The sequence below is a fragment of the Pongo pygmaeus genome, chromosome 9 (assembly GCF_028885625.2).
Source record: "Pongo pygmaeus isolate AG05252 chromosome 9, NHGRI_mPonPyg2-v2.0_pri, whole genome shotgun sequence".
NCBI lineage: Eukaryota > Metazoa > Chordata > Mammalia > Primates > Hominidae > Pongo > Pongo pygmaeus.
Window position 1 is genome coordinate 73,215,506 of NC_072382.2, and position 275,803 is coordinate 73,491,308.

The following is a 275,803-nucleotide window of genomic DNA, read 5'->3' on the forward strand; positions in this document are numbered from 1 at the left end:
GGTGTGAGCTACTGCACCTGTTTGTTTTTGTTGTTGTTGTTGTTGTTGTTGTTTTTAAGAGATAGGGTGTCACTCTGCCACCCAGCCTGGAGTACAGTGGCATGATCATAGCTCACTGTAACCTCATACTCCTAGACTCAAGGAATCTTTCACCTCAGCCTCGAGTAGCTGGGTATACAGGCATGCACTACCATGCCTGGCCTGAAATAACTTTAAACTTAGAGAAAAGTTGCAAAAACAATACAAAGAATTCATGTACATCCTTCCCTCAGATTTCCCAAATGTTAACATCTTTTTTTTGTTTGTTATAGAGACAGTCTCACTCTGTCATCCAGGCTGGAGTGCAGTGGTGTGATGTAGGCTCACTGCAACCTCTGCCTCCAGGTTCAAGGGATTCCTGTGCCTCAGCCTCCCAAATAGCTGGAATTACCGGCATGTGCCACTATGTCCGGCTAATTTTTGTACTTGCAGTAAAGAGGGGTTTCACCATGTTGTCCAGGCTGGTCTCAAACTCCAGACCTAGGTGATCCACCTGCCTGGGCCTCCCAAAGTGTTGGAATTACAGGTGTGAGCCACCATGCCTTGCCAACACCTTACTTTTTGCTTTATCATTCCGTGTGTGTGTGTTTTCTGAAATACTGGCAAACCAAATTAGAGGTTTACCTTTAACCTCTAAATACTTACATTTTCTGAAAACAAGGACGTTCTTTTCTGTAATCATAGTATAATTGTCAAATGAGAAAATTTACACCACTAGCACTCTCTAGAGTTATCTAAATAACATTTAAGTTCTTGATGTAATAAATTAATAAATTTCCTGACACTGAGCCTTGCATTGCTAAAATAAACCTTATGTAATCAGTGTGTGCAATTCAACTTGATTTTATTTGGGATTTTTGCATCTATGGCCATAGGTGAGATTAGGCTATAGCATTCTTTCTGGCACTTTATCAGGTTTGAGTACAATGGCAGCTTAGATAATAGTTAAAATTCATCTATTTTGGGGGTTGAGTGATGGCTATAGGAGTGTGTTTACTTTGTAATCATTCACTGAGCTGCATACTTGCGATTTGTACAATTTCCCATATATTTTTCAATTAAAAAGTTTAATTAAAAACACAATTTTTTATTTTTGGGACAGGGTCTCGCTCTGTCACCCAGGCTGGAGTGCAGTGGCACAGTCTTGGCTCACTGCAACCTCTGCCTCCTGGGCTTAAACAATCTTCCCCATCTCAGCCTCCCAAGTAGCTGTGACTACAGGCAAGCACCATCATGCCTGGCTAATTTTGGTATTTTTAGTAGAGGTGGGGTCTTGCCATGTTGCCCAGGCTGGTCTCAAACTCCCGGGCTCAAGTGCCTTGGCCTTCCAAAGTGCTAGGATTACAGGTGTGGGCCACCACCATGCCTGGCCAACAATCTTTTACAAGGATAAAATTTTTTTTATTTTTCACCATCTTATGGTGCTGAAAAAGGATAAAATTTTAACCACCTTTCCAGTTTCTTCTTGGGTAACCAACTGGCCTATTCAAACTATGTCTAGGATCAGTGTTTGCTGGGAAATTATCCATTTGCTCTGATTTCAAATTTGTTGCCATAGAGTTCTATTATTCTCAGTTCCTCAATATATATGGTTATGTCTAATTTCTCATGCCTAATTTTGTTATTTTTTGGCTCCTTTCCCCTTTTATCAGGCTCAGGAAGTTTTATCTATTTTATTGGTGCATTCAAAGAATTTTTTAATTTATTCTTTTTCTTTTTCCTACCTTGTTAAGTTTAGCTTTTATCTTTATTGGTCCATTTTCTATTTTTTATGGTTTAAGTGTGTTTCTTTCCTAAATTTTTTTTTCTTTTTTCACTATACTGAGGAATTTCCCTAAATTTTAAAATCACTACACACCTTTGAGTTTCTCTTTTTGAACAATAAACATGTTACACTTTCATTTCCAAGTCTGGTCTCATGTATTCTAGGATCCTTAATAAGGAATTTGGGGCCGGGCACAGTGGTTGATGCTTGTAATCTCAGCACTTTGGGAGGCCAAGGTGGGTGGATCACTTGAGACCAGGATTTTGAGACTAGCCTGGCAAACATGGTGAAACCCCGTCTTTACTAAAAATACAAAAAAAATTAGCTGGGTATGGTGGCGTACACCTGTAGTCCCAGCTACTGAGGAGGCTGAGGCATGAGACCTGCTTGAACTGGAGGTGGAGGTTGCAGTGAGCCAAGATCGCACCACTGCACTCCAGCCTGGGCGACAGAGCAAGACTCTGTCTCAAAAAACAAAACAAAACAAAAACAAAAAAAATCTGGGTCTCACCTTGCTGCATTGTCTCAGAGCTCGAATCCTGGCCACAGCAACATGGGACAAATAAAAATATGCTGAGCAAACAAACAATACTTTTCTGTTCCAGGGCCCACTGAGAAGATCTGCACTTGCTGCAGGTCCCATCCACTCACCCAAGTGTAATAATAAAGGAACATCTGTCATATGCCTGCACTGTGCCAGGTTCTATGAATGGCTGAACAGCTGGGTATCTGCCCTCTTAGAACTTACATTCTAGTGATGAAGACACAGAACAAGTAGCACAAGTGAGCTGAGTGTTGCCTGGGATGCTATGGAAGTAAAAGATACGGGTCCAACACCACCTAGGAGTTCTGGCAGAGAATCTCTGGAAGAAGTCATTCTTTTTTTTTTTTTTTTTTTTTTTTTTGAGACGGAGTCTCGCTCTGTCACCAGGCTGGAGTGCAGTGGCGCAATTTCGGCGCACTGCAACCTCCACCTCCCGGGTTCAAGTAATTCTCCTGCCTCAGCCTCCCGAGTAGCTGAGACTACAGGCGCCCGCCACCATGCCTAGCTAATTTTTGTATTTTTAGTAGAGATGGAGTTTCACTATGTTGTTCAGGATGGTCTCAATCTCTTGATCTCGTGATCTGCCCCTACATGGCCTCCCAGAGTGTTGGGATTACAGGCATGAGCCACCATGCCCGGCCAGAAGTGATTCTTAATTAGGTTCCTTAGAATCTAAGGTTCTACCCCGTCTCCTTATCCTATTCTCAGGAAGGTGGCCATTGGATTTTCTTGTATAAAAGTTATCTAATTTTGAGTTATATGCCTAGTATTCCTGGCCACAGTTAACTGAACCAACGGACTGACAGCCGGGCATAAGACCTCTATCTAGTAGGAATACTGCACACAGGATGGTTACTAGCTGACTTAACTAGAGCCTCTATGGGAAGTCTAGACATCAAATAGAAAGGAGCAGAAACAGAAATAGCAGGAGAAAAAGCAGAAAAAGAATAGTAAGATTATAAAAATGGCAGTCACAAACCCTATGGTATTGAATTAAAACCGTATCTAAACTCATGATTTTTATTTATTTTTAAAAATATGAAACGGAGTCTTGCTCTGTCACTCAGGCTGCAGTGCAGTGGTACAATCACAGTTCACTACAGCTTCAACCTTCTGAACTCAAGCGATCCTCCTGCCTCAGCCTCCTACGTAGCCAGGATTACAGGAATGCACCACCATACCTGGCTAATTTTTATTTTTTAAATCTTTGGAGGATGAGGTCTTGCTATGATGCCCAGGCTGGTCTTGAACTCCTGGGCTCAAGTGATCCTCCCACTTTGGCCTCCCAAAGTCCTGGGATACAGGCATGAGCCACCATACCTGGCTCATGGTTTTTAATAACATACAGATGGATAGAATAATAAATTCAGGTGCTTGTATTGCTTTAACATATATACATATATGTTTTCTAGCTCTGTCTGCTGAGCAGGCCTACAAGCAATGCCACTCCGCCAATGATACTCTTGCCAGGAGTATATATTGTGTCCAGATCTTGGTTTCCAGTGGTACCAAAAAACAACTTGGTTTCTAAGTTCCTTTTTTCTGGAATAAAAGGAACTGGGAGCTTCTTAGAGAATGACTGATGTCAGGGCTGATATAGGGAAAATGTGAGGAAGCCTGAAACATCTTGTGGTGCCAGAAAATGCTTAAAAAGTGACAGGGGCAATGTTGAAACAACACAGTGCCAACTTCAATGAGTTCTCACTGGCCAAATCTGAGCCAATTTGAGCAACAAAATAAACTATTAGCATTAGATTGTAGCCTGTAGAATAAAACAGATATCCATTCATTCATACTGATATAAATTATCAAATAAATAAACGGGGAAAAGGGACAGCTCTTCCTTATAGCAGAATACCAATTAATAAATACAGGTAAAATAATGAAACAAAGTCACCATTAGGAAAGCATAACATTAATACCTGTTATAAGCAAGAATCATTGATGATGGAAATGAAAATCAGTAGGCAAAATTTTAAGGATAAATAAGACATTCACACAGCTTCAAAGTGGAAGATTCTTGTTAATTTCAAAGGGAAAATTCCTAATTTTACAGTAGAGAAACCTGGCACACACCACCTTAGCCATGTGATCAAAGTTACCACCACCTAGGCTGGGCGGCGGTGGCTCACGCCGGTAATCCCAGCACTTTGGGAGGCCAAGGTGGGCGGATCACCTGAGGTCAGGAGTTCAACACCAGCCTGGCCAACACGGTGAAAACCTTTCTCTACTAAAAATACAAAAATTAGCTGGGTGTGGTGGCGGGCACCTGTAATCCCAGCTACTCAGGAGGCTGAGGCAGGAGAATCACTTTGAACCCAGGAGGCAGAGGTTGCAGTGAGCCGAGATTGCGCCACTGCACTCCATCCTGGGCAACAGAACGGGACTCTGTCTCAAAAAAACAAAAACAAAAACAAAAAACAAAACAAAACACAAAGTTACCACCACCCTCCGCTAGGAGGCACTAAGAATGGCACAGTATCACTTCTGTGGTTGTCTTGCCAAAAATGCAGATCCTCAATCATATCATGTAAAAACATTAAACAAACTAAAGCTGGGAAATATTCTATAAAATAACTGGCCTGGACTCTTCCAAAGTGTCAAGGTCATGAAAGACTGAGAAACTGTCACAGGCTGACAGAGATGAAGGAAACACGACAACAAAATGCAATGTGGGACCCTGGACCAGAAAAAGGACATCATCGGGAAAACTGGCAAAATTTGAATGTCCGTAGATTAGTTAGTAGTAGTTTATCAATGTTAACTTCCTGGTTTTCTTTTTTGAGACGGAGTCTCACTCTGTTGCCCAGGCTGGAGTGTAGTGGCGTGATTTCAGCTCACTGCAACCTCCGCCTCCTGGGCTCAAGTGATTCTCCTGTCCCAGCCTCCCAAGTAGCTGGGATTACAGGTGAGCACCAGCAGGCCTGGCTAATTTTTGTATTTTTAGTAGAGACAGGGTTGGTCTCGAACTCCTGACCTCATGTTGGCCGGGCTGGTCTCGAACTCCTGACCTCAGGTGATCTGCCTGCCTCAGCCTCCCAAAGTGCTGGAATTACAGGCATGAGCCACCACACCCGGCAATTTCCTGGTTTTGATAAACTACAATATGGCTTTGTAGGATGTTATCATTGGGAGAAGCTAGATGAAAGGTACATGGGAATTTTCTATTTCTGCAACTTTCTCTAAGTCTAAAATTATTTCAAAACGAAAAGTAAAAAACAATGAAAAGCAGGCTGGGTGCGGTGGCTCACGCCTGTAATCCCAGCACTTTGGGAGGCCGAGGCAGGCAGATCACAAGGTCAGGAGATCGAGACCATCCTGGCTAACATGGTGAAACCCTGTCTCTACTAAAAATACAAAAAAGTAGCCGGGCGTAGTGGCAGGCACCTGTAGTCCCAGCTACTCGGGAGGCTGAGGCAGGAGAATGGCGTGAACCTGGGAGGCGGAGCTTGCATTTAGCCAAGATAGCGCCACTGCACTCCAGCCTGGGGGAAAGAGCAGGACTGTCTCAAAAAACAAAACAAAAAAAGAAAAAGAAAAGCAGTCAGTGACGTAGGGCAACAGCAGCAGCAGCCCCTGAGGGGTAGAGAGTGATCCAAGCATCTGCTGGAGCCCACACCCTGGATTCTGACTGCCTCATACCCACCATACTGTTAGGACATGCTTCCATTACCCAAGGGACTTTGATTCCTGGCCCCATTCTCTGCTTCCTGAAAGACTAGCTAACACTACGTGAGGGTTCCATGAAGGGCCTGTGGGGGAAGGTGGGTGGAGTGCTTATCAGCAGTGGCTACTGTAGATGGTGCCCAAGGATGCACCAGGCCTTGCTGTGCCTGGCTAAGGTGGGCTTGAAACATTGGCTGGTCTGTGAAATGCCCTTGGGGGACGGTGTCCAGACCCTCTGCTTTGTGACTAACATGCAGACTGAATAAACTGCATGTTTATGCCAGGCTCGTTTAGCTAGACGAGCAGTACAGACAGGGCTGAGGCCGACTCCATGGCCATGCGGGCAGAGGGCAAACCCATGATCTTTCTCCCTACAGCTTCCTAATGTCTGCGATGTTAGTCTTTTGAAGGAGGCCCCCACAGAGCTGAGCCCGCTTGGTTATCTGGGACTGCTGCTCAGTCTGAGTAGGGCGGGGTAATGAACCAGTCAGGCCTCCTCCTGGAGGTGCCCAACACTGGCCTAGTCCCCAAGGCTGAAGAAACATGGTCTGGCCTGACCCCAGGACATGGGGTGAGGAGGAACAGTGGACATAATATAGTAGCGGAAACAGGCAAGCTTCTATGGGTCCCTTCCCCTTAGAATTTTAGGGTAGGGAATGAGGAGGCTACAGACTAAATTGCAGAACCATCTGCGCCTGGGCGTCTGAGCTCTTCCTCCACTCCCAGTGGAGCCATTCTGGGGACTGAGTTGCATGAGGACTGGCAGAGGGTGGCAGTTCAGTCTGGTCCCTGTCTTCTTCCAGCCAGCTGTGTTCTTAGCTGCCATACTTCTGAGCTTCCTGGGAACATGAGAAAGTCTGGCGACTATGGTGGATGGGGATCATTCTGAAGGAAATAAGGGACTTCTATCCCTCCTTGCCTTGAAGGGGGTGGAAAGGCAGCTCTTCTCCTGAAGGCTTGTTAGCAGGTTATGGGCCCACAACAAAGGGGCCAGAGTAGGGCAAAATTCCTCCTTCAGGTTTTGGGGCTGAGAAGGGGTCTTCACGGGCTGTGAGGAGGTAAGCAGGCCTGAGACTGGGTAGAGACGGGAGAGGCATGAGGGGAAGGTAAGTCAGTCGCCATGCCACAGCCAAGGGGCCTTTATTGGATGGTGAGGGCACATAGGAGCAGGCAGGTGGCTGCTAGATGGTGTTGCACACCTTCTCAGGGTGCAGTGGTGCCCGGATGTCCAGTTTGCGAGTCTTGCTGTCCTTGTCTATGATCTCCAGACGCAGCTTGGGGAGGCGCTTCTCAGCCTGGGGTGAGGGCAGTTCTGGGCTTTTGAGTAGCTGCTTGTCTGAGTCCTCCACCGTGATGCGCAAAGTACAGCCCCCTGGCAGCAGGTCCTGCTCGTAGGCTGCTGCCAGCTGGTTCACCACACGGCGCTCTACCTGTGGGTGGGGAGGTGAAGTGGTCACTCCCTCGGCCTGGACCCAGCCTGGAGGCCGGCCTCCATCACTTACTGGTAGGGCAACTCAGAGACCTCCTTTGAGCCTGAGCCTCAGCTTTCTCATTTGCCAATTGGGGCTAATAACAGCTAGCTCGCAGGACTGCGCTCAGTTTCTGAGGCTCCCAGCCCAGTTCCCTGGTCCTAGTGGGGTTCATACTTGGCTACCCTCCAGCAGGGGTTTTACTTGGTGATCACGTGTTTATGGTTCTGAATGAGCATCCGCTCTGGGTGTGAATAATTCCAGCAACCAAGCTATAGGCAGGCAGGCTGAGAGCTCAGGGACTGGGTCTGGGGGGCCCTGGGGAGGGAGGTGTGGAGGCGCCTCATTTCTCAGGCTCCTGTGCTCACCTCATGTTTGATGGAGCGGGCGCCATAGTGCACATTGTAGCCGTCAACCAGCACGTCTGCCACCTCGCGGTCCCAGAGCAGCGTGATGTTGTGCCTTTGCTTGGCCTGAGATGGGTCAGATAGAAGCATGCCTGCATGTGGCCCACTGCTTTCCATCTCTTGCCACTCTGGCATGAGGCCAGGGCCACTGGCCCCACACCACTGTGCTCCACCTTCTGTGTGTGTGGGGGTGCCCCCAGTCCAGTGTTCCAGATTTCCAGTGGCTGGCTATCCCGCCCCCACCCATGGGCAGTTCCCTCTTACTCTCTTGGCCCAGAAGTTTAGTTCCTTGTTGACGAGTTGGATGAGCTCCGAGTGGCAGAAGGGGAGGAAGTAGACGATCTCATTGATCCGTCCCAGAAACTCATCCCTCCGGAAGTGAGCCTGAAGGGCCAGGTTAGGGGTGGGATGAGCTCAGTGACCCCGAGGGGGATAGGGAAATTACCAGACACCAGGGGAAGATCGGGGAAATTATGGGGCTTCCAGATCTTTAAGATGGCTAAGATCACCCTCCCCCAACCTTAGGCTCCAGCAGGAAGTGCCAAGAAAGACCTCTTACTTTCAGGATAGGGCGAATCACATTCTCCTTGAAGTTCTTTGAGATGGTGATCTTGTCACTTATCTGGACATCCCCTGTGGAGAAGAATCATAAACTGCTTATTCCCCACATTCAGGGAACTTTGGGGGCTGTGCCTGCCCCTTGGCCTGCCCATGGAAAGAGCCCTGGTCCTGTCCGTCTGTGTGGTCCTGGTCAAGGTCTAAGGCTCTCTGGGCTTCAGCCTGGTCTCCTCCTCTGACCAGGCACTTTCTGAGGCCTTTCCAGCTCTCAAGTGTACGAAGTCTGCGGTTCCTCAGGGTGGGAGTTGTGTGAGGGAGGGAGAGGAGAGAGGAGAGGAAACGTCAGGATTAAGACTTGAGTCCTGACCTGGAGGAAGGGGGCTGCAGGGCTCGCTCTTGAGTGGAAAAGGTGACAGACACAGCTTCCTGCCGGATGTGCTCCTTTTTTTCAGCACTCTCCACGGCCCACCTATGCAGGAAGCTGCCCTGGGTGAACAAGGCTGTGTCCACTGCCATAGAGTTTTCGATCTGCTGTCCCCTTCTTGCACCAAAGCATCTGTATCTGTTGCATGTGCGTCTCCTCAGTCCCCTAAGACACTGAGCAGCTTCTGGCCCCCCACCCTGGTGTAGCTCTGTCCATTCCTGCCTGGAGCCCTCTTATCACCCAACAGACTTGAGGCTTTCTTGAAGAAGTGGGGCCTCTGTCTCTTTTGTCTCAACCACCACTACTTGGTATGGTGCCTGATACCTGCTCAGTGTCAGCTAGGGACAGAGCTGCCCACTAGAACCTTCACCTGGGCCCAGGGCCCCAATCCCATCCTTCCCCAGGAGATAGGCTGGTGGCCTGGTCACTGGCCCAGGCTGCTCAGGTCAGCCGCCATACCCAGGTTTTCGGCAATACGGTTACGGCTCATCTCCAAAGCTTCCTGCCTCAGCTGCAGCGCGTGCTGTGCGATCTCGTCGCTGGCCACATTGGAGGTCATGATGAAGATGGCGTCCTTGCAATCAATGGTCTTCCCTTTTCCATCTGTCAGCCGGCCCTGGGAAGGGAAGGAAGGGAGTGTACAGTCAGGGAGCTATGTGCCTGGGCAGGCCTTAGCACTCTCAGTTCTCACCTTCTTCAGGAGGCCTCCCCAGAGCCCTGTGTCTCCCTCCAGCCCCAGCAGCCAGCTGCTTCCTCCTCTGGGTTCTCCGAGCACTAGACTTGCACCTGGCTGCTGTGCTCACCGCCCTGCGCTGCAACTGCTCTCCCTACTGAGTGCCTCCAGAGTTGCTCTCTGGCATCTCTTGGGGCACCCAACTACCCCTGGCATCCAGAAGTCAGTCACAGTTAGCCATCCATTTGTGCAACCAACACATTTTTTGGAGGCCCGCTGTGGGCCAGGCTCTGTGGTGGGGTACTGGGGTTCCACTGAGCCTTCAACATGCTCCCAGTATAGAGAAGCAGTGAGATACAGGAAACAAGCACTGACCATCCAATATGTTAAGTATGATGATAAAGGGAAGCCCAGCATGCTGCAGGAATTCAGAGGAGGGTACTTTACATGGCTACTGTGAGGACTAGATGTGGTTATCCGGTGAAAATTCTTAGTAAACCATGCTGTTCAAATGTTCAGAGCTATTATTACTGTAGTAGGTGATATATAATGAATTGAAACAGGACAATCTCTTATCTTTGGAGCTGCCACCTGGCCTAACAGGGATAAAAAATGAGATTGCTTCTTTAACCACCTTAGGAAGTTTCCTTGGAATCTTCAGCTCTTTCTAGAAGGGACAAAGGAGGCATCTATACTGGAGAAAGATGCACCAAAGAAGGAGAAAAGGAGCAAACAGTAGAGGGCAGAGACAGAAGAATGATAAAAGTACAGCGTTCTGGGACCAATCAGTCGAAGGGTACAGAGCCCCGCTCACTCAGCGAACCTCAAGGGCATGACCGTACAACAGCACTTTATATCATTTATAACAAAAGCAATGATCAGGGACTCCTTGAGAGCAAGCAATAGAGTGACAATGCCGAACATGGACAGGGACTTCTACTTTCATCACAGATGCTCTGCTTAGTGCTTTTTGTGTACAACCCCACTCCTTCTACTAGGAAAGTGGCTCCTTGACAGCAGAGGCTGGGTCTTGTTCATCACTGTGTCCCAGAACAGCGTCTGGTACAGAGTAGGTGTTTGACACCTGCTTGCTGGAGGCTGGAATCTTCACATCCACCCTTGGAGGTAGGTGCAGTTAGGACCCCTACAAAGAAACTGAGGCTCAGAGAGGATCAGTAACTTGTTCGAGGTTTCACAGCTAGGATACAGTAGAGGCGAGACTTGAACTGTCTGGCCTCAGAGCCCATGCCCTTCCTCTGCACCAGGCTACAGAGGTCAGACCAACGGTGCTGGATGAATGAGGCCTCATGCTATTTTCTTTCCTTCAACAGAATTTTCTCAGAATTCTGCCAAATTCAGTTTGATCCTCACTGGAGAGATGCAACTGGGACAGGTGCTAGGGGAGGAGATCTGCCTGAGATTTCTTTCGGGAAGCAGAGAAAGCACAGCTCCCGCCAAGCCAGAAACCGTGGCTCTGGGGATATACATCACTGACCTCAGCCTGTTGGCTCCTGCCTGAGCCAGGGATGCTGGGCCCTGCCCGAGCTTCAGGGTTAGCCCTTGCTTCTAAAGCCAGTGTAATGGTAAACCCAGTCCTGCTCCTTAGGAGCAAAGGAGAAAGGATTGTGCATCAACCGAGCTAGCTTACTGCATGCTGGGTGTAGTTTCCAGCCTTGCTTTCCATTGGACCTTGGCACAGGCCTCTGAGAAACTGTTAATTCCTAAAGGGTCTATACACAAGGGGCCTGGTAATCCACATCCTGGAGCTGGTCACTCTGCTGTCCCTGCCTTGGGGCAGGAAAAGGGAAGCAAGGATGCAAGCGGATGTCCTTGAGCTTTTACCAGCAGCTTTTCACTCTTACCCCACTGCTTATGGGTTCTAATCTAACAGATCCACTGAGGGCAGTTCTAGTTTTGGGGACCAGGTGTGTGTGTGTGTGACATGTCCAAGCATGTGCATATGACACTGTGTGTGTTCCATACTCACTTTGCAGAGTTCATTCCCAAGGACTGGGTTCACACACTGCTATACTGGCCAGAGCAATAACCTAGCAGCAATTTCATTCTAAGAGATCAAAGCTCTGCTCATAACTGGGCCTGAGGATGGGTCCCAGGTGGGTGAGGGGAGCAGGTGCAGTGCACAACTGACCCAAAGGGGACTTTCAGTGCTCATGTCTCCTCCTCAGTTTCCTTAGCCATAAAGATGTGTCTCAAACAGGAAGTTGTCCGTGCCTCACCTCCCCTCTAACAACCAGAGCGTGCACATCTTGGGTGGGGCTTGAATGCTCACCCCAGGGTTATGGGGCTGCTTTCCCACTGTCTCACATATGACTCCTTGGTGGGAGGAGTGGGGGCTGGGCTCTCTGGGGACTAGTCTCTTTCTGGGACTTCTGCCCTGGGGTCACCTGTAAGTGGCCAGCATTAGTCCTGCTTGGTTTTGATGACAGCAATAGGGTTCTTACTTTTCTGGGCCCAGGCTTGGGAGAACTGGACTGGGTAGGGATGAGGGTGCTTCCCTCACACTTCCAGCCTGGATTAGGTGCCCCTACAACTCCTGGCACTTGCTGCTTGTCCCTAGTGCAGCACCGACCACAGTGGACTGAACTACTTTTTAGCTGCCTGTCTCTGCACTCACTGGTCACGCCGAGGCCAGGGCTGCATCTGTTTTGTCAGTGTCCCCTCTACCCCACACAGTGCCTCATGAATAAATGAATGAGCCACATTCTTTTGGTTTGCTCTTTTTTGTTTTTGAGACAGGGTCTGGCTCTGTTGTCCAGGTTGGAGTGCAGTGGTGCAATCTCTGCTCACTGCAACCTCCGCCTCTGAGGCTCAAGCCATCCTCCCACCTCAGCCTCCTGAGTAGTGAGGACTACAGGCACACGTCACTATGCCCAGCTGATTTTTGTATTTTTTATAGAGACAAGGTTTCGCCATGTTGCCCAAGCTGGTCTCGAACCCCTGAGTTCAAGTGATCTGCCCACCTCGGCCTTCCAAAGTGCTGGGATTACAGGTATGACCCACCGTGCCTGGCCTGGTTTGCCTCCTACTTCTCTGGCGAGTCTGTCTTGACTTCCCTGATAGGTCCCAAGGCTCTGTGTATACCCCTCTTTTCTCTGCACATTATACATTCCCTGGGTTACAGACCTCATCCATTCCTGTGGCTTCCGTTAACCTCTCTGGGCTGAAGGATTCCTGAACTGCTATTTTCAGTCAGACCTTTCCTAAACTCCTGACCCATAAAACTGATGAACGGCCTCTTGGCCATCTCCATCTGGATGTCCCTCAGGCATCTCACCTTCAACATTTCCACATCTCAGTGCCTCACCTTCCTCTCCAATCTGCTGCTTCCCACTGTGTTTGCCGCCTTAGCTGATGGCCAACTGGCAGCAGCCAACTGGCAACCCTTGGCTCCTCCTTCTCTCCTCAGTCAACCTTCTAGTAGTTTCTCCAGCTCATGGCCTCCCCAGCTCTAGCTTGGGCTCCCCAGCAGTCTCCTTGTTAATGACCCTCTCCCTTCTCATCCATTCTTTACACAGCTGCCCACGGCATCTTTGTAAAGTGAAAATTTGACTGTTTCTTTCTTGCTTAAAGTCTTTCAAAGGCTCCTTACTCTCTACCAGAGAAATGCAAACTTCTGTGCCTGGAATTTTAACTGGGCCCTGTTTACCTTACCTACCTTGTCTCTACCACTCTGTCCTTGTTTTCCCTCTGCAATCGAGCAGTACTGACCAGCTGCAGTTCCCTAAGCATGCCAGGCTGTTTCATGCCCTGTACTTTTGCACATTAGGTTTCTACTGCCAGGCCCTCCACTCTGTTCACCTAGCACTTACTAACCCTTTGAAGGTTTGCTAAACTACTGTTGAATTAAATTAGTCAATACAACATTTCCCCTGACTTTGTGGGCTCTGGGAATGGTTCAAGTGAACATGACAAGGGCCCATCCTCAAAGAGCCTAAATCGAATAAACCTGGATGGCAGCTGTGGTCAATGGAACCAAGAGCATCAGAAACTATAGTAGGCTGGGGCTGGGGGAAGGGGTGACAACAGCTGCAGGAAGGAATTCCTATCAACCCCTAAAAGGCAGTCAGTGGAGTGAAGTGACGGAGGAGGGGGAGACAGGGCTTCCATGTAGGGCTGGTTGTACTTAAGTCAGCAGTTGCCTTCTGTCTTTTTGGGCCAAGAACGCCATCAGAGGTGCCTCTCCAGGGAGGCCAGAGATCAAACAGGCCGCGATGCTCACCTTCCCTGAGCAGCATGGTCCCGTCCCTTGAGTGCTTCACTGAGACGGACCTCGCTCTTTTGGCCCTAGCTGCATGGTGGTCATTCAAGCTGCAGGATCTAGAACTGGGCTGCCTGGGTTTGAATCCTTGATTCTCTCTCCCCAGCTGCATGACCACAGGTGAATGACTTAATATTACTTTGCTTCAGTTTCCACATGTGTTCAATGGAGGCCGTAATAATAGCTAGCTTTGGAGGGTTGTTGAAAGGGTTAAATTGATACACATAAGCCTCTGAAGACAGCGAATGGCACATAAAATGCAAAATGCCAGCTACTACCATGTCTCCTTTCTACCTGTCTACCAGGCAGAGAGCTCCCAGAGGGCACATTCGGGTCTGGCCATAGCTGGGCACTTGAATCCCATCAAGAGGCTGGAATGGAGTAGAGGCCTCAGTGTACACATGTGAGTAACTGAGTATGTGACCTCTGAAGGACTGGTCTCTTCTTCCTCAGCAGGAGGTTCAGGGGCAGGGAGCAGCTGAAGGGCTAGGAAGATAGAACAAAACGGGCAGGGGCAAGGAGGCTGGGCCAGGTGGGGAAGGCAGTGAACAGCTGGTAGGAGATCTGGATCTGGGTTCTTCCTGGCTTGGTACCTGATGTGCTGTTCGGTCTGGAGGAGTCCCCTCCCTGTGGCCTCCTATGACATGGGAAGCAAACCACCTTCCTATTTTCCTGGGGCTGCAGAAGGCTAGGTAGAAAGGTGAGCTGGACTCATGGCCAGGTGCTGGATAATATAGTCCCTGCATGGGAGAAGAGAGGCCTCATCCCCGGTTCAGTCCTTGGCTCCTCATGCTCTCTTGATGGAGCAGAGCCCCTGAAAAGGTGGAAGTCATCTTCTTCCGTGATCGTAAGCAATTCCTCGCCTGGTTCAAGGTAAACAGTGGTATGGGGGGAGAATTGGGGCTCTGGGATCAGACATATTTGCAGCCCAATCTTGGCTCTTTACACAGCAGCTGTGGCCTTAGGCATGTCTTTTATAACCTCTCTGAACCTCAGTTTCTTCATCTGTAAAAAATGAGCTAATTTCTCCCTTGCCTGTTAGGAATTTTTCTACCTACCTTGTGAGGATTAGTGATAATGGCTGTAACGTCTTTAGTACAGGTCTAGTACACAGAAGGTACTGGATAGAAGTAAGCTCTTCTCTCCATTTAGAACTTACCCCTACGAGCAGGGGAACTGGACCGTCTGTGAGAACCCTCAGATTCTCAGAAGAGAAAGGCTCCATGAACCAGAGTATCAGCATCTCACCATTAGCAGCAACAATATTAGCATTTTAAAGAACTGCAGGAGACAATGTTTGGCACACAGGGAGGAACAAGAGCTGTCTGAGGCAGAAGGATTTTTGGGGCTTCTCTGATTCAGCCTCCTCGTTTGTCACATGAGATCTCTGATGCCTAGAGATGGGCAGTGACTTGCCAAGGCCACAAAGCCAGTCAGGAGCAGAGCTGGAACTAAAAATTCATGTCTCGCTCTCATGGCACCTCTGCCATACCATGTCTCTCTAGAAGGTGGCCTGAGCAGCCACACAATTTCAACTCTTAGGCAGGGCTGGTCTTCCCTTGAGTGCCCCACCCGGGCCCTGGTGCAGAGGGGCTAAGCTGCACCTACTGGAAGAATGAACGTACACATGTGGAAGCAGGAAGCCGAGGAATGACCAGCTAGCCTCTGGGCCCTCGCTTTCTGCTGTTCACAGTCCCCTTTATCTTCAGGTGTCCCCCTGCTCCATCCTGGCCCAAGGTGACTCTCACCTCATCAAACAGCTGCAGCATGATGGTGAGCACATCTGGATGGGCCTTGTCTACTTCATCAAAGAGCACCACAGCATTGGGGCACTGCTTCAACTTCTTGGTCAGCTGGCCACCCTCCTCATGGCCAACGTAGCCTGGTGGGGACCCGATAAACTTGGCCACCTGGTAGAAGGAAGGAAACATGCTAGGAAGGCCTTTCTGTGCTTTTAGTTTCCAACATGGGGCATGCATGGGAAGATGACTTTATACACTATTAAGGTTGCCTCTCTCAACAGAGATGATTGGCTGTCCATCTCCTAGTGTGGCAGACATATCTTCTCTATGTTTATTCTTCAGAGCAAATCCTATGTGAAACAAATCAGTGACCCTGCTGCACACCTGTGCTCCCAACGACAAATCCCAAGGCTGCTGGAATTATCTGAGGCCCAAATGACAAGACCCAGGCAGTCATGCTGACAAGCCCTCCAAACCATGCTTCAATCAAGGACTGTCATCACTCACCTCGTGTCGCTCCTGGAACTCGGACATGTCCAGCCTGATGAAGCCCTGTGTGGAAACAAGCAAGCACCAAGTCCGTTTGGAGGCAGGAAAGTGAAGAGAAGGGTTAGGGAGGAGAGCACCTCAACTATCCCCAAGGCTTTCACAGCACACCAACACAAGATCTTCTATCTCATGCTCGAGATGTTTTTTTCTGGCTTCCTGTCTCCTTTTCTGTGCACTCATTTCCTACGAGTCCCTCATTCTCTTCCTTAAAAGACCCAAATCACGTACCTGACCTTCTAAATCTGACTTGGGGTATCTTCTTTCAGGGAGGCCTCTCCTGTTCTGATTACCACATCATCCACACACCCATCCATTCCACGTTTCCTGAGGGCATCCTGTGTGTGCTGGACACCAGAGTTACAACAGGGAACAAGTCTTGGTCTCTGTCCTTAAGGAGCGCCCCATCGAATGGTGCAGACATGGATGAAGTCAGTCACCATCAGTGTGGATTGTGATGCGAGGGAGGAGAGAAACACTCAGATGGCTCCAGAATGCCTCTCGACTCTGCAAGTCTGTGTGATGCCCATGTCCCTTTGATTTACTTTTCTTCAAAATGAATATATTTTAAAATGTATTTACATTTCTTCATTTCATTAAAAAAGATATCCATAACATAGCTTTACAGCCCTTTTCTCTCCACCACAGGGTGTAGGGGTGATTTCCGAGGAAGTGGCCCCATGGGTAAGGGCCATGGTTAGCCCCTGGGGAAGAGAACAGCTTGCAGTGTGTGATCTAAAGAGTTAACACAGGCAGAGTGCCCGCTGGTTTTCAAGAAGCATTACCTGATTAGGGAGCTGTAAAGGCATCCACAGGTGCCCTGTCTAGCCACAGCCAGACCACAGTTCCCCACAGTCCCCCGGGCTCCTCTCCTAGTGGCACATGCCTCCATCTAAGAGACAGCATTCACTGAATCCTGCTTCTCCTGAGAGCCAGTGATGATGGGGGTGCCAAGACCCTCAGGGGGAGGTAGCTATGTCTGAAATCCAGGGCTATATTCTAGCTTGGCCACTGGTCAGAAATTCACGCCGTGATGTACTTTTAGTTCTTTCTCTGTCCTGTCATTCTACAGCTGAGACACAGGGTAGCAAGAAGAACCCTGGGCTGGGAGCCAGGGGGCTCGGGTTCCAGTCCTAGTTCTGCCTGCCTGTGGAGCCTTGGACATGCTGCCTCCCCTTTTTGAGCTGCAGTTTTGTCCTGTGTTACACAAGGCTCTTGGCTCCTCTCCCTGCCTCACCAGGGGTCTGAGGATCTAATCCAAGAGGTGGGACAGGGCTTAGAGAAGTTATTAAGGCCACATGGGGGAAAGCACTGCTATCAGCACATGGGGCATAAGCCAGAAAGCATTTCCAGAGGGTCCCTAGGCTGCTCAGTCAAGAGATCTGCAGGTTTCAGGATTTACTGGGTATTTACTATGTGCCTGGCAATGTTTTAAGCAAGCTATAAAGGGCTTAGAACATGTACAAGTCTCTGAGGTAAGCACTACTATCACCTCCACTTTACAGATGAGAAAACTATGTCACAGATTAAAGTAACTTGCTCAAGGTCACCCGCGCTTGGCAATCCAGCTCCAAGTCTGTGCTCTTAGCCATCATGCTACACTGCCTCATAGCTTCCCCTCTGCCAATCATCTGGGCTCTTGACAGTCTTCACCTGAAGGGTTCTGAGCTTTGTGTCCAGATGCCAATGAATGTCGGACGACACATGGACTATAGACTCTCATGCTTACTTATGTCAAGTGACCTGGGTTCTCACTTAGTTCTTCTAATGATTTGCTATGTAATTTTGAACAAGTTTTTTGGGCTTGATTTTCTTGGCCGGAATCATCATTTTGATTTCACATGATCTTAGTGAGGCAAGAACAATAAGAGTAACATCCAACATGTACTGATTGCTTACCACATGCCAAGAATGGCGTTTAACATTTTACATCACTATCTCATTTAACCTTCCGAACAATCCAGTGAGACTGGCACCATTATGGAGCCCACTTTACAGATGAGAAAGCTGATGTAAACAGAGGTCCTGGCCAACTCCACCTAGCAGAGTACAGTTGGGATTCGAACCCAGGCAACTGGACTCAGATACTTGCTCTTTATCCTTCATCATATTGCTACTATAACTAAGTCTTTTGGGCTCCGCCACCCTACCTTATGATGATATCACAGAACACCATTAAGGTTCCTTCTCAAGGCTTATTAGCTCTAGTAATGAAAGTTAACAGAGCCACTCAATTTGGAAGAAATAGTATACAGGCTAATGAGAGAAAAAAATAAGTTCACAGATCTGATAAAGAAATCATATAAATGTATAAAGAATGCTTCTGAAGCGGCAAGATCTGGAGGTGTCAGTGTCTCTTTACAAATGAAGAAACTAGGGATCAGAGAGCCAGAACTAGAATTCACATCATCAGACTCCAGGCCAGTGCTCATTTCATTTCGTCAGCTGTCTTGGGAGGCAAATTAAAGGGAGCTTCTGTTTGGTAAAAGTCTATTTTACACTGGGCTCTGTGAATGACAGTTTCCATACATCACTCTTTGGGTCCCAGGTACACTGGCTACATAGCTTAAAGTCCAGGGCTCTCTTGGATTTTGAAGGCAGGTCTCAAACATGCCTGTCATGTGGCTATAAAGTGTCTACGCTAAACACAGATTCTGTAATGAGTTGACCCACAGGGCTAGCACAGGTAGGAGTTTCATAGAAGCACCACCTATGATTTAAGAATAAAATACATGGTTGTTTTTATGGAGCTTCTCATGCCTCTCATCTCCCAATGTGAAATGGGGACACACTGGCAAGTTTCCAATCCAGCTTCCTAGAGCAGCTGAGAACGACGGTATCACAGTGAGGAGTTGAGAGACTGGATTGATTCTGGTTTTATTTCTTCCCCTAATAGGTGACCTTAGATAAGCCCAAGAATGCTGTAGGGCCTCAGTTTTCTCATCTGAAAAGTGGGTCTAATTTAGCATCCATGCTATCTTCCCCATAGGATCAAATGGGAAAGTAGATGGGGCGCTGCTGTGGTAAGTAGGAAGTGACGAATAAATACAAGTCAAGGAATAGGCACTTGCTATGTGCTCACCATGATGTGATGACGTAAGTGATGAGCACACAGCATCGTCACTTGATGCTCACCATAGCCTAAGATATGGGTTGGAGGGCTTTCACCTTGAGGCAAGACAGCTGAAACCTCAAGGGGTAACGTTTACCTGCCGAGGGCCAGTAGAAAGTAGAAGCACCAGAACCTGAAGCAAAGAATGGTTGCTCCAGAGCTCTGTCCACCACAGTGCACTGCCTCCAAGGGTGATGGTGTTACTTCCTTCTGAGTGAGGCATGCACTGAAGGATGCCAGCGTCATCCTGCACTGGGGTAAATTTGTCTCCCATTCAGATGTGCCAACTAAAAAATTACTTGCATTATTAGTCTTTTAACAAGCCCCCTCTCCTTTCTACACCAGCAAGTCAGTAGATACTTTCCTTCTCCTTCCACTGTGTATGAAGACATATGAAGACAGCTTGGATAAGGAGATTATAATTTGTAATTAAATATTAACCTTTCTGACAGTATTAAAATTAAACCACTCAGAATTCTTCATCCCTAATCAGGTGGTTCCTGCCCGTAACTACATCTTCCCTAATAGTCCTGCTAGTTTATGGCCCTTTCCAGAGTGCTAATTGTTTCAATCGCTGCCAACCTGATGAATTGACTTAAAAATGCTATTTCGGTCGGAGCGCATTAGCATGCTATGCGCTGCTTCTTGCTTGCCTGCTTGTCAAGTGGGTCTGCTCCAGGTTTGGTGGAGGCAGAGCACAGCTACCAGCAGAGCTGGTGGGGGGCGTTTAAGAGCCTTCAGCCATTTACGAAGCAGAAGGGGGCTCAGGAGGACACAATCTGAGCTACCTTGTTTCTGTGGCTGCCAGTGGGGCAGGCAGGCCACAAAGAGAACAGGAGACCAAGACTCTGTGCTGCTGGGGCCACTTGGCTGGCAGACGTCCAAGAAACTCCTCATTGCCTTGGCCAGGGAGGCTTTCCTTAGAAAGGCAAGAGCATCTGGGGTCTTGGCTGACCTCCTGCCCTGGATGCTGGGAAGGCTGGTAGGAGAATGTTTGTCTTTCAGTGAAATGTTTTTGCACTGTCTCCGAGGATTGCTGTCTCTGCACAAAGCATTTCCTTTCTCCCTAAAAAGTTAAACTGAGCAGGCCTTGGAAAGCCCGCGTGTGAACAAACGGGATGGGGATGGCCCTCTCCTGTGGAGAATCCAGGGCTCTGAGCCATGGAGGAAGAGGGACTATAAGCACCCCAGGCTCAAGACATAAGAAACCATGTTTAAAAGCTCACGCAGGATAGTGAGAAACAACAAGGCATCCTCTTATTCCTACTTGTTTTCTCCTGCAGCCCCCAAGACTCCCATTAGCACAGCCATGACTGCACTGAACAGTAATGGTGTCTTTCTGAAGCTGTTTCCCCCTCCAACCTCAGCTCCTTGGAGCAGGGCGAGTGTCTTAATAAATGCTGTATTAGCAGCATCTAGTACAACACCTGGCATGGCAGAGATGCTTGAAAATGTTGTATGGTAGATCTCACTTTGTTTCCTCAAGAGTCGGGCAGGGCAAGGATTATTATTCCTATTTTACAGATGAAGAAACTGAGGCACAAAGAGGTGGGATAACTTGCCCAAATCTCTGGAGCAACTGGTGGCAAAGTTGGGGCCAGAGCTGAGGTCTGCTTCCTGGGTCAGGGCCCATCTTTTTGATTGCCTATTGCTGAATTCAGAGGGTCAGATTTTTCGGGATAGCAGGAATGGTGAGGTCTCCACAATCTGCAGATCAGACCTAGGTCCCAGTCCTTACCTTTTTAGCATCTTTGTGCATATATTTGGCTGTCTGCTTGGCCAGCTCTGTTTTTCCTAGTAAGAAAGAAGGGGGAGGTGTTGGGTTAGAACCAGGTGACTAACCGCTGGAATGAAAGAATACTAGAAATGCACACACACTAGAAAGAATATATTCTATGGATGAGAATATTGAGGCACAGAAAGGATCAGTGACTCTCCCACAGTCACCTAGGGAGTTAATGGTGAAGCTCGGACCAAAATCAAAGTCTGCACCTGCATCTTAATTTTTCTGGGATGGGGATTGAGGCCTTTTCTCTGTAGCACCATCCTAAGAGTGACAGGCTGACTTTATAATCCAGAACCAACTTGCTTTTTAAAGCCCAGTACAAACCTCACCTCTCCTAGGAGTACCCAGGCCTCCTGGCTCACTGCCCTGCATCCCTCTCAATACCCACAGTCCTGCCATTTAGCCAGGCCCTGGAACCACATGCCAGATAGAGGGTGAGAGGGGCTGAAGAGTACCTCTCATTGTGGCTTCACGATCCTTCTTCGTAACACAGAGAAGGAATGACAATACTGAAGTGGGGGCTCTGAAGGGCCATTTGGTGGATGGTAACCTTTGGAAGTCCCTGACTAGTATAAAAGTCAAGTTCTGTAGCATCATGGTCAGGTGGTGGTATCCTTTTGGGGGCCTACATCTGAGGGAGAGGCCCATGAAGATGCTGGGAGGGGAAGAGGAGGAAACTAAACCATGAAATTTCCCATCAGGTTCCCTTCAGGTTCCAGTGCTTCTGGTGGGAGGTGGTAGTGAAGGAATGGGGTGTTCTGTCAGGGCAGAGAATGAAGGGGTAAGAATGCCTCGGAAAATCCAGCCCAACTGGCTAGAAAAATACTCAACCCATCTTACTGCAACCAATTTTGCTATGCACCTGGCACCGTGGTGGTCATTAGGGGCCTTCTTTAGCATTTACAGCTAGGCTGTACTGAACATGGTTGATGTGCTGGGCAGAGGAGGTGGTTCAACTGTTCCCGAAGGGGAGGCTCTGCGGATGCAGAGTGGCTGGACCAGGGTTAATGGGCCCTGAAGGGCCTGGTCCTCCAGGTGAATCAGTCTTAGCACCACAACTTCCAGAGGGAGGGGCATATTCCAGCTCTTCAGAACATGACAGATGATAACAGAGTCCTCTTTCTTGGCGGCTCTGTAATCTGGAGGCTGTCGTTTTTAGAGGCAGAAGTTGACCTAGAGGTGGACCTGCCGACCCTGGCCCACAGCAGCTGGAGCTGTCAGGCTTGGGCCGGGCACTACCCTAGCTCTCCGTCCCCACTGGCTGATCTGCTCCCAATTACCTATTCCAGATGATCCCAAGAAGAGGAAGACCAGAGGGTGTTCTTCGTCATACCAGCCATTCTCCTTCCTCCGGATCGCTACGGCCAAACACACAAGATGGGGGGACAGGGAGAGAGGCAGATAAATCAATGACACAAAAGGCAGGATAATTATCACTAAGTATACAATATGTTTTACTGCTCTGCGCCCACTCAAAGTCCTCACTACCATTAGTGCTGCCTAATCTGATTAGCTGGCAAGGCCCCTAGAGACACGTAATCAGGTTAGCATGGATTTGGAAAGCTGCCCAGAGCAGATTTCGGATAAAGTTTTCCAGGATGAGCACTCAGCGTTGCTAGGGAAACTGAAAGGCGGGTGGATGGTGAATGGAGGTGAAGGGGGTGGGGGACTGGTGAAGGCGAATTCGAGAGGAACTTCAGTTCTCACTGGTTACTCATCTACTCATCGCTAGTGGGACTATGGGCCGCCTCCTGTGCAAATACAAGAGACAGAAGCCCATGGCAGGCCCTTGGGGATGTGGGGTGTGAGCCCTGGACTCTTTCCTATCTGGGAAAGCTAAGGTCTGGTCCACTGTCTGGGTCAAAGTGGAAACACAGCCAAATGCATTTTCTGGAAGCCAATCAAAGGCAATGTGGAGCTCAGGGCATGGAAGGGGTAAGCCACATGGTTACCAGAGATGCTAACCATAGCCTCCAGTGGTGGAGGGAGTGGGGAGCACGGGGAGTGGGACAGATAGGTACCAGGTTCCTTGGAGGCTCAACTCTGCTAGAGCAAGACCTGACCTCCTCTTCAAGAGGACGTATGTAATTAAGGGCTACGCATTCAATCTGAGAAAACTAAGTGCTTAATTATGGAGTAGGAGAATCAGGTTCAGAAACATTGCTCAAGTATACGAGTGGGGGTGGAGTGAGGCAGAACTGCAAGAAGAATCATGCACTGAACATGCTGTACGCTAAGCACAATGGGAAAATTCACCAACAACGTATCAAGACCCACACAAATAACCGGAGAGGAAAGTAGTATTCTCAACTCCATTATACTAAACACGAAACTGAGGCAACAGAGAGAGACTTGCCCAAGTCACACAACTAGTAGATGGCAGAGTTGCTTCTCTCTCTAAACCTGTCTTCTTTTTTTAAAAAAGTAACATATGGCTGCTCAAAAAAGTATGAATTTTGGTTGCATTAATGGAAACATGGCAGGAGCAGGAAAGAGAGCACTGTGTAATGTCAAGGTCAGTCTGCAAATGGAACAGCATGTCTGATCTGGTCCCCATGGTGTCAGGGGAAAATTAGCTAAGGGATAGATGTCAGAGAACAAGGCCTGGAACACTAGTCAATCGAGAAAGATGTGACAGTGTTTGGGATGTGTCTGCCCATCTTGAGTTGCCAAGATCCTAACTACTATACTGTGTGGTTGGATTTCAAAGAAGCGACTGCAGAGGGCTGGGAAGGTTCTTTGGAAGAGGCAGGACTGGTGATGGATCATGGAGGATGGGCAGGATTTGAAGAGGCAAAGGTGGCCAGCATGTCAGAGGTGGAGAGACAGGAATGATCATGAGGAGTGGTGGGGTGGGACCAGACTGTGAAGGTCTGGAATACTGTTTTAGGAGTTCAGCCTCAAGCCAGTGGTCTTTCTCATCTCGATCTCTAGTGTTCCTACCTAAAATACGACTCTCTCTCTACTTCTGGCCTCAGTAGAAACAGATGGAAGCTGTGCAAATTCACGGACATCAGACTAGCCACTTCTGCCTGCCCAGAAAATGCTCCCTGAGAATCCTGAAAGAGGACTGAGAAAAAGCTCAGTACAACCTCTCTCCTGGGCAAGAATCCAGATTTTCTCTAAACTAACTGGCCCAGGATCTCTGGAAAGGTTGGCTATAAGGGGAACCCACAGACCTCATAGGTACCTGAATGCTGGGGATGAAGAGGGAAAAGTGCAAGCTTGGCTAAGCGGGGAGTCCCTGGTGTCCGACAGAAACAGGGAGCTGAGAGTGTGGGTATCTGAGGAAGTGAAGATATTGAAACGGCAAAGGCTAGACTTGTGAATACTATGTGTGGACATGTGTGTATGTATTAGGGCAGGGGTGACAGCAGTGACCTGAAAGGAGCCGTGTTCTTCTAAAAGTTGGCTAAATTAAGAGTCTAGGTTGGAAACAAGTTGAGCATGAACTGAGTTCAAGCTTCATGGGGTATTTGGGGAGGCAGATGTACCCAGACATCCCCCTATGTGGGTTCCACAGGGTATCATATACCTGGGGTTCTGATCCTGCCTTTTCTTTTAAGGTAGCATCCCAGCCCACAGCACTGCTGGGCTGTGCAGTACAAAAACACCATGGAGAATGAGGAATTGAATTATGCCTGGGGCCACTGTTCCCCGCTTCTTTTCTAAGAATGCACCTGGGAGAGAGCTCTTTATAATGCCAGGCAGACTTCACTGCACAGCTGTCCCTGGTCAATTCTGCCCGACCTAGGGCATGAGTCTGGGGTGGGCTTGATGTGGGTCCCCTGTGAAACAGGTGAAATGCCAACCATTAAGCAATTCCAACTCTGGATATTTCTAATAATATCTGAAGAGAAAAACAGCCAAGCAGATGGAGTCTGACAGAATGAAAAATGGTGGCGGCTAGGAAGGACTGGAGAAGGCGCGCCCTAGTGTGTGTGGTTGGCAGGGTGGCTAAGGACCAAGGCTATGGGCCTTGAGGATCCCGTCAGGCCAGAGTAGAGGCTGGGACAGAGACCTGCATGGGCCCATGTGGGAGGTGGCCATAGGTGTTGTTGCTCTCATTGTGGCCAGCAAATGTATTTACAACCGACTCACTTCAACATTTCATTGTTGTCTATAAAGAACTTCTGTAGACATAATTTCATTTCTGCCTTGTGAGGTAAGCAGAACAGGGGACTTGATTTCCATTTTATAGGTGAGGAAACATGCACGCAGAAGTTAGGTGACCTGCTTAAGGTTACAGGGGGAAGAAACAAAGACCCTGGGCTTTACCCTCAGTTCTGGCTGAGCCTGAGCCTGCGCTGTACTATGGGAGCTTAGAAGAAGGTCAGCTCTCCTCCTCTGGCTCTCCACTGCCACAGCACCTCCTCACACCCTGACTCCTTGGAAAACGTTCTCTGTAGTCTTCCAGTCTGGCCTGCTCAGCCATTCAGCACATGGCCTCAGGAGCCCCTGTTCCCTAACCCTGTCCTGGTCACTGCTCTTGGGCTAGAGATGGTGTCAGGGCCCTCTGCACAGGCAGCCTGGCTCCCTTCCCTGGCCAGTCCCATCGCCACAAGCTCCAGCCAGGCTGCTCTGCCTCCCAGCATGTAGTGCCAGGTACCCACCTGGCTTGTGTTCTGCTTTCTCCTGGCCACGCTTGTCACTACTGGACCATCTGAAAACTCACCTGCAACAGCTCTTTTTGATTCACTCCACCACACCACATCTAGCCATTAACTTGCAGGTCTGTATTCTCTGGCATGCTTCATCTACAGGGTGGTATAGTGGAGAGGGCAGGAGTTACAGGATCTAGCATGGAGTCCTGCCTCTGTCACTTACCAGCTGACTGACTTTAAATAAAACACTTATTCCTTTAGAGCCTCCGTTTCTTCCCTTTATAAAATGGGAACAGTCACATATGCTGTGTCAGCCCCACATGCAGATTAAACAAGTTAATGGTGATGAAAGCAATTTGTAAGTGGCAAGGAGTGGGATAACAATAAGAGTAAAAATAATGGTAGTCATAGCAGCAGCAATGGTAGTTACCATTAGCTTTGGTATTTTACAGTAACTCTTTCATCCTCCTAATAATCCTGATAAGTAGGTGTTATCTCCATTTTACACAGGATACCGAGGCTCAGAGATGGGCAGTGTAAGGTGTTTCATCTACCTGTGCCCTTGTATCTGGGGGGGAAGGTGTGCCCCCAATCTGACTGTATTCCATGGGAGCAGGTGCTGGGTGTCCTGGGTGTCCTATTTTCTGAGGACCCCTGAGACTAGCCCAACACTGGTTTAATACTTGCTGACTAAATGAATTATTGGTCTTTCTCAAATCGCAAGGGGGAAAGAACAGGTACTTCAACTCTCATTTTACAGAGAAGAGGAGAAGAGTGAGGCCTAGACTTGAGTCTCTTAGTGCCCCAGGTAGTTACTACCACTCTTGCATGAAGAAGGCTTCCAATTTCTTCTAAATCCCTCTCCAGGAAGCCTTATGCATTTGTTTAGCAAAAAAGCTCGGTGCTAGGTGCGGGGGCACTCACAAAGAGGCCTCAAAAAAGGTGCGTGCCATAGAGGTAAAGGCTGCTATGAAAACTGTGGGCTCCAAACGGGATGGGTGCACAGAGGGAAGTATGGGAAGAGCCATTTGTGCTGGCCTGACATTTGTGCTTGAAGGGTGAGAGGGAGATTGCCAGCCACTTGCAGGTATGATGGGACATTCCAGGAAGAAGGCCCCAGTGTGTGCAAAACCAAAAAGGCAAGAACGGCCTCCTCCTTCCACCCCAGGCCTTTGTTTCTGTCCAGCTCAAGGTTGTAGGGCAGTCTGGGTGGGCTGACTTACCTTTCTTGATAGGTGCCAGGGATATAGTGTGGGAGGTTTTCTATAACCTAATCTGGAACATGTTTGTCACATGTCTGTGGCATCTCCTAGTGGGAACCAGTCCTTCAGAGGGACTCTCATGGTTGAGAGTCATACAAATGTTTATCAGCAATTTCCTGACGACTGCTTGTAGGTTCAAGGAACATGGTAAGTACTCGACAGGTGCCTACTGAGTGGATACTGATGCCTTGGGTTTGGTGGATCATGAAAGAGCTCTCTTCTTAGTCCTTAGTAAGGATTATTCTTTCTGCAGGCAAACTATTGCTGCCAAGTGGTTAACAACTTAAAAATGCAAAGAGTAGCTTCTTACAAGACCTAACATTGTGCGTGGGCTCAGGCTTCATTCACTGAGTTCAACAACTTTTTATACACCTGTGTGCCCAACCTTACAGAAAAAGAGCTGGTGTGCAGTAGCTCTGGACTTTTGGAGGGAGAAAGACATACAAACATAGTAGATACCACGTGATAAAGGTGTTCCTAGGAATCCCAGGGAACGGGCCCTGAATCCAAGAGGACTGAGGAGGGCAACCTGCAGAAGGCCTAGGTCTTTTCTTTTTTAAATGGGTATTTGTGGGGTACATGAGATATTTTGATATAGGCATACAATCCGTAATAATTGCATCACGGTAAATGAGGCATCCATCACCTCAAGCATTTATTATTTCTTTGTGTTACAAACATTCCAATTATACTCTTTCAGTTGCTTTAAATGTACAGTAAAGGGCCTAGGTCTTGAATGTCTCAGCAGGCAACATGAAAGGGCAGGGCAGTCCAGCAACGAGAAAGCACAGCAAGTGACTTCAGAAGTAACATGATGTGGGGTGGAACTGCAAGCAGTTTTGTAAGTTAATCACTACAACTCCACAACCCAGGGATGACCTGGATGTATTTCTCAGATGAGGATTCAAAGGGAGAGTCCAGAAAGGTGCAAAGCTTGGGAAGATTATGTTTTGGGCTGGTCAAAGAGGGAAGTGAAGCATGAGATCTGGTGGTGTGCCATGGTGGCCATACGCAATCCTTCTGTAATATGGAATATGCGCCATACTCTGGCAGAGCCGAACACATGAGGTGGCAGAGCTTCCCCAGGGGAGCATGTGGCTTCAGAGGGTCAACCAGGACCAGGTGGATGGAAGCTCGGGACAGGTTCCTGGTCAGAAGGAGCTCCGAGAAAGCTGCCGGGTGTGTGCAGGCTGACCTGCTACCCAGGAGAGGCTTCTTAGAGCAGGTCTGGGGAATGGCCTGCCTACCCCAGGGGTCAAAGGTCAAGGAGTATGGCTGTAATGAGCTATTCTATAGTTGTATTCCCAGTATGCTGTGGGCTACTAGACAGCAGGTGTTGCAGCTTCTCTGTTTTACCTCAGGGTACATCCTAGAGCCCATGAGGGCCTGGGCTCTGGGGCTATTCCCTAGAGATGGACAAGGGGCCAGACCAAACTCTTTAATTTGACAAACTGCACTAAGCATCTACTTTGAGCAGGGTGCTGTGCCAGGAATTGGGAGCACAAAAACGATTAAGTCATGTTATCTCCCCTCAAGGAGCCTGCAGTCAATTGCTCCTGAACTGAGTTAGGCTAAGTAAAAACCAGCCAGTGTGTGGGCAATGGGCTGGGGTGGGGTGGGGGGAAGGGCCAGAAGGGAAGGATTGCAAGCAGAGAGGGTGGCAGACAAATGCAGGCAGGAAATCAACAGAGTATGTGCAGGGAGGCAGAGGCAGGCCATTGTGGCTGGTGCATGCAGTACAAAGCAGGGAGCAGCAGGAGCATGCCTGCATGCCAGGTTAGGGCAGCAAGGAACATGCAAAGGTTTTAAATGGGAGTGGCACTGTTAGATACGTGTTTTGCAAAGATCACTCCAGCTGGTGAGAACTGATTCTAGGGGAAGGAAGGGAGGCAGGGACACCAGTGAAGGAGCTGCCTGGTTCAGATGGGAGACGTGGACACCCTGAGTTAGGGCAGTGGTATTAGGAAGAGAGTGGAAAGGCCAGGTGTTTGATCCTTCATCGGCTGTAAGGGGTGAGGGGGAGGGAGGGGCCAAGGAAGCATCTGAGTTTCTGTTTAAGAGACCAGTGAATGGTGGTCTCTACACAGATCAGAACACAGGAGATGAGCAGGCTGGGGAGGGGGGGGAGTCTGGTTCTGAATGTGCTGAATAGATAGCTGGTTGCCTTTCTGAGGATCATAGTGGGGCTTAGAGGTGCTGAGCTCCCAGGAGGTCTGCCCAACAGGGCAGGCAGCCTCCCTTCCTCAGGATCGAGAGCAGCTCTGGATTCTGGAAGGAGAGCCTCACTTTGAATGCCAAGGCTCTGGCTTGCAGGTTGTCCTGGTTTGGCTCCAGTGGCCCTAGACCAGAGAGGCCATGGGGGCCTGAGCTGTGGGGCTGACGCTTTATCTCCTCCGTTTGTAAGGTGGTAACCGTGCGCCAGCCTTGCTAGAGGCCCTGCAGCTGGGGATCACACTGATAAATTCACTGTATTACTTTGCACAAATCAATATCCCAGCACTTACCAGGGGTTGATGTGACCAAAATTGGTTTCAGCCAATTCGTGAGGGTAATAAATGGCCATTTATCAAATCAATTCATTCTGCGGCACTTCTCTGGCTGCCCATCCTCATGGTACCCATGGGGTGCCAGGCTCCATCCAGCCAGTCCCTACCACACATGTGACACTAGCTTGGAGAACTCAGGGAGGCCTGGCCTAGCCTCTAGATCTGCCTCACTCTCCTGGACCTGCTTCAGTCTGAGGTCCCGAGGTGTTGGGTGCTGCTTGCCTACCATAAGTTCTGACCCAGAGAGTGCTTCATGCTTCAGCTGGGCTGGCAGTTGCAACCACCAGGCTGCCTTATTCCCTCATGCTTGGGTTTAGAAGCCTCTGGGAGCTGGTCACAAGGACTGGGCATGGCTCTGAACATTATCATTGTGATCCCCAGCTGCAGGGCTTCTCAGCAAGGTGGATGCAGTAACTTCCTTACAAATGGAGGTTAAAAAGCACCAACCCCTCAATCCAGGCATACCACACGACCAGGTAGGGCCTTCCTGGGGCAGTGGTATTTTAAACTTCAGCTGAGTGTCAGAATCACCTGAAGGGCCTGTTAACATAGAGATCCCAGAATTTTTGATTCCACAGGTGTGGAATAAGCCTGAGATCTGATTTTTAACGGGTTCCCAGAAGATAGTGATGCCGCTGGTCCAGAGACCATGCTTTGAGAACCACTGTGTTGGGGGATACACCTTTGTCTTCGCCTGGCCTGGGGTTCCTCTTCCCTTGCCTCATCTATCTGAAATCAAGCCCAAGGAGTGGTGCTCCAGAGTCGGAGAACAAAGATGAGGCCACTGTATTCAGCAGAACCTTAGTTTTAATTATCGGCTCGTGGGGTCTGCACAGGCAGGAGGGCCATTACATTAGGGATTACACCAGAGGGCAGTCTGGCTCCCAGGGATCAAAGTATGGAAATAAGAGCTTCAGGGGTGGAGAAGACACTCAGAAGTTGTTCAGGATATTTTCTATAAAATTAGGCCAGCTGCTGACAAACTATCTGGAAGTGATAGAAGAGTCCCAGGTTGACAGATGGGGACATAAGTTCTGGCTCAGCTGCTACATTGCTAGTGACAGACAAGCTCCCATCCCTCTCTGGGTCTCAATTCTCCCACTTGAAAAATGGGGTTGAGGGTAGCGGACCAGATGACGGTCAGTTAAATTCTATGCATAGGAAAGCAGCCTTGAGCAAGTGATTTAGGTATTCTGTGTCTTGGCTTCCTCAGCAGTAAAATGGGATTTAGCAGTACCAACCTCAAAGGATTGCCATAAGGATTAAATGACACATGACATGCAGAGAGCTTATAACAATGTCTGGCATATAGATAGTACTCAACAAATGCTAATTTTTAATATGATTAGCAGCGCCTATCCAATTTGGTGACGACAGGATGTACCCCTCAAAGGGCACCACTCTGCCCTTTCTGGTGTCCCACATACTCACCAGCACCCACTGTGGCGATGGCGCTCTCCTGGCCAATGATGTGCTCCTTCAGTCGCTGCTCCAGGGGGAAGCGGCGCCGCTCCTCGGCCTCACGCTTCCGCTGCTTCTCTTGGTACTGTGGGGAGAGAGGGCAAATGGTTGAGGGCTGCCGGGCCCATAGCACCATAGCTTCACTCTATCCCCCAACTCGGGGAAAACACAGGTCTGGGTCTCCAGGGGTCCTGCTTCATAGCTGTGGTTCATGGTCACTGGAGGCTGGTCCAGCCCTTTCCACTCTCCACTCAGGTGGCTGCCGCTCAGGGGTCTCGGCTCACTCTGCTGGTAGAGTAAGTACTGCTAGCAGATTAACCCTGGCTCTGGAGTCTGACAGAAGACCTGGGTCCAAGCCCAGCTTTATCACTTATGAGATGTGCTTATCACCTGGAGCAAGTTATTTCACCTCAGTTTTCTCATCAGCAAATTGGGGATTAAATATTAATATGATGATGTATGTAACAGGCCTAGCATCATGCTTGGCATGGAATAAGTGCTTAATAAGTACAAATTCCTTTCTCTTTCCTCTTGAAAAACGTTTTGTTCAAAAGAGAGCTATGAACACCCTCCATTTCAATTATGTTGCATTTCAATTAAACATAATTATTCAGCAGTTGCTGCGTGCCCAGCCTTGTGCATGGCCATGATGAAAGGGTGGGGCAGGGGAAGGAGGACTGTGCCCTGTCGCCTGGGAGGTTCTAGTTGATGCTGAGGGTCTGGCATGTCTGGCCCTGGGCGTCATCCACTTCACAAAAGGCAGCAGGAGAAGCCTAAGCTTGGTTGTCCGCACAGAAGAGGAGACCCGGGCTTGCCCTCAGGCAGCTCAAAGTCAGGAGATGAGGCTTGGCCTGCACACAAATACTTTGCAACCATTTTCCTCACGGGTCCAAAGCATGAATGTTTATCTCTAGCACTGTATCTTTCACTAAAAAAACACAAAAACCTACTTGAAAACAAGTTTGGTGAATGTAAGTCTGTCCTCTAAATCAATTATGAGCTCCCCAAGGACAGGCCCTATCTTTGACTCACTGCTATTTCTAGCATGGGTCCTGGCATAGTGGGGCATCTGGTGAGTGTTTGCAAAAATGACAGATACAAAGAGGAGAGAATTAACAGCTAGATTGAGTGGTGTAGGAGTACAGAAAGGAAGGACACATAAGTGTGGAACATCTGTTGGGGGGCTTCCTGGGGAACAGAAGCTGGAGGAGGACTGGGCCAGGAGGGAGCCGTGGGACTGTCTGGAGAACAGGCAGGGAGAGGTGAGGGCAGGGGCCTGATGGTAGAGTATTTGTGGAGGTTGGGAGTTGGAGGGGAAGGAAGCAGATCTTGAAATGGAAAGGAATGACCAGGTCTTCAGGAGGCTCCTTTCCCCCAAGCCTGTAACACTAACATCTTTCTGGAAAGAGAGCTGTCAAAGTCAGGCCCTGTCACAAAAGTTGTGGTTGCAGATTGCTCTTGCGGGCAGAGTGGATAAAAAATACCTACTGCTTGGGTAGTGTTTTCCTGTCACAGTAGTGACCTTGACAGAAGTTAAAAAAAATAAATAGCAAACAATCCAATTTTGGCTGTTGCTATCAGTCTATAACTGAAAGCTCCCATCAGTCCTGGGGTTTCATATGGAGCAATAATTCGGCGCCAATCCCAGTGGAGTGACACTTGCCGGTTGGAATCCAGAGTGTCACTGTGCAGCTCCCTCAGGCGCCACATACATCACTTGGCTCTGCCGACTTCAGCCATAGATCTGCTTTTTCCTCCTCCCTGCCCACCCAGCCCCGCTCAGCACTTAGGTCCACTGGGCTGGAGGCTCTGATGGTGAGATGCATGCATACTGGCTGGGACAGTGCTGACTTGCAGTCGGGCAGGCCATGGAAGGAGCCTGAAGGGACAGAAGCTGGCTTGCAAGGGTTTGTTGGGTCAGTTTCCTCACTTCTCTTCAGTGATGAGTCCCAGAGTATGCCTGCCTCTGGGCCTTTGCTGACACTATCACCCTACTACAAAGGTCTTCTCTCTTCCCACCAACCTCCAATGTGGTACTGTCTAGGGAGTCTGTTGTAAGGCTTTGTGCCTACCCCAGGCCCTGGGACCTCTGGTACACTTAAATAACTTCCTGTTTGTCTCTCCTTCCTGGACCATGAGGTCACTGGTTACAAGACCATGTTTGTTTATCTCTATAGTTCCAGTGCCTAGCAAAGGGCCTGGCTCACAGCAGGCGTCAGTTTGTGTTGCTAACTGAATAAAGGTGACTACCGTTTGTGGAATGGCTGCTGTATGCCAGGCACTGTACTCAGCAACTTATACACAGCATCTGCTTTAATTCTTTCAGCCGTCTCCATCTGAGGTTTGGCTCTTCTTTTGGCTCACAGTGAGGCAAGTTGTGTACAAAAATATGCTTTGCTCCAGATAGACCTGAGTTCACCCCTCAACTTCATCTACTTCCTAGCTAGCTGACCCTGGGGAAGTTAAGCTCCCAGAATCTTAGTTTTCCTCATTAAAACACAGGATAGTATTCATAGTTTTAGCCTGTAGGATCCTTGTGGAATGCCACAAGGTGAGGATTAAATGAGATAATGCATTAATATATAAGTTCTTAGCAGAGTCTCTGGCACATAGCATTAAGAGGTAGTCTGAGTGACCAAAATGGCTACCCTCTACCTAACCCTTATTAAACCTTAGATAAATGTGACTCCTCTTCTCCTTCACTGCATTTTGATAACAGACTGTCTAATCTAGTGCCTTTTTTGTTTTTGGTACTGGAATTCTTTAACTAATTTAATTGTGGGTGGAATTCCACAGATAATAAGAAGAGTTACCCTGGCTCAAGCAGAAGCCAGGAGCCAAGTCCACTTGGTTGCTACCACTGCCCCAGAGGCGGCTCTTGGGGCTCCATCTCTAGGAACCCTAGGTCTGCAGTGTGCAGTCTCAACACTTACCCGGCTCTAGAGGTGCCTCCACTGCCTGAGGCGGCTCATCTTTGCTGTCAGTTTTCCTTATGTGATAGAGAATTCCACCTCTGGGTACATCCATTGGTCTGTGGGGCCTCACAGAACGTATCTTTTCCCTTTGCCACAGGCAAAGTCTAACATAACTTTTCTTTCCACTTTGTTGATTTGGGTATGACCAGTGTGGCCTCCCTAAGTCTTCTCTGGGGAAACACTTCTACTTCCTGTAACTCTTCTTCAGTGTCATGGTTTTAGGTTGTTTGGTATTCCTGTTTATTTCTTGGGCAAAGGAAAGGACTCCTTGACTTCTATGGAGGTGACAGGTGGGGTGGGGATAGTTATACCGTGAACTGGTTAGTTTTCCAGGAGCTTTCTAGATGGTCTTGGGAAAGATTCAAACCATGGCCTAAATCTCAGCACATTCTGATTCTCCCCAGCCTGAAGTCCCAGATATCTATGCCAATTCAGTAACACCTCAGAAAATGGATCAGACTTCTTGATAAAAATGTAAAGGACACTGAGATTAAGCCAGGCAGGCAGAAGATTACTGCTTCATGCTCTTTTCACAATGCTTAGCACAGAGTTTGTGCTAAAAAACATATGAAATGAATGACTGACTTCTTTTATTTTATATATATATATTTTTTGAGACAGAGTCTCACTCTGTCGCCGAGGCTGAGTGCAGTGGCACTGTGTCGGCTCACTGCAACCTCCGTCTCCTGGGTTCAAGCAATTCTCCTGCCTCAGTCTCCCAAGTAGCTGGGATTATAGGCGCCCACCACCACGCCCGGCTAGTTTTTATATTTTTAGTAGAGATGGGGTTTCACCATGTTGGCCAGGCTGGTCTTGAACTCCTGACTTCAGGTGATCCACTCATCTTGGCCTCCCAAAGTGTTGGGATTACAGGTGTGAGCCACTGCGCCCGGCAATGATTGACTTGTGCCCAGCCTTGTGAAAGGCTAGCCAGTGGAGTAAACTAGAGAAGGAAAAATACTTGATATATATATATTCTATTTGGAGGAGAGGAGAAAGAAGGATGGGAGGAGCTTGGTAAGGGCTCTATAAATACTATTGTTCTTGTCTTTGAGGAGATGGGGAGGAAGGCTACAAGACGAGTTCAAGGCTCTGCTCTGATAGGGATCCAGTAGAGAAGAAGAGAAGGCAGGAATTCAGCCTGCAGAAGCAGAGGGCACTGAGCTGAGAGGCACTGTAAAGGAGCTACCCAGGAGAGCAGGAGTCGGGGAGTGAGCATCTTCTTAATAAAAGCCACACACAATTAGCTTCAGAAGCCCTCACCTGGAGCCATCAGCGACCAGCTTCCCATGCTGCATCTTGGCTGGATAATCGCAGTCACTGGTTTCCATCAGTCTTGATTTAATATGGCACCCCTCCTGGCTGTGAGTGCATTTACAGGAAAGGGCTGGGAGGCCGAGGCGAAGCCTAGCTGGGCTCGCTTTGCTTAGAGGTGGGTGGCTGGGCTGAGTGGCTCTGCGGGGGAGGGTTACAGAAGGGATATGGCAGGCATCTCAACTGTTGGGCATCCCTCAGGGCAGAGGTCAGACAGTGAACCTGGCAGTGTGTTCACTGAGGGGGCAGCTGAAGTAGGCAGAACAAGACCCTGGGCAAGAATGGGAAGGTAGGTATGGAGGGGGAAGAGAAGAGAGGCCAAGCTGCAGTTTGCCTCTCAAGGGGAGGTCAGGCCTATAGAGTCCACCTGCTACTCATAGATAAACTCGGGTATGCCCCATACTCCTGAATCCCTGACTCAGATGGTAACTCATATCATAGTCGGGGCTTCTACCATGTCCTGAAATGGTATGACATACAGGCCTGAGAAGGAAGGTCAACAAAGGGAACAAGGGGTAACAGATGAGATGGTGGGGGTGGGGATGACGATGGAGAAAGCCTGGAGGAGGGGAATGATAAAAGAGGAGCCCAGGAGTGCCAACAAAGAAGTCTAGGGGATGCAGAGCAGATGGGAACACAAGACTGGGAGATGAGAGAGGCACCCAAGGAATTTGAAAGTCTCTTAAACTAGTCCACAAAGGACACATCCCTGTAGAGGAAGGCCAAACACAAAGCAGATGTCAGCCCCTTCACACTTGGTAATCACTAGGTCGGCATCCCAGATTCCATTCTCCTCTCTTCCAGTCCATCCTCCTTTTGCTGCTAAAGCCAATATTTTAAACATGTAAATCTGATCATGTCACTCCTCTGCAAATAGCTAGGTGGATCAGAGACAAGACTGATGAGAGAAGGTTGAGGGGCGAAGAGTGGCTAAAGTGAGAAAATGAGTTTGTGCTCGTCTCAGGTGGAACTCCTGACCTCAGGTGATCCACCCGTCTTGGCCTCCCAAAGTGCTGGGATTACAGGCGTGAGCCACTGCGCCCGGCAATGACTGATTAAATTTTAAAGACATGAGCCATGTGCCCAGCCTTGTGAAAGGCTAGCCAGTGGAGTAAACTAGAGAAGGAAAAATACTTGATATGTATATATTCTATTTGGAGGAGAGGAGAAAGAAGGATGGGAGGAGCTTGGTAAGGGCTCTATAAATACAGGCTACTACAGGCATCATATCAGAGGCATGTGATGTTGATTTATCTCATAACTGGTAGTCTTAACTTCGATCACTAGGTTAAGGTGGTGGCTGCCAGTTTTCTTCACTATTATTTTTCCCTTTGTAATTAAAAAGTATCTTGTGGGGAGAGACTTTGACACTGTGTATATATCCTGTTACTCTTCAAACTTCAACTCATTAATTTTAGCACTCACTGATTTGGGACTGGGTGTTTTAATCCTCATAGCCCTATGAAGTTGACAGTATCATCATCCCCATTGTACAGAGATTAAGTACATTCAAGCAAGGTTCTACTGGCAGCGAGTGTAGAGACAGAACAGTAACCCTTGCAGTCTGATTCCAAAGCCTGCACCGTCCACCTGGAGATAAGGAAAGACTCGTCTTCAGGGAGTTCAGTCTGTTTAGGAAGATGAGACTTAAAACAGAAACTTTCTATCTGTTAGAAGTATTAATGCTTCTAGTGAAGGGCAACTTGATACATTTATTGAAAATAAACCCCACAGGGTGTTCTTGCCAGAAATGCATAATCTGAGTTTAATCACAACGAAACAGCAGATAAACCCAAATTGAGGGACATTTTACAAAATAACCAACCTGCACTTGTTAAAATGTCAAGGTCGGCTGGGTGTGGTGGCTCACGCCTGTAATCCCAGCACTTTGGAAGGCCGAGGAGGGCAGATCACGAGGTCAAGAGATCGAGACCATCCTAGCCAACATGGTGAAACCTCGTCTTTACTAAAAATACAAAAATTAGCTGGGCGTGGTGGCAGGTGCCTGTAGTTCCAGCTACTCTGGAGGCTGAGGCTGGAAAATTGCTTGAACCCAGGAGGCGGAGGTTGCAGTGAACTGAGATCGCACCACTGCACTCCAGCCTGGTGACAGAGCGAGACCCCATCTCAAAAAAAAAAAAAAAGTCAAGGTCATAAAAGTCAAGGAAAGACTGAGGAACCATTCCAGATTATTATGTTTTATTTTTCTTTTTGATTTCCACATCATAACGTTTGGACCATTCCAGATTAAAGGTTAAAGAGACATGACAACCGAATGCAACTTGGATTTTGAAACCGTCTTTTCTTGTAAGGAGAATTATTAGGACAACTTGTGAGATAGGAATAACATCCGTAGATTAGTTAACATCAATATTAATGTCCTGATTTTGATGATTATACTGAGGTTCTGTAAGAAAATTCATCTTTTTTTAGGAAATACATACAAATATTTAGGGGTAAAGGGGCATCATGTGTAAACTTATTCTCAAATCATTGAGAAAAAAATTATATATATATCCTTATATGTATTATTTATGTACATAAATAATAAAGCAAGTATGATAAGATGTTAATAGTTGGGAATCTAGGTGAAGGATTTATACGAATTAGTTGTACTATCTCTAAAATTATGCAAAAATAAAAGTTAAAAATATCAGAATAATGCCTACCCTTGGGGGATGAGTCTGGAAGGGAGTCTGAGGCAGGCTTTTGGGGTGCTTCTAACAGTCTATTTCTCGATAAGGTGTGTCTTGTATGTGAAAATACAGTGAGCTGTACATTTCTGATATGTGTATCTTATACAAGTATATTTCAATAAAAAGCTTTTAAAAGTTAAAAAAAAAGGCCAGGCATGGTGGCTCACGCCTATAATCCCAGCACTTTGGGAGGCCGAGGTGGGTGCATCACTTGAGGCCAGGAGTTTGAGACCAGCCTGGCCAACATGGTGAAACCCTGTCTCTGTCTCTACTAAAAATACAAAAATTAGCCAGTTGTGGTGTGGCCCCTGTAATCCCAGCTACTAGGGAGGCTGAGGCAGGAGAATCGCTTGAATCTGGAAGGCAGAGGTTGCAGTGAGCTGAGACTGTGCCACTGCACTCGAGCCTGGGCGACACAGCAAGACTCCATCTCAAAAAAAAGAAAAAAATAAAAATAAAAGTTAAAAAAAGGGAAAGAGAAAGTTGGTCCCTAAAAAGCACTTAGCACTGTGTCTGGGCCATACCATCGTAAGCCACAGGGCCAAGTACAGAGCCAGGCACATGGCAAGCTGGCACCTGTAATGAGAGGCAAAGCAGAGAATGGGTTGAGTGAGGCCGAGGGGAGGAAGAACATAACCCTCCTACCCTCCTGTGTGCTCCCCCTCTCCCCTCCTGCAGGGCTGCACTCAGCTCTGAGAGGAGCACCCAGGCTCTCAGCCTGGAATGCGGGCCCAGGGGAGCATCACATCCCCAGCTACCCCTGAAGCAAATGAAAAAATATAGAGATAGGAAATGTGCTTGTGATCCTGTCACTGGGATATGCAAATAAAATATATAGGATAGGCCTATCTGCCTAATATTCCTGCCGATGCATTCTTTGGGTGTGATTAAAATGAGCAATAAATTCCTTGTGAGTCTCGGTGCAGTGAGGATTGGGAGTGGAGATGCAGGCTGGCACGAGCATGTTCCCCTCAGCTGAATATTCATCATGGGATAGCTCCACATATTTTTGTTTTATCTGCTATCATGTCAACAGAGATATATTTCTACCTCTCCTTCGTCTCTTAGTTAAGACATGAAAATGGTCCTGGCTTTAAGTATTAAACTCTCCATCTATTGAAATCCTTCAAAGTGAGATTACAGGCTACCTCCTCTTTGAAGCCTGCCCTGCTCTCTCTGCCAGGAGGTGATCCACGCTTTCTTGGAGACTCTACCAACTCTGCGAACCCTCCTAAGACAAATCAGTCTGCAGGTATCAGAGCTAAGAGTGCCTGCCTCTCCCCCAGACAGATGGCAAACTCAGGGACAGGGGCTGGGCCTCATTACCTCTGGATATTCTCAGGGGGCCTAAGGAGGCTTCGGCGCAGAGAATGCTGAGAGAACTGAGGAAGCCAACAGTGAGGGACACATCATTCAGACCACTTAAGGTGACAGAGATTCTAGGGTAAATGATGCATTTTAAAGGGCAGAATTAAATAAAAAATTAGGCTTATGGATAATTTTAAATGGAAAAATCACCAATAATATTAAGTGAATAAAAACCAGATTCCAAATATAGAATAGGATCGTAACTCCTTCAGGGCCAAGTAGGAAACAAAAGTGTCTGATAATCAAGGACATAATGTAAGAGGGAATGGGGGGCCCTGTGGCTGGACAGTGCACACTCCCAATCCCCAAGGCATTACCTTCACATTTTTGGAAAACTCTGGGTGGCTATATAAAATGCGGCTGCCAGTTTGAGACTCCTGGTATATATGGTGGACTGTCAACCACATTTTTTACAAAAAAGGCCCTCTATATAACTATACATAGATATGATCCAGAGAAGGCTAATACAGTATCACAAGAGGAAACCTATTGTTCAATTCCTAATAGTCATTTATAACAACTTGGTTTTCTGTAAATCATCTGCTTGCTTTCCTGCAGCTTTAGTTTTCCCATCTGTGAAACAGGGGTAACGAGAACTACTTCACAGATTTGCTACAGGATTAGAAAAATATGTATTTGAGCACCTGGCACATTACCTAGATGCATTTGATAAAAACAGTATCTATCATTGTTATAATTAATTAAAAATATTAATAGTGGTTATGTCTTGGTAGGAGGGCTAGAGTCTTTGAATTAAATTCAGCTGAGTTGTCATCTCTTCCAGGAAGTCTTCCTTGATAAGTCATACCACTGATGACTCAGTGGTGTCATGGTTTACTTGCCTGTCTCCCTATCAGACTGTAGCTCCTTGAGTGTTTTACTCATCAGTCTTCTTCCCATCTAGCCCAGAACCTGGCACATAGATGTCATTCATAAATATGTACTATATTATTTATTTCTCTTCATTTTACTTTTCTGTATCTCTAAAACTTCTATAATGGGACATACGACTTTAATACAAGTTTTCTATGAGCATAATTTGACTACAGAGTGGTAGGTGGAGGTGGAGGAGGCTGAGCAGGGTGGCAGGGGGATGCTGAGCGGAGAGAAGGGGAGCCAGATAAGATCAGAGTGACAGCAACCCATGTCTAGACAAAGAGCCAGGAGATGGGGCCCAGGCTGGAGCTTCAGCAGCCTCCAGGCCTGAGTCATTATGTTATGGATGCAGGGCCTGAACTCAGAGGCAGCTGCTTCTTACTTACTGGCAGAGGGAGAAGAAACCAGGTCTAAAATGGTGTTCTTCCTACAAAAGGCTGCCTCACAATTTTGAAGAGGAAGCTTTTTGCAGTTTGGAGGAAAAATGCAGAACAGAATGAATGGGTGACCAAGTAGATGCTGAACAACTGAGAGAAAGCCAATGCCGCTGGCATCCGGGGAGGGCTGAGGGGTGCTTCACATAGGTAGAATCTGATGGGACAGCAAACCAATTAGGTGGAGATGCTCAGTGGACACAATCAGAATGGAGAAAGTCCAGACTGGATGAAGGGATCAAGTGCACAGAGGTGACAACGGATGAAATGGTCTTTCAGCTGAGAGCTAGGGAATCCCTGGACTGGCTCCAAGTGGTCTTCTTAGCCTCTAAGGCGCCCCTCCATGGTGGGACAGCTGTGTCAGGGGCTCTTCCCTGAAGCTGCTGCCCAATAAGCCTAGCCACTCTGGCTCTGCCATGGAATAAATCTCATTCCCTCTCACTCAGAGCTGTTTCTATGCTCTTCCTTTTCTGGCCAGATGCCCTATTACCATCAGCTTTCTCTCATGGCACAGTTCCTCCTGCCACCCTACTGCCCTTCTCTGCACAGATTCTAACAGAGCAATGTCTACTTCGAACGTGGTGTCTGTAATTGCCCTCCATGCTCCAGAAGGGTCTGACTGGCACAGGGGATTGCAACCGCCTTTTGTTCACTCTGGACGTTAGCCCTGTAATAATGTGGCCAACATCAAGCCACTTCCCTTGGGCAGCTAAATTTTGTGAAGGGTCCGTCAGTGGGCCTAACCCCTCCACCAGCGCTGGCACTAAGGGGACTGTTCTCTTGCTTCAGTGGCCAGACCAGTACCTGCTCTATGTCACACAAGCTCAAAAGTTACAGGTACTCTTGGCCAAGTCCAGGGCTGGTCTCTCGGGGAAAAGCCACTGGGCTTGAAAGGGGAGCTGATGATGAGCGTGCAGTCCCTAAGATTATGCGCAACAGTGCTGAGGGATTTCCTTAAGGCACTTAAGGAAGTTGACCTGACCTCCCGACCTGCTCCTAGGACAGAAAAATCTGAACAAAAGGAGAGAAGCATTTGCCCTCTGAAATTTAGTAGTTCTTTCTGGTCACAAGGGCCCCTGGGGATGGGTTGTGAAAAGCTAGTCACCCTTCCTAATTCCTTCCTTTCTCCAGGAGAAACTACTGCAAAACAGTTACTAAAAATACCAGGGAGGCAAACTCTGTATGGTTCATGTTGATTACCAAATATTTCCAGCTCTCCCATTCTAGGCACATGGTAGGCTTACTCTTCTTGGCCCCCTTATGATTGGTTTGAAACATGGGATTAGTTCTGGCCAATGAATACTGAGTGGAAGAAAAGGATCCTCCTTCTAGGCTGAGCATTTAACTGCAGATGTAAGACCCTTCAGAGCATCCTTTTCCCTCTGGCAAGCAACTAGCAACATTCCAGTGGGTGGCTGCTCTGCCTGCTGGGATCCCTAAGTGCCTAGGATGAACAGAGCCTGCCCCTCACCCACAACCACAAGGAACATGCAACATAAGGCAAAAATAAATCTTATTTTGTTTTGCTTTAAACCACTGAAATTTGGGGTTGTTACAACAGCATAATCTAGCTTATCCTGACTGATCCACAGACAATCATATGTTGCCTAGAACATTAGAAACCATTTAGTACAATGTTTTCATATCACAGAAGACTGAGCTTTAATGAGGGGATGTGGTAGCCCAAGGTCACATGGGCAGTGAGTGGTGAAGCTAGGATCAGAACCCACATCTCTTCAGTCTCAGTCCAGGGAGCTAAGTGCTTGGACTCAAGACAGAGAATATTTGCCACTAGGTGGGACCTGCCACACTGAATCATCTCAAGGTACTTCAGCCAATTTGTGGATAACAGACTCCATGAGGCTGGAAAGGGCACAAAAGTCAAAAACCAGGTCTTCCAGTCCCTGTCCTGCCACCGAACCTACCACATGACCTGTAGTCAAGCCTATTATGTTCAGTTTTGATGCTAACTCACTCTGGGACCAAAGGCAAGCCACATCACAGCCCTGGGCTCCAGTTTCTCCAGGAGTAAAATAAGTCAGCTGATTTAGGTTTCAGAGATTGAAACTTGTGGCAACAGCAGAGTCCCCTCAGAGGCTGCCCCACGAGTGAAGGGCAGGCCACGTGGGCAGTGCTCTAGTCCATCTCTCTCCTTCAACTCGAACAACTCAATTTTCCTTTGATTTATTGGCTTATGTTTTTGTAAGATTTCCCATCACTGGACTTGATTTCTAAGGTCCTTGCCATCTCTCAGATTTGTGATTCTAGTTCTTAGATTCTGTCCAGTAGTTCCTGAGTTACAGCTCTGTGGCTGGGAGAGGTGGAAGACTTAGCCCTGTTTCCAGGGAGTTCAAAAGTTTGGTTGGGAAAACAGAATTAGAATGGAGGATTTTTTGGCTCAGATTCTATACTAGGTTTTCTGGAGTGTGTGTGGAGGGGAGGGGTGAAGGAATAGTTCTAGAAAGAGTGATGATGAGAAAAGATTGTTTGATGAGACTGTAGAATACATGAGGCCTAGGAAAAATATGACTAAAATCTTTGCTTGGGCTAAGGATTTTGTCTGGCTAGAACCCCCTCCTCTGAAAAGGACCTGGGAGATCCATCACTTCATAAACCAAATTTAAAGGTAATGCTCAGAAGCCAGAAGTGGCCAAGGCCGCTCCCTGGTCATGATAGGCGCAGCTTCCTATTCTTGATGAGACTGGGGGCTGGATTTGTATTTAAACAGATAATAATCACCTAAGGAGAAGTAGCCTTTGGTGTAAAGCCTGACATAATTTAATGAGTGAAGGATTAAATGATGCATGGAGTACCCACAGGCCTCCTCCCTTCCCTGAGACTTACCTTGGCTTCAGAAGTCCTCAGAAGCTTCATCACTTCCCCTTCTCGGGCATAATCCAAGGGTGTGTGTCCCATTTCATTCCTCTGCAGGGGGTTGGCTCCTGGCAAGAGAAGAAGGATAAATAGAGGCTCTATGAACGATCAGTGGGACCTCAGCCTTCCCTTGGAGGTGGCTTAAGGCTCTGATTTCTATGTTGGGAATGTCCATGGACACCTACAAATGGTGGAAAAACATGGTACTGGGGCTCCTACATGTGCATGCACACATGTTCAATAACATACTATACACACGTAGCTGTGTTATACATACACAAATACACACAGCTGAACATGCTAAGAAAGTATGCCAAACAAATACACAGGTTAATATACCCCAGCACAAATACATGTAAACACACAATTTCATACATGTATTCATTAAAATGTCCATATTTTCCAACATATCAGAATACAGATAAACATTCATTCATGAAGCCATATAAAGGGTTCCTTTCTAAGGCAGAGAATATCCCAAGTAACAATTAAATGGTTCCCCTTCTTTCTGTTTTCTGCTACTCTCCTTTTATGCTCTCTGACCTCTGGGCATTTCCTGTCTGTCTGAGTCAGCTGAGTCCCCTGGAAGGGCATGGGCACCACCAGCAACCTGTCTATGCCACTCTGGCTGTTGGTGGGTGAGTGTGTGTGGCTGGGTATTTCCTCCAATCATTAGTTCCTGTGACTTAAGGACAAAGACTTTGAGTATGACAAGAAGAAGGGGTTAGCTTGGGGCCATGTGTCTATCTTCTCTCTAAGTTCTGGCAGCTGACAAGCCTGTATCAAGTGTCTACTTTGTGCCAGCCTTGGCAGTTATGGAGGAAAGGTCACTCTGACTCTCTGTGCTGTCACAGCCTTCCCAAAGCCCATGTGTAAGCACCTCACTGTTCTTCAAAAACCATCCATTCCATTCAAGTCGGCAGACCCTGAATGAATGGGGCCTGAGGATGCAGAAGAATCAGATCTGGCCCTGCCCTTTAGGGAAGGGCAGGAAGACAGAAACATAATTAGAAAATTACTTTGTACACAGCAGATGCTTAATAAATGTGTGTGACACAGAACATTAAGGTAATAATTATCTAGTATTTTTTGAGCTTCTCTCTTGCTCAGGAAGCACTGTCTGAAGTAAAGAAGGTTAAGACTCAGTCCCTGCCATAGGATAGAATGGGCTGGCTGGGAAACCAATTAGCACAGGGCATGGCTCAGGGTGGGTGTCCAGCCACTGCTGATGTACAGTAAAAACCAGTGTTTCTCAATCCAGTATGTGAAAACATTTATATCATGATACAGAAGTATTCCTATTGCAAGTCTCTACTTAAAAAATTTTATTTTTAATTAAAAAAATTTTTAATTCAATTTTTAAAATTTAAATTAAATTTTTTAATTAAAAAAATTTTTTTTGGCCAGGTGTGGTGACTCACGCCTGTAATCTCAGCACTTTGGGAGGCCAAGGCAGGCGGATCACGAGGTCAGGAGATTGAGACCATCCTGGCTAACACAGTGAAACGCCATCTCTCCAAAAAAATACAAAACATTAGCCGGGCGTGGTGGTAGGTGCTTGTAGTCCCAGCTACTCGGGAGGCCGAGGCAGGAGAATGGTGTGAACCCGGGAGGTGGAGCTTGCAGTGAGCAGAGATCGCACCACTGCACTCCAGCCTGGGCGACAGAGCGAGACTCCGTCTCAAAAAAAAAAAAAAATTTTAAGAGACAGGGTCTCACTATGTTGCCCAGGCTGGTCTTGAATTCCTGGGCTCAAGCAATCCTCCTGCCTTGACCTCCCAAAGTGCTGGGATTACAGGCGTGGGCCACTGCGCCCAGCCACAAGTCTCTACTTCTTCTTTTCTTTTTTTTTTTTGAGACAGGGTCTCACTCTGTTGTCCAGGCTGGAGTGCAGTGGCATGATCTCTGTTCACTGCAACCTCCACCTCCTGGGATCAAGCGATTCTCCACCTCAGCCTCCTGAGTAGCTAGGATCACAGGCATGTGCCACCATGCCTGACTAATTTTTGTATTTTTAGTAGAGATGGGGTTTCATCATGTTGGCCAGGCTGGTCTCAAACTCCTGACCTCAGGTGATCCTCCAACCTTGGTCTCCCAAAGTGCTGGGATTATAGGCGTGAGCCACCATGCCCAGCCACAGTCTCTACTTCTTAAAAGACCCTATCAACTTATGAACAACAGTAACCATTTATTAAGCATTTACATGCAGCTGTCTGCCTGAGAGGCAGAGGAAGTGGCTAAAGCTCTATAGCGATGTGGGAGGTGGAGGGGGAAGGGGCAGGCCATAGGAAATACAATCCAGGTGAAGGAAACTTTTATTATCAATAAGAAAAAACTAAGTTTTTTTTACACAGTACTATCTTCTAACAGGAATTTAGTGCAGAATATTGATAAATATATTGTTTTTTATTAAGATACAATTCACATACCATAAAATTAAACCTTTCAAAGTATATAATTCAAGGCCGGGCACAGTGGTTCATGCCTGTAGTCCCAGCAATTTGGGAGGCCAAGGTGGGCAGATCACTTGAGGCCAGAAGTTCAAGACCAGCCTGGCCAACATGGTGAAACCCCATCTCTACTAAAAGAAAAAAAAAAATTAGCCAGGCATGGGGGCACATGCTGGTAATCCCAGCTACTCGGAAGGCTGAAGCATGAGAATTGCATGAACCCAGGAGGCAAGAGGTTGCAGTGAGCTGGGATCTGTTGCAGCCTGGGCAACAGAGCAAGGCCTTGTCTAAAAAATGGAAAGGAAAGGAAAAAGGAAAGGAAAAAGGAAAGGAAAGGAGGTATACAATTCAGTGGTTTAAAATATACCATTCCAGAACATTTTCACCCTCCTCCAAAAGAAATTCCGTATCTATTATCAGACACTCCCCCTACCCCCAGCCTCAGCAACCGTTAGTTTACTTTCTATCTATGGATTTGCATATTCTGGATACTTCCTATGAATGGAGTTGTATAATATGTGGCCTTTTGTGTCTGACTTCTTCAGGCTTACCAGAATGTTTTCAAGGTTCATCCATGTAGTAGCATGGCTGAATAATACTCCATTCTGTGGATATACTACATTTTGTTTATCTATCAGGTGATGATCGACATTTAAGCTATTTCCCCTTTCTGGCTATTATATAAACAGTGCCATGAACATTCACACACAAGTCTTTGTGTAGATGTATGTTTTCATGTCTCCTGGGCAGATAATTGGAGTCAATGATGTGATAATAGTAACACTGGTATTTATTGAGCACTTACTCTGTGCCAGGCACTGTGCTCGGTACTTTCTGAGGGATAGGAATTAAAATCCCCAAGCTACAGGCTCAGAAAAGTGAAATAACTAGCCCAAGGCCACAAAGCTAGCTTTATTTGCTTGAACTAGGAGTAAAAACCACCCCCAGGTTTTCCTAACTCCAATTCTCTACTCTCATGAGGGCAGCCACAATATACCCCTGATGAAAAAGCCTTCAGTTGGCCTCTGCTTTCAGGACAAAGTGCAACCTCCCTAGGAAGGAGTGTGTCTGTGGTCTTCCTAACTACTGGGCAAGTCCTTAGAAGCTCAGCCAGAGCCTCATCCTTTCTTTCCATTCTGTTGGCACTTACTGGGCACTTTATATCTGCAAGCCTCTGTGTGCAGGATGATGAAGGATTGGCAGAGCCAATGAATAGTTTCCCTCTTTATATTTCACGACTGTTCTGTAGCAACTGATACCTTGGCCACTCTCTCCTTTGAGTTATATAAAACCGCTTTTCAGGTTTTCTTCCCACTCTTGTGACCATTTCTTCTGTCTCTTTTGCAGACTCCTCTTCCTGTCTTCAAGATTATTAGATGCTACCTAGAGTTCGAGTCCAGCACAATTCCACCTCTCCAGGAGCTCATGGAGACAAGAGGTCACAGGCTGAGTGTCATCTGTGTGCTGAAGGAGGGACAGGCAGCACTGTGGGGCTCAGGAAGGAACAAAGTGCTCAGGGACTTGTTCGCCTAGCCTAGCCTTCCTGGCCCAGCCCCACTGAGTTGCTTTCTCTGGTGCTCAGCACTGAGGGGCTCTGCAAGGGTTGAGGAGCCAGTGGCAGACAGCATCCTCCCCTCCCCCCAGAGCTAAACCACAGCGGAGGCAGAAAGGGAGCTGCAAAGAAGCAGTGGAAAGGTCTCTCCTTTCTTAGCCTCAAGGGGAGCTCTGTCACTAGATATGAGCTGCAGTGGAAGGGAGGGTTAGGGAGAGACCTCTGGAAGGGAAAGAATGGCAAAGAGAAGAGCTTCTGCTTTGGATAGGAAGAAAGAAATGGGAGAGAGAAGAGGAGGGGGAAGAGGAGAGAAGGTGACAGAGGAAGACAGTGGAAGAACGAACAGAGAGTGAGATTAGCCTCTTCAAACAAGTGCCGTCAGTGATCTATATTTGCTTACAGAATGAAAAATGTGTGCCATAAACATTGGCCACTGAGTAATTTCTAGTAGGAGTCGTGTCACTTCTCATAAAGGATGGGATGGGGACAGGTAGGACATCTCTGCACCTGGGCCAGCCAGCACAGGGGCTCCTTTTAAAGCAGTACGGCACCTGTCTCCAGCCCAGGAGGCTCTCAGGTCAGGCTCCACCTGACCACTCATGGGGAAGACTCCCCAAGGTTCTGGAGCCTCAGGGCAGCATGTCTGCCCCCACTTTAGGAAGGCTGAGGTAGAGGTACCATGGATAGTGTCCATCTAATATTAGTACCCCAGCCCTGCACCCTCGCTCTGACTTGACTAATTGCTGTAATAATTGATAGAACCTGACTTCTACCACTGATCGATTTCACCTCCACGACCAACGGCCACAAACCATTACAGTCCAATAAATAACCACGTTGGGCCTCACCCGCCTGCCCTCTCCAGGGGCATCAGGACGGCCCGTGCCCTGGCCTGACCTCCCCTTGCCTCCCACCCAGGGCCCCTTCGGGCCGAGCAGCTGGTCTAGAGGGCCAGGCCTCTGGGAGCAAGTGAAAGGGCTGGATGGAGGTGGGGAGTGCTAATCGCAGGCCATCCGTCACCTCCCACTGGCTGTCTGGGGCTGGGGCAAACACCTGGAGCACCCCAGGCAGTGTGGTACAGGACCCCTCCCCTCCTCTCCCTCTCCAGATTAGTGTGTCCCAGCTTATAATATTTGATAAATAGCAGACTGGCTTCCTGGCAGCACTGCTGCGGCTGCGCCTGCCCGCTACAGCTGTGGAAGGTCACTCATTGGGGAAATATGTTTCTGTCAGTGGTATTGAAAAAAGTTTAGTGGAGTGACAGGCCTCAATTTTTCAAATTTTATTAACTCCATCCTCTTAACCATTTATCTTGAATTCCTTCAGATTCTGGGGGATCTGTCAATAGGGCCTGGGCCAGCAAAGTAGTGTGCGGGGGTGGGTGGTCGTGGGGCTGATGCTGATTGGTGCCACTATGGCTGGCTTGGACCTCATCACCCAGGGCAAGGTAAAGCAGTGGCAATGGTGTTGGTGGGAGTGAAGGCCTGGCTCACTGGTGCTGAGGGAGCCCACTCCTCTTCTCTGGTTCAGTACCTGCTATTGATTTGACGCAATTATTGACTCTCCAAGTGGAAAAATGGTGAGTTCTTCCAATTCCCTAAGAAGATACTCCCTTCTACTACATCTCAAACGGGTGGTCACTCTGGCTCCTCTGAATGTCCCCAGTACCCAGCCCCAAGCTCATGGCTCTCCCAGGGGTGTCCCCCATTTAACTGAGGGCAGATTTTTCACATATGAGCCCCAGATTCTCTCACCAACCCCACTTCCATCTTGGTTCTGAAAACATTTGTTCATCTTTTAAGACTCAGTCCTGGCTTCTCCTCCAGGAAGGCTTCCTTGTTTCCCTTCCACCCCAGGTTGGGTACCATCCTCTCTGCTCCCATAGGTCTTCCGGCTTCCATCTTACTGCATTGGCCACCCTGCATTAAAGTCTGTCTCATCTAAGACTGAGAGTTCTTAGAAGCCAGACACTGTGTTTGATACACTGCTATATATCCTTGCATGGGATGGGAGCTCAATAATATTTGCCAGATGATTGAACCGTCTTCTCTCCAGGTGCCATCTTCTGAGGCCACACAGAACATGGCTGTTCTTTCTGCCCCAGGAGAACCTTTCTGATAGCAAGTACAAAACCATGTACCTTTTTCCTATAGACCAAAGTCCCCAGTTTCTTTGCTGGTCCCAGAAGCCTCTCTGACTGGTTGGCAGAAGAGGTCAGGTCAGGCCCCGGTACACCCTATGCTCTGTAGGTGCGAAGTGGGGAAGAAGTGATTGGTGAGAGAGGCCCACCTGCCTTTCCTAGGGAGAGTGCTGAATCCCACCTAGGGAGGTGGGATTCAGATCTTCTCTGTGCTGGTGGGAAAAGCTCATAAGCTGAGGGGGTGGGAGGAGGCCTGTCACTCCCTCCTCCCTTGACACTAGTCTGTCCTGGCCCTTGCCTACCTCAAATAAGATAATGTGTATAAGAGGGCTTAACAACAACAATAACAACAACAGTAAATGCCCTATACAAATGTGTCGGCCTATTATTATTAACATTGACATTCATGCCCCTCCCCACCCCCAGTTCTGTCAGCACACCGATCTTCTAGTGATACGATTCCACTGCAGTTCCCGTGACTCAGCCCTTCCCTCTGAAAGAGCACTGCGCTGGGGAGCCAGTGAGGGGCCGCATCTCCCAGCTGTGTGATCCAGGGCACTTGCTCTACTTCTCTGGTGGTAATGACTGCTGCCCTACCTACCACCTACCTCTAAGGGCTTTGTGAGGACTAATTAGATTAACAAGTTCAAAAATGATTGGAAAGAAGGATTAGACAGGTGTACAATGTTCTTTGTAATAACTTTTACATTCACTCTTGCTTTCCATATTTACTGCTAGTGGCTTTACCACCTTCATCCTCATTGTCACTATTTCAGCAGTCTGTTGACTATCTCAAATTAGAAGTTTTGGTTGAAACTTCTAATTGTGGGAAATCCTTCCCATGATCAGAGACATGTCAATGTGGACTGATCTATTCTTTTCGGTTATGAGCTCCCCATCAAGGAAACATTCAGAGAGAGAGTGGCAGGATGACCACATATGAGAAGCCATGCACCTTCCCTGTCTGCACGCTCAGCTCCACTCTGTCCCCACCTGTGGTCTCTCCGATTATCCAGATCCTGCCCATTCTTCAAGGCCCAGTTCTCTCCTCCTCCAGTGATCAGTGCTCTCCCTTCTGGGCTCCTAGTGTCCTCCCTACTTACTCCTTTTCCTGGCCCTCAGCCTCAGGGTCCTGGCCTGCCACTTTCATATCTTGGTTTAGTCTTCACATCCAGTATGTACAGGGCTACTCAAGTCAGAGCCAATTCTCCTCTACTTTCCCAGAGGCTGAAGGTGAGAGAGAAGAGACTTGTTGAGAATGCTGCAGGAAGCACAGAAGAACTGGGACTAGAGCTCTGGTGTCCTGATATCTTGAGCTTTTTCTATAAACCACACCACTGAGCCCTGCTCAACATACGTATGTACACAGACATTCACACTTGCAGATATGCCCCCCGCCTCACCCCTGTAATGAAAAATACTTACTGGGCACTTGTTATGTGCCATAGCCTGTGCTGACAATGGCCATGGATTTAACAATTTGGTGAAAACAGCAGGAGACGTTATTATTTTTTCTAGTTTACAGATGATTTAACTGAGTCTAGCAGAAGAGCAAGGGGAAAGGTGACAGGCTAACATTTGTTGGGTATAATGCCTTTATATACAGTGTCTGAATTATTCATCAAACAAAGATTCTGAGAAAGTAGAGGCTCAGAAAACTAAAATAATTTACCCATGGTCATACAGCAGATAAATGGTAAAGCTGGGATTTAACATGGGGATTTATTATACTATTCTCTCTTTTGTACATGTTTGATATTTTACATAATAAAAAATATTTTTTTAGGAAAGGAAGCCAGGTCTGATTTTCCACTACAAAATCCTACCTTCCAAAGGCCTGATGACTCAAAAAGAGAGAAAAATCATCTTTTTTCCTCCATTCCAGTGTGCTCAGATGCTCCAAAGCCAAGATAGGGGCATTTCTAGAGGTAGATTTGGGATAGACAGCTTTGTAAAAAGGGGACAAAATGAGGCTCCCCTTCCTCCCATTCAGGGCTTCCCTGTCTGGGGGCCAGAGGAATGGTGACACACATTAACTGACCTCCCAGAAGGTCATCCACAAGTACCAACCCCCCAGTGGACATGCTCTGATATGATCCCTTGCCTTCAGGGAGGCAGATTTCTAACATTCAGGGAACAGAGAGAGTTTTAATGGAATGGATCCAGACATTCCCCATTCCACTGTATGGAATCAGATTTGTTCTTGCCCTTGGGCAGAACTCAGATTAGTGAAAGACAGAGAGGGATAGAAATAATGTCATTATACTACAGGGGAGTGAGGAGATGAGGATGTCAGGGGAGTGAGATGAAGATGATGATTCTTCCCCCTAACCCCCTGGTACAAGGGAGCTAGGCATTGTGTAGCTGAGGAGGTGGGAAACCACAGCACCAGCTGGAGAAGAGCAGAAGATACCACACTGAGCACTAAAGAAAAAAGGACCAGAGAAGTGGAGAAGCCTGGGGAAGGGAAATTAGAGCTCAAGGTCACAGAGACTATGAGTAGGAGAGTGGGAGCTAGAACCCATGCCTACTAGTCCAGGGCTTTTTCCACCTACACTGTCTCAGCCTCTGCCCACCCCGTAGCTTTCACTTCCTTAGCACCGACTGGAAGGACTGGCCTGCACTGGACTACCACTGTTCTCTTCTGTGGTGCCAAACTCATCTGTGCTCATCACTCAGACTTTATGTTCTGCAGACTCAGGTTCATCTTCCCTGCCCTGAAGCTCTTCCAAGCCACTCAAGCCTACAGATCACTTCTTCCTTTGAACCGCTAGAGTTATTACCTGATCACAGACTTTCACACATAGGTCTTGTCTCCACAATCAGATGTATGACTAAGAATGCTTTGTGAATGGCTAGAAAAGGAATGATGATGATCACTAGGCATCAGGATGGGTTCGCAGAAGCCAAGTCATGCCAGACTAACCTCTCCTTTCTTTATCAGGATGACCTATTTGCTCAATCAGGTACAATTAGGCCAAATGTGGACTTCATGAGACATCCGATGGGATGTCTTAGGATAATCCTGTGGTCACAATGGAGAAATGTGGGCTGGATGCCAGTACCACATGGAATGCTAGTAAATGACTGATGGACTAACCAGACCCAAGGAGGTGGGTCACTGATGGATCAGAGGTCTGGAAGGAGTTTCCACTGGCAGCAAACACTTGGTCCTTGTTCAGCATGTTTATCTATGACATGGATATCACAGGGACATCTTCCTCATCAAATCTGCAGATGTAATTAAGGTGGGAAAGGGTACCAAATACACCAGATGGAAAATTGACATTAAGAGCTAAAGCAAATATGATGCAAGTTAGTGGAAATAAATAGGAAGTCATAGGTTTGGAAGAGAAAGTGAGGATTGTTCTGGGAAATGTGACTGAGACAGGAAAGGGTTTAGAGGCCACGTGAGAAAAATAGTTTAAGGAAGTAGAGGGTTTAGGCTGGAGAAAAGAGCTCAGGAGAACCTGCCTGACATTTTCAGATATTTCAAGGGCCATCATGTTAAATTGGGATTAGATTCATTCTACATGAATCCAAGGGTAATATTAAAACCCTGAGAAGCAGATATTGGCTAAATTTCTAACCATCGGAAAATCCAAAAATAGAATATGAGCAGCCTCAAGAGCAACTGAGTTCTCCAGCACTGAAAGTGTTCAAGCATTAAATGGACAACCGCTTAGGAGGTTTCCTACTTATATACTGGTTTACACATTTTTTTTCAAGATTAATTGTTATCCATTCATTCAAAGATATTTTTTGAGTCTTCTATGTGTTTGGCACCATGGTAGGTGCTAGGGATACAAAAGTGAGTAAGAAGATACTGTTCTTGCTTTTCAGGAGTTCCTGATCCAGTTGAGGGGAGATGGACAAGTTTATTTCAGTAGTATCTTGTGCTTTGATTACAGACCTCAGCACATGGAAGGCTGGCTTTAGTTTAGATTAAGTCAGAGTTCCTGTGGAAATTCAAAAATGCGTTTGGTTACTAAAGGCCAGTAACAGTTTAATCAAGGCCAAATCACTTGCTTAAACTTACTACTGGCTGTGGGAATATAAGTGTACAGTGGAACAGAATTTGTGGATTTTTGTGCATGACATTTTGCTCTTATACCTTGAGTTTTGGTCTTTGGCTGGGACTTGTTTATGAACCTACAGATTGTCTTACAAGTGGCTGTGGTGTCAGGGTGAAATGATTTAGCCAGCAGGGCTACCCAGGTCTCCATCTCTTACCCACCCTATGGGGACTGCTTCAACACAGACATAAACATGCTCCTGCCGTTACCTTATTGCACTCGTCACACGGGGAGGCTAGAAGGCTTGATTCAGGAATATGATTGGATTTTAAATCCCAGTCTCAAAGGATTTTAATTACTGGTTTGGGGCAGCAGAGATAGGCACTAGCTGCCTTTGGATGGAGGAGGTCGATACACCAGTCCACAACATATTGAGCCACAATGCCTGCAGACTCTATTGCTCTATTTAATCATCTTTTGCAAAATTTACAGTGGAACAGGAGGGATCGATACGGAATTTATCACATTCTCTTGTAAATATGAGCCAGGACAGAGTTCCAGGCAGTTTGTTACTGAGTGGGAGGGAACATGTCTGTGTACAGCTGGGCATTAGGAGATGAGACAAAATCCATACTTCTTGGCATAAGCTACAGACAATTCAGCCAGTCCCTCTTAACACCTGAAGGTAAGTTCAATGGGTAGAATGCTGATTCATTCATTCATTCAACCAACCAACCAACCAACATTCTAGATTACCTATTTTATGCCAGACCCTACAGAAGACAGGGTAGACCCTAGAGAGCTCTGGGGACATAGACTGGAATTCTGCTTATGAGATCCTAATCATAGCTATAATAACACAATGGCTCTGCCACTTAGTGGTGAACCTTGGTTATTACTGAACTGCTTGGTGCCCTTGTTTATGCATATGGAAAATGTAGATAATAAGAGTCTCTAACTTGTAGAGTTATTATTATTATTATTTGAGCTGGAGTCTCGCTCTGTCGCCCAAGCTGGAGTGCAGTGGCACGATCTCGGCTCACTGCAAGCTCTGCCTCCTGGGTTCACGCCATTCTCCTGCCTCAGCCTGGCACCACGCCTGGCTAATTTTTTGTATTTTTAGTAGAGACGGGGTTTCACCATGTTAGCCAGGATGGTCTCGATCTCCTGACTTCGTGATCCGCCCGCCTCGGCCTCTCAAAGTGCTGGGATTACAGGCGTGAGCCACCGTGCCTGGCAAGTTATTTTAAGTATTAAAAGAGAGAAAAGGCTTAGTCCAGAGTTTTTATCAAAAAATGGTAACTGTTGTTATTTTTCCTTCAATTACTATTACTAACCATTCCTTCCTACAGTGGATGGGGTGTTGAACAGGGAGCCGGCTACCCTACCTCCTTAACAGACAGAAGGGAGACTGGATGGCCTTCCCAGGTTAGAGATCTGGTCAGGGCCACCAGCAGCAGAATCAGAGGAGCAAGAGGAAGAGGGTGTGTAAGGAGGAGATTCATGTTAAGCTCTGTTTTTTGAAGCTTCACAATTGCAATCTTTAAAACAATAAAATAGTCTCCTAAAATTGCTGTGGGGGAACAGAGTGAGAAGTGATTCACTTCATGTAGGCAAACCATGGAAAGTTACACATTAAAGATATAAATGAGTTGGATCTTGAAGGCTAAGTAGGAGTTTGATAGGTGGAGAAGTGGGGAAAGGACATTCCAGGCAAAGTGAATGAGGACAGGTTTGGAGGCAGGAAAAACTATGCTAGGTAGTGAACAGTTCAGTGGGCCACAGGCAGAGACAGTTCCTGTCTCCCAGGCCTACTTGGCTGCAGGCATCCTCCTGGTAGGCCCACAGGATGATCCCAATCCTGAAGCAAACCATCATCCTCATTCTCTCTTGCAAACTGGTGGCAGAAGATTCATAATGGACTTCAGAATAACTGCGTGCTGGGTTAAACATCTGGGCTTAATTTATAGGCAGTGGGAACTGCTGAAGGTTTTAAAGCAGGAAAGTGACATGGTTTTGTGAGGTGGAGGCTGGTTTGATGGGATCCTAGAGGTAGGAAGAACAACAAGGCTGTTACAATAGTCCAGGTGAGAGTGAGGAAGCCTGAATTAGAGAAGTGGGGATAGAGGAGAGAATGGGCTTAAGATGAAATTCTAAGAAAGACAGGGCTTGGTGGAAAGTGAGGGAGAAGTCATCAGACATAACCCTTCCTAGTTTGAGTGACCAGTAGACAACCATACTATTCATCAAAGAGAACACGGAAGAAAGTGTGAGGAGGGATGGGTTTGGATGCATTGAGGATGAGAGATGTCTATGGAATATTAAGCATCAACAAAGCTATGGAAGACATGAAAATGCCTGGTTTGTTCTACGGAAAATAGGTAGATCAGTGTGGTTAGAAAGAGGTGGTATAAAAACCATGGAAATGAATACTCAAACATACTTCACATACAGAGTTAGACAAGGAAAACAGCAAAAGCAAAAACTCCTGCCAAGGATTTCTGGTCAATGCAAACCTAACGTAGAGGTTTTCTAGACGGTGGATAATGCTCTGAATAGCATGTGACACAGGCATAGGAAGTGAGGATCCTTAGCTCATTTTCATTTTGGACAAGTCCCAAAATGAAAATGTTCACGACTTTCCTGGAAGTCGTGGGCTTTCAAGAGGCCAGGCCTACTCCTCCTTATCCCCACAGTATAACACAGACTCTCCTCAGAGGTGGCAGCAGGTTCTATGGCCAGAGAGCAGCTAGGAGCAACTGTCAGTGGGGAGGGAAAGGCTCTGGATAAAGCAGAGTTCAAAGTGCACTATCAGAGCCAGGGTCCTTAGGCCTCTGCAGCCTTCCCTCCTGCAAATGACAGCTGAGACCAAAGCATCCAAGCCTGGGGTCTGGGCTGAATTTAGCAGTCATAATTACACTGTTGATGTCTGGGGCACAGCCACAGTCTCCGTAGAAGGCGGCAGCTTTTGTTCACGCACTAAAAACACATCATCTTCAAACATGCTAATCCTACGTCTGCTTCCATCTAACAACATTGAAAGGAGGCTGAGGAAAGGGCACACAATGCCCACACATCTGGCTAATTCAGTTATGAGGCCAATCAATCTTGACGGGTTGTCTACGAAACCCCAACCACCCCAAAGGACTGAGCTGACCAGATGTTTAAGCTTCTGTTGACCAATCCTAGCCTAATGTACAGGGCAGAGAAGAGGGGTTATCAAGAGATGACTTTTGCTTCCACTTATACATCTGTTCCCAAAGCTAAGTAGAGCCCTCTGCTTGGATGAAAAGTATCAGCACATTAAAGTAGTGGTTGAGCCAAGCTCACTGGAATGAGGTACACTCAAATATACAGACTTTCACTCTTAACTCAAGGAAGATAGGAAGCCTTATTTATGTTGCCTTTGTGAACACTCACAGCAACAGAAACCAATGAAATATTTTTTGCTAATTGCACTTCCCTATATGGAGAGAATTGGAAATGTGGGGGTGGGGGAGGTAGTATCTTCAACTATAATATCAAATGTTATAGGCTATGGTTCTGGGAACAGGAACTGTTTTATCTGCTGATACCTGCTTTCATTCAAGGCTGAAGGAATTACTCATCTCCCTCATAAAACATTTGCTTTTTTAAAAAACCAGAAGCTTCTGCCAATAAGGACTCTTCCAGTTTATGTACCTTCTTTTATGCCCAACCACAGTCACCAGGCAACCATCACCAAAAATAAAAGTGGAAAGGTGGTGGGAGGCTAGGAGGAAGGAGAGAGGACAGGGATAGACTACAAACACCAGGAGGACCACTTTGACCCAGAGCTCCTTGCTGTTGCTAGTGATTCCATTTTTTTTCAAGATGCTTTTCCCTCATTAATTCTGAGGATTTCACCAAGTTTGTCCCAGAATTGAGGATGCATGACAAAACAGATGAATGGTCTTGGGTAAAAGAAACTTCCAACTTATTAGAAAGTAGTGAGAGAGAAGCAAAGATTAAAAATGAGGTCTTTATTGTGATACCCTGTGCCCAGAACAGTAATTGGCACTCGGTAGGAGTTTAAAAAATACCTGCTGACTGAGTAATTATGGCCCCATTATGACACAGCTGAGCTGTGCTCCTTCCATTTCTGTTTGTCAGGAGAGGCCTCCTATGGTCATGGGCAATACTGCTCGACAAAACCACTGCCCACAGATCAGGAGAGTCTTCCTTCAGCCTGAATAAGCACAGATGAAGTTGTGCTGAGAGGTAGGGCTATGAATGTCATTACCACATCCAGCAACCTCTTTTTCCTCTTCTCCATGGGTGCAGTAATCTATACTGCTGACCAATCTTGCCTCCTTTTAATTCTTTTCTACCTTAAAAAAATATATTTTTTTGAGGCAGGGTCTCACTTTGTCACCCAGGCTGGAGTGCAGTGGTGCAATCTCAGCTTATTGCAACCTCCACCTCCCGGACTCAAGCAATCCTCCCCACTCAGCCTCCTGATTTTTGTACACCCAGCTAATTTTTGTATTTTTTTTTTTTGTAGAGACAGGGTTTTGCCATGTTGTCTAGGCTGGTCTCAAACTCCTGGGCTCAAGCCATTTGTCCACCTCAGCCTCCCAAAGTGCTGAGATTGCAGGGGTAAGAGCCACCACGCCTGGCCTTCTTTTCTACCTTGATTTCCATGATATGCAATATCCATAACTTTCTCTCCTTTGCAGTTCATTCTTCTTTTCCCAGTTATTGAATGTCACCGAAGACCGAGTCCTCAGCCCTTATTCCTTTCTCTCTCTATGCATTCTCCTTTAAAAAACAGCTCCGATTTGTATAGTTTAAACTACCCTAGTGGTTCTCACTCCTGGCTATATATTAGAATCACATGGGAAGTGTTAAAATCGTATCAATCCAAAGTAGTATAAAATATTTCTATATATCACAGATAAAGGGCTAATATTCTTAACATAAACAGAAATTTTAAAAATCAAGAGAAAAACAAGACCGAAAGTCCTATAGAAAAGTGGGCAAAAGACACAAATAGACAGTTCACAAAAGGAGATATAAAATGACCGCCAAATATATGAATTGATGTTCAAGTTCACTTATAATAAGAGAATCAAACTAAAATTACAATGAGATACTATGTCTCGCCTTCATATTGGCAAAAATCCAAAAGCTTGACAATACACTCTGCTGGAGAGGCTAAGAGGAAACAGACCCTCTCATACGATGCTAATGGAAGTGTAACATGGTACAACTCGTACGGAGGAGAAGCTTGGTAATATCTAACCAGAAGACATATGCATTTACCCCCTGACCCAGCAATACCACTTCTAAGACTTTACTGTAAAGGCATACCTCCAACAAGACCAAAATATATATGCATAAGGTTATTCATTGTAGCATTATTTGTAACTGCAAAATATTGGAAATCTCAAGGTCCAAGTATAGAATACACGGAATATACATACAATGAAGTATTATGCAGCTATTAAAAATGAGAACTATCTCTATGAATTTACATGAAGTGATTTTCAATAAATATTAAGTTAAAAAAGCAAACTGCAAAGCGACATATACAGTATGCTACCTTTTGTGTAGGCAGAAAAGTGAAATAAGAGAACATACAAATATTTGCTTATACAAAGAAACACAGGGAGGATAAACCAGAAAACAACAAAGTTAATTATTTACAAGGGGTCAGGACTCACTGAGAGGGACAGAAGAAGGTTGAAAGGGATACAGGAGGGAGGTTTACTTCTCTGAGTATACCTTTTGGTACCTTTGACTTTTAGAAATGAGATAGTGCTCTACATATTCAAACAATAAAATTAAATCAATCAGGATACGTAGGGAAGAAAAATCCTAAAAGTGAAAGCAAATTGAAAAATTAACCCAACTGTATTTCAAATGAAGAGCATAAACACACTGAAGGGGGAGAAAAGAACCCTAGTAACTTAGGAACCCAGTATTTGACTATATACTCTCAGCCTTGGATAGACTAGGGGTGAGAACTGCAAACAAATCCTGACCTGAACTTTTAAGGAGGTTTGTTTTCTTCAGTGGCATGGGTAAAGCAGTTCTGAAGCTTTTTTAGATGTATTATAGGATTGAGCAAATGAGTAAATAAATAAATGTATCAACGCTATTTGCAGCTAGCATTGTCACTATGGAAGAAGGACATACTAATATGAAATGTGTGAAGACAAGAAAGAACCCGTCAGGATTAACTAGAATGTGGGGCGGATGGGGGGGCAGGCAGTATTGGTGTTCTCAGGATTTCTAATATATGTAGGTGCATAAGAATAGCTTGTGCTTACAGTCCCAGCTACACGGGAGGCTGAGGTGAGAGGATCACTTGAGGCCAGGAGTTTGAGAGCAGCCTGGAAAACATAGCTAGATGCTGTTTCTTAAAAGCAAAAATCATCCTTGGTGCATTCACGTTATAAACAAAAAAGTAAACAATATAGAATATCTGTGTGCATATGTATATACATGTATGTGTATATTTTAATGGATATGTATATATATGTGTATATACCTATATAAATAGTTCTTGGCTCTATCAACAGAAGGAGCAATGAGCACACTTGGTACTCAGATTTCACACTCTAGTACAATTATCAACAAAAAAATCCGAGGGCTCCTCAAGAAATAGCTGATTTCAGGGCAACAACAAGGTGGATACGAGATGAGCCTGAGACATTTCATCATGTAGAAAAATAAGAAAATGCTATATATTAAAAAAAAAAAAAAGATGCAGGTATGCCACACTGGCCAAATATGAGGCAATGGTAGCCCCAACATAATTAAGCCTATAATAAATTTTACAACATTAAAATGGTAAGTACCCACCGGGCGTGGTGGCTCATGCCTGTAATCCCAGCACTTTGGGAGGTTGAGATGGGTGGATCACCTGAGGTCAGCAGTTAAGATCAGTCTGGCCAACATGGTGAAACCCCGTCTCTGATAAAAATACAAAAAAATTTAGCCGGGCCTGGTGGTGGGCACCTGTAATCCCAGCTAGTCAGGAGGCTGAAGCGGGAGAATCGCTTGAACCCAGGAGAAGGAGGTTGCGATGAGCTGAGATCACGACATTGCACTCCAGCCTGGGTGACAACATCTCAAAAATTAAAAAAAAAAAAAAAAAAAAGTTAAGTACCCATGAACACATTTTGACAATATTAGAAAACAGAGGGAAAGGGGTTCTTGCTTAGAGCAGAATGTCAAGTGCTAACTAGTCAATGTGGAGTACGTGCTGGAGTTAGAAAACATGGAAAATATTCATTCGGCAAGCATCACATAAAGATTGGTTCAGGCAAGAACCAGCGATGGGTGCTAATTCTAGGGTAAAATTTTGATGAGGAGCAGGATATTTTTGTGGTCTTAAAAGTATCTCCTCACAGCCTGGGCAACATAGCGAGACTCTGTCTCTACAAAATTTTTTTTTTAAACTCAACTGGGCAAGGTGGCTCATGCCTGTAACTCCAGCTACTGGGAGCCTGAGGTGGGAGGATCACTTGAGCCCAGGAATTAGAGATTGGAGTGTGCTATAATTGTGCCACTGCACTCCAGCCTGGGTGGTAGAACAAGACCCTATCTCAAAAACCAAAAGCTATCTCTTCATAGAGTGCTAACTAATGTCAAGGGAAAAGATAGTAACAATACATGGAGAAACTGGACAATTCTTTGATTGGAGATGGGGTGAGAGTAGACTTTTCTCTGAAAATTCTTGTGAATTTTGTACTATGTACAAGTATTAACTATTCAAAACAGGATTAAAAATAAAGCATTTATAAAATATCTCTGAGAGTGTGATACACAGAATAACCCCCCACTCTCACCCAAGATGTCCATGTTTTAACCCTGGAACCTGTGAATATGTTAGGGGAATATGAAGGTTCAGATAGAACTGATGTTGCTAATTAGTTGACTTTGAGAGGGGGAGATTACTCTGGACTATCTGAGTGGGCCCAGTATAATCACAAAGGTTTCTAGAAGTAAAAGAGGAAGGCAGAAGAGCCAGTGCCAGAGTGAGGAAACGTGAGAAAGATTCAACCGGTCATTGTTGGCTTTGAGGATGGATGGCGACCACATGGATACATAGAATGTGGGCAGCCACTAGAAGCTGGGAAAGACAGGAAGGATTCTCTCCTGGAGTCTCCAGAAAGGAAGACAGTTCTGCCAACACCGTTTTCAGCCCAGCGAAACCCATTTCAGACTTCTCTCCAGAACTATAAGATAAATTTGTGTTGTTTTAAGCCACTAAGTTTGTGAGAACTTACAGCAGCAATAGGGATGATACATAAGAAGAGTTAGGTGGTTGCCTCTGAGGAGGACCAGGGATGTGGAAGGGAGACTTCCTTTCCACTGCATGTCTTCTGGTACTACTCCAAATTTTTATCTTGTGCATTTTTAAAGTAAAAATCACAATGGTCACTAAACAAATACATAAACAATAGACAATCACTTCAGGAGCTCTCTATGGACTACAAAACTAAGTACAAGTCCTCTGTCTCTTCCCCAAGATCCTCCACACCCATCTCCCTACCCCTTAATCCAGCAGGTGGCCAGCTTCTACCAGGTCTCTAAATAATACACAGTATTTCTGGCTCCTGGCTCCTGTGGACAGCTCCTGTTGCTGCCTCGCCTGAAAAGCTTCCTTCCTTCTCTCTGTTTGAATTTTACCTGTCCTTCTGGGTCTGGCTCTGGTCCCACCTCCTCCATTAAGCCTTCTATAATGCCACACTGGTCTCTCCCCTCCTCTTTCCCCATGATAGCTGTTAATTCTGGCCCTTGCTTATGTTTAATTGAAAGTCCTGTTATCTACTGTCCTGCACTGTTCTCAGTCTGCTTTGCATATGGGCATTTTCACCAGACTATCACTGTACAGGGTGCAGTCTCAAGGAAGTGCCTGTATCTTTTTCTCTCTTATTTCTTGGCATGCCTAGTACCCATTAATTCAACAAATGTTTGCTAGGCACCTATCATGTGCTAAGGACAGTGCAAGGTGCTGGGAACACAGTACCTCAGATCCACATCCTACCTCCTGTGAACTCACTGTTAAGTGAAGGAGAGATATATTAATCAAATAACTATAGAACTACATGTTATGGTAAAAGTGATAAATCATACAGGATGCTTTAAGAACATGTATCAGAGGAACTGAGAATAGGGATGATGGTGGTTAGTTGTAAGAAAATAATTAATAGTTGCTGAATAAATAAATACTTAAGACAGATCAGTGGGCAAGTATTCAGAATCACAAAATATTACAGTGAAAGGAAGTCTGAGATTTTAGTCCAATTATATTATTTTACGAATAAGGAAACTGAAGCTCAGTATGGGGGAAGGGCTTGCTTGACAGCAAGGCAGAGTTAGTGCCAGAACCACGTGCCAGGTCCCTTGACCCCTAGTCAGCATTTTACCACACAGGCTTCTATTACTTCAAAGGGGTCCCTGAAGGATTTCTCAAGTGGCAAGCTCCTTTTTTCTGCTTCATTTAAAAAATGCTCATTTCCAAAATGCAGTTCAGGAAGGAGTCTGTGGTCCAAACCTATAGAGAACATCCCTGCTGTGTTCTTCCTTGGATACTGCCTGGCTTCTGTATCGAGGAAGACAGCACATGAATGCTAGAAGCAAACTCCTTTTGGGAAGGGACACTTGGTTCTGGTCATCCCCAGTCTCAGCCTTGGAAGGGGCTTTTACTGCTATTTTGCAGGCCCTGACTTTCAGATTGACATTTTCCTTTCTTAAAGCTGCAGTGTGGTCCTTTATCTGTGCATTCTGCCCAACAGCACATGCGCTGGAGGGGGCATGAGTGGGCTGGCAAAGGGCAGCTGGAAAATCTGATTCTGACTCAGCGCTGTTTCCAGGCTCAGTGCAGGTGGAGGAGAGTGTAGGACATGGAACAGACCTGACCCAGCCGATGCTGACCTCTCCCTCACCCAGGGGAGCCTTGGCCTCCAGCTGCCACTACTGGCGGTGATGAGGTCATGCCGGATACTGGCCAGGCTCATCTGAGGACTGCTTGGAGCCGATTAAAGCCTTGATGAAATGCGGGGGCCTGGATGGCAAGTGGCTCTGGAGAGCATGGGCTCTGGTGACCAGGCTCATCTCCAGCTCAACTATGCAGTGGCTCCTCGACGTCCACAGGAGCCAGGATACAGAAATACTTTTCCCTGGGGTGAGCAAGGACAGTTCCTCATTCTACACTGGGTAAAGGGCTGAGGATAGGACTTAGGTCACTGAGGGCCCCTTCTAGGCCTGGTCTTCCACATGGGCTGCAGATACAATACCACAGAACTCCTCCACTCCCCAAAATGCCCTGGACTAGACTGCTGGATCCCTTTGGATGACTAATGGACATCCCTCTCCACAGGATTTTCTCAAACTAAATGACAGGCTAACATCCACATTTTGAGTCTCAATGTAAATGCCATATGCTCAGGGAAGACTTCCTCCATTCCCCTTCAGACTAGATTAGGTCCCATTATGCTCTTATAGTACCCTCTATTCTTCCTTAATAATACTTTTTTTATTAGGTAGCAATTTAGCTAATAATTAGCTGGTAATTTTGTAATTATTTGCCTAACATCTATATTCTACCAGGCTTTAGGCTTTACAAGGATGCAATAAATATTTGTTAAAATAATAACAGGAAATCAATAAAAAGGAAGGGAAGAGAGAGGTTTACAAATTTTTTAATGATATTCTTTAAAAGGAAACTGTTTTATACAACAGAGGGGCTCATCTCCTCTACCACACTAGCTGTGGGGTCAATCTGGTCCTCCTGGCTTTCCAGCCTGCTTTCAGGCAATCAGTCAGACATCCAAGACAAGATTTTCTGGTTTTGAGAGGCATGGAGGATTTTTTTCTTCTTTTCTTTTTTAATAGCTTTACTGAGATGTAATTTACATACCATAAAGTTCACCCATTTAAAGTATACACTTTAGAGGAGGTTTCTCGTATACTTAGAGAGTTGTGCAACCATCACCATAATCTAATTTTAGAATATTTTCATCATCTCCAAAAGAAACCTTGTACCCATTAGCAATCTCTCCCCATCCCTCCCCTAGATAACTGCTAACATGGAGGGCCTTAACATTTGAATCCAAACAAGAAGAAGAAACCTTTAGTATTCAATCATCTGACACAATTTCTTCATTTTATAGAGGAAAAAAGTGATGTTAGAGAAGGGCCATGACTTTATAGAGGAAAAAAGTGATGTTAGAGAAGGGCCATGTTAGAGAAGGGTGAGATGTGGCAGAACTGGGGTGGATCACAGTCCCTCATGTCTACATCATAAAGGCAGTGCTGTGACCTTTTTGCCACACAGTGTGACTATATGTGTCCCAGAATGTCTATACCACTGGACTTTAAGCTAGTTGAGGGCAGAGGCTCTATTTTGCTCATTTGTCTCCCCTTTCTGCCTGGGAGTACCAGCAGACCAGTCATGTTTTAAGTGTGGTCTGTGTACTGGTGCCAGACGGTGAACTTTGCCACCAGTTTTTGATGGGATAAATACAAACAGTAAGTGTCTGGAAACTTTTATAGCAACTAGTCAGAGTAATTTTATGTCTATAGAAATTAGTGACACATTTGGGGCTATACTTTGCATGCCTTTAAAAATATAATTTCTCTTTTTCTTTTTGAATTGGAGTTTTGATCTTCTCGCCCAGGCTGGAGTGCAATGGCATGATCTTGGCTCACTGCAACCTCCACCTCTCAAGTTCAAGTGATTCTCCTGCCTCAGCTTCCCAAGTAGCTGGGATTACAGGCACCTGCCACCATGCCTGGCTAATTTTTGTATTTTTAGTAGAGACAGGGTTTCACCATGTTGGCCAGGCTGGTCTTGAACTCCTGACCTCAGGTAATCCACCCACCTCAGCCTCCCAAAGTGCTGGGATTACAGGCATGAGCCACCGCACCCAGCCTCCCCTCATTTTTTTTAAAAACCTGTTTCAAGTGTAACATATAAAGAAAAGCACAAAAAGTACATAAGGATACAACTCAATTTTCACAAAACGGACACACCCACATAACCAGCATCTACATAAAGAAATAACATTACAGCATCCCAGAGATCCCCTCACGGCCTCTCCCAGTCACTACCCACACTCTCAAGGTTAAGCACTACCCTGACTTCTTATGCCATTGATTAGTTTTCTCTATTTTGGAATTTAAATGCAGGCATACAGTAAGCACCCTTCTGTTTGGCTTGTGACCTGATGTGAGGTTTGTGTTGTAGCACACAGCAAGAGTTGACTCAAGCCCATTGTACATTATTCCATTGTGTGACCATCCCACAATTTATTCATCCATTCAGCTACTGATAAACATTTTAGAAATGCCTAAACCATCTTTCACATTATACATAAAGCCTAACCTAGTCCTCCTCTAAATCTTAATGATTTCCCATTGCAGGATAAGTCCAGTCTCCTCAGCACAGCTTACATTAGTGACCTTCAATATTAGCTCCTGCTTTCCATTCTTGCCCTCTGATGACCTCCAGCTCTTCTGAACTACCTGCAATATTCTGAGTAAAGTATGCTGCTTCATACTCCATGCCTTTGAACACGTTGCTTCCTCCGCCTTCCTACCTCATCTACTTGGTACACTTGCGTTCATCCTTCAAGACTTGGTGTGAACCCCATCTCCTACATCATGCTTTCAACTGCCCTCTTCAAGATTTAAAAGGTCTTTTCTTTGTGATCTCACAGCACCTTCTACAGATCTCCATTAATACACCAGATAGCAATTCTTGGTTAAAATGTCTGGTTTTCTCATCGAACTGTGAGTTACTTAAGTGCAAAAATCATGTCTGGATCATCTCTATTTCCTTGGTACCTAGGGCAGGGCTTGTGGCAGCAGAGATGCTCAGTAAGTGTTTGTGGGCAGGGTTTGTGGCAGCAGAGATGCTCAGTAAGTATCTGGTAAGTGAAAGAATGCTGGAGCTGGAAGGGGTCCTTGGGATCTGCTATCCTAACTTCTTTATTTTACTGAGGAGGAGAGAGGATATGCCTAAAGGTGAAAGGATTTGTTGGTGGCAGAGCCAGAACATCTGATCCTTCACCCAGTGCTCATTCCCCTTCTCTGTATTGCTGGCAGGAATCAGAGTGTGGAGCTTCAACAGAGGACAGACAGCCTGAGGCAGAGCTGATTCCCTCCGCATCAGGCAGTGCCGCCAGATGGACAGACGGTGAAGTGTAACAAGAAGCGAACTCGAAGTTTTGGGTCCTGACAACAAGCCAAGAGGCTGTTAAAGGAGATGGCACCACTGGAAAGGATCTTTGCCTCAGGCAGGGATGGTGGGGAATTTAAGAACTCATTTGATGATGGCTGGTTAACACTGATAACTCAGCGCAGACTTGGAGATGGGGCAAGGAGGATTCACTAAAGTAGGTGGGAAGGAGGCTGAGAGAGGCCCCAGGGAAAGTATTAAGTTTCGTTAAAGTCCAAGTGTTTCTGAAGTGAGAGCACCAGTGACTGAAAAGGAAGTGGCATTATGACTATAAGGAGAAGGAAGGTAGCCAGGCAGAGGTGGCTCATAAGTGAAGCTCTAAAAAGTCAGACACATTAGGAAATTAAGAGTCGGGGCAGGGATCGGCAAAGAGTAGACCAAAAAGTAAAGACACCACATCTCCCAAAAGAAAACCTACAGTGGTTTTGGAGATTTATCAGTGCATCCAATTCAAAAACATACTAAATCATGTGCAGAGCATTGCAGCAAAGGAGATGGAGACAAAAAAAGACACAGGCCTGGCCTTCATCCACCTTGGTCTAGTAAGTGAGACTGGACCCAAATCCAGAGAATAGGAAAGACTTCAGAAGGAAGGTGGCATGAGGCTAGCGACTGACTGGTAAGAAGAACTCCATCAGCATGAGAAATGGTCTTAAAGGGAAAAGAGAGGCCGAACAAACTGCGAGAATAAAGGCACCAAGGTGGGAACACAGTGTAGCTGGAGTATTAGGGCTACAGTAGGGGGAAAAGGAAAAGGTAGGTGAGGGTCAGACTAGAGCAACTCTAAAACCAGTTAAAAGCATTCGTATGGTTAGGATTTTTTTTTTTTTAAACGAGTGAGCACTGAGTGTTTCTGAAGTTAATAATAACAGAGACTATATATAAAGTACCTACTCTGTAGAAGTACATATGTCCTAATCCTTACAAATCCTTAGGAGGTAGGTGGCACCACCCCCATTTCCAGATGAGGAGAAAGAACTTCAGAACAGTCAGTAATTTGCCCTGGATCACATAGCTATTAAATGGCAGGGCTGGTACCAAGATCCTGACTCCAATATTCATGCTCTTCCCTTGCAACCTCTCTTAGCTGGGGGTTCTCCTTTGAAGCACATACAAAAAAAAATTGACTAGTGATTTTCTCAATGCTTCCAAAGCTGTATATATATATATAGCTAGTACCATTTTAGATTCCTGGGAGAGAAGTTAATTCCTGTGTACAATGGATGCCTTGGAGAATGAGGGCTCAATTCTCTGGAGGAACCTTGGTCAAGAAAAACTGCCATGATTAGAGATATGTTTTAGGAAGATGGATCTGTCAGTAGGATCACATCCCTGAAAGGACCTGGTTGCCAAAGCAACTTAACAGTCCTGGAAATATCAAGATGAGTCATCTTCAGGCACTTGAAGTATGAGGCTCTAGCCACCTTCCCTGATCACTCCTCTTTCTAGTCCTACTGGCTCTTCCCCACCTTCCTCCCTCCCTCCCACCACACCTGCATTCAAGTGCTGAAGCAGAGCCTTCCTGCTGATAAGCCATCAACACAGGCAAAAGCAGCATCTTCCAAGGTAAAAAACACGAGGGTCTCTGTACTTTTCTGTGGCGGTTGGGAGTAGAAGACTGGCACTAGTTAATTCAAAACCCTTCTGGAGAACTCTGGCAAACTCCCATCATCCTTCCTGATAAGGCCTAAGCACCCCCTCCTCTGGGAAGCTTTCTGTAACTGATTCTACCTGTCTGATCACCAGGCAGAAGACAGCATTTCCCCCTGTTCGTCCCCAGAGCCCGTTGTCCAGGCGCCTGCCAGAGCACCTACCCCATTATCATGGCCTGTTTCCACATCTGCCTCCTCTGACAGTGTGAGGGCCTCAGGGTCAGTGACAGTTTGCCTGATCTGTCTTAGGATCCCTGAGGCCCATGGTCTCAGAGATGGCAAGTGGCTTGCCCAGGGTCACTTGACAAGGCTGAGATTTAAACCCAGGTCTGACTTCAAAGCTTGTTTCTTTTTCACTATGCTACAGGGTCTCCTGAAAATGAGGCGACATTAAGCAGTCTGTGCTAAGCTGTACAATGCTGTACAAGTTTGGAGGAGGAAGTATCAGAGTAGACCAGACGACTAAGAAAGGCTTCTTAAGAGAGGGAGGCCTTGAAGAGTCTCAGGATTCAGATAAGAAAAGAGGGAACATGATGGCACTTTAGACAGGATGGGAATATTGTAGTTAGAGACAGAATTAAGAGGCCTTAAGGTAGGAGTAAAGGTTCCATATTGGGGAGGAATGGAATTACAGCTGCCAGAATGAGAGTTTGATTTCTTTATACATGTCACAATGATAACTACTTATAACAGGGAACCTACCATATGCCTGCCAGGGGCTTTCATACAAAATACCACCAATCCTCATGCTATCCTTGTGAAACAGGTGTTATTTTAGATGTACGAAAACTGAGGCTTAGAGAATTAAGGAAACATGCCCAAGGCAACACAGCTAATAGGTGGGTAAACTGGGATTCAAACCTAGGTTGGCCTGATTCTGAAGCCTGAGGTTCCCTTTCTATTACTCCATGCCATCTCCTAATGGGCCAGAGAGCTTTCCACATTATCAGCCTGATGCTTCTGTCTGAACCTCCTCCCAGCTCAAATGGGGACTTTTGGTCAGACAGCAAGAGCAGCTGACTCTTCTAGCTCTAACCCTCTAAGGTCTGGGGACCCTAAATCCCTGAGGACTAAGTAATTTCAAGGAAACTGTTCTGTGTGGGCCTGTGAGCACAGGCTGGCCTCTGTATTTAGGCCTGCTTTGGATCTCACAGAATCTCCCTTTAGTTACTGCAGCAAAGCTAGTGGCAAGTACAGCCTAAGAAAACCGGATGGGGCTGGGCGCGGTAGCTCAAGCCTGTAATCCCAGCACTTTGGGAGGCCGAGGCGGGTGGATCACCTGAGGTCGGGAGTTTGAGACTAGCCTGACCAACATGGAGAAACCCTACCTCTACTAAAAAAAATACAAAATTAGCTGGGTGTGGTGGCACATGCCTGTGATCCTAGCTACTTGGGAGGCTGAAGGGAGGAGAATCGCTTGAAGGCGGAGGTTGTGGCAAGCTGAGATCGCGCCATTGCACTCCAGCCTGGGCAATAAGAGCGAAAATCCGTCTCAATTAAAAAAAAAAAAAAAAAAAAAAGCCAGCCAGATGGGCAGGAAGGTAGGCTCCCTTGCCTTTCCTGAAACCCTTTGGAGAGGGTCAGCTGAGGTCAAAAGACTCTGGAAATATGACTGGCAACAGTCCCTAGAATGACAGAGCAGGATCCTGCCTCTCGGTTGGCTGGTCACACACACAGGCAGACCAAGGGAGGTCAAGGGGGAAGGGAGGTCAGAAGTTGGCAGCCTGCAGGCCCTGAGTGACAGCGACTTGTTCAGGGTTGGGAGGGAGAAATAGTGGGTTAATGGTTTTGGCCCTTGAGGCTGGGAGGCTAGGGCAGGGGGTGTAAATGTATGCTGGCTAAAAAGGCAGGTGGGAGAAATGTAAAGGTGGGGGCTAAGGGCATCTGTTCCAAGTCAACAGGCAGGAACCATGCCCCTGGAACGGCTCAAAGGGCCAGCCTTGGCCTGGGGGGTGAGGATGGAGGGAGTTTCATAAAAGGCCCTCGTCTTTTCATTTCAAAGGTGTTCGATCTAGAAGGCTAGGAAGAGGGGCTCCTTATAAAGTGAATTCTCTTGTCTGGGGGTTGGGGGAAGCAGAGAGTGTAAACTACTGGACAATAGCTGGGAGTATTGATTGATTTTAAGGCACGGCAGAGATAATGTCCTTGGTGAACACGCCAATTCTTAGCTACAAATGTCTTGCCACAGAGTTTTCCAATGGACAAAGGAAGAAGCATTCTGCTTGGGGATGTTTTCTAAGTCTCTGCTTCTGAGAGCAGCAAGTTCTCGCTCCAGAAGCATCAGTCATCCCAAGAACTGCTGCCACATCCACAAGTAGTCCTGCCCTTCAGTGGCTGTGCCCTAGAACAAAGCATATTCTGGCTGCTCTGGGGCAGGTCCCTTGTAGGCTTGGGGATACAGGCCAGGCCTGGGTTTTAAGCTAGCATGGCTGTGGCGGACAGAAAGTGGCAAGATTACGTGTTCCTGGGAAGTTCCCAGAGGCCAATCAGAAGATGATCTGGGGATGCTGGGCCTGTGGAGGCAAAGGCTCTGGGACTGAAAGAACTTTCTTTGAAGACTGGTATTTGGAAAAGTGATTAGGTAGCAAAAGACAGTTGGCATAAGTTACAGAGAAGACCACAGCTCATTAAAAAGATGTTTCAACCACGCTGGACGCAGTGGCCCAGCACTTAGGGAGGCTGAGGCGGGTGGATCACCTGAGGTCGAGAGTTCGAGACCAGCCTGACCAACATGAAGAAACCGTGTCTCTACTAAAAATACAATATTAGCCAGATGTGGTGGAACATGCCTGTAATCCCAGCTACTTGGGAGGCTGAGGTAGGAGAACTGCTTGAACCCGGGAGGCGGAGGTTGCGGTGAGCCAAGATTGTGCCATTGCACTCCAGCCTGGGCAACAAAAGCAAAACTCCGTGTCTCAAAAAAAAAAAAAAGATGTTTCAACCAGTCAAGGATAAAGTAAAATGGGATTAACTCCCCGGGGAAGAAGGAGGGTTCCTTCTGTCTCTGAAAAATGTCAGCTAGCCAGCTGTTGGAGAGGGTTCTGCTAGAAGAGAGGCAGGCAATCATCAGAGTGGCCCAGAGACCTTTGAGGACCTTTCTAGTGCTCAGGTTCTATGAAGAATGATCCCAACAAGGAAGACCCTGGAGTCTAGCCCCAAGAGAGGATCCCTGGCCCTCAAAAAGCAGCAGAGGAGGCATAAACAGGCAGTCATGTGCCATGTACTCACTCAGGGGTCTGTGCTCCACACATCCTGGCAAGATGCTTCCCACACTCTCCCAAGGAGAGGCGGGAGTGGGATATGCAGAAGTGGGAAAGAAAGTGACTGGGATGTGTCTGGCAGGTAACACTACCAGACTTGGACAGGACTTGCCCAGCCTGAGTCTGGGGATGGCATGTTTTGTCTCTCCAATTAACTGATGTTCTCCAAAGGGAGGGTATTCATTATTCATTGATTTATTGAGTGCTTACTAAGTGCCAAGTACTATAGTAGATGCTGGGGACACTTGAACCAGTCAGCCATGGTTCTTGCCTTTTAGAAGCTCAGAGACAAGTTAGGGAGAAGGCTACTGAACAAATAAAAACAATTTCAGGTTGTGACAAGTGTAATGATGGAAAAGAATAAGGTGCCATGACCCAGAGTAATGAAGGGGCCTGAGATGCGGGTGGGACCAAAGAGGATGTCTTTGTGAACTGGGTTAGGAGGGATTTAAAGAGCCTGTGTCCTTTGTTTCATTAGCTCTGCTTTGGAGGTCACGGGGGAGAAGAGAGAACACTTTTAGGGATAGCAGCAGTCCAGAAAACTCTCACAGCATACACGGACAGGCAGGATGGCATGGTGTTATCACACCACATATACGCAGAGAACACACATCAGCCACAGGAGGGCAAACCACATGTGTGCACTGCCACTCTCGGCAGGCAAAGCTGCTCTCGAGGCATCTCTAGCTCTAGGAGGATAACAGGGCTCTGGGGAAGTATCTTATTTCCAGAATAGAGAGGCTGCCAAGTACTCTCTCCCCCTGCCAAACCCCATCCCACCCCTCCTCCACCTCCCCCACCCCACCCCTCTTCCACTTCCCCCACCCCACCCCTCCTCCACCTCTGCTCTCACCTCCATCAAGCAGCTCCTTGACAGTGCGGTAGTCATCAGCAAGAACAGCATAGTGCAAGGCCGTGCAGCCCTTGAAACTGGCGCGGTTGTTCAGCCTGTTGTTGAAGTCATCCTCTCGGGTGATCAGGACTGGGGAGACAGCAACACAAACCCTTCCATTAGCAATGACAGCATGAGCCACCAATCTCACCTGTTTTCTCGTGGCATTTTAATTCACTCACTCATCTACCTACTTACTAAGCATAAAATGGCACCTACTATGTTCCTGGCCATCTGTGCTGGGTAAGAAGAGGCAAAACAGAGGCCAGTTAGTTCCACAATGTTTACTGACATCTGTTATGTGTTAGGATTCATCCTGGGGACATGAAATAGATCAGATAAGGCCCCTGACCTAACTGACAAGGGAGGCAGACAATAACCAGATGTTTATAGAACTGTTTGAGATAAATGCTCTGTTACAGGTATAACAGGAGAATATACCAGAACGCCAGAGGAGAGTTTAGCTCAACTTGGGCATGAAGAGAGGATCCCAGAAGATAGGAGTCTTAAAGGATGAAGAGAAGTTATGCAGGTAAAGAAAGCAGGTTGGGGTAGGACAAGGGAAGAGTGGGGCAGGAGACAGAGGCTGTTTTAGCAGAAGATTAATATACCTCTCTGCTCTAAAAATGTTTACATTCTAGTAAGTAAGTGGTTTTAGTTTTTTAAAACTTAAAAAATGTATAAAAGCAATTAAATTTTTAAAATCACAGAAAAGTGCAACAAAGAAAAGGAACCAATATCTCAGCGACTTGAGAAACTATGTGTCAGATTTTGATATATGTTCTTCCAAATTTCATGTGTGTGTATCCCCTATAAAACTGGAATTTACTGTAAATGCAATTTTGTAATCTGCATTTTTACCCTTAATAATTACCTGTAAACATTTTTTGAAAGAAGAACAAGCATTTCATGTGGTCAAAGAACCAAAATCCCCCAGGCTCACTCTAGTGCTACTATTTGTGATTTTCTCACTCTGATTTGATATAAAATAATATAAAACCAGTCCATCACTTTTCCAGGACTCTCTGGGTTGGGTGACTCCACACACCCTGTTTACCCAGGGTGGTCCTGGTTTTCGTCTGCTGTTATAGACAGTTCCAGTTTGGACAATAAATTAGAATGTTACCCCACCTCTGGGGCCCTCCCTTGGGAAATGAGACCCCACAGAGCACTCTCTCCCCTGCTCAGGCAATGGAGCTTCTTTCTAGCCCCCATGTGAAAGTTATCCAGGCAACTGTCTTACATTCCCTCCTGAGCTGAGTTTGTAGGGGTAGAATTTGGGTCCTGACTACCTGTACTCCTCCCTGAGTCCACAGCACAGGATCTGCAGAGGACAGGTTCCTCTTATCTCTCACTGGATAAAGGGGTACACTCAGTCAAGAGGCGACCTTACCTATGTAGTCAAAAGCACCAGACAATTCCTAAACCATTGTTTTTCAAGTGGTCTTGGAATGGAGTCTATGCAATACTAAACGTCCTATATAAAGTTCCAAAAGCCAGAAGACTGCCATCCCTCTTCCTAATACTAATAGATTTTTTTTTTTTTTTGAAATGGAGTTTTGATCTGTCACCCAGGCTGGAGGGCAGTGGCATGATCTGGCTCAATGCAGCCTCTACCTGGGTTCAAGCATTTCTCTGCCTCAGCCTCCCAAGTAGCTGGGATTACAGGCGCCCGCCACCACACCCGGCTAATTTTTGTATTTTTAGTAGAGATGGGGTTTCACCATGTTGGCCAGGCTGGTCTCGAACTCCTGACCTCAGGTGATCCACCCACCTCAGCCTCCCAAAGTGCTGGGATTACACGCATGAGCCACCGTGCCCTGCCATACTAATAGATTTCACTTACTGACCTTCTATACTATGCCTGACATGGTCACTTCACACAATCTTACTTAATTCTCATAATTACCTTACATAGTAGGTAATTATTATTCCCATTTTATAGATGAGGAAACTGAGGCTCAGAGGTCACACAGCTAATAAGTGGTTGTCCCCACTGTTTCTCACATATCATAATGTCACCCTCATTTTCCAAATGAGGAAATCAGACACAAAGAAAGAAGTAGAGCCCAGATGTCCTGGTCCCAGCCTTGGCTCTCACTCCATCCTGTTTTCCTGTTTGGGTGAAGGTGCAAACTCACTCTCTGCAGAATTTGCCCTTAATAGAAAATGGCTTGAGGTTTGTAGCTAGCACTCAGATAAGCTAATGTGGCTGGAAGCATTTCAAATGTTTGGCCAAAATAAAGTTGGTGGAGTGTGCAGCTGGGAACAGACAACAGTTTCTTAGTTTCTTGTGGTTTATAGAATCAATGGTCAATGAGCCTTCTACTCCTGACATGGCCTCTCCAGACTGATGAACCCCCCGGTCCTGCCCCAGGAGTGTTATCTGACCTTTCCTGGAGCAGGAAGAACAGGAAGTTAAAAGGCCTCTAACATACAAGTCCCATGTGCAATGGCATCTACACTTTTCCCATAAGAGAGCCCTTTAGGACCTCAATCAGAGATTACTAGCCCTTAGTTACAGTCTTATCAAATCATGCTAGGTGATCTTATTTCCAGCCCACTGCAGATTAGGAGAAGGAAATAAGAAGGCCAGGGAGGATGCTACAGAACCAAGCAGATTGATTACAATCAAGCACTGGCCAGGCAGGCAGGGAAAAGAACAGGACAATGAAAAGCTGAAAAAGGAATTCAGAGTACAGCACCTCAAAAACCCCTAAGGGCATCACTGAACTGCCACACAGGACATTAACTGCTGGATATAATGATGAACCTGACGAAAAGTGATAGTTGGCTCAAGAAAGCAGGAAAGGTGTAATCCATTTTACAAAGAAAACACATCATTCATTCAACAAACAACATTTAATGAGCACCAGTGCATGGTGGTAGTTCCGGGAGATATAATAATAAATAAGACATAGTTCCTGACTTTCAGAAGCTAACATCCTAATGCAAGAATCAGACCACTGAGCAGACAAATGATAATACAATTTCACACGTGCAATGACAGAGCTATACACAGGGTACTTACCATAAACAGCAGATGAACTCAAGGAACACAGCTGGGGCTATTTTGGCGCAAACGTCAGGAGAGTGCTGGTGTCATAGCCCAACTAATAAGGAATGTCCAGAGGAGTCCCACTGCTCACCTCAGTCTCATCTCTCATCATCACCTTTCTAATGCTCTTTCTTGCCTCTGAGCTTTTGTAAATACTATTCCACTGCCTGGAACATCTTCCCCTCTCCCATGCCTTTAGTTGGCTAACTCCAATACAGCGCTAGGCCTCTGATTAGAAGTCACTTTCTCCAGTGATTCCTCCTACGTTTGAGGTAGTTATTGCTCCTATGAGCTCCTCTAGCACCTTAGGCATCTCCCAATTCTAGTATTTATTACATTCTATTGTAAGCACCTGCTTACTTGACTACAATTCCCCCCAGACAAAAAACTCAATGAATACAGGAAGTGTGACTACCTTCTCCATTGCCCAGCAGTGTATGGCCATAAGTATGTGCTTGACAAATACTTGTTGAATCAACAAATAAATACATCAAACATAAACAAGGCCCTAATATTATTTTTGGTTTTGGAATAATAAAAATAAAAGTAATACCAGTCAACAGTATTTGGTGGGGCCCTGGAGTCAGACCACTTATGTTTGAATCCCAGCTCTGAACTTACTGACTGTGTCATCTTGGGCAATTTACCTAACCTCTCTGTGCCAGGCTCCTTTACCTATATGTGGAGGTAATAACAGTAACGCCTTCATGGGATGTTGTAAGGGTTAAATGAGACACTATGAATAAAGGGGCTGGGTACAGTGCCTAGCATATAGTAGCTCTCAATAAATGTTAGTCGTTATCTCATCATGGGCTTCCAAAAGTGTATTTTCTCTGTGAAAAAAGGCTTCACTTGAGGAATCCTGCATATACTTTCCTCTCAGAAAGGCACAGTGAGGTGGGCAAAGTGAGGTGGGGGCAGTGGCTCACGCCTGTAATCCCAGCACTTTCAGGAGGCCGAGGTGCAGTGTGGGCAACATGGCGAAACACCAGCTCTACAAAAAATACAAAAATTAGCTGGGCGTGGTGGCGCATGCCTGTAGTCCCAGCTACTCGGGAGGCTGAGGTGGGAGGATCACTTGAGCCAGGGAGGCAGAGGTTGCAGTGAGCCGAGATCACGCCACTGCACTCCAGCCCGGGCGACAGAGCCAGACCCTGTCTCAAAAAAAAAAGAGAAAGTAAAAGAAGGAAGGAAGGGAGGGAGGGGAAGGGAAGGGAAGGGAGGGGAGGGGAGGGGAGGGGAGGGGAGGGGAGGGGAGGGGTCGGAGGGAAGGAGGGAGGGCACAGTGAGCATAAGAATAGAGTTCTGAGTTAAGAGCCATCTGTTTCACTGGGTGTCACTCAGCAGTTTCTTGTTTGACAGCTGAACCCTCATTAAAATCCTGCAGTGGTCTCTAGATAACAAAAGCTTTATTTACTGTTCACTTCTGCAGGCGAAGGCAACCCTAGCTTTGAGTCCCTCTCAGCCGCCGGTGCCATCTAATGTCATGGAATGTCTAGCAGTGCCCTTGCCTTTAAAGATGTGAACGTGTTTCCATGAGAGGGAACCTCTATGACTAATAAGACAAATAAAAGAATAACCCCTTATGTTTGTATCATGTTTTAAAGTGTAGGGAGCACTTCAAGGCAATCATTCCCTCATCCTCATGACAATCCATGTAGGGCCGAGAGTTCAAGTACTATCATCTCTATTGAACAGATGAAGAAACACAGGCTTAAAGAGGTTAGGTGGCCTGCTCAACTTGCAATGCTGGTCGGTGGTAGGCTAGGACTAGACCCTAAGCCTGAGTGGCTCCATGGCCTCTGCTCTATCTTCTGTACTGTGCAGCTTCTGCCAATGCCCACAGGCCCAAGCCTCACATAACTCAGGGTCAGTTGATAACGACCTGAAGCTCAGGGACTAAGCTAACTTCTTATCAAGAGTCTCTAGGAAGACGCCTCTGGCCTCTCAGCTTCCTCTCACTGAAGACTCTATACAAATTAAGACCCTGCTGAGGCATCACAGCACCAGTTAGAAGCAGAGCACTTGCCCCTTCTTGCCACTGCTCAGGAATGGCATCTACAATGTGTGTGTATGTGAGGGAGTTGTCTACAACCCACCAGAAAGGTCTCCGACTTTCCAACTTGGATGAGTTACTTCATCTCATCATTTTCATCTTTTCCACCACCATTCAAACTAAACAAAGTGTAGAGGGCTTCAGCATGAAGTGTATTCCAATTACTTTTTTATTTATTTATTTTTTGAGATGGAGTCTCACTCTTGACGCCCAGGCTAGAGTGCAATGGCATGATCTTGGCTCACTGCAACCTCTGCCTCCCAGTTTCAAGTGATTCTCCTGCCTCAGCCTCCCGAGTAGCTGGGATTACAGGCATGCGCCACCATGCCCAGCTAATTTTGTATTTTTAGTAGAGATGGATTTCACTATGTTAGCCAGGCTGGTCTCGAACTCCCGACCTCAGATGATCCACCTGCCTCAACTTCCCAAAGTGCTGGGATTACAGGTGTGAGTCACTGCGCCCAGCCAAAAAACATTTTTTTATTAAAAAAAATATATAGAGAGATAGAGTCTCCCTATGTTGCCTAGGCTGGTCTCAAACTCCTGGGCTCAAGTGGTCCTCCTGCCACAGCCTCCCAAAGTGCTAAGATTACAGGCGTGAACCACTCACTGCACCCAGCCTTCAAACAGATTTTCCTTCCCACCTTTTTCCTTTCCTCCTCCCTTCCTGCCACATAGAGGACCCTGGTGACCCCAGTATGAATCCTCAGCAGGCAGCAACGTGTATTAGAAAGACCAAGGGGGCTGGAGTCAGCAAGTCTGGAAAGCAAAACTGACTGTGTGACTTTATTAACATCTGTGAGATTCAGCTTCTTCATCTCCAAACAGATAATATCACCTATCTCACAAGAGTCAATGGCAAACCTAATTTAAAAAATGGACAAAGGACTGGAATAGACATTTCTCCAAATAAGACATATAAATGGCCAAAGAGCACATGAACAGATGCTCAATATCACTGGCCATCAGGAAAGTGCAAATCAAAACCACAATGAGGCTGGGTGTGGTGGCTCCTACCTGTAATCCCAGTATTCTGTGAGGCTGAAGCAGGAGGATCATCTGAGGTTGGGAGTTCGAGACCAGCCTGGCTAACATAGTGAAACCCCGTCTCTACTAAAAATACAAAATTAACTGGGGGCTGTGGTGGCGCATGCCTGTGGTCCTAGCAACTCAGGAGGCTGAGGTGGAGGATCCCTTAAGCCCAGGAAGTCAATGCTATGGTGAGCTGTGATCACACCATTGCACTCCAGCCTGGAGGACAGAGCAAGAGCCTGTCTCAAAAAATAAAATAAGATTCAATTTATATTTAATGTTCAGATTAGGCAAATCTATGGAGACAGAAAGTAAATTAGTGGTTGCCAGGAGCTGGGAATAGTTGAGGAGAAATGGAGAGTGACTGATAATGAATATGAGGTCTCTTTATGGAGTGATAAAAATGTCCTAAAATTGATTGTCATGATAGTTTGCACAACTCTTGTGAATATACTATATAAACCATTGAGTTATATACTGTAAATGGTGAAGTGCATATAGAACCAAAAAGAGTCCAAACAGTCAAAGCAATCCTAAGCAAAAAGAACAAAGCCAAAGGTATCAGACTACCTGACTTCAAACTATACTACAAGGCTATAGTGACCAAAACAGCATGGCACTGTGCAAAAACAGACACATAGACCAATGGAAGAGAATAGAGAACCCAGAAATGAAGCCACACACCTATACCCAACTGATCTTCAACAAGGTCAACAAATATAAGCAATGGGGAAAGGACTCCCTGTTCAACAAATGGCGCTGAGATAACTGGCTATCCACATGCAGAAGAATGAAGCTGGACCTCTACCTCTCACCATATACAAAAATAAACTCAAGATGGATTAAAGATTTAAGTGTAAAACCTAAAACTATAAAAATCCTAGAAGAAAACCTAGGAAATACCCTTCAGGACATCAGCCTTGGCAAAGAATTTATTACTAGGTCCTCAAAAGCAACTACGACAAGAACAAAAATTGACAAATAGTGCCTAATTAAATGAAAGAGCTTCTGCACAGCAAAACAAACTATCAACAGAGTAAACAGACAACTTATAGAATGGGAGAAAATATTTTTGCAAACTATGCATCTGACACTGGTCTAATATCCAGAATCTATAAGGAACTTATGTGGGTCTTTTGTTTTGTTTTGTTTTGAGATGGAGTCTCATTTTGTCACCCAGGCTGGGTACAATGGCGTGACCTTGGCTCACTGCAACTTCTGCCTCCCAGGCTCAAGCGATTCTTCTGCGTCAGCCTCCCACATAGCTGGGATTACAGGTGTGCACCACCACATCCGGCTAATTTTTGTATTTTTAGAAAACCCTGTTTTCTAAAACAGGGTTTCACCATGTTGGCCAGGCTGGTCTTGAACTTCTGACCATGGGTGATCCACCTGCCTCAGCCTCCCAAAGTGCTGGGATTACAGGTGTGAACCACTGCACCTGGCCAAGAATCTATAAGGAATTTAAACAACTCAACAAGCAAAAAACAAATCCCATTTAAAAAATGGGCAAAACACAAGGACATTTCTCAAAAGAAGATATACAAGCAACCAACAAACATGAAAAAATGTTCAACATCATTAATCATCAGAGAAATGCAAATCAAACCCACAATGAGATACCATCTCGCACCAGTCAGAATGGCTCTTATTGGTGAGGCTGTAGAGAAAAGAGAATGCTTATACACTGTTGGAGGGAATGTAAATTAGTTCAGCCACTGTGGAAAGCTGTTTGGAGATTTCTCAGAGAACTTAGAACTACCATTCAACCCAGAAATCTCATTACTGGGTATATATCCAAAAGAAAACAAATCGTTCTACCAAAAAGAAACATGCACTCATATGTTCATCACAGCACTATTCACGATAGCAAAGACACAGAATCAATCTAGGTGCCCATCAGTGGTGGATGGAATAAGGAAAACATGGTACTATACCATGGGATACTACATGGAATACTACACAGCCATAAAAAAGAATGAAATCATGTCCTTTGCAACAACATGGATGCAGCTAGAAGCCATCATCCTAAGTAAATTAACACAAGAACAGAAAACCAAATACTGCATGTTCTCACTTATTATTTTTTTTTGAGATGGAGTCTCTCTCTCTGTTGCCCAGGCTGGAGTGCAGTGACACAATCTAGGCTCACTGCAACCTCTGCCTCCTGGATTCAAGTGATTCTTGTGCCTCAGCCTCCCGAGTAGCTGGGACTACAGGCGCACGCCACCACACCCGGGTAATTTTTGTATTTTTAGTAGAGTTGGGGTTTCGCCATGTTGGCCAGGCTGGTCTTGAACTCCTGGCCTCAAGTGATTCGCCTGCTTTGGCCTACCAAAGTGCTGGGATTACAGGCATGAGCCACTGTGTCCAGCCTGCATGTTCTCCCAAAGTGCTGGGATTACAGGTGTGAGCCACTGTGCCCAGGCTACATGTTCTCACTTACAAGTGGAAGCTAAACAATGGGTACTCGTGGACATAAGTACCCTGTTGGATGGCAACAATAGACACCAGGAACTCTTAGAGCAGGGAGGGATGAAGGGGGGCAAGGGTTGATAAACTATTGGATACTATGCGTAGTACCTGGGTGATGGGATCAATTATACACCACACCCCAGCATCATGCAATATACCCAGGTAACAAACCTGCACATGTAGCCCCTGAATCTAAAAGAAAAGTTGAAATAAAAATAGATTTGATACAAAATTAAAAAAAAAAAGAAATGAGGTAGGAATTCTAGTGAGGTGTGAGTGGAGAGGAAGAGAAGCTTTTCTATTTTAAGCTCTTGTATCATTTTCTTTCTTTTTTTACTGATATATAATTCACACTCCATAAAAACAAATGGTGAATTGTATAGTATGTAAATTAAATCTTAATAAAGCTGTTAGGTTCAAAAATATATGTAAGAAGATGAGCATATTGCCTGGCATGTAGTAAGGACTCAATAAATGGTAATAAATTTATTATTGTACCCTTTCCTCTTCCTGTCATTCCAATACTGGCTAGAATCACCTCTAACACTAACACTGTAGAATATGTCAAGCTCATTCCAGGCAGCCCATTTCATGCTAGTGGAGAGTCACAGGTGAGTCCTGAAGGCTAACATCCCAAGACTAAGAGTCTTCCTCCAATACTCAGACAACTAAATATACAACAGAACAGTAACAAAATAATGGTTCCATTTATTGAACACTCACTATGTGCCCAGGTACTGTGCCAGGAACTTTACGACTATTCTCATGAGAACCCTACTAGGCTGTTATATTATTATTCCTATTCATTAAATGAAGAAACTGACACTTAGAGAAGTTATGTATCTTATAAAGTCACACTGGCAGTCACTGACTGAGCTGGAAAGTTCAACTCCAAGGCTTGTAACTCTTTTTCTCTAAGTGATTACATGGCTTTATTATGCTTTCTCTTATTTATGCACATTTTACCCACACTTTACAATTCAAGCATCTTGATTTTCACTGATCTCCCTTTCCTCTATGCCTTCTGTTTACATCAAATCAGTAAACATTTCCTTTTACATAGTCTTGTGTGTTCTCAGATTGTTTCATGTATATTCTCTTAAGTATGGCAGGTTGCTTAATAAACACTTCTTTAGTGAATGGATGTTAAGCTTCCTCAGGCAGGAAACAGGTTCTTGATGGACAGACACTGTGTCTTCAACATGTCTTTATCCTTTATATGGAGAAGGCACTCATGGTCACCTAGGCTGGCTGATGGCTGGAGGACCATCCCCTACTTGAAAATGGTTCTCACAGACATCATGCTTTCTGCCCATGGACTGGAAGTTTTCTCCTTAGGAATAGGACCTCACCTCATTATCACCCCATCCTAGTGTAGCATGGGGGCTCAGAATAGAGCTGATGAATTAAAGACTGGGTCAACACTTATTCCACTGGAGACACCTCAAGGGCAGCCTTCCCACAGGGACCCCCAAGCACATTTTCTCTCACATCCATGAAAGGGAAGGGGCAGACCAGGAAGGATGGCAAGGAACTTGAAGAAGACAGGCTATTGTCCCTGCCTGTGGCCATGACAGTCAGTGCGGCATCCTCTCTGGCTCAGGACCCTTCTTTTTAGTGCAGACCCAGGGGGTGCTTTCCAGAGCCCACATCTCACCTTCACATCACCAAATTCATAACGTGGGGCAAACTCTTAAGAATCTGTTAGTCGGTTATCTACAGACCCATAAAAACTCTGTTTTAACCTCCTCTACTTCCCACCTCTCCTAATTCTCAGAGTAGTGACATGCTCACAAGTATCTAGATTCCCTTAGATTTGTCCTATAAGTACCCTGAGGTCACCCTCTTCCCCCTCCTCCCCCACCCCCATCCTATCCAAAGCAGTATTCTTTGAGCTCCAGGGATCCTCTGGGGCAGGGATGGCAACAAGAAGAAGGTGGCAGCTCTTTGCCTCTCGGCAGCTATGCTACTTGGTTGGTCAAACTTGGTCCCTCTGTGTTCCCCATCTCTACACCTGCTTGCCTCTCCTCTGCCTTTTCTTCAAGATGTTAAAAACTCGCAATAAAAAACAAATACAAAATGCTGTAATTAATAGCCAATTCCAAGCCAACCCAGCATCTCTACTAATAAACCTCAACACTTGCAAAAAGAACAATAAATTCTGCCCCTCTCTGGTTCTGAGGTGGTCTCTTTTATATAGTCTGTGTGTGTGTATGTATGTGGGTAAGTGTGTCTACATATATATTTATTTTCCTTTATTTCCCATCCAGGGAGGGGCAGAATAATGAACTGCGTGCGTCAGGGAAGATGAATCTGAGATACTAGGGAGCAGTGCAGTAAAAAGATTAAAGTGTTATTATTGTTGGGTTTTTTTCCCCCATGGTCCATTGTGACAGCTCGACCGTCATCTGTAAAAAATGTCTCAGCGAGAGATAATCATCGGAAACTCAATAAAGCGTCAGGGGGAGCCTCAGCCCCTATCAATCACTAGGTGCCTGGAAAATTTCAGCCCTCTGTCTCCCTTCCTGCTATCCATATAAATGTCTCTAATATATTTTGTGTGGTGTGTGGGACCCGTCCCTGATTTGGAACTTTTGATGAAAAAATATTTATACACAAAATATGTAAATCAGTTAAAAATCATAAGACTAGCTCTTTGCCACCCAATCTTATTTTTTCTTATTTTTATAAATGCATCAAATTTATTCTGTTTAATAAAACATGTCAACTAGTCTATCTCTCTCTTCTAGGACACAGACAGACACAGACACACACACACACACACACAGTTTGGAGGGCTAAAAGGATGGAAGTAATTAACCTAACTGGCTGATTCATTTAATCATGCAGGTGGCCAAAATGTATCCTGGTAACTCTACGGTGGCCAGAACCAGCACTATGGAGAAATGACATGTAGAAACATTGGCCATGGAGTGTGACAAGGCTCTGAGTGAGCCTGGACAAGGATGAGGAAGGGGCTGTGACATTATTAAAAATAATAAATTGCCCACACAGCTTTTGGCCTGGCAGATTCTCCCAAGCCTTTGGACAAGCCAGAGATCTGAGCTGACTAAGCTGGGGGCACATGCAGGCTGATATGGTTGCTGGGTCTTATACAAGAGCAGGAGGCAGTTCTGCTGGCATTTGACATCCTCACTCTGCCTTAGTTTCCTTTAGTATCTGCATCATAGGGTTACTGTGAATACAAAGTAAGTATCAATCAATATTATCTGCAATCCTTGCAGCTATCATCATCATCGTCATCTCATTATCACCTCCCTCTGCTTCTCTACCCTGGAAGGAATCAGTTCCTGCAGTGCCCTCTCCTTTAGGACCTTCAAGGCTCTTCTCTGTCTAAAGGATAAAGTCCAAGAGTCTTGATCTGGTCCTATTCTACTAATGTTGCATCTTTATTGCTCATTACTCTCTAAGATGAATCTTCTGCTGTGTCCCTGCTTCACCCTAACATGTTCACCTATCAGAGTGAAACATAATTTTTCTGTTTCTCATATCTGAGTGGTTTTTTTGTTTTTTGAGACAGGGTCTTGCTCTGTCACCCAGGCTGGAGTGCAGTGGCGTGATCATGGCTTATGGCAGCCTTGACCTCCTGGGCTCAGGCAATCCTCCTGTCTCAGCCTCCTGAGTAGCTGGGACCACAGGCACAACCCACTACACCTGGCTAATTAAAATATATATATATTGGGCAGGGCGTGGTGGCTCATTACTAATCCTGGCACTTTGGGAGGCCAAGGTGGGCAGATTGCCTGAGCTCAGGAGTTCAAGACCAGCCTGGGCAACATGGTGAAACCCTGTCTCTACTAAAATCAAAAAATTTGCCAGGCATGGTGGCACTTGCCTGTAATCCCAACTACTCAGGAGGCTGAGGTATAGGAATTGCTTGAACCCAGGAGGCGGAGGTTGCAGAGAGCTGAGATCATGCCACTCACTGTACTCCAGCCTGGGCAACACAGCAAGACTCTGTCTCAAAAATAAAATAAAATAAAATAAAGTTGTGTAGAGATGGGGTCTCACAATGTTGCCCAGGCTGGTCTTGAACTCCTGGGCTCAAGCAGTCCTCCTGCTTCAGCCTCCCAAAGTCTTGGGATTATAGGCATGAGCCACCACGCTCGACCACTCTATGTTTTGAATACAGCACACCCCTTCTCTACTCACATTCAATTGCACTCACCTGTCAACCCTCCATACAGCTGTCCAAAACCTTCCTATACTCTGAGGCTCAAATGTCATTTTATTTCCTTGACTTCTTCAGCCAAAGATTCTCTTCTCTGAGCTCTGATAGTCCTTGTTATCTGTACCTCTGACTGGACCCTTTGTCAAATATTGTCCTGGTAATGTCTTACATCTTTATTATTACTAATTATTGTTCTTGCGAGCATCTTACATTTGCACAATGCCTTGTATTTTCTCAAGCGCTTTCATAAGTACTCCAATTTGGGCCTTAAAATAAGCCTATGGTGTAGGAAATATTATTCTCTACAGATGCGAAAATCAAGCTCAGAGTGAAAAAGAATTGCCAAGGTCACAAAGTTAGGTAATGGCTAAGCCATTCCTTGGACTCTAAATAATATTTGGCTCTTTGAGGGTAATAGTTTGCTACCAGAGAAAAGCATTTGGAAGGCCGTGTCAAAGACTGACATTCCGTTAAGAATATAATCGGAGGAGGATGTAGAAACACAGGTTTACATTCTAGGGTTTAGGTTAGGGGTAAATGTACTATACTGCCTCCCAATAACCTTTATTTTACAAATAAGGAGACAATGCCTCTGGCAGATATAGAAAATTGCTCCAGGTGTCAGAGCTATTAAGTGTTCTGCACACATATAATACCATGGCTTAAACACATAGCCTCTCTAGGAGTGAAGCTTAAAGTGGCAAAATAAGATCTCTGGTACGGAGGCGAAGGCCCAGATAAGTTTTTTAAGCAGTTCAAGCACAACACCACAACTAATACCTGTAGTCTAGATCATGCTTCCCAAAGGGTAGGAGCCTATTATTAGAAATGCAAAACCTCGGGTCCCACGCCAGACATACTCAATCAGAATCTCTGAGGGTAGGGTCCAGGAACCTGTGTTTTAACAAGCTCTCTAGGGGATTCTTATTTCCTTGGGAGCCTTATTATTCTCATCTGAGTTTTTGCTCTCCAAGAGCATGCATTCTCTCTGCTATGCTTGGGTTAGGCTGGGCACACAGTGGGTGCTGGGTAGTTAACTTATACTGAGTAAAAGAGATAGTCAGATGAGACCATCCTTGGCATGTCCTGGGGAGGGGGAGAAATATTATACAGAGCAGTTCCATTACCGCCAGCGGGGAGTCCTAGCCATCTCCTGAACTCCAGGGCACTTGTCCACTGGTTTGTGATGTGCCGGCTTGCACCATCCTGTCCCCCATCTGAAGACACAGAGATGGGGAGGTCAGCTGGAGCAGGCCAGGTCCTGCAGGCCCTGGAGCTGTGGGAAGGGGCACTCAGGCTGGTGGGGTTATTCCAAGCCCTCTACCCCCAGAAGGGCCCTATGCCAACCCAGCTTCTGCCCCACTCATCTTTATTCAGCTGCCACTTGGAGCTGAGAAGAGAAACTGATTTATAGCCTGCTCTGGCTGCATTTCTGCCGTGTTTTATTGTTTTAATTGTACATATGAGAGGCACTCAAAATGCTTGCTTGCATTTCTGACAGCCCCAGACACCCAATGTTTATAACAGTTACTTATAAGCAGCCAGCGGCATCCCCGGCTGGGCGACTTGTTTACTGTTACCACTAATTTATTATCTCCTCCATCTGAGGATTAGGGCCCCCACCCATCAGCCAGCCACAAGTGGAACACTCCTGGAGTGGGCATGGGTAGGGCTCAAGGCACTGAATGGAATGTGGTCGAGATCAGGGAATAGGTTGGCAAAGGAACAGCCATGATCCTCGTACTTCTCTCTACATTTATTCCATCTCACAGACATTCTAAGCTGTGCCCTCTGCTTTTTTATTTTTCCCCATCCTCTTCATCCTCCAAAGCCCAACTCAAATCCCACTTCTTTCAAGAATATCACATTGGGTGCAGTGGCTTACCCCTGTAATGCCAGCACTTTGGGAGGCCAAGGTGGGTGGATCACCTGAGGTCTGGAGTTAATGACCAGCCTGGCCAACACGGGGAAACTCCATCTCTACTAAAAGTATTAGTAAAATAAAAATAAAAATTAGCCGGGCATGGTGGTGGCGCCAGTAATCCCAGTTACTTGGGAGGCTGAGGCAGGAGAATCGCCTGAACCCAGGAGGCAGAGGTTACAGTGAGCCGAGATCATGTCATTGCACTCCAGCCTGGGTAACAAGAACGAAACTCTGTCTCAAAAAAAAAAAAAAAAAAAAAGAATATTACTTGCTCTGATAGTGAGCCTAGAGCTTATAGAACATTAGAAATCACATGGCTGACAGGGGCATGGGAGGCCAGATAATCCAATGACCCATGGCAAGAATCCCCTTTGCAGAATCCATGATGGGCAGACATCTCAGCTGTTAGTACCCCTTGAGTGGTGAGTTGCTCAGTACCTCCTAGGCAGGCTTCCTGCTTTACACTTTGCCAAAACCCACCTCCATAGAGAAATTCTTCATTAAATGTCACTGTGCTTTAAATATATATGATTATCTCTAATCATCCTAACAACCCTATAAGATGGGTATTGTTGTTACTATGTTACAGATGAGAAAATTGAAATTCAGAGACTTTAAGTCATTTACTCAAGATCACACATCTAGTAATAGAGCTTAGATGAATCATTCAGATATCTGGTATTGAAGCCCAATCTTTCTCTAGGACACCAATGTGCCTCTGAAGATGCCACTCTGAGGGCTGGAGGGAAAGCAAAGAACAATCAGGCCAACAAGATTTCCATACCAAGCATCCTTGGGTTACCTGAACCAGTAAGACTGCCCTCTACCCAGAAACACCAACTTTGACAAAAGTGGACCCAGCTAAGTAGGCTTCTTGCTAAAGAGCAAAAGCTCACATGACACGGGAGAAGAGTGTCACTAGGAATGGCATAACCAAAGACAAAGTCTCAGCAAGGATGGCAAAGAAGTTTCTTTCCTCCCTAGGCTGTGTCTGTTCTTAGCAGGTAAAACAAATACAAAGCATCTTTGATACCCTTTAGTTTTCTTGCCTGGATCCTTTTTCCTGCTCACACCTTAAATGCTGGTATCCTGAGTAAAGGACTTGTCCTCCTACCACCCCCTCACTTTAAATCCTTTCTTTGGGCAATTTCGGTCACATCCATTGTTTTAACTCCCAAGGAAATGGAAAATACTCCTAAATCCCTATCTCCTGCCAAACTACTCCTTTGAGCTCTCCAGACCCACATATCTAACTATTCCCTCAAATTGGAAACTGAGGTGTCACCATGCATACCTCCTTTTCCATCAATTCTCACAATCCACTGAGTACTCAATCTTCTAATATTCTGTTAATATCTATTTACTCTATTCCCAAAGATCACCTTTAGGAATCTCCAGATACTTTAAATGTATTTTTGGAGGACAGGAGCATAGCTTCTTACAGATTCCCAAAGGAGTCCATTATCCCTAAAAAGTCAAGAACCATTGCTAACCTTTCCCCTCCAATTCCTCCTCCACCCTGTCAGAATGGTCCATCTAAAATGCAAGTGTGAATTCGACATTGCCCTGCTTAAAATCCTTTAATGGCCTTAGAATAGAGAATGAGCTCCCTAGAACTGCCTTACAAGGTCCTTCCTATGTGTAGCCTTCTTCACTCTCCGGCCTTATTTCTTGTTATTCTCCTCAATCCTGCAACAGATGGTTCCACCTGCTGTCACTCCCTAACCCCCACCCAACACCTCTGCATAGACTGTTCCCTCTGCCTGGAAGGTCCATCCCTCTTAGCCTTCCTGGCAATCTCCAACTCATCCTTAAGACCCAATTCAAGGTCACTTACCCTGTGACACTTCCCAGACACCAGCCTGCTCACTTCTCAGGTAGAGCTCACCACTATTTACAGCAGTGCTGCCTACATACTTTGTGCAGCTACCATTGCATTTATCACTCTGCGTTGTGATTCCTTGTTTACAGGCTTGTCTCTGTAAATGATTGGGAGCACTGATGAGGGGCTCGACTATGTATAATCATTTATATAATCCCAGCAACTGGCAGAGTGCCTGACACTCGGTAAGAACATGCTGAATTATGCATAAATGAAACTAATAAGCAATTACAACTGTAGAGCACTTTACAATCCACACATCACATATTTTATCTCTTGATATTCACAACAATACTGATACGGAAGAAAAGGAATGTATCACTGGAGGTTAGAGAGGTCCTGCCAAAGCCACAAACTACACCTTCCTTCAGTACTAACTGCAGGCCAAGGGCCACAAAAATATCTATTAGAAATTTAGTGAACTTCATGGACTTGGCACTGACTCCATAGTCTAATATAACAGCAAAGTTCTGCCCAACTTTCCTGAGCTTGTGAACTTCCTGTGAATTTGCCTAGACACACGCGAAGGAAAGGCAATTACACCTCTTGTTTTACTCTACCTTCCTTACCCATCCCTATAAGTCAGGTAATTTTTCATGCAAAAGTCAATCCAATACAAAAATAAGAGAACTACAGGATTCTTTTGTTTCTATTTCATCCATGAGAATGAGTCAGGGCTGGGTATGGTGCCTTGCATACAATTAGCAGTCAATATATATTGGTTGAATGGCTAAAAAAATGAGGTTTCCTTAAATGGAAAAAGGAAAGACATGGTTAAGACGAAGCCAAAAGCTTAGGCTGATGAGAGAGAAGAGCCCTGAGAAGATTCTAAAGAACTATCACTATCCAGGTCCAAGTCAGAATGTTCAGTGCACCAAGTTGGACGGCAGAGCACATCCAAACTGATACACCCAGGAAAATAAAGCCAGCTGCCAGAAAACTGTGGCGGACAAAGGTAGTCTAAAATTATTAAAAAAAAAAAAAAGGTAGAGAGATCTTGCAAGCCACAATGAGTTTATTAATGATTCCTGACAAACTTCTAGGATGTTATTCTTATTATTTAACAGTTGTTTGTTTTTGTTTTTGTTTTGAGACAGGGTCTTGCTCTGTCACCCAGGCTGTAATGCAGTGGCGTGATCTCAGCTCACTGCAACCTCTGCCTCCCGGGTTCAAGTGATTCTCGTGCCTCAGCCTCCTGAGTAGCTGGGACTACAGGCATGCGCCACCACGCCCTGCTAAGTTTTGTATTTTTAGTAGAAATGGGGTTTTGCCATGTTGGCCAGGCTGGTCTCGAACTCCTAGCCTCATGTGATCTGCTTGCCTCGGCCTCCCAATGTGCTGGGACTACAGGCGTGAGCCACGGTGCCCAGCGCTTTGTAACAGTTCTTAAACACTTGGTAATTACTGGGTACCAGTATGGGTTCCCTAAGAACAATAAATCAACATGCTAGAATAACCTGATTTCCTTTTTTGGAAAGGGTTATTAGACAGGAAAATAAGACAAATGCTAGAAACATTTTAATTTTAGCAAGAAATATGGGGAAAAAGCTCTTAAAATTTTGTGAACAAAGCAAAGGAATGGAGGATGGAAAACAATGAAGGCTGGTAGAATTACACCTGAGAATGCTGAATAATGCATCAAAATTATCCGGACCATGTGCTCTAGGACTCTGTATTTAATAAAGTCCTTATAAACATTTTAATCCAAGTAAGAACATGACGTCAGGGGATCTTGTCTGTCTAACTCATCAGTGCTTAAAACACTACCTGGTATACAGGAATGTGATCAATAAATACTTTTGAATAAATAAGTGAATCCACAGGAAGCCTACTACTAAATTTGCAGATCATATGAAATAAGAAGAGATAGTTAATATTTTAATTGTTATTTCATAAGGGGACATGATAGCCTTTTCAAATATTTTTTTGTCTATCTCTCCCTATCTACCTACCTACCCAGAATGTAGGCTGTCTGGCATAAGAGTTAAAAATAATCCAGAGGTTGACCAGGAAAAAGAAAAAAAAAGAAAAAAGAAAAGAAAGGGAAGCGAAGGGGAAGGGAAGGGGAAGAGGAAGGAAGGAAGGAAGGAAAAACAAAGAAAAAGAAATTATGTAACCTTGAACTAGGAATGCAAAAAAAAAATTATGTAGAGCAGGGTTGGCAAACTACAGCGTCTGGGCCAAATCCAGCCTGCTGTGTGTTTTTATAAATAACGTTTTATTGAAACATATCCACATCATTTTGTTTGTGTATTGTTTGTGGCTGCTTCTGTATCACAATGGTCAAGGTAAGTAGTCACAACTGAGATCAACTGGCCCACAAAGCTTAAATGTTTACTATCTGGCTCTTTCTAGAAAGTTTGCTGACTACTGATCTACAGTGTTGAATGTGAGTATCACCCTGGAGGTTACCATTAAAATACAAAGCTACAAAACATGAATGTACATCGTGGAGATCAGTGTGACAGCAGAAGTTGGACTAGATGGCTTCATAGCTCTCAGATTCTATAAAATAAAAAAAGTTTATAAAATAAAAAAAGTTTTATAAAATAAAAAAATCCCTGCTAGAATCCTGACAGCAGATAAGAAGGCACTCAAAAGAATCCCCCCTGTCTACCTGGCCCTGCCCTCTCAACAAATGCTCCACCTTGCTTTTTGGTGAGAGCACCTGTATTAGTTCGTTTTCATGATGCTGATAAAGACATACCTGAAACTGGGAACAAAAAGAGGTTTAATTGGACTTACAGTTCCACATGGCCGGGGAGGCCTCAGAATCATGGCAGGAGGTAAAAGGCACTTCTTACATGGCAGCGGCAAGAGAAAAATGAGGACGAAGCAAAAATGGGAAACCCCTAGTAAACCCATCAGATCTCATGAGACTTACTCACTATCACAAGAATAGCATGGGAAAGACTGGCCCCCATGATTCAATTACCTCTCCCTAGGTCCCTCCCACAACATGTGGGAATTCTGGGAGATACAATTCAAGTTGAGATTTGAATAGGGACACAGCCAAACCATATCAGCACCTAAACTGAAGACAGAGCTGAGCACTGCAATGCTGTGCCTGAATAAGAAGAGGATAGCCCATAAGCTGAGTCCCCACATATCAGGCTGCAAATAGAGGGCAAGGTGGTACTCATGAAATTCTCTGTTTAAAACATAAACACAATTCCTCCGGCTCAGTGGGGAATCCAAGGACACAAAGATCATGGCCTGCACATGAGGAGGAGAGAAAGGACATATGGGTAGATGAGAGTTCAAATAACCATACAAGAGGCCAAGATCTAGAGAACATTCAAAAGAACAGCTGAGGGCAGGTTGCAATTATTGTCAAGGTCAGGGAAGCCTTTGTGGAGGATCTAGCCTTAGCAATGGAGCCTTAAGAGAAGGACCAGGTTTAGAGAGGTGGAAGGAAAGGGAGAGGGTAACTTCACACTTTACCTGGGCAGCAATGCCTTAATGCTCTTGGACACTCCTCTCATGCCACTGATTTGAGAAACCTTCTCCCCGGGGCAGCAACAACACCGCTACTCTGAGTTACCACATACCACGTCAGTCTGGCAGCCTTACAGCTCTGAAGGCTGAGCACATTGCTCCCCTTGGCTGAATTTCCCCCAAGGTCAATATTCTGGCTCTCAGGCAGTCAGAGAGGCTGTCTGTCCTCCTGGCATCACTGCTAACACTAAAGCAGCCACTGCTCAGCCACCCTGCTGCTGGCAATCTCAGAGAGATTGCAGCCTCTGTGAATGATCCAGGACAAGGGGAAAGCAGTGGCGACAGTGTGGATAAACAAAAGCTCAAATGTAAAATACTCATTTCTGACCGCAGCCAAAGCAACCAGCTGTTTTTTTCAATCCCACTTTGGAAGAAGTACTCACCAGACACAACATAAACTGACTTGCTGAGGTACCCTCCAACAGACACATGATCGAGCCCTAGTGCAAACCCAAACACCCACCTTGGACATTCAATCCCCAAGACTCATCCCAGAGGCTCTTCATTCTGAAGTTCAAACCACCACCAACACAACATCCCAGACATCCCAGAGGAGGCACTGATGATGACCTCATTTTATGAGGATAGACATCAAAGCACAGAGAAGGTCCACTGTTTGTCCTGGATCATAGAGTAAGTTGAGGGGACAGTCCCAGAGACAGGATTGCATTTTACATTTAGGAGGGGGGAAAAGCAGTATTCAGAGTAGTAGTATTTAGGGACTTCTGAGACTGAGGAATCCAGTGAGGCTGTTGTCTAGTTCTGGGGCAGGAATGGGGCAAGGTAAGTCTGCAGGAAACAGGAGACGAACAAATCCACATTCCATGCAGTTGCCTTAATTATTTTACTGAAATCTGCTCCTTTGTCCACTCATCTGCGGCTCTCCAGGCTGAAGCACTTCAGGAAAACACCAGTTGAAATGTACTTCCTACCCGCAATTAGGTCATGAAATCAGCCTCTATTTCTTTCCCCAAGACTTCTTTTGAAGTGACATAAAGTTAGAGCCAGGGGACTGTGAAAGGCAGCTGTTCCAAGCCCTTTGGGGTCTCCATGAGTCCACAGAGGTAAAGAACATGCAGGCTGTCACTCTGAGTTGCTGGTAGAGCTGACACCACAGAGCAAGGCTGTATGAAAGCCACAAGAGGAGAGCTCTCAGAGAAGCAGGACAGCCCACACTTACCTTCCAAAGAATGGATTCCCTGTTCCTTGGCAGTCTTGTAAACACTGCTGAAATCATCTCCAAGGTTTGGATCTGCCCCAGCAGCAAGCAGGACCTGTACCACACTAGAAGAAATCACAAAGACAGAAGTGTCAAAAGCAAGAAAGGCCCAGGAGGTACAGACCCAGATCCGGAAGCATGTTTGGGCATTGGAGCTGTCTCTGCTCATGTGAGTGATACGGTGGGAAAAAAACCATGAACTCTGGGAGTGTAAAAGACAGGGATAGGAAAGACTGGGACAGGAGATCTTAGCCGGGTGCAGTGACTAATGACTGTAATCCCAGCACTTTGGGAGAATTACTTGAGTCCGGGAGTTCAAGACCAGTTTGGGCAACATAGTGAAACTTCATTTAAAAAAAAAAAAAAAAAAAGGCAGCAGCCTCTGAAACTTATCAGCTGAGAAGCTTGGGACAAGTTACTTAACACCTTTCTAAGGCCCAGTTTCCACAATTATAAAATACAAACTGTTTATCCAACAATTACTTATCAAATGCCTACCATGTTCTAGTCCCTGTTTTAGGTGCTGAGGTCTGTGACCTCAAGAAGCTAGGGCCAGTCTGCTGAGAAAAACAATAATTAAGTATAAAGCTACAGCTCAAAGTGTAATAAAGGTTACGACAGGAGAAACGTGCAGCATACCAAGAAACAGGATCAAGAAAGCCCTTACGGCATCAGCAAGACATCAGAACAGGACTCTCCAGCACTTGCTCCCCAGCAGAAACATCAATTTGAACAATTATCCACATGCAAAAATACATTCACAAGAGCTAAGTAAACCAAATGAGAGATTATAGCACCTGGGCGTAGCACAGAGGTAAAGAAAAGATTACCTACAGAGGGTAGGAAGACAGTTTCCTCTTACCCATATCACCCCTCCCCCAACTCCAGGCGGTACACATGGAGAGACATATACTCATGGGGGAAGGAGAGGGAAGTGAGGGCTGGACTTTGCCTTGGACCCTGAAACCAGGCCCACTCCAGTAAAACTCAGTGCCTGGAAGGCTCCCAAACTCCGGGCTGATACCCTCAGACTAAGCCTCTAGGCTTGCCCTGGTGCCAGGCCATACCCCATAGCCCCAGGCTCCAGATCTGCCTCCTAGCCAGACTGACCTTAGCAGCCCGACTCTGGCCCTAGTGCCAGGCCAGCCCCAGCAGTCATGGACTCTGGGCCCACCTTAACACGAGCCCAGCCCCTACAGACTCAGGCTTCAGGCCCGCCTTGCAGATTCAATCTCCAGGCCCATCCTAGTACCAGGGCAGCCTTGGTGGCCCAGGGCTCTAGACTCCCCCCAGAACCGGCTGGCGCATGAATCCAGGCTTCAAGTCTGCCCTAGCACTGGGTCGGCCTGACAGCCTTAGTTATCAGGCCTACACCAGCAGACCCAGCCTCCAGGTCCACCCCAGGCTCCAGCCCAGCCCACAGCCAAGTTAGTCCACACAGCTCAGAGCTTTAGGCCTGCCCTAGCACCAGGTCAGTACCCCTGGCCTTAGGCACTGGGCCAGCACCTGTGGACACAGGCTCTAGGCCTGCTTAGTTTCACACCAGTCCCTGTGGCCCCACACTCCAGACCAGCTCTAGCAGCCCCCAGGCCCATCCCAGTAGACCCAGTACTGAGCTGGCTCCCACAAATCCAGACTCCAGGATAGCCCCCATGGACCCAGGTCCCAGGCTGGCCCTCATTGCTCTAGTACCCAGGCTAGCCCTCACAGACCTACCCTCTGGGGCAGCACCTGCACATCCAGGCTCTAGACCATCACCCACAGACCCAGGCTCCGTGCCAGCCCAGGAATAGGCCAGGCCAGGCTCCAGGCCAGTCCCCATGCCGCAGACTTCAGTGAACCCAAAGTCTAGGCCTGCTCCAGCAGACTCAAGGTCCAGACCTACTCCAACAGATGCCAGTAACAGCCTGGCCCCCATGGGCTGAGACTCCAGGACTATCCCTGTATACCCACGTTCCAGGCCAGCCCTTGTGGACCCAGGGCCCAGGCCCAACCCCCATAAACTCAGGCTCCAAGTCTGCCCCAGTACCAGACTAACCCCTGTGGACTTAGGCTCCAGGCCCGTCCACATGGATGCAGGCACCAAGTCAATCCCAATGACTAACCATTCCCTGCAGATTCAGGCTCAAGGCCCATGCCATCCAAGGTCAGTCCCTGTGCACTTAGGCTTCAGGCTGGCCCCCGCAGATACAGGCTCTAAGCCCACCCCTGTGGTCCCAATCAGTAGGTCCACTCCAGTGGGCCCAGGCTCCAAGCTCAACCCTAAGAACCCAGGCACCAGGCCCACTCACCTGCTGACCCAGGCACCAGGCCAGCCTGCCTAAGGACTCCAACACCAAGCTCATTCATGAACCACACAAGATGGCCTGCCCAGAATCTCTGGACAGGCTGAATGGTGAAGGGCTTTCTCAGGCAAAGCCAATCTGCAAAGCCTGGATAAGTTCCTACTTTTTCACATGCTCAGACACCAAAGCATGGCCACAAGAATCAAGAACAATCAGGGAAACTTGATCCCACCCAAAGAACAAAATAAAGGATCAGTAACCAACCCTAAAGAAATGGATATTCATGACCTGCCTCACAAATAATTAAAAATAATTGTTTTAAGAAAGTTTAGCAAACATTAAGAAAATATAGAGAAACAATTGAACAAAATCGGGAAAACAATAAATATCCCAAACAAATTTAAGAGATTGAAATTATTTTTTTTAAAAACATCAAAAGAAATCCTGGAGCTGAAAAATATAATCAATTAAATGAAACTGCAACATAGAGCATCAACAGCAGAACTGATCAAGCAGAAGACAGAATATGTGAACTCAAAAATCAGTTATTTGAAAATAGGAAGGCCAATGGTTTCCAATAAGATTCAGTCCAAAAAAGACTACACCAAGACATATTATAATCAAACTATCAAAAATTAAAGACAGGCTGGGCACGGTGGCTCACGCCTGTAATCCCAGCACTTTGGGAGGCCGAGGCGGGCAGATCATGAGGTCAGGAGATCGAGACCATCCTGGCTAACACAGTGAAACCCCGTCTCTACTAAAAAATACAAAAAAAAAATTAGCCGGGCATGGTGGCGGGCGCCTGTAGTCCCAGCTACTTGGGAGGCTGAGGCAGGAGAATGGCGTGAACTCAGGAGGCGGAGCTTGCAGTGAGCCAAGATCACAGCACTGCACTCCAGCCTGGGCGACAGAGCAAGACCCCGTCTCAAAAAAAAAAAAAAAAATTAAAGATAAAGAAGGATTCTGAAAGCAGTAAGAGAAAAAAAGCAAGTAATATATAAGGGACTTCCAATAAGGCTAACAGTGGATTTCACATTATAAACCTTATAGGCCAGGAGAGAACGGGATGATAGATTCAAAATGCTGAATGAAAAAAAAACCTGCCAACTAAGACTATATCCAGCAAAACTCTTCTTCAGAAATCAAGGAAAGATAAAGACTTTCCCAGAGAAAGTCTTATATTTCTTAGACAGGTCTGATGGTAATAAATTTATAAGAAATGCTAAGGAGAGTGCTTCATGTTGAAAGAAAAGGATGCTAACTAGCAACACAAAAACAAGAAAGTATAAAACTCACTGGAAGCCTGAGAAACATGCTGAAACCCCATCTCTAACAAAAACAGACAGACAAACAAATACAAACATTAGCCAGGCGTCGTGTCACATGCCAGTAGTCTCATATACTCGGGAGGCTGAGGTAGGAAAATCACTTGAGCTTGGGGGGCAGAGATTGTAGTGAGCTGAGATCAACCATTGCACTCCAGCCTGGGTGACAGAATGAGACCCTATCTCAAAACAAACAAACAAAACACCCCAAAAACCTCACTGGTAATGGTAAGTACATAGTTAAATTCAGAATACTATGATACTGTAAATGGTGGTAAGTAAATCACTTTTATCTTTAGTATTAAGGTCAAAATACAAAACTGCTAAAAATAATAATAGCTACAATAATTTGTTAAGGGATATATAATACAAAAATATGTAAATTGTGACACTAAAAATACAGAATATGTTTGTGGCGGGTATGGAATAAAAGCATAAAGTAACCACAAAGTAAAACCTAAAGTAGATTCATAAAAGGCAAAAAGTAAGGAATATAAGTATACTACTAAAGAAAATCACCTAATCACAAAGGAAGACGGCAAGAGAGGAAGAGGAACAATGGATCTACAAAACAACCAGAAAACAACAAAACGTCAGAAGTTAGTCCTCACTGATCAATAATTGCCTTGAATGTAAATGGATTAAAAAGAGTAAGACCCTACTGTATGTTACCTACAAGAGACTCACTTTACCTATAAGGACACACATAGACTAAATATGAAGGAACGGAAAAAGATATGGCATGCAAATGGGAACCAAAAGAGAGCAGAGGTACCGATATTCATATGGAATAAAATAGACTTTAAGTCCAAACTGTAAAAAGAGACAAAGAAGGTCATTATATAATAATAAAGGGGTCAATTAATCAAGAGACTATAACAATTGTAAATATATATGCACCTAACATCACAGCACCTAAATATATAAAGTGACTATTAATCAATGGGAAGGGAAAGACAGACTATACTACAGAAACAGTAGGGACTTCAATATCCTACTTTCAGCAATGGACAGGTCATCCAGAAAGAAAACCAGTAAGGAAATGTCTGACTTAAACTACACTTTAGACTAAATGGATATAACAGACCTATACAGAACATTCCATCCAACAGCAGTACAACACACATTCTTCTCAAGCACATGGGAACATTAAAGGTCTCCCCTTACATGCATCTCCTTAGTCCAAATTCCAAGAGTAACTACTGTTTATAGATTGGCAAGTTTCCTTCCAAACCTTTGCAATTACAAAAATTACTCCAGTGGCTGTGTGAGAAGAGGGAGTAGGACCAGAAGCAGGGACTCCATATGTTAGCTTCCCTTCTTCCTGCTATTTATGTAATATTCCCACTAATACATTTTTTTCCCTTCTAATAAAAAAGGGCTCATGTTCACTATAAAAAAACAGAAAATATAGATAACCAAAAGAAAAGGTCTTAGAATATATAACATCTTTCCAGTTTCTTCAATGGATATATACATACTTTTATTTATAAAAATGGAATCATATATAAACTTTCTCTCTGAATGCACATACATCCTTCCATGCATTATATGTCTATTACATTGTTTTACTGGCCGGGCACAGTGGCTCATGCCTATAATCCCAGCACTTTGGGAGGCCAAGGTAGCTGGATCACCGGAGGTCAGGAGTTCAAGACCAGCCTGGCCAACATGGTGAAATCCTGTCTCTACTAAAAATACAAAAATTATCTGGGCGTGGTGGTATATGTCTGTAATCTCAGCTACTTGGGAGGCTGAGGCAGGAGAATCGCTTGAATCCGGGAGGTGGAGGATGCAGTGAGCCGAGATCGCGCCACTGCATCAAGCCTGGGTGACACAGCAAGACTTCGTCTCAAACAAACAACAACAAAAAAACCCACATTGTTTTAAATGGCTACACAGTATTCCACTATAAGACTATTCCATGCTTGATTTAACCAATCCCTATTATAAAACAATAGATTGTTTTAAATATTTTAGTAACATATTTCTGATTATTTCCTTTGGATAAATTCATATGAGATAAAATTTACATCAAAAAGTATAAGCATTTTAAGAGTTTTATAAATATTACAAAGTTGCTTTGCAAAAAGATTGTGCTAATTTTTATTTTCACTAGCAAAGTATGCTGTATGAGAGTAACTGCTGTGCCTTCCTTTACCAAAATAGAGTAGTTTTTTCTTCTTTTCCAGAATGTGTCAATCTGGAAAACAGAAAATAGAATCACACTACTCTTTCAATTTGCATTTTTTGATTACTAGTGAGGATGAATTTTTTTAAAATATGTTTAATAGTCACTTGTGCTTCTTCTTCACAAATCCCTTATTAAGGTCCTTTGCCCATCTTTCTCTTAGGGTGTCTATCTTTTGCTTACTAACCTTCAAAACTGCTAATGCTTCTGCAAGCAGAAGTGGTAAGCATTTTAAACAAATTACTTATCATAACTATTAAAAAGCCAAACTATAGTTTGTTTTCTCTTCCTTGACAGTTTTTTAGTATTTGTAACCAGTAATGTTGATAGTTTCCCACGTACCATTTGGTTTGAATTTCATTACCTTCAACAGGCACAGTATCTGATTCAATTACTTGCTGAACGAATGAATGAATTTCACTAACTTACATGCACACAAAGATACAGTCCTTATAGGTAAGCCCAAAACCAGACTCCATCTCCTACATAGGAGTGGTTCTTCTATATGTGACCTAAATCAGTTGAGTCTTCTGTGCCTACTCACCTTACCTAAAACAACTTTTAAAATTACCTTCAAAGGTAATTTATCCAGAATATGAATTAAGATTTCAAAGAGAAATGAGAAGGGTCTCTAAGCAGCTAAAATCTATGTCTAAAACTCACATGTTTAATTCATAGAAGTCTTTCGGGTTCTCATTTGGAGACTATTTACTCTCAGTTTATACACAATTTGGATTAAGATTGGCATTAGTCAGTCTTCCTATTTCCCAGAACGTTTAAAGCCAAGAGGGTACAAAAAGGCAGATACAGATAGGCAAACTAACTGAAAGCACTGCAAAACAATGTCTGATAGAGAAGTAGTATGGCACAGAAATTAAGAAAACTGGCTGTAAAATCTGGGATGATCAGAGCATCAGAATGAATAATGACATTATTGTAAATAATTATAACCCACTGAGTAAAATAAGATTCTCCATTGAAGTCCACATTGAAAATTAATAAGTAAACGGGAGGGAAGGGAAAGTTCTGTCTTACTATAGAATGAAAACTAATAATTGTAGAAGGAAGGATGAAATTAGAAAACCACCATTTTGTGGCCTCATAACAATTATTAGGGATAATAAGAGTAGCTCATCTGGTTGTGTTAATACACATAAAGTAGCTTAGAACAGTGTCTGACACATAACAACTGCTCAATGAATGTTAGTTATTATTACTAAAGTCAGGAGACATACCAATTAAGACATCTAAATTGGGAAGACAGCATGGCATTTTATAACAAGCACAGAGAGACCTGTGTTCAAATCAAAGCTCTATCATTTACTGATTGTGTGTTCTTGGACGAGTTACTACACCTCTGGGCCTTCATTTCCTTACCAGAATAATGGAGATAATGATGGCTGCCGTGCAGGTTATAAGTATGTAAAACTCCACAGTGCCTGACATATTAAAAAAAAAAAAAAAAAGCTCCACAAATCTAAGCTCTTTACCCTCTGTTTGTATAATCTTAGCAATAATCACATGAATCTGGGCTGTGATGGGCACCAGATCTATACCTGACCACCCTAGCACTCATGCTGGCATAGTCCTGTGTTAAGAAGGCAGCTCTTCTATATTCTGCACAAGTTGATGTGTGTTAAAATCCAAGTGTCGATCTAAACTCAAAGGGACGTAATTTGGTTAATCCTCAGCTGCTGTGTCCAATCACCATTCAATCACACCCCCTCCCATGGCAGGCTGTCCCTCCAGGCAGCTAGTGTCACTAACTGTGCTACCTGGGCCTCTCCAGGTTCATGAGTATTGATTCCATCTGTCCAATTTGCAGGCTGCAGGACGTGTCCAAGCAACCACGTATGTTGCCCTTGGTCCTGGAGGGCAGACAGTGGTCTAGCAGGGTGGGGAGAAGAGAGTGAATAGGATCGACCCTGGGGCTGCTAACCCAATCAAAGGGAATAGGCAATTCACTTCACAAACTTGGAGGCCAAAGAGGGTAAGCATCCAAGATAGTGACTCATCCCGAAACCTCAGAGATTTCCTTCACTTTTTTTTTTTGAGACGGAATCTCGCTCTGTCGCCCAGGCTGCAGTGCACTGGCGCAATCTCGGCTCACTGCAAGCTCCACCTCCCGGGTTCACACCATTCTCCTGCCTCAGCCTCCTGAGTAGCTGGGACTACAGGCACCCGACACCATGCCCGGCTAATTTCTTGCATTTTTAGTAGAGACGGGGTTTCACCGTGTTAGCCAGGATGGTCTCGATCTCCTGACCTTGTGATCCGCCCGCCTCGGCCTCCCAAAGTGCTAGGATTACAGGCGTGAGCCACCGCGCCCAGCCCTCCCTTCACTTTTAATAATACTCAAAAGGCAGCAGCACCACTGTGGGGTATAGACAGGGCTAAAGAAACCATGGCTGCTCAGTCAGTAATCAACAGTGGCATCAAACACCTTGACATATGGCCAGTAGGTTTTTTGTTCAACAGCCTTCATGTACTTATAAAGTATCTAACCAAGAGCTCCAAATGGGTCAGGCCCTTCTTGGAGAAGCCAGCCCAGATCGGGCTAGAGGGCTATAAGAGTATGATTCACCACTAGCTTTGATCACCAAAAGAACCTCACTGAAACTATAGCATATAGCATATAGCAGGGCAGAAACGGGGTAGGCTAGCCAGGTTAGAGAAATCGAAGGCAGGGATGGTGAAAACAGGCTCAGCAGTAGGCCAACACCAGGGAGTGCCAAGAAGTTCACAATCAAAATAAAATTAAGGGCCACACACCAGGCAGCAAAGGTGTACATGAGGTCAGAGGTCAAGAACTAGAGGGTGAGGTAGAACAGATTATAAACCAAGTGAGTAGCCAGAAACCAAGGATTACACTGGTACCAGAAGTCAAGGCAAGGCAAAAGCAGCAGCATCCAGGAGCAGCAGTAAGGAGACAATGGAAATGGAATGATTTCTGCCTCTTTTATTTTCTGCTGAAGCAGAAAGAAATCCCCAACTCAAAACAGTATTTGGGAGAAGGTGACTTACATGGGGAGATGATGGTGAGTCAGCCCACCTGGCTGATATACAGAACACAGAGTGAGCAATAAGAACCAAATCTGATGGCACAGAGGAAGGTAGGCACTGCTACTGGAGGTGATCCATTAAAGGACAATAGGACAATAGCAACTTCTCCTTTGTTCTGGTGCTGGCATACTGGCTGCCATGTTGTAGGTGTGTGTTTCACTATTACTGTCTTAAATCTGAGTAGCTGGTACCAAATGGGCTGTGGTATAAGGCTAGGCCTTCATGGTCTTAACAGCTGGATTAAAGGAGGCAGAGTACACCAGGCCACTCAATTATGTTTTTCTGTATCAGGAAACATCTCCACTCAAAGGAATTACTCCACAGGCACTCACTGGGCAAAGGTTTAAGAATATCAGCGATTCTCTGGCTGGCATGGTGGCTCACACTTATAATTCCAGCACTCTGGGATACTGAGGAAGGAGGATCATTTGAGCCCAGGAGTTCAAGACCAGCCTGGGCAACACAGTGAGATCCTATGTCTTAAAAAAAATTAAAAAATTAGCCAGGTGTGGTGGCACATGCCTGTAGTTCCAGCTACTCAGGAGGATCGCTTGAGCTCAGGAGGTCGAGGCTGCAGTGAGCTGTGGTTGTGCCACTGCACTCTAGCCTGGGCAAGAAAAAAAGAAAGATTATCAGCCATTCTCTCAACCAGCTCAAAATTTGGCCTCTCATGGTAGTACAACCCTCAAAGGCTAGGGATAATCTCCAGATAACCTATTACCCTTACTAATTTGGGGAAGCAGAGAATGTCTATGGCACAAGTATGTTATATTGCCTTTCACTTCCCAATACTGACTTTCAGGTAGTTAATAGTCTGTAGGAGCACTTTGCCCCAGATCAGGTTTTGATAGAAATGCTAGGATCAGAAGGCCCAACATGCCAGGCGCAGTGGCTCATGCCTATAATCCCAGCACTCGGGGAGGCTGAGGCGAGCAGATCACTTGAGGCCAGGAGTTGGAGACCACTCTGGCCAACATGGTAAAACCTCGTCTCTACTAAAAATACAAAAATTAGCCAGGTGTGATGGCAGGTGCCTGTAATCCCAGCTAATCGGGAGGCTGAGGCAGAAGAATCACTTCAACCCAGGAGGCAGAGGTTGCAGTGAGCCAAGATCACACCACTGCACTCCAGCCTGGGCAACAGAGTGAGACTCTGTCTCAAAAAAAAAAAAAAGGAAATAGAAAAAAAAAAAGAAAAGAAAAAAGAAAAAGAAAGCCCAACAAAAATGAAGCAAAGAGATCAACAGCCAATTCCTAGAGGAGGAAACCAAAAAAGGATTATTACTAGGTATATAAAGAAAATCTTCAAATTCATTTGTTATTACAGAAATGCAAATTAAAATGAGATATCACTGTAAATTCAACATATTGACAAATGTTAGAAAGCTGAAAAATGGCAAGTGTTGGTGAAGACGTGAGGATCTCGGACTCTTCATGCACTGTTAGGGTATAGACTGGTGCAGCCATTCTGGAAGCCAATCTTGTAGGACTTCATTAAAGCACCTTACCCTATGACCAAGCACTTCTGCTCCTGAGTATATAATTCTTAGAAAAATTCTTATGCAGGTCCATAAAGGGCAACACAAGAAATGGTTCATCACAGCATTCTGTGGCAGTGGGGAGTTGCGGGCCATTAAGTGTCCACCACTGGGGGGACGGATAAGGTAAATGTGGTAGTCACACACTATGAAACACAATGCAGTAGTTAGAAGCAACAGGCTGGATATACATGCAACAACATAGATGGATGATTTTTTTCAAAAAGGGTTGAAGTCCTATCTCTTTTATTTACATATTAATTGAACTTGACCATTTGTTCCAAAAGTTAGTCCCTTTCAGGGAGTCTCTCAATTATAGAACTTCTAATTCCTATATGATCTAGTAATCTTGGGGGCTGAAATATTAAAGACCCAGTGAAAACAATGAACTCCCTGCAGTACACCAAGGGCCATCAAAGATGCCACCTGCTGTCCCCTCCTTCAACTGGTTGGTGTTCATTCACCTTCAGGGCTCCTTGGTGACGCCATCACCAACTCAACTGCGCCTTCTCTGATTCCCAGTATGAATCCATGCTCTTTCTCTTTGTCTGCACAGCACCCAGTACTCACTCCCATGGTAGGTGACCCTCATATTGTATTATGATGGCCTGCTTACTTTTATTTGCCTTTCCCACTAGACTATGGAGCAAGGGCCATGTCTCAACCTTATTTCCCAGCTCCCTGCCCAGTGCCTGGATCATAGATGTTTTCTGAATGAGTGCATGAATAAATAAATGAAAGATGAATAAATGAAATCATTAATTTATTTGATGGAAAATGGGAGAGAAAGGTGGACAGCAGCTGTCTCTGCCCTACTCAGCCTTCTCCCACCTGAAGGTCCCAACTAGGCTGCGGGTGGTTTAGCTGTGGAAAATGTATATGTTCCTCTCCTGAACAGTAGCTCCTTCCTGGGCTACAGAAAGTTCCCAGACAAAGCTCAGGAAATGAACAGGAGGGTGGTCCCTAAGTGGCAGCTCCTGAGATTCATGGAACTCCCTTTGGAGCCACAGCCAAATTAATTTGCTGATCAGGCTGTAATTAGATTAAAAGCGGGAGCACACATCGGAAGGGTGGCTCACACTGACCTTGATGAGCTCTTGCTTTCAGGGTGGTGGGGAGTCACAATAAATGGGAGGGCAGTTACTTCGATCAGTGTTTAGGCTTTCTGCTTTCAGTGGCCAGAGGGGGTTGGGGTGCTCACATTGTTTAGGGAAGAGCGAGAAAACCTATGGTGTGAGCTCAGGCTTGTGTTGGGCCAGGCGCGTGTCAAAGACGGCTGGCGAGCAGCTGGAGTTGTTGAAGCAAGAAGGGCAGTGATCCCAGCTCCAGGTCATCCCTACACAATGTTGAGCTTCAGAAGAAGCTCCTCTAACTGCCCCTCCTCCCCACCCCCCACATCTGAAGCATAGGATCACTGTGATGAGTGTCACGGGTCCCAAGGAGAAGACAAAGAGTGACCTCTTCTCAACCCAGTGCACACCTCGATGAGGGGAGGAAGCGAAGAGGTCACAGTTCAGGAGGTCTGCTGGAAAGTCAAATGAGTTGTGGCTCATTCAGTAACCTGGTCTCTGGCTGGTCAGGAAAGCCGGGTGGCCCAACCAAAGGCACTAGCATTTGTTAAATCTACAAGTCCTGTGGCATGGGGACATGAGCTGAGAGCAGAGAGGGCACAGAGAACAGTTTTCTTTTTAAAGCCAGATTCCTAAGGAAATGAATTAAAGATTGGGTAGGAAATAAGGTACCTGTATAGAAAATGTGCCCTAGTTTCCTCAAATGAAGATAATGTTTATTTATTTACCTCAAAAGGTAAAGATCAATAATCATAATAAAGCAGCCGCAGTGTGTTAGACACTTTATATTCACTATTTCAGATCCTTATAACAACTTGCAATGAGGTACCAGTCCTATTTTATAAATAAGTAAACTAAGGCTCGGCAAGATAATATGAGTTACCCAAACGTACACATTAAATAAGCACAGGAACCAAGATTCAAATCCAGGTCTGTCTGAGTCTAAACTTGGTGTACATTCCCCTAAACCATGTTGGCTGTCACCCAACTGACCATCCATTAGTCTGTCTTATTATCCCATAGTTACTAAGCCCTTACTGCATAGTACCAGGAACAGTGATATTTTCAGATGGCAGTTAAAGCAAAGCAGGTCATAGCAGCTAGCTGGGATAAGAAGGAGTCTGTTTGAGATAGACAAGGGTAAAAATCAGTGGTGAACCCAGACAGAGGTGATACAATTAGGGGCAAGGCTCGAGGAAGGCATGGCACGTTAAGCAGATGGCCAGGGAATCAAGATCAACCACAACAGGGTTTCCAAGATAATCCCAATTTCACATCCTCAACGTAGTTCTAAATACACTTCCATGTCTTTCAATTTGTGGTTCATAATATATGGTCACCAAACCTAAGGCCAGTGTGGTCAGGCCCTAGATGTTAGGACTTATTACAGTATGGACCCAGACTAGGCTCTCTCTAGGCAAATGATCCAGAACAGTACGATGGGGCTGGCATATCTCTTAGACTCGGGTGAAAATAACAACAAAAAGAAAAAACAATATTAATAACAGCAGCAGATACCTACTTATATACTACACTAAATAGTTCTATGTGCATTTTAATCTTTGCAACCACCTTATGCTGAGGTAGGTGCCATTATTATTCTCATTTTGCACATGGGGAAACTAAGAACTATAAGAGGCACAGCAAGGTCTTTAACACAGGCAGTTTCACTCCAGAGCCCCTATTCTTCACTACCATAGTATACATAAGTAGACTGGATGCTCCCCAAAGCAGGGACTGTGCCTTGACTATTTCCATCTCCTCACACATAGGGCCTATACAGGGCAGTAAATATTTGCTGAATCAATTCACTTCTGGGGCCTGATGTTGCACAGTGGACAACATATTGGGTTTTTAGTCAGCTTCTAGACTTTACTTTTAGTATTGCTAAGTTTTGCACGTTGGGTTTTACAGTTGGTTTTTAATTGTTGACCCATATACTTATCCCTGTTAGTTTTTATCAACACAGATTTAACCATTGCTCTAGCCCACTGAGGTTTTATTTAATGTCCCCTATTTTTTCACCCAATATATTAGTACCTCCCCAAGCTTCATTAACTCTGTTGGCATTTATCAATGACCTCAATGAAATCAGTGATATAAAATACCGAACAGGACAGAGCCCCATGGCTCACCACTCAAGCCTGCTCTCTAGTCTGATGTCCATTCATACATAAACAATGAACCAGGTCATTTACATTTATTAGTCTGACTATACTATTTTTTACATCATAATTTTACTCATATAGATGTCATTAGAGACATCCAAATATCTTACTAAAAGCCTGAAACACCCATCATATCTACTGCCGACCCCTGGCCCACCAGCCTGGCAGCTCTGTTAAAATAAGCAGCTTATGGTACAGCTGTTTTTAAAGAAGTCTCTTAAAGAAGAGGTATAGAACTAGACCATCTCACAGTTCCTAGAGATGGAACACCCTCCCCCAAGCAGCTGAACTGAATGAACACTGGATGCTTTCCTATCCCCAACTGCCACTCTCCGTAATGAACACTGGATGCTCTCCTATCCCCAACTGCCACTCTCCATGAAGACAGCACTGAACACAGAACCCCAGGACAGAACAGAGCATTGGGCCCAGGAAGTATACCCTGAGACTGTCACGTTAGGCAAATGAGCTGGCACTGATTTCCAGGCAGCAGCGTCTTGAGTTGCCTGAGGTTGAGGCATGTGTCTGCCAAACTACAAGTGCATGCTGGAATTGGAATATCATTACCACAAAACAGGATTATCTTGAGCAACGATTCCAAATGGGATTAGAAATGACTCTTTGTTACTCAGAGATAATCGGCCATAGCAGTAGGGGTGGGAGAAACATCAAGCCCAGCACACTTTTCTGGGGGCACAGTGCTGCGGTGCTGGCATTCTGGGCACTTGGCCAGCACCCTCACCCACCCTTCCTTGCTGGGGAATACTGGGTACTGTCCTGCACTGGGCAGGTGGCCACCTGTAACAAAAGCCAGCCTATATCCACGTACCCTGCTCAGGGGTCCCATGTTCTCGGGTTCCCTGCCGGTTGCTTCTACTAGCACATCTCTACTTTCCACCTTTGTGAGTCTATGCTCACAAAGGTCCTTCTGCAAATGCTCTCCCCCTACTCCCTATGTTACCAATCAAATCCTGCCCATCTTCCAAGGCCCGACTCCTCTGAAAGGGCCTCTTTTCATGATGCTGGCTCTACACAACATCATCTCCTCCACAGCACTCTATGTGTTCTTCTCTGTGGCACTGAACACATTCTGCCTCATTCTCCAAAGCGGGACTTTTATCCCTTTTCTGTCAGCTTTTTGAGAACAAGGAGAGCGGCTTGTCTGTTTTTACAGTTCTCAAAATCCATCTAATACATCATGGGTCATCAAGAAACCCTGATAGAGCCGACTTGACTCCTGGTCCCAGCATCCTTCGGTCCATCCCATGGCCTTGCTCCCTGCCCCTTCCCTCCATAGGCAGTGTAGTCCAGTGGAAAGAGCAAGGGTTTGGGGTTCAGAAAGACCCAGCTTCAAATCCTGGCTCCTTCTTTTACTAACTGGACAACCTTAGACAACTCTGAGCTTCATTTTCCCTATCTGTAAAACAGGAATAATAATCTCTTCCTTTCAAGATTACCCTGAGGATTAGACCCAACATGGGAAGTGCTTGACATGGGCTTGGCACACAGAAAGCACCCAATCAACTATTGCCATCATCATTACTACAGTCAGGAGATCACACAGCACAAAGCCTAGCCTCCTTGGGCAGAAAGTAGCCCTACTCTACAGCACGAAGCCAGACCAAGAATAGGTTAGAAGACGGAAAAGGCTCTGTGCCCCTAAGGCAGGACGGACTTCCATGTGGTTGGTCAGGCTCCCTAAGGACCTACTTTCAAGCACAGGTACACTGGTACTCTACCTGCTCCACGTATAGCTAGCCAGCAAGGAAGGAGAGCCTCCCAGGGAGGCTGCCAGTAGTCTAGCTGCAAGATTAGCATCTGCTCTTCGCTCTAAGAACACCCATGGAGCTGTTGGGGTCCATAAAGGAAGGCCTTTAAAACCTCTTCTGTAGGACAGCAATCTGGCTTAGGCTATTGGTTTTTTAAAGAAAGGGTTTAATGCACCCTCTCCCCTTAGTAAGGCAGAGGGAAAATAAGCAAATGCTAAAAATAAATGACTGCTGTGAGAGGGAATTGAATGGTCTTCAGCCGAGGATGGCAGCACTTTAAAATTAACAAAGCCCAGGTACCACATCCAGGAAGGCCTTGGCAAATGCGTGTTATCCACTCATTAGCTCAGTTCCTTGGGGACCCTGGCCAAGCAGGGAAGGCAGTGCCGGGAACCAGTCCTTCCGACACTGATGAAATGCACTAAGGGAGAAAAGGCAGAAGGAGGGAGGGAGACTCTTGTGGAGAATTTCAAACAGTTCTGATGTGCTTCATGTGCTGCCTTGCAGTTCTCACCTTCTCTGAGGCAAAGGCTTGCAAAAGCCACCACCAAGCCCAAGCAGGATCAAATCAAAATCTCCCCACACCAGCCTCCCTTTTCAGGATCTGTGGTTCCTGAAGCACCACAATGGCCTCACTATATAGGTGGTGTCCCTGCGTGAGAGTCCAGAGATAAGGAACCCAAGAATAGTGTGGGACAGGCAAGCTCCCAGTCTGTAACTTCAACTTTCTCCTTGCTGGAATGAAGAATCATATACTTTATGAATTTATACAAGTCCACTGTACACTACTCATAAAGTGAATTTATCACTATTCATCAGTAATTATACTTCATTACATCACTGATAGTATGAATTGACAAATCTTCATTCCCTACTAAAAATCAGAATGCATATCACTCTAATGTGAGATATCATCAACAATAAGAATTCAAAACATTCCAGGTGACCATTAACAATATGAATTAATTTTGATATTACTAATACAAATTCTCAGTATGCCACTGGTCACAATTAATAATGAAAATTAGAGAGGGATGACAGCTTTTTAAAAAGTTTTTAAAGTCAGTTTACTGAAGTATCATTTACACATACTAAAATTCATCCTTTTTAAGATATATAATTTAATGAATTTTGATAATTATATACACTCATGTAACCAACATGATAATCAAGATACAGAATATTTCTCCATCATCCCAAAAAGTTCCTTTATATTCTCCTCCCATTCCCAAACACTGGCAACCACCAATCTGATTTCTGCCCCAAAAGTTCTGTCTTCGCCAGAATGTCATATACATGGAATTACAGAGTAGGTAGCTTTTTGTGTTGGTTTTAGCTTAGCATGGTGCTTTTGTTGTTGTCGTTGTTTGTTTGGCTGTCTTTACCGTATGGATGTACCACAATTTGTCCATTCACCAGTTGATGGACATTTGCATTATTTCCAGTTTTTGGTGGTCATGAATAAAGCTGCTATAAATATTTACATACAGGTATTTTGCAGATGTACATTTTTATTTCTCTTAGACAAATACCTAGGAGTTGCTATTGCTGTGTGGTATGGTAAATGTATACTTTACCTTTATAAGAAACTGCCAAAGTGTTTTCCAATGTGGCTATACCATTATGCATTCCTATCAGTGATGTATCAATATTGTTCTGTATCCTTGTCAGCCCTTAGTATTGTCAGTTTTCCTAAATTTTAGCTACTGTAGTAGGTATGTAGTGGTATCTCATTGTGACTTGAATTTGCACTGAGTATGTTTTCATGTGCTTATTTGCCACCCATCTCTTTTTTGATGAAGCATCTGCTGAAATCTTTTGCCCATTTAAAAAAATTAGATTTTTTTTTATTATTGATTTGTAAGACTTCTTTATATGTTCTGGGTACTATTGCTTTATAAGATACATGTTTTGACAGCTTCTTTTTTATGAATTAGAAATTATAAGAATCTAAGTCATACAATTTTTCTTCTAAACCACTATCCTCTGCACATATACTCTAATTAAGGGACTAGGAACAACTTAAACTTCCAATTTACAAACATCTTAGTGCTGCTGGAACAGAGCGCCAAGAAGTACTTAAAACATGCTAAAACTTATGAGACAATTTTTATCTCCATTGCAAGCACCTAACAATACCAGAGCTTTAAGGAAAGCTACATCTGGAGAAATGACTTGTCCTATGAACAGCTTTTGGCCCCCCAGGCTCTGCACCTCCCAAAGCCCTGTTCTGGTCCACCAGACTTCTGGAATGGTCAACAGTCGTCACACTCCATTGCTGGCCATTGTTCACTGGGAAAGGTAGGAGGCTCCCAATCCATCCCTCAGTAGAAGAGCAAATAGTGGGGCCTGTGGCTGCTTGGACATCAAAGTTGAGCAAACAGGCCTGGCAGGCCCTGCCTCTCCGCCTACACATCCTGCAAATGCCATCTGAAGGAGCTTCCCCAAGGGGGTCATGACTTTCAGCTTGTCATAGCACACATCAAAGTTTGCACCACACACGAACTGGGTGCATGGGTTCGAATCAAGTCGCCCGAGAGCGGATACTCAGCCATTGTGTCCAGTTTTAATCGTGTGTTTTCCCAAGTAATTAAGCCTTCTTGCTTATGAACTTGTGACTAAGTAAAGCATCACCGAGAGGTTGTAACATCAAAGTGCCTTCCACCGTCTGTCCGTGTTTGGTAAAATTGGATTTCTTTCCCTTCTTAAAGAAAAACTAATTGAATTTAGCTGCAGGCTGTGTATATTTGCACAAGCCGGTGAAGGCTATGCTAAGTCACAGTGATCATTCTGGGACTCTGTGGCTTAGCCTTTAGCTGGACTGGGTCAGAGTGCAATATAGAATGAGACACCCAGACTCAGGCTAAACAAGTGCCTTGTGGCATGAGGCTTATAGAGGGCTCACTGTGGAGAAGGGGCCAGACCCCAATGACTGTTCCTTGAGTCAATACTATACCCAAGCTGTTACTAGGGCTGGCAAAAGGATTGTCCTAGTAGAATGTTGGTAAAGCTTTGGCAGCACAGCTACTGAAGACAATGGGCATCACATTACTCAAGTCCTTGATGTCGGCAGTCCAAGTAACTTCTTAAGGCAAAAGCTGTGACTGCTTATTCTCTGAATCCCTGATAGCCTAGCACATTAGCACCTGACACCACAGAGTTTTTAAATATGTTTGCTGGATATACATAATGATAATATGTATTTTATATATATAAAAATATAAATATATATAAAATATACAAAGATATAACTCTCTGTATCCCTTTTTTGCCCTATCAGGAAACTTCAATCTAAATTAATACTCAATTTCTCTAATTACTTAATTTACAGTAAATACAGCATGGTCCCATTCATGTTAAATTTGTACATAAACATATATATAACAATTTCTAGATAAAGGGAATTCAGGTGACTACTATTTTATGTATGATTTTTACAAAAACAATAAATCTATTTTCAGAAAAGAGAATCTCTGGTTCAATCTTTATACAATTATCTTTCCTTTAACCAATATGATTTCTGATCTTGATCCAGTTTTCCCTCTCCTGTGTATATTTATATTTGTATTTTAAGTCACTTCAAACTCTTTTTGGAAATAAAAGGAGAAAATAAATTATAAATTAAATTATTGTGCATATTTTTAAAGTGTAGTTCTATAGCACTGTTATTTCCTATTCAAAACTAAATAAAATGTACATACAGATCTAGAAATTCATAAGACATTAAGCTCCTTAAGGATAGAGACTATTGTATTCTATATCCCTAAAGACCTAACATATTATTAAGCAGCATCAGGGTGAAATGATTGGGCTACTCTAAGGATCTCTCTCTTGAGCTTGTGGCTGCCTACATCCTAAGGAGGTGAAGGAGGGGAAGGTTCTCTGCTTTCAGCCTTGAATCAAGGGTGCTCCCCCTCTATGTTCCCTTCATCGAAATCTAATTCAAAGGTGGTAGCATTTCAGGCCTGACCAATATGATTCTGGAAGGATTTGGAGACTGATTATATGAAAATCAGTATATTTCTAATAAGGAAAAACTTACTGGCAGATTGTGCTGGTATGGATACGATAATTCTCCAAGACTATTCACAAGGCACCTTAACAATGAGGCCTACTCACCTTGACCAATGTACTCCTGGTACTCCCTTTTGAACAAGTTCTACTTTTCCTTTTTCCCATGGCACTTATCTTCTAATATACTAAATAGTTTATATATCCATTATACTCATTGTTTATTGTCTATCCACACCTTTCTCTACCAAAGGACCACAACTAATACAGAAATAAGCTCTATGTGAACAGGGATCTTTGTTTTTCATCAACGTTATTTCAAGTACATAGAACAGTACCTGGCAAACAGTAGGGGCCAAAAAAAATTCTGTGGTATGAATACATAAATCCAACCCAAGAGTGTGCTATTTTCAGTAAAAATTTGTCCTCCCTGGATAGTGGAAGGAAGAGAAGGTCACAAAATGGATACTTAATTAGTCCTAGGAACCAAAGCAAGTAAATATAAGCCAACACTCTCACTTTGCTCAACAAGCATCACTGATTTGCTAACAGCTCTGGATAAAGACAGAGCAATCAGTTAAGCCAACAACTCATTAGATTCAAAGAGATGTGTCCCCAAAAGCACATCTACTAGCCATCTGATCACTAATTGACAGTATTTTTAAGCATCGTGTTGTTTCCTATTCAGTCCCAACCTTGAAAATACTACACACAGAAGGGAACACACTTCTCCACCTCTCCTTCTTTAGCACCACTGGCTATTTCTTGCAGAGGGAAACAGCTACAAGCTGGGGGAAAAGACTGGTGCATGTGGTGAAGTACCAGAGGTATAGAATAACACGTGTTTGTGTACAGAGATCTAATGGGCGCATCAGGGACTAACAACCCACCATTTATAACCTGTAGCACATACATTACCTTATTTGATTCTCAAAAGAATATGGTGAGGATCTACTATGCTGCCACATTGAGTTCCCTCACACCCTTTGCTTCGAGAGTATCCCATACACACTGCTCTGAAATCACTGATCATACTATACTATGTCTCTTTACCTGCATTTGTTTTCCCCATTAGACTGCAAACTCCCCAAGGTCTCGGATTCTGCAAACACTAGCACAGGGCCTGGCTTAAGGCAGATATTTACCTAATGTTCATAGAAATAATTAATTTCTGATGAAGAAACAGGCTGTCCATGGAGTTCTGAAATTCAATTAAGGCTTGGAACCAGGACTGGACTCTAGGTCTCTCAACCACGAAGCCTATTTATATCAATTTTGCTTTTAAAGAATAGGTGCGCCAGACATGGTGGCTCACGCCTGTAATCCCAGCACTTTGGGAGGCCAAGGTGGGTGGATCACAAGGTCAGGAGATCGCTACCATTCTGGCCAACATGGTGAAACCCCATCTCTACTAAAAATACAAAAAAATTAGCTGGGTGTGGTGGTGTGCGCCTGTAGTCCGAGCTACTCGGGAGGCTGAGGCAGCAGAATTGCTTGAACCTGGGAGGCGGAGGTTGCAGTGATCCGAGATTGCGCCACTGCACTCCAGCCTGGCAACAGAATGAGACTCCGTCTCAAAAAAAAAAAAAAAAAAAAAAAAGAAGAAAAAGGAAACAGAAAAAAGAAAAAAGAATAGGTGCTTGGAGCTAAAGAGAGCAAATCAGGAAACCGAGTGACTGAGAACAAGTCCACAACAAAGAAGCAGAGAAGAGAGACCCATCTCATGTACAGCTAAGTCTCTCAGTCAGTCTGAGGCAGTATCACCTCTATACTATAAAATCCCAGTTACATTTGTTCTTTCACATTTATAATCCTTTCACAGGTGGCCAGTACACCTTAAACACCTACTTGCAGAAAGAATTGAAATTGGTACCTCTAACTATCAATTTCAATGGCTGTTACTAAAGTGCCCACTCTGCTTTCTTTGAAAGTATCCCTTTTTGCTCTTATTTAATCAATTCTTTCGCACAATCATAGCTAGAGCAAATGTGTACTTCATCCCAGCACTTCCAGAATTACACAGACTCCAAGGCAGAAATCAGAACAGACTGAAATGGAAAGGCAGCATCAGCACTAGGCTGGTATCTGGCATCGGGAAGTAGCAGTGAGATAAAGTAAAAAACACAGATCATGACTGGGCACAATGGCTCACGCCTGTAATCCCAACACTTTGGTAGGCTGAGGGTGCAGGAGCACTTGGAGGCCAGGAGTTCAAGACCAACCTGGGTAGCACAGTGAGACCCCTATCTTTAAAAAAAAAAAAAAAAATTAGCCCAGTGTGATGGTGCATACCTGTAGTCCTAGCTACTCAGGAGGGTGAGGTGGGTGGATCGCTTGAACCCAGGAGGCCAGGGCTGCAGCGAGCCATAGATCGTACCACTGCACTCCAGCCTGGGTGACCAAGCAAGACTATATGTCAAAAAAAACCCAAAACCCAAAAACACAGACCTTTCAGGGAGCCAGACCAGGTTCTAAATCCTGTCCATGTGACACAAATAAATCACTTTATCTCTTTGGGTTTCAGTTTTCCGAGCTATAAAATGAGCATAATATATATTTTGTGGAGTGATTGTGAGAATTAGATAACTCACTACACAAAGTAAACTATTTCAATCTTTATACAATAGCTACAACCCTGATAGGATGGGGGAGGGGGCAGGAAAATAGCACAGCCTCCAATGGGAGGGAAAGAAGTCCCCCATCTTTCTTAGTTTCCATCAGAACCTCCAAAGAAAAAGCCCCTGGAGGAGAACTCACTGGGGACAGTAACTGCAGACTTCTCAAGGTCAACAGACGGTAGGTAACAGAACATGACAATAATTTGCACCTATACACACAACCAATTACAACAGCCTTCCAAATATTTGGTTGTTACAACAATGCAAATGACGTGCCTAAGGTCACAAAGCCAATGACTGAGGGAGCTGGGATTCAAGGCTACATCTTTCCAGTCCACGGCTACTATACAGTCCAATGCACCAGGTGAAGTCCAGTACCTCAGTCTGAATCTATCTTCCTGCCTCTGGAAAAGACAGCAGGGAGGCACACCAGGTGGGAGAGTGCTCAGGAGCACAGTCTGCAGAGATCTGCCTAAAGGAGCCCTGTGTGGAAGGAGGTCTCTCACCTGTTGTTTCGGTTGATGGCTGCCACCATGAGTGCTGTCCAGCCAAGTCTGTGCTTTGCATTGACATCTGCACCTTCTGACAACAGCCTAAAACAAGACAGAGGAATATTTTCAGTGTATGGCTTATCATGGATGTAAAAGTAGAAACAACCATAGAAGAAATGACACAGTCAACAAACAGAGGCTGAATGAGTCGGGAAACAGAGGCCTTTGAGGACTACATTCCCAATGTCAGCTCCTCTGGCCATTCTGTCCCATCAAGGCTTCCCCTATCTCTCTCCTTCCCTTAAATCAGTCTGTCCCCCTTGTTATCTTCCAAACCCTTTGAGAAAAGAATGGTCCCTCCCTATCTTAATACTCTGACACTCTCACTCCCTTGGTCCAGAATGCTCTCTCCCTGCCCCTTTGCCTATTTGAATTCTCCTCTCATGCTATTTAATATAATCCTTGTGGCTTGTGGACTCCTGAGAAGGAAGCCTTCCTTAACTCATCCAGTCCACAGCTCTTCCTTCCTTAATTTCCCAATGCTAGGAACAGAATGCCTAATGACATGTCTTATCTAGGTAGTTCCAGTTCACAAAATGATCATATTCCTCAAGTTTATCTGTATTGTGGTTGTTTGGAAATTGAAAATCCTTCAACCCAAGGAAAGATGGAAACAACAGATTAGGTTCCTAGGAGACCCTACCAGAATCTATATGCCAGTGCCTAGCACATTATAGAAGCTCAATAATTGTTAAATAAATTAACAAACACAGAATTTAAAGTATCCCACTAAAAGTATGAATTTTTGCTCCCAGGACAGGAGGACCAACAATGTAGGGGTGGGTAAATAGAATGAACTCTTACTGAGCACCTTCTACAAGCAGGAACTACCCCAGGTACTTTACATTCATGATTCCATGTACTCTTGACACCACCTAAGGAGCTAAGAGTAATCGCCTCTTTTCAGGGATAAGGTAACAGGCTCACTGAGGTGAAATGACTTGCTTAAGGTCACACAGCTAGTTAAGGGGCAGTGCAGTGACTGGTTGGCAGTGACTCTACAGCCAGGCTCCTTCTCACCTCACCACCCTTCCTCCAGACAGAACCTGGCTCTAGATAACATGAAAGACAAACACTACACTGATGTCAGTGAATCAGTATGACATGCACTTGGTCCCCTGCTGGATTCTGGATGAGGGTGAGGAGAAGACATGGCTCGAGACATCATATCAAAGAACACAGTGCCAAGAAAGGGAGGAGGGGTTTGGGAAGCTAGGAGGCTGTTTTTCAGTGGGTTCTAGCCAAAGGGCAGAGAGTCCAAAGGCTTGGGTTTGAGTCCTAGCACCATTCTTGTGCCACGATCTATAGTAAATGTCCCTACAGACCGAGCCAAATAAAATCTCTGTGTTGCTGATGTTAGCAGGTAACTAAGGCTTGAGAGGATGATGAGAAACATCATGTACTAAGGCTTCTCTCAAATACTTTCAAAGGCACTGTCAAAGCCCAAGGGGGAGACAGACCACAGAACTGCACATCTCATGAGTGCTATGAATGGGACTATGGGTTGCAGGTGCACTACAAGGAAACTTAACCCAGTCTCAGCGGCCAAAAAGGCCTCTCTGAGGAGGTGCTGATAAAGGGGAACTGGCCAAACAAAAGCGGGTGAGGGAGAGGAAGGAGTGTTCCAGGTAGAGGCAGTCCTCTTCACCTGGAGCAGGCACGGGGTATATGAGACCCCCTAAGATGTTTGGTATGACTGGGGTACAACATGTGAGGGAAGAGTATTAAGAGAGGTTAGGAAACATTCCTTTCTTACCTCTAGTTTGGAGGACTTACTCTGGTGAAGGTCCCTTACTATATACAATGTTATACTTCTTTTATGCAGAAAAAATTTTCTATGGCCAAGAATGTTAAAGAAGCTAAGAACCCTGTCTAATTTACAAAACCTCTTCTCCTTGTTTAGCAGGCCACGTGATATGGTAGAGAGCACATGGTTCTGATCCTAACTATGATCTTGATGGGATGGCCTCGCTTCTCTGACCCTCAGTCCAAAAGGCTTCTAGCCTTTGATCAGAGGCTTCTGAGGGCACAAACTTGAATTGTGTCTTGAAGAAGGGGAAGAGTTTAGAGAAGTGGGAGGAAATGCACGTCAATCAAGGCAAGAAACAGAATATGACTGCGAAGCAGGAAAGGAACATTCAGAGATCATTAGGCAGCTCCATCTGGGTGACAGTTCACAGCGGAGAAACAGACAGCTGCTGAGGCATGCAGAGCCAACACAAGACCTCAAATGTCAGACTAGGAGGCTAAGGCAGTGGGCATAAACCTTTCTGAGATATGGGCTCTTTTGTGACTACGATTGAATTTCTTCCAGAAAAGTGCATAGGAGCATACACTCTCAAAAACATTTTTTTTACATATAATGATCAGGTGTTCGCAGCCCCCATGAAATCAGTAATGGACCCTAGGATAAAAGCTCAGTCTAAAGGTTTGACAGATTCCTGGCATGCATGCTACTGTCCTGTGCTCCCATGTCTAAGAGGGATATCACACATCTCTCCCAGCAGCTCTTGCTGTGGAGTCTTTGAAAGAGCCTCAGAATCCTCTTCAAGGCCAGGCACAGTGGCTCATACCTGTAATCCAAGCACTTTAGGAGGCCGAGGCAGGTGGATCATGAGGTCAGGAGATCGAGACCATCCTGGCTAACACGGTGAAACCCCGTCTCTACTAAAAATACAAAAAATTAACCGGGCGTGGTGGCAGGCACCTGTAGTTCCAGCTACTCAGGAGGCTGAGGCAGGAGAATGGTGTGAACCTGGGAGGCGGAGCTTGCAGTGAGCTGAGATCACGCCACTGCACTCCAGCCTGGGCGACAGAGTGTGATTCTGTCTCAAAAAAAAAAAAAAAAAAAAAAAAAAGAATCCTCTTCAAAATAGGTTCCAATCAGCCACCATCAATCCATTGAAGTTAGCAACAGAGAGAAAACCTAGTTGCCATTCCTAAGCTTCCCACCAAAGGCAGTGAGGTTGTCATTCAAGGTTTTGGGACAAAAGAAATTATAAAATTAACCTAATCACCAAGCAGGCTGAATTTGAAGGGCGGAGGGTACAAAATGGGGATAAGAAGACCAGTTTGGAAGTTTAATACAGACCTTGGGAGAGGAGCTTGGGCAGGAAAATGAGAAAGGAGGGTGTAGCTAGGATAAACTCAGAGTGACCAAAATCCCTCATGCCTCCAAGGGAACAATTACCCATGTTCCCCTGCCTGGACCCTGAAAATTGTGGAAGCAGCATTGCTCTAGAGGTAGGGCTGAAGAAAGAAGATTGAAATGCCTCCTCCTACTGCCCCTGAAGGGCTGAGTGCAGTCTAATAAAAAGAAATGGATGAATAAAGGGCGTTGGAGTAAGTCAGACCCTGATTTGAATTCTGATCCAGCTAGATAACTCTAAGCAAATCAACGCTAATTTTCAGTCTTCTGACCTCTGGGGTAATAATTTCTAAGTTGCAAGATCCCAGCCTTGGCACATAGCAGGTATTCAATACAGACCCTACTATCCTATCTCACTTCCATCATTTTGATGGAACAAAGTGTTGCACTCTCAAGCTGGTAGTGGCAGGTTGGCCAATACCCAGGGATTCTAAGATGTGATCACACAGGATGACCTGGATAATTCAGCAAGGCTGGCTCTAGGCACTTTGTTCATTCATTCAGCAAACATGTGCACACACCCACTCTGTGCCCAGCCTCTTGCTGGCTACTGGGGAGGAGACAGAGAGAGACGTTCTTGCTTTCCAAGACCTGAGCCAGGCAAGATCTATCTCTTCTTTTCCTTCCCTCCTTCCTTCTTTTATAAATACATATACATGGGTGTGTGTAGGTACGTGTGTGTGTATGTGTATAAAATTCTGCTTACAACTTTTTTCACAGAAAATTCTGTTTTAAGTTTACTCATATTGCTAAGTATGCAATAACTCCATTGTTTTTAATTGTTGCATAACTCCCCATGGTGTGTGTCCACATTTTCTTTCTCTGCTCTCCCAGGCATACCCGCCCGGGGAGCCTCTATCTCCCAGCCACCAAAAATAATGCTCACAGAACATCCTCTCCTATGTCCTCTTTTGGACCTATGTGAGCATTTCCCTGTGGCATGTACTTGGAGTGAGATCACTGGGTCCTAGAGTATGTGCATAGTTGATTTGACTAAATAGTGCCAAGGTCCTCTTCTGAATAGCTGCCCCACTGACCCTTCCACAAGCAGGACAGAGGTGTGCCTGTGTATCCCTCTTCCTGTCAACACTTGGCCATAGCCAGCTTTCTAATCACTGCCAGTCTAATGGGTGGGTGTAAAGGGCTATTATATTATTGTTTTATTTTGCATGTCTCTGATCACTAACAATTTTGAGCTATTTGTTATATGCATGTTTGCATTTTGGGATTTTCTCTTCTGTATACTGCAGGGTTTTCTATTTTAAGAGAAAGAACTCCTGGAAGAGGCACTTCTCTAAACCTGCTATCATTTCAATGAAAGAACATACAGGAGAGTCAGGAGACCTGGGTTCTAGCTCTAGCTCTGCCACCTACTATTCTTTTTTTTTTTTTTTCGAGATGGAGTCTCACTCTGTCGCCCAGGCTGGAGTGCAGTAGCATGATCTCCGCTCACTGCAAGCTCTGCCTCCAGAGTTCATGCCATTCTCCTGCCTCAGCCTCCCAAGTAGCTGGGACTATAGGCGCCCGCCACCACGCCCGGCTAATTTTTTGTATTTTTTAGTAGAGACGGGGTTTCACCGTGTTAGCCAGGATGGTCTTGATCTCCTGACCTCATGATCCACCTGCCTCGGCCTCCCAAAGTGCTGGGATTACAGGCATGAGCCACTGCACTCGGCCTCTGCCACCTACTATTCTAACGTCCTAAAGGAAGGCACATCATCTGGCTAAGCTTTGTCTCTTTATAGGTCCAATGAGGATCACAATCCTCCCAGTGTCACAGGAGTTTTAGGAGGCAGCACTGAAATATGAAGGAAAGGGCTCTACAAACCTGAGGGGCCATTCAGAGGAGGAAATCTTGGTGTTCTTCAGTGAGACTCCAGCTTTCAGCCCTGCCCAGCTTCTTGACTGAGCATCCTTCTTTGCAGTCTCTTGGGGCTGAGGTGTAATGGAAAAAAAGCAACGACCCTGGAGTCCAAAGGCTGGAGTTCAGATTCTAGCTCTGTCACTTACTAGCTATGAAATGCAAGATATTAATCCCTCTTGTGCAAGGTGGTCATAAGGATTAAAACAGAACTTCGTAAGGAGTGGTGGCACCTGGTAGATCAAGAAAGGACCGGGCTGGGTGCGGTGGCTCATGCCTGTAATGCCAGCACTTTGGGAGGCCAAGGTGAGTGGATCATGAGGTCAGGAGATCAAGACCATCCTGGCTAACATGGTGAAACCCTGTCTCTACTAAAAATACAAAAAATTAGCCGGGCGTGGTGGCACACACCTGTAATCCCAGCTACTCGGGAGGCTGAGACAGGAGAATCACTTGAACCCAGGAGGCGGAGGTTGCAGTGAGCCAAGATTGCGCCACTGCACTCCAGCCCGGGTGACAGGGCAAGTCTCTGTCGCAAAAAAAAAAAAAAAAAAAAGAAAAGACCACAAGAGAACCCAACCACAAGTAACTCTGAAAGAGCTGGGTAGGCCCCTCCCCTGCCTCCCCTCGGTGCAGAGCAGCCCAGAAAGTTGGGATTTTACAAACCAGGTCTCCTGCATTTCACTGTGTTGCTTTGCAAGTGAATGCACAGTGGGCAGTCATTTCAAAGTCCTGGGCCAGCTAGGGGGCGGGCTGCCCACTGAGAGAGACTGAAAGGGCCTTTGAGGCCTGAGAAAGCCACCCTTGCTCTCCTCTGTGATTTTCACCAATGGGCAAAATGTGGCAAGTGAATTAATCTCTTTTAAAAAGAGCAATGCTTGTGACAGAGTACGGTGTCTCTGAAAAGGTTAGGATTCCATCATCCCTGAGATGATGAGTAGAATGCTTAATTCAGGCTGCCACTCAGGGCAGAACAGCCTGTGTCCAGGGGCCAGGGAGGCAGCGTGGGCATAGTGGGCCTTTCTGGGCTCACTCCAGACTTGTGGAAGGCCCTTCCCTAATGAACTAGGTCTCCTGCTTGGCAGGGCAGCAGTAGGTGGCCTCTATCTGGGGATTGCCCAGGGTAGTAGACACAGAGTAGACCACATTAGAAGTCCAGAGTTGAAGCCAGGCGTGGTGGCTCACACCTGTAATCCCAGCACTTTGAGAGGCCGAGGCGAACAGATCACCTAAGGTCAGGAGTTCGAGACCAGCCCAGCCAACAAGGCGAAACCCCATCTCTACTAAAAATACAAAAATTAGCCGGGCGTGGTGTCGGGCACCTGTAATCCCAGCTACTCGGGTGGCTGACGTATGAGAATCACTTGAACTTGGGAGGCAGAGGTTGCAGAGAGCTGAGATTATGCTACTGCACTCCAGCCTGGGCAACAGAGAGAGGCTCCATGTCAAAAAAAAAAAAAAAAAAAAAAGTCCAGAGTTGAATCCAAGCTCTTGCACAACTCTCAGGCAGTAGAGTGGGTCAGAAAAATCAGCAGCAAAGATCTCGTTTCAAATCCAGGTTCTGGGGGCCAGGTGCAGTGGCTCACACCTGTAATCCCAGCACTTTGGAAGACGGAGGCGGGCAGATTACCTGGGGTTGGGAGTTCGAGATCAGCCTGGCTAACATGGTGAAACCCCGTCTCTACTAAATATACAAAATTAGCTGGGTGTGGTGGCGCACGCCTGTAATCCCAGCTACTCCAGAGGCTGAGGCAGGAGAATCGCTTGAACCCGGATGGCGGAGGTTGCAGTGAGCCAGGATCATGCCACTGCACTCCAACCTGGGCGGCAGTGAGACTCCGTATCAAAAAAAAAAAAAAATCCAGGTTCTGGCGGGTGGATCACCTGAGGTCAGGAGTTTGAGACCAGCCTGGCCAACATGGTAAAACCCCATCTCTATTAAAAATATAAAAAATTAGCCTGGCATGGTGGCCAGTACCTGTAATCCAAGCTACTCAGGAGGCTGAAGCAGGAGAATCACTTGAGCCCAGGAGGCAGAGGTTGCAGTAAGCCAAGATCGCGCCACTGTACCCCAGCCTGGGCAACAAGAGCAGAACTCCATCTCAAAAAAAACCAAACAAACAAATCCAGGCTCTGTTACTTACTAAGTGAGGAGTGGTAGATGAATGAATGACTTAGCCTCTCTGAATTTCAACTGCTTCCTTCATTTACATGATAGCGCCTGCTCTCTAAGCCTGTTTCTGCATCTGTTAAAAAAAAATGGAGAGCACCTCACCAACCCTACTATATATGTCACATAGGGGTGCTATGAAGAGACAGTGAGATAAAATATGTAAAAATACTTGGGATGCAATATAGCACTGTACAAAATAGCATAAGAAGAGCTTATACTATTTTTATCACTTTCCAATTCGTGTTCACTCGATTTTAAAGAAGTGACAGAGTAACTAGGATGATACAGGAAAAGGCATACACAGAACTTGGAACATAGTAAGTGCTCAAAATTACTGGAGGATAGATAAACGAATGTCTAAAATTCCCAGGCAAGGGCAGCGGCAGGAAAGGGAAGGTTCCCTAGCCCAAGAGCTGAAGATTACCACAGAAGGACAAATCAGTTGGGAAAAACATAGCCTGCTCCCATCCATCAGCGATCCTGGAGAGTCCACCAGGCTAAAGACCAAAGAGGTAACAGCTATTACCACTGATTGGGGAAGGGGCAATGAAGCAGTCAAGCTTTCTCTTTCTGCTCTGAGTGCCTCTGTATTGTTTGAAGTTGTGCTGTTTTTATAACAATGACCATACTATTACTCTTTTTTAAAATAAAACTTTCTTAGGAAAAAAAAAATCCTATACTTTAAGAAGCCTTCCCTAAGATGACCTTGTTGCCACCACAATCCCCTGTGCTAACCTGTATCAATGTAGTTATCATACTGTCCACAGGTCTAACTTCCCCAGTAGGCAAGCATGTCCTTCTAGAAACAAGGACTTGCCTTCATCTCTCTGCTCCAGGTGCTTGCCATGGCAGTTGGCACACCACGAAGCTCAGGGTCTGAATAAATGAATGTCTACAGCACTTACCCACATTAACTTCTCACCAATACTTCTGTCTGGTGCTGGAAGTTACCTGTTTTATAACTGTATGCTTGTCTTTTTCGAAGAACTTAGGCTTCTATGTATATGTAGGAGGGTGTGGGTGCAGCTTCTCAGTCTCAGGGCTGAGGACATTTGCGGATACAGGCCTAGGGGCTACAGGTCACAAATTCCAGTCATGGCTCTATCACTTACTAGCTATGTGAGCACAATAAATGTCTTTGTGGTCCTTACTTTTATCTGCAGTAAAAGAAGGAAATGAATGAAATTATTTCTGAAGTCTCTACCAGCTCTATAACGTTATAATTCCAAATATGTGCAGCATCAAAATGAAAATTGAGTAGATTCCTAGGAGATGCTGCACTCATAAAGACTTCCAACGAAAAGACAACTCCCCAGGCTCTGTTTGTAGGAGGGAGGGAAAGAGTCCCAGAAAGGGACACAGGGGCAGCTTTGAGTTATTCTGGCTAACTAGCTCTTCCACTCAGGGGAGGGAGGTACCACTTGATTTTTCTTCCTCTTTCTTTAGGACCAATCAATACAAAGCGGCCACTGAACTTCAATGATGCATTGTTCCAACTGATTTCCGGATCCTTCACATGAACCAGCCCTCAGCTGCAGCTGGGGAGGGGCTGAAGGGTAGGGAGCCCTATCCCACCTGCATCAGAGGCCTGGAAGCACTGAGCCATGCAGACCCAATCATGATTGCTATCTGGGCAACAGGGCCCTGGCTGGAGCCTCACAGAAGGCCCTGTTTACAGTAATAACAGCACCAGGCCCTGCTGTCTGAGCAGAGGCAAGATGCCTGGGGCCAGAATCCCCAGGCAGCCTCCATCTGTGCTAACGTTATCTAGCCTGCCAGCCAGGGCTGGGAGGGGCAGGGCAAGGGAGCAAAGGCTGCTCATAGACCCCCCAGCCTGGGACAGCAGACTTCAGGCAGGGTCTTGGTGCTTCAACTCCATAGACAAGGCCTCTCCAGCAACTTCTGCATTTGCTACTTGAACTGAGCACCCTTCTCCAAGGCCTAGCTGGGGACCCTTCCGTGAGGAAGCTCTCCAGATGCTCTCACTCCCAGTGAGATGGCCCACTGAGCATTCTGTCATGCCTGGGGAACTCCAAGGGAGTGAGGGCAGTGAGGGAGGGGAGAGGCTGGCAGGTATGCAGTACCTACCACAAATGCAAGTGTACTGTGGAATGTGTCTGCATGTTTCATAACTGGCTATTTTCTATCACAGAAAACTTTAAAATTTCTGAACTTAAAGAATGATCTGCAGAGATTAATCAGTCCAAATCTTCCTTTTACATACACAGCTAGGGAGGCTCAGAAAGCATCCCCTTTGGAAAAGACTGATCTATATATGAGCCTGCCTCTGTCTGTCTCTTCCAGGCTGTGTGACTGTGGGCAGATCACACTACCCTCTCTGAACCTCAGTCATCTTACCCTACCTGCCTGCCAGCCCTACCTAACATGGGTGCTGAGATGACCAAAGGAAATAGTGTTTGTGAGGGCACTTACATTTTCCAAATCTTAGTTGCTATTATTACAATTGTTCTGTTTGTTGAGGCACACAGTGGAAGAGCTGAATCACAACCTCAGTGAATACTTGCTGGATCAACTGAATAAAGTGCAACACTGGGTGATTATTATTTGTCCCATCTCTCTTACAGAAACTTGGCCCACATTAAAGTGCTTAGATTCTTTTTTAACTTTCTATTTTGAAATAACTTCAAACTTATAGAACAGTTACAAAAATCACACACACACACACCCCCCTTCAAACAGCCTTCATGCCAGGTGTGGTGGCTCAGGCCTGTAATCCCAGCACTTTGGGAGGCCAAGGCAGGCAAATCACCTGAGGTTGGGAGTTCGAGACCAGCCTGACCAACATGGAGAAACCCCGTCTCTACTAAAAAATACAAAATTAGCCGGGCGTGGTGGCACATGCCTGTAATCCCAGTTACTTGGGAGGCTGAGGCAGGAGAATCACTTGAACCCCAGAAGTGGAGGCTGCAGTGAGCCGAGATCGTGCCATTGCACTCCAGCCTGGGCAACAAAAGCGAAACTCCGTCTCAAAAAAAAAAAAAAAAACAAATAAATAAATAGCCTTCACTCATATCCTGTTTACATTTTGTTTCATTTGCTTTTCTATTCCTTTTCTATTTTTTTTTTTTTTGCTAGACCATGTGAGAATTAATTTCAGCTACTATGCCCCTTTACCCCCAAATACTTCATTGAGCATATACCAGATACATTGGTACATGCATCTGGTACCTAGTACCAGAGCATCTCTTACAGAACCACTAACTAATGATGATAAAATTCAGAACATTTAACATTGATATACTATTTTTATCTAATATACAGCCCACATTCAAATTTCTTCAATTATCCCAATATTCATTATAGCAATCTCCCCCTGTGATCCAGATGCAAGCCAGGATCAATATCAGGACCAAACACTGCATATGTTTCAATTTCATCTAGGATAGTTCTTCAACCTTTCTTTGATTTTCATGATATTGACATATTCTGCAGAGTAAGGCTAGTTTGTTTGTAGAATACCCTTCAATGTGGATAACAATTTTTGAGGTACTACTTATTATGCATCCATTCATTCCATAAACTCTTCCTGAGGACTGGTTATTACAGGACTCTGAGCAGGGCACTCAGGGTACTGTGATGAATTCTGCGGTATCCTTGCCTTCAAAGCATTCACTGGACAGCTACACACAGGGCAAACAGCTAAAATACAAGCAAGGACCCTAGAGGAAGGTGCCATGAGAGTACAGGTCAGAGCAAGAGAGCCACGGGGATGACTTCCTAGAGGCAGAGTGTGCCAGAAAGGATGGGCCAGAAGCACAGATTCCCAGAGTGACCTTCTGGGACCCTCTGTGGCAAACATCTTTGCTTCCCCAGGCAGTGTGTGCCAAGGCTGAGACTGCATAAAACACGAAAGTCCAACAATACAAGGCCATAAACAGGAGGGAGTGGCCCAAAGCACCTTCATCTGGGTACCCCTGCCCAGAGCTATTAATATATGCATTTCCCAGAGAGTCAGCAGCTGCCGTGGTGAGAAGGAAAGGCCTGTGCAGGACCTGAGGTGTGGGAAAGGGTCATAGGCGCCACCTACTGGCCCCACAGCAGGCCTCCTGGCTGGCTGCCAGGAAACCTGTCACACTACAGCAGTGAGACACAATAGTGGTTCAAACTTCTCAAACAGTGAAACAGTGTTGGTACTTGAGCCACCTTTTGTGAAGTTCAGGAATCCCACAACATTTCCAGTAAAGAAGAGACAGTGAAAAGCCAACCATAAAACCTGGCCTCCTCGGGCAAAGGTGTGGCCTTCACTCACTCAACAAAACTGAAGTAACATCTCCAAGCCAGCCTCTGTGCTGGGCATTGACAGACACCGAAATCAATCAGACATGAATCTTGTCTACAAGGAGCTCTTATTCTGAGCTGGAGGAGGGAAAATGAAACAAGCATACAAATAAGTGCACTAAGTATCACAGGTGCTCAGAGATGTTTACACAGGCTCAGGGAGCACAACTCACCGCCTTGCAAAGCTCTTGAATGATGGAGTTCAAAAGAGCTCACATTTCTTGAGCTGCCTACTACGCAACAGATACTTGACATTTATTATCTCATTTGATCCTCTGAAAGAAGCCCAAGTCTTACAGAGGGTAAATGACTGATTAAGATTACAAGGCCAGGATCCCTTCCTTACACCTTATACAAAAATCAATTCAAGATGGATTAAAGACTTAAATGTTAGACCTAAAACCATAAAAACCCTAGAAGAAAACCTAGGCATTACCATTCAGGACATAGGCATGGGCAAGGACTTCATGTCTAAAACACCAAAAGCAATGGCAACAAAAGCCAAAATTGACAAATGGGATCTAATTAAACTCAAGAGCTTCTGCACAGCAAAAGAAACTACCATCAGAGTGAACAGGCAACCTACAAAATGGGAGAAGATTTTCGCAACCTACTCATCTGACAAAGGGCTAATATCCAGAATCTACAATGAACTCCAACAAATTTACAAGAAAAAAACAAACAACCCCATCAAAAAGTGGGCGAAGGACATGAACAGACACTTCTCAAAAGAAGACATTTATGCAGCCAAAAAACACATGAAAAAATGCTCACCATCACTGGCCATCAGAGAAATGCAAATCAAAACCACAATGAGATACCATCTCACACCAGTTAGAATGGCAATCATTAAAAAGTCAGGAAACAACAGGTGCTGGAGAGGATGTAGAGAAATAGGAACACTTTTACACTGTTGGTGGGACTGTAAACTAGTTCAACCCTTGTGGAAGTCAGTGTGGCGATTCCTCAGGGATCTAGAACTAGAAATTCCATTCGACCCAGCCATCCCATTACTGGGTATATACCCAAAGGACTATAAATCATGCTGCTATAAAGACACATGCACACGTATGTTTATTGCGGCATTATTCACAATAGCAAAGACTTGGAACCAACCCAAATGTCCAACAATGATAGACTGGATTAAGAAAATGTGGCACATATACACCATGGAATACTATGCAGCCATAAAAAATGATGAGTTCACGTCCTTTGTAGGGACATGGATGAAATTGGAAATCATCATTCTCAGTAAACTATCGCAAGAACAAAAAACCAAACACCGCATATTCTCACTCATAGGTGGGAATTGAACAATGAGAACACATGGACACAGGAAGGGGAACATCACACTCTGGGGACTGTTGTGGGGTGGGGGGAGGGGGGAGGGATAGCATTGGGAGATATACCTAATGCTAGATGACGAGTTGGTGGGTGCAGCGCACCAGCATGGCACATGTATACATATGTAACTTACCTGCACATTGCGCACATGTACCATAAAACCTAAAGTATAATAATAATAATAATAATAATAAAAGAAAGAAAAAAAAAAAAAAAGATTACAAGGCCAGGCTGGGAACGGTGGTTCACGCCTGTAATCCCAGCACTTTGGGAGGCCGAGGCGGGCAGATCACAAGGTCAGAGGTTGAAGACCAGCCTGACCAACATGGTGAAACCCCATCTCTACTAAAAATACAAAAATTAGCCAGGCATGGTGGCAGGCACCTGTAATCCCAGCTACTCAGGAGGCTGAGGCAGGAGAATCACTTGAACCCGGGAGGCGTAGGTTGCAGTAAGCCGAGATCGCGCCACTGCACTCCAGCCTGGCAACAGAGTGAGACTCCGTCTCAAAAAAGAGAAAAAAAAAGATTACAAGGCCAATAAGTAGCAGCTGGGGATGGAGCCCAAGCTCTATGGAGCCACACTGCCTTCCAGGGCTCATATGCCCAATTCTTCTCTTCTTTCCCAGATTTAGCATGCGTCAGCACACCATAGTTGTCTGATGGGACCAATCAGCTGACAGAAAATAAGGAAAAGCCTCAAGTGGAAAGGAGTTTACTTGAGGGGTGAAGATAGTTTCTGTTTAGTCCTGAAGCTTCCTAGAACCTTCTCTCTTGGAAGTTCTAGTTCCTTCTAGTCTCATGCTGAGAACGTTCCAAGCCTATCCTTTCTTCTTTCTGGTAGTCTCCATACCACCACCACTACTTTCACACAGTACATATTCACATTTCAAATATTACAAATTCACAAGCAAATACAAAGCCTTAAAGTGTCCTTACCTTTAGGTTAAAACAAGCTCTGCAAACAAATCCAATCAAAGGGTTACAGGACATAAGAAGTCATGGATCTCAGAAGGCTGGGCCGATTACAAGCTTAACAGAACCTAGGAGTGTAATGCAGCTGCCAAGAAAGCCAATGCAAGGTCACGCCATATTAATAGAAGTATAAAATCTTTAACAAAGGGGATGGTTGCCCTGCTCCTCACAATAATGGTCATGCCACACTGGAATTCAGAGAGGGCACCGAAATTTTGTGGCTGTTTCATTTTAAAATGACTAGGATGAAGAGGAGACTTGAAACCACAGTTTAGGGAACCAAGGCTCATATAGCTTGGAGCTCTGTCTCCTAAGAGTTAAAAATCTGGAACAGGAAAAGGAAGCCATGTAGTCCTAGAAGACAGAGCTGGGACCAAGTGAGGGGAGTTGCAAAGGGAGCTAACACATAATGACAGCCCATCATGTGCCAAGTGCTATGCCAGGTGCTTTCACACTATTACTTCAGAGCTCATCAGAAGATAAAACTGTTTTCTACTACTAATTACAAATTGTCTTTACTTACATTACTCCAACTGCCCAGAAAGTCTTTCGGCAAAGCTCCTTGTATACAAATACTACCTATCTCTAGACCCAAACTAAAGGCCACCTTGTCTGTGAAGCCCTAACTTTTCACCTGTACTAATTACAATTCTCTTACCAGACCGCAAGTTCCTTGAAAGACAGAAGTCGTCATGATACATTTTTCTCCTCCTCAATGCCTAATAAGAAATTGCTCATAACAGGCCTTAAGAATGAATAAATGCCAAAGAATGGCTGGGCGCGGTGGCTCACACCTGTAATCTCAGCACTTTGGGAGGCTGAGGCAGGCAGATCACCTGAGATCAGGAGTTCGAGACCAGCCTGGCCAACATAGTGAAACCCCGTCTCTATCAAAAATACAAAAAGTAGCCAGGCATGGTGGCACGTGCCTGTAATCCCACCTACTTGGGAGGCTGAGGCAGAAGAATCACTTGAACCCGGGAAGCAGAGGTTGGATTGAGCCAAGATTGTGCCACTGCATTCCAGCCTGGATGACAGAGCAAGACTCCGTCTCAAAAAAAAAAAAGAAAAAAGAATGAATAAATGCCAAAGAAGATACAGAAATGGCCAATAAGCACATAAAAAGATGCTCACATCATTAGCCATTAGGGAAATGCAAATCAAAACCACAATGAGATACCACTCCACACACACTAGGTTTGCTGTAAGTGATGACAACACTGATGACAACAATTGTTGGTGAGGATGTGGAAAAGGTAGAACACTTACACATTGCTTTTGGGAATGTAAAATGGTGAAGCCACCCTGGAAAATGGTTGGGCAGTTCCTCAAAATGTTAAATGTACAGTTACTCTATGGCCCAGCAATTCTACTCCTAGGTATACACTGAAGAGACATGAAAACATACATTCACATAGAAATCTGTACACGAATGTTCATAGCAGCATTATTCATAACTAAGAAGTGGAAACACAAATGTCCATCAACTGACAAATGACATCCTGTATGGATGTACATCCAATAAAATGTAGTACATCCATACAGGGAATATTATTCAGCCACGAAAAGGAATAAAGTACTGATATATGCTACAACACAGATGAACCTTGAAAACATTAAGCTCAGTGAAAGAAGCCAGACACAAAAGGCCACATACTGTATAATTCCATTTATATGAAATGTTCAGAACAGGCAAATCCAGAAATAGAAAGCAGATTAGTGGTTGCAACACCTAGGGGGAGAGGAGAATGGGGAGTAACTACTATTGGAACCAGAGTTTTCTGAGGGTCCGGGGTGGGGTGGGAGAGTGATAAAACATTCTGGAATTAGTGGTGCTGGTTGCACAATCTTATAAATGTTCTAAAATCCATTAAATTGTATATTTTTAAAGGTTGAATTTTATGGTATGTGAAGTACACCTCAAAAGAAAAAAGAATGAATGTATATTCAATCAGAATCTGCCTATTCTTCAGGAGGCAGAGAATGCCTCATACCTAGAGGCACCCAAAGAGGGCTGGATGTTGACCATCAGAAAAGCTGAAGTGGGGACCTGAATACTGGAAAGGAAATGAGGCTGGAGACAAAAGTGCCTGAGATCCTCTCTGACCCATCTAGGGGTTGTGACTGAGCCCCTGATGTGCCCTGGGAAGGATCCTGCCCCTCCCCACCCCTGCTGGACTCTTGAGCCCCTGGGAATTCCAGGGGCCTCCCTCAATTGTTTGTGCTTTACATCCCGCCCCAGTACACTGTCCATCTGCAAAGGCTGGTCAAACACACAGGCTTCACAGGAGGCCTGGGTGCTATCCCTTCAAACAAAAGGGCATTGAGATGGAAGCCTCAGCCCAGCCTCAAAGAGGATTCTTATGCAGCCTTCCTGAGCCTTCCATCCACATGAATGGAAGATCCTGGAGACCAGTCAGCCTGCCCAGCTGCTGCCTAGGGCTGTGCTCTCCTGCTGGTTAGCCTTTGGAGAATAAACAAGGTTTCTATCAACCAATCAATCAACGGGCCAGACTCCATCTGTACAGTGTGTCTTCTGAGTGCCAGCCAGCCTCGTGTGACTTACTATGGTGAAGGCAGAAGAAGGAGGTGCCATACACCTTGCTGTGACAGGGCTCACAGCCTAGGTCAGGAGAAATACATAAGAAGCAACTGGAGAGAAAAGCAAAGAGATGAATCAGTAAACATGACACAGCAATGGTGTGAGGCAGGTCAATTATCATCCCTACTTTGCAGATGAAGAATCTAAGGTTAAAGAGGTTAGACAACTTTTCCAAGGTCACAAAACTAACCAATGGTCACAGCTGGGATTCAAGCCTTGTTTTGTCAGACTCCAAAGTCCTCACCACTGCTTCCTGCTAATGATAAGAAATCCACTTGAAGGCCAGGTGCAGTGGCTTATGCCTGTAATCTCAGCACTTTGGGAGGCTGAGGTGGGCGGATCACCTGAGGACAGGAGTTCAAGACCAGCCTGGCCAACATGGCGAAACCCCGTCTCTACTAAAAATACAAAAATTAGCCGGCTGTGGTCGCACACGCCTGTAATCCTAGCTACTCTGGAGGCTGAGCCAGGAGAATCGCTTGAACCCAGGAGTCAGAGGTTGCAGTGAGCTGAGATCGTACCACTACACGCCACACTGGGTGACAGAGTGAGACTCCATCTCCAAAAAAAAAAAAAGAAAAGAAAAGAAATCCACTTGTATCTGCATCCATTGACAGAATCACAAGGAGAGGATGATTGATTGCCTTAGAAGGACTTTGGGCCTAGGGCTCTTGCTCAGAAGGGAGGAACACAAAGGAGGCAGGACATAGTAGAGCCTCAAAGTTCAGAAAGTGAAATTTTCTGAGGTCTTTTCAAAAAGGCAGAGACAGAACAGGAACTACAAGGCAAGCAGCTTAAGTGAATATTAGAAGCCCAGTAACATACTGGCTTGATTGTTTTCAATATCCTTGGATTTATCTCTGTTCCTCAGTTTCCAGGAAAATTCCTTGGGAGAAAAATTCCAATTGGTTCTGGCGGTGCTGACATGAATTGCGTTCTGATTTTGATTAAGCTGGGATTTTAGAGGAGAGACAGCACTTGGGCCACAGAAATGACGGTAGGGAGGCAGAGCCTGACAATTGCCCCTGCTGTTAGGCCCTGAGTGATTACAGCTTTGTGGCCTACACTGCCTCAAGGGGCAGGACCATGCCCAAGATGATGCCTGGCACATACAAGCAGGAAGGCACTCATATTAGTTCCTCATGTTCCTCAGCCATCAGAATGGCTGCTGATCATATCGATCCCCTCTCAACCCATCTCAGCTGCCATTGCCGTAAAAATAAAGACAAAGCTTCTTCATGTGGCCTATGATGCCCTGTAGGGTCTGCTTGTTCTAGGAAGGTCCTGGCACCTTCCTCTAGTTGGAGTACCATTGGCCTTTTTCAGTTCTTCACACTGGCCTTGCTTCCTCCTCCCGCAGGATTCTTGTAAATAAAAGTTCCTTGTGCTAGAGAGCTCTTCCCAACCTTTTCCACCTAGATAAACTCTTCCTTATCCTTCACTTCCAAGCTCAAGCTTCCTCTGACCAGGGGAAATCTGGCTGTCACAGGCTCTCCTGATTCTCTGTGTCCTTCCTTTGCGGCATTTGTACTAGTTGTCATTTCGCATTTGTAGGATTCATGTCTGACAAGTCTTTGAGCTCCATGAGGCAAGTCCTGTACATGTCTGAGTACTGATCTACCAGGCACAGTGCCACACATAGTAGGCACTATTTGTTTAATGAATAAATGATTGAACGACTTCATTTTTGTTTGTCTTCTGTCTACAGGTTTATTATGACTGTAATAGCTACACAGTTTGCTTAATTTTTATCATTTACAAAACACTCTTAGCCAGGCCTGGTGGCTCACACCTGTAATCCCAGCACTTTGGGAGGCCAAGGCAGGAGGACTGCTTGAGCCCAGGAGTTCAAGACCAGCCTGTGCAACATGACGAGATCTTGTCTCAAATAAACAAACAAACAAAAACACAAAACGCTTTCAATGGCTGGGCATGGTGGCTCACGCCTGTAATCCCAGCACTTTAGGAGGCTGAGGTGGGCGGATCAAGAGGTCAGGAGTTCGAGACCAGCCAACATGGTGAAACTCCGTCTCTACTAAAAATACAAAAATTAGCTGGGCGCAGTAGCGGTTGCCTGTAATCCCAGCTACTCGGGAGGCTGAGGCAGAAGAATGGCTTGAATCCAGGAGGCAGAGGTTGCAGTGAGCCGAGATTGTGCCACTGCACTCCAGCCTGGGCAACAGAGCAAGACTCCGTCTCAGGGAAAAAAAAAAAAAACTTTCAATAATATTCAGTGAGTATTTGGTAACTATTTACATGCACAGTGATGAACAACACAGCAATGGTCTGCTGCCCTCCAAAACTCACAGTGTTGTGAGGGAGAGAAGGAAACAGATAACCCATCCCAACAGAAGGTGGTAAGTGCTCTCACTTATATAGGACTTATATAGTACAGGGTGCTATGGGAATCCATACTGGTGTTGTAGGAGTTATTAAGAAATTATTTCAGGCAGATAAGAGAGGAAAAGAGGTCCTTGGGAAGTTTTCATTTTTTAAAGCATCTCCAGAAAAGTTTCTGGTAAAGCCCCGTTCTTAGAGCCAGTTGGCAACCTTTGATATGCAAATGAAGGCCATTAAAAAAACTGGGTCCACCCGGCAGAGGGCGGAGCGCAGTGGCTCACGCCTGTAATCCCAGCACTTTGGGAGGCCAAGGCGGGCGGATCACCAGAGGTCGGGAGTTCGGGACCAGCCTGGCCAACATGGACAAACCCCGTCTGTACTAAAAATACAAAATTAGCCAGGCGTGGTGGCGCATGCCTGTAATCCCAGCTATTCAGGACATGGTGCCCTGCATTTGCATATTAAAATGCTAGGGTGGGAGGACCAGCTTTTTTGTGGGGTACATGAATGACATGCCTAGTCAAACCAATTCCTTGAGTCCTATGCAAATCAGATACCGCCTCCTCCAGCCTCTGTATATACCTGGCTGGTATCCATGGCAGGTGGGGTTCCCTCTCTTGGCTTTGGGGCCCTCTCCCTCTGTCTCTGTACAGGGGAGCTTCTTCCTTCTCCCTTCCTTCTTGCCCCTCCTTCCCTATTAAACTCTCTGCTCCTTAAAACCAATCCATGTGTTTCCGTGTCATCTTATCTAATTCGATATGAGACAGGAGCCCTGGTGTCCCTCCACTCATCAGAGCCATATCACTGGGGGATCAGGGAAGGCTTTCTGGAAAATGTGACAGTGATGACCGAAGGATGAGGAATTTTCCAGACAAGGAATCACCTGCCTGGAATGCTCACAAGATCCTGGGAGAGTGATCAGACAAGTATCATCAAAGATTATTTTACAGTGGAGGCCCCCAAGGAAACTGAGAGACTAGCCCAAGGCCACACAGGGCTGGCTGTGCCCCTTTTCAGTGACATGACCTCTCCCTCCAGGCCCACTGCGTTAGGCCCTGACTATTCTCTGCTCATGGCCAACTGCCTGCCTCTGCAGGGCTTCTGGGCAGTTGACCAGCTGCTCCCACAACTCACCTCCCCATGAAGTTATAGAGAAGCTGCTAATCCAATCTTTCCCAATTGCCTTCCATCACCAGGGAACAAGCAATCAGAGCCTCAGCAAGCCACATACCCCAGAAAAGAAGCCAGGCCCTAGGCCACTCTGTAGAACTGCTTGAGAGGTACAAGGTCTACTTGAGCAAGCCTAGGGTTTCAGTGTATGATGTGGACCCTTCCAGAAGGACTCAGCTTTCTCTGAACACTAGGAAACTGGCCAGGCGCGGTGGCTCACACCTGTAATCCCAGCACTTTGGGAGGCCAAGGCAGGCGGATCACGAGGCCAGGAGACCGAGACCATCTTGGCTAACATGGTGAAACCCCACCTCTACTAAAAATACAAAAAATTGGCTGGGTGTGGTGGCGGGTGCCTGTAGTCCAGCAACTTGGGAGGCTGAGGCAGGAGAATGGCATGAACCCGAGAGGCGGAGCTTGCAGTGAGCCGAGATTGTGCCACTGCACTCCAGCCTGGGTGACAGAGCAAGACTCTGTCTCAAAAAAAAAAAAAACTGGGGAACTGTATTTAAAAGTTCTCAGTGGGGACTCCATGAACAAGACTTGGAAGCTAAGACTTACGGAAGGTCAGTGACTTATTAATGGTCACATAGCTTGTTAGTAACTATGACAAAAGTAAAATGAGGTCTTTTAATTCTAAAACTCTTGTATTCTTTCTGTAACATTATGCTGCCTTTCCAACATTCTGGAAAGGCATTCAAAAAACCTGTGTACACCCTAGCATTCAAAAAACTGTGTGACGATCTTCAGAAGCTCTCACTATAAGTATCAAATTATAGGAGTGATGCCCTTGAGGCCTTGACCTTTGGTCTAGGATAAAGCTTTTGTTTCAATCCACTGCAAGCCACAAGGATATTTACATACTTCCTGATTAAGAGAGCTGGATGTTTTGGTTGCTCTGATGCCATCATTAATATCTTCCCATCCAGCCAAAATGATACAACAATCAATAAACAGACAGCCTCTCTGAGGCCCCGAGACAGCCAAATGTATTTACCAGCCAGGGTTTTGTTAATTAGATAAAATCCCTGGATCAATGTGCAGGACATTTACCTATGCTGTAGCTAAGTACATTCTGGACACCTCAATCCTGGCACATGGACAGCAAGTGCCTCAAGCCCCAAGCTGGGGCATCCAGGGACAAGAACCAAACCAAGCCATCAATGCAAAGCTAGAATAAATATGTTTACCCCTCAACAAAGCCCAACCCTTTCTTTTTTCCTGAACTGTAAACGAAATCAGATTTTTTTCCCCAAAGCCATCTAGTAAACCAGTTTGGGCTAGTATGAAGTTCTTTATTTTCTAAAGCCATAAAACCAGAAATCAAAACAGGACACCAAAAGAATCTCCTAAATGATAATTTAAGAGGCAATATGGCATGTATAGTGGGAAGTCAGAAAGACCCAGAGGTTCTACTGCCTAACTGACATTTCCATTGGCATGTTAAATTCAGCATGTTTAAAACTGAATTCATAATCTTTTCCCCCAAACCCAGTGTTTCTCAGGGATCCACATCTTGGTGAATGGCAAGAGCATCTACACAGATGATCAAGCCAGAAAACTGAAATTCATTAAGACCCTTTACTCCCTAATCAACCATACATATCCAATTATATTCATTCATTTATTGAACACTTACTATATGGCAGGCACTGTACCAGGCATTGTCCTAACCATCACCAAGTCCTATTGCAGCTTACTTCCTCCACCTCTGCTGCTGCCATCTTAGTCCACGTCACATCTTCTCTCATCTGGACTACTCCAGCTGCTTTTCAACCAGTCTTCCAGCATCCACCATAGATCTCTACCAATCTGTTCTCTACCAAACAACCAGAATGATCTTTTAAAACTGCAGATCTATATCATGTCACAATGTGTACCTGTTAGTCTCTCTTTCTCACACATACACATACCGGCTGAAAATTCCTCAATGGTTGCCCATGCTCTTAGGACAAAAATAAAAACTGTTAATATGGCCTACAGACCCAGTGTGGTATGGTCCCTGCTTAACTCTCCAACCTCATTTGACACCATTCTCCCCCTTGCTTTCTAGGGTCCAGCCTTATTGGCCTTCTCTCAATTCCTCAATTTCTCCACATCTTTGACTCAGGACCTTCCACCTGCTGTTCCCTCTAACTGAACTGTCTTCCGCCTTTCTCTTCATCCTTAAGAGTTCACTTCAATCTTATTTACCAGAGGCTTTGATCTAGGACTTTGATCTCTAGAACTGAGAGCAATACATTTATGCTGTTTATAAACCACTCAATCTGTGGTATTCTGTTATAGCAGCCCAAACAGACAAACACAGTGGCCTTCGGTGACTAGCTTGTTTCACTTAGCATATTTTCAGGGTTCATCTATGTTGTAGCACTTATCAGTACTTCCTTTGAATTGATGAATAATATTCTGATGTACTGTTGTTCTATCATATTTTTATGTAAAATGTATCAGGCCCAGAGAGACCTGAGTATAGGCCCTCAGCCACAACCCCACACCCTTGCCCCATGCCTGGGGGCAATTGTTTAAAGCCATTTTTTTCTTTCTTTTCTACCCTGTAGTTTCCTAACTAGCTGCCTCACCCATTATTTTCCTGTAGTTCCTGGAATATGTGATACAAAGAACAATGTATAGCCAAACAATAGCTTATGTTATTTTAATGTAAATTCTTGGTAAACAACTTAGAAAGTGCCTCTTCTGCATGGTGGCTCAGGCCTGTAATCCCAGCACAATTTGGGAGGCCGAGGTGGGCAGATCACTTGAGGTCAGGAGTTTGAGATCAGTCTGGCCAACATGGTGAAACCCCACCTCTACTTAAAAAAAAAACAAAAATACGCCGGGCGCGGTGGCTCATGCCTGTAATCCCAGCACTTTGGGAGGCGAGGCAGGCAGATCACGAGGTCAGACCATCCTGGCTAACATGGTGAAACACCGTCTCTACTAAAAATACAAAAAATTAGCCGGGCGCGTTGGCGGGCACCTGTGGTCCCAGCTACTCGGGAGGCTGAGGCAGGAGAGTGAACCCGGGAGGCGGAGTTTGCAGTGAGCCGAGATCGCGTCACTGCACTCCAACCTGGGGGACAGAGCGAGACTCCGTCTCAAAAAAAAAAAAAAATACAAAACTTAGCCAGGTGTGGTGGCGTGCGCCTCTAATTCCAGCTACTCGGGAGGCTGACGTATGAAAATCACTTGAACTCAGGAGGCGCAGGTTGCAGTGAGCTGAGATTGTGCCACTGCACTCCAGCTTGGGTGAAGGACTGAGATTCTGTCTCAAAAACAAACAAAAAAAAGTGTCTCTTGTTTTTCCCTTTAAAAACACACTTGCAACTGTTGCTAATCTGGAGCATATATTTATGGCAACTTGAACCTAGACTCCTGGGTTGCAGTCCCCAAACTTAGCCCCAATAAACTCTTTCTACTAATTTTGCTTTAGTTTTTTCCTTTAGGTCCACATTTCCACTTTTTGGCTAATATGAATAATGCTGCTGTGAACACTCACGTACACTAGTGTTCATGTTTTCCTTTCTCTGGGGCATATACCTATAGTGGACTTGCTGGGTCTTAAGGTAACTCCTGTTTAACATTTTGAGGAACTATCAAACTGTTTTCCAAAGCGGCTACACCATTTCACATGCCCACCAAGAATGTATGAGGGTTCCAATGTCTCCACATCCTCACCAACACTTAACTTACTCTTATTAGTCTTTTTTATTGTAGCCATCCTAATGGGTGTAAAGTATCAGGTTTTGATGTGAATTTCCTAACAAGGGTTGAGCATCTTTTCAAGTGCTTACTGGTCATTTGTATATTTTCTTTGAAGACATGTCTATTCAAATCCTTTGTCCTTTTTTTTTTTTTTTTAAAGAGACAGGGTCTCACTCTGTTGCACAGGCTGGAGGGGAGTGGTGCAATCACGGTTCACTACAACCTCCAACTCCTAGGCTCAAATGATGCTCCTGCCTCGGCCTCCCAAGTAGCTAGGACTACAAGCACATGCCACCACATCCAGCTAATTTTTTTTTTCTTTTTTTTGAGGCAGAGTCTTGCTACATCGTCCAGGCTGGTCTCAAATTCCTGGCCTCAAGTGATCCTCCTGCCTCTCAGGCTCCCAACCATGGCCAGCCCATTTTTAAATTACCTTTTTATTGTTAAGTTGTAAGAGTTCTTTATGTATTCTGGATGTAAGTCCCTTATCAGATATATGATTTGCAATATATTCTCCCATTCTGTGAGAGTCTTTTCACTTTCTTGATAGTGTCCTTCGAAGCATGAAAGTTTTTAATTTTGATGAAGTCCAATTTTTTTTCTTTTATTGCTTGTGTTTTGGAACCATATCTAAGAAAGCTTTGCCTAACCCAAGGTACAAAGATTTACTCCTATGTTTTCTTCTAAGAATTTTATAGTTTTACTCTTACATTTAAGTCCATGGACCACTTTGAGTTCATTTTCATGTATGGCATTAGGTAAGGGTCCAACTGTGTTCTTTTGCATGTTGATATCCGGTTGTCCCAGCACCATTTGTTGAGAAGACAAATTGTACTTCACTTTTGAAGTACATAATTACAGTTGCATAATTAGTCATCTGACTCCTAGTTAGACTGTGCCAAGAGGGCAGGGACTGTGCCAGTCTTGTTCGTTACTGTTATCTGCCACATTCAGCCCAATGCCTGGTTCTGAATATGCACTCATAAGTATTGGCTGAATGAATTAATCATTTTGTTATTAGTAATAATGACTCTGCCACTCTGTGGGGTTAGGTATTATCATCTTCATGTTAGTTGGAAGGTAGGTAATTTGTCCCTTGTTTCACTGGCTCTCAATGTTTCACTCATGTCCTTCTTCCTCACCAGAGGGCACACGAGCTCCTCCAGGGCAAGGACTGTTTCTCCTTCCTCATTTTGTTGCCACAAATTCAGCTCAGGGCTAGGCACAAAGCACAGGCTGGACAGATGGGCAACTGAAGGACAAACAGAGAGTCAATCAATGCTCTCCACGACCAGGTCACTACCTGTCTCCAGTCTCTCCTGGCCTCAGACTGTGATCCGGCAACACCCAACAGCAAGTGACTTCCCCTCCACATACCCCCCAGGCTGCTCCTTGCCTCGTGCTACCACATATGCTGCCCTTTTTGCCTGGAATGGCTTCCCCTTCTATTTACAAAGTTCAACTGACATTTTAAGTCTATGATCAGGTGCCATTTCCTCTGGAAGTCTTTCTCAGATCCCCCAGGCTGTTTGTCCTCTGGTCTCCTGCAGCCCCTGTAGTTTCCTGTCTCACAGCATTGACCACCCTATTGCCACAGTTTACCCCTGACTCTGTCATCATGGGCAGGAACCATGACTGCTCAAGTGTTCCCTGTGCCAAGCAGAGGACTCAGGATATGGCAGATGCTGTTTGTCAAATGAACAAATAAATCCTAGAGAAAAAAGGCAGGCAGTCTGAGGCCCAAGACTGATCTTGCCAGGCTTCCTTTATTAGAGATTGCTTGGGCTGATGAGCAACTGAGGTAAGCACTCAGCAGAGGCCTAGCCCCCTGCTGGGAGAAGGGAGATGGATAGGAGTGTTGTCTTTCACCCACTTTGTGCTGAAGGAAATGTGATCTCTGCTGGGAGAACAGGAGGCCTCACTTTTCCCAGTCCCAGTCCTGACAATTTCTCACGTGGCTCGGCCTGAGCCTGGACAGATGTGCCTCTAGTCTGCCTTGTGCCCTAGGTTTCGGGTGAGCAGTTCCTCAGGCTCAAGTTTGGGGTAAGCCCAGGAGCAGGACCACCTGCTCACACTGCTGACAGGTAGGAGGCCAGGCTTCCACTTCTGAGGAACCACAGATGGATGAACTTAAGTGCCTCAGGGGAGAAGGGAGGAAATGGATGTCACACAGGAAGGGAGGGAGGGAGGGAGGAAAGAGAAGAGACCTGGCCTCCCTCTGATATAGCCAAGGGGAGTGTGAAAGTAAGACTCTGGACGGCTTACTTCAGGTACACTGAAAAGTCAATAAAAAGCAAAGAAAGAGTCACAAAAAACAAATAAGTGCCACTGTGCTGTGGAACAAGGTAAAAGACGGTAGAGAACGCAACCTTGTCCCTGCCCTTCAGGAGGTGCACAATCCAGCAGTTTCAGATGAAATATAGCCCAAAGACTTCTTCATATAAAGAACAGTGTGGCAAGTGGCATTCAGCTCTAATTCTCCAACCTGACCTCCAGCTTCTCTTCCACAAAAGGAGCTCCCTCCTGTGACAAGCTGCCATGGTCCTTTCTAGATGACCCTCATACCCTCCCAGAACAGAAGGCAGGTATAGGATGAGAGTGGGGGGAAGAAGCAAAGGAAGATGAGATCACACCCAGCTGGGAGGAATCCAAGAAGGCTCTGTAAGGAAAGCAGCACTAGAGCTTTGAAAGGTGTAAGCAGAGGATAATGAATACAGATGGCAGAGGGCCGTCTGTGGAGGACCCGCATCCAGGGCCCACGGACTGAAGATTCCAGGGTGTCCTTAAAGAGGAGGATCGAGTACCTCCCCCCAGGCGCAGAAGAGCCTTAGGCTGCTGCCCTTCACTATCCAGAACTTTCCCAAGACCCTGGGGCTAAGGACAGGAGCCAGGGGAGGTCAACTAGAGACAGGCACAGTACAGAGCCCCAGAGAGGTCAAGTGGGGAAGAAGGGTAAAGGACAACATTATTTACGAGGTCTGAGTTTTGCTCTAAATACTGATATTATTGACCATATCAATCATATACACAGTGACCCAACCATGTGTAACCTACAGTCATGCGCTACACAATGATGTGTTTGTTAACAATAGACTGCATGTATGAGGTGGTCCTATAAGATTATAATGAAGCTGAAAAACTCCTATCCTCTTGTGACGTTGTAACTGTCTCAACATCATAGTGCAACAAATGACCTTTTCTGTATTTAGATATGTCTAGATACATAAATACTTACCATTATGTTACAACTGTCTACAGTATTCAAGACAATAACGTGCTATACAGATTCCTAGCCTAGGAGCAACAGGCTATACCATATAGATTAGGTGTGTGGTAGGCTATACCATTTAGGTTTGGATAAGTATACTCTATGATGTTCACACAGTGATGAAATTGCACTACTCAGAATGTGTCCCTATTGTTAAGCAAGGCATGACTGTATGTGTAAATTCAAAAAAAAAATGAGTATGGGATTCTGTCCTGCTATAGGCAGGTCTGTTGGGCAGAGCTAAGAGCTCAGGACATTGAAGAAGAAATAAAGAGCAGCATGAACCACCTGTACAGAGTCTAGGGTACAGAAAGGCTGAATAAGGACCTACTGTAGGAATTCCAGAAAGTTTCCTTCTAGCAAGGATGGTCAGGCTCCCTTTACCCCCACTGCCCCCAGACCTGGCTCTGTTCGCAGGAAGAACTATAACTGGTGGGTTACATGTCTGTTTCCTTGAGACCAGGGCCTGGGTCACCATCCCCATCCCCCATCTGCAGTGCCCAGCAGAGGCCCACTCTTTCATAATCAAGAGCTGCTTTGGGTGAGGGGGAGGGAAGGATGTCCTCATTCAGGCCCTAATCATCTTGAATCTGTCTTTACTGAAACAGAAACAGCCTCTTAACAGATCGGCCCTCAGCCTTTTCCCAATGCAGTCCATCCTTCACTCCTCTGCAAGTCAGCCTTAACTGGGTCATTCCCCTGCTCAAAAACTTCCCACGTCTCCCCACTGTGTATAGAGTAAGAGTTCAAAACTCCTCACCCTGGGTATGGCAGGCCTTGCACATTCCAGCTTCTCTCAGACAACCTTCCCTCTTTCCTGACACCCTGTACAAATCCCACCTCAGGAGCATCAACATACTCCGCAGGCCCAGCAGCCAGCCAGCATCTGCTTCCCGCCTTTGCTTAGCTTGCTCCTGGCTCTGTGGTCTTGTATGAGATGGGGGCTGAGGGCAGGTCTGTGCCTTGCTCATCTCTGATGTCCTCACATGGAGTGAAGGGAGATTCTGACAGGGTCATCCTGACCAAGTGAGGTGGGACAAGAGGAGGCAGGAGAAAAGCAGGCTAGAGCCTGGGGACACACATGAAAAGCCCCCACAGAATGAACGTTCAGAAAAATTGTCTGAATCACACATACACTGTTAAGTTCAATTACTTTCTGTATTTTTGGGATGGGTGTTTAATTGCTATTAGAAAAACATGTATTTGAAAGAACTAAATAATCAATGCCTGGCAGCTCAATGGAATATGGTAGTGGCATCCCCTGGGGGATGGAAGAGTGGATTCCCAACATTGCTGCTCTGCAAATGCCCTGCCAAAAGGGGAAAGCCGCAGCCCGGCAGCCCTTGGCAGTAGCCAACAGGTGATTCCAGGGTCAGCAAGGGTCAGTTTCCATACCCGTACTCCCTGTACTGCAGCAGAATGAAGCAAAGCACATCTGTTTCTGGAGGAATGAAGATGCCACACACAGCCTGCAGTTATGAATGGCTCTTATAACAACAGGATGACATCTGTGCTTGGTTTTTAAGATGCATCATCGCATGTTTATTAAACTATTGCTCCATCATATTTATTTGGCTACAAAACAACTCCCAGCCCCTACTTCCAAAAGTGGTTTATTAAAAACTAAGGCTTGAACATTAATACTCAAAAGCACCCTTGAGAATCAATAATAATGCTGCAGATAAAATGAAAGGGAATCAAAGCAGTAAGTCTTGGTGGGGTCGGCTGCTTTTCAACACTTTCTTGTATGTTCAGGAAGCTAAGGTGGGGAAGAACACCAAGGGCCTGTGGCACTGGGTGTGGAAATAGCCACCCCAACACTTGACTTCCTGTCTAACATGCAGACATGATGGAAAGGAAGGGGGGTGTCCTATGGCCACCTAGCTCTATATAAATGGCCAAGAGAGGCCAAGGTTAGGCCCAGTGGGGGGCATAGTTTCAACAAAAATAAGACCTCTGCCCTTAATCAACAGCCCTGTAACTGATGCCCCATGCTGGCCCCAGTCTGAGCATCCATCTTGGACACAGACTCTGCCCTATACCTGGCACTGGGCTGAGCCGAGTTGAATCTTGCCCTTACCGAATAATAAGCCTCAAATTCAACCTGCCAGTGGTCACTGGAGACTAGCTGAGCCAGTGAAGCTACAGAAATGCAGTCTGTCCCCGGGCAAAGCCAGGTATGGGCCCCTGGCCCTGCAGGCAGGTATTTCTAGCCCCAGACCTTCTGGCAGATGGTCTCTTCCAGCTCTGTCCCAAATCCCCAAGCCTTTCTATAGATGCCCACCTGCAACCTGTCCAGGCAGCAAGCAGTAATACATGGCCATTCCCAAAGAAATGAGCACAAATCAGAAGATTCAGAGAAGAACCCAAAGGATATGGGGGCTGAGGGGAGTCCAAACCAACCCAGTGAAGAACAAAATAGCTGAAGGATCCAGGGATGTTTGGGAGCTGACTCCCTACCGAAAATATCCAAGGGGTGATCTGGGTAAAGGGTGCCCAGGTGACTCTGTGACTACAGAGATGTCACAGGGGACAGTTCCCAGCTTAGGGTAACGATTTCCTCAAAAGCAAAGTCATCACACGAGAAGAGGCTCGCCCTGCTCAGCCTCTCCTGTCGGGGAGAGCAAGGCCTGGGGTTCAACTCACCTGCTGACTTCTTGTGTATTGTTGGCACGGGCAGCTTCCAACAGGGCTGCATCTGAAGAGAAAGGGGGCACCGGTCAGATCCACGGCCAGGACATACCCATCTCAGGACTGCATGGAGGGCCCACTAAGACAGTGGCAGTACTTTAGAAACATGGACTTTAACAAGCAAACTGATGTCACAATATATGAGACACGAATCATTCCCTCCCCACATGGTGTCCACCGTTAACAACCTGACTTCCACACCGTTTCTTCACTACAGAGCCCAAACTCTTCACTCCTCTCATCATACAGGGAATGCAGGTCAACTGCTAGCACCATGTCTTGCCTATGGTAAATAATGTGCTCTTCATAATCTATGAAGCTCTGCATATGCTTTATGTTCCTATAAGAGTTATTACTAACCATTCCCTGACCTTGTCCACTTTCTCCCTCAACTCTAGTTCTTCAACCCAGTTCTGAATCTTGATGTCAAAAGTCATAAACCCAAAAGGAAAGGTAGAATGAGAGGAGCAAGCAGGGTGTAGGCCTCTCTGAGGATGGAGAGGTCTCAACTAGGAGTCTTTGAGATCTGGCTCCATTCCACTCCCACTACTCACCACGTGGCCATGACAGCTCCTCTCTCTCTCAACCACAGCTTCCCTGACAGTAAAACACAGACAAAACTCCTTGCCCTGCCAGCTTCACAAGAATGTCAAGGAGATGAAATGACAGTTGAAACGTCTGCAAACTCCCCAGTGCTAAGCCCAGGGAAGGGAGACCCAAAGCAGAGGAGACACCAAGCCTAGGAGAAAAGCAACGCTAGCTAAGTGAGTCTGGCCTGGTCTGGGCAGCCTGCAGGCTGTTGCCACCACCTTGTGGCCATAAAGAAAATTGGACTGACTCAGAAAAACTGAAAAGACAACCGGAGAGGCACAATCTTTTCAAATAGCTCAATACCAGGTACATGGAACCCTCTGTGCCCAGCCTGGTTCTGAGCTACACTGCTGGGCACTGGACGGATTCATAGCCAGCCCTGATTCAGGGAACTCTCAGTGCAGCCAAAAGACTCACCCATGAGCAAATGCACTGGAGTAGAGTGAAAGAGCAGGATCTGGAGACAGTCAGACCTGGGGTCTAGCCCAACTCTGTCGCTTATTTGCTGTATAACCTAACCCACTTATCTAACCTCCTGAGCCTTAGTTTCCTTATCTGTACAATACACCTTATCATGCATATGAAAGCCAGTCCTGTGGTTCAGACATTGATGCCTCCTGGCCTCAATTCCAGGGACAGGTCCTTTCTACTTACCTTACCAGATGTACCTAAAGCACATACCCAAGCATGGCTCAGACAGCCACCAGCTGGGAGGGGATCAAGCCTTCCTTAGAGATGGCTGTATCTACTCTCTCTTCACTCTGCAGAAAAAAATGTGGCTTCTACAAGGTTACAGAGTGAGGAATGAGCTAAGAACCAGGGCCTCCTGGCTTCTAAAAGGGTTCAGTTTCTACCACACTGCACTGAGGGTCAACACTCTTAAGTCAGGGGACAGGGTAGCTGGCAAGTCAGTTCCAGCAGGAACTGGTCACGGCTTTGACCATTATCTATTTTGGTAAGTAGACCCTGGTATTCTTGCTGGAGTTCATAGGCCATAAAGTCCAGGTGGGAACCGCCAGGAACTTCTTAGGCAAGACCTCACCAAATACACTGGACTTAGAACATTCCCTGCTCATGAACCTTCCATAACTCTCCACTGCCTACAGAAGAAATTCCAACACCCTCACCCACCCGACCCCTGACTGGCATCCAGGCCCCACTCCATCTGCTCTCATCTAATTCCAAAGACCTTATCCTCCAACCAAGCTGGCTGCTCTGCTAGCCCCTGCACACACCGTGGTGCCCTGAAACTCTATTATTTCCATTCTCTGAAGCCTTTGCATGGAATATAATCCAACTCTCACACATTTACTGAGCACCTACTAAGTTCCAGACACTGTGGTAGGCAAATGATGTCTAGGTATTCGGGAAAGTTGCTAGCATAACCTGAAAAAACAAAAGAGAAGATACATTTCCTGCTCTCATGGGGCTCACAAGGTCACTCTCCTTTCTGTTTCTACTTCATCCTTCAGAACTCAAGTTCGAATTTCCCATCCTCTGGGGTCTCCAATACTCCAGCAAGGCTTTCCTGACCCTACTGGCCCTCTGATCCCCCAACAACACATAGCGCCACTCACCAGCCCTACATTCCAACTGCCTGCACTGTCCCCTTGACTGATTTTGTGTTGTTAGGACTTCCCACACACCTAGCCTAAAACTAGATGCACAGTGAGTACCCCCAAAAATGCTGGAAGTTATAGGATTACAACATGCCTAAGCTCAATGCCCTTAGCGTCTATTTCAATACCCTCATTTTGTAGATGAGGAAACAGAGGACCAGTGAGGAGAAGCAAAAGTCCAAATTCACAATGAGAGTTAGACACAGAACCAAAACAAGATCCCCAGTGTTGTCTCTCCCAGACCAAAGTCCTTCCTTTACAACTGGCCACATCAAACGAATCAAAGTCAAGGCACTCCCTACTCCCCCACTCTTGCTCCAAATTCTCAGAGCTTGGGGTGCATGGAATCTACGGACACCATGACTCAGTCTTTCTTCTTGAGGAACGACTAAGAACCTGAATGGCTGGACTCCATAGGTCACAAGTCTGGCTCTCTGTCCACTCTCTCAGCTGCTGCTTAGCTCCACGGATCCTGATGAAATGCTAATCGGGATGAGCCGGTCCCCCAGCAGTTGCCCTTGGGCCTCCAGGAATCCACCTTCCTTCTCCTGCCAACTATCCCACATGGCAAGATCACCTCACAGCATGTGAGACCAGACACAGCAAAATCCTGAGACTGACAGACTCAGGCCACTGAACTCCAAAAAGAGTCAAAATAACAGTACTGTAAAAATGTTGAGAAATTATCCTTCACTATATAAATAAATTGGCCAGACGCGGTGGCTCACGCCTGTAATCCCAGTACTTTGGGAGGCCGAGGCGGGTGGATCATGAGGTCAAGACATCGAGACCATCCTGACCAACAACTAAAAATACAAAAATTAGCTGGGTGTGGTGGCCCACACCTGTAGTCCCAGCTACTCAGGAGGCTGAGGCAGAATAGCTTGAACCCAGGAGGCGGAGGTTGCAGTGAGCCGAGATTGCGCCACTGCACTCCAGCTTGGCGACAGAGCAAGACTCCATCTCATAAATAAATAAATAAATAAATAAATAAATAAATAGATAAATAAATAAATTGAGGTCAAGCTGGCATTAAAACCGAGTCAGGTTGTTCCTGACTCTGGCACCTTTGGTGGCGGGGGGTCGGGGGGGAGCGGTTTGGCAACTTCTCTAAACCATCTAGCGGTTGCCCTTAAAACACCCCATAATTTCCGTTTCCTAGAGATCTCAGGAAACAGGAATTGGACCAGGCAGAATATGAGAAACATAAGGGGACCATGCTATAATATTAGATGTTTAGTCCAATATCCCCATTGTACAGATGGATAAAATGATGCCCAGAGAGGGAAGGCGGATCTATGATACGAGATTATACAACTCCGAGGTGATGAGGTCTCTAGGGCAACACCCTGCCCCTGTAACCAGATGATGTCTGAGTCCCTCCAAGACTTAGGCTCTAAGGATCTAAACCTACAAGCACCTCCCACCCTCCTAAGATACGAAGTTAGGACAATCTTCCCGCCTCTCCCTTCCTCAAACCCAGATCTCATAATCACCCTTGTTGGACGGACTCTTGCTGTAGCAATGAACCACCAGCGCTGCGGCCAGGGCCCACATGCCCAGTCCGGCTCTGCTGGGGACCCCGTTCCAGCTGTCCTGTCCTGGGAGTGTTTCTTCGGGGCCAGGAAGGCGTCCCCAAGTGGCAGCCGCGAGGCATTTGGTATCGAAGCGTCCTCCCTGGCGCCCCCCGGTGGCTGCCCCGCGTCCGGAGAACAAGGCCGGCGATGTTCCAGGGCGCCCCCCGGCGGCTACCCTCAGCCACTGCGGCTCCCCGAGACTCCCAGCAGTCACATTCCGGCCGGAAGCACCTCCATGGCCCCGGAGCGTTGGGGACCTGAGCAGCCGGAGGAGTAGCCGTGGCGCCGGTGCTTTTCTCCTCAACACCAGGGACCCTAGCATCTTGACAGCTGCTTCGATAACCCCGTGGTGCCGGCCCCTGTGCTGGCCACGTCCAACATGGCTGCCGCGGCGCGTTCGAAGACGCCGCGAACAGGGTGGAGTTGCGCACTACCTCACGGGAGGGGTAGTCCACAGCCCTAAGCCTTTCTCCAGCTGGAGAACAAATAAACTACGTTTCCCAGAAGGCTGTGGGATTGCGTCACAATGACTGCGGGCTTACAGGAGCCCGGGACATGTTGGGAAATAGAGTTCGGGTGAAGGGGCGTGGCGATTAGAGTTAAAGATCAGAATCCCAGGACTTCTTTCCTAGTTTAGTTGAAGCACACGACACACATTTTTTTTTTTTTTTTTTTTTTTTTTTGAGACGGAGTCTTGCTCTGTCTCACAGGCCGGAGTGCAGTGGCGCGATCTCGGCTCACTGCAACCTTCGTCTACTGTGTTCAAGCAATTCTACCTCAGTCTCCCGAGTAGTTGGGATTACAGGCGCCCGCCACCACGCCCAGCTAATTTTTGTATTTTTAGTAGAAACGGGGTTTCACCACGTTGGCGAGGCTGGTCTCCTAACTCCTGACCTCAGGCGATCCGCCCGCCTCGGCCTCCCAAAGTGCTGGGGTTACAAGCGTGAGCCACCGCGCCCGGCCCACAATTTTTGACTGGTGTAAATTACACAAGAATCTTCAGCAGAGGCGTATTATGAAACTTATGCTTATTTAGTTTACCCTATTTATTTTTTCAGCCAGGGCGGCCTTTCAAAAAGATGTTTAGGGTAACTACTGCACCTGAGATAGGAATACATTTTATTTGAAGAGTTGACTTCCGGTCTTTTTTTTTTTGAGACAGAGTCTCACTCTGTCGCCCAAGCTGGAGTGCAGTGGCGCCATCTCGGCTCACTGCAACCTCCGTCTCCCGGGTTCAAGCGATTCTCCTACCTCAGCCTCCCGAGTAGCTGGGATTACAGTCACGCACTACCACGCTTCGCTAATTTTTGCATTTTTAGTAGAGACGGGGTTTCACCATGTTGGCCAGGCTGGTCTCCAACTCCTGACCTCAAGCGATCTACCTGCCTCAGCCTCCCAAAGTGCTGGGATTACTGGCGTGAGCCACTGCGCCTGGCCCCGATTGTGTTATTTTTAAAGGGCTTTCAAGTGGGTTATCTCATCTGATCCTCATGGCAGCTGTGTGTGAGAAGCTGGGCAAGAACTGTTATTCCTGTCTACAGCGAAGGGAATTGAGGCTCAAAGGTGAAAAGATTTGCCAGTAAATCACCTGGAGTAATGCTCCGGTCTTCTGACTTTGAGCATATAGTTTCCATTAACACCTGTACTCCCATCCCGCCCCCTCTTTTCCAAACTGAACCCATAGGTAGGCAAAGAAGGAAGTTCTTCTTTGTGTCAGTTCTGTTTCTTGCAAGTCTTGTAGGTCTGCTCAGACTTCACATGATCAGAGTCTTCCCTGACCATTCTGGTTAAAATAGTAATCCTACGCACCCCATCCTAATTTTTCTTCACAGCATTTATCACCATCTGACATACTACATTTTTATTGTCTTTCTCCACTACAGCATGAGCCCCATGAGACAGGGACTTTGTTTTTTCACTTTTATATCACTAGCACTCAGAACAATGTCTGGAACAAAAGAGGCACTCAATTTTTTTATTTTTATGTATTTATTTATTTATTGAAACAGTCTTGCTCTGTCGCCCAGGCTGCAGTGCAGTGGCGCCATCTCAGCTCACTGCAAGCTCCGCCTCCCGGGTTCAGGCCATTCTTCTGCCTCAGCCTCCTGAGTAGCTGGGACTACAGGCGCCCGCCACCACGCTCGGCTACTTTTTTTGGTATTTTTAGTAGAGACGGGGTTTCACTGTATTAGCCAGGATGGTCTCGATCTCCTGACCTCGTGATCCGCCTGCCTTGGCCTCCTAAAGTGCTGGGATTACAGGCGTAATCCCATGAGCTTTGGCATTCAGGCAGACGTGGATTTTAATTTTGACTCTTGCATTTACATGCGTGACCTTGGACAAACTCCCTTTACCTCTCTGGTAGTTAATTACTCATTGTTGAAGATAATTCCTGCCTTCAAGATGATTGCTTGTATTAAATAAGATAATATGTAGAAAGCCCCTAACACTGTCCCTGGCTCACAGTAGGTCTTCAGGAAATGGTAGCTATCATGGTATATTCTTTGCTCTGTGTATTCTACACTTCCTCCAGGCAAAGATGGAACTTCTTTCTCATTTCCACATCCGTTAGTAAGACAGGAATGAATGAACGACTTTTTTGGTTTTTTTTGAGACAGGGTCTCGCTCTGTTACACAGGCTGGGTACAGTTGTCACTGCAACCTGAAACCTGGGCTCAAGGGATCATCCCACCACCTCAGCCTCCTGAGTAGCTGGGACCACAGCTGGCACCACTATGCCTGGCTAATTTTTTGTTATTATTATTATTATTTGGGTAGAGACTAGGTCTCGCTATGATGCCCAAGCTGGTCTGAACTCCTGGGCTCAAGCAGTCAGGCCTCAGCCTCCTAAAGTGCTGGGATTACAGGCGTGAGCCACTGCGCCTGGCTTTAATAACTTTTTTTTTTTTTGAGATGGAGTTTTGCTCTTGTTGCCCTGGCTCGAGTGCAATGGCGCGATCTCGGCTCACCACAACCTCTGCCTCCCAGGTTAAAGCACTTTTCTTGTCTCAGCCTCCCGAGTAGCTGGGATTACAGGCATGCGTCACCACACCCGGTTAATTTTTTTGTATTTTTAGTAGAGACAGGCTTTCTACATGTTGGTCAGGCTGGTCTCAAACTCCCAACCTCAGATGATCCACCCGCCTCGGCCTCCCAGAGTGCTGGGATTACAGGTGTGAGCCACCATGCCCAGCCTTGAATAACTATTTTTAAAGCATTTTTAAAGCACTCAATAATGAAAGCATTTTGACCTTTCTGTTTTGAGAGATTTTCAGCACATATTATTTTGTTAACCACCCCATTCACTATAGCAACTTCACCTTCCCTGTATTCTTGAAACATTTCTGTCTCCCAACTTAGGGTGGTCACAGCAGGAAGAGCAGTCTCCGAAAGCTCCCATTACCAGATGCAGAGTTCAAACCCTCTCACTGCAGACACATCCCAGGGCCCTTCAGTTTACTTGGCAATGCATAATTTTCAGAGCACTTCCCCATTGATTTTCTTATTTTATTTTCACAGATACCATCTGCGAGGTGTTCAAGGAAGGGTTTAATTACTATCAGTATTTGGTAGGGATACTGAAAAGCTTAAATTATCAATCTCTGAGTTGGGGATGTAGTGAGGAAGTATGGAAACACCCATTAGGGTCGTGTGTGCTTGCTCACGTGCCTGTAATCCCAACACTTGGGGCAGGAGTTTGAGACCAGCCTGGGCAACATGGTGAGATCACAGTCTCTGCAAAAAATAAAAAATTAGCCAGGCATGGGGGCGTACACCTGTAGTTCTAGCTACTCAGGAGGCTGTGGCAGGAGGATCCCCACACTACTGCACTTCAGTCTAGGCAACACAGTGAGATCCTGTCTCCAAAAAAAAGAAAAATTAAATTAAATTAAAACAAACAAAAAACCCCCAACCATTAGAATCAACTGGGACTCAGAATGAATTCCGTATGGTCAATAACCAATCCAGGGCCAGGCACAGTGGCTAATGCCTATAATCCCAGCACTCTGGGAGGCCGAGGTGGGAGGATCACTTGAGGTCAGGAGTTCGAGACCAGCCTGGCTAACATGGTGAAACCCCATCTCTACTAAAGATACACAAAATTAGCTGGGTGTGGTGGCACACGCCTGTAATCCCAGCTACTCAGGAGGCTGAGGCAGGAGAATTGCTTGAATCCAGGAGGCGGAGGTTGCAGTGAGCCAAGATCACGCCATTGCACTCCAGCCTGGGCGACAGGGCGACTCCGTCTCAAAAAACAAACAAACACACAAAAAACTCTTAGGTCACATTTTAACAGATTTTCAACGCAGGATGGTTTCCTTTTGGTCTGCTCAGAAAGCAAAAATGTATATCAGGTTCCAATGACCCCACCTTGGCCCTAAGCTTCTAACTGTTGGGTTGGGAGACAGAGAACTCCAGTTTTAGTTTGTAGGAAGGTGACGGGGGATATCTGAATGGGGTTTAGGAGGAGACAGAAAGTGAAGAATCAATGCAGTTGCTGTGGTCAGCTACCTCTGGCATGGAGTTGGAGGCCATTCAGTGCTACACATTCTATAGGTTTCTGAGAAAAACTTTTCCAGAAGAAGAAAACAAAACAACAACACACACATACATTTTTAAACAAATAAGTAAATAGATAGTAGCTGGGCTTTTCACTGTTGGAACAACAACACACACATACATTTTTAAACAAATAAGTAAATAGATAGTAGCTGGGCTTTTCACTGTTGGAGAAAGAAGTTATAAATAGGGAAAAAAAGAAAGCTAAAATGAACCTTGTGGTATTGAATTGGAATCAGATGTATCAGCATAAACTCATGGCTTTAATTTTATTTTTACTTTATTTATTTTTGAGACGGAGTCTTGCTCTGTCATCCAGGCTGGAATGCAGTGGCGTGATCTTGGTCACTGCAGCCTCCGTCTCCCAGGTTCGAGTGATTCTCCTGCCTCAGCCTCCTGAGTAGCTGGGATTACAGCAATGTACCACTGCCCAGCTAACTTTTGTATTTTTAGTAGAGACAGGGTTTCGCCATGTTGGCCAGGCTGGTCTCGAACCAGCCTGATTGGTCTCAATTGGTTATTGACCATATGGTTTTGCCATGTTGGCCAGGCTGGTCACAAACTCCTGACCTCAAGTGATCTGCCCGTCTCAGCCTCCCAAAGTGCTAGGATTACAGGTTAGAGCCATCATGCCCAGCTGTAAAACTCATGGTTTTTAAAAATAGATACAGACAGATCAATACAGAAATATAAATATGTAAGTGTGTATGGGTTCATGTATTACATATATTACCTAGCCTCTGGGAGGGTCTAGAAGCAATTACACCCTAAAAACTGAACACACCTAACACCCAGATGTAAACAGCATTCTCCAATAAACCAGAAACCAGTTACCCTTGGAGAATGGTTGTTTTTAGGACTGGGCAGAGAAAATCCAAAATGAGTCAACAACATTGTATGTGCCAGGAAGTTAGGAAAGGCTCAAAACCAGATGCAGGCTTGTGAAAAGAACACAGGAGCCAGTGTGAAGGAGTTCATAATGACCTAAGTAGGAACAATTTAACTGAAAAGTAATGACCGTATGGGGTTTTGAGCCACAGAGTAAAACAAATATGATATAAATAATCAAATAAATAAATAGATAAATAGGGGAGGAATGAGGGAAGAGGCAGCTCTTTCTTTCTTTTTTTTTTTTGAGACGGAGTCTCGCTCTGTTGCCCAGGCTGGAGTGCAATGGCACGATCTCAGCTCACTGCAAGCTCCGTCTCCCGGGTTCACGCCATTCTCCTGCCTCAGCCTCCCAAGTAGCTGGGACTACAGGTGCCCACCACCATGCCCAGCTAATTTTTTTTTTTTTTTTTTTTTTGTATTTTTAGTAGAGACGTGGTTTCACTGTGTTAGCCAGGATGGTCTCGATCTCCTGACCAAGTGATCTGCCTGCCTCGGCCTCCCAAAGTGCTGGGATTATAGGCGTGAGCCACCACGCCTGGCCCAAGGCAGCTCTTTCTTACACTGGAAGTTCAATCAATAAATGTAGAAGAAAGAGAGAAATAGAGAATTACCACTAGGTAAACACTGGAGTAATAAAAATTTCAGGCTGGGCACCGTGACTCATGTAGTGACTAATGCCTATAATCCCAGCACTTTGGGAGGCCAAGGCAGTAGGAGGATCACTCGAGGCCAGGAGTTTGAGACCAGCCTGGGCAACAAAGCGAGACCCTGTCTATACAAAAATATAAAATAAAAAAATTAGCAGAGCAGGGTGGCACATACCTGTTGTCCCAGCTACTTGGGAGGCCGAGGCGGAAGGATTGCTTGAGCCCAGGAGGTTAAGGCTGCAGCGAGCCTTGATCGCACCACAGTGCTCCAGCCTGGGTGACAGAGCAAGACCCTGTCTCTAAAAACATAAATAAAAATAAAAATAAACCTTTCAGGCAAGACCCATAGATGATACTAAAATTAGTGGGTGACAAGGAGAAGAAACAGAATTTATATAGTCTCAAAAGTACTTCCTGCAGCCAGGCGCGGTGGCTCACGCCTGTCATCCCAGCACTTTGGGAGGCTGAGGTAGGTGGATAACAAGGTCAGGAGTTCAAGACCAGCCTGGCCAAGATGGTAAAACCCTGTCTCTACTGCAAATACAAAAATTAGCCAGGCGTGGTGGCAGGCGCCTGTAATCCCAGCTATTCGGAAGGCTGAGGCAGAAAATCACTTGAACCCAGGGGGTGGAGGTTGCAGTGAGCCGAGATCGTGCCACTGCACTCCAGCCTGGGCAACAGAGTGAGACTTCGTCTCAAAAAAATAAAAGTACTTCCTGCAAGATAATTACGAACTACAAAAACTTTACAGTGGGGAAAACCTGGCAGACACCAATTTAACTACATGATCAAGGTAAATATCACCAGTAATAAGACATATACACAACAGACAAAATGAATCCCTTGATATGATGCACTGGGAAGAACACATCATTTTTGTTCATTCTCATCAAGCATATATAACCTCATTCCAAATATGAGAAAACATCAGACAAACACATATTGAGGGACATTCTACAGATAACTGATTCATATTATTATTTGTATTAGTTTTCTATTGCTGCAAAACAAATCACCATAAACTTAGCAGCCTAAAACAATTGCCATCTAATATCTCACAGTTTCTATGGGTCTGGAGTCTAGCATATTCTAACTATGCTCTGCTCCAGGTCTGAAATCAAGGTGTCGGCCAGCTGCATTCACATATGAAGGCTCGATTAGGGAAAGGTAGTTTTTCTTTTTGTTTTTTGAGATGGAGTTTCACTCTTGTCCAGGTTGGAACGCAGTGGCGCAATCTGAGCTCACTGCAACCTCCACCTCCCAGGTTCAAACGATTCTGCTACCTCAGCTTCCCAAGTAGCTGGGATTACAGGTGCACGCCACCACACCCAGCTAATGTTTTTGTATTTTTAGTAGAGACAGGGTTTCACCATGTTGGACAGGTTGGTCTCGAACTTCTGACCTCAGGTGATCCACCCACCTTGGCCTCCCACAGTGCTGGGATTACAGGCATAAGCCACCATGCCCAGCCAGGGAAAGGCAGTTTTTCAAGCTGCCTTACATTGCTGGTTGAAATCATTTCCTAGCAGCTGTGGGACTGAGGTTGTATTGCTAGCCAGCAGCAGCTGAGAATCTCTCAGCTCCTGGAAAAAACTCTTGGGTCTTTGCCATGTAACCAGTTCCTTAGATTCTCTCATACTTGCAAGCAAGCTTCTCTGACTTCAGGAAGGGCCTGGTTATTTTAAAGGGCTCACCTGATTACACCAGGCCCACCCAGATAATCTCTCTTTTGATAAGTCAAAGTCAACCGATGAGTAATGTTATCACAGGAGTGATATCCCATCACATTCACAGGTTCTGCCTGTACTCAAGAGTGAATACATGGTGTGTACATTCAGCAGTGGAAACCTTAGGGATCATCTTAGAATTCTGCCTATCACAGTACTCTGCAAAAGTGTCAAGGTCACGAAAGATAAGGAAAGAATGAGGAGCTGTTACAGACTGGGGATTGAGAATAAATAAATACTAAATGCACTGTGTAATCATGGATAGGACCAGGGAACAGAAAAGGGACATTAGGTGGGAAAATTGAAGAATTTCAAATAAATTCTAAGGTTTAGTTAATGATATTGTACAAATGTTAATTTCCTGTTTTTGATCACTGTGTTATGGTTATATAAGATGTTCACATTGGGGAAGTGGAGTGGAGGATGTAAGAGAACTCTTTGGGCCGGGCGTGGCGGCTCACGCCTATAATCCCAGTACTTTGGGAGGCCGAGGCGGGCGGATCACAAGATCAGGAGATGGAGACCATCCTGGCTAACACAGTGAAACCCCATCTCTACTAAAAATTACAAAAAATTAGCCGGGCATGGTGGCGGGCGCCTGTAGTCCCAGCTACTCGGGAGGCTGAGGCAGGAGAATGGCGTGAACCCAGGAGGCGGAGCTTGCAGTGAGCCGAGATCGTGCCACTGCACTCCAGCCTGGGTGACACAGTGAGACTCTGTCTCAAAAAAAAAAAAAAAAAAAGAAAAGAGAACTCTGCACATTTTTGTAACTTTTTTAAGTATAAAATTAATTCAAAATTTAAAATATTTTAGAAAGAAAATATATCATTTCTCAGTCAGTAGATGAGATAGGTAGGGAAAAATTGAGAAGAAACTGACATCTATTGAGTATCTACTATTCATTTACCTATTGAGTCATTCAGCAAAATATTTATTGAGCACCTACTATACCAGGTACCACGTTAGGTGATTTACTGAAGGCAACTCCTTGAAGGTAGGGTCCATGTCTCAATTATTTATGCATCCCAAGCACCTTGTACAGTGTCTGGCACAGAGAAGGCACTTATGTTGTTATTTAATTCTGACAATAACCACAAGTGGGAATTTTCCCCCATTTTACAGATGGAGAAATTGAGATTCAGAGAAATGAAGTGACTTGTTCATATCATGCAGCTGGTGAGTGACAGCTCTAGGATGCCAGTGCTGGTCTGTGTGATTCGAAAGCCTATGCTCCCTCTACCATTTCAGGCTTCTCTTCCATTTTGGTTAGGTGTCATTAGGTTCAAAGGTCATTCTGCAGTATAAATTAAGATATAAAATTTGCATTTTTAAAAAAGTAAAATACATGAGTTCTCAAAGAAATTTCATGCTCGCATGGTTGGTGCAAGCCCCAGACCCTCTCAAGGTGTTTCACTGAAAACCCTTGAGAACAATTCTTTTTCTTTCTTTATTTGATTTCTTTATTTTTGAGAGTCTTTTCTCTGTCACCGAAGCTGGAGTGCAGTGGTCTGATCTTGGCTCACTGCAACCGCCGCCTCCCGTGTTTAAGCAATTCTCATGCCTCAGCCTCCCAAGAAGTTGAGATTACAGGCGTGCACCGCCACGCCCAGCTAATTTTTGAAATTTTAGTAGAGACAGCGTTTCGCCATGTTGGCCAGGCTGGTCTCTAACTCCTGGCCTCAAGTGAATCATCTGCCTCAGCCTCCCAAAGTGTTGGGATTACAGATGTAAGCCACCATACTCAGCCAACAATAGAAAGTTATTTAGTCACTTAGCAGCAAAAGATACAATTAAATATATAGCATTCCATCAAATATCAAGAGCGACTGATGAGCCTTTGTGAGTCAAAGATCTTTTTAAAACAGCACTGTGGGCCAGGCACGGTGGCTCACACCTGTGATCTCAGCATTTTGAGAGGCCGAGGTAGGCAGATAACCTGAGGTCAGGAGGTGCAGACCAGCCTGGTCAACATGGTGAAACCACATCTTTACTGAAAATACAAAAATTAGCTGGGCGTGGTGGTGGGTGCCTGTAATCTCAGCTTCTTGGGAGGCTGAGGCAGGAGAATTGCTTGAACCTGGAAGGTGGAGATTGCAGTGAGCCGAGATCGCGCTACTGCACTCCAGCCTGGGTGACAGCAAGACTCGGTCTCAAAAAAAAAGTTAGCACTGTGGCTAGGGGTCAGTGGATTGGATCTGAAGACAGAATTCACTTCCTGGCCGGGTGAGGTGGCTCACACCTGTAATCCCAGCACTTTGGGAGGCTGAGGCGGGTGGATCACATGAGGTCAGGGGTTCAAGACCAGCCTGGCCAACATGGTGAAACCCCATCTCTACTAAAAATACAAAAATTAGCCAGGCATGGTGGCACACGCCTGTAATCCCAGCTACTCAGGGGGCTGAGGCAGAATTGCTTAAACCCAGGAGGTGGAGGTTGCAGTGAGCCAAGATGGCGCCACTGCACTCCAGCCTGGGTGACAGAGCAAGACTCTGTCTCAAAAAAAAAAAAAAAAAGAAAGAAAGAAAAAAAAAAGGGCTGGGCACGGTGGCTCACGCCTGTAATCCTAGCACTTTTGGAGGCTGAAGCGGGCGGATCATGAGGTCAGGAGATCAAGACCGTCCTAGCAAACATGGTGAAACCCCGTCTCTACTAAAAATACAAAAAGTGAGCTGGACGTGGTGGCACGCGCCTGTAGTCCCAGCTACTCGGGAGACTGAGGCAAGAGAATTGCTTGAACCTGGGAGGCAGAGGTTGCAGTGAGCCGAGATCATGCCACTATACTCCAGTCTGGGCGACAGAGCAAGACTCCATCTCAGAAAAAAAAAAAGAATTCATTTTCTGCTGATCCTGCTGCATATTGCCATAGCACTGTCTTCAGGTCCACTCTTCTACAATTCTTCTTTGGAGTAACTAAGACAAAATGATTTATTATTAATAATAACAGGAAATTTTATTAAGTATTTTCTATGTTCCAGCCACTGTGCTGAGTAAGTGAACCATGTCAATTATCTATATAAATGATCAGGTAAGTTTCTCCCAGGTTTGGTGGGCATGTTTTTCCATGTGATCTCTCCAGTCAATGAAGGCACAATCCCTCAGTGATAGCAGGTAAACCACATCTGAGAAATCTTGGAGAAACTCATCTAAGCATTTTTCAAAAACAGAAGTTAACAGCTACTGAATATTGAGCATGTATTCTGAGTCTGGCATTGTGCTAATAAGAACTTTACATGAATAAACTCAATCCCTACATTAACACAAGTTAGAGACTAGTAGCATCACAGGCTTATGTGAGTCAGAGCCCAAAGTCTTAGCCATTACACAACTTTTCCTAACAAAGGAACTTGTGTGTGTGTGTATGTGTGTGTGTAAAGTCTTCTGTATTACTTTTTCTCAAAAATATTGAACACTTTCCTTATTCACAAATGGAAGATAGTAAATATAATTTAATCTTTTCCTGATAAAGGTTATTGCTATCCTGATTTTTGTATCACATGATAGATGTAGAACTCTTAAGCAGTAACTCAAATCATGCTCTGAAAATAAACAAATCTCTTAATTGCATCCTTTTCTTGTCATCTGTTTCTTTCCCATAGAATCAAAGTGTAGCATGTGGCCTCTGGGCAGGGTGATATGTCCTCTTATTACATTAAAGATGAGAATTTAGTTTGTGATAAATCTGGCACTTTATGTAAGTGGGGAAAATATTAATTATTTAATAAACAGTGTTGGGACAACTGGGTGGCCAACTGGGGAAAAACTAAATTAGATTTGTCTCACCCCTTCACCAAAATAAATGCCAACTGAATCAAAAGACTTAAATGTGAAAAAGAAACAATAAACATGCCAGAAGAAAACATGAAGTGATTTTTCAAAATAACTTTGGAGTAGGGAAGCTTTCTAAGCACGACACAAAATTCAGACCCACAATAGCAAAGATTGATGTATTTGACTCTACAAGTAATTACTCTGATTGAAAAATATCATGAACCGTAAAAAATGTAAATGATAATCTGGGAAGAATATATTCACATCACAATGATAGAGGGTTAAGTAATACAGAGAACTCTTATAAAATATGAAAAAGACCTACAATGCAATAAGTGAGCAAAGACAATGCCTCTGCTAGCTTACGCAGTGCCTCTGGGAAAAGTAAAGAAAGCAGCCATCTCAGGATGAATTAGAAAAAGGGGCCCCTAGGCAGTGTACATGTCCCAGGGAGCAGTGTGCTGTCAGACTGCAGCCTCCACTTCTCCTATTGGCTTAGGCTTTTGAGTGGCACACGAACTGCGTATCCAAACACAGCTGCCTGGGCAAAGGACTTGACCAAAGAACTCATGAGAAATGAAATATAAATCATATTTAAATATATGAAAATATGCTCAATACACCCATGACAAGAAACATACAAATTAAAGCTATAGTGATCCATCTTACGGCATATACAAAAATGAACTCAAAATGAATTATTGTTCTAAATGTAAAACCTAAGACTCCAAAATTTCTTGAAGAAAACATAGGAGAAAATCTTTGTGACTTTGGATAAAGCAGATTTCTTAGACACAACATCAAAAACACAATGCACAAAAGAAAAAAAAATACATCAATTTGACTTCATCAAAATTAGGAACTTTTGGTCCTCAAAAGCCACTGTTAAGAGAATGGATGAACTGCAGAGTGGAGAAAATATTTGTAATTATATATTCAGTAAGGGACTTACACCAGAATATGAAAAGAATTCTCAAAACTCAATGATAAGAAAACCACCCAATTTTTATATTGGAAAAAAGATTTGGAAAGATAACTTCTTACTGTCAAATAAGAACACCAAAAAACACCCTCAATATCATTGCTCTTTAGAGAAATAAAAATTAAAACCATGAATTATATATGTATTAAAATGTCTAAAATTAAAAAGACTGGCCCTACCACATGACGATGTGGAGCAACTGGAACTCTCATATACTACTGAAGGGGAACCACTTTTGAAAACAATTTGGCAGTTTCTTTAGAGGTTAAACAAGCATGTACCATATGATCCAGTCATTCCAACTTTTAGGTTTATTATCCAAGGAAAACAAAAACATATGCTCACACAAAGACTTGTACATGAATGTTCATAGCAACTTTGTAAAAGCTACAAACTAAAAATATTACCAAAACACCAGGGGTTTGGTCTAGGTCCAGGGAGGGTCCTGCTTCTCCCATATACTACAGGTTTGGTCTAGGTCAAGGGTTTGGTCTAGGTCAGGGGTTTGGCTTAGGTCAGGGGTTCGGTCTAGGTTTGGGGTCGGGCCTGCTGCTCCCCTTTCTCGGTGCTACAGCCTAGAAGATGGGAGCTCAGTCTCAAATCCATCTCCCTGACTGATTAAAACTAGAGGTTTATACATCAGGGAAGAAATGTAACAATGTGTAAGAAAACAGGAACTAGGGAGGGGCAAAGGAAGCAATCATAATGAATGAGGGGTTGTCATCTGGTGCTGTGATCCGGTGAGTTTCAGTTCTTTGATACTTTTTCCAGAGGCCTGAAGGTTGTTACCTGAGGAAGGAACTCAGATAAAACAAATATAAACTTCAAGCTTTAAGATCAGGAGGGTCAATTTCTATGTTTATCAAAAAGAACCATCTTTGGGACTATTGGATTGGTTTCAAAAACAACCTAAACTTCTATCAATACATGAAAGGATAAATAAATTGTGGTATATCCATACAATGGAGTGTGACTCAGCAATAAAAAGGAACTATTGATATGCACAATGACATGGATGAACCTCAAGATATTAATGCTGAATGAAGCAAGTCAGTTCTACAAATAAATAAGCAAGCAAGCAAACACAGACTACACATTGTATTATCCAATTATATAAGATTCTAGAAAAAACAAATACAGTATATAGTAACATAAAGCAGAACAGTGATTGCACGGGGATGATAGGATTACAGGGGTAGTGGGAGGAAGGGTTTACAAGGGGGCACAAGAAACTTTTGGGGGTGATGGATATAGTTATTATCTTGATTGTGATGGTTTCATGGGTACATATGTCAAAATTCATCAAATTTACACTTTAAATGTGAAATTTACTATATGTCAGTTATACTTCAATAAAGCTGTTTCAAAAAGCTGTAATGAGATATATTATAGTTCACCTCAGACTGGCATATATATTGTATGTATTATTATGTATTTTTTTTATATATATAACTGTGTGGCAAGTTTGTAAAGAAAAACACTCATATTATTGGTGGAAGTGTAAATAGGTACAACTTCAATGGAGGGCTAATTGATAATATCAAAATATTGGAATTTAAAATCTAGATATACTTGCAGGTGTATAAAATGAGGAATGTTTTGAGATATTTGTAAGAGAAAGAGATGAGAAGCAATCTGAACGTCCATCCCTAGGACATTGGTCAAATACATTAAAGCTGAACAATGGAATATTTTTTAAACAGGGTAACACTGTTTTAATATGGAATGCACTGAGATATTTTAGGCACAAAAAAAATTCAACAGAACAGTTGTATACAATCACTGGTGTTATTTGAAATATATATCTACTTGGCTGGGCGCGATGGCTCACGCCTGTAATCCCAGCACTTTGGGAGGCCGAGGTGGGCAGATCATGAGGTCAGGAGATCGAGACCATCCTGGTTAACACAGTGAAACCCTGTCTCTACTAAAAATACAAAAAAAAAAAAAAAAAAAAAAAAATTAGCCGGGCATGGTGGCGGGTGCCTGTAGTCCCAGCTGCTCGGGAGGCTGAAGCAGGAGAATGGCGTGAACCTGGGAGGTGGAGCTTGCAGTGAGCCGAGATCGCGCCACTGCACTCCAGCCTGGGCTACAGAGCGAGACTCCGTCTCAAAATAAAAAAAAAAAAGAAAGAAATATATATCTACTTATGTGGTTCTATACCTAGGATATCTCTAGAAGGATATCCATCCTATGTGTATAATAAAAATTGTTGCCCATGGGTTGGGCAAAGTGGGGCTGGAGGAAAAGGGACAGAAGTAGGGAGGGAAGAAGAGTTTACTTTCCACTGTATACTTGAATTTTGTTCTATATGTACATATTACATATTCAATCCAATCAACCAATCCCTATTATTTCTATATCAATATTAACTTTAAATTACTACTGCCATCAGGTAGAGGGAGTGCTTTTAATTTCATCCAGACGGCTACATTTTTTCTCAAGTAGAGACACTGACATCTTGTGGGCTTTTGGGATAATGCAGTGAAATAGCATTAAAATCAGCATATTCACCATTACATTCCATTCCACTCCATTCCTCTCGACGAATTATTTGGCATTCAATGCCTATGCTGGGCTTTTGTCTAACTCTCTAAAGCTTACAAAGTTTCAATAATATTCAGCCTCATTTATTGAGCACCTGTAAGGCATGGGTTACTGAAACTGTAGTCATGAAGAAGTCACGGAGCTCTGGAGGGGCATGCAGACAATAGGCCATGTCAGCAGAGAGTGGTGAGTGCCACGATTGAGATAATTCTGGTGTCCCTGGGAGCACATAGCAGGCCGAGTGGTCAGAGAAGACTTCCTGAAGGAAGTGACATCTAAGCTGAGCTCTGCAGGAGGAGCCAGAATTGACCAGACGAAAGGGATTAGAGTAGCTGATGTAGAGTGGGGCACTGGGAGAATGGGGTCACTGTAGGTAAAGGGAACCCTACGGGCAAATGAGCAGAGGCAAGAGTGCAATTCTTTTTTTTTTTTTTTTTTTTTTTTTTGGCAATGCATGTTTGAGGAACTGAGTGTTCAGTGTGGATTAAGTGTAGAGTGGGAGGGGCTAAGATGGGAAAATGAGGCTGAACCAGAGGGGATAAGTAACTTACTAGGTTCTCCCAGCAAGTACTTAGTGCACCAAGAATTTGAACCGAGGGCTAAATGACTTAACCACTTTCTCTTATACTCATCATGAAGACTTTGCTCCATGAGCCTTTCCTAGACCCCATGCCTACTGCTGCTCTGCTTCTTCCAACTGGGCACAAAGCTTAGCCATCTGCGTTTCCTCTCTTCCTCCTTTCCCTCTCCTTCCTTCCTTCCTTCCTTCCTTCCTTCCTTCCACATTGCTTGTTTTCTGCAGCCTTGGTGCTAGGGAGAAGACAGAGAAGGTACTTTGGGTCAGGAGGTGATAATTCAGATCTCAGAGGAACTGTCCACTCTGCTCATGTTGATAGATAAAGCTGATAGATGAAAATGATTCCTGCATCAGAGCCTCTGTCCGTCTCTCCAGCTTAGTAGAGCAGGGTGGAGCCTGGGGTGGGAATGGTGGATGAGCCCTGGCATTGAAAGCTGCGTCTCAGTAGTAGCTCTCTGTCTGTTCATGGGCAAATGAATGTGTGTACGTGTTTACTGAGTGCTTACTATGAGGAAGACTCTGCTTTTGCTGCTTATGCTACATTAGTTCCAACAACAATCCTATGAGGAAGATATTCTCTCCACTTTACAGATTAAAAAAACCCAAAATGGAGCAGCCTTGCTAGTGAAGTATGCAGCATGTCAATCTTAAAAAAAAAAAAAAAAAAAAAAAGTGAAAGGTTAAGTAATTTGGCCAGGGTCACCTAGCTTGTAAATGGCAAAAATGGGGCTCAAATGGTCTGAATCCAAAGCCCAGACTCTTAACCACTACAAAATCTCAGCTCCTAGGAAAAAACAAAGATCCACATGTGATAGACATCTTTGAATTTTGCCTAAGGTATGGAGGAAGAGAAGAATTGAAAGTATAGTCAACACAGTGCTGAGCCAATATGATACATTCTGAGCTGTGATGTGTGCGAGGGTGCACTCTCACATAACTGAACCAAAGGCACAAACAAATGAAAGGGAGGAAGGAAAACTCCAGGCAGGAATTCCCAGATGCTCGGCTGCACAGATGGCTTTTCCTTGAGAGCTAATGGGATGACCACCATCACTCCTGTTCCAAGCTTGAAGGCTCCCAGTCTTTCTAACTGGACAGGCATAAGACAAACTCTTTTTTCTTCTTCATTCATCTGAGATATTTGACAGCCTTCAAATATAACCTTACTAGAATGCTTACAAAATAACAAAATCTTAAAAAGCAAAGGGACAAGTGTAATTCTAGAGCACATATTTTTGATAGAACGGCGAGTGAATTCTGGCCATAGATGTGCTGGCTGGGCCCTCTGGTGGGCAATGAAACTTCTACTCTTTCCCTTCCCTCCACCCCATATCTGTTTTGCTTGGATGATGGAGCAAGCTACTTTGTCTCCTGTCACAGGATGGGTTCTCTGGAAGCAGAAGCTGAGATAGAGTTGTGGGTGCAAGATGGTTATTAGGGATCAATATCTGTGAGGAGAAGTGGGAGAGAGCAGGATTCAGCAGAGGAAGAAACTGAACTGTGATGCAGACCTGGCCAAGGCTTGGCCAATTGTATTAGTCTGGTCAAGGCTTGGCCAACTTTATTAGTCCATTCTCACGCTGCTATGAAGAAATACCCAAGACCTGGTAATTTTTTTTTTTCGAGACGGAGTCTCACTCTGTTGCCCAGGCTAGAGTGCAGTGGCACGATCTCGGCTCACTGCAACCTCCACCTCCCGGATTCACGCCATTCTCCTGCCTCAGCCTCCGGAGTAGCTGGGACTACAGGCGCCTGCCACCACGCCTAGCTAATTTTTTTTTTTTTTTTTTTTTTTTTTTTTTAGTAGAGACGGGATTTCACTGTCAAGATGGTCTCGATCTCCTGACCTCGTGATCTGCCCACCTCAGCCTCCCAAAGTGCTGGGATTAGAGGCGTGAGCCACTGCGCCCAGCCAAGACTGAGTAATGTATAAAGGAAAGAGGTTTAATTGACTCACAGTTCCACATTGCTGGGAAGCCCTCAGGAAACTTATAATCATGGCAGGAGGGGAAGCAATCACGTCCTTCTTCACGTGACGGCAGGAGAGAGAAGAATGAGAACCGAGCAAAGGGGGAGCCCCTCATAAAACCGTCAGATCTCATGAGAACTTACTATCACGAGAATAGCGTGGGGGGAAACTGCCCCCATGCTTCAATTACTTCCCATTGGGTCCCTCCCATGACACGTGGTAATTATGGGAACTACAATTCAAGATGAAATTTGAGTGGGGACACAGCCAAACCATATCAACAACCCAGAGTTACTCCAGAGTATTGACTGTCGGAGCGGTTCTGTGTCAGACTAAGTGGCTGGGCCTCTATACCCCTTTTCTGTTCCCCTGACCTCCAACCTAGCTCAGTCACCAGCAAGGGCTGCTGAGGCAGACCCTGAAAGAGCTCACGGCAACAGTCTGTCTGCTGACTACATTCTCTAAGCCTGGGCAGCAAGCCTTTCCTTGAAGACGGATGTGAGCAGTACATGTCTATGACTACCAACATTTTTAACATTGTTCATTCACTGATTGATTATTCAATGTGTTGGGTGCTAGCTACCATGTTGGTTGCTAGGGGACAGAAGAGGATACAGAGATGAAGCAGAAGTGGATCCCACCCTCAAGTTTGGCCTAGTGGGGGACTCGGATCACTATGGATTAGGGCAGTGAATTCAGAAGGCAGGAGAATACCTAGACAGGGTCATTGCTCCTACTTAGGCAACCTCTGCTCGGGGTCCCTCTCAGTAGAACTTTTCCAAAAAAAGTAGTTCACATTCGGCCGGGTGCAATGTCTCACGCCTGTAATCCCAGCACTTTGGGAGGCCGAAGCAGGTGGATCACGAGGTCAGAAGATTGAGACCACCCTGGCTAACACGGTGAAACCCCATCTCTACTAAAAATACAAAAAATTAGCCGGGTGTGGTGGTGGGCGCCTGTGGTTCCAGCTACTCAGGAGGCTGAGGCAGGAGAATGGTGCGAACCCAGAAGGCGGAGCTTGCAGTGAACCGAGATCATGCCACTGCACTCCAGCCTGGGCGACAGAGCAAGATTCCATCTCAAAAAAAAAAGCACCAAGTTATGACATTATTTTTTATTATTATTATTACTTTTTTTTTTTTTGGCAGATGCCAAAATCTTGGTGTTTCCTGAATTTGCAGCCCTTTTCTGTAAAGGCCCATGACTGCAAAAGAAAGGCACTCCTTGCCAGGCGCACTAGTTCATGCCTGTAATCCCAGCACTTTGGGAGGCCAATTACTTTTCTTCTATAGAGAATCTACTCTTCTGTGCTATCAAAAACTCAGGATGCACGGGACAGAAGGGATCGAGTGGTGGGAGACAGGGCTGAAAGGTAGGCTGGAATTAGCTTGTGAGAAGCCTTATGAGCAATGCTAAGGAATTTAGAATTGATTTACTGAGGAGGTGATCACACTTCAGATGACTGGTTATTGTGATGGGGGTTTAGTGGATAGCAAGAAGGTATCAGATCAGAAAAACAAGCCAGATTTTGGGGATGTGAAAAGGTTCTTAATAGGTAGCAAGGATAGGTAGCAAGGAGAAGACATGAGAATTTCCATGGAGTTTGGATGCAAGAACAAGAGCACCATTAATTAGTAGGAGTGCCCTTCTTTCTTTCTTTCTTTCTTTCTTTCCTTCCCTCCTTCCTTCCTTCCTTCCTTCCTTCCTTCCTTCCTTCCTACTTTCCCTCCCTCCCTCCCTCCCTCCCTCCCTCTTTCTTTCTTTCTTTCTTTCTTTTTTTTTTTTGAGACAGAGTCTCACTCTGTCGCCCAGGCTGGAGTGCAGTGGCGTGATCTCGGCTTACTGCAACCTCTGCCTCCCGGGTAGAAGTGATTCTCCTGCCTCAGCCTCCTGAGTAGCTGGGACTACAGATGCGCACCACCATGCCCAGCTAATTTTTTGTATTTTTAGTAGAGACAGGGTTTCACCGCATTAGCCAGGATGGTCTCGATCTCCTGACCTCGTGATCTGCCCGCCTCTGCCTCCCAAAGTGCTGGGATTACAGGCGTGAGCCAGTGCACCCAGCCAGCAGTGCCTTTCTTTTGCAGTCATGGGCCTGTACAGAAAAAGGCTGCAAATTCAGGAAACACCAAGATTTTGGCATCTGTCAATTCTTCTAACACACCTTCCATCAGGATTTGGGCTCTTTGTCCCTTCCCTTGAATCTGGGAAGGCGTTGTGATTGCTTAAATAGAATAAGGTAGAAGTGACGCTATGTCATCATCCAGGCTCAGGTCTTAAGACACTAGTAACTTTCACTTCCTGTCTTTTGAGATGTGTGCTCTTGGAATCACGAGGAAGTTGGAGTTGAGCCATGGTGAAGCCTATGTGGAGAGGAGCTGAGGACCTTGGCCTACAGCCTTAGTTGAGCTCTTAGGTGACAGCCAGCCCCTGCATGCTAGCCATCTTGGAAGGGGATTCTCCAGCCCCAGTCAAACCACCCCAGCTAATGCTGTGTGGTACAGAGATGAATCAGCCCCATCAAACATTGCCCAGATTGCAGATTCATGAGCAAAATAAGTGATTATTGTTGCTATAAGTCATTAAGCTTTGGGTAAGAGTTTGTTACTATCCATTGTTTGTTACACAGCAATAGATAACCATGACAGCTGCTCATGCAGTTTGCCAGGAGGTGAGAAGGGAGAAGATATTTGCAATAAATATAACTGACAAAAGGCTCACATCTATGGTTTAGTCTGCTCAGGCTGCCATAATAAAATACCATAGACTGCGTGGCTTAAACAATGCATACTTATTTTCTCACAGTTCTAAAGGCTAGAAGTCCGTGATTAAGCTACTAGAAAATTCAGCTCCTAATGAGGGTTCTATTCCTGGCTTGTAGATGGCTGCCTTCTTGCCGTATCCTCATATGGCCTTTCCAGAGAGACAGCTCTGGTGTCTTTTCTTCTTTTTATAAGAACACCAGCCTTATCAGATTAAGGCTAGTCCCTTATGACCTCACTTAACCTTTGTTTCCTCCTTAGAGGCCCTATCTCTAAATACAGTCACATTGGGGGTTAGGGCATCAACACAGAATTTTAGGGTGGGTACAGTTCAGTCCATCACTTCTTAGCATACAAAAAAGAATTCCTACAGATAAATGTTTTAAATAGACAAAATACTTGAACAAGCACAAGAAATGCAGATGGCCAATAAGCATATGAAAAGTGATTGATTTTATGAGTCATTGGGGAAATACAGAATGAAAACATGTTACAACTCCGTACCCACCAAAATGGACAAACGTTTACAAATCTGACAACATCAAATAATGGCCCCAACTAAAGCTGCTGTGGCATATTGTGTCTTTGTTGAAATGGATCAATTCAGTCTATGGCATTTGGCATGTGGCTACTGATCTGTCAAATGTGTTATTTTCTGTCACTGTCACTAAAAGCAGTTTACATCTATAGGAGAAGGTCATCAGTACATGTTCACTGTCTTGTCCCATAACTATATTATTTCTCCTGCTCTCTGTCAAGACGTAGTCACAGGGGCCTTGATCTTTATGTTTCACATATTGGTCCACTATATTGATGGCATCATGCTGATTAGGCCTGGACAATAGAAAGTATCAAATATTCTGAATGCCCTGGTAAGACAAATGCATGCCAGAAGGTGGGGAATAAACTCTATAAGAAATCAAGGGTCTACCACATTGGTGAAATTTTTAGGAGTTCAATGATCTGAGGAATTCTAGGATATTCTTCTTCTTTTTTTTTTTTTTTTTTTTTTTTTTGAGATGGAGTCTCACTCTGTTGCCCAGGCTGGAGCACAGTGGTGCAATCTCAGCTCACTGCAACCTCCACCTCCTGGGTTCAAGCAATTCTCTGCCTCAACCTCCTGAGTAGCTGGGATTACAGGTGCCCACCACCATGGTCGGCTAATTTTTGTAGTTTTAGTAGAGACAGGGTTTCACCATCTTGGCCAGGCTGGTCTTGAACTCCTGACCTCGTGATCCACCAGCCTTGGCCTCCCAAAGTGCTGGGATTACAAGTGTGAGCCACCATGCCCGGCCTCTGGGACATTCTTCTAAAACAAATGGCAAGTTATTGCATCTTGTAAACCCATATCACTAGAGAAGAGGTGGTGTTTTGTGGCGGGGGGGGGTTTGGATTTGGGGAGCAATATACATTACACTTAGGAACACTGTTCTGACCTATTTATCAAGTGACTAGGAAGGATGCCAGTTTCAAGTGGAGCTCAGAGAAATATAGGGCCTTACAGCAGATCTGGGCTACAGTGGAAGCTGCCTTGCCACTTAGTGGGTAAATGGTATATTTGGGAGCAGTCCGGAGCAGATTCTAAGTTACAAGTAAGTTACAAGAAGGAGTGGCCCAGTCTATATCACCCACTTTTGTTGCATTTACACCTCCTCCTTAATTCACACATGCAACCTCATGGAGGTTTTCCTTACAACCAGCTAACAAAGGAGAAAAAAAAATTGGGATGGCTATGGATGGGGGAGACTCAATATGTTTTTGTAACCAAAGCTGGACAGCTGCCACACTAATCCTTCACTAAGTGGGACCCTAAAAGCAAGTGTAGTGAATAGTACACTTGGTTGTTACTTTGAATGGAGGGAAAGTAGTCTGAGGTAAGAATATACATAAACTCCTGGGCAGCAGAGAATGATTTAGCTGGTTGCTCAGGATTCCGGAAAGGTCAAGATTGGAGAATTAGAGACAAGCTGATGCAGGGGAAGAATCATGTGGCTGGATATTTGGAAGTAGATACAAAGTGAAGTCAAAGGACCACTTCTAATGGAGGGGGATGTGATTCTCCCTTACTGAAACTGACACCTGCTCTTGAAATGTTTGCCTTTCCTGCCTTAAGTGCCTTTCCCAGCACCACTATCCCAAAGGCTTGGAGTTGGAGAATGCCTGATCAACCCATATGGGATCCCAGAAGATGTTGCCCCAGACCGAAGGATCCATTTTACAGCCAAGGAGGTGCATAACAATAATCACAGTAGCCACTGGTTCTACCGTATATTTTATACTTGAAAGCAGCTGGCAAACAGAATGGCAAGATGGCCTATTAAAGGCTCATCTAAAGTGCCAACTTGGGGACAGTATTTTGGGGGTGGAGTCCTGTCCTCCAGGAAACCAACAGCCAACATATAAAGATGGAAGATTGGCCCCTCTCACCATTACTCCTAGTAACCAACCCCCAAATATTTGCTCATCCCCTCAACCTTGGGCTGCTGGATTTAAGGTCCTCATTCCCTGGGAGGAGGACTTTTCCACTAGGGGGCACAATAAAGTCTCCACTCAATCTGAATCTGTAACTGTGATCCGGTCACTTTGAGCTCCTTATGCCTGTGGACCAGCAGGCACTAAAGTTATACTGACAGCAGTGGTTGATCCTAATTATCATAATGACCTAGAGTAGCTGCCAATAATGAGGACAGTGAAAAAAAATGTCTAGAATGCTGGAATTCTATGGTGTCTCTCAGTAATTCCAAGCCTAGTAATAACAGTGAATGAGCAATTGCAGCAACCACCACCTGACAAAGGCAAGACAACCAAGAGCTTAAACTCCTGAGAGATGAAGATCTGAGTCCTCCTGCCAGGCAGGCAAACTAGACAAGATGGAATGCTAGAGTGGGGGTGGAGGGGAGGGTGTGGTAGAGAAGAAAGATAATGTCTATTGCCATTTTGGGTAACCAGTGGGATTGTAGCTTGTCTCAATAATCCCTATACATTAAATCTTTTTCTTTTTCACTTACTCCAACTTGAAGCTCAACATTAAATCTTTTCTAGAGGCTGCAGCTGGCTAACATCTTTAACAGGGTGGATTTAACAGAATGGATATGGGATACAAAGGAATCTCAGTGGCACAAGAAGTGAGCAGAGTCTATGATGCCTTGTGTCAAAACTCCTTAGCTTCCCTCTGACTTTGGTATTACTGTGATTGACAGTTCTTTGTGACTGCAAACTCATCTTGTGCTGACTATTCCCACCTCAGGCAGGAATCTGTTTGCATCCTTATTTAATGTTTCATTTTTTTGATATTTAAACTACCAGAACCCAGTGGTAATTAAGATTTGATTTTCAAATGGAGAAGAGCTGGCAGAAAAGGGCATGCTTTTACTCCAAACCTCAAAGAGTCTGCACTGTGATTCTCCTTTTGGGGCTTGGCAAATTCTCCCCATACAATTTCTCTTTCTTCTACAGACACTTCCCACACCATGGGGTTTGCTGAGTCTCAAGACCCAAGTGGCAGGGCAGCTTGAATAACTTAGACCTGCTGCAGATATTTTTCTTGCTCTGGGTCCTACACAAGACTGTAAACCTGGATGGGCATGGTGGCTCATGCCTGTAATCTCAGCACTTTGGTAAGTCAAGGTAGGGGGATCTCTCACGGTCAGGAGTTCAAAACCAGGCTGGCCAATATGGTGAAACCCCATCTCTACTAAAAATACAAAAATTAGCCAGGCTTGGTGGTGCACATCTGTAATCCCAGCTACTCGGGAGGCTGAGGCACAAGAATCACTTGAACCTGGGAGGCAGAAGTTGCAGTGAGCTGAGATCATGCCACTGCACTGCACTCCAGCCTGGGTGACGGAGTTAGAGAGACTCTGTCTAAAAAAAAAAAAAAAACAACAACAACAAAACTATAAACCTTATAGATTCCTTGGTGAATGGACTGGAACAAGTTCAAATGTAGAATACGTTGCCTCCAAAATCCAAACAGGCCTACCAAGCATTGTGCCTCTTTATTCATAGTGGACAATGTAGGGTGAAGCAACCTGTCTGTCATTTTAAAGCTATTGTCAACATGCCGCAGGCCTTGGACCCCTAGAAACTTCCCTATGTGTCAGGTCCCTGAATTTTCACAGGGTTTATTGGCCAGCTTTTGAAACGCATATGTTCCACTAAAGTATGTGAGATGCTTGATACTGCTTTCTCACCGGGTCCAATTAGCATAATGTCATCAATGTAGTGGAGCAGCATAATGTTCTGTGGGTTATCAAGGTAATCAAGGCCCCTTCTGGCTATACTACACCAAAGTAAAGAAGGTTGACACAGTCCTGAGGAAAAACAGTGAAGGAATACAGCTGTCATGCCACACAAAGGCAGTTTGCTTTTGAATGGAAAAGAAAACACTTTCCAGATGCCAGGGGCTATATTGATTTGCTCTGTTAAAGATACCACATCCAGGTTGCAGCTCTAATTGGATTCCCTACCTGATTACATTTACAATAATCCATAGTCATGTTCCAGGATCCATCAAGATTCTGCATTTGCCAAAAGGACAAATTAAATAGGATTGTGGAAGGAATAACTACCTTGCATCTTTCAAGCACTGGTGGTGGTATTAAGCATTGCAATTTTCTGAGGTTGTTGTTGTTTTTTTTTTTTTTTTTGAGACGGAGTTTCATTCTTGTTGCCCAGGCTGGAATGCAATGGCACAATCTCGGCTCACTGCAACCTCTGCCTCCCAGGATTAAGTGATTCTCCTGCCTCAGCCTCCCTAGTAGCTGGGATTACAGGGCCCACCACCACGCCCAGCTAATTTTTGTATTTTCAGTAGAGACGGGGTTTCGCAATGTTGGCCAGGTTGGTCTCGAACTCCTGACCTCAGGTGATCCACCCACCTCAGCCTCCCAAAGTGCTGGGATTACAGGCATGAGCCACCACGGCCGGCCTGGGATGGTTTTTTGTCTGCCTTAATAGCTAGAATACACAGGCGTGGGCGACTACAAGGTGACAGAAGCATTGCCCCTGACCACCATTTCTCTCAATGACTCACTTGCGGAATTCATGTTTCCTGTAGCCTTAGGCCCTGAGAAGACCTATTCATATGTGCTTCCACCTGGGAACTGGAAGCTGTGGTCATGTTTGGCCACTTTGGGCTCCTCATGCCAGAGGATCAGCAGACAAAGAATGGCATTTCTGTACTGGCAGGGGTAGTTGACCCTGAGTCACATGAATAGCAAGGGTTGCCATTTCATAATGGAGAATGAAAGAGCTCCCAGCCTGGGAAACATAGGGGGACCCCTGTCTCTAAAAAATTTTTTAAAAATTAGCCAGGCATGCTGGTGCATGCCTGTAGTCCTGGCTACTCAGCAGGCTGAGGCCAGAGGATCACTCGACCCTATGAATTTGAGGTCACAGTGAACTATGATCATATCACTGCACTCCAGCCTGGGTAACAGAGTGGGACCCCATCTAAGAAAGACATAGAGATAGAGAAAGGAAGGAAGGAAGGAAGGAAGGAAGATAGGAAGGAAGGAAGATAGGAAGGAAGGAAGAGAGAAAGAAAAAGGAAGGAAGGAAACAGGGAGGGAGGGAGGGAAGGAGGGAGGGAGAGAGAGGGAAGGAAGGAAAGAAAGTGAGGGAGAGGGAGGAAGGAGAGAAAGAAAGGAAGGAGAAAGAAAGAAGGAAAGAAGGGAGGGAGGGATGGAGGAAGAGAGAGAGAGGGAAGGAAATAAAGAAAGGAAGGAAGGAAGCTGGGAAGAAGGGAAAGAAAGAAAGAAGGGAAGGAAGGAAAAGAAAAGAAAAGAAGGAAGGAAAGAAGGGAGAGAGGAGGAAGGAAGGAAGGGAGGGAGAGAGGGAGGGAAGGAAGAGAAGAAAGAAAGTGAGAGTGGGGCAGGAAGAGAAGAAAGAAAGTGAGAGTGGGGAAGGAAGAGAAGGAAGGAAGGAAAGAAAGAAAGAAAGAGAGAGAAAGAAAGAGAGAAAGAAAGAAAGTCTGGAACTTGGGGGATTCGCTGGGCCATTTCTTGGTGCTTCTCTGCCCAGTGAGAACTGTGAGTGGTTAATTGTAGCAACCATGGCCTTACAAAAGCAAGGCAAGAGGGCTGAAGGTTTAGGTCACTTCACCAGGCCAGTGACCCAGACCAGCCAAAGTGCTGACTGAGGGTAAGGGAGACCTGGAATGGTTGGTAGAGGTGCAAAATGAGAATATCAATTATGGCCCTGGATGTCAGTTATGACCAGCTGTAATAACGGGATTTAACTTGGTTTTGTAACTCCTTTTTTAGGAGATTGGAACTGGCCATCAGGTTGAAGAACTGGGTTTTAAATTTTCTTCTTGAGGAAAACTGAGAGCATCATTTTTTTTCTCATGCAAGATTCAGAAATGAATGGGTCTGAGCAGATCTGTGTGGTGCAATGGATGGATGTGCAAGATCCAGTTTCTTTGCACCCCAGATGTGTTGAGCCTGACTTTTCTGCTCCTCTTCCCCGGGTCCTGAGCCTCTTGCCCTATTTTCTGGCTGGATTGGCCCTGGGGATGGCTCATTTCATTCCAGTGGTCATGGCCGTGGCTCTGGTTGCCTCAGCGGACCCTCAGGGTCGGACAAGGCTTCAGCACAGCTTCTGTCACAGCCACTGCCATAGGAGCTGTGGCAGCTCCGATATCACGTCTAACCTGACTGGGTCCATGGAGACTCTGGCTTCCCCTGTGACTTCCCAGAGTGGTCAATACACAACCTGCAAATCGTAGGGAATTAAAGCTCCATGGGGATGATTTTGACCAAGGAGAAGAATGCCAGAAGGCCTGAGAAGGAGTTGAATGATCTCTGCGTGCCCCTGCTGAATTGTGTTTAGATGCCGTGGTCCTCTGGCCTCCCTGGAGGAGCCCTGTGAGCCCCGCGGTTGGATATTCTTGGAAGATGTTGCCAGCTCTACAGCACACTTTGTGGTTGCTCTCCTGACTTTCCTGCCTGACTGCTCCTTTCCCTCATTCTTGCTTCTTTCTCAGTAAAGCATCAGCACATTTGCTTTGCTTCAGGCTGACTCTTGTGTTCCAGGGACCCTGGCCTAAGAAAGAGGTGTGTTCAGAGCATGGGATATTTGAAACTGAACTAGTGATGGGATTGAGGTGATTGTTACGACAAGACTTAAAATATGACCATGGAAGAGAATCGCTTAGGTAGAATGGATGACCAGTTCATTGGAGAAGAGAATATCATGGAATCTAGAGTCCAGGTTCCTGGAATAATCATCCATGTGGGTATGGAAATCTCTAGGAATGTTGGTGAGGATGATCCAGGAGCTAAACTCTTCAAAGCATGGGGGAAGGTGGCAGAGATGTCTGCAGACAGAGGGATTGTGAATTGTGGATACTGAGTCTGAAAGAGAGGGCATCTGGGATTAGCGATGGGGAACAAGGAGAACATCTAACTCCCCCCCAGGTCCAGTGATACAAGGGCTGTGGGAGGGCAAGCAACCATTCCTGAAGAGGACTGCAAAGAAAGAAGTATCCTTAGAACATGAGGATGAAGAAAACATTTTGGAAAGAGAGTTAGGGTGCAGAATGTTCTGCTGATGAATAACTTTGAGCTCCAGAGTTCACGGTGGAAAGGTTTCAGAAGATAAGGAGCTATGGAAGATGGGGTTGAAAGGTAGTGCACAAACTGAATGGGGATTAGAGGTGGGGAATGAGGAATGATGCGGTGGCTACAAGCACAAGACTAAAGGGCCTAGTAAGATTCGTCCTGACAGTCCCCAGGTATTCGTCCTGACAGTCCCCAGGTAGAGTGACGGAGCAGCTGCAAGTGTTCAGGGAAGCGGGAGTGTGAGCTCTTGTCCAGAGTGTGCCCATTCAGGGGTTCCCACTCAGCCTTGCTGAGAGAGGAGGGGGGGTCCTGCAGGCATGGGGGATGTGTCCTGTTCTGAATGCACAAGCTCCTCCTTCCTCCCTGAAGGATGTTTCATTCAGTTAGGCTGGGCTGTCTTTTTTTTTCGTTGTCTTTTGGTTGTATGTTTTGCAGGGGACTGTTCTTCTTTGCTTGCACTTGGTACATGTCTACTTATTTCTAAGACACCATTACACTTAGACAAACTTTCATGTTCTTCTATTTTTCTTTTCATTCCCTCACCTATTTTACATAACTCTTTGATTCTCTATCTTCTTATGAAAAAGAGACTATTTTTAATTTCTTGACATTTCTGCTATTCTCTTTTGCTGTGACACCAACTCCTTCTTTTACCTTAACTGACTTTGCACTTGTTTGAGCTCGTTCAGCCTGACACTGCCAGCCCAGACGGTTTCCCACTTCTTCCAAGAGATATGCAAACCTCCCTCCTCCTTTGAGCCCACTCTTCGGAAGGATTTGGTGACCTATACACAATAACCTGAGTTTACTGGCTTTGTGCTTTTTATTACTATTAATTAATCTTGATATCTTCCCTTCTTCCATCACAGTAGACTTCCTCTCTGTTTAGTATTGCCTAGCTAATATTTCTCCACCTTTTACTTACATTTTCCATCTTCCATAGCACTGCCCTTATCCACAAAATTACCCTCACTTTCTACAAGTATACCCCCACCTTCTACAAGTACACTCTTACTTTAAAAAATACTTTTGGCCAGGCTCACGCCTGTAATCCCAGCACTTTGAGAGGCCAAGGCAGGCGGATCCCCTGAGGTCAGGAGATGGAGACCAGCCTGGCCAACATGGTGAAGCCCTGTCTCTACTAAAAATACAAAAAATTAGCCGGTTGTGCTGGCGTGAGACTGTAGTCACAGCTACTTGGGATGCTGAGGCAAGAGAATCACTTGAACCTGGGAGGTGGAGATAGAGGTTGCAGTGAGCCGAGATCATGCCATTGCACTCCAGCCTAGGTGACAGAGCGAGACTCTGTCTCAAACAAAACAAAACAAAACAAAACAAAACAAAACAAAAAAGCCGGGTGTGGTGGCTCACGCCTGTAATCCCAACACTTTGGGAGGCCGAGGAGGGTGGATCACGAGGTCAAGAAATTGAGACCATCCTGAACAACATAATGAAACCCTGTCTCTACTAAAAATACAAAAAATAGCTGGGCGTGGTGGCATGTGCCTGTAATCCCAGCTATTCGGGAGGCTGATGCAGGAGAATGGCTTGAACCAGAGAGTCAGAGGTTGCAGTGAGCTGAGATCATGCCACTGCACTCCAGCCTGGCAACAGACTTGAGACTCCATCTCAAAAAAAAAAAGGCCGGGTGCGGTGGCTCACGCCTGTAATCCCAACACTTTGGGAGGCCAAGGGGGGCGGATCACGAAGTCAAGAGGTCGAGACCATCCTGTCCAACATAATGAAACCCCACCTCTACTAAAAATACAAAAAATACCTAGGCATGGTGGCACGAGCCTGTAATCCCAGCTACTCGGGAGGCTGAGGCAGGAGAATTGCTCGAACCAGGGAGTCAGAGGTTGCAGTGAGCTGAGATCGTGCCACTGCACTCCAGCCTGGCAACAGACTTGAGACTCTGTCTCAAAACAAAACAAAACAAAAAACTTTCCATGTTTGATGTGTGCCTTTCTAAGATTTTTTTCTCCCCAAACCTACTCCTAAATTTTATTTTCTGGGGTATGACCAAAATACCAGTGAATGACTCACATAGTTTGGGCTGATCAATACAAAACTTTAATAATTTTGCAAGCTAGTGTGCACATTATCACTACTTTCTCTTTTTCTTTTTACTTGTATTTTTAGCTTTTGAGGCAGAGTCTCACTGTGTTGCTCAGGCTGGAGTGCAGTGGCACGATCACTTCCAGGGCTCAAGCGATCCTCCTGCCTCAGCCCCCCAAGAAGCTGGGACTACCAGAGTATGCCATTGCGCCAGGCCATCACTACCTTTTAGTTACCTTTGTGAAGTCTTCCTTCTAACTATTTAGGATGCTTGTGGACTCACAGTTCTTTCAATAGATTCAGTTAGTTCTGATTCACTGTGGTCATTTTTTCCCTCTCTGGAGTTTATGTGGTCACTCTTTGGCTACTTACAGCTCTGCTTTCTTGAATGACAGGATGTTCCAGGCTGTTCCAGGCTGGGTATGAAATGCTTTCTACTTCAAAAGGTAGAATCAGTTTTTTCCCCAGAATCTTAGTTCTTCTTCCAAGAGAAAAATATTGGAGCCAAAATTTGGGACCTAGGCTGGTGCCACTCATCAACCAGGAGAAGGCAGATCAATATCAGAGTTTTCTCAGGTCACTTTGATGACCTAGCATGCATTTTATTTTTGTTTCTCCCCCACTCTCCCTTTCATGTAAGGAGTCATGAGTACATCATATCCTGCTCCAAGGTTGTTGTTACTTTTCTCTAATGTGAGATATTATTAAATATCCCTCCTTTTTTCAGCTGATAATTTTTCTATTTTCTCACCAACATTGATGTTAAACAACACTCAAACCAAGCCATGTTTTCATTAGTTTTATTCCCCCAATTTATAAGTCTCCAATTCATTTTCTCTTTTAACCTCAGCTGAAGCATCCTCAGGCTAGCTACCAAGTGTGCACATCCAGATGATCTGACTCATAAGCATCAGTTGCACATCAATCATCCAAAAGGAAAAAGAAGTGCCAACCATCCTAGAGTAGCCTCAAAGCAAGTACCAAATGCTTGTAAGGGCAGCATACAGACGAATACCATTGCTCACGGTTTCATTCCAATTTTTCCTCTAGTTTCCTCCAGCTGGACCTTACCATTTAAATCTATTTTCCTTCCCCTTAATTTTTTCCCCTTTTACTTGGTGCTCAAAAAAATTGTTTTTTTCTTCAGGATGGGAGGTCAAATAAATTTTGTTTTGTTTTTAGTGGTTTTAGAACTGAACTCCATTTTCTCAAAGGTCCTGGGGTACATATCTTTTACTCTCCTTCCTCGTCTTCCCAATTTGCTTATAACATTGTTTGGGGTTCCTTTATTTATTACTTCTGTAACTTTAAATGCTAACTTACACTTTTATTTCTTGTTTCATTGCCTATGGGCTGTTTCTTGACCCCAAGTTTTTAAGATATTGGTGCTCTTGTTCTTTATTTACTCTTCCTTTTATCTTCCACCTCTGTTTCTAGCATCTGTGCTTTTATGTTAATATTGTCAAAGTTAAAAACACTGATATTGCTTGATGATACTGTGTCTTATAAAAATAAATAAAATAAAAACATTGATAGTCTCTTCTTTTGCCGTAATACATTCTGTTCAACCTAAAAGTTAAAAATCAATATGTGAATACATACAATCTATATTAGTTAAGAATATTTTCATTGTATGCAAGAATATTTTCATTGTAAGCAAAAAGTGGATTGATAGGCTCATGCAATACAAAAGTCGCAGATTAGGGCTGGCTACAGGTGTAACTGAGACAGGAGCTTGTGAAACATAATCAGGACACGGATCCCCTCTGTCCTTTGGCTCTGCTTCCCAGTGTGTGTTGGTCTCATTCACAGAGAGAGTGTCTCTCCCCTGTGGTTTTGATATGACTGTCAGCGACTTCTGGGGCAACATCATTCCACATTCATGTCCAGCAGGAAAGTGTGAAAATCTTTGCCTCAACTTTTCCATCTAAAGTCATAAGACTCCCTGTGATGGGACATCTTGGGGCAAGTGTTGCCTCTTAACCTGTCAGGTCATTGGTGACTGCTTTGTGTTGTTTATCTTAAACCTGGTTTATATGGGCCACCCTTAGACTTGAGAGCAGAGCCCCACTTAAATCAAATGGCTGATTGGAGAAGGGCCTTGAGCTAATTGGGGAATAGATATTATGTAATTCTCCATTTCCTTATAATTTTCCTTCAACCCCAACTTCCTTCAACCTCAATGCCAATCTCTCCTCCCCTCATATATATCAATTCTCTTAAACAGAACTCTGGGAGAAAGTTTCAGGCCTCACACTCCCAATTTCTCCTTCTCCTTCTCCTTCTCCTTCTCCTCCTCCTCCTCTCTCCCCCTCCCCCTCCCCTTCCCTTTCCCTCTCCCTCTCCCTGTCCCTCTCCTTCTCTTTTTCCTTATTCTTCTTTTTTGAGACAGGAGTCTTGCTCTGTCACCCAGACTGGAGTGCAGAGGTGCAATCATGGCTCACTGCAGCCTCAACTTCCCAGGCTCCAGTGATCCTCCTACTTCAGCCTCCAGAGTAGCTGGGACTACAGATGCGGGCCACTATGCCTGGCTAATTTTTGTATTTTTGGGAGAGATGGGGTTTCACCATGTTGCTCAGGCTGGTCTCAAGCTCCTGAGCTCAAATGATTCACCCACCTTGGTCTCCCAAAGTGCTGGGATTACGGGCGTGAGCCACTGTGCCTGGTGATACCTCCAAGTTCTGTGTAGGTAGGCTCTTCTGAGAGATCCATCTCCTGAGCACTTCCTGGAATGGATACAGAGAAGAGGAGAGAATGGTAGTGTAGCTTCATCAGGAAAGGATTTTGAAGCAATTTTTTAGAAATGAAAGACAATGGCTTTTCAGAAGGGAACAAAACTTTCATTACCTCCTTAACTTTCTCTAAATACTCCAGGAGATCAAATTTCTTGACTCCATATTCTCCAGCTCCTTCCCTGCTGGAGTCCTCCACCTTCCTCCTCCAATCTGGACTGGTTGCCTACAGGGATTTCCCTTCATTAACCTACTGGCTTCAATCTCAAGTCACATCTTTGTTGGTTTACTAACTTTTTTTTTTTTTTTTTTTTTAAATGGAGTCTCTGTCACCCAGGCTGGAGTGCGGTGGCGCGATCTCAGCTCACTGTAACCTCCACCTCCTGGGTTCAAGTGATTCTCCTGCCTCAGCCTCCCTAGTAGCTGGGATTACAGACATGTGCCACCACACCCGGCTAATTTTGGTATTTTTAGTAGAGACAGGGTTTCACCATGTTGGCCAGGCTGGTCTCGAACTCCTGACCTCAAGTGATCTGCCCAACTCTACCTCCCAAAGTGCTAGGATTATAGGCCTGAGCCACAGTACCCGGCCTAGACCATGACTAATTCTTAAGAGAAATAAGCCAATGAACAATGGAAAAGCTTTGAGAAAGGGCCCAGTGAGAGGCAGATTCTGCTTGAAATGTTCAGGAATTATTGGGGTGGGATAGAAGAGTGGAATAGAGAAGAATAGAGAGAATCCTGTAAAATATCTGAGCCCTGGTCACAACTCGGGCCAATGCTATTTCTATTGCATCCACTCTATCAGGAATATCCCTTCATCTCAACCCTTTTTCTATGGGTTTCTCCAGGACAGGGAATAGCCATGAACAGCATGATCATAGTCACATCCATCTCAGAATGAAGCATGCACAGGGTTTCCCTCTGAGAAGCTAGGTGGTACTAAATGGTTGGAGTCTTTTTCTATTTTTTTTTAGTCTTTATATACAATAGAGTTATCTTTTGACTTCTAGTTCAGGACAGAGAGTATGTGTTTGTGTCTTTTCCTACATAAGAACCCATTTCATGATAGAAAATAAAATTTAAGGCCAGGCGCAGTGGCTGGCACCTGTAATCCCAGCACTTTGGGAGGCCAAGGTAGGCGGATCACCTGAGCTCAGGAGTTTGAGACTAGCCTGGCCAACATGGTGACACTCCGTCTCTACTAAAAATACAAATATTAGCCGGGCGTGGTGGCACAGGTCTGTAATCCCAGCTACTGACAGGAGAATCACTTGAAACTGGGAGGTGGAGGTTGCCGTAAGCCGAGATTGCACCATTGCACTCCAGCCAGGGCGACAGAATGAGATTCCACCTCAAAAAAAAAAAAAAAAAAAAAAAAAAAAGAAAGAAAGAAAAGAAAATTTAAAAAGTTATAAACCCACAGCAAAGAGAAAATAAGAGAGAGGATATCAGTGTAAGAGAAATTTCAATGCATTTTGAAGAGAAAGAAAGTGAATGAAGAAGTAGTTACAGGTGAGGCAGGTGCTGGAAGCTGCAGCCTGGAATATGCAAGGGGGTGTGGGGAACAGAGTTGAGAACCCAAGAGAGCCCTAAGACACAGAAATGCTAGGACAGCCACAGGAGGAAAGATGATTCACCCATGAAAACTGGGAAATAAATTGAAGTTGTATAGATAGAACATTGTACCCTTCTTGCACCCTCTCCTGCCCCACCCACACACAGAAACCCTAGCAGGCAGGCATCTGTCTCTCAAGCAAATATTTAGAACATGCTTCTCTAACATCTGCACTCTTGCTAGCTGGTTACTAGATCAGCCTAGAACAAATCCCTCCAATAAACGAGCCCAGTACATGCTCATAGAGTCCCAGTTAGGTATTTATGGCTCATTCTTAAAAATAAATGAAGTATTCCCAGGCATCTGAAAGCCTGCAAGATGAAATAGAGTAACCAAGAGGCTATGAAAAACAAGAACAAGGCTGGGGCAGGGTAGCTCATGCCTCTAATCCTAGCACTTTGGGAGGCTGAGGCAGGAGGATTGCTTGAGCCCAGGAGTTCAAAACCAGCCTGGGCAACACAGGGAGACCCTGTCACTAATAAAAATTCAAAAAAAAGAAAAAAATGTCGGCCGGGCGCGGTGGCTCACGCCTGTAATCCCAGCACTTTGGGAGGCCGAGGCAGGCGGATCGTGAGGTCAGGAGATCGAGACCATCCTGGCTAACACAGTGAGACCCCGTCTCTACTAAAAATACAAAAAATTAGCCAGACGTGATGGCGGGCGCCTGTAGTCCCAGCTACTCAGGAGGCTGAGGCAGGAGAATGGTGTGAACCCGGGAGGTGGAGCTTGCAGTGAGCCAAGATCGCGCCACTGCACTCCAGCCTGGGTGACAGAGTGAGACTCCGTCTCAAAAAAAAAAAAAAAAAAAAAAAAAAAAAATCAGGCATGGTGGTGCACTCCTGTAGTCCCAGCTCCTTGGGAGGCTGAAGTAGGAGGACCGCTTGAGCCTAGGAGGTCGAGGCTGTAGTGAATGTGTTCGTGCCACTGCACTCCAGCCTGGGCAACAGAGTGAGACCCTGTCTCTAAAATAAAAAAAAATAAAAAAAAAAAAAAAAGGAAAACAAGAACAACAGGCTATGAAAAAGAACAACCAGCTCCTAGGATCTAAAGATATAAATGGCAGGGCATGGTTGCTCACACCTGTAATACCAGCACTTTGGGAGGCCAAGGCAGGCAGGTCACCTGAGGTCAGGAGTTCAAGACCAGCCTGGCCAACATGGTGAAAACCCTTCTCTACTAAAAATATAAAAATTAGCCAGAAGTGGTGGTGCACGTCTGTAATCCCAGCTACTCGGGAGGTGGAGGTTGCAGTGAGCCAAGATCGTGCCACTGAACTCCAGCCTGGGTGACAGAGTGAGACTCTGTCTCAAAAAAAAAAAAAAAAAGAAAAAGATATAATTGATAAAATAAATAATGCAATAGAAGTACTGTAAGATAGAAAACATGAGAAAAAAAGATGATCAACATCAGAATCACAGAAACTCTAGAAATTACAAATGGATAAAACAAGGAGTGAGAAATTATGAAAGAGATACTAGAGGAGAATTAACCAGAACTAAAGGACACAGATCACTGGACTAAAAGGTTCCGTCAAGTTCCAAGCACATGAATAAAAGAGACTCTCATCTTGATAAATCATTGTGAAATTTCAGAACTCCATGAAAAAAGAGGAGATTCTAAAAAATGTCAAAGATGGAAAAGAAAAAGGTGACTTTCAAATTAAACTGGGGAATTAGACTCGCTTAGAACTGCTAGTCTGTAGTCCTAGGTGCTAGAGACAATGGAATAATGACTTTAAGATCCGAGGGGAAAGGTTTTCAATTTTACTTTTATGTTCTGCCAAATTTTCTGTCACGTGTGAAGGCAGACTAAAGATACTTTTAGACAAACAAGGAATCAGAATTTTTACCTCCAACATAGCCACTAGGAGGAAGTTACTTGAAGATAAACTCCAATAAAACAAGTGAGTAGCCGGGCCTGATGGCTCACGCCTGTAATCCAGCACTTTGGGAGGCCGAGGCGGGTGGATCACGAGGTCAGCAGTTCGAGATCAGCCTGGCCAATACAGTGAAACCTCGTCTCTACTAAAAATAGAAAACTTAGCTGGGCAGTAGTGGCATGCGCCTGTAATCCCGGCTACTCAGGAGGGTGAGGCAGCAGAATCGTTTGAGCCTGGGAGGCAGAGGTTGCAGTGAGCCGAGATCACTCCATTGCACTCCAGTCTGGGTGAAGGAGTGAGACCTTGTCTTAAAAAAAAAAAAGGCCGGGCACGGTGGCTCATGCCTGTAATCTCAGCACTTTGGGAGGCTGAGGCAGGCAGATCACGAGGTCGAGAGATTGAGACCATCTTGGCTAACACGGTGAAACCCCGTCTCTACTAAAAATACAAAAAATTAGCCAGGTGTGGTGGCGGGTGCCTGTAGTCCCAGCTACTTGGTAGGCTGAGGCAGGAGAATGGTGTGAACCCGGGAGGTGGAGGTTGCAGTGGGCCGAGATCATGCCACTGCATTCCAGCCTGGCGACAAAATGAAACGCCGTCGTGAAAAAAAAAAAAAAAAAAAAGAGGTCAGAGCTCCCAATCAGGAAATCGGAGAATTTGTGGGGTGAATGAATAAGAAGAATAAGAGACTGGAATCTAAATTAACCTGAGTCCTTCCTGAAAATGAGAATTTAGGGGAAGGTAAAGGAAGGGCTGAGGACTGGGGAAGTGGTGGTAATTAGGAGGGGATGTGGGAGTGGATAACCAAATATTCCAAGTAGGGAAGTAACATCCCTTAGGAAATTCCAAAATTTAACCATATCATGTCATTGTACCCTGGCACCTGGGGCAGCTCTGCTGGCTGCCTGGTCCCACATGGTCCCTTGTCAAAATGGTGAAATCCAGTTCCTCAGGACAGTTGATGAGCACGAATATTCCATTTTCCCGCCTCTCTCTCCCGTCCCATTCAAGTTCCCCTGACTGTGTTACTCACCTCCTTTTTCCTTTAGTCGGATTTTTGTTGGAAATGAAAACTGTGAAATCAAGTCCTTAAAACAGATGCCCCTTGTGAGGGGTAATTCACAGTGGAAGGCCATGGTTCTGTATTTCCCTTGTCCATTTAGGCTCTGATAGAACATTCTGTTCTACTTCGAATGATTCTGTTTTATTGAGTTAGCATGATGGGTATGGGTATGAAAAAGAGCACCCAGAAAGTTCAAGGTGAGGAAATACTTGAGAACAGGAACCTGTCTGGCCCATCTTTGTAGTTCCCTTAGCCCAGCCTGGTGTCTAGCCAGGTATCAAAGGTACCAGAGCAGTGACTACAGTGCCATTGAGTATTGAGCTAGACGTGCTGACTACCTCACACTCCAGGTCCCTAGCCTGGGGTAGGGCCACAAAGGCCAGTGGCATAAACTTGGCTATGGGGAAGGACTGCAAAAGCTAGACACCAGGAAGTTTTGACTTTCCAGTTGTGAAACGTAGAAGATGGCCAGTGACGACTAACTTCCCAATTTGTTATAAATATACATACATAAAATGTTTATAGAAAATTACTTTTGAGAGTGAAAAGCAAGAAGCAGTTTTGAATAATGGGTGCTGCGAAATTATGTGATTATTAAAATGATGACTATGTAAAAACTACACATGCATATTAATGAATGAGGATAATCCAAAGAAAGACCACATCGACACTAAAATAGTTTCAGTGATAGCATGAAGCAATTTTAAGTGAAATTCTAATTAATTTTTATAATGTCATAAATGTAATTTTAAATGTTCAAAGAAAAAAAGACTACTGAACTTCAGCATTGCACATGGTGAACTGATATTAACTTGGAAACAGCACATGAGAGAACCCATTCAGGACTGCTACTCCTTGTAGATTTCCCCACAGGATCTGAACTGTGGGTAGCATACTTCCTTCCCATTTGTCACCTCTTTCTCCTATATCATTTTGAAGATGAAATACAATGGCTGTTGGGCATGTCAGGTTTAGACAGAGATCCTGTTCCATGATCTTGGGAATTAGGTGGAGAATATTTCATAGTCCCCCAGGAAAAAGTATCTAGGAACAGTTGAAACATAGGCAAGATATCATTTTCAATTTCCTGTTTTCCTGTGTCTTCGCCCAGTTGGTTCTGGACCACCTAATTTCCCCTCTCCTTTAGTCACAACACACATTAACGAACACAAATAGATGTTTAGGCAGCTGCTACCAGATTTACACATTCAGTATCTGATCTGATGGAGCTCTGCTGGAATGCTCCACTACATTTAAGTATGTGTAAATTCTGGACAGCTGTGGAGAAAATGAATGATCAGAGTAAGCAGGGCTTCCTTGGTACTGTTGTCTAGTTTGTGCACTGTGTAAAGATGCCTGGCCGAGGGGGTGCAAGTGGACTGAAGCCCAGTCCCTCTGTCACTCCCCATGATGTGTGCACCAGCAGGAGCTGCTTCAGAAGGAGTGCTATTTTCTTCTCACAAAGATGTTGTCTGCTTGCTAGGCTGTGGTCCCCAGGGGCCGCGTCTGCTCAAAGGAGGGCACTTGTGTCTAACTTGTCCACATAGAAGGAGCGTTCCTCATTCATTCAAGGCACATACACTTCGCACCTGCTCTCAGAATGGGTTAGGGTTACTCAGAGAAGGCTTCTTGAGAGAGAAGGATTTTGAGACAACTCTGAAGGAAGAAAAGTAGATAGTTTTCTGAAGAGAAAAACTGGAAATGCACAGACTTATTTAGGGAAGGGGCCAGATGTAGTAGAGACTCTCAATGTCTGCCTGTTTTCCCCTCAGACACTGCCATCTCTGTATTTGTTGCATCTCTGTACCTGCGGACTGTTTCCAGAACCACGGAAAGCTGTCTTACCCACCCAAGCTTTCAAGGCTGGAAGTGCTGGGGAACAAACACTCCCTCCAGCAAGCAGCCCTCAACTGACGAGAGATGGTATAAAGTACCCCAGTTCCCTTGTATCCCTAGTGAGATGATTCTGAGGGGGTGTGTTTTATACCTTTAATCAGAATTTTCCGTGGCGTTAAGCTCTAGTTGCACTCTGTGGCAGTCAGCTTAATGATGCTCCTTTCACTGGCTTTCCTCAATCATTTCTCTATCTCTCCTGCAGGGGGCTCCTGCACCTCGCTTCAAAACTGCCTGCACTTCCAACTCGTGCTCGGCTTCTGAGGGAACCCACACAAAGACACGGTTTGCCCGGCTGAAACAGAGATGAGCTGGGATTGAGGGGAAGCTGGATACATGATGGGGGCAATTTGTGGAAGGCCTTAGAGACCACACTGAGTGGTTAGACTTGATTGAGGAGACAGTTCATGTGCCGGATGACATATGAGTGATATATTTTTCTTTCAATTTATTATTTTCATATTTGATTTATTAATTCCTAGGTTTCTACAAGCCTTGCATTGCCCATTGAGTTCTGGCTAATAAAATCTCAGCTGGGCCAGGCACGGTGGCTCACGTCTGTAATCTCAGCACTTCTGGAGGCTGAGACAGGGGGATCCCTTGAGGTCAGGAGTTTAAGGCCAGCCTGGCCATCATGGTGAAACCCCGTCTCTACTAAAAATACAAAAATTAGCCAGGCGTGCCTGTAATCCCAGCTACTCGGGAGGCTGAGGCACCAGAAGCGCTTGAACCCAGGAAGTGGAGGTTGCAATGAGCCGAGATCATGCCTCTGCATTCTAGCCTCGGTGACAAAGCAAGACTCTGTCTCAAAAAAAAAAAAAAAACAAAAAACAAAAAACAAAAACTCAGCTGAAGATAAACACTGCAACCTTCTTATCTGTCAGTTGCCAGTAAAAAGAAATTTTAGAGAGAGAAGTGTGATTAAGGTGTAAGACTGTGATGAAATTCAGAGCTATGAAACCATTCCCAAGATCTTGTTAGAGAAATATGAAGGTGAAAATAATCACAAGACTATAGTCCACATAAAGGATTTTTATTTGTAGCCATCCTGTTCGACATTTTATATCCTTAAAAAAACCAACTTTGTAAAGTAATCTGAAAAGTCTCCTTAAGCACATTGGGTTTTCAAAATTTTAAGATTATTTCTTATGGTAGGAAAACTTGAATCCCACAGCACTGCATAATAATTGGTTGCCAAGGGAAACTGCATGACTGTAACTGGTATTGGTAACTCCTAAATGTATATAAATAACTTAAAGCCCTTTGTTTTGCAGAAGAGTCTGAAATTCTGTACATGGTTCTTCTCATTTAGACCCAGAATAAAATTAATAATGTCAGTGACTCTGGCAGACTCTTTGTCCTAAGACAATACATTTGAGTGGTTTAAATTAGAAATTTGGCAAATACATTATATTCTTTGCTTTGAAGGCTTAGAAACACAGATCAAATCTTCTGTCTAAGCATTTTCCTCTGCCACACAAGTACAGAAACCTAGAATCACTTCTAACATGTGGACTGTCATCAATCAATCTCACAGAAAATGCGGTATTTAAAAAAACCCAGAATGCCAGTTTGTTAATTCATACTGGAACTCTTTCTACAGAGGGGTCTGGGCGCTCATATTCTCCAATCAGAGCACTTTTGCCCTGCAGGCAGCTACCCAAGGAGCCAGGTTGTAATCAGAAGTTTATGTGGCATGCATGAATTCAAAACAAAGGGAATTTGATGAGTTGAATGGTTAATGGTTTCAGGCCAAATGAAGGTGACACTCCCATCTTATTCCCAGGACAGAACATTTTATGGATTTCTTGGTGCAGAGTCCTCATCACCATGGATAATATTGGATGGACACTGATAGTGTGTGTCTTTGTGACTCTTAAATACTTTTAATACATTGAACTAGTCCACACAGGCATGGGGTTCTTAACTATGGGTTTATGAACTGGATAACTAGAGATTCTTTCTTTTTTTAGGAACAGGGTCTCATTCTGATACCAGGCTGGAGTGCAGTGGCATGATCCCAGCTCACTACACCTCAAATTCCTGGACTTTTGTGATCCTCCTGCCTCAACCTCCTGAGTAGCTAGGACTCCAGGCTTGCCATCAAGCCTGGCTAAATTTTTATTTTTTGTAGCAACAGGGTCTTGCTATGTTGCCCAGGCTGGTCTTGAACTCCTGGGCTCAAGTGATCCTCCTGCCTTATCTCCTGCCTTGGCCTCCCAAAGTGCTGGAACTACAGGCATGCCCAGTCTGTATAACTAGGATTCTTGAGCACTTGGAAATTAAATGCAAATTTCATGTCTATGCATATTTTCTCTGGGGAAAATTTATAGCTTTTATCAGACTCTCAGTGTGATTTGTTATCCAAACAGAATTAAGAACCACTGACGTAAATAAAATCAAGTCCTGCCAGCCTGGGTCTCCACTTTTCCTTAAAGTGACTTTTTTAATGTTCCTGCTCTGATTCATTATGTGCTGTTTTTTTGTTTTGTTTTTGTTGTTGTTGTTTTTGAGATAGAGTCTCGCTCTGTCGCCCAGGCTGGAGTCAGTGGCGCGATCTCGGCTCACTGCAACCTCCGCCTCTCAGGTTTAAGTGATTCTCCTGCCTCAGCCTCCCGAGTAGCTGCGACTACAGGTGCCCGTCACCAGGCCCGGCTAATTTTTATATTTTTAGTACAGATGGGGTTTCACCATATTGACCATATTGGCTAGGATGGTCTCAAACTCCTGACCTTGTGATCTGCCTGCCTTGGTCTCCCAAAGTGCTGGGATTACAGGCGTGAGCCACCACGCCCGGCCCCCATTATGTGCCGTTTTAAAGCATTAACTGCTCTAGGGAGCTCTTATTTCCAGGTTTAGGGGGAAAAGAGAGTTCCTTAATGTAACCATGAAAGGTTTGATAATCAGAGAGAAATGGGAGGATATTCTACACACAGTGATCAGTGTGAGCCCAAAGTGTCCTGTCCATCAAGAGTTTAGATGCATTTTTAAAAATTTACTCTGTGTTATTTTGAAAGTTCCAAATTTGATTTCTTTCTTTTCATCGTTAGTGGTCAGAATGAGTAGAGAGTAGCATTAGAGCTGGAAAAGCTGGAAAGCATATGTGAAAATGAATTTTAAGTGCATTGGACCAAAGAGGATGAAATGTAAGTTTGATAGTCATGAAATTATCAGCAGGAGTGTACTTACATGGATTCAGGCTATAGTAATTAATTGAGTGCTCACAAGTGGCTTTAACAACTTACTTGACTAGTTTACTGAAGCCTGGATTCAGTGGTGGTCTAGAGTCAGTGAGGCTAAGGTGTCAAAGATCCAAAATCTCAGGAAGATGGGAATCTTGGAATGGACCTAAATGTGCAATTTTCCCAGCCACCCTCATCCATGACCCTGGAAAGGTTCAGAGGATGCTCCATTTACCATGGTGCTGAGATATGTGGACCTGATGGGCACCCCAAAAAGCATTGCCAAATATGGTAGTGGGAGGTGCCACCTGAGAACTGGTAATAGGTTGCAGGGACAGAAAGGCTATTAGACTGCTTTGACCTTCAAAGATCAGTGGTAGCAACTAATTGATGGTAGGGTTCTTAGAAATGAACAGATGGACAGTCTACCAAGATGTGGCTTTGTCTATATTATTGAAAAATAGAAACCTGATTCAAGTCACCACAGTGGGAATTTACTGCCTCATACCCAATTATTAAACCTAAGACAGTTCGCAGGCCTATAGTTCATTGATTGAGGTAAAGGCTCAGTCCCCTTAAGGAAAGATCTTGCAATGTGGCAGTAAGTATATATTACAAACAAACTTTCCTCCAAGCCTCCCCTGGAAAGGCCTGCAGCCACTTACTAAAATGGCTGTGCATTGGGAGAGAAAATACCCAAATCGTTTGGAAGCTATTATACACTGGTTCTGAGTGTGTACTAATCATTGGTGGTACAAAATGCCAACCTGGTCTTCTGGTCAGAACAAGGGCTTATGGAGGTCATGCGATACATGGATTCTTGGCCTCAGTCCATCACTGGACAGTGGGTCCAACGAATCTAGTTATTTCCCTTGTTCCTGCATATATAGTTAAAATAGACATACTTAGTCATTGACTGAACCCCTTCCACTGGCTGCATGATTCACCATTGTTTAGTGTCTCTCCTTCACCCACTCCTATGGCCTCTGTGGCTTCATGACATGGATGATCTGGAGAAGAGATACGTAGATGGGCCTCTTGGAATGGGCATAGAGTATGAAGGCAATCATGTCCCACAAAAATACCCAACAGATGTCATCCACTGCAGATGAGTCACTCAGTGATCAGGTGGACAAGATGACTGGATGTGTAGATGTCAGTTGGCCTCCTTCCCCAGCCTCTCCAGTTGTTGCTCAATGGACCAGGTACAAAGTGTCAAGATGGAAGAGATGGAAGCTGCTTAACAACATCTATATCCTCTCACCAAAGCTTATTTGGCTACCGCCACTAGTGAGTGCCCAGCTGCCAACTGCAGAAGCCAAGGATGAGTCCCCAGTATGGCACCATTCCCCAGAGAAACTAGCCAGGAATCTCTGGTGGTAACTGATTTCATAGGAACCCTTCCTTCATTGAGGACAGAAAGTGCTCTCATGGGAATAGATATGTTTCCAGAGTTTTTTCCCTTGTTCCTAATGCTTCTACCAGAACCATGTCATTTTTTTTTTTTTTTTTTGAGACAGGGTTTTGCTCTATCACCCAGGCTAGAGTGAAATGTTGTAATCATAGCTCACTGTAGCTTCCAATATGAGCCCTCCTGGCCTCAAGATATTCTCCCACCTCAGCCTCCAGAGTAGCGGGGACTACAGGCACATGCCACAATGCCTGGCTAACTTTTTAAATTTTTTATAGAGACAAGATCTTGCTATGTTGCCCAGGCTGGTTCAAACTCCTTTCTTTTAATGGTTAGTGGTCAGAATGAGTAGAGACTAGCATTAAAGCTGGAAAAGCTGGAAAGCACGTGTGGATTGCCTCAAGCAATCCTCCTGCCTAGGCCTCTCACAGCCCTGGGATTACAGACAGGAGCCACTGTACCCAGCCAAGAATGTCATCTTTACCACCATGGTATACCATACATCTGACCAAGAGGCTAATTTTATAGTGGAAGAGGTGTGGCAACAGGCTCATACCATGAGATTTATGTTAACCTTAGGATATATGTTATTACCCAGAAACAGCTGGCTTGAGAGAATCACCTATGAAGGTCATGGTTACTGAGAGAATGACCTGCTGAAGGTCAGTTATGGCGCCAGCAGAAATACAGCACCCTAACAAATGGAAGAGCAGTACATTCTTTACGTCAGCAACCAATATATGACATTATTTTCTCTGCAGCAGGGACACACAAGCATAGGAAGGGGGAGGGTGGAGTAAGAGAGGCCCCTCTCATGAATGCATCTAATAATCTAGTTAAAGAATATTTGCTTCTTGTCCCCACTGTCTCATTCCTTGCAGGTTTAGAAGCCTTAGTTGCTAAGGGAGAAAATGCTTCCAATAGGGAACATAGTTGCAGACTCGTTAAGTTGGAAGCTAAGACTGCTCAGTTGCCATTTTGTTTTCCTCATGCCACTGAGCCAATAGGCAGAGATGTGGGTTACTCTATCAGCTGGGATAACTAATTCTAATTATTAAGGGGAAAGTGAATTACTGGATGTTTTAGAACAACATAATTCCTAGAAACTTTAAGGAGAAACTCTAATTTTTAGTCATCTTCAGTATACCAATTATTTTATTTTAAACATTTTTTTTTTGTGTGTGTGTGTGTGTGGAGACTGCGTCTCGCCATCTTGTCCAGGCTGGTCTCAAACTCCTGGCCTCAAGCTATCCTCCTGCTTCAGCCTCCCAAAGTGCTAAAATTACAGGCATGAACCACCATACTTGGCCCAGTTATTTTATTTTAAGTATGACTTGACAATCTAGGGACATGTGGTTTAACATGAAATGTGAGAAGTTGGAATTCTTTTCTAACCTTTGGTCTGGGGAAGGACCTTGAAAGGTTAGTCTAGCCTAGGGATAAAAGCAGAAAACTCAACCTTTTTATGGGTTACATGGGAAAGGTATCAGGGGAGTGGACAGGCTCAGTTTACGATCACTCTCTGAAATGACGAAGACTTCTGAAATAAAAGTTCAAAAATGGAGTCAGAGCTGGGCTTGGTGGCTCACACCTCTAATTCCAATAACTGAAGAGGCTGAAGGAGGGCGGGTTGCCTGAGACCCAGAGATTGAGGCCAGTTTGGGCAACATAGCAAAACCCCACCTCTCTTAAAACTCTTAAAAAAAAATTCCAGCCACTTAGCCAGGCTTGGTGGTGTGTGCCTGTAGTTCCAGCTACTCAGAAGTCTCAGGTGGGAGAATTGCTTGAGCCCAGGAGTTCAAGGCTACCGTGAGCCATGATCGGACCACTGCACTCCAGTATGGGTGACAGAGCAAGACCGCGACTCTAAAAATAACAAAATAAAAATTTAAAAATGGAGTCAGATCAGGGATAACTCAAAGACAGCAAAGAGGCTTTACTACAGATACTCACTCTTATCCTGCTGGCCCTGTCGACCACTCTCAGGTTCTGCCGTGCTCCAGATTCTGGCAGAATTAGGTCAGACGGCAGTGGAATATAGGACTGCAGACTAAAAGATGGTAATAACATTCCATCGTTTAATAAAAATAGCTCCATGCTGGAAGAAATGGAAAACACGCACCATTGAGAAATTTTCTGTTGGAACTTATCTAAGATGAAAGGTATCCAGGATGCAGATGTAAATACAAGTCTGGAGTTCTGGACCCTACACTGGTGGTTGATGGTCGTTAGCACAGAAATAAGGCACCAACAATGAAGTTAGTGCTCAGGCCTCACTTTCACGGTCTTATGTGAAGTCCTTGTTCAACTACTAGATGACATCAATTTTAGACATGACAGATCACCTTTTGACTCCAATTTGGTGGCTAATAGTACAGGTAGTATTTACTACCTCTGGACCCTCATCCTACTGACAGCTACTCCTTCATATTTTATAAAACAAGAAGACCCTGGAGTGGAGCTATGACGAGGGTCTGTTAGAGATGGTGGATTATAAATAAGAATCACTATTTTTCAGCCAGGCACGGTGGCTCACACCTGTAATCCCAGCACTTTGAGAGGCTGAAGTGGGTGGATACTTTGAGCTCCGGAATTTAAGACCAGCCTGGGCAACATGGCAAAACCCATCTCTACCAAAAATACAAAAATTAGCTGGGCATGGTGGCATGCCTGTGGTCTCAGCTACGTGGGACACTGAGGCAGGATGATTGATTGAGCCCGGGAGGTTGAGGCTGCAGTGAGCTGAGATCACAGCACTGCACTCCAGCCTGGGCAACAGAGCAAGACCCTGTCTCAAATTTAAAAAAAAGAGAGAGAGAGAAACTGAAAGCAAACAAAAAATTTAAAACTGAATGTGAAAGGGCAGAGGAGAAACAAACCAACAAAACCAAAATAAACAATTCAACGATTTCCACAGAATAGCTCTAGTGGCCTGTACTGGGTGTGCCGTGTCAGGGTTATTAGCAGGACTGTAAGAGAATTCCTTCAAATTTTACATAACTTTCAGTTTAAAGCTTTCTGTTATTATTTGACAAGAGCTCTTCAACTTCTCACTACCGGGCAGTGTTACATCATTTATAGAGGCTGTTGCACCAAGTTTCATTACCGTGGGAGAGGAAATGCAGTTTTGGCCAATTTTCCTCGTATTTTTTTCCTCAACAAATAGCTACTCATACACATCATATTTTAATAGAAAGCCTCAGTCCTTGTCATCAGAGCCTTCTTAGAAGTTTCTATTAGAGATATGCTTTTGGCCCACGTGAAGATGAAGTGCTGATTCCAGGCTCTAAGGTGTTTCAGAATGTCACCCTTAAAAACAACAATAATGTTAACTTTGAAAAAATAAAGCCAGTAATTTCTACTGCTTCTCAGTTCAAGTGAGTCTGGGTCTGCTGATGTCCTGGAATAGGGAGCAGAGCCCCGGCACAGAGCCATGAGGCAATTTTGCAGTCCAGTAAAGCTCCCAACCTCTGCTATGCAGAAAGGCCAGAAAGATCTGCTGGGCACCAGGCAGAATGAGTTATGGAAACTACTGCCATGTTGGGGGACACATCAGAGGGTGAGGAGAATGGGCAGACCTGGTTCTGGGCAGAAGGCTGCTGCAGAAATTGGGGCAAGAGATGAGGGTGCCTGAACTGAGCAGGTGGCCGTGGTGATGGAGGCAGGCTTGGGAACTGGTGCTCTCTATGAGGTGCTCTAGGAGGTAGAGAGCGGAAGCTTGGCAGACTGAGAGGGGTGGTCAGAAAACAGATTGATGGGCCTTGAGATTTCAAAGGTGGAGTAATTTCAAGTTCTGATTAGATTGTAGAATATGTCCATGGAAGTTTGTTCTGAAATTTCTCTGGAAAATATAGAAGCATTCCATGCACAGAAAAACAAAAACTTAAGGTGTGATTCCAGGGGAACTTTGAGCTTTCGAAAGGAACTTTTGTAGGCTTGTAAAATTCCTGTCAGGCCTTACTGGAAACAGGATGGTCAGGTAAATAGGCCAGCAGAGGAAAGATGCCACCTCACATCTGGATCAAATGATTCCCACCAGATCCTGGTAGCTTCATCAAGAGTCAGTATACCAGTCAACCTGTGAGTAGAACACATATTTGCAAAGCCATGTTGGGTGGAGAACGTCACAAAAAATAGCATTTCCAGAGCCAGAGATACTTTCAGGGGTGGAGAAAGACAAGCACAGAGGGTTCCCCTAATGGCCAGAGGACCTCCAGGCCCAGATAGGAAAGGTCTTTCTCACATAGGGAGCAACACCCGGGGTGCCAAGGTCATTCAGAGCTGAGGACTTGCAGCCCTAAGCACAAAGGCCTACAGGTGGAGGAACTGAGTTGTTCATCAGGCTTGACAGCTGCAGCAGTTTGAGACTTTCTTGGGTTGGAATTTCCAGTGGAGAGGAAAGGAACTAAAAGATAATATCCTTGGAATCTTTGGAGTGTCACAGGAATTCCCGGTGGTGAGAGTGGATTTCAAATGAGAATCTAGAGGAGTGGGCCCGAAAGTCCCTCTGTCTGGTTTGTTTTTGATTTTTTTATTATTATTATTATAGAGACAGGGTTTCGCTATGTTGCCCAGGCTGGTCTTGAATTCCTGACCTCAAGTAATTCCCCTGCCTTGGCTTCCCAAAGTGCTGAGATTACAGGTGTGAGCCACCAGGCCAGGCCTGGTTTATTAACAGAAAGGTGGAGCTGGAAAGGTCTCATATGTCCGTATTCTGAGACATTTCTTCCCTTCACAGACACAAGAGAAGGCCTTGTGCTCCTGGTTCTCCTGCCTGATCTCCTGGTCTTGTTGCTTCCCACTAAGTGGAGCCCTTAACCTGCTTTCTGACTGCACATTTTCTATAGTGTAGAGCAGATATTAAAGGAAGGGTAAGGATCTGACTGCTTTCCAAGTTTGTTATAGCAAATACTAGGAAGCACGAGAAGTGGAATGTTTTCCTTGGTTCACAGTTACTGCTTTTTTTCTGCAAGGAAATCCAAAGGATCTCCTAATTGAACTCTAAGATTGTGTGACCTACTTCGAGATTTTTTTTTGTTTGAGATGGAGTCTCGCTCTGTCACCCAGGCTAGAGTACAGTGGCATGATCTCGGCTGACTGCAAGCTCCGCCTCCCGGGTGCACGCCATTCTCCTGCCTCAGCCTCCCAAGTAGCTGAGACTACAGGCGCCCGCCACCACGCCTGCCTAATTTTTTTGTATTTTTTAGTAGAGACGGGGTTTCACCGTATTAGCCAGGATGGTCTCGATCTCCTGACCTCGTGATCCACCCACCTCGGCCTCCCAAAGTGCTGGGATTTACAGGTGTGAGCCACTGCGCTCTACCTCCCCCTCCTTTTTTTTTTTTGTGACAGAGTCTTATTCTGTCACCCAGGCTGTAGAGCAGTGGCACAAACATGGCTCACTGCATCTTTGACCTCCTGGGCTCAGGTGATCCTCTCGCCTCAGCCTTTTGAGTAGCTGGGACTACAGGTGTGCGCCAACATGCCCGGCTAATTAAAAAAAATTCTTTTTAGAGATAGGGTCTCTGTGCTGCCCAGGCTGGTCTCGACCTCCTGGGCTCAAGCAGTCTTCCTGCCTTGGCCTCCCAAAGTGCTGGTGTTACAGGTGTGAGCCACTGCGTCAGACCTACTTTGAGAATTTCTAGTTAACATGACTTATATTCTGTGTTTAAGTCCTTCAGTGTGATTAATAACCACGTACACTGTCAGCAATAGTTTAAATATATGTATTGTGATCATAAATGTTGTAAGTTGAAGAAATAAATGATCTCTAATAATGTCTCCCCTTCCTTGACTTGAGAGAATTCCATAGGCTGTGCTAGCTCCTGGCTAGGATTGTCCTCAGACCTACCTGATCCTTGAACTGGACACAGTAGTGATAGTTCATGTGACATGTTTTTCACAGCTTTTCTTGATGCAGTGAATGCCCAGGTTAGACTGTCTAGACCAGGTTATTTTGATCTTGGCACTTTGGCATTTTGGACTAGATAATTCTTTTTTTTTTTTTTCCTTTTTGTGGAGAACAGGGTCTTGCTATATTGTTCAGGCAGGTCTTGAACTCCTGGGCTCAAGCTGTCCTCCTGCCTCTGCCTCCCTAACAGCTGGGATTATAGGCGTAAGCCACTGTGCCCGGCGGGACTGGATAATTCTTTATCGAGGGGCTGTCATGTGCATTGTAGGATATTTGGCAGCATCCTTGGTCTATCCCCACTAGATTGCAATAGCATCCCTCCTTCCAAGTTGTGACAACCAAAAATGTCTCCAGACATTGCCAGATGTCCCCTTTTTGGCAAAATCATCCCTACTTAAGAACCACTATTTTAGACAAATCCATCTTCCTTCCCCACTGGATATATAATTAATCACAGTCTGTTGAACCCACATTCGTGAATTATCTCTCAAATCCATTTGCTCTTCTCTGTGTCCAGTGTTCCCGGTTTTCCAAAGGAATGCACAAGGCTCTTAAGGTTTGGATGGAGTTACGAAGGGTAACCCTGGAGCAAGGTTTTAGCCAAGGCTGGGATTGCAGTAGCCCATGTTGGCCACTGGGTGGTATCAGTACAGCACCAAGCCTGGAACCTAGGGGCGCGCTCAGAGCCAGGACCCTGCATTGCCCTAGAAGCAGCTGGACACGACTCCACTCAGGCTAAGTCAGTAACATTTGGCACCATCTATCTACAGACTGCCTACTGTGTGCTGGGCACTCCAGAAGGTGCTTTACTCGTAATAATAAGAAGCATAGTTAACCGTTATTGAACATTTCCTCCATGCTAGACACTGGGTTCTGGGCTTTGCGTAGATTATATTCTTGAATTCTCACAACAATCCTAAGAAATAGGCAAGGCATATTTGGCCGGGCGCGGTGGCTCACGCCTGTAATCCCAGCACTTTGGGAGGCCGAGGTGGGCGGATCACGAGGTCAGGAGATCGAGACCATCCTGGCTAACACGGTGAAACCCCGTCTCTATTAAAAATACAAAAAAATTAGCCGGGCATGGTGGCGGGCGCCTGTAGTCCCAGCTACTCGGGAGGCTGAGGCAGGAGAATGGCGTGAACCCGGGAGGCAGAGCTTGCAGTGCGCCGAGATTGCGCCACTGCACCCCCAGCCTGGGCGACAGAACGAGACACTGTCTAAAAAAAAAAAAAAGAAAAAAAAAGAAATAGGCATATTCATTTATTTATTATCTCATTTCACAGATAAGAAAACAGAGGTACAGAGAAGTTAAGAAACTGGAAAAAAATCATATTTAATTCTTTCCAAAACGCTTAATAAATTCATTTAACTATTGGACATCTACTGTGTGTCATGTACTCTTGTAGATATGAGGTTTTTTTGTTTGTTTGTTTGTTTGAGACTGAGTCTCACTCTGTTACCAGGCTGGAGTGCAGTGGCGCAGTCTCGGTTCACTGCAACCTCCGCCTCCCTGGTTCAAGCGATTCTCCTGCCTCAGCCTCCTGAGTAGCTGGGACTACAGGTGCATGCCCCCACGCCCGGCTAATTTTTTGTATTTTTAGTAGAGATGGGGTTTCTCCGTGTGAGCCAGGATGGTCTCGATCTTTTGACCTTGTGATCCACCCACCTTAGCCTCCTAAAGTGCTGGGATTACAGGAGTGAGCCATCACGCCCGGCCACGAAATGATATTTTTAACCCCATATTATATGAGAGGAAGTAGATCTCAGAACGTGAGTGTTATAGTCCAGGTTTGCACAGCTTGCTGAGTCAGTATTTTAACTCAGGGCTATGTGTCTGACTCCAGCACCTCCCTCTGCACCCATATTAGAACACAGTGAGAGGGCTCCCCAAGCCATGCCTCCTGTTGGCCTGTCTCTCGCTGATCTGCTCCACAGTGGAACCCTCACATGCATCTACTTGTTTCAGACAAGGCTCTGGGCACCCAAAGATTAACAAGACAGAACCAGAGCTTGCTTTCATAGAGCCCACAGTTAGGGGGTGCTCAAGGAAGACAGCTGTTCAAACAACTAATTCCAGAAGTTGTTATGTACAATTGTGCTGACTGCTAGAAAGGAAAAGCATGGGACAGGAAATTGTGAAATTGTTTCAGGGAAGCCATACTTGTGTAGGAAGTCAGGGCGAACTTCGTGGGAAAGGGGAATTTAGGCTGAGAGTTCACAGTTGAATAGCAGTTGATTGAGCAGTGAGTCATGGAGGAACTGTCTACACTAGAAATGAAAAGGCTTTGAGGCTGGGAAAGAACTTGGCCCTAATGGTCAGAAGGGTGAAGGGCAGTGAGCAAGGGATAAATAATAAAAATCCTAATTCATAGAGGTAAGTGCAACTAATGTTTCCACATGTGTTATTCTAACCAATTCTGGTTAAGAGTATGGGCTCTGGAGCCAGACAGGCTGGGTTTGAATCCTAGCTCCACCATATATTGGTTATATGGCGCTGGGCAAGTTCCACCTTTTCTGTGTCTCTATTTCATCATCTGTAAAATGGGAGCAAAATTGTCCCTATCCTTTCAGGCTGCTGTGAGAATTAAATGAGTTAATATATGTAAAGCACTTAGCAAAGCACCTGGCACATGGTAAGTGCTATTTTTTTATTACTACTCTTATACAGTTTGATACATACAAATTTACATTTGATACATACAAATTTATATTCTACTCTCGTTGTTTTACAAGAAAGCATCTCCCCATGTGGTTAAAACTTCTTTGTAAATGCACACTGTGTGTGAGCACATATGTTTGTAAGAGCATGGAGGAAAGCTAAATGCCTCTCAGAGTGGTAACGTGGTTACCTCAAAGAGAAGAGGGTGGGAGGACTTTATCCACTTTTTCTTTATGCAACTCTTTATTGCTCCTCTGGGAACAAAAAAAGAGAAAAAAACACCTAAAGAATAGAACAGAGAGCCCAGAAACAGACCCACACATATATTTATGTGTGGGATTCATGACAAAGGCTCCATTCCAATTTATCAGTTATTTAAATAAATGGGTTGATGGGATAACTAAGCTGAAAAATTGAACCTTGACTCCTTCCTCACAACTACCAGAAATTAATTTAGAATGGATTGTAGACTTAAATGTGGAAGCTAAAATAAAGCAATCAAGCCTCTAGGAGAATATGGGTGGAAAAGAGTTCCTAGACAGAACATAAGATTGATAAATTGGATTTTACCAAAATTAAGAACTTCTGTTCACCAAAAGACACCATTAAGAGAGCAAAAAGGGGCTGGATATGGTGGCTCACACCTGTAATCCTAGCACTTTGGGAGGCTAAGGTGGGTAGATCACCTGAGGTCAAGAGTTCGAGACCAGCCTGGCCAACATGGAGATAACCCATCTCTATTAAAAACACAGAAATTAGCCAGGCATGGTGGTGCATGCCTGTAATCCCAGCTACTCTGGAGGCTGAGGTGGCAGAATTGCTTGAATCCAGGGGGCGGATGTTGCAGTGAGCCGAGAAATCATACCACTATACTCCAGCCTGGGCAACAGAGTGAGTCTGTTTCAAAGAAAAAAAAAAGCAAAAAGGCAACTCATACACTGGGAGCAAATATTTGCAGTACATATATCTGACAAAGGAATCATACTAGAATACTTAAATAATATGTATGAAATATCATATATAATATTCACAACATCAGTAGGAATATATGTAAATATAGCATACATGTGAAAAATTAAACAGCAATGAGAATAGTGAACTACTAACATGATACATGAAAAACATGGATGAATCTCAAAGACAACGTTAAATGAAAGAAGCCAGACATACAAACAGTATATATTATGTGATTCCATTTATATGACATTTTAAAATAGGATAAACTAATATATGGTGGTAGAGATCAGAAGAGCAGTTACTGTTGGAGTGGGTACTGATTAGTAGGAGGCACAAGGATGTCTTTTGGGGTGCCAGAAATGTTCTGTATTTTTTTAGTGGGGAGTGACGGAGTTTTGCCCTTGTTGCCCAGGCTGGAATGCAATGGTGCAATCTCGGCTCACTGCAACCTCTGCCTCCTGGGTTCAAGCAATTCTCCTGCCTCAGTCTCCCGAGTAGCCGGGACTACAGGCACGCACCAACATGCCCAGCTAATTTTTGTATTTTTAGTGGAAACGGGTTTTCACCATGTTGGCCGGGCTGGTCTCAAACTCCTGGCCTCCCAAAGTGCTGGGATTACAGGCGTGAGCCACCATGCTTTGCCAATGTTCTGCATCTTGATCTGGGTGATAGTTCCACAGGTGCACACATAAGTAAAACGTTATTAAGCTTAGGATTTCTACACTTTGCTGATGTAAGTTGTATTTCAATAAAAAGCCTTTTTTTTTTTGAGACGGAGCCTCACTCTGTTGCCCAGGCTGGAGTGCAGTGGTGCGATCTCGGCTCACTGCAACCTCTGCCTCCCGGGTTCACGCCATTCTTCTGCCTCAGCTTCCCAAGTAGCTCGGACTACAGGCACCCGCCACCATGCCCAGCTAATTTTTTGTATTTTTACTAGAGACGGGGTTTTACTGTGTTAGCCAGGATGGTCTCGATCTCCTGACCTTGTGATCCGCCCACCTCGGCCTCTTAAAGTGGTGAGATTACAGGCGTGAGCCATTGCGCCCAGCCTAAAAAGTCTTTTTAAAGTCTTAGAAATAAAATTCAAAGGCAAACAATTTACTGTAAATAATAATTAACCACACAAATAAATAAGGTATCATGGGCAAGGACTAGCAGAAATGAAAACAGAGAGATTCAGAAGAAAAAAAATCCAGTAATGGAATTATTAGAGTTTATATAATATCATGCTCCATAAGTATAAATAAACGACAGAAATGCTTGAGAAGCATGTGTAGGAAATAAGAAACTATAAAGAACTGCAAAGCAGACTTGAAAAAGAGAAAGACTTTCTAGACATAAAGTCATAAAATAATTATAATTGAAAACTCGGTATATAGAACTCCCTTTTCCCTGAAGATGAAATAGGTGTACTTTTCCCTATTCTTCCTGCCAAGTACAGCTAAAGTCCCTGTACATTATATGTAAAATAAACATAAGACTTTGGAAGATGTGCAGAAGAAGGGAGACCAGATACGGACTTTGGGACTGAAGGAGTGACACAGTAATGAGTTCTCTACATTTTCTTCCTGCCTTATATATCCCAGACTTGGAAGTGAAGAAGCAAGCAGTTTGCAAATGCCAACATGCACAGACAAGGAAAGGCCCAACAAAGGCTTGCTCTTTCTAGCCAGAAGACCAGGAAAGGAGAATGCAGAAAGACAGAAAACTTCTAAACAATAACTGCTATATTCTAGCCAAACACCAAAGAAAAAACTGTGATTCCTCCACCACCCATGTCTGCAAAGGCCAAGTGTGGAGTGTAGATTTACACTACACGACACTAATGAAGCACTCCAACCCCTGCGGGGTAATGTCAGAGAGGACTGAGTAGGGAGCTGGGACTTTCATCCCTGCTAGATAGTAACAAGGTTCCCTCCCCACCGCAGTGTCAGTGAGGACCACGTGGGGAGTCATACCTGGCAGTCATGAGGAGCCCTCCTCCTTGTGTGTCAATGTAGGCTGGGTGGAGAACTTGCACTTCTAGCCCTGCCTGGTAATAATCAGGTGGTGCCACCCTGTTATCCCCTGCTGGAGCGGTTATTAAAAAAACAGCTAAAACAGATAATTTAAATACAATTCAGATTCTTATAATATCTAAAATGTACAGGTTTAATAGAAAACCACTTGTTGTACTATGTTAGTCTGCTCAGGCAGCCATAACAAAATACTATAGACTGGACGGTATTTATTTATTTCTCAGAGTTCTGGAGGCTGAAAAGTCTCCAGATCAAGGTGCCAGCCCATTCAGTTCCTGGTGAGGGCTGTCTTCCTGGCTTGCAGATGACTGCCTTCCCACTCGGTCCTCATGTGGCCTTTCCTCTCTGCTCACAAAAAGAGACAGACAGCAAGTCCTCTGCTGTCTCTTGTTATAAGGGCACTAATCTCAGCAGACAAAGGGCCCATCCTCATGACTACATCTAACCCTAATTATCTCCCAAAGGCCCCATTTTAAAATACCAGCACATTGGGGGTTAGGGGTTCAACATATTAATTTGTAGGACTCAAACATTTAGTCCATGACACAAACGAAAAACCAGAAAGATCCTAAACTTAATCAAAATGGACAATGCATAGATGCCATCAGCAAGATGACAGAAATGTCAGAATTATCTGATAAAGATTTTAAAGCAATATTGTAAAAATCAGTTAATGAGCAATTATGAACACACTTGAAACAAATGAAAAAATGGACTGTCTAAGCAAACAGATAAAAGGGGAAGGAACAAATGGAAATTTTAAAATGGAAAAGTACAATGACTGAAATAAAAACACTCAGTGGATAGACTCAACAACAGAATAGAGGAGACAGAAAAAAACCCAGTGAACTGGAAAATAGAACATCAAAAATTGCCCAATTGTAACAACAGTGAGAAAATAGACTGAAAAAAACATTAACATGGCCTTAGAGACCTGTGAGACCCTAGCAAAAGATGGAACATTCATGTCATGCAGCCCCAGGAGAGGAGAAAGAGAGTGAGGCTAAAATGGTATTGAAGACATAATGGCTGAAAATTCCCCGAATTTGGCAAGAGACATAAACCTACAGAGTTAAAAAGCTGAGAAAAACCCACACAGGATAAATCTAAAGAAATCCACATCATGGCACATTAAAGCCAAATTTCTGAAAACTGAAGACAAAGAAAAAATCTTGCAAGGTACAGCGGCTCATGCCTGTAATCTCAGCACTTAGGGAGGCCAAGCTGGGAGGACGGCTTGAGACCAAGAGTTTGAGACCAGCCTGGGCAGCATAGCGAGACCCGGTCTCAATTTAAAAAATTATATATATATAAAATATATGTGTGTGTGTGTGTGTGTGTGTGTGTGTGTATGAATAAAAAAAGTAAAAACAATCTTGAAAGCAGCAAGAGAGAAATAACATCTTGTATATAGGGCAAAAATAATTCAAATGACTGCCAATTTCTCATCAGAAACAATGGAGGCCAGAAGAAAATGGCACAACCTTTTTCAAGTGCTGAAAGAAAAGAACTGTTGACCTAGAATCTTATATCCAGTGAAAATATCATTCAGGAATGAAGCAGAAATCAAGACATTTATGAACAAAGGAAAATAAAGGAAGCAAAGGAGAATTTGTTTCCCGTAGACCACTAAAAGAACAGTTAAAAGAAGTTCTCTAAATGTAAAGGAAACAATAAAAGAGGAAATCGTGTAACATCAAAATGGAAGGATAAATGTGGTATGGGAAAATTTGGGCAAATAAATACAAACATTTATTCTCCTTTTGAATTTTCTAAATTGTGTTAGATAGTTGCAGCGAAAATTGTAACACTGCCTGATAACGGTCCTAAATGCAGAGAAAGGAAATATTTAAGACAATTGTATCATAAATGGGGGATTACATGAATTTAAAGGGAGGTAAGATTTCCAGTTTCACTCAAACTGGTAAATGATAACCTAGTAGACCATGATAATGTACATATGTATAATATCTACAGCAATCACTTAAAAAGCCATACAGTAAAAATACTACAGACAAATAAAAACAGAGCTCTAAAAAATGTTCAAGTAACCCACAGGAAGGCAGGAAAAACAAAACAGAGAGAAAAAATAGAAAACAAGAAACAAAATAGCAGAATGAAGTCTTAACATACCAAGAAATGCATTAAATGTAAATGATTTAACTCACAAATCACCACTAAAGAACTTGTTCATGTAACCAAATACCACCTGTTCCCCAAAAACCTATGGAAATAAAAAAATTAAAAATAAATAAGTACATTTCACCAAAAAAGGTAAATGATTTAAATATAGCAATTAAAATACAGAAATTGGCAGACTAAATTAAGAAACATGACCTAACTATATGTTACCTACAAAAACTTCACTTCAAATATAACAACATAGGCAGGATGAAAATGAAAGGATGAGAAAAAGAGATAGCATGAAAACACTTATCAAAAGAAAGAAGGAATAACTACTAATATCAGATAAAGATGACCTCAGAGCAAAGAAAATTACCAGAGACTGAGAGGAACGGGGTACCCTACAACACGGCTGATCAGTATTTTTCAATGCTCTCAAGATAATCAAAAAACAAAGACAGTCTGAGAAACTGTCACAGCCAACAGGAGCCTAAGAAGCTATGACAACTAAATGTATAGTGATATTCTGGGTGGGATCCTGAAACAGAAAAAAGTCATCAGGTAAAAATTACTGAAATCTGAATAAACTATGGACTTTAGTTCACAATCATGTATCAATATTGGGTCATTAATTGTGGCAAATGTATCATACTAACAAAGATGTTCATAATAAGACAACTTTTGTGCAGAGGACGTGTAGGAACTCTTTGTACTATCTGCTCAATTTTTCTGTAAATCAAAAACTGTTATTTTTTTTAAAAAAAGTATTTGGCTGGGCACAGGGGCTCACATCTGTAATCCCAGCACTTTGGGAGGCTCAGGCGGGCAAATCACTTGAGGTCGGGAGTTCGAGACCAGCCTTGCCAACATGGTGAAACCCCATCTCTACTAAAAATACAAAAAATTAGCCAGGCGTGGTGGCGCATGCCTGTGATCCCAGCTACTTGGGAGGCTGAGGCACGAGAATCACTTGAACCCGGGAGGCTGAGGCACGAGAATCACTTGAACCCAGGAAGCGGAGGTTGCAGTGAGCCGAGATCTAGCCACTACATTCCAGCCTGGGCAACAGAGCAAGATTCTGTCAATAAATAAATAAATAATAAACAAGAATTAATTTTTTAAAAATAACAAGTGATCTCTTAGATATTAAGAAAAATGATGGCCAATATAAAAGTAATCAAAGTAGAAAATGCTGAAATACTGCCATTAGCTTATTAAGTTTAATGTTCACATACCTTCTGCTAAAGCAATCATGGTCCTAGATATTTTCTAGGACTCAGGTACTGGAATGTTATAGCAGCAAAACCCTGGAAATAAGCAAATGCCCATCAACAGGAGAATGGATAAATATGCCATTGTGATGTTTAATGTTATGTATCCTCTTGACTGGGCCATGGGGAGCCCAGATATTTGGTCAAATATTATTTTGAGTATTTCTATAAGGGTGTTTCTGGATGAGATTAGCATTCAAATAAGTAGACTGAGTAAAGCAGACTGTCTTCACTAATGTGGGTGGGCCTCAAACACAAAGGCTGATTCTCCCCCAGTCAGAGAGAATTCCTTCCTGCCTGGCTGCCTTTCAGCTGAGATATCAGGTTTTCCGTGCATTTGGACTTAAAGTGAAACATCAGCCATTCCTAGGTCTTGAGCCTGCCAGCTCAGACAGGAATGATACCATCGATGCTCCTGGTTCTCAGGCCATTGGACTCAGACTGAAACAAAACCATTGGCCCACCTCCATAATCACATGAGCCAAATTCCTCATAATAAATCTATCTATTTATACTTACACATTCTATTGGTTCTGTTTCTCTGGAAACCCTGACTAATACAGTCACATTATATCAAATCAGATGGAGATGTTTCAAAAAAGGAAAATTACAGGACCACTCCATTCATGAATATGGATACAAAAAGTCCTTAAAATATTAGCAAATCTAAGCCAAGAGGGAGTAAAAAAGCAATCACACCATTGCTTAATTGAATTTAACCCAGCTATGCAAAACTGGTTTAATATTAGAAAATCCACATATGTAAATCATTTTATAAACTGATTAAAAGAAAAAACCGTATTATAATGTCAATTGATTCAGAAAAATCCTTTGATAAAATCCAACTCTCGATCATTATAAGTACTTATGGAAAATTAAGAAGAGAAGAGAAAATCTGCAACCTAATAAAGAACAGCTATTAAACACACACACACACACACATACACACACACACACACACACACCCCCCTAGAGAAACCTGATCCTAAATGGTGAAACATTGGAAGCATTCCTTTGAAGTCAGCATGTCTACTAATGCTACTTTTATTCAATATGGTATTGGAGATTTATACTGGAGAGTCTAGCCTGTACAATACAACAAAGAAAAATGATATTAGAGGCTGAGCACAGTAGCTCATGCCTGTAATCCAGTACTTTGGGAGGTTGAGGCCAGAGAATGACTTGAGCCCATGAATTTGAGACCAGCCAGTAATATCTTTTTTTTTCTTTTCTTTTCTTTTCTCTTTTTTTTTGAGATGGAGTCTCCCTTTGTCACCCAGGCTGGAGTGCAGTGGCATGATTTCGGCTCACTGCAACCTTGACCTCCCAGGTTCAAGCGATTCTCCTGCCTCAGCCTCCCGAGTAGCGGGATTACAGGCACCTACCGCCACACCCAGCTAATTTTTTGTATTTTTAGTAGAGACAGGGTTTCACCATGTTGGCCAGGCTGGTCTTGAACTCCCGACCTCAAGTGATCTGCCTGCCTCAGCCTCCCAAAGTGCTGGGATTACAAGCATGAGCCATCGCGCCTGGCCAACATAGTGAGATCTTATTTTTACAAAAAGTAAAAAAATTAGTGGGGCATGGTGGAACACACTCCTAGCTACTAGGGAGGCTGAGGTAGGAGGATCACTTGAACCCAGGAGGTCAAGGCTGCAGTGAGCTGTGATTGCACCACTGCACGCCAGTCTGGGTGATAGGGCAAGACCCTGTCTCAAAAAGAAAAAAACTGATTGGCTGGGCATGGTGGCTCACGCCTGTAATCCCAGCACTTTGGGAGGCTGAGGCAGGCATCTCACTTGAGGTCAGGAGTTTAAGACCAGCCTGGCCAACATGGTGAAACCCCGTCTCTACTAAAAATACAAAAATTAGCCAGGTGTGGTGGTGGGTATCTGTAGTCTCAGCTACTTCGGAGGCTGAGGCAGGAGAATCGCTTGAACCTGGGAGGCGGAGGTTGCAGTGAGCTGAGATCGCACCAGCCTGGGCAACAGAGCAAGACTCCATCTAAAAAAAAAAGATATTAGGGACAAAGTATTGGAAATGAGACATAAAATGTCATTGTTGAAAAATAACAAATCCAAACAAATATACAGATAAATTATTAGAAATATTTATAGCTGGTTATAGATTACCAAGCCAGTTGTATTTCTATATAACAGCAGCAAACGACTAAGAATACAATTAAAACTAAAAATAGATCAGGTGTGGTGGCTCATGCCTGTAATCCCAGCACTTTGGGAGGCCAAAGCGGGCAGATCACAAGGTCAAGAGAATGAGACCATCCTGGCCAACATGGTGAAACCTCATTTCTACTAAAAATACAAAAATTAGCTAGGTGTGGTGGCATGTGCCTGTAGTCCCAGCTACTTGGGAGGCTGAGGCAGGAGAATAGCTTGAACCCAGGAGGCGGAGGTTGCAGTGAGCCAAGATCACGCCACTGCACTCCAGCCTGGCAACAGAGCGAGACTCTGTCTCAAAGTAATAATAATAATAATAATAATAATAATAATAATAATAATGATATAGGTGTATCAGAGAATATCAAGTCCCTAGGAATAAATCTACCAGGTCTTCAAGATCTCTACAGACAAAATTTTAAGGATGTCAGTTCTCCCCAGATTGATCTGTAAGTTCGATGTGGTTCCAGTAAATACCCCAACAGAGTTTTCATGGAAATTGGTAAGGTGCTTTTAAAATTGCTGTGAAAGAGTAAGGGCCAAGAATTGCCAGGGAATTTCTGCAGCTGAAAGAAGGGAAATGGTGCTTGGGAGGAGATGAAGAGAGGAGAGAACAAACTGGGGGCAGTGGCTCAATCCTGTAGTCTCAGCTATTCAGGGGGCTGAGACCAGAGAATCCCTTGAGCCCAGGGGATCAAGGCTGTAGTGAGCTATGATTGTGTCACTGCACTCCAGCCTGGGCTGACAGAGCAAGACCCTGTCTCTAAAATAAAATTTAATTTAATTTTTAAAACAGAAGAGAACCAGAGGTCCACAACAGGTCCATTCCCAAATCCCCTGAGGGACTTCTTTCAGCTAACAAATTTTTGGACTTCTGGATTGCAAACCAGGATAGCATCTTCCTTTGTAGTGTGGAAGTACTCAATACTAATTTCACTTTATTAGAGAAATGAAGTTGGAAAAGGAGAGGAGAAGATCAAAAGAAATGTCATTCTACCCACAGTTCTGAGCATACAGCAAAACCTCAAATGAGCCAAAATCCCCTGCTTGTGGTTTCCATCTGCTGTGTGGAGTTAAGGCTTGCTGGCTATGTATCTGTCAAAAAGTTTGCACAAGTGTGGGAGAGAGATAAAGGCAATGCTGTCAGTATTTATAAAAGAATCAACTCAGAACATCATAAAAAAAGAAAATAATTTAAATTTCACTCATAAGTTCAAGCATCCCAGCAAAAAAAACTATTTTTATCTTCTCATGTTTCTTTATAGTCTTAATTTCTGTATATAAATATGGACACATAATTTTTTGCATAGTCATCACTTTAAAGACTACATAATATTCATCCACTGTTTCTCTGGCTTTGGACATTTCTGCTGTTTTTGATTTTTTTTCACTGTTATAAAGAATGCTCTATAAACATTTTGTGCAGTCACGTTCTCTATCATTTCAGAACCAGGGTCAGAGACGTTGAGACGTATGCTAGGTTTCTAGTAATTACTTTTTCTCTTTTCCAAATATTCAGCAAGAGGTTCTACCTATTTCTTAACCCTTATAGATACCCTTATAGATACCCTCTCCTGTGGTTCACTTAATGTTATCTGCATAATAAATACAATTCCAGTTTCTAGAATCAATCCTGATTATTGAGAAGGGTTATTTAGCTAGCTCCAGTTCAACAGTCATTGATAGCACAAATATTAACTATCAACCATGAGACAAGCAAAATACTGAAGGCCGCCCTCCCAGGCAAATCTCTGAATTACTTAAGGTGGAGAATATTTTGTAAACTTTCATCTGTGATTATGTGCATTGAACTTATGACACACCCTTATTTTAAAGACCAAATCTTGGAGAAATAAGCCCAAATCTGGTAAGCCACCCTCTTCTGATGGAATGGTGTTGAGAGAGCAAGACCAGAGATTAAGATTCTTCTTCAATGGATGAGAGTAGTGGAAGTGATACGATGGAGTGTGGTGCAGAGGATTCCCCTGAAACATTTGAGCCCCGTCACATGCTAGGCCTCATATGACTGAAATTACCTCTATTCCATTTGAAGAAGTCACTCTTTGACCGGACCCTCCTTCAGCTTTCTCTAGGATAAGGAAATTGAGGCCCCGGCAGCTAAGCCTGGATCAGGAATAACCATTAACATGTACTGACCTTAGGGAAAAGATGCCTGCATTGGCTAGCTAGCTATTGGTTCACATGGAAGTAAAGTGCAAATAAATAAGCCCAGTACATCTACCCAGATCTCCCAAGTCAGTTCCTTATGGCCTTCTTCTTCTTTTTTTTTTTTTTTTGAAACAGGGTCTCACTGTGTTGCCCAGGCTGATCTTAAACTCCTGGGCTCAAGCGATCCCCCTGCCTCAGCCTCCTGAGTAGCTGGGACTATAGGCATGCACCACCACGCCCACTTTATTCTTTTTTTTTTTTTTTTCGAGACAGAGTCTTGCTCTGTCACCCAGGCTGGAATGCAGTGGTGTGATCTCGGCTCACTGCAAGCTCTGCCTCCTGGGTTCATGTCATTCTCCTGCCTCAGCCTCCCGAGTAGCTGGGGCTACAGGTGCCCATCACCACACCCAGCTAATTTTTTGTATTTTTAGTAGAGACGGGGTTTCACCGTGTTAGCCAGGATGATCTCGATCTCCTGACCTCGTGATCTGCCCGCTTCAGCCTCCCAAAGTGCTGGGATTACAGGCGTGAGCCACCACGCCCGGCCCGCTTTATTCTTAAATATAAACAGATGACAAAGATCAGACATTTCTGGAATCAACATAAGCGTCTATCAACAGATGAATGGATAAAGAAAATGTGGTATATATATATAAAATGGAAAATTATTCATCCTTAAAAAAGAATGCAATTTTGTCACTTGCAGCAACATGGATGGAACAGGAGATAATTATGTTAAGTGAAATAAGCCAGGCACAAAAGGACAAATATCACATGTTCTCACTCATATTTGGGAGGTCAAAAAGAGGGTCTCATGGAGGTAGAGAGTAGAATGGTGGGGCCGGGCGTGGTGGCTCACATCTGTAATCCCAGCCCTTTGGGTGGCTGAGGTGGGTGGATCACGAGGTCAAGAGATCAGGACCATCCCGGCCAACCTGGTGAAACCTCGTCTCTACTAAAAATACAAAAATTAGCTGGGTGTGGTAGCGCGTGCCTGTAGTCTCACCTACTCGGGAGGCTGAGGCAGGGGAATCACTTGAACCTGGGAGGCAGAGGTTGCAGTGAGCCGAGATCGTGCCACTGCACTCCAACCTGGCGACAGAGCAAGACTCTGTCTCAAAAAAAAAAAAAAAAGAATGGTGGTTACCAGAGTACCAGAGGCTGGGAAGGGAAGGGGGAAGGGCAAACGAAAAGAAGTTGGTTACAGAGTACAAAAATACATTTAAAATAAAGAAATAAGTTCCAGCATTTGATAGCATAGTACGGAAGTTATAGTTAACAATAATTTATTATTTATTTCAAAACAGCTAGAAGAGAAGAATTGTCATGTTTACAACACAAATATTTGAGGTGATGGATATGGTAATTACCCTGATTTGATCATTACACATTGTATACATCTATCAAAATATCACATGTACCCCCAAATATGCACAACTATTATACATAAATTTAAAAAAAAAATTTAAGAGAATGGCCAAGATCATATAAGGATAAGAGGTTATATAAAACAAAGGAAGTGGTGGGGGATGGTATTAATGGAGGAGGCAAGGCATGTGTGGGATATGGGGTACACTGGCTATCTGTGCACCTTCCTCTCAATTTTTCTGTGAACTTAAAACTGCTCTAAAAAATAAGTCTTGGCCGGGCGCGGTGGCTCACGCCTGTAATCCCAGCACTTTGGGAGGCCGAGGCTGGCGGATCACGAGGTCAGGAGATTGAGACCATCCTGGCTAACGTGGTGAAACCCCGTCTCTACTAAAAATACAAAAAATTAGCGGGGCATGGTGGCGGGCGCCTGTAGTCCCAGCTACTCAGGAGGCTGAGGCAGGAGAATGGCGTGAACCCAGGAGGCGGAGCTTGCAGTGAGCCTAGATCGCGCCACTGCACTCCAGCCTGGGCGACAGAGCAAGACTCCGTCTCAGAAAAAAATAAAAAATAAAAATAAAAATAAGTCTTTAAAATGTTGAGGGACAGGGAGCAGCAGAAAGGAACAATCAGAAGCCAAGATGAGTTATTGGATATTAAAAATATTTGCCAAGTTTTTAATGAGTTTAATAGAAGAGCAGAAGATAAATGCATATGAGTCTCCTTGAAGGTAGAACAAAGACAAGGAATCAGAAAATATGAGAGAAGGAAAATAGAAATAAAGGATCAATCCAGAAGGTACAACCTCTAATAAAAAGAACTTCTTTTTTTTTTCTTTTTTGAGATGGAATCTCACTCTGTTGCCCAGGCTGGAGTGCAATGGCACGATCTTGGCTTACTGCAAACTCCACCTCCCAGGTTCAAATGATTCTCCTGCCTCAGCCTCCCATGTAGCTGGGATTACAGGCACCCACCACCATGCCCAGCTAATTTTCGTATTTTTAGTAGAGACGGGGTTTCATCAGGTTGGCCAGGCTGGTCTCAAACTCCTGACCTCAGGTGATCCACCCCCCTTGGCCTCCCAAAATGCTAGGATTACAGGCGTGAACCACCATGCCTGGCCAAAAGAACTTCTTAAAAGAGAAAACTAAACACAAGAAATCATCAAAGGATAAAGACAAGAAATTTTCCTAGATGTTAAAAACCAAGTCTCCAGATTAAAAAGGTCCACCAATTTCCCAGGACAAACATAAAAGACCCATATCTAGATATATCATTGTGAAATTTCAGAAACCCAAGGATAAAGACAATAGTTTGGAAGCTTCCAGTGGGGAACAAGAGTGGGGAAAACAGATGATTTTCAGAGTCATGGGCTGGACGTAGAGTGCTTCAGATCTTCTCACACTCTCCGTTAAATCCAATCCATCACAGGGTCTTTGCAGCTGTCTTCTGCAAAGATTTGGTACAAGAGGATTAGGGAAAGAGCTACAATTCCTGCTGCTGCAGCTGGTCTCAAAGCCATAATTGATATTTATCATCTCCCTGTAATGCCCAACAATACAGTGTTATAATTATTGCTTTATACAATCATGTCTTTTAGACAAGCTAAAAGGAGGAGGAAATATATAGGATTTTATATTAAGCTACATATTTACCATTTCCAGTACTCTTCATTTTTCTCTCTCTGAAATTGAGTTACCATCTAGAGTCATCTCCTTGCTCAAATGTTGCTTCATTCCCTCCCTCCTGCTTTGTGCTATTATTGTTACATATATTACATTTTAATGTTATAAGTCTAATAATACAACTTTATATTTATTGCTTTATGCAGTTGTCTTTTTTTTTTTTTTTGAGATAGTCTTACCCTGTTGCCCAGGCTGGAGTTGGAGTGCAGTGGCGCCATCTTGGCTCACTGCAACCTCTGCCTCCCAGATTCCAGCAATTCTCATGCCTCAGCCTCCTGTGTAGCTGGGATTACAGGCGTGCGCCAGCATGCCTGGCTAATTTTTTGTATCTTTAGTAAAGACAGGGTTTTGCTATGTTGGCCAGGCTGGTCTCAAACTCGTGGCCTCAAGTGATCTGCCCACCTCAGCCTCCCAAAGTGTTGGGATTAAAGGCGTGAGCCACTGCTCCCGGCTGCAATTGTCTTTCAAATCATTAAGGGAAGAAAAGAGAAAAATATGTCTATAACACCTTTGGTAATTACCTACATAATAAACTTTATTGGTGCTCTTTGTTTCTTTTCCTTTTGCTTTTGGTTCACAGCAAAATTGAGTGGAAGGTCCCGAGATTTCCCATATACCCCTCACTCCCCATGTATAGCCTCCCCCATTATCATCATCCCCCACCAGAGTGGTACATTTGTTTTAATTGATGAACCTATATTGACACATCTTTATCATCCACAGTCCATAGTTTACATTCCACTTCACTCTTGATGTACATTCTATGGGTTTGGACAAATGTCTAATGACATATATCCACCATAAGTACCATACAGATAGTTTCGCTCTCCTAAAGATCCCTGTGCTTCACCTGTTCATCTCTGCCTCCCTCTCACCCTTGGCACATACTGATCATTTCACTGTCTCCATAGTTTTGCCTTTTCCCAAATGTCATATAACTGAAATCCTACAGTATGTAGCCTTTTCAGATTGGCTTCTTTCACTTAGTAATATGCACTTAAGTTTTCTCCATGTCTTTTTATGGCTTGATAGCTCATTTCTTTTTTGCTGAATAACATTTCTTGGTCTGAAATATCACAGTTTCTATCATATGGTCTGAAATATCACAGTTTGCATTCACCTACTGAAAGACATCTTGGTTGCTTCCAGGTTTTGGCAATTGTGAGAAAAGCTACCATAAATAACCATGTGCAGGTTTTTTTGTGGATGCAAATGTTCAATTACTTTGGGTAAATAGGAAGGTGCACAATTGCTGGATCATACGGTTAGAGTATGTTTACTTTTAGAAGAAACCATCAAGCTGTCTTCCAAAGTGGGTATACCATTTTGAATTCCCACAAGCAATGAAAGAGAGTGCCTGTTACGCCACATCCTTGCCAGCGATTGGTGCTGTCAATATTTTGGATCTGAGCCATTCTAGTAGGTGCGTAGTGCTCTTTGTTTCTTCATGGGGATTGACATTATCATCTGAAGTCACTTCCTTTCATCTTCAAGACTTCTTTTAGTATTTCTTATCAGGTAAGTCTCCTAACTACAAATTATCTCAATTTTTGTTTATCTGGGAATTTATTCTTCATTTATTAACAAAGGATAGTTATTCTTTGTATGGCATGCTTGTTTGACAGTTTTTTTTCTTTTAGTACTTTTATTTTATTTTATTTTATTTTCAGATGGAGTCTCACTCTGTCACCCAGGCTGGAGTGCAATGGTGCAATCTCCACTCACTGCAACCTCTGCCTCCTGGGTTCAAGCAATTCTCCTGCCTCAGCCTCCCGAGTAGCTGGGATTATAGGCACCCACCACCACACCCAGCTAATTTTTGTATTTTTAGTAGAGATGGGGTTTCACCATGTTGGTTAGGCTGGTCTTGAACTCCTGACCTCAGGTGATCCACCCACCTCGGCCTCCCCAAAGTACTGGGACTACAGGTGTAAGCCACCGCAGCTGTCGTCTTTCAGTACTTTTAATATGTCACATGTCATCCCACTGCTCTTGTAGTATAGTTTGAAGTTGGGTAATGTGATGCCTCAGCTTTGTTCTTTTTGCTTAGGATTGCTTTGGCTATTCAGGATCTTTTTTTGTTCCATAAATATTTTAGAATATTTTTTTCTAAATCTGTGAAGAATGTCATTGGTATTTTAATAAGAATAGCATTGAATTTTGTAAATTGCTTTGGGTAGTATGGCCTTTTTTTCTTTTCTTTTTCTTTTTGAGACAGAGTTTCACTCTTGTCACCCAGGCTGGAGAACAATGGCGCAATCTTGGCTCACGGCAACCTCCGCCTCCTGGATTCTCCTGTCTCAGCCTCCTGAGTAGCTGGGATTACAGGTGACTGCCACCACGCCCAGATAATTTTTGTATTTTTAGTAGAGATGGGGTTTTGCCATCTTGGCCAGGCTGGTCTCAAACTCCTGACCTCAGATGATCTGCATGCCTCGGCCTTCCAATGTGCTGGGATTACAGATGTGAGCCACCACATCTGGCCAGTATGGCCATTTTAACAATATTGGTTGTTCTGATCCATGAGCATGGAATGTTTTTCCATTTGTTTGTGTTGCCTCTGATTTCTTTCAGTAGTGTTTTGTAATTCTCAGTGTAGAGATCTTTCACCTCCCTGGTTAGCTGTTTTCCTAGGTATTTTATTCTTTTTATGGCTATTGTGAATGGGATTGTGTTCCTGATTTGGCTGTCATCTTGGATGCTGTTGGTCTATAGAAATGCTACTGATTTTTGCACATTGCTTTTGTATCCTGAAACTTTGCTGAAGTTGCTTATCACATCTAGGCACTTTTGGGCAGAGACTATGGGGTTTTCTAGGTGTATAATCATATCATTTGCAAAAAGAAATAGTTTGACTTTTTGTCTTCCTATTTGGATGGCTTTTATTTCTTTTTCTTGTCTAATTGCTCTGGCTAGGACTTCAAGTACTATGTTGAATAGGATTGATGAGAGTGGGCATCCTTGTCTTATTCCAGTTCTCAAGGGGAATACTTCTAGGTTTTGCTCTTTCAGTATGATGTTGCCTGTGGGTTTGTCATAGATGGCTCTTATTATTTTGAACTATGTTTCTTCAATGCCTAGTTTGTTCAGGGTTTTTAACATAAAGGAATGTTGAATTTTATCAAAAGCCTTTTCTGCATCTATTAAGATGATCATGTGCATTTTGTTTTTGTTTCTGTTTATGTTATGAATTACATATAATGATTTGTATATGTTGAACCAACCTTGCATCCCAGAGATAAAGCCTACTTGATTGTGGTGGATTAGCTTTTTGATGTGTTGCTGTATTCAGGTTGCTAGTACTTTGTTGAGATTTTTGCATCTATGTTCATCAAGGATATTGGCCTGAAGTTTTCTTTTTTTGTGTGTCTTTGCCAGGTTTTGGTATCAGAATGATGTTGGCCTCAAAGAATGAGTTAAGGAGGAGTCCTTTCTTCTCAATTTTTTGGAATCGCTTCAGTAGGAATGGTACCAGCTCTTCTTCATACATTTGGTAGAATTTGGCTGTGAATTTCTTTGGTCCTGGGCTTTTTCTGGTTGGTAGGCTTTTTATTACTGATTCACTTTTGGAACTCATCATTGGTCTCCAAGGATTCAATTTATTCCTGGTCCAATCTTGGCAGGTTGTATGTTTCTAGGAATTTATCCATTTCTTCTAGGTTTTCTAGTTTGTGTGCACAGAGGAGCTCATTGCAGATTCTGAGGGTTTTTGTATTTCTGTGGGGTTTTTGGTAATGTCCCCGTTGTCATTTCTGATTGTGTTTATTTGGATCTTTTCTTTTTTTCTTTATTAATCTAGCTAGTGGTCTATCAATCTTATTTATTCTTTCAGAAACCCAAGTCGTGGATTTATTGATCTTTTGAATGGTTTTCCACATCTCAATTTCATTCAGTTCAGCTCTGATTTGGGTTATTTCTTGTTTTCTGCTAGCTTTGGGGTTGGTTTGCTCTTGTTTTTCTAGTTCCTCTAGGTTTGATATTAAGTTGTTAACTTGAGATCTTTCTAGCTTTTTGATGTGGGCATTTAGCACTATAAACTTTCCTCTTAACACTGCTTTAGCTGTGTCCCAGAGATTCTGATATGTTGTATCTTTGTTGTCACTAGTTTCAAATAATGTCTTTATGTCTGCCTTAATTTTATTGCTTACCCAAAAGTCATTCAGGAGCAGGTTGATTAATTTTCATGTAGTTTATGGTTTTGAGTGATCTTCTTAGTATTGATTTCTATTTTTATTGTGCTGTGGTCTGAGAGTGGTTGGTATGATTTCAGTTTTTTTTGAATTTGCTGATAATTGTCTTACGGTTGATTATGTGAGCAGTTTTAGAGTATGTGCCATGTGCAAATGAGAAGAATGTATATTCTGTTGTTTTTGTGTGGAGAGTTCTGTAGATACTTGTTAGGTCTATTTGATCAAGTGTTGAGCTCAGGTCCTGAATATCTTTGTTAGATTTCTGCCTCAATTATCTGTCTAATACTGTCAGTGGGGTTTGAAGTCTCTCACTATTATTGTGTGATTATCTAAGCCTTTTCCTAGGTCTCTAAGAACTTGTTTTATGAATCTGGGTACTCCTGAGTTGGGTGCATATATATTTATGATAGTTAGGTCTTGTTAAATTGAAGCCTTTACAATTATGCAATGCCCTTCTTTATCTTTTTGATTATTGTTTGTTTAAAATCTGTTTTATTTGAAATTAGAATAACAGCCCCCACTTTTTTCTGTTTTCCATTTGCTTGGTAGATTTTTCTCCATCTCTTTACTTTGAGCCTATGGGTGTCATTGCATGTGAGATGGGTGTCTTGAAAACAGCATACCAGTGGGTCTTCCTTCTTCATCCAACTTGCCACTCCATGCCTTTTAACTGGGGCATTTAGCCTGTTTACATTCAAAGTTAATATTGATATATGTGGGTTGGATCCTGTCATCATGTTGTTAGCTGGTTATTATGCAGACTTGATTGTGTAATTGCTTTATAGTGTCAATGGTCTATGTACTTATGTGTGTTTTCGTGTTAGCTGGTAACAGTCTTTCCTTTCTATATTTAGGACTTCCTTAAGGACCTCTTGTTAGGCAGGTCTGGTGGTAACAAATTCCCTTAGCATTTGCTTGTCTGAAAAAGATCTTATTTCTCCTTTACTTATAAACCTTAGTTTAGCTTGTGTATTAGGCCATTCTTGCATTGCTATAAAGAAATACCTGGGGATGGGAGCCAAGATGGCCGAATAGGAACAGCTCCGGTCTACAGCTCCCAGCGCGAGCGACGCAGAAGACGGGTGATTTCTGCATTTCCATCTGAGGTACCGTGTTCATCTCACTAGGGAGTGCCAGACAGTGGGCGCAGGTCAGTGGGTGAGCGCACCGTGCGCCAGCCGAAGCAGGGGCGAGGCATTGCCTCACTCGGGAAGCGCAAGGGGTCAGGGAGTTCCCTTTCCAGGGGTGACAGACGGCACCTGGAAAGTCGGGCCACTCCCACCCGAATACTATGTTTTTCCGACGGGCTTAGGAAACGGTGCCCCAGGAGAGTATAGCCCGCACCTGGCTCAGAGGGTCCTACGCCCCCGGAGTCTCGCTCATTGCTAGCACAGCAGTCAGAGACCAAACAGCAAGTCGGCAGCGAGGCTGGGGGAGGGGCGCCCGCCATTGCCCAGGCTCGCTTAGGTAAACAAAGCAGCCTGGAAGCTTGACCTGGGTGGAGCCCACCACAGCTCAAGGAGGCCTGCCTGCCTCTGTAGGCTCCACCTCTGGGGGCAGGGCACAGACAAACAAAAAGACAGCAGTAACCTCTGCAGACTTAAATGTCCCTGTCTGACAGCTTTGAGGAGAGCAGTGGTTCTCCCAGCACGCAGCTGGAGATCTGAGAACGGGCTGACTGCCTCCTCAAGTGGGTCCCTGACCCCTGACCCCCGAGCAGCCTAACTGGGAGGCACCCCCCAGCAGGGGCAGACTGACACCTCACACGGCCGGCCAGGTACTCCAACAGACCTGCAGCTGAGGGTTCTGTCTGTTAGAAGGAAAACTAGCAGAAAGGACATCCACACCAAAAACCCATCTGTACATCACCATCATCAAAGACCAAAAGTAGATAAAACCACAAAGATGGGGAAAAAACAGAACAGAAAAACTGGAAACTCTAAAATGCAGAGCACCTCTCCTCCTCCAAAGGAACGCAGTTCCTCACCAGCAACGGAACAAAGCTGGACGGAGAATGACTTTGACGAGCTGAGAGAAGAAGGCTTCAGACGATCAAATTACTCCGAGCTACGGGAGGATATTCAAACCAAAGGCAAAGAAGTTGAAAACTTTGAAAAAAATTTAGAAGAATGTATAACTAGAATAACCAATACAGAGAAGTGCTTAAAGGAGCTGATGGAGCTGAAAACCAAGGCTCGAGAACTACGTGAAGAATGCAGAAGCCTCAGGAGCCCATGCGATCAAATGGAAGAAAGGGTATCAGCCCTGGAAGATGAAATGAATGAAATGAAGCGAGAAGGGAAGTTTAAAGAAAAAAGAATAAAAAGAAATGAGCAAAGCCTCCAAGAAATGTGGGACTATGTGAAAAGACCAAATCTACGTCTGATTGGTGTACCTGAAAGTGACGGGGAGAATGGAAACAAGTTGGAAAACACTCTGCAGGATATTATCCAGGAGAACTTCCCCAATCTAGCAAGACAGGCCAACATTCAGATTCAGGAAATACAGAGAACGCCACAGAGATATTCCTCGAGAAGAGCAACTCCAAGACACATAATTGTCAGATTCACCAAAGTTGAAATGAAGGAAAAAATGTTAAGGGCAGCCAGAGAGAAAGGTCGGGTTACCATCAAAGGGAAGCCCATCAGACTAACAGCGGATCTCTCGGCAGAAACCCTACAAGCCAGAAGAGAGTGGGGACCAATATTCAACATTCTTAAAGAAAAGAATTTTCAACCCAGAATTTCATATCCTGCCAAACTAAGCTTCATAAGTGAAGGAGAAATAAAATACTTTACAGACAAGCAAATGCTAAGAGATTTTGTCACCACCAGGCCTGCCCTAAAAGAGCTCCTGAAGGAAGCGCTAAACATGGAAAGGCACAACCGGTACCAGCCACTGCAAAATCATACCGAATTGTAAAGACCATCGAGACTAGGAAGGGACTGCATCAACTAACGAGCAAAATAACCAGCTAACGTCATAATGACAGGATCAGATTCACACATAACAATATTAACTTTAAATGTAAATGGACTAAATGCTCCAATTAAAAGACACAGACTGGCAAATTGGATAAAGACTCAAGACCCATCAGTGTGCTGTATTCAGGAAACCCATCTCACGTGCAGAGACACACATAGGCTAAAAATAAAAGGATGGAGGAAGATCTACCAAGCAAATGGAAAACAAAAAAAGGCAGGGGTTGCAATCCTAGTCTCTGATAAAACAGACTTTAAACCAACAAAGATCAAAAGAGACAAAGAAGGCCATTACATAATGGTAAAGGGATTAATTCAACAAGAAGAGCTAACTATCCTAAATATATATGCACCCAATACAGGAGCACCCAGATTCATAAAGCAAGTCCTGAGTGACCTACAAAGAGACTTAGACTCCCAAACATTAATAATGGGAGACTTTAACACCCCACTGTCAACATTAGACAGATCAACGAGACAGAAAATCAACAAGCATACCCAGGAATTGAACTCAGCTCTGCACCAAGCAGACCTAATAGACATCTACAGAACTCTCCACCCCAAATCAACAGAATATACATTTTTTTCAGCACCACACCACACCTATTCCAAAATTGACCATATACTTGGAAGTAAAGCTCTCCTCAATAAATGTAAAAGAACAGAAATTATAACAAACTATCTCTCAGATCACAGTGCAATCAAGCTAGAACTCAGGATTAAGAATCTCACTCAAAACCGCTCAACTACGTGGAAACTGAACAACCTGCTCTTGAATGACTACTGGGTACATAACGAAATGAAGGCAGAAATAAAGATGTTCTTTGAAACCAACGAGAACCAAGACACAACATACCAGAATCTCTGGGATGCATTCAAAGCAGTGTGTAGAGGGAAATTTATAGCACTAAATGCCCACAAGAGAAAGCAGGAAAGATCCAAAATTGACACCCTAACATCACAATTAAAAGAACTAGAAAAGCAAGAGCAAACACATTCAAAAGCTAGCAGAAGGCAAGAAATAACTAAAATCAGAGCAGAACTGAAGGAAATAGAGACACAAAAAACCCTTCAAAAAATAAATGAATCCAGGAGCTGGTTTTTTGAGAGGATCAACAAAATTGATAGACCACTAGCAAGATTAATAAAGAAAAAAAGAGAGAAGAATCAAATAGATGCAATAAAAAATGATAAAGGGGATATCACCACTGATCCCACAGAAATACAAACTACCATCAGAGAATATTACAAACACCTCTATGCAAATAAACTAGAAAATCTAGAAGAAATGGATAAATTCCTCAACACATACACCCTCCCAAGACTAAACCAGGAAGAAGTTGAATCTCTGAATAGACCAATAACAGGATCTGAAATTGTGGCAATAATCAATAGCTTACCAACCAAAAAAAGTCCAGGACCAGATGGGTTCACAGCCGAATTCTACCAGAGGTACAAGGAGGAGCTGGTACCATTCCTTCTGAAACTATTCCAATCAATAGAAAAAGAGGGAATCCTCCCTAACTCATTTTATGAGGCCAGCATCATCCTGATACCAAAGCCTGGCAGAGACACAACAAAAAAAGAGAATTTTAGACCAATATCCTTGATGAACATTGATGCAAAAATCCTCAATAAAATACTGGCAAACAGAATCCAGCAGCACATCAAAAAGCTTATCCACCATGATCAAGTGGGCTTCATCCCTGGGATGCAAGGCTGGTTCAATATACGCAAATCAATAAATGTAATCCAGCATATAAACAGAACCAACGTCAAAAACCACATGATTATCTCAATAGATGCAGAAAAGGCCTTTGACAAAATTCAACAACCCTTCATGCTAAAAACTCTCAATAAATTAGGTATTGATGGGACGTATCTCAAAATAATAAGAGCTATTTATGACAAACCCACAGCCAATATCATACTGAATGGGCAAAAACTGGAAGCATTCCCTTTGAAAACTGGCACAAGACAGGGATGCCCTCTCTCACCACTTCTATTCAACATAGTGTTGGAAGTTCTGGCCAGGGCAATTAGGCAAGAGAAGGAAATCAAGGGTATTCAATTAGGAAAAGAGGAAGTCAAATTGTCCCTGTTTGCAGATGACATGATAGTATATCTAGAAAACCCCATTGTCTCAGCCCAAAATCTCCTTGAGCTGATAAGCAACTTCAGCAAAGTCTCAGGATACAAAATCAATGTACAAAAATCACAAGCATTCTTATACATCAATAACAGACAAACAGAGAGCCAAATCATGAGTGAACTCCCATTCACAATTGCTTCAAAGAGAATAAAATACCTAGGAATCCAACTTACAAGGGATGTGAAGGACCTCTTCGAGGAGAACTACAAACCACTGCTCAAGGAAATAAAAGAGGATACAAACAAATGGAAGAACATTCCATGCTCATGGGTAGGAAGAATCAATATCATGAAAATGGCCATCCTTCCCAAGGTAATTTACAGATTCAATGCCATCCCCATCAAGTTACCAATGACTTTCTTCACAGAATTGGAAAAAACTACTTTAAAGTTCATATGGAACCAAAAAAGAGCCCGCATCGCCAAGTCAATCCTAAGCCAAAAGAACAAAGCTGGAGGCATCACGCTACCTGACTTCAAACTATACTACAAGGCTACAGTAACCAAAACAGCATGGTACTGGTACCAAAACAGAGATATAGATCAATGGAACAGAACAGAGCCCTCAGAAATAACGCCACATATCTACAACTATCTGATCTTTGACAAACCTGACAAAAACAAGAAATGGGGAAAGGATTCCCTATTTAATAAATGGTGCTGGGAAAACTGGCTAGCCATATGTAGAAAGCTGAAACTGGATCCCTTCCTTACACCTTATACAAAAATTAATTCAAGATGGATTAAAGACTTAAATGTTAGACCTAAAACCATAAAAACCCTAGAAGAAAACCTAGGCAATACCATTCAGGACATAGGCATGGGCAAGGACTTCATGTCTAAAACTCCAAAAGCAATGGCAACAAAAGCCAAAATTGACAAATGGGATCTAATTAAACTAAAGAGCTTCTGCACAGCAAAGGAAACTACCATCAGAGTGAACAGGCAACCTACAAAATGGGAGAAAATTTTCGCAACCTACTCATCTGACAAAGGGCTAATATCCAGAATCTACAATGAACTCCAACAAATTTACAAGAAAAAAACAAACAACCCCATCAAAAAGTGGGCAAAGGACATGAACAGACACTTCTCAAAAGAAGACATTTATGCAGCCAAAAAACACATGAAAAAATGCTCACCATCACTGGCCATCAGAGAAATGCAAATCAAAACCACAATGAGATACCATCTCACACCAGTTAGAATGGCAATCATTAAAAAGTCAGGAAACAACAGGTGCTGGAGAGGATGTGGAGAAATAGGAACACTTTTACACTGTTGGTGGGACTGTAAACTAGTTCAACCCTTGTGGAAGTCAGTGTGGCGATTCCTCAGGGATCTAGAACTAGAAATTCCATTTGACCCAGCCATCCCATTACTGGGTATATACCCAAAGGACTATAAATCATGCTGCTATAAAGACACATGCACACGTATGTTTATTGCGGCATTATTCACAATAGCAAAGACTTGGAACCAACCCAAATGTCCAACAATGATAGACTGGATTAAGAAAATGTGGCACATATACACCATGGAATACTATGCAGCCATAAAAAATGATGAGTTCACGTCCTTTGTAGGGACATGGATGAAACTGGAAATCATCATTCTCAGTATACTATCGCAAGAACAAAAAACCAAACACCGCATATTCTCACTCATAGGTGAGAATTGAACAATGAGAACACATGGACACAGGAAGGGGAACATCACACTTCGGGGACTCTTGTGGGGTGGGGGGAGGGGGGAGGGATAGCATTGGGAGATATACCTAATGCTAGATGACGAGTTGGTGGGTGCAGCGCACCAGCATGGCACATGTATACATATGTAACTTACCTGCACGTTGCGCACATGTACCATAGAGCCTAAAGTATAATAATAATAATAATAATAAAAAAAAAAAGAAAAAAAAAAAAAAAAAAAGAACACTTACAACTCAATAATAAAGAGACATATAATACAATTTAAAAATGGATAAAAGACCAAATATACATTTCTCCAAAGAAGATACACAAATGGCCAATAGGCACATGAAAGAAGGCACAACATCATTAGCCATCAGGGAAATGCAAATCAAAGTCACAATGAGATGCCACTTCATACCCACTTAGGATGGCAATAATCAAAAGATGGATAATAACAAGAGTTGATGAGGATGTGGAGAAACTGGAACCCTCGTGCACTGCTGGTGGGATTGTAAAACAGTGCAGCCACTTTGGAAACAGTTTGGCAGTTCCTCAAAATGTTAGAGTTACCATATACCCAGCAATTCCACTGCTAGATATATACTCAAGAGAAATAAAACCGTATGTCCACAGAAGTTTGTATATTCTTCCCTGAGGAATGGAAGAGCCAGGGCAGGTAAAAGAGAGGAGAAATGTATACGGTCAAAGAAAACACTCTTGGACATAACTAAATGGGAAAACATTAGTTGTTAGCACTGTCCAGGCCAAATAAAGAATTAAAAAAAAAAAAAAAAAAAAAAAAAAAAGAAATACCTGAGACTGGGTAATTTATAAAGAAAAGGGTTTAATTCCCTCATAGTTCTGCAGGCTTTACAGGAAGCATGGTGCTGGCATCTGCTTGGCTTCTGGTGAAGTGTCAGAGAACTTTCTTTTTTTTTTTTGGAGACAGAGTCTTACTCTGTCACCAGGCTGGAGTGCAGTGGCACAATCTCGGCTCACTGCAACCTCCGCCTCCCTGGTTCAAGCAATTCTCCTGCCTCAGCTTCCCAAGTAGCTGGGACTACAGGCACATGCCATCATACCCAGCTAATTTTTGTATTTTTAGTAGAGACAGAATTTCACCATGTTAGCCAGGATGGTCTTGATCTCTTGACCTCATTATTTGCCCACCTCGGCGTCCCAAAGTGCTGGGATTACAGGCGTGAGCCACCTCACCCAGCCACCTCAGAGAACTTTCAATCATGGTGGAAGGCAAAGAAGGAACAAGCATGTCACATGATAAAAGCAAGAGCAAGCAAGGGGCAGGCCACACACTTTTAAATGACCAGATCTCATGTGTACTCTGAGAAAGAGCTCATTTATCACCATGCAGAAGGCCCAAGCCATTCATGAGGGATCATCCCCTGCGAACACCTCCCACCAGTTCCCACCTTCAGCAGTGGGGATTACAATTCAACATGAGACTTGGTGGGGGGACACACATCAAACTATATCAATCCACCCCGGTCTCTTCCAAATCTCATGTCCTTCTCACATTGGGAAATACAATCATGCCTTCCCAACAGTCCCCCAAAGTCTTAACTCATTCCAGCATCAATTCAGAAGTCCAAAGTCCAAAGTCTCATCTGAGACAAGGCAAGCCTCTCCCACCTATAAGCCCATAAAATCAAACACAAGTTAGTTACTTCCAAGATACAGCAAGAATATGGGCATTGTGTAAACATTCCTGTTTCAAAAAGGAGCAATTGGTTAAAAGAAAGGGGTAACAGGCCCAATGCATATTTGAAACCCAGCAGGATAGTCATTAAATCTTAAATGTCCAAAATAATCTCCTTTGACTCTATGTCCCACATCAAGGGCACACTGCTGTAAGGGGTAGATTCCCAAAGCCTTGGACAGCTCTGCCTCTGAGGCTTTGCAGGGATCATCCCCTGTGGCTATTCTCACAGGTTGGAGTTGAGCGCCTGTGGCTTTTTTTTGGATGCAGAGAGCAAGCTGCTGATGGATCTACTGTTCTGGGGTCTAGGAGATGGTGGCCCCCTTCCCATATCTCCACTAGGCCGTGCCCCAGTGGGGACCCTGTGTGGGAGCTTCAACCCTACATTTTTTCTCCACACTGCCATAGTAGAGGTTTTCTGTGAGGACTCTCCGCTTGCAGCAGGCTTCTGCCTAGGTGCCCAGGCTTTTCCATACATCATCTGAAATCTAGGCAGTGATGCCAAGCCTCAATCACTCTAGCACTCTGTGCATCTATAGGCTTAACACCACATGAAAGCCACCAAGGCTTATGGCTTGCACCCTCTGAAGCAACAGCATGAGCTGTGTCTGGGCCCTTTGAGCTGAGGCTGGAGCTGGAGTGTCCTGGATGCAGGGAACAGAATCCTGAAGTTACACAGGGAAGTGGAGCCTTGGCCCCTGAAACCATTCTTTTCTCCTAGGCCTCAGAACTTGTGGTGGGAGGTGCTACCTCTTAGATCTCTGAAATGCCTTTGAGGTCTTTTTCCCATTGTCTTGGTTACCAGCATTTGGATCCCTTTTAGTTATGCAAATTTCTGTAGCAAATGGGTGCTCCACTGCCTGCTACAATTCCTCTCCCAGAAACGTTTTTTCTTTCTCTGCCACATGGCCAAGCTTCAAATTTCCCAAACTTTTATCCTCTGCTTCCTTTCTAAATATAAACTCTAACTTTAAGTCTTTTCTTTGCTCTCAAATCTGAGTGTAGGTTGTTCAAAGCAGCCAGGCCACATCTTGAACACTTTGCTGCTTAGAAATTTCTTCTGCCAGATACTCTAAATCAAGCTTGTCCAACCTGTAGCCTGCAGGCCACACATGACCCAGAATGACTTTGAGTGCAGCCCAATACAAATTCATAAACTTTCTTAAAACATTATGACTTTTTTTGTGATTTTTTTTTCTAACTCATCAGCTATCATTAGTGTTAGTGTATTTTATGTGTGGCCCAAGAACAATTCTTCTTCCACTGTGGCCCAGGGAAGCCAAAAGATTGGACACCCTTGCCCTAAATCTTCACTATTTAGTTTAAACTTCCACAGATCCCTAGGACATGGACAGAATGGAGACAAGTTTTTTTGCTAAGGCATAACATACATGACCTTTGCTCCAGTTCCCAATAAGTTTCTCATTTCCATCTGAGACCTCATAAGCCTGGACTTCATCATCCATATTACTATTGTTGCAGGACTTTTCCTTAGTTGAGCGAAAGATGGGGTCCTTGTCCATCCCACAGCCACAAAAATTTAGGCTCGCAGATGATTTGAAGGGTGAGTGAAGCAGGGTTTTATTGGGTTAAAAGGATGAAAAGGGGGAAACAGGGACTCTCACTAGGCCAGAGTCCCTCCACTAGAGTGCTTCCTGCCCGGGTGTTTGAATCCCAGGTTCCACACAGGAAGAGAAGGAGCCAGGCTCCTCTCTGCTGCAAAGGTCATGAACTTCCTGAGGCTCCACCTCGGTGGGCAGGCTGGTTGGAGTTTCTCCAGGGAATCCCTCCCACCTGGCTGTCTCACTATCAGCATTTTGGTCACAATCATTTAACCAGTCTCTAAGAAGTTCTGGACTTCCCTTGGTCTTCCTCTCTTTTTCTGAGCCCTCTAAACTCTTCCAACCTCTGCCTGTTACCCATTTCCAAAGCTGCTTCCATGTTTTCAGGTTATCTTATAGCAATGTCTCACTCCTCAGTAACAATTTTCTGTATTAGGCCATTCTTGCATTGCTATAAAGAAATACCTGAGACTGGGTCACTTATAAAGAAAAGAGGGTTAATTGGCTCACAGTTCTGCAGGTTTTACAGAAAGGATGGTGCTGGTATCTGCTTGGCTCTGTTGAACCCTTGAGAAGCATTCAGTCGTGGTGGAAGGTGAAAGGGGAACAGGCAGGTCACATGGTGAAAGCAGGAACAAGTGAGAGTGTAGGGGGAGGTCCACTTTTAAATGGCCAGATCTTGGCAAGAACTCACTATTGCAAAGACACCACCAAGCCATGAAGGATCCACCCCCATGACCGAAACCCCTCCCACCAGGCCCCACTTCGAGCATTGGGGATTACAATTCAACATGAGATTTGGGCAGGGACAAATATCCAAACTATATCAGCTGGATATGAAATCCTTGGTTGGAATTTATTTTCTTTAAGAATGCTGAATAGGCCAGGCGCAATGGCTCATGCTTGTAATCCCAGCACTTTGGGAGGCCAAGGTGAGCAGGTCATGAGGTCAGGATATCGAGACTATCCTGGCTAACATGGTGTAACCCCATCTCCACTAAAAATACAAAAAATTAGCTGGATGTGGTGGCGGGCTCCTGTAGTCCCAGCTACTTGGGAGGCTGAGGCACGAGAATGGTGTGAACCCAGGAGGCGGAGCTTGCAGTGAGCCGAGATTGCACCACTGCACTCCAGCCTGGGCAACAGTGCAAGACTCCATCTCAATAAATAAATAAATATATAAAAGAATGCTGAATATAGGCCCCCAATCTCTTCTGGCTTGTAGAGTTTCTGCTGACAGGTTCACTGTTAGCCTGATGATGTTCCCCTTGTTGATGACCTGCCCTTTCTCTCTAGCTGCCTTAAACATTTTTTCTTTCATTTCAACTTTGGAGAATCTGATGAGTATGTGTCTTGGGGATGGTCATCTTATACAGTATCTCACAGGGGTTCTCTGCATTTCCTGAATTTGACTGTTGGACTCTGTAGCGAGGTTGGAAAAATTTTCATGAATGATATCTTCAAATATGTTTTCCAAGTTGTTTGCTTTTTCTCCCTCTCTTTCAGGGATGCCAATGAGTCATAGATTTGGTCTCTTTACATAATACCATCTTTCTCAGAGGTTTTGTTCATTCTTTTTTATTTCTTCACTTTTGTCTGACTGAGTTACATTGGAGGACTGGCCTTCAAGCTCTGAGATTCTTTCCTCAGCTTGGTCTATTCTGCTATCAATATTTGTAATTATGAAATTCTTGAAGTAAGGTTTTCAGCTCAATCATATCAGTTTAGTTCTTTCTTCAAATGTCCATTTCATCTTTCAGCTCCTGTGTTGTTTTATTATATTCCTTAGATTCCTTGGATTGGGTTTTGACTTTCTCCTGAATCTCAATGATCTTCATTCCTATCCATATTCTGAATTCTGTATCTGTCATTTCAGCCTAATTAAGAACCATTCCTGGGGAAGTAGTGCCATTATTTGGAGGTAAGAGGACATTTTGGCTTTTTGACTTGCCAGAGTTCTTGCACTGGTTCTTTCTTGTTTATGTGGGCTGATATTCCTTCAATCTTTGAAGTTGCTGTCCTTTGGATAGAGTTTTTTGTTTTTATCTTCTTTGATCCCCTTGGGGGTTTGATTCTGGTATAAAGTGGATTTAGTTGACTGGCTTCATTTCTGAAAGATTTTCAGAGGCCCAGTCTCAGCTCAGTAGTCCTGGGCAGCATGCTCTGGGAGGCTGGTACTGGGCTCCTGGCTTTATTCTCTGGCCCCTTGAGGTTAGGAACCTGCTGTACCAAAGGGGCCACAGTGCTCCTGATCCACTGGCCACAACACTCCAATGAGTGGTGCCAGCCAAAGAACTTTGCTGGGGCAGTGGCAGTGGGATCTGTGCTCCCATGCATGTGCCAGTAACCGTGGCAGTGCGGTGGGGGTACACGTGCGTTATCTGAGGCAGGACATTAGCTGGAGCAGGGTGACAGTGTTCCTGCATGTGCTTACACCAGTAGTGGGTGCAGCATGGTGGGGATGGGACACTGGTAGGGGCAGGATTGCTGGTGTCTGTGTGTGCATTTGTGCCAGCAGTGGTGGTACAGCAGGGTGCCCATGTGTTAGTGGAGGGAGGGGTGGTAGGGTGCACTAGTGTTGGCAGTGGTGACATGGTGGGGTGCATGTGCACATTCACTGACAGTGAAGTAGGGTGAGGTCCACCTATGCATGCCTGCTGGCAAAGTGGTGGAGCAGGGGCTGTGGACAAATGTGTGCTGGCAAAGTGGCAGGGGGAGTCAATGGTGGAGGGAGACTGTGTGTGGACTGATGTGCATTGGCAAGAGCCAATCTGCTGGAGCTCTCCAACAGTGAGGTGTGGTCTGCCAATGAAGAAGCTATGATGAGGGCCCCTGGATATAGCAGTCTGGCATCCAAAGCTGTGTTGCAAGTGAGAATGGGCAGGCTGGGTCCCCAGGCGAGGCCAGCAGGTGGAGGGGTGCTCAGATAAAATTGGCCCTGTCCCACAGGCAAGACTGCCCTGCTCTGTCCAGTTCTGACAGTCACCCTAAGGCTAAAGTCTCCTGAAGGAGCATGGTGAGCCTTGGGGGATAAGCATCCCTGGCCATGCTCTACTGCAAATGTTCCCACATCAAATACTCTTGGCCTCACACAGGCTGGAGTCTTGCCCTAACTGCCTCTCTAAGTAGCTCTTGCTGCCAGCCTAAGTGTCCATGGGGGTCGTGGGGTTTCCTGATGCTAGGATTCTGGAGGTCTGTGGCAAGAATGGGCCACTCCTCAACTGTTCAATTAATCTCTTCTCCAGGAGTCACTGGGGGCCAGGAATGAGCCCCAGTGCACAGCAGCCCCATGCAGGGTTCCCAGCATCATCTCCCTTCACCTCAGTGTCTGAGTCCTACTTCCATCCACTCTCAATGCCTTCCCTCTGAAGATCTGCTTGGAGTGTGCCATTCTTCCCGATGTCCCAGTCTCTTGGTGGGAGATCTTCTTCTGGCTGTGTTTAGTCAGCCATCTTGGCTCCAAACTCTCCATTGTTTCTGATGAGAAATCAGCTGCTTATCTTAATCTGGTTCACTCATATGTGATGAGTCATTTTTCTCTTGCTGCTTTCAAGACATTCTTTTTGCCTTTCAATAGTTTGACTACGGTGTTTTTAGGCAACGATCTCTTTGTGTTTATTCTACTTAGAATTCTCTGACCTTATTGGATGTGTAGATTAATGTTTTTCATCAAATTTGGGCATTTTTTTAGTATTGATTTCTTCAAATATTTTTTTGATCTTTTCTCTCTCTTTCTCCTTCTGGGACTCCTATTATACATTTGTTGGTATGTTTTATGCGTCCATAAAACATACAAGTCTTTGAGGCAATGTTCATTTTTCTTCATTATTTTTCCTTTCTGTTCTTCCATTTGGATGATCTCTATAGACCTATTTTTAAGTTCACTTACCTTTTCTTCTGCTAGCACAAATATACTGTTCAATCCCGCTAGAGAAATTTTTATTTCAGCTATTATATTTGTCACCTCCAGAATTTCTAGCTGTTTCTTTTTTTTTAGACGGAGTCTCACTCTGTCGCCCAGGCTGGAGTGCAGTAGTGCAATCTCGGCTCACTACAAGCTACAAGCTCCACCTCCTGGATTCACGCCATTCTCCTGCCTCAGCCTCCCGAGTAGCTGGGACTACAGGTGCCCGCCACCACGTCCAGCTAATTTTTTTTTTGTAATTTTAGTAAAGACGAGGTTTCACCGGGTTAGCCAGGATGGTCTCGATCTCCTGACCTCTTGATCCACCTGCCTCAGCCTCCCAAAGTGCTGGGATTACAGGCATGAGCCACCACGCCTGGCCTCTAGTTGGTTTTTTAAAATAACTTTATCTTTTTGTTGAATTCTATAACTGAGACATTGTTCTCATGCTTTACTTCTTTAAACAAGGTTTCTTTAGTTCTTTGAACATATTTATAGCAGTTGCTTTCAAATTTTTGTCTGCTAAGTTCAACGTCTGTATGCTCTCACAGATAGTTTCTGTTGTCTGCTTTTCCTCCATGTGTGGTCATATTTTCCTCTTTCTCTTTGTATCTTATGATTTTATTTTATTTTTAATTTTATTTTATTTTTGACAGAGTCTCACTCTGTTGCCTAGGCTGGAGTGCAGTGGCGCAATATCGGCTCACTGCAAGCTCCGCCTCCTGGGTTCACGCTATTCTCCTGTCTCAGCCTCCTGAGTAGCTGGGACTACAGGCGCCTGCTGCCATGCCTGGCTAATTTTTTGTATTTTTAGTAGAGACAGAGTTTCACCATGTTAGCCAGGATGGTCTCGATCTCCTGACCTTGTGATCCGCCTGCCTTGGCCTCCCAAAGTGCTGGGATTACAGGCGTGAGCCACCGCGCCCAGCCATGTTTTTTTTTTTTAAATTGAACATTCCTGTAATATATTTTAGCAACTATGGGTTTTGATACCTCTTCCTTGGGGTTGTTGTTGCTGTGTTTTGTTTGTTTGCCTGGACTAATTCTGTGGAGTCTGTTCTCCCTGATGTGCAGCCTCTGACGTTTTGGTTCAGTTCCCCCAACCCTTCTTTTATTTTTAGGTCTGGCTTCCTATGGTTGCCCGAGGTCAGCATAGCTTAGTGGTCAGCCAATGATTAGTCAGTGGTTATGCTTAAACACTGAGCCAGTAAGACTTCCACACTTAGCAGTTGAATCTGTGTGTGGCTTAGGGAATAATTTCACAATTCAGCGACTTTACAAGTTGCTTTATATTCATCCAGAGACAAGTGTCTTGCAAGGATCTTTTCTAATCTTTCCTAAGCTACTCCAGCCTTGTACATGGGTACAGCTTTCTGAATTGCTGGTGACAAATGTGATTTTAACAGGGTCCTCTTTAGCCATCTCCTTACTTAACTATCTCTTAAATTTCTGGGTGGCCCGATTTTTTTGTTTGCCTCAATTATGATTTTAGCCTTCCCTGATTGTTTGCCACTGAAAGCTCCATTGTTTTTGACAATGTCACTGGGCATGGATTTCCCCATACTCTACTCCAAATTAACTCACCCCCTTCAGACAGTGAAGCAGACCTGCCAGTCCTCATGGGCTGCCCCTCCCACCTGGGATAGAACTTCTGTGCATGGAGATAAAGTGCAGAGGGTGGAAGTGACTCCCAGCTAAAATGTCACAGACTACCACTTTCTCTATTTTTATCAATATTCAGATAATTTCTAAAAATAATTTATTATCAATTTATTGTACAGTTAGTCCTCCATTATCTGTAGTTTTGCTCTCTTCAGTTTCAGTTACCCCTGGTCAACCAGGGTTCAAAAATAGGTGAGTATCGTACAATTATATATTTTGGGAGAAAAAGAGACCATAGTCACATAACTTTAATTACAATATATTGTTATAATTATTCTATTTTTATTAGTGTTGTTCATCTCTTACCGTGCCTAACTTATAAGTTAAACTTTATCATAGGTATGTACGTACAGGGAAAAAAACAGTATACATAGGGTTCAGTACTATCCATGGTTTCAGGCATCCACTTGGGGTCTTAGAATGTATCCCCCATGGATAAGTAGGGACTACTGTATACAGACACACATGCACACACATTATATGGATTGCTTTATCCATCTTTATATGGCTTTTTTCTCTGTTTATGGCATTTTACTTTACAGAGTTTCATATTTTAAATAATCAAATAGTTGAATTTTCAATTATGGCCTTGTCAAAACAAAGCTGAGTTTAATGCTAATGGAGGTAAGAGAGAATGCTATCTCAACAGGGTCTTAATAACATCTCAGAGGAGGAAGGGCAAAGTTAGGATGTTGAGACTTTTTGAGGTTTCGAAGTCTGATCTAAGACAGGGACTTGGTTAGTATTGAATACGAATCCTAATAAAATGGAAGTAGATTGGTGAACACAGCAAACTGAGAGTTTTGAGGCAAAGTGTTCACAGAGTCTTGGGGTATAAACTGTCATTTGATGCTTTTTTTTGAGAGCAGATGGGCCACTCAGGAAGTTCCTCAAATTGATAATACTCTATCTGTGTTTAAAACTTTTATCTTCTTGGACAAGAGTTTCCTGGAATCATACAATTATGCTGATAAAGAGGGGAATTGTGAAGTCAATTAACGTAGACAGTAAGCTATGTGAACATAGATGATTTTGGTTCTTAGTGTCCCCTCTTGTGGTCATTCTTCAACCTTTGCTGACTGGCAGACCATTAATATGTGGGAGTGGGATCAGTACAGATTTTCACCACTCTTTGAGGTGTCTGAATTACATGCCCAATTTCCAGGAGTGGTGGTTTTGACCTCTGTTAAGTGTCAGTGTTCCCTGTTCTTTTTGCTGGGTGATCATTCCTTAGATCACTTGATGAGACAGTCACAGCAAAGCAGCATTTGAGTCTGGAGATCACACATCTGAACACTGCAACATATAATCAGTTTGGTTATATGCTTCAGTCAATTCATGAGCAAATTGTAGGTAGATGTTGGATTCATACTAAAGAGTGACTAAAGATGTGAAAATGATCCCCAAAAGCTCACCCCAGAAGTCCTACCCAAAGCAATTAGGCAAAAGAAAGACGTAAAAAACATCCAAATAGGAAGACAGGAGGTCAAACTATCTCTCTTAGTGGATGATATTATTCTGTACCTAGAAAACCCCATAGTCTCTGCCCAAAGGCTTTAAGGCCTGATAAACAACATCAGCAAAGTTTCAGGATACCAAACCAATGTAAAAAAATCCGTAGCATTTATATACGCTAATAACATCCAGGCTGAGAGCCAAATCAAGAACACAATCCCATTCACAATAGCCACAAAAAGAATAAAATACCTAGGAATACAGCTAACCAGGGAGGTGAAAGATATCTGCAATGAGAATTACAAAACACTACTGAAAGAAATCGGAGGGAACACAAACAAATGGAAAAACATTCCATGTTCGTGGATCAGAACAATCAATATTGTCAAACTGGCCATACTACCCAAAGCAATTTACAAATTCAGTGGTATTCCTATCAAACTACCAATGATATTATTTACAGAATTAGAAAAAAGTATTCTAAAATTCATATGGAACCAAAAAAGAGCCCGAATAGCCAAAGGAATTCTAAGCAAAAGAATAAAGCTGGAGGCATCACATTACCTGACTTGAAACTATACTACAAAGCTACAGTAACCAAAACAGCATGTTACTGGTACAAAAACAGACACATAGACCAATGGAACAGCATAAAGAACCCAGAAATAAAGATGCACACCTAAAACCATCTGATCTTCAACAAAGTCAACAATAACATGCAATGGGGAAAGGATTCCCTATTCAATAAATGCTGCTGGGATAACTGGCTAGCCACATACAGAAGGTTGAAACTGGACCCCTTCCTTTCATCATATACAAATATCAACTCAAGATGGATTAAAGACTTAAATGTAAGACCTCAAATTCTAAGAATCCTAGAAGAAAACTTAGGAAATATCATTCTGGACATTGGGTTTGGCAAAGATTTCATGACAAAGTCTCCAAAAGCAACTGCAACAGAAACAAAAATTGACAAGTGGGACCTAATTAAACTAAAGAGCTTCTGCACAGCAAAAGAAATTATCAACAGAGTAAACAGACAACCTACAGAATGGGATAAAATATTTGCAAACTATGCATCTGACAAAGATCTAATATTCAGAATCTATAAGAACTTAAATCAACAAGCAAAAAACAAACAACCCCATGGGAAAAAAAATGGGTAAAGAACATGAACAGACACTTCTCAAAACAAGACATACACACAACCAACAACCATATGAAAAATTGTTCAATGTCACTAATCATTAGAGAAATGCAGCCACAATGAGATATCATCTTGCACCAGTCAGAATGGCTATTATTTTTTTTTAAATGTTGGCAAGGTGTGAAGAAAAGGGAATGCTTATACACTGCTGGTTCGCATTTAAATTAGTTCAGTCACTGGAGAATGCAGTTTGCAGATTTCTCAAAGAACCTAAAACAGAACTACCATTTGACCCAGCAATATAACTGGCTATACACCCAAAGGAATGTAAATTGTTTTACCAAACACATATATTCATTCTCCTGTTTACCATAGCACTATTCACAATAGCAAAGACATAGAATTAACATAGATGCCCATCAACAATGGAATGGATAAAAAAATGCAGTATAGATATACCATGGAATATTACACAGCCATTAAAAAAGAATGAGATCATGCCTTATGCAGCAACATGAATTGAGCTGGAAGAATTATCCTAAGTGAATTAACACAGGAACAGAAAATCAAATATTGCATGTTCTCACTTAGCTAAGCACTAAGTACACATGGACACAAAGATGGGAACAATAGACACTGGGGCCTACTTGAGGGGAAGAGTGGGAGGAGGATAAAAGTCAGAAAACTACCTATTGGATACATCATCATTTGTACACCAAACCCCAGTGACACACAATCTACTCATGTAACAAACCTGCACATGGACCCCCTGAACCTAAAATAAAAGTTGACAGAAAAAAAGCTCATCTGTCTTTCCTTTGCCTTGCCCTAATTCTCTCAAATTCTAACGCCCTCAAATGGCTCAGGTAATCGGTTAAAACCAAGTGTATGGGGAAAGGATCTACAGCAATCTCTGCTTTTCTCAGGACCTATCTCTAAGCCACAAGCCACAGACACACACACACACACACACACACACACACACACACACACACAATTCCATGGAAAGAAAACATAAAAGGGCGAGAGCATTTTGTTCTCAGACACTATTGTCAGAGAGGGACAGGGACCAAATCAAGGATCTGGAGGAGACCAGATATTGACAAGTCTGAACTCAGCCCTCTGAAGAGCAGAAGAAGGGTCTCTGAAGGTGAGGAAATTAGGAATGTCCCCTGAGGAGACATTGGTATTAGGATGGGGCTGGGAGACAATCTGAGGGTTGGGGTGACTGAGGTAGGGGGGTTATATGTCAAGAGGCAAAGTCTAGTTCTGTGCAAGAAATATTCCACGTAGAGAGGTGGGGTCAGATCTGGAAAAAGAAAAACATCTAAAAGGACAGGAATCTCTGTTGGTAACAAGTTTCCCAGTTGAGTTCTTATGCACATCAAACCTTGAGAACCACTGTGAATAGAGGATAAGGAGCTGCTAAATGATTTTAAAGTAGATAGGTTGTAAAAGCAAAGTATTTTCTCATTAGCGGTGTCTTAACTCAGGGCCAGTCAAAATCTTCCTCCGGGGGATTTTAACAATTTAAGGAGGATAGCTCTAGTCTTAGAAATACTTAAAGAAGGCTGGGCATGGTGGCTCATGCTTGTAATCTCAGCACTTTGGGAAGCTGAGGCAGGAGGATCCCTTGAGCCCAGGAGTTCAAGACCAACCTAAGCAACATAGGGAGACCCCGTCTCTATAAAAATTTAAAAAATTTGCCGGGCATGGTGGTGTATGCCTGTAGTCCCAGCTACCCAGGAGGCTGAAGTGGGAGGATCACTTGAGCCCGGGAGGTCGAAGCTGCAGTGAGCCATGACGTGTCACTGTACTCCAGCCTGGGTGACAGAGCAAGACCCTGCCTCTAAAAAATAAAAGTCCTTAAACAAGGGTATATTAAATAGAAGCTTTTACAATTTTGCCTGAAGATCAAAGATTAGAATTTACTCCATATATAGAGACGTTGGATAAATACAAATATTCATTACCCTAATGCTATACAATTTAAAAATTCTAAGAATCAATTAAGAATGTTAGAATAATATAATCAAAGTATAAGATGATTAAACAATTAAATTAAAAAGTAGTTATTTGAGGTATGTGTCATATAGCAAAACTTTAAGTGGTGCTCAGATATTTTAGGTGGAAACTTTCTCATAGAGTCATATAATTTTCAAACACAGAAGACCAGTTTTTATCATTATAACACGTTTCAACTTGCAAAAAATTTCATTTGAACAGCCATGTTTATATTAATTTTGCGTAGTGCTTTAGTTGTTCAATATTAGTGAAGAAATCTAAACTTTCACATAAAATCAAAATATGCCATGCTTAAAATTCCCAATCTTGCATTCTATAAAAAAAGCACTTATTATACAGAGAAAAATATAAAATTACTTCTTTTAGAATTAAGGGGAAATTTTAAATTTTTAGTTCTAATTTCATTTAAGTCATTTTTTGAGGTTTAACAGTATTTAATACAAAGCCTCCCAAATTCAGAATACAAATTTTAGAAGAATAACATCCATAGAATTATTATTATTATTTAATAAAAGAAAGCAGGATGTGGTTGGTTCAGACTTGCCCCCCATATTTTTGATTGCCCTAGAATCATGCTTACTCTGTGACAGGATTAAATTTGATTAAAAAAATTATTTCAAGGGAACCATTCTTGGCTGGGTGCAGCGGCTCATGCCTGTAATCCCGGCACTTTGGAAGCCAAGGGGGTGGGGATCAACTGAGGTCAGGAGTTTGAGACCAGCCTGGCCAACATGGCGAAACCCCGTCTCTACTAAAAATACAAAAATTGGCTGGGCGTGGTGGCACACACCTGTAATCCCAGCTACTTGGGAGGCTGAGGCAGGAGAATCACTTGAACCCAGCAGGCAGAGGTTTCAGTGAGCCGAGATTGCGCCACTGCACTCTAGCCTGGGGAACAAAGCGAGACTCCATCTCAAAAAAAATACCATTTTTTAGATCTTGGAACATAATTTTTATTCAATGCAATATATTCCTATCAGTTATGGCTCCCCATATGCTTTTTGTCTGAAAGAAATTCTTTACCTACCATATTCATGGAATTTTCACAATTAGACATCAATTTCAGTATATTCTTAATGCTTCTGGCTAGACTAGGATTCTTTGTCATCCCCGACTTTCTGCAGTGTAGGGAACTGGGAAAGCTGCAAACACTCAAATTGTTGTTGGTGGGCTGGTTCAGGTTCTTGACTTTGCCATACAAAAGAATTTGAGAGCAAGTCTGTAGTAAGAGTAGGCAAAGAAGTTTATTGCAAAGCGAAAGCACACTCTGAGAGGCAAAGGAGGCTGCTCAAAACTAGAGACAGCAACTAGTGCCTGAGGAGCGATTCCTTTTCTACTGACAACTTTGAGAGATATTCAGAAGTATTGACTTAAGTTTGAGCCCCATGTTAACACAACTTTGAGAAGAATTTTTTTAAAAGCATTTGTGTAAGGACTTGCAATATTTCTCTATGGGAAAGTAAAATGTTAGGGGTTAGGAAGTATCTGCAAAAACATAATCTGTTTCTCTGACTGGCAGTCTGCATGACACATGGCTCTGCCTATTACCAGGATGGATTGTTTTAATACCAGCGCCCTACCTGGAGCCAGATGTCAGAGTCACCTCATCCCTGGTGCAGGACCCAGGCAAAGCTCTTTACAAGGACTCCTGGTTAACTGTTCAGGAAGCAGTGTACATAGGAGCCTAGACTTCCAGATTTGAAGTAGGGATTCATTAACACAGAACGGATGCATCAGCACACTCACAATGAAACTTATGTTCACATTTCACATTGTCTTATGTTTATTTGCAGTTATTTTTGAACTTGAAGATGGCATATCTTCCAGCCATAGCAGTTCACTTCTTTATGTTAATTTGGTGGCTAACACAACAGGTAATATCTACCACCCACTCCCAACCTACATCCTGCTAATCTTGCTTTGCTCACATCTTGGAGACAACAGAGTTCGCAGAGTTGAGTGTGTGGCTAGAGCCGGTCAGAGAGCATAAATCTGAAAGATATTTCTAAAATAGCACCAGTAGGCCAAGCACGGTGGCTCACGCCTATAATCCCAGCACTTGGGAGGCCAAGGCAGGCAGATCACTTGAGGTCAAGAGTTAGTGAAAATACAAAATCAGCTGGGCATGGTGGTGCACACTTGTAATCTCAGCTACTCAGGAGGCTGAGAAAGGAGAATCACTTGAACTCGGGAGGCAGAGGTTGCAGTAAGCCAAGATCATGCCACTGCACTCTAGCCTGGGGAACAAAGCAAAACTCTGTCTCAAAATAAGGAAAAAAATAGCACTAGTAAACCAAACAGTCACAAAGCTTAGCTTTTCTCTTTATACCACTAATAGTGTCATAAGATGGTTCATACATGTGCCATACATGAGGCCTATAAGGGGAACCTGTGAAATTTCATACTGAGCTAAAGCCCCATGCTGTGGGCTCTGGGCAGCACGCAACACACTTTCCCAGCAGGTCAAGGGACTCTACTCCTTCTTTTTTTTTTTTTTTGAGATGGAGTCTCGCTCTGTTGCTCAGGCTGGAAGGCACTGGCACAATCTCGGCTCACTGCAACCTCCACCTCCCAGGTTCAAGCAATTCTCCTGCCTCAGCCTCCTGAGTAGCTGGGATTACAGGTGCATGCCACCATGCCTGGCTAATTTTTTTTTGTATTTTTAGTAGAAACAGGGTTTTGCCATATTGGCCAGGCTGGTCTTGAACTGACCTCAGGTGATCCACCCACCACGGCCTCCCAAAGTGCCAGAATTACAGGCGGGAGCCATCACACCCAGCCTCTACTCCTTCTTAACAGGTGACCAGCCTGGGACAGCCAGCCAAGCTGGACATGGCTGACAATGTGTTTGATGACCAGTGCGTGGGTTGTGTTGAAGAAATGAAGAAAAAGGTGCCCCAGCTGTTAAAAGAAGAACTGAGAGTGAATACAAATTTAAACATTGAATAGAAAAAGGCAGAAACATGGAAGCAACTCAAAAACAAAATAAGCTATTCTGAAAAACTCAATGATTTCCATGAAACAGCTCTAGTGGCCTATACTGGGAACATTGCAAATGATTTTAACAAAGCTGTAAGAGAATTCCTTCAAAATTCACACAACTTTCAGTTTAAAGCCTTCCATTATTATCTCACAAGTGCTCTTCAGCTTCTCACTACAGGGAATTGTAACAGAGTTTACACAGGTTCTAAAAGCAAATTTGATTACAGTGGGGAAGGAAATGTATGATTTGTGCAATTTACTTCATCATCTTCATCTCGAAATGTATCTGTGTCACCACCATTTCTTGGTGAAGAGGGGACACTATTTGTCCTCACAACCTGCCTGGGTGTTAAAATCAAAAACTTCTCTTTCTATCCTCATGAAGAAGTGCTAATTCATTTTTGAGAGTATAAGGTGTATCAGAAAGTTACCGTTAAACAAACAAATAAAAAACACAATACAATTTTGCTTGAAAGTCCTAAGAAAATAAGGAGTAACTTCAATTGTTTCTGCAATGGTTCTACTAAAAATCCAGAAAACAAGACAGCAATTTCAACAGCTCAGGTGAGTCTGGGTCTGCACTAGAGGTGCGAGTGGTGGGGCCATAATGGAATAGAAGAGGGGATGCCCTACTATTAGACGCAGCCAGGGCACAGAACCGTGGGACTCCCATCAACTGCTGAAATGTATTAGGTTCCTGAAAGGACTGGGCTAATGTCCCGGAATGGAGAGCAGAGCCCAGGCACAGAGACACAGTGAAATGGGAAAGGTTCTTTTGTCCCCCTAACAGGGCATGTGACAGGGGGAATTGCTTGCTTCTTCAGTATTCCACTGCTCAAACCTCTAGGGGAGCACACAGATGGGCAGGTGGTGGGGCTCCGACCCCACAGCAGTGTCTAGGGGTGAATGTTTACAGCTCCTGAAGCCCCAGTGGGCCTGTGTTACAGGGTGCTCTTTTAGTTTTGCTCTTTTAGTTTAGCTGTCCATAGGCAGCTTGTGTTAACTACATCAATTAGACCCTCTACCTTGTCACAAGGCCAGAGGGCTTTCTGTATCCTGGGTTCTTGCCTTGGTGTACCTGAAGAATCGGATCATACCTGGGTTTGGAGAATGAGTGCAAGATTTTACTGAGTGGAAGTAGCTCTCTGCCCATCGGGGAGCCAGAAGAGAGATGGTTTTCCCTTGGAGTTGGGCTGCTGGGAGGTCTGGGCTCCCCTCCAACTGCCCTGGCCAAACTCCCCATTGTCCTGCCGGTCAGTAGCCTGCCAGCGTGCTGGTGCCTGTCAGTGCATTCCTCTCAACGTCCAGCTGCTGTGTGCTGGTATGTTCCTCCGCTGATGTGCTCCTCTCCACATCCAGCTGCCTCTGTGTCTTCTTCCACCCATGTGTTCCTCACGACGTCCAGCCACAGCCACTTGTGTGTCTGCCTGCTAGGGTCTGGGGGGCAGGGGTTGTTTTTTTTTTGTTTTTTGTTTTCTTTGAGGTGGAGTCTCACTCTGTCGCCCAGGCTGGAGGGCAGTGGTGCCATCTCGGCTCAACACAGCCTCCTCCTCCTGGGTTTAGGTGATTCTCCTGCCTCAGCCTCTTGAGTAGCTTGGATTACAGGCGTGGGCCACCATGTCCAGCTAATTTTTGTATTTTTAGTAGAGATGGGGTTTCACCATGTTGGTCAGGCTGGTCTTGAACTCCTGACCTCGTGATCCACTCACCTTGGCCTCCCAAAGTGCTGGGATTACAGGCGTGAGCCACCGTGCCTGGCTGAGGGTTGGTTTTATAGGCACAGGGTTGGGGGCGTGGCAGGCCAGGGTGGTCTTGGGAAATGCAACATTTAGGCACGAAGGCAGGAATGCCTGTCCTCACCTAGGTCCGTGGGGGTGGAGCCCTAGTCAGGGACCACACCCTTCTCTACCCAGCACTCCCCTTCCTTCCTTCCATATCATTCAAAGGATTTAAAGGGACCATGCTCTTCCCTTCCCAGCACTTCCGTGTCAATAGGCCAGCCTCTAGCCCAGTGAAGCTCCCAACCTCCCTGCTATGCAGAAAGGCCAAAAAGATCTGCTGGGCAGAATGAGTTATGGAAACTACTGCTATGTTGGGGGACACATCAGAGGGCCAGGAGAGTTGGGAGACCTGGTTCCGGGCAGAAGGCTGTGGCTGCTGCAGGAATCAGGGCAAGAGATGAGGGTGCCTGAACTGAGCAGGTGGCTGCAGTGATGGAGGCAGGTCTGGGAACTGGTGCTCTCTATGAGGTGCTTTAAGAGGAAGAGAGTGAAAGCTGGGCAGACTGAGAGGGGTGCTCAGAAAACATATTGGTAGGCCTTGAGATTTCCAGCGTAGCTAGTTTACAGGTTCTGGGCAGGCGAGAGGACATTTCCATAGAAATGGTTGGCTAGACAGAAGAGAGATGTATGGTGTTGGAGTGAGGAGATCGAAGAACGGAAAGGTTTTGCACAAATGGGCCACACAATAGACCAGACGCATAGGGAGGATGGCTAGGCTGAAGAAGGTTAGAGGTGGTACAACCAGAGGACAGGGACCTCAGTAAGGCAGAGCAGTCATGGTTGGCAATGATAATGGAGGGCATCAGGAGAGGCTAGTACTCCTCCCAGACCCTGATGGTGAGAAGTGCCAGCATGAGCACTTTACCCACCCTTTCCTTTCCTACATGGCCTGGCTTTTATGTCTTTGTGCCTTTGCACCTGTCATTCTTTGTGGCCTGAAGTCTCGTCCCTCCTTTGACTGCATATCATATTTCATCCCATCTAAAACACCATCAATTTCAGTACAGTAATTATCTTTCAAGACCTACCTCAGATATCTCTTCCAGTGGTAAGCCTTTCTTAACACTTTCAGGCAAAAGTAAACATTGTACCATGCTCCATGCTGTAGGTTTGGAGTCAGACCACCTCAGTGGTAATCTGGACTCAGCCATCACCAGCTCTGTGACTCTAGGCCAGTTACCTGAGCAATCTGTGCCCCAATTTTCTCCTCATTTGAAAGATGTGGGTATGAGTAACAAAGACTTCAGTAGTGTTGCTGTGAATATTAAAAGAGAGATAGTTGTAACTTATTGCCTGGCACACAGACATTGCTCAACAAATACTACTTTTCTTTTTTCCCTGTGCACATCTCAGCCATACACTCACCATTTATATGATAACCATTTGTTTACAGTCTGGAGACTTTGCCTCCCTTTCCATCTGCACTTAGGGCCTGCCATAATGCCTGGCTGGAATGGGGGCTCCAGCACATGCTGGTGAAGTGAGTTAAGCTTTGTTGAGAGGCCAAGAGTCCATCCAGAAGTGAATCTGAGCTGCAGAGGGATTGAGTACCCAGCAAATTGAGATCAAATTAGTCCTTATGCTCTGAAGGGGTGCTGGAAACACAAGAAATCTTTGGGGGTAGAAATGGGACCACAGGGAGGAATTACAGGGGAACTCTTAGCTTTTACATACAGAGATTTTGAATTTGGATCAAGTCTAATGAAAATAGGATAGCCGGGTAGACAGTCCAGTGGAGGAAAGATGCTACTTTCCATCTGGAGCCAAATGGTTGGTGTTCAGATTCAGGAAGACTGAGAACCCCAGGTGAGGAAGCCAGATCCCACCAACTCCAGTTAACATCAGCTGTAGGGACAGGAGTACATATGTGACTGCAAAAGATTGACTTCCAAGAGATACAGATTCAGAAACCTCTTCTTGGGTGAGAAAGACAAGTGTGGAGGCCACAATGGCCAGGGGAGCTGCAGGCCCCAGATAGGGGAGGCCTTTCTCACTGAGTCACCAGTGACTGGGAGCCCAGGCCTGGAAAGTGGCCATGGAAGGACGAAGGACTCATCAGGCCTGAGAGCTCAGTCAACTTGAGGTGACCTTAAATTGAAGAACCAAAAGCAAGTGTCCTCACAGCTTCTGTCTCTCCTGTATTTCTGAGTACTTCATGAGTCCTGAAAAGGCAAGGGTCTAACTAGGTCTAGTGAGCCCCTAGAGCCCACGTTTTTGGGTTTGTTTTTGTTTTTTGAGACAGCATCTTGCTCTGTCGCCAAGGCTGGAGTGCAGTGATGTGATCATAGTTCACTGCAGCCTTGACTCCCAGGCTCAAGTGATCCTCCCACCTCAGCCTCCTGAGTAGCTGGGGCCGCAGGTAGACATGACCATACCCAGCTAATGTTTAATTTTTTTGTAGAGACGAGGTCTCGCCATGTTGCCCATGCTGGCCTTGAACTCCCGGGCTCAAGCGATCCTCCCACCTCGGCCTCCCAAAGTGCTAGGATTACATGCGTGAGCCACCGTGCCTGGCCCTTCTTGTTTTTTTTTTTTGTTGTTGTTGTTGTTGTTGTTTGTTTGTTTGTTTTACCTTAAGATGAAACTCTAAAAGTTTGGGAGGCCCGTGTCTTGAGAAATCCCATGCAGAATCCTTTCCTTCTCTCCTTCCCATCTGCAGGAATGAGAGCAGGCCCCATATTCTTTCTGCAGCTGCCAGATCTCCTCATCCTGCTGCTTCTCCTTGCTGAGCTGTGACTGCCCCGCCTGGTTCCTGGTTCTGCATGGAGTTTGTGGAGCAGGGGTGTGGGAGGGAGGCAAAGAGGCAGGGCCTTGACTGGCTCTCTGGCACTGGCAGTATTAGAAAGGGTAGGATAGTTTTTGTGGTCTACATTAGTGCTCAAAGCACCCACAGACAAATGAGGAAACTAGTGAGTCTGGCTGCAAAAGTGAGCACTTTCTTAAAATTCACTTCCTTGAGATAACACCCTGGTCTCCTGACACTTCGCTATGATTAAAAAGCAATACTTCCATGCACTGTCAGCAGTAACAGTCTTAAAAATGCAATCTAATTGTGATGAATGTTATAATTTAAAGAAATAAACCATTTATAATCACGCCTTGCTTTTCTGTGACTAGATATTTCTGTAGGTTGTATTAGTTGCTCAAGAAATTGTCCTAAAGCATTAGACTTGATGCTGGCATTTTCACAGTTGAGAAGGCTCATGTTGTACATTTCTCTTCGATTTCCTTGCAAGACTGGTTGATTGAGCCAGAAATACAAGGGCTGTCCTAGATAAATCCCTCCTCCTTTACTACTCCACCAAAAATTCAGGCAGCTACCAAGCCCTGACAATTAATTTTAATAATAGCCCCCAAATCTAGTCCTTGCCTCTGCCTACTCTGATTATCTCTGAGGAAATGAACAGGCACGTTCTGATGTCTGGATAGAGCAGGGAAGGCTACGTGCTGTACTTGCCAAGGGTGGGTTTGGCTAAGATGCACAGAACTTCACACACTCCTTATCCTCCACTCTCCATGCCTGAAGACTACACTGCCCTTGGCCTAGCAGCTATTGAGACAAATTACAAAGAAATGTTAAGTAGCACCAAATAGTAGGATGGTGCAATAATAGACAAAAAGACCATCAGAGAGAATAGAGTCAAGAAAAAGACCCATGTAAACACAGGCATTAGGTCTATGGCAGGAGGGCCTCACAAACTATGGGGGAAAGGATGAGTCACTGAATGGTTGGGACCCCTGTCTGTTAATATGAAAAAAGAAAAAGAAATTGAATTGGATCCCTACTTTGCACCTGTTAAGTAAAATTCATGGGAGGCCATTGTTTTGGCCTAAGCTTCTTCACCAGGCCCCAACAAACCAGAGCAAACCAGAATGGACTCACTGGTGCTAGCTGCCACATAATCAAAGTGAACTTTGAAACAGGTCAGTTTCCAAAAAAAGCCCAGGAGAGTCACAGAAACCAATCAGAAAGGGCCCAGTTTACCTGAGCCAGTATGATAAGGAAGTCATTTCTGTTTTAACCCTGTAAGAAAAGAAACTTTAAATGACCAATCCATTTTCTGTTCTTTATTTCTGCTTTCTTCAGCCCTTTTCTACCCATAAAACCCACTCCCTCTGCTCAGCTCATCAGGACCCCCATTCTGTTTTCTAGAATGAGACTTTGCCCAGTTCTAGAATTGCTAATAAAAGCCAATTAGATGTTTTTTTTTTTTTTTTTGAGTTGGAGTTTCACTCTGTTGCCCAGGCTGGAGTACAGTGGCACAATCTGGGCTCACTGCAACATCCGCCTCCTGGGTTCAAGCAATTATCCTGCCTCAGCCTCCCAAGTAGCTGGGATTACAGGTGTACGCCACCACATCTGGCTAATTTTTGTATTTTTAGTTGAAACAGAGTTTTGCCATGTTGCCCAGGCTGGTTTTGAACTCCTGACCTCAAATGATCCACCCACCTTGGCCTCCCAAAGTGTTGAGATTACAGACATCAGCCACCATGCCTGGCCACCAATTAGATCTTTAAATTGAATGTGTTGTTTCTCTTTTGACACGTCATACATAAAAGTAATCCCAAAGAAATTAAAGAAGTAAATGTAGAAAATAAACCTCTAAAACTGTTTATTATGATTATTATTATTATTTTTATTTTTTGAGAGGGAGTCTCGCTCTGTTGCCCAGGCTGGAGTACAGTGTCATGATCTCAGCTCACTGCAAGCTCCGCCTCCCGGGTTCACACCATTCTCCTGCCTCAGCCTCCCGAGTAGCTGGGACTACAGGCGCCCGCCACCACACCCAGCTAATTTTGTTTTTGTGTTTTTAGTAGAGATGGGGTTTCACCATGTTACCCAGGATGGTCTCGATCTCCTGACCTTGTGATCTGCCCAACCCAGCCTCCCAAAGTGCTGGGATTACAGGCGTGAGCCACCGTGCCTGGCCTCTAAAACTATTATTAAAAATGTAGGCCGGGTGTGGTGGCTCATGCCTGTAATCCCAGCACTTTGGGAGGCCAAGGTGGGTGAATCACAAGGTCAGGAGTTCGAGACCACCCTGGCCAACATGGTGAAATCCCGTCTCTACTAAAAATACAAAAGTTAGCCACGCATGGTGGCTGGCACCTGTAGTCCCAGCTACTTGGGAGGCTGAGGCAGGAGAATCACTTGAACTGGGAGGCGGAGCTTGCAGTGAGCGGAGATTGCACCACTGCAGTCCAGCCTGGGCGACAGAGCGAAACTCCATCTCAAAAAAAAAAAAAAAATGTAGAAGAATATTTTTTAACATTAGGAATGGAAGATATTTTTTACCCGTCCAAAAAATGTATTTATTGTCCATGCCTAATTCAGGCCACAACATCACAGAACATCCTTTTACAATTACCAAGGCAGGAAACGAGAATGCAGGGAGTGGGTGGGTGGCCTGTCGGATTCCTGGATCTCACCACTTCTGCCCAGAAGCGACACCATCACTTTTGCTCACATTTCACTGATTCAAGAAAGCCACATGGCTACACCCAACTTCCAAAGGGGCTTTCCAGAGGCCTGGAAGGTAAAGAGAGGAGGAAGATTTGTAATATGCCCCATTGATTGGGGAAGTCTTTCTTAAATAAGACCAAAAAGCGCACACAAATAAAGAAAAATAAATAAAGAAAGAAAGAAAAATAAATAAATAAATTTGACATATAATAATAACACAAATACCTAAAATATATTGGGTGATTGCTGTGTATCAGGCACTCATTGTTCTAAGCACTTTACGTGTTTACTCATCTAATCTTCATCATGACCCACTGAGGTAAGTTCTGTTATTTTCCAATTTTACAATTGAGGTACTGAGAGGTTATATGATTGACTGTCAAAGAATAGAATAGAGGTAAGAAACAAAGGAAGGAAACACACCAGGGAAAGACCAGCGTTTCTTAAGTATTAGTAGGAGTTGTACTAATTAAGCAGTAAAAAATGGCATTCCAGATAGGATACATTGAGTTCATAGGTCTGCATATAATTGGCTAAAAGAAATCCTATTGTTGGCCGGGCACGGTGGCTCACACCTGTAATCCCAGCACTTTGGGAGGCCGAGGTGGGCAGATCATCTGAGGTCAGGAGTTCGAGACCAGCCTGACCAAGATGGAGAAACCCCATCTCTACTAAAAATACAAAATTAGCCTGGCGTGGTGGTGCATGCCTGTAATCCCAGCTACTCGGAAGGCTGAGGCAGGAGAATTGCTTGAACCTGGGAGGCAGAGGTTGCAGTGAGCTGAGATCGCGCCATTGCACTCAAGCCTGGGCAACAAGAGCGAAACTCTGTCTCAAAAGAAAAAAAAAAGAAATCCTATTGTTTTTTGGTCAGGAAAGAGTCCTCGTTTACCATCTGGCATGCAAGAGTCATTAAAAGTTCATGATTATTTATCAGCTTCAGCAGGGAAAACCCAGTTGTGATGAGATAAAACATGCAGTTTTTATATCTCCCAGGCAAGTGCTTCTGTAAGTCAAAAATTTTCCTTTTACACAGCAAGTAAATTAAGTCAGAATCAAACATTTAAACTTCTGAGTGTCAGAAGACACCACAAACAAGCTTACAATGCAGAAGTAGACTGGGAAAGAATCTTTCCAAGATGTTTAACATGTAAAGAATATCTACAAATAAATTAAAAAAAAAAAAATAGGGCCGGGCACGGTGGCTCAGGTCTGTAATCCCAGCACTTTGGGAGGCTAAGGCGGGCGGATCATGAGGTCAGGAGATCGAGACCATCCTGGCTAACATGGTGAAACCCCATCTCTACTAAAAAATACAAAAAAATTAGCCGGGCCTGGTGGCAGACACCTGTAGTCCCAGCTACTTGGGAGGCTGAGGCAGGATAATGGCGTAAACCCGGGAAGTGGAGCTTGCAGTGAGCCGAGATCACGCCACTGCACTCCAGCCTGGGTGACAGAGCGAGACTCCGTCTCCAAAAAAAAAAAAAAGAAAAATTGGAAAAACAAATGAACTAGCAATTTAACGTGAGAAAAACATTTTTAAATGCTCATTTTATGCAAATTGCCATGGAAAAGTAAATGGAAACAATAACATATTATTTCACCTGTAAGATTGGCCACTAGACCTTATTAAGTTTCTGCTATTTAAGCAACATGTTATCCTAGCTTTGAGTCTGCATGAGATTCTGTACCCCTTGTTCTTATATTTTCATTACATTATTTGTTTAATATCCAGGTGAGAAAGGTTTTGACGCATCCTTTAAGGTTGCAACTTAGGTAACATATTATAAGCGATACTGTGACATAAACTATTATTGCCAGACCACGCAATATTTTGTACAATTTTTATTCAATTCAAGAAGGCACAAGCTTCCAGAGTATGTGAGGGCTCTTTCCTTTGGTGTTTATTTTTCTTCTGTCTCCAAACATCTACAACCCTTCCATTTTCACTTTCCATCTTGTCCTTGTGAGCTTCATCAAACATCTCTTTTTGCTCCTGTACTTCTCCCTTTCCACAATTTGAAAGCACTTCTGTAAGTTTCTTCTCTTTCAAGTAATCACACACATACCCAACAGACATCAACTTGTAGAAGAGATCAGCGGCATGATTATCTCGGGCCTCCTTAGAACATCCACCTTAGGTGGGAATGAGCAAACTGGGCCTCAGAGTCTCTCCTCGTGGTTGAAGGACTTGTTTCTCCTCCGTCCAGTCAATAAATGATGACTGGAATTCAACAGTGGCTGAAAATAACAGAGCCTGATCTCTAAAGACCAGGTCCTTGGTTTAGGCTTCTTCCATTCTCCTGGGCATCAGGTGTCTTGACCACTTCAGCTCTACCCAAACTCTCTAGCCTGTCTAGTAGTTTCCACTATAATTGTCCAACATCAAGATTCTGGGAAGGTTTCAAGAATTTTCAGGCGAAACATTTCAGCTGATTGGAAAGCCAGAAAGTTTTCAGAGATTATGTGCTGGAAGCTTAAAGGGCAAAAGAGAAATAAAAGGAAATCGAGGTGGCAAAGTTAAAGAATAGCCATAGTTTAGCAGTTGGAGGCTGTTCTATGAAATAGAGTTGTGATATTCTTTTTTTTTTTTTGGAGACGGAGTCTCACTCTGTCGCCCAGGCTGGAGTGCAGTGGTGCAATCTCGGCTCACTGCAAGCTCCACCTCCTAGGTTCACGCCATTCTCCTGCCTCAGCCTCCCAAGTAGCTGGGACTACAGGCACCCGCCACCACGCTGGCTAATTTTTTTGTATTTTTTTAGTAGAGACGGGGTTTCACCGTGTTACCCAGGATGGTCTCGATCTCCTGACCTCGTGATCCACCCGCCTCAGCCTCCCAAAGTGCTGGGATTACAGGCATGAGCCACCGCGCCCAGCCAAGTTGTGATATTCTTAAGCAAAGATGTTTGTAGGAGTTTGGCTTGGCTCATGGTAGAACCTTGCTAGCTGTTGTGGATTCACCAATGTGGCTTATAGAAGCAGGTGGAGAATTCACAGTGGCACTTTATGTACTTATTGTTGCTGCTTCTTCCCAGGATCACGAGGCAAAGACAGCTTCTTATTTACAACAGCAAGTTACACCTAGGAACCAGGTGGCATTATATTCACAAGAGTCTTTTTGGGTATTGGTTACAAATACGGGTTCATGGACCTCCACCAGCAAGGGTCTAGGGGGAGGCTCCGAACAGATTGTGCTTTTGATAGGACTCTCCTTCACCCCAGTATTCACAGCCTCACTGCCACTGTCTGCCTGGGGATCATAAAGAACAATCTCTTTTTGCCCTTAGCCCCTGTTTATAAAGCCCAGGTTACCAGATCATCCCATGTCCTCAGACCCCAATCCACCTAAGGCTCTACCCATCCACTTCTTTAACCCCATATCTCATACTTCCCTACCTCCTGAAACACTTATACTATGCCCCCTGGAACTCATGGCCAATCATTAATAAATTGTCCCATATCCTCAACCTCTTTCTAAAAGTTCCGTCCACCTTCTTGCTGTGACTGAAACATGCTGTCCCCTGAGAACACCGCAACTTCACTCTCCTAGTGGCTCAGACTAAGAAACATGGAGTTGCTCTTGACTCCTCTCTTTCTCTCACACCCTACATTTGATCCCATTGTTTTTACCTTCAAACCATAGACTGAATCCAATCCAACCACTTCTCACCACTGCACTGCTACTACCTTGGTCTAAGACCCACTGTGTCTCACTTGTATCATTACAGTCCCCTCTGTGATAGATAATTAGATTGTTCTTTCTCAACTTCTCTTATTGCTCTCCTCACACGTGGTGAGATTGGAGAGTTAAAAACTACACTTCCTAGACTCCATTGCAATTTGGGTCTGTTAATTAGTTCCTAATAATAATCACACACACAAAATCTATTTTGTATTACCATCCAAGATGGTAAGTGAAGTGGGGGCCGAAGTGGTTGCTGGCAAACAAAGGTAGACAGACATGACTGTTTTGGTGATCAGATTCTGGGCTGCTTGTTCCTTCCAGGGTGTCTCCACCAGTTTCATGGGTGTGAGGGCCAGTTACGGGCGTAGCAATAATTGCATGTGCAGAACTAGCTTACTGATAACTGAGTTTCAGCTACAGTGGTGTGACCTTGAAGGGCAATACTCACAGTGAAGCCTGACTACTTCTCCTCCAGCCCTAATCTGTAAGCCTCTAATTTTGTTTGTTGAGTCCCTTTCTATTTGAAATGCCCAGAGTGGTTTCTGTTTCCTTCATAGAACCCCACATGATACAACTTCCTAATTGGTCTCTCTGCTTCTACTATTGCCCACCTGAGAGACTGTAGACTTAGGTCAAAACATAAATTCTGTGCTTGAATCCTTAAATGGCTCAAAGCCAAAGTCCTTACAATGCCTGAAAAAAGGCCACATCCAATGTGGCACCCCACAAACATTCTGATCTCATCTTCCACTGCTCTCCAAGTTGCTCACTCTGCTCCAGCCACACTGACCTCCTAATGATTCTCAAAGACGCAGGCACATTTTCGTCTCAGGGCTTTTTATTTGTGTTCCTGCTGCTTGGAGCTAACCTCCCCCAGATACTTGCCCAGTTTACATAACTTAATTCAGGTCTTTCCTCAAATGCCCCCTTCTCAGTGAGACGACATTCCATGTCCATCTACAATCTTAACTGCCTCATCCCCTTCACACTTACTCTCCCCTTCCCTGCATTATGCTTCTTCTTAGCGCTTGTCACAATCTAAAATGTTATATATTTTTGACCATGTGCAGTGGTTCACGCCTGTAATCCCAGCACTTTGGGAGGCTGAGGCAGGTGGATCACCTGAGGTCAGGAGTTTAAGACCAGTCTGGCCAACATGGCCAAACCCCGTCTCTACTAAAAATACAAAAATTAGCCGGTAGTCCCAGCTACTTGGGAGGCTGAGGCAGGAGAATAGCTTGAACCCGGGAGGCAGAGGTTGCAGTGAGCCGAGATCACACCACTGCACTCCATCCTGGTCGACAGAGTGAGACTCCATCTCAAAAAAATTAATAATAGTAATAAATAGAACTTTATACATTTTTTACCCAATTCACATTGCAACTTGCCCCCTCCACACTCTTGATCCTCTTTGTCTTCTCCAAGCTTTCTGTTCACTTATATTCCCATCAGAAGGATACAAAGAGCCTATTGTTTCCTTTTGTCATCAATACTTGTCTTTTTGCCATAGCATGGACTTACCTTTCCATACTATATAATTTATTATATTAATTTATACATTTCCTGTCTCTTCTCCATCTCTAGAATTTAGGCTCCACAGGGCAGGGATCTCTGTAAGTTTGCTTTACTGGTGTATCCTAAGCACTTAGAACAATACCTGTCATGCATTGGGAGCTTAGGAAACCTTTATTGGATAAATGAATTGCCTTCATTCTATGAATGAAAAAACTAAGCCTTAGAAAAGGCAGGTTCCTCAAGGTACCCAGCTAAAAAGAGATAACTCCAGATCTACCTCTGGATAGGTAGAGAGGGAAGCTGCTTCCTTATTTTATTTTTTTCAACATAAATAAAGTATTTATTGTAGTATAAGTACTGGAGTCAGACAGAGTTGGCTGAATTAAAACCTCTGCTTCACTGCTTATTAGCTGTGGTGTCTTGGGCAAATTACTTCACTTTTCTTATTTCATTTTATTTGAAGCTCCGGGGTACCTGTGCAGGATGTGCAGGTTTGTTACACAGGTAAACATGTGCCATGGTGCATTATTGTTTTAAATGTTTTATTATAGTGTGCATAAAGAAAAGTGCACAAATCATAAATATACAGCTTGATGGCTTTTCGCAAAATGATTACAGCTGCGTAACCAGTACCCTGACAAAGGAACAGGACATTTTCAGCTATCCAGGAGCTCCCATGCCCTCCCTCTCAGTTATTACGTCCCCGAAGGGGAAGAATTACATTAACTTCTAACCTCAGAGATCAATGTTGCCTGTTTTAGAACTTTATATAAATAGAATTCTATGGAATATATTCTTTTGCATCTGACTTCATTCACTCAAAATTACATTTGTGAGACTCATTCATGTTGTTGCATATAGCTGTATTTTACTCATTTTTATTGCCCCGTTATATTCCATTATATAAGAATATGACAAATTTATTTGACCATTCTAAATGATAGGCATTTTGTTCTTTCCAAATTTTGGCTATAGGAATAATGCTGCTACGAACATTGCTGTATATGCTGTACACATGTGCACACATTGTTGTACACATCACTCTTTTTTTTTTTTTTTTTTTAAGAGAAGGGTGTCTCACTTTGTTCAAGGCTGGTCTTGAACTCCTGGGCTCAAGCAATCCTCCCCCATCAGCCTCCTTAGTAGTTGGCACTATAGGCACCCAGCCACATTACTCATTTCTGTTGGGTATATACCCAGGAGTAGAATTGCTGGGGACACATTATTTACATATATAATGTTCAACTTTAGTAGATACTGCCAAACAATTTTCCAAAGTGGTTCTATTAGCCTAAATTCCCGTCAGAAGTTACAAAGTTCCTATTGCTCCACTTTGTCATCAATACTTGGCTGTTGCTAATTGTTTTAATGTGGCCACCCAGTGGGTATATCATTGTGATTTTCACTTGCATTTCCCTGATGTCCATTGAAGCTGATCACTTTTTCATGTGTCTGTCCGCAATAATTTCTCCAATGTTATCTTCTGGAAGCTTTTTGTTTTGTCACATATAGATCACCAACCCACCTGGAATTGATTTGAGGGTATGGTTGAAGGAGAAGTCGAACTGTATTGTTTTTCATATAGATATCAGCTATGGTTTCAATGTGTCCCCCAGACTTCATGTGTGGAAATGTAATCCCCAAATTTATATGTTGATTGGAAGTGGGGACTTGGGGAGGTAATTAGGATTAGATAAGCCCTCATGACAGAACTAGTGACTTTATGAGAAGAGGAAGAGAGGCCTGAGCTGACATGCACACTCTTGCCCTCTTGCCATGAGATGCCCTTCACCATGTTATGATGTGGCAAGAAAGTTTTCACCAGGTGCCAGTGCCATGCTCTTGGACTTCATGGCCTCCAGAACCATGAACTAAATAAACCTCCATTCTTTATGGACTAGCCAGTCTGTGGTATTCAGTTTTAGCAGCAGAAAACAGACTAAGTCAGTGTCCACTGACCAGCAGATCAGGATTAGAATAGAAAAACAGCCCACTGCCCTGTAACAGTTCCAGGAGTTTCCTGGAAGGTGTCATACCCTTGCTGGATCTCAAGAGAGAAACAAATCATTGATCCCTGTGTTTAAGAGAAAAACAAGAAATTGTTAAGTGGGTGAGTATATTTTCTCATAGTTAGAACGTGAGATGTAATACTGAAAGCCTTGGCACCTGTGTCAACTTGACTGGCCTAAGGGATGCCCAGATGGCTGGCAAACATTATTTCTGAGTGTGTCTGCGAGAGTGTTTCTAGAAGAAATTAGCATTCAAATCAATAGGCTGAGTAAAGAAGATCTGCCTTCATGGGTAGCCAATGGTAGACATCAAAGGTGAACTCTCTCTCACTCTGTCTGTCTTTGAGCTGGGGTGTCCATCTTCTCCTGTCATTGGACATCAGAGCTCCTGGTTTCCAGGCCTTCAGACTCAGGGACTTCATCCCACCTCCTTTCTCAGGCTGATAGTTTCAGATTGGGAATTACACCACTAACACTCCTGGTCCTCAGGCCTTCAGACTCAGGGACTTAATCCCACCTCCTTTCTCAGGCTGATAGTTTCAGATTGGGCATTACACCATTAACTCTCCTGGTCCTCAGGCCTTTAGACTAGGGCTGAAGCCGCCAGTTTGTCTGTGTCTCCAGGACCGGCTTTCCTGTTTCTGGGTCTCCAACTTGCAAGTGGCATATGCCATGTCATGTGTGTGAGCCAATTCCCATTATAAATCTATCTATCATCTATCTATCTATCTATCTATCTATCTATCTATCTATCTATCTATCTATCTATCTCATCCATCTGTCATCTCCTATTGGTTTTACTTCTCTGGAGAATCCTAACTAATGCAAAGTGCCAGCCATTTTAGTACTTAGCAGGGCTTGATAAGGTCCCTTCCAATAAAGTTCCAGTGATGTCTTCATTTGATAAACCTTATGTAATTTCAGCCAACCGCTTTTACCATTATTCTGTCTATGGAGGTCACCTGGTAGGTTGCATCTAGAATAGAATGCTTTGATGCACATCATTGTTGAGATGCTTTGAAATGATGAACATAAAATCAGAGAGCCTACAAATGCTCCTCCAGTGAGTGGTCATGGGGAATAACTAGAAATGGCACAAGTATCCCACAGATTAATCATGTGGGAAGACTCTTGGTCTTCATTTTGCAGCAGACGTCATGCTCATAAGAGCTCTGGGAAGGGTATCAGGCCACTCTAGTCCAGTTTCTGCATAAGTCCTGACCAGTTTATCTTTTTTAGAATTCCATTTTGAAGTTTTGCCACCTTCTCTGATTCCAAATAATGTGAGCCATAAAGTATTATTCATGAATCAACCAGGCTTTACAACTATTAACAGTCAAGGATAATCCAAGTTTTAAAATAACCTTTAGAAAACTTTTAGAATTCTTTACCAACAGGCATTGCATCAACAATTGCACTTGAATCATGCTTTAAAAGTGCATACACTTATTAAAATATATCCATGTGGCCAACATTTCAGTCATATAAAAGCAACTTAAATAATATGCATAAAATCATTCTGGGGGTTTCCCACATTGCAGTCTTGAAAAGCATTTAGTTCTTACAATACTGTTTGTTGAAAAGTTCTGAAAATTCTACACATTCCAAACATGCTAATCTTTCCTGGAAGTCCCTTTGTGTTTGTGGGTGCTGAACTATGGGTTACATATACAAAATACATTAATTCCATCCCAAGAGCCCCACATTCCTACCAACATTCTGTGCAGAATTACTTAGGTATTCTCTAAGAAGATTGAGACTTTTCCTTTTTTTTTTTTTTTTGAGACAGCGTCTCGCTCTGTCGCTCAGGCTGGAGCACAGCGGCGCGATCTTGGCTCACTGCAAGCTCCGCCTCCCGGGTTCACGTCAGTCTCCTGCCTCAGCCTCCTGAGTAGCTGAGACCACAGGCGCCCGCCACCACGCCCAGCTAATTTTTTGTATTTTTAGTAGAGACGGGGTTTCACCGTGTTAGCCAGGATGGTCTCGATCTCCTGACCTCGTGATCCTCCCGCCTCAGCTTCCCAAAGTGCTGGGATTACAGGCGTGAGCCACTGCGCCCGGCCATTTCTGGGTTCTTTATTCTGCTTCATTGGTCTATGTGTCTGTTTTTCTATCGGTACCATGGTGTTTTGGTTACTGTAGCCTTATAGTATAGTGTGAAGTTGGGTAATGTGATGCCTCTGGCTTTGTTCTTTTTGCTTGGAACTGCATTGGCTATTTAGGCTCTTTTTTTGTTCCATATGAATTTTGGAATAGTTTTTTCTAGTTTTGTGAAAAATTACATTGGTGTCTTGATAGGAATAGCATTGAATCTGTAGGTTGCTTTGGGCAATATGGCCATTTTAACAATATTGATTCTCCCAATCCATGAGCATGGAATGTTTTTCCATTGTTTGTGTCATCTATAATTTATTTCAGCAGTGTTTTGTAGTTCTTCTTGTATAGGTCTTTCACCTCCTTGGTTAGATGTATTCCTAAGTATTTTATTCTTTTTGTGACTATTGTAAATGGGATTGTATTCTTGATTTGACTCTCAGCTTGAACGGTTTTGGCGTATAGGAATGCTACTAATTTTTCTACATTGGTTTTGTATTCCAAAACTTTACTGAAGTGGTTTATCAGTTTCAGGAGCTTTTTGGTAAAGTCTTTAGAGTTTTTTAGTTATAAAATCATATCGTCTGCAAACAGAAATAGTTTGACTTCTTTGCCTATTGGGATGCCTTTTTTTTTTTTTTTTTGAGATGCAGTCTTGCTCTGTTGCCCAGGCTGGAGTGCAGTGGCGCAATCTCGGCTCACTGCAAGCTCCACCTCCCGAGTTCAAGCGATTCTCCTGCCTCAGCCTCCCGAGTAGCTGGGACTACAGGTGCCTGCCACCACGCCCAGCTAATTTTTTGTATTTTTAGTGGAGACCGGGTTTCACTGTGTTAGCCAGGATGGTCTTGATCTCCTGACCTTGTGATCTGCCTGCCTCAGCCTCCCAAAGTGCTGGGATTACAGGCGTGAGCCACCGCACCTGGCCGTGGGATGCCTTTTATTTCTTTCTCTTGCCTGATTGCTCTGGCTAGGACTTCCAGTACTATGTTGAAAGGAGTGGTGAAAGTAAGTATGCTTGTCTTGTTCCAGCTCTCAAGGGGAATGCTCCAAGTTTTTGTCCATTCTGTATGATATAGGTTGTGGGTTTGTCATAGATGGCCCATATTATTTTGCGGTATGTTCCTTTGATGCCTAGTTTCTTGAGAGTTTTCATCATGACGGGATGTTAAATTTTATCAAAAGCTTTTCTGTGTCTATTGGGATGATCATATGGATTCTGCTTTTAATTTTGTTGGTCTGGTGAATCACGCTTATTGGTTTTTGTACGTCGAACCAGCCTTTTGTCCCAGGAATGAAGCCTACTTGATCACAGCAAATTAGCTGGTTTCAGTTTGCTAGTACTTTGTTGAAGATTTTTGTGTCCATGTTCATCAGGGATATTGGCCTGAAGTATTCTTTTTTCATGGTATCTTTGCCAGGTTTTGGAATAAGGGTGATGCTGGCTTCATAAGACAGGAGGAGGGGTTAGGGAGGGGTACCTCTTCCTCAATTTTTTGGAACGGTTTCCATAGGATTAGTACCAGTTCTTCTTTTTATGTCTGGTACAATCCAGCTGTGACTTCATCTGGTCCAGGGCTTTTTGGGATTAGCAGGTTTTTAAAAGTACTGATTCAATTCTGGAACCCCGTAGTGGTCTGTTCAGAATTTCAATTTCTTCCTGATTAAATCTTGGGAGATTTTGTGTTTCCAGAAATTTTTCAACTTCCTCTAGATTTTCTAGTTTGTGTGCCTACAGGTGTTTATAATAGTCTGAGAATAATTTGTATTTCCGTGGGATTGGTTGTAATGTCACTTTTGTCATTTCTGATTGTGCTTATTTGGATTTTCTCTGTTTTTTTCCTTGTTATCTAGCTAGCAGTCTATGGATCTTGTTTATCCTTTCAAAGAATCAATTTTTGGTTTCATTGATTCTTTGTATGGATTTTGGGCCTCCATTTCATTCAGTTCTACTCTCATTTTAGTTATTTCTCTTCTTCTGCTAGCTTTGGGGTTGATTTTCTGGTTCCTCCAGGTGTGATGTTGGACTGTTAATTTGGATAATTTCTAACTTTTTGAGGTAGGCATTTAGCACAATAAACTTTCCTCTTAACACCACTTCTGCTGAATCCCAGAGATTTTGGTATGTTGTGTCTCTGTTTTCATTTAGTTCAAAGAATTTTTTGATTTCTACCTTAATTTCATTGTTTAGCCAAAAGTCTTTCAGGAGCAAGTTGTTTAATTTGTATGTAATTGTGTGGTTTTGATAGATCTTCTTTGTATTGATGTCTGTTTCTGTTGCACTCTGATCTGAGACTATGGTTGGTGGTATTTCTTTTTTTTCTAATTGGGACTCACCTTATGGTCAAGCATGTGGTTGATCTTGGAGTACGTTCTGTGTACAGATGAGAAGAATATATATTCTGTGGTTGATGGGTAAATGATCATCTATGATCAGAATCATTTACAGATTTAAAAATATATTGTTAACATTAAACACTGATAGGCCGGGCGCAGTGGCTCACGTTTATAATCCCAACACTTTGGGATGCTAAGGCAGGTGGATCACGAGGTCAGGAGATCGAGACCATCCTGGCTAACACGGTGAAACCCCGTCTCTACTAAAAATACAAAAAATTAGCTGGGCGTGGTGGCGGGCGCCTGTAGTCCCAGCTGCTCGGGAGGCTGAGGCAGGAGAATGGCATGAACTCAGGAGGCAGAGCTTGCAGTGAACCGAGATTGTGCCACTGTACTCCAGCCTGGGCGACAGAGCAAGACTCCGTCTCAAAAAAAAAAAACAAAAACAACTGATGATAAGAATTCATAAGAGAAATATGGTAACAAAGCATTATCCACTTTAACTGGATTAACTATAAATGTACACAATTTTGCAATATTATATTAATTCCAGCAATACAATAATTTATAAAATACTTGTTCTTTTAAATAATTCAACTAGTTGAATACTCAAATACATTTACATACTCTTAAATATTAGTGCAAGTAATGATACTCAGGAAATTTGGAAAGTTTACTTCATTTGGCTTTTGCAGGGATTAAAAAACTAAATTCAAAGTCTTTCAGGAACTGAAATCCAACATTTGCATTTTTGTTTCTCACTGTGGTAAAATCAGGGAGAAGACCTACAGTCATCTTTAAACTAAAATTCACAATACAACTTATTTTATCAAAGGATTTGCCTTCACAGATAATATCAAGGGCACAGGCATTAGCATTTAATTTCCTTGTATTTATTTACTTTTCTACTTTGTATATTATTTGAGAGCTTTGCCTATAAAATCCCTAACTGATAAAGGCACATTGTTGCAAGATACCTGGAGGACAAATAAGGAGAACTCCTGATAAAGGATGTACACAGGCCAGATTAGATGGCTTTTACTTCCTTGTTTTCCCTTTCCTCCCAAACCACAAATCACAGCAAACTCCAAAACAGCAGCTAATTTCAAAGCTAATTTGCTCCCCTCAGCTGCACTCTTGCCATGAGGGCTTCTGTTATGCGTTTTAAAAATGAATTCCTCAGCTGAGAAGGATCACACAAGATACACATTCATACACGGAACACGTTCATCCTCCTGAATACAAGGATTCTCAGGGACCCACGCAGATTTAGGATTCTGGCAAGATTCTTGGTCAAACAAAACCAATATCCAGAAGTAATCCCTGAGAGTGAGGGTGAGAGTTACCTGAGCAGAATCAGTAGTCAATGACAGTGGGTCCATACCAGAGAGCTGGGCTGTGAAAGTCCTTCACTCCAGGAAGGCACACCCTTGGCCTGAGCCGCAGGGAAAGCTAAGCTAGTTAAAATACCAGATACTGACTCAGCAGAAACCAACATTTTTCTCTTAGGATTAAAACAACTAAATTGTGCCTGGTATTTCCCTCGAAAATGATCGAGTGAGAACCATTTGAGTACACTGACTGAAGTGGTATTGTGCAGGAGAGGGTAGCAGGGTTCCCATCCACAGAGCAGATCTGTGTACAGGTTAGAAAATGCTCTGGTGTTCTTCTGAATCAGCAGAGTGAAGACTCCAGTTCTAGGATGGATCAGCAACTGGAGTTTGCTCCATTAGCGTTTAGTAGTCCGTGGTAGGCAAGTGCAGCCACCAGGGGCCAGGGTGCACATTTCACCCTGGCCTTTCTGAAACCCAGAGCACCCAAGTCTTTTCGGGTGGATCTGGAACTGTTTTCACCAAGCCAGTATATTGTCTTCCTTGACTTGTGAAAGCGGTGGGTCATCAAGATAAAATAAAGAGAAAACACCCTTGAAGAAACTAAGAAGTTGAAAAACAGTGTCAGTAGGCTAGGCATGGTGGCTCATACTAATAATCTCAGCACTTTGGAAGGCCATGGTGGGAGGATTGCTTGAGGCCAGGAGTTCAAGACGAGCCTGGGCAACATAGTGAGACCCCTGCCTCTACTAAAAACTAGCTGAGTGTGATGGTGCGCACCTATAGTCCTACCTAATTAAAAGGCTGAGGCGGGAGGATTGCTTAAGCCCAGGAGTTTGAGGCTGCAGTGAAGTAATGATTGTAGCATTGAACTCCAGCCTGCGTAACAGAGTGAGGTCCTGTGTCTAAAAAAAAAAGAAAGGAAGGAAGGAAGGGAGGAAGGGAGGGAGGGAAGGAGTGAGGGAAGGACGGATGGAGGGACGGAGGAAGGGGAGGGGAGGGGTGGGAAGGGAAGGAGGGCAGAAGGGAGGAAGGGAGGGAAGGAGGGAGGAATGATGGAAAAAAGGAAGGAAGGAGAAAAATAAAGAGAATGTCTGTTGTATGTGCACACATTGTCATTTACCCATCAGTCTCCATATTACTTTAGAAAAATGGAACTCTAGAGAAAAAATGAGGTATGTAGGGGTTCCCAACCAGAGAATTCAAATGAAGACTATGCTGGATCTCTGTCTTCAGTCATTTATAAGCTGGATAGGGCTGTCATGTCCCTGAGCCAGAGAAGGCAGTTGCACAATCTACAGACTGCAAGGAGGCACTGGGCCAAGGCCACATGCCGGCCACCTGACAAGTGGCTCAAGGGCTCCCTTGTATTTATTTTATAGAGTAATAAGACTCTCTAAGTATTGATTAGAAGTCTTAGGACTGGGCCGGGCGCGGTGGCTCACGCCTGTAATCCCAGCACTTTGGGAGGCCGAGGTGGGCGGATCACGAGGTCAGGAGGTCAGGATATCAAGACCATCCTGGCTAACACGGTGAAACCCGGTCTCCACTAAAAATACAAAAAATTAGCCGGGTGTGGTGGCAGGCGCCTGTAGTCCCAGCTACTCGGGAGGCTGAGGCAGGAGAATGGCGTGAACCTGGGAGGCAGAGCTTGCAGTGAGCCGAGATTGCGCCACTGCACTCCAGCCTGGGCGACAGAGCAAGACTCCGTCTCAAAAAAGAAAAAAAAAAAAAAAAGAAGAAGTCTTAGGACTGAAGGGTTTCTTAAAGTGTTTATGACTACCAATTTTTGGCCTGATGTGAATTTGCATATTAGTGGGCCTGATCTGCATACTTATAACTCAGCAGGAAGCTTGAAGCCATTGAACCAAAGTTAGAGTTTACTGTTTTCCTATCCAAAAACATTTTGAAGAAAGGGCTTAGATTTGAAAACAGGAATAGTGTTTAAATTTGTATTAACAACCTAGTGTATTTTCCAAGGTAATTTTCACGTATTTCATTTTATTCTTATAGGAATATAAAACTTACCTCTTACATAGAGTTTTTAATACTCAATTGAGTAGTTTATTTTGTTTTCACTCGGAAGTCATTTTTTCTAAGTAGAATGTTAAAAGATTCATCCTTTTGAAGACTAATTTCTTTAGTCTATTTAAATGTATTAGCATAAATTACAGAGTGCAAGTTACAGCTCAAGTCTCTTTGCAAACATGGTGTTCTGCAGTTTGGAAGGTTTTCTTTTATTTTTCTGTCAGCCTGGAGGGCTTTTCATAAAGGGCTGGTGCATTTAAAGTATTGGAGGTGAGGCTTAATTTCTTAATTTTTCCCCCTGGGAGACATTGAATCCCTTTATCTTAGATTTATATAAGCTCTCAGTGGTCTATTGAAGCCAGTATGAATAGGAAATCCACTAGAGAGATATTTTAGCTGTATTTTCTATAAACCTACAGAAGAGGCCTAATTATTTAATAATTCAAAGTATCTTTGATATCAAACTCATTTCTTTGTCATCCATGGTGTGTCCAGACCAATCCTCCAGAAACAAGCAAGCTGAAAAATCTGTTGGGGTTCAGAATTCCCTTAGACTCCCCACTCTCAATCCCTCAATTCCTATTAATGCAAACCCAACACAGCCGGGCTTTTGCACGGGGGAGCAAATCTCTACATTATTAAATTATTGGACAATCTGAAGATTGAGCAGTAGCATTTTTCCCCCAAGGAAAAGAAAGAAGAAACCATTCAGAAAAACACAAAGCCACCTGAGCTTCCCTGAATGTCATACACATATTTATCTTCTAAGGACATGAATTCCTTGTTTCTGGTGCAAAACAACCTTCTCTAGTTCAGAGTTTTGCCTCTTGGAACCTCTAGGGTAACTTCACTTAGCTGGAACTTAATTCCAACAGAAAAAAAAGCACTCTACCTTCCAATCGGATAAAATTCTATTTTAAAATTTTATTTATTTTGAGACAAGGTCTGTCACCCAGGCTAAAGTGCTGTGGCTCAATCATAGCTCACTGCAACCTCCAACTCTTGGGCTCAAGCAGTCCTCCTGGCTCAGCCTCTAAGTAGCTGGAACTACAGGTGTGCACCACCGCACCTGGCTAATTATTTTTTCTTTCTTCTTCTCTGTCTTTTTTTTTTTTTTCAGTAGAGATGAGGTCTCCCTATGTTGTCAAGGCTGGTCTCAAGCTCCTGGCCTCAAAAGACCCTCCCGCCTTGGGCTCCCAAAGTGCTGGGATTGCAGGCGTGAGCCACTGTGCCTGGCCCGGATAAAATTCCAACCCAGAATTGGAATTTTACAAATCCAACCTAGAAGCATTCATTCCAAGAGTCAGGGGCACAAGAGCTCCTCCAATCTGCTCAGCTGGCAGGTTCACAGATTGGACTCTACCTGTATTCTGTGGATTCATACCTAAGAATACCTGGGAAAATCCACAAGACAATTGCTATCCACAATAGAAAACAGAAACTGCAGTTTTTGCTTCCTGACGCTGTGTAGATGTTCTTGGCCCACTGCTCCCTAGTGCTTCTGTTTCATGAGCTGGTTAGAAACGAATCGAGACAGGCATGTGCTCAGTCAAGAGCCAAATGCATTGTCATTGCCTGAGTTCCCTTCCAAAAACAGAGCCTGAGACAAGGAGTTGCTTGAAGAGGGTTTATTTGGGAGGTGACTTCAGAGTGCAAGGGTGAGGAACTGGTAGGGTGACCAGCTGTCCCTGTTTTCTGTAGACTGCAGGGTTTCCTAATATGTGAGATTTTCCATGCTAAAATCAGAGAAGTCACAAGCAAACTGGGATGAGTTGGTCACTACAGGAACTGGGAAGCTAGACCCAGAGAAGGAGGGAAAACCAGTTCAAGGCAGGCCTAATGAGTTGGTTTGATCCCATCAGACACCCAAAAATTGTCTGCCAGAAGGATGGAAGTGGGCAGCATTTATCCACTGGTTCTCATCTCCTCTTAGCAAATGTTGTCCCTTGTTAATTCCTCCTACACTCAGGGCTCATATCCATGAGTGCCTGTGAGTTCCCACAGGCATTTCCCACTGAGGCTTCAGAGAAATGCTGGGCAGAAGTGAGAGAAACACACTGCAGCTGAGGCATGATGCTGTTGGGTTACACCTACATAAATCTGGTGGCTGCAGCCATGGCTGGGTTCAAAACTGGACTGGCAATGTGTGAGGTGATGCACAAGAGCGTCCAATACATGAGGGTGAGTTTTGCTTCCCTCTGGTTGCCTCATACTGGAGTTCAGCATGAGTTCACCAAGCTCTGCTCTTAACTTCCCATTAGTTTATCAATTTAAATGAAACAAAACTCTCAAACTCTTTGTTTAAACCAGAAATCCAGCAGAGTAGTTTTATTTCACCTTGTGTATATAGAAGAAGATGCATGCCAATGGTCCCTTCCTGGCTAAAAAGAAAATTCACAGATATTTTTACTTCCCCCTGCCCCACTGCAAAAAAAAAAAAATAGGATCTCAATTTAAGTGTCATCAGCAGTGCACATTGTTATTAACTGAGACAACCAATCAAGATCACAGACTTTTTAGAAGTTAGGGCTTACTGTCACCAGACATAGCAACAACCTCTGAAGCCCAGGTGTGTTGCAAAACTCCTTTTTGGAAATCATATTTGCAAGGATGATTTATATATATTTTTTATTTCCATAGTTCTTTTAAACGTTTTCTTATGGAAAATTTTAGAAATAAACAAAAGTAGAGAGACTAGTATAATGAATACTCCTGTACAATTAACAACTACCAACTTTCAGCCATTCATTTTCCATCGCCCTCAGTAAAGAAGACATGCAGCCCCAAGAAACAGAAAACCTAATTATATGATCTGAAACAAATAAAAGCACTATTAGTCTCAGATAATATCCCATCTAGAGATCCGCAGTTCTGGGCTGGTGTAAAATTGAATAATGCCTTCAAAAATTCAGCTCTTTCTATTATTTTTTTCCTCCATGTTTAGAATGTGGTTGCAATATAGCTGCTAAGCCTCCAGAAATCACATCCTTCTTCCAGGAAGAAAGAATACAGAAGGATGAAAAAGACCAAATGATGTGCCAACTGCCTCAAGTTTCCTTTTACACTTTCCGAAGCTCCACCCAGCAACTTTGACTTACATCTCTTTGGCTAGGACAGGATCACGTGGTCTCTCCTTGGTCCAAGGGAGTGTGGGAAGTGAGTAATTTTAGCTGGGGGCATAGCTGCCCTGAATTAAATCAGGGTCCTGTTTGTCGGAAGAATGGGCCTCTGCTCTTTCATCCCTGCTTTCCTCTCTGCTTTGAATGACTTCCCCTCCCTTGCCCACTCAGGTTATCACTTTATTTAACAAGTTTTTTAACATTCAATCCCTGCCAGTCCCAAGGCCAGGTCCTGGGGCTCTAAAGGTAGTAGGGGCTCTAAAGAAGTAGTTTTTGCTCTTGAAGAGATCCTATTGAAACTAACCCAATAATTCCATAGGATTTTTAAAAAATAAACATAAACATTGACCCTCCTGGTCTTAAAGTTTGAAACATATTTGCTTTATCTGAGTTCCTTACTCAGGGAAAGACCTTAAGAACTCTCAAAAAAAAAAAGTATCAAAGAACTGAAACTCACCAGATCAGGCATCCAAGGCAATAAGATGCTGGACCCCTCAGATTGCTTCCCTGCCCCTTTCTAGTTCCTGTTTTCTTAAGCATTGTTACATTTCTTCCCTGATACATAAACCCCGTTTCAGCAGGTCGGGGAGATGGATTTGAGAGTGAGTGCCCATCTCCTAGGCTACAGCACCCAAGTAAAGCTTTATTCCTTGGCAATACTTCTTGTTTCAGTCATGGGCTTTCTGTGCAGTGAGCACAGGACCTAGACCAAACCCCTGGTGTTTTAGTAGCAGGAAGCCAATACCAATATCTAACTTGATAAATCCAGAGTCACACAAACACTTTATTTAAAGATATAAAAGTAACCCCTCTAAGATATAAAACCAAAACCAGGAATGGTTCAAAGGGGTTGGTTGTCTCTGGAGACCAGATTGGGGACAGGGAAGTGGAGAATTGGGGATTGTTGAGACCATTATACATGATAAGCTCTTCTATACTGCTTGGTGCTTTTTTTTAAAAAAACCATGTGCCCATATAATTTTGATAAAATATTTTTAAAAATTTAAAAAATAATACAGCAGGAAACATCTTTGTGCATAAAGAATTGTTGCCATTTTTTGTTATGTTCTCATGCTGTATTCTTAGAATTTCTGTGTTAAAGATTGCTGATACAAATTTGTTTCCAGAAAGTGCAGGTTGTTAAATAGAGTGACATGAAAACTATCAATCACATAGCAGGTACTCAGTACATATTAGCTAGAAACACATAAATCACTCAGTGCTATGTCCAGATTCTAACCCCTTCCCAGTAGTTGCCACAAAGAAGTGCAGCTCTCTGGATGATATCCCTCTGGGCTTTTGCTAATACAAATACTACTGTAGCAAGCAGCCTGTGCCAATATCAATTCCAGTTTTTGGCAGTGTGTACTTGGGATAGATTCCTAGAAATGGGTAAATGCACATGTAACTTGGCTAGATAATGTCATGTTCCCCTCCACAGGGACTGTAGCATTTTCCACTTCCTCAGTAATGTGTGAGCAGGCTTTTTCCCCACATCTTCACCAAGAGAAATTATTATCCAACTATGAAATTTATACAGTGAGAAATAATCTCTCAGTGTAGTTTGAATTTATATTTCTGTAACTGCCACTGCCCATTCCAAGCTTCCTTTGCCCTTTGCCAGCACTTCAGCTGGTCTAGCTGCTTGTTAAGTGGTGATGCAGAGACCTTTGTCCCTGAAGGCTCTGGGCCCTTGGCCACCTTGCCCTTGTCAAGCCATGGGTCCCTCATTGCCCATTCAGTGTTATTACAGCACATAGATGCACCAAGATGCATCTTAGGGAATCCCCTGAGCTCCAGACATTCTCCTTTTTATCCACATTAAGTGTCCGCAACCGTACCTCTTCGTGGAAATCAGTGTTGATTATACTCTGCCAGCATAGTAAATCCATTTTTGCTTTCTGAACCACTAATCCCAGAGTGGCCAGGTAGTGGCTGTATCTTCAGGTCAAGTGGAACCCTTCTGTGTCTCTTGATGGAAGAGCTCACCTCTTCCTGCAAACTAGGACTTCTATCCAGCAGAGCCTAAAGTTGTAGGAGCACAAGGCAAAATTTCTGCAAGTGGGTAACTGGAAATGACGGTAAGAGGAGCCACTCCTCCTCCTGCCCTTTGGTTCCTGAACCTCTGTATTCCAACAAATGAAGACAGAGCGCCACATAACAGCCATTGGTTCCGTGTATATTTCACACTCTCCAGGTGCCTTAACCCTACGGGATGTCATCTCCAGGCTAGCGCCTTTGCTAAGCCTTTCTGACCAGGTGATTCCAGGTGTCATTCTACGGTAGGCTCCTGTGGGAATGTGCCCATAAAATGAGACCCTTAGGCTGAAGCAATGTGAGGCAGGGTTCTGTCTCAGGAAATCAGAAACACTGGCAGCTCTGCATTGGTTCTGGCAGAGCTGCTATAGGCAGGGAAGGCAAACCCACAGCCAGAGATAGTTTATGTTTATTTTTTTCTTTTACACTGGACATAGAGGTTTTTAATTAAATAATCTCTTACAGAAACCTCAATACAACTGTTAAAAAATGCAGTCAAACCCAAAAGGCTGCAGTAAAACTTATTTTTATAGCATTAACATATGAAGGCTAGTTAACAAAATACATCCCCCAGCAAAGAACAAACTAAGCCAGATTTACTCCACAAGTTGTTCATGGAAGCAGTTATTTTTGGCTATTTAACAGACTTCTGTATCATAATACACAGCCTGATGTGTCACATCAGGCTGTCTAGATAACAGGACAGACTACAACAATATTTCCGAAAACAAAAAAGGGAGGGTCGGACGGGCATGGTGGCTCATGCCTGTAATCCCAGCACTTTGTGAGGCAGACGCTGGTGAATCACCTGAGGTCAGGAGTTCGAGACCAGCCTGGCCAACATGATGAAACCCCGTATGTACTAAAAATACAAAAAATTAGCTGGGTGTGGTGGCACACGCCTGTAATCCCAGCTACTTGGGAGGCTGAGGCAGGAGAATCACTTGAACCCAGGAGGCAGAGGTTGCAGTGAGCTGAGATCACGCCATTGCACTCCAGCCTGGGCGAGAGAGCGAGACTCTGAAACAAACAAACAAACAAACGGAGGATCATTTAAGCCTATCGCAGCAATCGTGGCTGCAGCTCAAAATGGCACAACCGGCCTGAACCCAGAAATAGTTTAAGTTTCTGTAAGGAAAAATCACTTCCCCTTCCAGGATAGAAGGGGTCTGATACAATCAACTTATTTGATCTTCTCCAGAGATGGAGCCTTCTTGGGGACTCCTTTGCTGGCCCACTAGATAATTGGCAGAGGCAGTGGCTACAGCAGCCTTGGTGAACAGGAGCCATGCCACTGAGCCAGTGCTTGGCCTCCATCCCCACCACTGTCACTGCTCCATTCATGGGTCCATTGCTCAAGCACAGGAATGGCTAAGGACAGAGGCTGGACATCCACAAAAGAAATCACCCTGTCCAGTGACTTGCTGAGTATGTCTTCTGAGGTAGAGGCTTCCAATCAAACACTGATGTGAGACAGACATCTTCACTCTCGGTGTCCACCTCTGCAGGTCCATCCATGTGCCTCTTCCCAGTCTTCAGATGGTGCATCTTTCAGTGGCCAGCCAGTGATTCACCGCTGCTCAGGAGTAGGTGTATGTCTCTACCTTAGGCCACTTCTCATTCCACAAAATGCTACAACCAAGTGCACTGCTCTTTGCTCACTAGGAGGATTTTCCTTTGACACTGTCTTTAGGGACCCCCTGCCTAGGGCTATCGTGTGGCAGCAATTCATTTTCAGCTCACACCAGCCTACATGTGAGCCTACCCATACAGAAACCAGGCCTGGATGTTTTCTTGCTCCATCACCTGGTCATAGGGAAGCCCCATGAGGCCCTAAGTGTGAGCTGCAGGAGAGACATCAGTGCAACAGGTTACATGACAGAGGCTCTGAGCCACCTGCTTGTGTGACTAATTTGTGCCTTCTAGAGCTCCTCAGGCCTGGATGTACCACTTCCATCAGACAGTGGATTGCTGCAATGCCTGCCTAATCTTATCATGACTTGATGAATCTAACAATACCCAGTTTATGACAGGCAGCTCCTGTCTCGAAATCACTTGGTGTCTGTTCCATGGTCAGTGACCACTAGGGCCTAGAAGTACACCAGAAGCTTCTTTTTGAATGCATAGTTCTCTAATGCAGAAGGGATGGCCTAGCTAGAGGTCTGTGTCATCATCTTCTACTGGGGTCTGCCAGAAACTCCACCCAGCAACTCTATCTCCATGGATACCTCTAACACTATAGCGAAGTAGCAGACCAGCTTGCACGCAACCTGGTCCTAATGCAGAGCCCTCTCTTCCTCTGGGCCCCACTTGAAATTGTTAAACCTCTGATTACTTGGTAAATAGACTGGGATAGTATTCTCAATGTGGCATATGCTGCATCCAAAATCCAAAGTACCCATCAAACACGTGTGTCTTGCTTAGTGATAAGGAGTATAAGGTGCAATAACTTGTTCTTTATCTCAGAAGGGATGTCTCAGCGTGTCTCAGTGCTGGACCCTCTACAACCTTCACCCTGAATCTTTGTAGGGTTTATCGCCCATCGTCTGACACATATGTTTCTCATTAGGACATTCAGAGTAATGCCATATTCCTATCTTCCAGGTCCAATTAGCATGATGTCGCCAATACAGTGGATCAGAGTGATGTTCTGCAGCAAGTCAAGATGAGCAAAGTCTTAGCAGATTACATTGTGACAGAGAGGAAAGTTAACATAGGCTTGGGGCATGGCTGTGAATGAGTATTATTATTCTTTCCATATACATGCGAAATGCTTTTGGTTACTAATTGATTACTAAGGGAGATTGAAAAAGAACACATTAACAGAGTTGAAGCCAAGATGCCAGAAGCTGTGCTGATCTAGTCCAATAAAAATACTGTATTCATCATAAGCACAGCATTTCTGACAACCACGTGGATCCTGTGGTTACTACATCATCTGTTGGATGATCTGCATGGATTTTGCAGATATTAATACAGGTAAATTAAATGGGAAATGTCATGGGGACCATCACCCCTGCATCCTTTATGTTTTTAAGGGTGACATTAATTTCTGAGCCCAAACACATTTCCAACCCGCAGATTCAGGACTAAATAAATAGTTTTAGTTTTAAGCTACTATTTGAGACATGGTGCCATGCAGCAAAAACTGCACTGGATATGCATATTGGGAATACAGAAGCAAAATCTGGACAGGGAGTATAGATTTCAGAGCCACAAGATGAAGTCAAGGAAGTGAGCGAGACCACCCTGGAAACTCATGTAAAGTAAAAACAGCTTGAGATTCCAAAACTCCACATTCCCAACTGACTTCAGTATTCCCATCTCAGAAAATGTCACCAGCATCTACCCTAGCAGCCAAGTGGGAGACTGAGGGTTTCGCAGCACACATCATGTCTTTGGTGGTCTGGCCCTGCCAGCTTCATCTCCCTCCTTCAGGCACCCTACACTCCAGCAAAATGGAACTCTCTGATGCTCCCAAAATTTATTATGCTCGCTTCCCAGCACCACGCTATTGCCCATGCACCTTCTTCTATCTGGAATGCTCTTCCCAGCTCCTTCTTCGTATATTTTACTGCCATTTCCATCTCATATGTCTCTACCTCTGGGCAGATTTCCATGACCACCTTCCACCGAGAGTTAGCTTCTCCTCCTTCCACATCTTTTTTTTTTTTTTTTTTTTTTTTTTTTTTAGACAAAGTCTCACTCTGCTGCCTAAGCTGGAGTGCAGTGGTGCAATCTCAGCTCACTGCAACCTCCACCTCCCGGGTTCAAGCAATTCTCCTGCCTCAGCCTCCCAAGTAGCTGGGACTACAGGCATGCGCCAAATTACAGGCATGCGCCCGGCTAATTTTTGTATTTTTAGTAGAGACGGGGTGTCATTATGTTGGCCAGGCTGATCTTGAACTCCTGACCTTGTGATCTGCCCGCCTTGGCCTCCCAAAGTGCGTGAGACACCGTGCCCAGCCACCTCCTTCCACATCTTTCTATGCACAGACCACCATAGCACACAATATTGAGATGATTGCTTTATTTCTGCCAGCCCTTTCCATCCTCCCCACCAGACTGAGGCGGCCTGAAAGACAAGGACTGCGCCTTTTATATCTCTAGGCATCTGTGCTTACATGTAATCAAGAACTTAGAGTGTCTCCCTGGAAACAAATAAATCTAAGCTGGGTCCTACTTGAGATGGGGAGATTTCAGAATGGCCAGTCTGAGTTAATGTCAAGTCTGGTTTCTTTTTCCTGTCTTCCTTCTACAGAGTGTATAGTGATCACTGTTGATGGACTGATGTAACACTCATTCATTCATTGTCAAGCCACTTTTCCTTTTTCTCCTTAACTATGAAGGCGGAAAACCTACACAGTTGATTTCCCAGGCTCTCCTGCATTTAGGTGTGGTCACGTAATAACATGTGCCCAACAAGGTGAAGCAGAAGTTTGCTAGAGGCTCCTGGGAAAGCTTTTGCTTTTCTGATCAAAAGGACACTGGGGATGACCTTAGAGATACAAAGCCTGAAACTTCACCAGCTGTCTTGCACCTTGAGGCAACAAGCAAACACACTAAGGGTAGTCTGCGTCCCTGAGGGCTTTCAGAAGCTCTGCCCCAGCCTCAGGGGCCTGTCTCCAGGCTGCTCCTGATGTGAGGTATCTAAATGCTCTGATTGTTGAAGCCATCCCTAACTGAGACAGAGCACCCAGAGCCGCAGGAACAAGCTGCCCGAAGAGTATTCAAGTCAAGGTCATGCTGGAATTGTGTTAAATAAAAACCTAACAAATACATAGGGGCTTGTTTCCCTTCTGCTCTTGTTACTGTGGAGGAGACCTGGAAACATGTACCCTTTGTTCTGAAAGTGTTGACAGTGGAGTGGGAAGCAGTC

At 44.5% G+C, this 275,803-nt stretch overlaps 1 protein-coding gene and 1 long non-coding RNA gene across 8 annotated transcripts; one reads left to right on the plus strand and one right to left on the minus strand.

Moving 5' to 3' along the window:
- Window positions 1-7,137: 7,137 nt before the first annotated feature.
- CLPB (ClpB family mitochondrial disaggregase) lies at window positions 7,138-150,396 on the minus strand. 3 transcript variants are annotated; one of them, XM_054440801.2, is made up of 18 exons: window positions 149,804-150,373; window positions 146,053-146,104; window positions 121,502-121,608; window positions 116,481-116,567; window positions 93,896-93,999; window positions 86,539-86,628; window positions 72,560-72,688; window positions 43,391-43,488; window positions 30,854-30,968; window positions 22,291-22,368; window positions 20,963-21,018; window positions 16,074-16,118; window positions 15,573-15,734; window positions 9,332-9,488; window positions 8,450-8,523; window positions 8,155-8,274; window positions 7,852-7,956; window positions 7,138-7,444 (listed from the first exon to the last, which is right to left on the minus strand). In XM_054440801.2, exons 1-18 carry the CDS (start codon window positions 149,962-149,964, stop codon window positions 7,196-7,198), a joined length of 1,989 nt encoding a protein of 662 aa, XP_054296776.1. In that variant the 5' UTR covers window positions 149,965-150,373; the 3' UTR covers window positions 7,138-7,195. The 3 variants fall into 3 exon arrangements, with proteins under 3 accessions (XP_054296776.1, XP_054296772.1, XP_054296774.1); XM_054440797.2 differs by lacking the exon at window positions 121,502-121,608 and having other exon boundaries at window positions 149,804-150,382; XM_054440799.2 differs by lacking the exons at window positions 86,539-86,628; window positions 121,502-121,608 and having other exon boundaries at window positions 149,804-150,396.
- Window positions 64,884-77,241, plus strand: LOC129008493 (uncharacterized). Of its 5 annotated transcripts, none has more exons than XR_008492558.2 (5): window positions 64,884-65,083; window positions 65,978-66,098; window positions 66,662-68,360; window positions 73,021-73,130; window positions 77,089-77,241. It is a non-coding gene; the product is annotated as an uncharacterized LOC129008493 (long non-coding RNA). The 5 variants fall into 5 exon arrangements; XR_008492560.2 differs by having other exon boundaries at window positions 64,893-65,083; window positions 66,662-66,861; XR_008492557.2 differs by having other exon boundaries at window positions 64,917-65,083; window positions 65,978-66,250.
- Window positions 150,397-275,803: the final 125,407 nt, after the last annotated feature.

Coding starts and splice junctions, on each gene's coding strand:
- CLPB (XM_054440797.2), bottom strand. CDS start 150,206: ATGCTAGGGTCCCTGGTGTTGAGGAGAAAAGCACCGGCGCCACGGCTA. Junction 146,105..149,803: donor CAAGAGTCCGTCCAACAAGG/GTGATTATGAGA, acceptor CTTTCTCTTCAG/ATGCAGCCCTGTTGGAAGCT. Junction 22,369..30,853: donor CATCGCCACAGTGGGTGCTG/GTGAGTATGTGG, acceptor GTTTGGCCGTAG/CGATCCGGAGGAAGGAGAAT.